Source organism: Vulpes lagopus, chromosome 17, assembly GCF_018345385.1.
Source record: "Vulpes lagopus strain Blue_001 chromosome 17, ASM1834538v1, whole genome shotgun sequence".
In the NCBI taxonomy this organism is placed as follows: Eukaryota; Metazoa; Chordata; class Mammalia; order Carnivora; family Canidae; genus Vulpes; species Vulpes lagopus.
Window position 1 is genome coordinate 5,977,719 of NC_054840.1, and position 288,358 is coordinate 6,266,076.

At 42.5% G+C, this 288,358-nt stretch overlaps 1 protein-coding gene across 7 annotated transcripts; it reads left to right on the forward strand.

Annotated features, from left to right (window-relative positions):
- The first annotated feature begins 24,067 nt into the window (after window positions 1-24,067).
- On the forward strand, window positions 24,068-230,921 carry PLD1 (phospholipase D1). Of its 7 annotated transcripts, XM_041731562.1 has the most exons (28): window positions 24,675-24,775; window positions 41,557-41,709; window positions 100,839-101,029; window positions 101,286-101,413; window positions 105,927-106,072; window positions 106,281-106,386; window positions 107,806-107,871; window positions 115,339-115,397; window positions 116,634-116,726; window positions 126,645-126,797; window positions 127,866-128,015; window positions 128,894-128,977; window positions 146,187-146,268; window positions 153,593-153,703; window positions 157,830-158,033; window positions 159,019-159,232; window positions 159,803-159,916; window positions 165,801-165,929; window positions 166,669-166,787; window positions 168,335-168,448; window positions 179,247-179,357; window positions 181,670-181,758; window positions 194,471-194,584; window positions 196,698-196,747; window positions 209,362-209,496; window positions 216,264-216,417; window positions 224,049-224,166; window positions 225,785-230,921. In XM_041731562.1, exons 3-28 carry the CDS (start codon window positions 100,870-100,872, stop codon window positions 226,007-226,009), a joined length of 3,228 nt encoding a protein of 1,075 aa, XP_041587496.1. In that variant the 5' UTR covers window positions 24,675-24,775; window positions 41,557-41,709; window positions 100,839-100,869; the 3' UTR covers window positions 226,010-230,921. The 7 variants fall into 7 exon arrangements, with proteins under 7 accessions (XP_041587499.1, XP_041587496.1, XP_041587498.1 ...); XM_041731565.1 differs by lacking the exons at window positions 24,675-24,775; window positions 41,557-41,709 and adding an exon at window positions 24,068-24,167; XM_041731564.1 differs by lacking the exon at window positions 41,557-41,709 and having other exon boundaries at window positions 24,728-24,775.
- Window positions 230,922-288,358: the final 57,437 nt, after the last annotated feature.

Genomic DNA, 288,358 nt, shown 5'->3' on the forward strand with positions numbered 1-288,358 from the left:
AAAAAAATCAGCTTTCGTAACTGCATAAAATGAAAGGCCTAACGTTTACACAGACATACTGGCTCAATAATCCTTGAGAATATGATGCCTGCAGGTCACGGTGTAAGGAATGTAAGGAAGAGCTGCTCTGAGCCCCCTTTTAGCACCTAGATGGCACCTGTCTTCCTGGAATAGGGACGATGGAACAGGTATGTTAGGTTGCCCTGTGAAGCTACACCTCTCATGTAGACACAGCGATGGGCACCTTTTATATACTCTTTTATCTTTCCAGCGATTCCAGTTTCTTCACTGGATTACAATCCTTTCTAAGGCTCCCTCCTAATGCACATTTCCTTCTGCTTTTTTCCTAGCCGTTCGACTTCAACTTTGAGTGAACCCTCTCTTCTCATAATGGCTTGGGGTTTAAGGAGAGCAAAGTTCAATTTTTATCATCCCTAACTGGGAATTGTCAAATTTAAAGCCTTCCAATCTGCAAGATGTTGGAGCCCAAAGAGAGATTTGTGCACCAGCTTGTGCTTACCTAGTTTAGATTTTATCTGCCTTTTGTATATCTGACCCTCAAATGTGTTTTGGAATCATCTGGAATTTATCAGAATTTTCCCATGTTTTTGCAAAGCAAAACAACTTCAGTCTGTCACCGGCGAACTTGTGCAGCTAGCTGTCAGTTTGCTCTCCCAAGCCCTGCAGCTGCAAGGAAATGCTCTTATTGGCAGACTTGACCTCACCAGGCAGCCTCCCACAGGCTACTGTGGAGATTGTCTGCCTTTTGGGAAGGCTGCTCCTATCTTGTTTAATCACGGAGATAGAGGAGCCGCAGATAGAACTGAGATTGTGACAGCGGCTGTGACTGATCGGTGCTCTGGCCACCACCGAGCGGGGTGGGGGGAAGAAACTAAGAAAACAGGAAGAGAGAAACAGTGGGGGTGTCTGGGGAAGAGAGGTGGAGAGAAGATGGAGAGGGAAGAAGGACAACAAGAGAGGAGTCAGAACACAGAGGAAAACATTCCTGAAGCCAAAAACAGCTTCTTGCGTCACTCGCAGATCCAAAGCCTGGGTCTGGACAGAGTTGATTCCGGGACAGAGGAGCGATGGAAGCCATGGGCCATTCATGTCCACTTTACAAAAGATATTTGTAGGGCGGACAAAGGGGGAAATAAATAGGAGGAAAGGGCAAAAAAGTGGAATGAGAAAGTAGGAGCTCTAAGTATCCTGAAATGTGCTCAGGTTACGCGTGTCTTAAAGTTGCTCTGCAGGACAAACCTTTAAATCCTCTTACGCAGGAGATGTATATTCATTTAGTCCTTCTCTCAGCCCTTTTGAAAAAGGAGAGAACCAAACTCTTCAGTGAGAAACTAAACGCACTTTTTGATCCAATCGCATCCATGTGAAAGGCGAAAGAGAGGCAGGAATGGTGAGGCTGGCCTCCCCAAAGCCCTCGACAGCTGCCCTCCTTTTTTCCGTTTTACAGATGACAAAGCTGAGGTTCTAAGATGTTCAATGACGGAGATGGCACAGCGAATCAGCGTTGAACCCTGGTGCGAACCTACGAATGCTTGACTCCCAAGTTGGCGAGTTTGGGTTTTCACTACTAGAGCAGGACACGGGGTATCACACCTGTTAAAACGCATATGCACATATGAAAACTGACCCACAATGTGTACCCAATAGGGCTGTCCTCAACCCAAGGACATAACAGGAATGGAGATGATGCTGCATGTGTGCAAAGGAGACATTTTCAGAACTGTTGATTCTACTCCCAGTTACAGAGAGAGAGACAGAGACAAAGAGAGAGCGTTTCCTCGTCCTTTCTTTTTATAAAATCAGGACAAAGGAGAGAAGGACAACCAAAGTTTCATTCCTATGTATTGAGGTAAAAATCTGGAAGCATCTGGAGCGTTGCTGTGTCTAGTTTCCATTTTTCAGTGTTTCCTGTGTGTGCTCTTGCCTTGAGTGTGGAGATGGACTATGCGGGTGGTTGCATGAGCTGTTCCCAGTGGCTGGGTGAAGGGGCATGGGCTGAAACACAGGAATAAGAGGAGGAGCAGTGTAATGCAGTAGGAAGAGACCACAGCTGTGTGACCTTGAGTAAATCAAAACCTCTCATAATCTTGGTGTCCTTCTCAGCAACATGTGGAGGTTGAACTAGATAATTTCTAAGATTCCTCCCATATCTAAGATTCCGTGACTTGAAATAAATCCCCAAGGAGCTAAAGTGCCTGCATGGCCAAAATGCCTGTCTCTAAGAAGCCTTTATCAGTAAGAATGTTATCTCCTTGAGGACCGGGAACCACCAACTAGATCCACCTCTGTCTGGTGTAAGCAATGGAAACAAAACAAGCGCAGCACGTTGTCTGTTGGTCAACTGGATTCCTCTTGGAGAGAGTTCATGGAGAGTTCCCCTATGGGGGCCTCTCTTTGCCCCTGTGGCACACAAGCAGCCATGAGGCCCACATCCACCAGCTGGGAGCCAGCCTCCACCAGCTGGGTAATTAACAGCCTTTGAGCAACAAGTTGGTGATCTCAGCCCAGCTCTTGTGACTGTGTCATAAAATAATTAAAACTTGTCATCCAACACAGCAGAGGCCTGGAAGGACAAGGACTGAGGGAGCATAAAGCCAAGTCATTCTTCTTTTCTAGCTCCTCATAAAAGGATGAAAAAGTGGGAGGGAATTGATGACATCTGAAGTCATGGAGTGCCTGGTGTCAGTAGATGTAGAGGTGAGGCGTCAGTGAGGCTCTGGGCATGCGCAGAACTCAAAGACAGCTAGTCCTCCGCAGGCTTAGAGCGGCCAGGTAGGGTTAACCTCATAAATCAGCTTTTTTTTTTTTTTTCTTAAGAGAAAGAGAGAGAGAGCGCGCACTTGGGAGGGGGTAGGGGCAGAGGGAGAGGGGGAGAGAATCTTAAGTAGACGCTCCTCGCCTGATGCAGGAGTCCAACAGAGGCTGCCTCTTGGCTTAACCAACTAGGCACCCTGGCGTCTCTCTACATCAACTTCTGATTGGCCAGGAGACAAAGTCCTTCCTTTGTTTTTCAAGCAACGGTTAAAATATGAGGAACCTCAGTTTTCTGTATATTTATAACACAGGAAAACAAGGTGAGCAAAGACTGGTACAACAGTTGATTCACTCGCTCAGTTCATCCAGGTCTCTGATCAAAAAGCCCCTCAGCACAGACCTTTCTCATCAACCTCATTCCCCATCTCTCTGTTCAGTTTACTGCATGTTTTCCCAACTAGAACAAAAGCTCCATGAAGGCAAGGACTTTGTTTGGTTCTCTGCTACATTCCAGAGTCCGGAACAATGCCTGGCCCCTAGAAGATGCTTAGGAAGTGGATGGATGGATGGATGGATGGATGGGTGGGTGGGTGGGTGGATGGATGAATTAAACTGCTTATCACGGTAACTAGTTTATTTATCCTCAGGCCTTCACTTAGAAACATTTAATATCTTGGTACCTCGAATCTCTCCATGCCCCTCTCCATGAAAATCCACACAGAAAAACAAAGGAAATCTTCCAGGTTGGCTCACTCAGCTGTGAGACTGCCCGGTAAATGCATGTGCGGTGTATGTGGCTCTACGGGAGAGGCGTGCCCTTGCTGGGATTATTTTGGCCTCGCTGTACCCGCATGTGACATACTGCCACATGACTCTGTGTTAAATAGAGGAAGACACAAGGTCACAGACTAACCGCGTGAGTCTAGCAAGAACTTCCGCCTCTGGGAGAAAGCTCTAATGTGCTTTTTCATCCAGGGTGATGCCAACTCTTAAAGCAGCTCACGTTCCCCGGTGATCTAATTGAATAGTTTTTACGTTATCTCTGTATATTCGAAGGTTGTATCTACTGCTTCGTCTGATCTCTTTTCATAGATAACAAATAGCTTCCCCTACTCTGTAGAAAAATGAAACAGCAAAGATATTAAAATTTTTATTCACGAGAATTTGATGACACAAACTTATGCTCCTATTGTGTTTCCATACAGATGATACTGTGATCTTTTCTGAGATAGGACAGGACAACTGATCAACTAAGTGCATCCTTCTGATATTAAGGACTTGGGTAGCATAGGATAAACATCACCCACTTTTACCAGATGATGGTATCATTTTTGTATACAAAGACCTACACTTCCCTTTATCTTTTCAATAATGCAGGTATCCTACCCTGGTGTGCGTGTGTGTATTTTTTTTTTTTTTTAAAGAGGAGAAAAGAGCATTTTTTTGATAATTCCCCATCTCCCTGTCCCAGTACATAAACCTTTCTGTTTCTTTCTCGTGATCCATACAAAGCTAATTGACATTAAAGATAAAAGCTAGACTACGAGGCAAGCCTCCTTTGTCCAATGGACAAATTCACTGAAAAGCATGTGGGGCAATGAGAATGAAAAGTGCATGGTAGTAATGACCCACCTGGAGAATCACAGAGTGAAACAGGTCCTGAGAGATGAGCCAGTCCATGCCTGTCATTTCACAGACAAATTCCACAGTTAAAATATCAATACAAAGAGCTGTCTAACTGAAACCTTCACCTAAAATTTAATAAGCCCCTTGTGACCGATGGTCTTTCTGCTATATCTATGTTTAGCACTAGGTGTTGCTCTACTGCTATTTATAGACCAGAATTCTTTGATATGCAGCCGAAGCTGAGCCTCCTAATTCAAGTTCCATCCTGCAAATGCTGTTTTTGAGATGATACCCTGCTAGGATTTGATATGTTTCATTGAGCCAGCTTCATTTAAATGGTTCAGGTATGGCATACGAATCCACTGAGACAGCCACTCTGGAAAGAAGGGATCAATACATGCCAGGGAAAGGCTACTCCAAAGTCAAATTTTTCAAATTGTCCTAATTCAAATATTTACTTAAACTCTGTTTTTATATTATGTGCAACACAAGGGGAATGACATTGTTGCTGTGGGTTTCCTGGAACTGACTGTGGGCTACAAGGCCACAGATAAAGTTTGTTTATAGAAAAACAAAATATGAAAAAAAAAAGTTTAGCACGGTTCTATTTGGGGTTTAATACTCCCACACATACCAAGGGGGAGAAAGGACAACTTTCTAGAACCTTACTTTCCCCATGGCAACAGAGGACAGAAATGCTTTAACCCCCTCTAGTGACAGATGTGTCATTACTCAGGGAAGTTCAGTTGTTCGGTTTGAATGCTAATACCATAGGGAGAAACAGGTCCTGCTTTAAGAATTTCATGGCTTAGGAAGAGGACAGATTTTCAATTCACCTTTAAGTTTTAAAGGGAATAAAATTCAGCTATTAAATATGAATCTTTAACATCATTACTCAGTTGTTTCAAATTGGATAAATTTTTTTTTAAAAGATTTTATTTATTTACTTGAAAGAGAAAGAGAGAGCATGTGCATGCAAGCGGGGGGCGGGATTGAGAGCGAGGAAGAGAGGGTATGGAGCAGACTCTGCACCGAGTACAGAGCCTGAGTCGGGCCTCAATCCCACAACCTCGAGATCATGACTGGAGCCGAGATCAAGAGTTGGATGCTCAACGGACTGAGCTACCCAGGCGCCCCTCAACTTGGGCAAATGTCACATAAACTCAGCATAAATGTTCAAATTCTACAGGTCAAATGTTATAACCATCTAATACGGAGTTTAAAATCATCATTCGTGGAGCAAAACAGTGGCTAGTACATCGTTTCTAAACATTTTTTTTTTTCAGTTTTGGTATTTACCAGTAACTATAATACCAATCATCAGGCAATGATGCTAATAACGGTCCTAGATTTTTAGCAGGAGGGAAAGTGGAAGAAGGAAGCCAGAGCAGAAGCATCCTAATCTCATTACCAAGCTTAGTGTAGAAGGAGACAAGTAGCTCACACAAAGGTAGTTGTCAAGGATCCATGATATAGACTCTTTGGTCTAGTCCTAAAGAGAAGAAGGTTCCTTCCAGTTTTTATAGTCCAGGCCTCAGGCTGAGGAAACTAAGTCTTTGGTTGAAGCTTGACTATCTTCTAGAAGGTTCTTTTCAGCTTTCTCTCCAGCACAAATCAGCCAAGTAGCATCCACTACGACCTTTGCGATTCATTTGTTATGCTCTGTGTTGAAGATGGGCAACTTTTCAAAAGGGATAGGTCAACCTCCCGACCCATGTCCCTGTCAACATGGGGTAAGAGGCATTTATGTGTTAGGAAAACTGCCTATTTCCTACAAAAGGGAGGGAGAGAAGAGTTTTTGAAAGCATGCATTTTGGAAATCATGTTTAGTGAGTGGCAGGAAGGAGAGGTGGTAGGCACTGAGGAAGCTTCTGTGTCTTTAGTGAGATCCCCTTCCATCTGGACCATTTTTGGGAAGTCTACCGGCGTGTGCAGGGGTAAGAAACGTAGGAGCTATGAAAATAGACTTGTCATTTACACAAGCAGACGTGCGCACACAAATCACGACATGCTTACTCTTTGTTTTTCTTCATGCTAACCTGACCAAAGTTTTTTTTTTTTTAATGCCATTTTATGAGTTCTTCTAATGTCATCTTCTAATCTCTTCCATCCCTTTGTATTCTCTAAGCAGGTTACATTTGCATAATTCCAAGAAGGTGAACGTAGCTCACGCTTTTGCTTAAAAATTGTTTCCAGCCTAGCTTAACAACCTCTATTTTTTCAAGTTCGTTCCAAGATTGAGACAAAAATCTCTCTACGAAAAGCAAAATAAAAGCCAAATTCCTATGCTTTTGCCTCATTTCATGTTTTATTATTCTATGTTCCCTAATAATACATTCTGTAAATATTGAAATGGGCACACGTTCTGTGGATGGAAAGCAAGGCTATGTAGTTAATGCAAGTTGTGATCTCCAGAAGATGTCCATTTTAGGCCACATACGACTTATATTTTTTCTCCTCTCTTGATAGAGAAAAAAGAAAAAAAAAACATGGAAAAAATTATAGAACCCAACTATATGCATTTTGGGGCCAATGATAGACCATAAGTTTTTAATGCTCCCAGCAGGCTTGGAGCTGGCCTGAACTGAAGCCAGGGGATATGCTCGCTGAGGTCCACAAATGAGAAAATGTAGTGATGAAGGAAGACCATATTATTGCAAGGTGCAACTAAAAAGCTTATGAAAGTCTAGGATTGTTGAAGTCTAGAAATGTTTGCTTACAACCAGCTAAGCCCACACGCACTGTGGAGAATTCATTTTATGTGTTTGTAATACTAGCAATAAAAAACTTCCCCAAATCTAGTTACTTTTTTCTTGTTAATTCTGGGTTAAAGACAGTAGTTATAAGAAAGACATTTCAAAGAGCACATGCACTTTTGTTGAATGAAAGAAGTATTTACAACACAGATTTAATTATGTTTTGAAAATTATAATAATTTCAGTTAGGCAAACTTGGTGCTCTATTTCCTTAGAGGAGAGAGGCAACAACGTTTTCGGGGGCGCTTTTAAGCGAGCAAGAGCCTTCCTTTTGAACGCCCATAGCAGAGTAACTTTGGAATGAGCGAGCCATAGGTTCTCCTCAATCTAAGGGTGGTGTTTGTAAACAGGACTACTTCTAGAGCAAAAGCGAGTTGCCTTTCATCAACATTTTCTCATGATGAATGATAAGGGAATGTGCACTTTGATGTAACATCAGTTCTCCCTTCAGATTTTTTCTTGAATATTTGGAGACACTGATTCCTCAGGGTATACCATTTTCCTCGGACTTTACTTTCTTCTGGAGAATTCAGCAGGAGAACAAACGTCTCCTGTCTTCTGGAAGTCGGCTTTTCCTGCCACACGAGCTCCCACATTCATTTCCTCCAGCTGCCTCTAGGCGGCCCTGGGCCCTGGGCCTTCATCCAGCAGCTGATGTGACGCTCCTGCTGCTGCACTTCCTTAGCAGATGGTCTTAGTATGGTCAAGCCCATGATCTCTGGACAAGGCTTCTGCCCTTGACTCTCTTTCCTTGTGAGTTTTCTTCCCCAGGGAACTCCTCAACCTCACACAAATACAGCTGGCCCTGGAACTTCCCTAGGCCTGTCTGGATTTGCAACAGTTTAGGCTGGCCTGGGGGGGTCCTCTGTTACATAAAGATTGGGGCCATCACTCTCAGTCATCAATTGCTTTGTTTTCAGTGCTATTTGACTCTATAAAAAGATAGAAGGAAGGAAGGTGGGAAGAAATGAAGAAGAAAAGGAAATAAAGAAAGGAAGGAAAGAGAAGAAAGAAAATAAGAAAGAGGAAATTTTTAAAAATAAATTTATTTTTTATTGGTGTTCAATTTGCCAACATATAGAATAACACCCAGTGCTCATCCCATCAAGTGCCCCCCTTAGTACCCGTCACCCAGTCACCCCCACGCCCCGCCCTCCTCCCCTTCCACCACCCCTAGTTCGTTTCCCAGAGTTAGGAGACTTTCATGTTCTGTCTCCCTTTCTGATACTTCCCACTCATTTAGAAAGAGGAAATTTTAAAAAAGATGAAAGGACTGGAAATGAAAATCCTAAAAGGTACATGTTTCCTGCCTGTAAAAAGTTTACTATCTACTTGGTTGTAACTATTCATAGCTAAATACACTGCAGATTTGATAATAAGATAACTAAATCAGAGAGCTTATCTAGATGTCAACCTAAACACTTTTGGCAAACAGTCAAGCAATTAAATTAAGCTAGTCCGTAAGCTTCCTTTATAGGAGATGTCATTGCATAGAACATCTCTGCCCAGGACCAAATCCAGGTTCATGGTTTTAGCAAATGAGGGTCGAAAACATCTTCGATCCATCAATCTCAAATTCAGCTGTGGCCTGGACTTCAGAAACAAGCTTAACTTTAACAATGTTTAAAAGTCCTTGTGCAATATTTTTGCACAAATAGTCTCAATGGGGAGGAAGTTACAAGTTAGGGAAATTGCATAAAACTATCTGTTCTTCAGCTGATCTGAGTATTGGGTCCAAACAAATGTGTGAACATCAAGAACCAGCACTGGAAGAAAATGTCTCCCAAATTCCCTGAGATGAGGGACATCTCTCCTTTCCCTCCTCTCCCACTCAATGCAGTTGGGCCTGTTGGACACAAATAAACAAGTCGTGAAGGTTGCCACCTACTCAGAGAACGGAGAACTGTTCCTCACCTTGTTCCAGGTGTGGCGTTTTCACCAACGCTGCCTAACATCACAGTGACTGTGGGCCGGAGAAGTGTTTGCAGATCTCCCTGGGCCTGCGGGCAGCTCAGCCTCTCTGCCCTGTACCCACTCTTTCTCCAGGCGTCTCCCATCCTGCACGCGGAGAGCTGATTTGTCCAACTGGACACATACCCCCGCTTGGTATTTCGGTAATTCGACTTGCTCTCCTGTTCCACTGAAGTCATTGTGAATCTCAATGCTGATATTTTCCCTCAGTTTCCATCTGCAAATTTAACAAACACAAAGTAGTGATTTTCGTGTAAGTCATTAGATGAAAGTGCGCGGAGTCTGGCGGAAATCGCCTAAAGACATTGCTCCAGGTTGATCGTCGCACATTATAATAAACACTTTTTGGATATGATTATTCAATCAGTTTTGGTTCTGTATAATAAAATAATCAGAAATGCCATGTATATGCATTCCCCTGATTTATCCACCCAATAGCTCTATTCAAATATTATATCAGGCTTATTTATGATAACTAATTCCTGGGGAACTCTTGCTGGCTCATTGTGATTCTTCCCCATTTGAGAAAAAATAATAATATTCATGAGTAGTTTTCTATTTATAAAATAAGTGGCTCTTTGCAAACAGGTTTTAAAAATAGATGCATAAAGGGCAGCTCTGGTGGTGCAGTGGTTTAGCACCGCCTGCAGCTCGGGGCATCGTCCTGGAGACCGAGGATCGAGTCCCACGTCCCACTCCCTGCATGGAGCCTGCTTCTCCCTCTGCCTGTGTCTCTATGAATAAATAAATAAAATCTTAAAAAAATAAAATAGATGCATAAAAAAGAAAACAAAAGCCACTCAAAATCTTACTACTAAGCCCCGTACAGTTTGACGAATTTCCTTTCAGTTGGCTTCCTAGCTCTACACCCCCCACCCCCGTCTTCTCCCACGCACACATCTTACTCAGTCCCCTCCACCGTTCATTTTGTTGCCTTCCCTTCCTCCAGCTCAAAGAAGCAGACAATAGTCACCTGGCACTTTGAGGGGATATGAGTACCACAAAACCAGAAAAAAAGAGTAAGAGAATGTTGGCCCTTAAGGTCAAAAACTGGAAGACTAACTCTAAAATAGAAAACTCTGCATGCATACCTGCAGACTGAGTATGGACAAGTATTGGACAAGTCAGAGGAAGTCAAGGAAGGCTGAGGTGTAGACCTGGGGATGCCACCATCACGAAAACTCTAGCTCAAGAGAATATAACCTCAGCCTGTCACGTGCACAAGAGAGCCACATGGGGGCCAAGGCAGGGCCCAGGTGTTCTTGTTGATGTCCTGTGGAAACTACCAGTCAGTAGTGGCCAGTCAACTGCCTTGAGGTCATACCCTTCTGTGGCCAAGGCTTTGCCCCATTTGACACAGTGCTCTCTTCAATGGCTCCGAAAAACATCTGGGTAACAGATAACTCAACTTTCATTAGCTTAAAGCCCTACCTGCATTAAATTAATTTGACACCCCCCCCAACTAAAACCATCATCATGTGCCCTCCAACATATTTATGTTTAGTCTGACATATGAATCAGAAGCCAGCTGCAGGTGACTGTTGCCAGAACTTTCCCCACTCTGAAGATTATCTTTCTTCTACATTCATCAGAAGAAACTTTGATCCCATGTTCTCCTTGCTTCTTCCTCATTCTTCTTCCCTAGCATTTTCACCCATCAGCTGGTGAAGGTCAGTCTCCCTATCCACACCCGAGTCCTGTCTACCTCTCGAGGTAGGGTTAGGCTGTCCCTCCCCGCACTTGCACAGCACCCATTTCCTGTCTCCCCTGTAACACTGATCTCTACTACAGCACTGTAACTGTTCATGTCTAATCTGGAACCACCCCCCAGAATGTAAGCTACCTGCAGGCTAGGGATTCTATTTTCTTCTGGTAACCCCAGACCACGCTCAGAGTTCAGCATAGGTTAGGTGCTCAAGAAATTATGCTGAAAAATTAGTTCGTATTATCTAGAGCCACATTTTTTTCCTCTTGCTGAACACTTGGACATCAGTTTTTTGTTTTCCAGTCTCCTGGTGATTTCCATCTTCTTCCTGATTCCTCATTACCCAGCACAGACTCTGCAAATGCAACTACAATGTTTTTAGTCTCCTGGAATGTCAAACATCTAGGTTTAGAAACTGGAACTTAGGAGAGCTAAGAATTATCTTCTTATCTGATTCTTCACTTACCTTAGCTTTAACCCTTGTGGCTGTTCTCTAATTTTTTAGCTTGGGAGTTATTCCCTTTCATAAAGACAGGGCTTAAATAGAAATTAAATTTTCTTTTCTTTCTTTTTGCCCTATTTGACCCAGCAATGATCTCATCTCTTCCTCCTCCAACTACTGCTTTAGGAAATAGTCTTTTAAATTTGAACTTAGTTTTTTGAGTCTCCTTATTCAGGCTTGAGACTTTCTGATAAAATTCTGACTCTTCTGAATTTTGGGTCCCTCTTTCCATCTTTTCTATCTCTGCTTTGGAGGGCCAAGAAACTCTAAGAACATTCCCTGAAGAGTCTCTTGCTATGCAATCATGTCAGAGTTTCTCTAAGTGTTTTTTGATATTTGCTTTTCAAATGTTTAGAGTGTGTGTGTGAGTATATCCAGGCTTTCCATTTTTGGCTGTTCTAAATGTTCAGAAAAAAAAAATACACTTTCTGATCTCAAATTGACAACCCGACTTATAACTTAGGGAACTAGAAAAAGAACAAATTAAACCCAAAGCTAGCAGAGGGAAGGAAATACTAAATTGTAGAGCAGAGATAAGTGAAATAGAGATGAAAAAAAGGCAATAGAGAAAAATCAATGAGACCGAAATTGGTTCTTTGAAAAGATCAACAGAGTTGACAACACTTTACCTAGATGGAGTGAGAAAAAAGAGAAAAAACACAAATTATTAAAATCAGAGATGAAAGTGGGGACAATACTATTGATTCTGCAGACACAGAATGATGAGAGAGTACTATAAACACTGTACATCAAAAAAATTGGATAGTCTAGATGAAATGAACAAATTACAAGAAACACGAAACCTACCAAAATGCAAAACGTGATATGACATATATTATATATGATATATATAAGACATAAATATGAATATATATAGGAATACTATTCAGTCTTAAAAAGGAAGGAAATTCTGTAATATGCCACATGAAACTTTAGAACATTACCCAAGTGAAGTAAGCCAGACACAAAAAGTCAGCACCTTATTAACTTTGGGCTTTGTTCTTTTTCTAATTAGTTTAGGTGTAAGGCTAGATCATTTATTTGAGATTTTTGTTTCTTGAGGGAGACCAGTATCACCTTAAACTTCGCTCCTAGAACTGCTCTTGTTGTGTACCAAAGATTTTGGAATGTTCTGTTTTCATTTTCCTTTGTCTCAAAGTATTCTTAAAATGTTCTCTTTGATTTCTTCATTGACCCACTGGTTGTTTAGTGGCATGTTGTTTAGCCTCTGTGTCTGTTTTTCTCCAGTTTTTCTTCTTTTAATTGATTTCTAGCTTCATGCTGTTGTCAGAAAAGATGATTTCAATCTTAAATTTATTGGGACTCTTGTAGCTTAACATGATCTATGCTAAAGAACAACCATGTGCACTTGAATGTATATTCTGCTGGTTTTGGATGGAATGTTCTGTATATAACTGATAAGTTCATCTGGTTTAATGTATTGTTCAAAGCCACTGTATCTTTATTCATTTTCCATCTGGATGATCTACCCATTGATATTAAGTGTGGTAAGTGTGGTGTTCAAGACCCCTACTACCCTTGTATTACTGTCAGTTTCTCCTTGTAGGTTAAAATTTGCTTTATGTATTTAGGTGCTCCTAATGTTGGGTGCATAGATATTTATAATTGTTAAAGCCTCCTGTTGGAGCGATCCCTTTTTTATTATGCATTGCCCTTCTTTTTTTTTTTTTTTTTAAAGATTTATTTATTTATTTATTCAGAGAGAGCGAAAGAGAGGCAGAGACAAAGGCAGAGAGAGAAGCAGGCTCCATGCAGGGAGCCCGACGCGGGACTCGATCCCCGGTCTCCAGGATCACACCCGGGCTGCAGGCAGTGCTAAACTGCTGCGCCACCAGGGCTGCCCCCTTCTTTGTTCTTGCTAGTTAGTTTTACAGTCTATTTTGCCTGATAAAACTAGTGCTACCCCAGCTTTTTGTTAGTTTTTTCCATTGCATGAAATCTTTTCCCATTCTTCCACTTTTAGCCCGTATGTCTTTAGAAAGTCTGAAGTGAGCCTCTTGTAGGCAGTGTTTAGATGGGTCTTGTTTTTTTTTTTTTTTTTTTTTTTTTTTTTTTTTTTTTTTTTTTTTTAGCATTTAGCCACTCTATATCTCTGATATAGAGCATCTGATAGGAGCATTTAGTCCATTTACATTTAAAGTAATTATTGAGAAGTATGTACCTATTACCATTTTGTTAATTGTTTCTGGTTATTTTTGTAGTTTCCCCTATTTCTTCTTCTCTTATAATTTGATGACTTTCTTTAATAATATTCTCTGATTTCTTTCTTCTTATTTTTTATTTATCTATTCTAGGTTTTTAGTTTGTGGTTACCATGAGGTTCACATATAATACCCTGTAGATAGTAGTCTATTTTAAGTCGCTTAAGTTCAAACACATTCTAAAAGCACTACATTTTTACTTCCCCCACCACAATTTATGAATTTGATGTCGTTTTAATCTTTTATTTTGTGTATTCCTTAACTAATTTTTTTTCAGTTTTATATCATTATCTGACAATCAGTGTTTCTCATCCACATTAATTGCCTGTAGATTTTTGAAAATGATGACAGGTACACAGGTAACCAACGTATAGAGCTTGTTTGATTAATCTTCATCCCTGTTACGTCTTCTGGACAACCACACAAATACTGTATGGAATATTCCTTATTCCTTTGGCCTAGACGGCTTTGGTGAGCCTAGTGTCAATGCAAGCATCTGGAGTTCCCACCTCCTTCAGAGCAAATTTCCACATCTCTTTGAGTGTTCAAGGGGCACGCTTCTTGAAACCCACTCTATGGATGCACTTGTGAATGTGAGTGGTATGTTCTCTGGTCACTACCTCCTTGATGGTAGAATGGCCCTTCTTCTTCCTGCCACCCTTATTTTGGGAGCCATTCCGCCAGGCCCTGGTTGGAAAGGAAGAGTGAGAAGTATTGTGGGAGAGGGAAAGTAGCATGGCCTCCTTAACTTATTTTATAGATGCAGTTGATTTTACCACTTTTGTCTTTTAACCTTCATAGGAGCTTCACAAGTGATTGAACTACTACCTTTACTATATGTTTGCTTCTACCAATGAAATTTTTTCTTTCGTAATTACCTTCTACTTATGGCTTTTTTTTTTTCCTTAAGCCAGTAAGCCTGGCTTAGTTGTGATAAATTCCTCTAACTTTTGTTTGCCTGGGGAACTCTTTCTCTCTCTTTCAATTCTGAATAATAACCTTGCCAGGCAGAGTATTCTTGTTTGGAAGCTTTTCTCCTTCCAGTACTTTGAATGTATTGTGCCAATCTTTTCTAGCCTGCAGACTTTCTGCTGAAAAATCAGCTGATAGCCTTATGGGTGTTCCTTGTATATAACTCGTTGCCTCACTTTATTTCCTTGAACAGATTTTAACTTATTTATTGTTGTCTTCAATATTTATATGCAAAATTTTGGTGGTACATATGTAATTTGTGTAAAATTAAAAATTTACATTGCTTACTATCCATATGCTATAATTGGTGTACATCTAGCTTAATTATATAAAAACAAAGCTCAAAGAAAAAAAGAAGTTAATATATTCCTCATTTTTAATTATTGAATCTAAATTGCATTCTAACATTTATTGCAAATGTCAATCTCTGTTAAGTGCTAGCCTAACAGATTTCTTAAAGTTCTGGCTTTATAAACAAAGTTATGAGAAAAGATTCCTTGGTTTGTATATATTATAAGCAACCCATTTGCATAAGACTGAAGCCTATAGAAATTATCCTATAGTGATTAATTGAGAGAAGAGGATTAATATAAGAATATACTCTATAACTTATTACCTAAAAATCAGAATTTCCGAGAGCAAACTTTTTAATTGTATAACCCAAAGGAAGTAATTCGCTTTACACTTTTCAGAAGAGTAGGAAGAAAATATTAAATTCTTATTTATTTTTCAATCAGAAAATTGTTATTTATTTATTTATTTATTTAAGTTTTTTGAGAGAGCGCACGTGCTCTCTCTCTCTCTAGAAAATGTGACTGGAGCAGGGTTAGTGGCTGAGGGAGAGGGAGAGAGAGAATCCCAAGCAGGCTCCATGCCCAGGGCAGAGGCTGATGAGGAGCTGGATCTAACGACTCTGAGATCATGACCTGAGCTGAAACCAAGAGTTAGATGCTTAACCGACTGAGCCACCCAAGGGGCCCCAAGGAAAAAATTTTTTCAGTGAAATATTTTAGTAGATGCAGGCATCCTCCCTCAAGTTTTTCTGAAAGGAAAATAATTAAGATAATGTGAAGAAAACAATACATCAACCAAATATTAGCAAATAATTGCAGAATACATAAATCAAATTGTGGAAGAACTTGAGAAACAAGTATTAGAATGAATTACACAGTGTGGGGAGGCTTGCTATACGTTTGGAGGAAAGAATAAATGTTTCTGTGATGTCTAGGTTTCTGTTGGATCCCACTTTAATTAAAAGCTAAAAGTAACTTTTGGGTTTCACTTAAGCAGTGGCAATCAATCAGCAGAGGTCATATTGCCTGTCTCACTGGAATATTTTGGAAAGGGGGGTGCATTTTTGATCAACAGTGATTGGGGGTCACTTACTGGCATGTAATGGGTAGAGATCAGGGAAGCTAGAAGACTGCTAGTGTGGAATGGTTTTGTATAATGAAGAGTTATCCCTTGTCCCACACAACTTTCAGTGGTCTTGTTGGACATTTGTGCAAGTGAAAAACCTGCTAAAAGCCTAGAGCCTAAACTCTGTTTTATGTATAAATTCAAAATATTGTTTTCATATAAACTGCACTTCTGGAGAATGTAAGTAGTGTACACATTGTGGAAAAACCACAATGTGGTTGGAACTTGTTTGGAACTTGTGGTGGTACTTGTTTGGAACTTTGCTAGGAACCATTTACCAACAACTCTTGTCCATTCAATAATCACGAATGGATTGTCTGTAATTCATCTTAGCAGCAAAATATAACCTGAATTGATTTGAGGCTGTTTGGAAAATTCTGTCACTCACGGCAATACCTTTATCAGTCAACAGTTGTGGGGATCCCTGGGTGGCTCAGCAGTTTAGTGCCTGCCTTCAGCCCAGGGCATGGTCCTGGAATCGAGTCCCACATCGGGTTCCCTGCATGGAGCCTGCTTCTCCCTCTGCCTGTGTCTCTACCTCTCCTTCCCTCTCTCATGAATAAATAAATAAATAAAATCTAAAAAAAAAAAAAACAGTTGTAACTGTCACATTCCAATGTCAATATAAAGAAATTGTGTTGAGTCTTGCTATTCAAGATGACCAGCTTTCAGGGGACTGGTAGCTCTGTAATCATTTGTGAACTTACTAGAAATGCTCTGTCCTACACCTGTGAAATCAGGATCCATATTTTCACAGGAACCACAGGTGACTTGTATGCACATCAAAATTTGAGGAGCAATTATGTAGGCAATAATTTGACAGAAATCTGTCTTAAAAACATATTCACTAAAGGTAATAACAACACCTGATCCTTTTATTTTTGCTGTCTAGTGTGGTTTGTCTGAGAATTTTCCAAATAGAGAGATAGTCTATTTGACTATAGTTTACTTTCTCTTATTTTTCCTTTACTGCCAATACATCATATGTAATTTTTGAAACTATGAATTAATTCCTTTTCAAGATAGTAAAGGGGATGTTGCCACAATAAAAAGGGTGTGTTGCTCTGATAGAGCTGAGAGCTACTTGAATGATGGGAAGCTGTACTGACAGAGAAAAATATATTCCCACTGTATATGAATTCCATAACAAAAACAATGTTTTATGGGAAAGTGGTGTCAATGTCACCACTGATGGAAGAAGTGCTTTGTCTGGAATAAAATATGGATTCTGGGATAAAGATACAAAAATAGCTTCAAAAATAAGTTTATTCACTGCCTCATTCAGAGGCAAGAAGCTCTTGCAGCAAAGGAAGTGAAGCCAGAAGTGCACAAATTGCTACAAGATGTCACTGATAGAGATAATATTATAAAAGCCAGATCTTTAAACTATTGTAAACTATTCACTGTTCTTGGTAGAGATGATGAGTGATGTTGAAAGCATTTTGTATCATGGACAAGGTGTCCAATTTTATCATGGCTGAGCATCTTTCAGGATTGTCCAATTTAAAGAAATGACATGCTTTTATTTTTAAAAACACTAGCGTTCCACATTCTGTGTTTGCTATGACAACAAGTGCCTAGCTATCCTTATCCTACAGCAGAATTTAAAAATACGCTGTACCTTCAAAATAAAAGTATTGCTTTAATGATAAGTGGGAGTTTCTGCTTTTGAAGGAAAAATTGGACTGTGTTGTGAGCTTAATAACAGACCTTTGCGAATGCTTCTTCCTGATTGACTTGAGAAAAACGTGTCACCTATAAAAATGCTCATATTTGCACACTTTAAACACTTGGAGGTAGGCATTAATAATTCATTTTAGAAATCTTCCCCCAAATGACTACCAAATGGGTTTGGGATCTCCTTGCTAAATACAAATTTTAAAACTATAAAACTATAAAAACTAACCTCTGATGAGTTGACAAAAAATATTGCTCCTTAAGATACTGAATGAATTGGTGAGAGTAGGAAAAGGCTTTTAAAGTATTCTTCGGCTATAGAGTCTATTAAATTCTGCTTTAATTCAGATTCCCCTGATGCCTTATCTGTGATTCTAAACCTCAAAAGACTCTGAAAACCAAGTTTTTGCTCATAACTCACTTGACAGCCAAACCTGACCTGCATTGATTTAAGGCTATTAACAGTCTTTGTAACACCTTTTTCTGCAGAAATATAAGCTGTGCCAGTATGGGGTGCTATTCCAGGCCTTGCTGGAGGTACAATATAATATATGCCATAAGAATTTTCCAAAATTTATAAAATTCTGAATATCCTAGTTTTTTTCTGGTCCTCAGGGTTTTGGAGCTTTTGGGCCTATGCAGATTCCCAGCAGTGAACAGGAGATAAGTAAAGAATTGGAAAGTATTTTTGATGTTATGCAGGGGTCTTTTTCACTGTTTTTTTTTTTTTTTTTTTTTTAAGATTTATTTAACAGAGAGAGAGAGGGAGAGAACGTGCACAAGCAGGGGAAAGGCAGAAGGAGAGGGAGAGGAAGATTCCCTGCTGAGCAGGGAGCCCAATGTGGGGCTCGATCTCAGGAACCTGGGATCATGATCTGAGCCTGAAGCAGATGTTTAACCGACTGAGCAACCCAGGCACCCCTCATTGTGTTTTTAGGTTAAGGATCTATAATTCTGAAATTGGTTTCCTGATTTTTTTTGGTTGTTAAAAGGGTAGGACAGTTTCATTTTTTACAGATTTTTAAAAAAGATTATTTATTTATTTATTCATGAGAGAGAGAGAGAGAGAGAGAGAGAGAGAGAGAGAGGCAGAGACACAGGCAGAGGGAGAAGCAGGCTCCATGCAGTGAGCCTGATGTGGGACTCGATCCTGGGACTCCAGGATCACGCTCTGGGCTGAAGGCAGGCGCTAAACCGCTAAGCCACCCGGGCTGCCCCAGGCAGTTCCATTTTTGAGCAAAGACTCTGAAATTCAAAGTTAGCATGTCAGCCAAAGAAATTGTCCTAATAAAGAAACCACTGGTTTGTTTGTTGGTTGGTTGGTTGGTTGGTTGGTTGGTTCATTCATTCATTCATTCATTCATTCATTCATTCCACTTTGTCCTTACAGGGAAGTTCTGACTTCTGGGAACACTCTGAGCTCTACTGAAGCTGCGAGCTAAGTGTGTTTTGAGAGCTACTTTGGCTCTATCTGGGGTGTGAGCGTGGGGGTATCCTCCTTACAAACTAGCCGAGGGCACGAGTTCAAAAGTGCGCATTTGATTCAACCGATTGTACAAGTGTGAGAACCTATACCAGCAACAATTTAGTGTTTGAGTCCATAGGATTTAGGTCCATAGGATTACATTTCTACTAGAAAATGAAAAATGATGCAAGGAGATGAAAATGTTTTCCAAACCCCTTAGCTATTAGCAAATGTTTGCCAAGAAAACACTTCCATAATTCTCTGGAGGTCCTAAAAGATTAGAAGGCACATGGGCAGGGTTCCAAGTGGCTTTCACCCTGGGAAGTTTCGCCTTTCTTACTATCATTAAAGAAACCTTTTATAACAAGTCCTTCCATTTCTAGTCTAAGCAAAAACATTTGCGAGTATAACAAACATAACTTTCTAAATCTAAACCGATCTAGGAAAGTATAAAACCAAACACATGTTTGCTGAAATATTTTTCTTGAAATATTTTTCTTGAAAAATGCAAAGAACGCTAACTATAAGGGAGTAGAAGGGAGTCTGAAGCTAGATGATGTTGAACCTGAAGGTGTCATCTCTGATTTCAACCAGCACTGCAGGTAGGAGCTAAAATGCCGAATGGGTTGAATGTTTATTTAGTAGAAAGCTCAAAAACTTGATGGGAAAGAAATCTGTAATTTTGAAATAGGAATCTGCGTGGTATAGGAGCTGGTCTCAAGGCAGTAGGATGGAGTTTTACAGAGCAACATTGCAAGAGCTCAAACTTAGATTTCGCAAAGAGAACGTTCGCCTAGCTAAAAAAAAAAAAGCAATATTAATGCAACTAATTGCCCCCCACCAAAGCCTTCACTAATTCATCTCCCCAGGATCTCTTTATCTTCAGGGAATAATAACTGATACCCCTGCCAAATAAGGCTCATCCTGAATATTTGGTTTTCCTGAATACTGGTTTCTCTCCTATCTGTACCAAGATACAGAACCTGAGCACTTCCAACACCTGCACGACTCTCACTCGCGGCTACCCTTGCTTGGAAGGCCGCTTCTTCAAGCTTCAAGCTTCTGCCCTCCCCGCCATGCAGTCTGTTCTCCATATAGTCAGCGTGGTCCTTCTGAAACAAAAGTCAGATGAATGTCATTCTCTGGTCCATCAATTAACATTAAATTCAAACTTCTTCCTTTCAGGAACTTGCTCCCTGTGGCCCCTCTGATTCCAGTCTCCGGTGTTTTCTCCTTGCTCACACAACTCATTCACCTTTGCCTCCTTACCCTTCCTTGAAAACACCAAACACTTTCCCACCTCATGGCCTTTGTCCCTCCTAGTCCCTTTGCCTAGACGATCCTTCATCGGGCATCTGCAAGGCTTGCTCCTTTTGTTCTGCTGAAGGTTATCTTATCAGAGAAGTCTTCCCAGTCAATCTCCCCCTACCCCAGCAAGGAAGCTTTTTCATTTACGGTGGTTTATAGTTCTTTATTGCACCCCTGGTCTCCTATAGATGTCAGGTCTGTCTTGCTACAGAACTGCAGGGGCTTCTGTTCTGTTGGTGCAGGATCCTCAGCTCCTGTAACAGTACCTGTAAAACAGTGGGTTTTCTGGATGCATGATTGGATAAATACTCATATTTGATGTTAAGTCTAAAAGTAAAAAATATAAGAGTATGTTTGGATAAAATCACTTGAAAGAAAAAGTCTGTTTTTCTTTATTATGGATTTCTAGAGCCACTACTTTCTTGGGATCATCTTTTACTGTGCAATTTATGGATCTTTTTGGAAACTGAGTACAGTTGCTTTTCTAGTTACTTTAACACAATTGTAGCCATCCGTTGACCGACATTCGTCATATTCTAAACACATATTCATGCTTTAAGTTATTTGTTTTCTCATTTAGTATTCATGCTACTTTATGTGTTTGTACAGATCCGTGAAAATGAGCACAGTTTTATTTATTTTTTTATTAAGATTTTTTTTTAATTCATTCATGAGAGGCACAGAGAGAGAGGCAGAGACACAGCCAGAGGGAGAAGCAGGCTCCATGCATGGAGCCCGATGTGGGACTCAATCCTGGGTCTCTAGGATCACGCCCTGGGCCGAAGGCAGATGCTCAACTGCTGAGCCACCCAGGCGCCCCCATGAGCACATTTTAAACAGCAAGTCAACACTGAAAGTATAGAGATATTGTAAACAAGTTATTACATTTACTTAATGACTGTCGGATAAGGAAACCCTTCGAAGGAACTCACTATGGGCAACCGAGAAGATTCATCTCCGGTGTTTCAGTTGGGGCTGGAGGTGTCAAATATGGTCCCCTTTTTAAAGAGTACGTGCTAGGCAGTCCACAAGCTGAACATTGTTGGGAGAAATTATAAGATATGAATGGTCCACAGAAAGTTAAAATGAAGATAGAGAGACACAGAGCTTTTACATGCCTTGGCAATATGCACTGTGTTCCTCATTCTCTCTGAGATTTTTGGTCCTAGCCATGGTCATGCATTTTCAGAAATTGTTAAGTCTTGATAACCACACTGTTCTCATCTTTCCGTCACTGTTATGATGGTTGAACTGATTTATGTCAGCAGGTGATCAAGGATAAAGTATCTTCCTCCGTTCTTTGTGTTTTCGGAGTAGCTATGTGCTCGGGTTAATTAGCATTAGGAATTTAACATTTATAAGTGAATAAATGAAGTGAATGGTTGCTAATCAGGGGACTGACAGGTGGACGGAGAGACAGAAATCACACAGGGTACGGCAGTGAGGATTACTGGAGGCAAACCAGGGATGCAGACTCTTGATATCTGAGGGAGAGCCCCAGGGGCTCGCAGACTGGAGGCAAGGCTGGGAACACCAAATACCGAGGAAGTGCAGAAAGTTAAAAACAAAACCAAAAAAAAAAAAAAATCAGGAAGTAGGAAACTGTTTCTCACTGGGTCACTCTGGTCAGGGCAGAGCTGCTGCTGGGGCTGCTTCTGCCTCTGCCCAGTGGGTCCCACCCCAAATATCATCTGCTCCCTGGTTCCTTGAGATTCCGTCCACCTGGCCTTTGAGGTCAAAGGAGCTGGGGTGGGAATACAGAGGAAGGATCTGCACTTTGCCTTGGAGACTGCTGCCCCAAATCGCGTTCTTGCTGAGATATACACACTTGCGGAAGGGCTCTCTATAAGAAAATGGAACTTTCGGGGCAAGCCCGTTAAGCATCTGACTTTTCGTTTTAGGTCAGGTCATGATCTCAGGGTCATGAGCTGGGCGTGGAGTCTGCTTCAGATTCTCTCTGCCCCACCTCCCTCCCTCTCTAAAGAAAAGAAAAAAAGAAAATGGAACTATCATAAAAGATGATAGATGCTGGGCATCCTAAAATGACCTAGAAGATGTGGACAGCAGTGCACAAACACTGGCATGTTTGTAAACTGCCCAAAGGTCTGGAAACATCCTCAAAGCCATCAGTAGACAAACAGATTAAAAAACAGTTGGCATATTTCTCAACCATTAAAAATCATATTTAAAAAATTAGTGACGGTAAAAAATATAAATATCAGTGAGATAGGATTCTAGATTGTAGAGCATGCTGTCAATTTTGTAATAAACATTTGTTTATGTATAAGGCAAACAAAAAAGGAACATACCGTACTGTTAACGATGAGTAGGTTGGGGGGTTATAAGTAATTTTAATAAAAAAAATGATGTTTTCTGTTTCCTCCCAAACTTTGTATTTTTTGTAAAATATAAAGGTAGAAATCATAAACATGGGCATATGTTACTTTTACCCTGAGAAGAAAAGATGAAAATTAGAGAGGATTTAGAATATCTAATTTGCCTGATAAAAATGTCATATGCGTATCCAGATGGATATATGATAGGATTTCATCGTCAGTTTTTTCTTGACATGCCTGAAGACAGGCAAGATTCGGGAAAACACCAGCAACGACCAACAAATCCCCTCAGGAAAATAGAAATAATTACATCCAGAATCATACTGCATCTAAAATTTGTCTTCGGCACTCCATAGCGGGCTGCTACTATGATCCCTCTAGCAAGAGGAAGCAGAAATTCAATTACTGCGAGGGGACTTAAATAATTTTATTTTTAATTATAGTTGCTAGAAAGACCTGTTGTCTCAGGCTAGTGCCAAATGTTTTAAGGATGACACTTAGGCATTTGGGATGCCGTCCTGGAGGCTGCTGCTTCTCTATCAAGAGCATCACAGTTTCTTTTTTGTTTTGTTTTGTTTTGTTTTTTGTTGGTTTTTGTTTTTTAGCATCACAGTTTCTAAAGACAAGCTTGTAAGAGCGCAGTTCATTGTGTGCGCAACACTTACCAAATCATCTGTGACTAATAAAACTTGAGAAAGAAGAGGAGGAAAGGCTCTTCAGCCTTTTAGCAACATGCTGGTCTTACCCTTGCCAAACTCTTCTTAGGCAATACTGCGCGCGGAGGGCCATGTGCTTAATTGTAAAAACCTGTCAGTATCCGAGGATTCTTTTTCTTTTTCTTTTTTCTTTTTTTTTTAAAGACATCAATCATTTCTGTCAACAAGGAAGCAGGGACGGCTGTGTGACTCTCCTATCATTAGGAAAAGATGCGCTCAAGAGAAAAAAATGTGGTCTTGGGAGGGATGAGCAACTATAGGTTACAGGGAAAAAAAAAAAAAGAGTTCCAGACTGTAATTTCACTCCCCCACCCCTCCCCCTCCCCCTGCCCTGGGCTGGAATATTCTATTTTTCGTTTCATGTAGTTCCACGTTTGCAGTAAGACGTTATGCAACTCAGCCCGCCTCCGCTGGGCAGTGTCCCCTGGGTGCTTGCAAGGGGCGTCGTGGCGGGCACGTGGGCGCACGCGGAGCCTGGGCCTGGGCCTGGGCCTGGGCCCGCAGCTGCCTGCAGCCGAGCCGGGACCCGAGGCCTCCCGCCGGCCCGAGGCAACAGGTTCCCTCTCCCTTAGACTGTTCTGGGCGGCCCAAGGGCACGGAGCTCGCTGCGTTTGAAGCGCTGCACGCCCGATGCCGATCTCCCGGGCTCTGCTCCCGACTCCTCCTTTTCTGCGAAGGTCTCGAGCGCCCAAGGCCTCCCCGCGCAGCCGTCTCCAGGTGGGCTGCAGGCTGCTGGCCCCTCGCCCCGCCTCGGGGGCTCCCCCAGGTGCGCGAAGCACCAGGCGAGCAAGTGGGACGGAGGCTCGCAGGTGGCGGGTGACGCGGGGGCGCCCCAGTTAGACACCTGCCGGCCCGCGGGTCCCTCCCTGCAAAGTGGGCGGCCCGGGCCCGCGGGGCTTGGGGGCGGCGCGAGCAGTAGGCGTAGGGCCCGCGGGGAGCCGGCGTGCGCGGCGGGTCGGACACCCGGGCCCCCCCGAGGGACCGGAGGAGGCAGGAGCGAGGAGCGAGGCCGGGCCGCTGCCCCGCGGGCCCCCCCGCCCTGCGCCCCGGCCGGCGCCGCCTCGCCTCGCCCCACCCCTGCCCGGCCAAGGCGGCCGCGAGTTCCGGCGGGAGCGCGGCGCGGGCCCCTCCTGCCCCTCCGGCCACCCCCGCCCTCCTGCCCCCTCCTGCCCCTCCGGCCCCCCCCGCCCTCCTGCCCCCTCCTGCCCCTCCCCCCCTCCCGCCCTCCTGCCCCCTCCCGCCCCTCCCGCCCCCCTCGGCCGGCGGTGCCAGGGGCCCGGCCCGGAGCCGCCGCAGCGCGCAGGTGCCCCGCCCGCCTGCCCCAGGTAGGACCTGCTTCCCGCCGCCCGCCCTGCGTCCCTGCGACCCTGCGACCCTGCGACCCTCCGTCCTCCGTCCTCCGTCCTCCGTCCCGCCCCGGGCAGCCGGCCGCTCCCCGCCCTCCTTGGCCTCGGCCGCCGCGGCCCCGAGGGACCAGCCTCCCCGCGGCCCCGGTGCGCGCCCTCGGGCCCGTCCTGGCGCCGCCACGGCCCTTGGAGCGCGCTTCCTCCGGGCGGCTGGGGGAGGGGGGCTGGGGGTAGGGGGGCTGGGGGCTCCTGGGGGGCGGGGCGCTGGGGGGACTGGGGGGGTGCTGGGGGGCTCCTAGGGGGCGGGGCGCTGGGGGGCTCCTGGGGGGGGTGCTGGGGGGCTCCTGGGGGGCGGGGCGCTGGGGGGCTCCTGGGGGGGGTGCTGGGGGGCTCCTGGGGGGCGGGGCGCTGGGAGGACTGGGGGGCGGGGCGCTGGGGGACTCCTAGGGGGGGGTGCTGGGGGCTCCTAGGGGGCGGGGCGCTGGGGGGCTCCTGGGGGGGGTGCTGGGGGCTCCTAGGGGGCGGGGCGCTGGGGGACTCCTCGGGGGGGTGCTGGGGGCTCCTAGGGGGCGGGGCGCTGGGGGGCTCCTGGGGGGGTGCTGGGGGCTCCTAGGGGGCGGGGCGCTGGGGGACTCCTGGGGGGGTGCTGGGGGCTCCTAGGGGGCGGGGCGCTGGGGGGCTCCTGGGGGGGTGCTGGGGGCTCCTAGGGGGCGGGGCGCTGGGGGACTCCTGGGGGGGTGCTGGGGGCTCCTAGGGGGCGGGGCGCTGGGGGACTCCTGGGGGCGGTGCTGGGGGCTCCTAGGGGGCGGGGCGCTGGGGGACTCCTGGGGGGGTGCTGGGGGCTCCTAGGGGGCGGGGCGCTGGGGGACTCCTGGGGGCGGTGCTGGGGGCTCCTAGGGGGCGGGGCGCTGGGGGACTCCTGGGGGGGTGCTGGGGGCTCCTAGGGGGCGGGGCGCTGGGGGACTCCTGGGGGGGTGCTGGGGGCTCCTAGGGGGCGGGGCGCTGGGGGACTCCTGGGGGGGTGCTGGGGGCTCCTAGGGGGCGGGGCGCTGGGGGACTCCTGGGGGCGGTGCTGGGGGCTCCTAGGGGGCGGGGCGCTGGGGGGCTCCTGGGGGGGTGCTGGGGGCTCCTAGGGGGCGGGGCGCTGGGGGGCTCCTGGGGGGGTGCTGGGGGCTCCTAGGGGGCGGGGCGCTGGGGGACTCCTGGGGGGCTGCTGGGGGCTCCTAGGGGGCGGGGCGCTGGGGGGCTCCTGGGGGGGGTGCTGGGGGCTCCTAGGGGGCGGGGCGCTGGGGGACTCCTGGGGGGCTGCTGGGGGCTCCTAGGGGGCGGGGCGCTGGGGGGCTCCTGGGGGGGGTGCTGGGGGCTCCTAGGGGGCGGGGCGCTGGGGGACTCCTGGGGGGGGTGCTGGGGGCTCCTAGGGGGCGGGGCGCTGGGGGACTCCTGGGGGGGTGCTGGGAGCTCCTAGGGGGCGGGAGCTGGGGGACTCCGGGGGGGGGTGCTGGGGGGCTCCTAGGGGGCGGGAGCTGGGGGGACTCCGTGGGGGAGCTGGGGGGCTCCTAGGGGGCGGGGCGCTGGGGGGACTCGGGGGGTGGCGGCGAGGCTGCTGCGGGTCTCGGGGTCCCCGGCGCCCGAGGCCCCAGCCCTGCGGTTCGGGTGCGGGTCGGGGCGCCCGGTGCCACCGCCCGGGGAGGGCGGGGCGCGGGGTGTGGCCCCGGTGCGGGGTAGGGGGCGGGTGTGCGTGTTCCCGCCGCGCGGTGCCCCCCGATCCGGGGCTCTTGCCGCCGCCCTGCGCGGTCGGGGTCGCCCGAGGGAGCCGGTGCCCTGGTCCCCCCCCCAGGTACCCCGAGGGCGCGATGCAGGAGGGGCCATTCCCGCCGGGGAGGGGACAGCCTGGGGGGGAGGACTCCGCGGCTGGAGGCTCGCAGCCGTCCACACTGCCTGCTTGGAGGGAGGCCTCTTTCCGTAGTAGACGCTTTGTGAGCCGCACACACAATCTGTGTGTGGCCTTTGGATGTTGGTCGGGGACCTTTCCGCCAGACGTGCGAGCTCCGGGTCTGGCTCTCCAGGGGCCGGGGCGCTCACGATCTAGAAGATGCGCGAGTGGAGTGGTCCAGGCCTGGAGGAGGATGCGCCTCTACCGCGGGGGTCCCGGTTAACCACAGTGACAAGGGCTGTGGAGGGCCCTGGAGGTTTGTTGATTCACTTCAAACTCGGTGGCGGGAGACTCTGCTTCCTGGAGGTTGTCTGACTCCCCAGCGTGCGTTTCTTAATTAAAATATATTACGGAATTCATTCACCTTCAAGTCTTACAGAGGCCAAGCCCTTTAACGTAACAGGAAATTTGCCATCCTGACCGCCTGTAAGGTACAGCTCAGTCGCCCGAAGCGCTTTTTCATTGTTAGGTTCTCATCACCACTGTCCACCCGCAGAAGACAGGTCATCTGCCTTGTAGGGTTTTCAAAACATCGTGATGCCGGTGACTGTGCTGCAGGTTTTAGTTTTCTCATGAAAACTACAGTGCGTAGAATAGTTCCTTCCCACAGCTTTACGGAAATGCGCTTTTAAGGAGGAAAGGTGAGAAGCCACAGCCAGTTGGTGTTTAGTACATCTTAGCTCCCTCAGGAGACATCTGCCGAGTTCCTGTTAGAGGACAGGCTGGTGAGCTGCTGAACTCTGTATATAAGGGTATTTTGAAGTTTACCTATCAAGAGGGAGGAATCCAGGAGGCAGTTACTGTTATTGATAGTTTCCGTCCCTAATATCTTGCAGAGAACTTAAATACCTCTGTCTCCCTGAGCCCTGCGGTGGCTTGTATCTGGGGGATGCTCGAGCTCAGGCCGTGGCACCCTTTTAGTAACCGGAAGCGGTTTTGGCCAAGCTGGCTGCTGGGTGTGGCAATTTCTTCTGCCGTCCAGGTGTTCACTAAACATTGGTGCTGGAGGACTCAGCACATGAGATGTGGCTCTTTAAACTCCCAGTTGGTCTGAGTCATTGTGTTCGGGAGACAGCTGTCGCTGTGCCAGGCCTGGTTTTATGGTTACAATCCCCTAAGTGTTAGCACCACACAATAAAATGTATTCTCCAGCTGGGGTGTGGATAAATTGTTGTTGCAGAGTGAAAATGAGAAACTTGTAACCTAAATTTCCCATAAGCCTGTGACTTTTCTGATTAGAAAAGGAATTGTACAAATCCTGTCTTTTGCTGCAGTGGGAACGCATTCCAGTGTGTTGGGCTCCCTAAATCCACAGTGCAGTGTAAAATCTGGATCCCAGATGTTTAGTGCTGGGCCATTCAACAATAGCGTGTGTTATGTAAGTGTTTCATAGTGTCACAGTGTTTTTCTCTTTCTGTTGTGAAATTTTCTTAATTCTTGAATTTATTAAACAGACATTGCAGGGACAGAATAAAATGGTTGATTTAGCCCACATTTATATAGCGCTTACTATGTGCCGGGCACTATTCTATGCATTTTGCAAGCATGGACGCATTTAACCCTCAAAATATCCCTGTGAAGTAGGTAATAGTATCATCTCAGTTTTGTAGGTGAGGTGATTGAAGCACAGAGAGGCCATACAGGTAGCATATGGTACAGCCGGGGCCCCATCTCCGGCAGCCTGTACCCAGAATCTGGGCATGGCTGTCTCACCACTACAATATAATCTGAGATTCCATCCTCCTCTAACAAATAAAACTTTTTTTCCTGGTTGTGATATTCCTAGCTTGTCTTTGTCCTTCAGGAGAAATTATTTGACATAACTACAATCAGAAAATCAGTTCAACTCCCTTTTTCTTTCTTTCTTTCCTTTCTTTCTTTTCTTAACTCCCTTATTTTCCAGAAGAGGAAATAAAGGTGGAGTTTGGTTATATCCAGAGCTGGGAGCCTTGGGCAGAGTCCTGGAAACCTATTGGGCTAAGCCTTACCTCCTGATTGAGGAGGTTGGGATAGGGATCCTGGGAAGATCTGGAGAGGCCAGGGTGTGTTGTGTTTTTTTGGGGGGGAGGGGGCAGTATTTGCCAACCTAGGGGGAAATGCTTCACTATTTTAATAATCATTTTGACCATCCTGGAGCTAATCTGCTAAAGTAAGTCCTGGGTGACGTCAGGGGTGCCCAGAGCAGAAGCTGTGGCCAACTGGGGGCCATGGGAAGGCTTGCTGCTTAGGGCCCCAGATTCCTTTCCCAGTTGTTGGTGATGCTGGTGGCCCCGCGCTCCCCTCTGCACGAAGGGAGTAGTTTATTCTGTGCTCAATCGTTTTTTGAGCCTTTTGGACCTCAAGTTGGGAACCTTTTCGAAAGCCTCTGACGCACAAAAGAAAATCAGCCAAGAGCAACATGGAAATAAAAATAACTTGGTTTGCTCGGGCCTTTTGTTGAGAGAGAGAAAAAGACACACATCTAGGGCATAAACTGACAGACTTTATATGAAGATCAGGAAAATCAAAGTTCACTGGTCAACACTGATTTTTCTCAAAGTCGGCTTTTACAGATGGTACACTTGGATGCGGGACTGTAAGGAATCCACCTGGGAAAGGAAAAGTGTTGGGCAGGGAGGGAGAAACAAATGCAGAGAGAGGAGGAAGTGGAAGAGGGCACACAGAGGGAGAAGACAGTGCTCGAAGCTTCCAGTTCTTTACTCAAGGCTGCGTTTCAGTGTGTTACCTCTTACGGCCCCAGGATGCCAAAGGGAGTTGCAAATTCTCCTCCTTCGGTTTATCATGAAGTGACTTTAATGTTGCTTAGAACCATTGCTGATCAACAAAGGATGGGGACAGCGAGATACCAGGGGAGTCTTGAGGCCTTGCTTGGGATCCTCATACCAATCGATTCTATTTTTGTTTATACCACTTTCATACGCCTGGGTCTTATGTAGAGCATGATATTGGAAATCGCTGGGTTTGCAGATGTTTCCTTTATCATCTTCCCGGTGGGAGGGAAAGGTCGTTGGGGCCGTAGGCTGTGTTTTTGCCATTTTTGCGTCTCCATTGTTCATTATGGTGAACAGTAGCTGTGAGCTGCCTGAAAGGATGAAGGAAGATGATGTGGTTCATTTTATTCAAAATAGCTGTTTCCAGGGATCCCTGTGTGGCTCAGCGGTTTGGCGCCTGCCTTTGGCCCAGGGCGCGATCCTGGAGACCCGGGATCGAGTCCCACGTCGGGCTCCCGGTGCATGGAGCCTGCTTCTCCCTCTGCCTGTGTCTCTGCCTCTCTCTCTCTCTGACTATCATGAATAAATAATAATAAAAAAAATTAAAAAAACAAAAACAAAATAGCTGTTTCCAGAAAAGAAGGTTTTTAGGGCTGATGTTTTAGTTATTTGTTCTACTGTGCCATTGAACTACTCTTATAAATACATTTGTAGATGTGGAGTGAACAGTCTTGTGGGATTTATCATCTGTACTCATGTTTTTGGCCTTTTCTCTGCAATGTTCTCTACCCAAGGTTTGATGATAGAGTCCTTTGAAATGAGATTGGAGAGGTAGCAATAGATTGGGAGGGGGGGGGTTCCATGGTTGGGGGCAAGAGAACGGTTCCAGATGTATGGGGGTGAGGTGGTATGAATGTGCAGAGCTCAAAGTGGAACATTTGACAAAAAAAGGGCTAAGAGTAGGACAAATAACTAACAAATTGGAGATGAGATTTGACATGGTTTTTTAAAAAAAACTCTCACCATTGTTCCCACTTTGGAGTAAAAACGTATGAGCTCAGGTAAGGGTACAGGATTTGGAGATGAAGTCTATTTGTGATACTAACATGATTGTGATGTCAAAAAGAACCACCACCACCACCACCACAAAACAGAACAGGAGCGGGGGGAACTCCAGCCTGAATCCTGTCACCCGAAGGAAAAACCCACCTACTGGGATATGTAGATGGTAAATACTTCAAAACTAGAAATGTGGAGCCAAGACTCTAACCCCAACCCTTACCTGGCCTCAATCCCAACAACCAAGCTGGGTGATGGGGCAGCGACAAAGCAAAGCTGGTCTGTGAGGCCTGTAAGGCCCGGTTGGGCTCCACACAGTCCTCACCGGGAGAAATGACCACGGGCCTCGGCCTTAGAGCTTGGATTCAGATCCAGAGGACTCTAGCACCGAGTAACTTCAAGATTCTCTGTGCCTTAGTTTCTCCATCTGTAAAACAGGGATAAAAGTAGCACCTGTCTCACAGGACCGTTGTGAGGACCGCAGGAGGCGATGCCCAGAAAGTGTTTGGCGTAGAGCTTGGAACACAGAAACCGGCGCAGGAAACGTTGGGTGCCCTGCTGTCACGCCCGGCGCTCCTGTCTCCATCCCGAGTTGCAGAGGAGTGACATCCATGAGTAACCGAGCAAACTGGAATTGCTGCTAGAGCGGCCCGGCGATGTGGCCTATGGGAATACGGCCGAGGGAGAAATCACTTTTGCCTGGGAGGCAAAATCTTGAATGAGGGGGAGATTTCATGCCCCCCCCCGCGGGTTGCGAAGCAGTGGGAAGACTTCTGGCTGCACAGCCGGGTGCAACTAGGGAGAATGAACTGTGTGCCTTTGATCATTATACTTTTAGGGTGTATGTTGTGAGATTAGCTAGAAAATTTGATTTTTCTTAATCCGTAAGTGTAGCATGGCATGTGGTAGAGGAACCCTGATGCATTTAATAGGAGAAGCACGACTCATTGCTCTTTACCAATGAGCGTACGTGTAGGGGGTCCCTTTAAAATGTATTTAGAATTAAGAACTCTCAAGGTGAGAGTGAACTAGCTCAGGCTGTGTCAGAAGAACACCCTTCCCATCGCATTCTTTAGCTTCACATTTTATGGGAGAAGGGCATGGCTGGCACCGTTATCTTTATAGGGCCGTGGGTGATACAGCTCTGCACAAATGATGGATGGAGGTATAGACTGTTCATCAATAACCTGGACCAGAAATTTTCATGCTTTAAAAAAAATATATGGTTACTCCTCCCCACCCCACCCCTGAGAACGGCTTTTCTGAAAGAGCTCTTCTGTGAAATCCCAGGATATAAAATACCCAAAAGGAGAGCTGTTCTTTTTGACAATTCCTACATGGGGACAGCGAGCCAGCCGCTTCCTCCAGTCTGCCCTCCCTGACCACCGCCTGGCACCAGCTGCCCCTCAGCTCTGGGACCCCAGGGCTCCTCGGAGCAGATCTCCAGGCAGTGCCATATCCTTATTGCAGGAAAGAGATGACCAAGACCCAAAAAGAGGAAGGGAAAGGAAAGGCAGTGGATGGTTCTTTTCGTTTTTTAAAAAGATAGAAGTATTTAAGGAACAGGGAGGGGCCAGCGGGAGAGGAAGCGGGTGCTCCAAGCCGACTCTGGGCTGAGCGCAGAGCCTGAAGCAGGGCTCCGTCTCATGACCCTGAGATCACGACCCTGAGCCTCAACTGAGAGTCAGGCCCACAACTGACCGTGCTGCCCTGGTGTCCCAGTGGACTGTTCGTTTTAAAGCTTTTGCCAGTAGAACTGGCTCATACTGAGAGCTGATTTTTCAATGTCTTAGAATTTTGTGAGCCAGTTGTTAAAGATACTGCTATTAAAAAATCAAAATACGGTTTAGATTTTGAAACTACATTAAATAAATGATATTGAAAATGAAGGTGATGGATGCCACAAGTCATCACTCGCCGGTTATATTTTACTATATTTACTGTTATTTATGTTCTGGAAGTTATTTATGTCTGTTGTTCCTGTGTGGCAAAAACACCATAACTAGGGGCACCTGGGTGGCTCAGCGGTTGAGCGTCTGCCTTTGGCTCAGGGCGTGATCCCGGGTTCCTGGGATCGAGTCCCCATTGGGCTCCTGATGAGGAGCCTGCTTCTCCCTCTGCCTAGGTCTCTGCCTCTCTCTCTATCTCTCGTGAATAAATAAATAAAATCTTAAAATACCATAACTAGTGCCCATCTTTTCTTAAAATGCATTCTGGGAGCTTGAAACTGGCCGCAGTGGAAGTATTTACACCATGGAAATAGGCACACGCTGCAGTGAGGGCTTCTCCCCTACCAGCAGCACGTCCCCGGCTGTGCCCCCATGCGACGTCAGAGCTTCTTCACTCCCTCCTCCTTTGTCACTGTGACCAAAGAGATTTGCTCAGCTCTTTTCTGTCTTGGTGGTTCTGAGTTGCAAATGGGACGGGAGGGAAAGAATCACACCGGTTGATGCAATATTCTTATCTGTCTTTTCCTGTTAGCTGGTGGGGTTATGATTGGTTCCAGACATTTGCGATCGCAACTGCATTCAATTTAATCCTTGATTCTATCCTTTTGCAGAGATAGGATTCTTCTGACTATGCTCTCCACACCCCAACTCGCCACACCCCCATGCCCTCTCCCTACCCTCAATCACACTAATTCCCAGGTCTGCCTAAACAAAATCACCTGAGAACTTATTTAAATTCAGATTCCCAGGTTCCATCCCACACCTGCTACACTGGGATTCTCATTCAGTGAAACAGCATTCAGTTTGCCTGAGTCTTTGCTCCAGGAGCCTGTTCCTCATACCAGGGCCTGATTCCCGGAGCTAGGCGTGGGGCCTAGAGGCCTAGCTAGGCAGAAAGCTCTGGGGAGCGCTTGAAGGCTAGCAGGGGAGTCGGGGGTGCTGGGTTTGTGTCTACATTAACCTCAGTTTTCACCTTTCGGAACTGCCACTGCCCCTCTCTTGGGGTTGTCAGGAGGGTTCCGTTTCTGGAACCCACCAAGTTGGGTTCCACTGTAGGGCCTTTGCACGGTGGGGTTCCCTCTGCCCGGAACACCCTTGTCCTAAGTCCCTGCGTGGCTTGTGTCTTTTTAACATTTAAGTCCATGAGAAAATGTTTGAATGTTACCCTCCTAGAAAAGCTTCCTCTGACTGTGAGATCTGTTTCCCCACTACGTCTGCCTTGCTTTGCCTACAGACTCATCCTTCCTAGCCCATTATTTTATTTTATTTTTTAAAGATTTTATTCATTCATGGGGGGGGAGGGGGAGAGGCCACAAGCAAAAGGAGAGGCTGAGGGAGAGGGAGAAGCCCCAACATGGGACTCGATCCCAGGACCCTGGGACCATGACCTGAGCCAAAGGCAGATGCTCAACCAACTGAGCCACCCAGGCGCCCCCCCCCCCCCAGCCTGTTATCATGGGTTATTTTCATGCCTGCACCTATTCCTATCTGATTTCTTCTTCTGGCCTTGTTTTCTTGAATCCCGAGTTTTCTACATGAGAACATAGGCTCTGTGATGATGGGGTCTTGCCTGGCACGTGGTAGGTGCTCACTAATTACTTGTCAAATGGAGGCCTCTCCAAGTTGCTATAGGAGAATATGATGTTAGTGTGACCCCTGGGTTCCCAAATGGTTCAACTGCTCTCCTAATTGTTCTTTCCTGACCCCACAGAGGTTACCATGCTCATGGCAGTGATTCACCGTGGAATGTTACTGCCATTTGGAACAAGGGTCACTGTTGACCAGTGGGAAACAACATCTGTAGCTTGCTTGCTTTCTTTTTTAGACTATGGAGCATTTAGATGACCACAACTTTTTAAAAAATATTTTATTTATTTATTCATGAGAGAGACAGAGAGGCAGAGACACAGGCAGAGGGAGAAGCAGGCTCCATGCAGGGAGCCTGACGTGGGACTCGAGCCTGGGACCCCAGGATCACACCCTGGGCCGAAGGCAGATGCTCAACCACTGAGCCACCCAGGCATCCCCATCTGTAGCTTTCTATGTGAATGTCACCTTAAATTTTCAGAGAGCTTGTAGGGATTTGCACTGTGTGTCCCTATGGGTGAATAATCTGTGACAATGGATCAATTAAACATGAAGGTGATATAAAGTAAACTTGATCAATTTTGGGAAACCCCCCTCCCCTTGTTTGAGTGCTACTAGAGCCAGTTTTGGCAGGGAGGTGGGGACTGGGGGCCGTGCGTCACTCTGTAGGACACCAGGAGGCCAGAAGTACATGTTGGAGAGGTTTGTCTGTCCGACCTCAGCAGACGACATGAGCTGATTTTTGCAGATCTGTTGCCGAGAAGGCTAAGAGGGTTGACAGCGACAGCCATCCCCCGGGGTCTGCAGTGCTGGAGAGGACTGAGCCGAGTCCTGTGCCGCCTGGAGCTGTGGGCCGAGGCGTGAGCTGAGGCCTGCCCCACCACCTGGAATGGGCTGGCGTTCTGTGCTGGGAACCCGTTCCAGTTTTTCAAGATCGTGGTTTTCAAACTGCTCCATGTTTCAGGGGCAGGCTACGATTGGGGTCGGGATGCAAAGAGCAGACGTCTGGAGCTTCTCTCTCTACACCCCATGTTCACCAACAGCATCTCATTAAAAAAAGCATAATTTTGTATACTTGCCTTTTTAGTTTATTTTTTGTATATTTGCCTTTTTAAAAAGATGCTTTTTACGTTTACAGAAAAGTTGCAAAGAGTGTGCGTGGCTAAGCTATGGTTTCCTCCGTCGTGAACACCTTACGTGGGGATGGTATGTTTGTTAGAATTAAGGAACCAACATGAATGTACTATTATTAACTAAAATCCATACTTTATTCAGGTTCCCTCAGCTTTTCCCGAGTGTTCCTTTGCTCTTCCGATACCCATCCAGGATACCCCGTTACGGTTAGTGGTCCTGTCTGCTTGCGCTTCTCTTGCCGTGATTGTGTCTCAGACTTTTCCATATTTTCGGTGACCTTGACTATTTAAGGGGGTACTGGCATTTTGTAGAATGTACCTCGGTCATGACTTTTATGATGTTTTCCTCCTGATTAGACTGGGATTATGGGTTTTGAAGGGGGAAAAAAAAAAACCCGGTGGTAAAATACCATTCTCATCACATTGTATCGAGGGTCCACACCATCAACATGACATAGGATTGCTGATGGGAATTTTGATTGCGTGGCTGAGGTAGTATTTGTTAGGGTTCTCCAAAGCCAAGTTACTTATTTTTCCCTTTTTCAGTACTGAACCCTTTGGAAGAACGTCACTGTGTGCAGCCACGCTATTGAGATGAGGAGTTATGCTCCACCTCCTAGAGAGGCTGGTAGCTACATAAATTATTTAGATTGTTTCTGCATGGGGAAATTTATCTTTTCATCCTTATTTATTTATTTATTCAATGACTTATTTATATCAATGTGGACTCATGGATATTTATCTTGTACTTTGGATTATATAATCCAGTACTGTGTTACTTATTTACATTTGGCCTTTTAGGAATTTTATTCAAACAAACAGAATTCTGTTATTTAAAAATGTTAGAAAACTTTAAAAAAATCTTTCCCTCTTTTTTCCCTTTAAGTATTCTATTTATGCATTTATTTGGAGCAGTAAAGAATGAGTTATCACTTAGATTTTTACTTTTTTTGCAAGAATAAAGTTCAAATATAAGTATTCAGTTGTTTTTTGGAGAAGTAAAGTCAAAAGGCATCTTTTCCTCTATTGTATACTGAGTTTGCACTATGTTAAATTAATGTTGAGATCAACTCTAGGGAGATTTGTAGTCATCTTTTAAAGATTTCATTCATTTACTCATTCATCATTCATATTTAGAGAGCATGAGCAGGGGAAGGGGCAGAGGGAGAGGGAGAGAGAGAGAATCTCTAGCAGACTCCCAGCTGAGCACAGAGCCCGACCCAGGGCTCGATCTCAGGTCCCTGAGATCATGACCTGAGCCGAAACCAAGAGTCAGATGCTTAACCACCTGAGCCACCCAGGTGCGCCTGTAGTCATCTGTCATTTAAAAACTCCTTAGGAAGTGGAATAGCATATAGGGGTTTAAGAACACTTTTTGGTCTTCCTATCTTTTTTTCTTTAGATTTTTCTTAAATTGAAAACGCAAATCAGCATACATACAGCTGAAAGAGTGGTTGATTTGTTATAGAAGCCCCCACGTCTTTCTCGCTTTCTGTTTTCTAAGACAAATGTGCCGTATGCAGTACTTTTCTCTACTAAAGAATAAAGTTAAATAGACTGTATGTAAACTTCTATCTCAGCTCTTTTTAAAGCATCTAAAAGTCTAATGTGTCTTCACCTGCCTATCGACCTGGTTTAAAATAAAGGCAAAGCATTCTAATAATATTTCATCCTCTTTCCTTCTTTTAGTGGTCTAGATTTTCTTTTGTATTTTGTTAATTCTGTTCTGAAATTCAGTGCTTTTAGGTGTTCTTGTTTCTGTGCCAGTCTACGCACACAGGAATTCTTTAGAGAGTGGTTTTGGTTGTAGGCAAGTTCTCCTTTTTTAACATCAAAGTTGTGGGCCATTGTATGTGGAGACCAGATGACCTGGCCAGTTGGGCCAGAGATGTGTCTGAGCCAGGTATTGGTTAGTGGCTTCATGTGCAGTGGGCTACGCACGTGGCCCTAGAGCTCTGAGGCCCGCTGAGGACCCAGTCCTCCTACAGAGAGTGTGAGGCCCATCCCAGCATGGCTTATCCCATGAGTAGCCAATTGCACTCGGGCCTGTGAATCAGTTCCCAGTAGGACTAAGTGATAGGCCCACAGCTGGACCTTGACATCTGGCTAGACAGGCATGAAGCATTTACCGTTGCAATCAAATCAAGAATAACGGTATTAATTTAGAACATGTTGAGAAGTCATTATTGTATTGCATGATAATTAAGCACAAGGTAAGCATAAAGAATAAGCACCTCACTTAATTGACTGTAATTATTTTAACACAGCCAGATCAGACATTCAGTTCTCATTCTTTCTCATTGAAGTGGTGTGTATACTAATGTCTTCTGATTCTACCCAGGATTTTGTTCTCAATTTAATTTGATTATTGATTAAGTCATAGACCCTTAATCTGATGACTTCTATGTAGTAGTACAAGTTTCCTCACGTGTTCGTTTCCTAGGGCCAAGGATCTGGAGAGGCCTTGACATTGTCTATAACTAAAATGATCATATATTCAATGAGCAGGAATGACAAGAAACGAATATAATTTCTTTTCTTTGTCATAGCACACAAACCAAGCTGCGTCTGGGGCAGGGATGGAGAGCCATAGCTTCAGATAAGGCCTAGGCTTCTTTAGCCTTGGGAGTCTCTTCACGCTGCCCCTCAGAGCTGATGTACGAGGGAGGTATCAGAGCCCCAGGGCAGGGAGGATGGTGCCCCCCCCACCTCAACCGAGGGTCTTTAGGTCCTGAATTAGCTTCTGGGCTCTCCAGCCACCCTGGACCCTCTTCTCGTCAGAGGCTAGGCTTGGAGGACTTTGTTTCCCAAAGCAGAGGCTTGCTTTTCTTCAAAATGTAGATGCACCGCTCAATGCTGCAAAAATGAGTTTAGGATTACGTTAGTGGTGGGTGTTTAAGTGATTGTAATTTACTGAGCACACCCTCCTCATTCAGTTTTGCAAAGCCTCCCACAGCATTTAACTGGTCCACTTTGATCTGATCAAGCCCGCTTTCCTGCCGTGGCTGATTGTCCAACAAAAGGACAGACTTACACATGTGTAGGGGAGCGTAACCTGGACTCAGTAGCCTGAGCACTTTTCCCTTCCCTTTAAAGTTTCTTTAGGTTTCACATTTTAAGGGGTCAGTGAGACTTCCATTTGTCTGTCGTTTTACAAATGAGTCATGAAAGAATGGAAAAAATGGGTTTTCCCATGTGATGGCTCACATGACAGCCTTCACAAAACATAAGGAAGAATGGCACGTAAGGAGTAGTGAGCCCTTAAAGCTTCCAAAGATTGAGAGAAAAGAAAGAATGAATTCTCAAAAATTTTGCGCAACTTTCATCAATTTTAAAGAGGAGGCCCAAAATAAATAAGTGAGACATGTAAAAACCTGTTCACATCAGTAAATGCCAGCTTTTTTTTTCACATTTTTAAGGTATTTGCAGATGTTTTGGTCAAAAGCTGCTTACTTAGAAAAATCTGCATTTAAAAGAAAGAGAGTAGGCTGCAGTATGGATGTTTTTAAAAAGGCAGCCTTCTGAGTCTGCCTCTGAATCCATTCGTGAGCCTAATTTACTTGTTCATAGTCCTTCGAGACGTTTGAGGAACACAAGTGGGGTGGCTGATTATCCTTCAGTTCTCGCAGGATCTCCTTTCACATAAGCAGGGCATCTCTGAGTAAGCCTGCTTGACCAGCTCCACTCGTTCATCCTTCTGCAGTTACAGACCGAAAATGCCCTGACTTATTAATTGTACAATCTGTCATTCTTAGGTAATTTAAGTGCATTTTCTACTATACACGGCTATTTATGCATGATCTTAAATGGCTTATATTCACAATTAGAGGCTGTGGTCAATGCTGGAAGGAACTCTGGCCTGATATGGTAACCTGAGTTCTGGTTTTGTCTCTGCAACTGGCTTAGTGAGACTCTGGCAATTTATTTCTGGAAATTCCACTAGTACTTCCTGTCTGATTCAGGCCCTGCCTCTGGAGCTGGGATACATTAACCTAGTCCTAGTGACAACCCTCTCGGGATTCACGGTCTAGTTCAGTGGTTCTCACACTCCACTGCGCACCGGAATCCCCCGGAGGGCTCATCAGAATGGAGTGCTGGGCCTCACCCTAGAGTTTCTGATTCAGTAGGTCAGGGCTGGGCGGAAAATTTGCATTTCTAACAAGTTCCCAGATGATGCTGATGCTGCTGGTTTGGGGACCATGATTTGAGAACCACTGATCTAATGGTTCAGCTGACACATCAGTTACCACAATTCAAAGATTAAATGCTGTGAAATAAGTATAAATAATGTGCAGTGGGCACCAGAGTGTGAAGAAGTGGGTCCAAAGATGAATGAACAGCTGGAGATCTAAGGAGCCCCAATGGAAGAGGGAGAGGTGGAGCAGGATCTTGGCGAGTGGCTAAAGACCTGACAGGTAGGACCTTTGGGGGGATGGCATCATCCCAATCTGTTGATGAGTGGGGGAGTGCAGGGGGTGTGTGGGAGCAGGAGCTAGTCTAGCATGGGTGGACTGAATAGTGGTGTGGCGGAAAGGAACACCCAGACACAGATGGAATTGAGAATGAGAGAGCGGGGAAGTGAAGCGAAACATGTTTTTGGTTGTGGAGTGTTGGCAGCAAGGGAACAGCATGATCAGAGCCATGCTGAAGAAGAGCAGCTCCGGCGCCGTGACAAATGGCTCGGAAAGAGACAGTGATTTGGGGAACTATTGGGGCAGCCCAATCTCCACACCGGGTGGGGCTGACGAAGAGCTGGACGTGGGAGGGATGCAGTTATGGGTGCGTCTGCGCAGAAGCCACAGGTGTGGGAGTTGATTGGGGACAGGGAGATGGAAAGGTCAAGGAGGGGTGGAGGATTCAAGTCTAAGTCATTGGGGAAGAATGAGAGTGGCTGGATCCCACAGGAGAAACAGATTTGCTAAGAAAACGAACACCTGGAACCTTGGTTTCTGTAGCAGGGCCCCGGACCAGGAGCTTTGAAAGGTCGCTTTTTGTTTGATCGTAATCAATGTTTCGGTTGCTGCTTATCTGAAACATTACAGAATATATTTGTGTAAAAAGCAAATGGCCCGTGTGTAACAGGCACTGATATATGTGACTGATCCTGGATACTCACTGGCCCTAAAATACTTGCACCTGTAAATAGAATTCTCTTGGAACTTAGTTTTGCTTATAGTTTTCTAAGAATGTCGACTTGCCCGGTTCCTCCTATTTTATATATTATGCACGTGAACATTTTCTGTGTGTATTTCTATGTAGATATTTCAAATAACTAGATATTTGCAATCTTTTTGGCTTGTTCTCCTATTCTAGTAATCACAGCATGTATCGATAGATTTCTGCACAACCTTCTCTTTCATCCACTGGATTATGAGCTCCTTCTGAGTAAAGGACGTGTCTTAATCATTTTTGTCTTCCTCACTGTACTCCTCACGAGTGACTACGTAAAGTGGCCAGCGAATGTTGGGGGAACTGGATTGAACCACTGAGTAAAAGAGTCAATTACTATCTGTTTTTTTTTTTTAAGATTTTATTTATTTATTCACGAGAGACACACAGAGAGAGAGGGGCAGAGAGACACAGGCAGAGAGAGAAGCAGGCTCCATGCAGGCAGCCCGATGCGGGACTCGATCCCAGGACCCCGGGTCATGCCCTGGACTGAAGACTGACGCTCAACCGCTGAGCCACCCAGGCCTCCCCTGTTTCTTTAGCGAGAGACAAAAAGGCTGAGGCAATAAAAAGCAGTAGTTTGAAGGGAAATGGAAATCCAGGTATTTTGAGAGGTTGAAAGAGGAAACAGTTAATTCAGTAGACTTTTCGGGACTAGAACATAGATATTCCCGGGCACGTTAGGAAGCAGAAGGCCGTAAAATCCAGGAGAGCTTTCAGTTCTGTCTTAAATTAGCCATTGGGCACCTGGGCCAGGCTTTCCTACTCTGGACCTCAGTTCCCTCATTTGTAAGGTCGTGGTTGTAGGTTATAGAATTTTCTACCTCTTTGCACACCCTTAGAATCCCGAGCGGGAAAGCATGAGCAGAGCCTCAGAGGTGGGAGAGAGCATGCGTGTCCTTTGTGACCAGGGCGTGCCATGCTAGCCAGAGGCCCAGTTCCAGAAGGTCGTTGCTGCTCAGTTAGGGCACCTAGGATAGATCCTACGGGAAAGTCTCGAACGAGGTGGCCTAATTGGGAATGCTGTGCGAGAGCAGGAGAGAAGGCCCAGGGAGTGGGAGCAGGAGCCGCGGTTGCTTGCTTGGGGCCTCCTCTCGGGAGGAGTCTTACGTGGTGTCTCTCAACACAGCTCACCTGGGGTAGGGGAAGGGGAAGGGGAAGGGCGGACCTTTGTCTGCTGCTCGTCTCCCGCTGGGTAAGGGCAGCTCCACTCTTTCAGGTTGGGCATCCCTGGCTCCCGGGGGTCCCCGTGGGCGCCTCACGAAGCAGTACCAGGGAAGCCTGGGCTGAAGAGGCCCCGTCAGGTTGCACGTGGATGCAGCTGCCCGGATTCTTCATGGGACTGGCCGCCGTCCAATGGCAGGACTCTGAGGTGAGTTTGGGAGGATTTGAAGCAAAGCATAAAAGGCGGCGGACTAGGGAGCTCTGGAGGGATTCGCAACCGAGGAACCACGTAGTCAGAGGTGCGCAGTGGCCTGTCGGGAAGGCTCAACAGCCAACTCTCCAGAAAACAATGAATGTGTGTGCGTGCGCACACTTACATGTGCTATAAAGTATCCTGACATAATGGATGTGTAGCTCGCAATTCATAAATAATAAATCATACAGCTTTCTTTATTGTAAAGTGCACATAGCTGATTGATTTGACGGATTTTTTTTTTTTTAAGATTTTATCCATTTGAAAGAGAGAGAGTGTGTGCGCGCACACAAGTACGCAGAGCTCAGTGTGGGGCTTCACTCCAGGACCTAGGGATCATGACCTGAGACAAAGGCAGACTCCTAACCGACTGAGGCACCCCGGTTCTGACAGGTTTCTGTTGGTTTTTGCTGAACTCTTGAACTTATGGCCAACCCATGGTTGCAGTGGATGAAAGCAGGTGGTTGATGCGCTCTTGTGACAGTAGGGAGCACCATCAGGTGAAACGACGACGGCACGGCCCAGACCTTCACTTGTTCATGAAGCGTCTTTGTGAATCGGACAGCATTAGGAGAATTATTTCCACAGCTTTTCGTTTTTTTTTTTTTTCACAATATACCTGCTATAGGCACCCCGTATTTTATTAACATTTGGTCCATCAGTTTTTTTAAGCCTAGACAATCATCAAAACAGAAATCAAACCGTAATTTATAGGGGCTTGCCAGTTTCCCTATGAAAACCGTCCCATTACAGCCAACTTCAAGTTACAGGGAGTAGATGCCCAGTAGCGCCTTTCACAGTATTTTCACATATGGGCAACATTAGCCCTAAATAGCCTCAAAGACATAGATATTAGTAAAATGTGTTAAAGTAGCAAAGAAGTGGTGGATTTTGAATACTTGTTATCTTTGGGTTTAATTTATTTCACTATAAGTTTAATTTTTCATAATTGGTGTGTTTAACAACTGATAACATTTAAAGAAAAAGATTTTATTTAGTCATGAGAGAGACACAGAGAGACAGGCAGGGACATAGGCAGAGGGAGAAGCAGGCTCCCTGCAGGGAGCCCAATGCGGGACTCAATCCCAGGACCCCAGGATCACACCCTGAGCCAAAGGCAGACCCTCAACCATTGAGCCACTCAGGTGGCCCCAACTAATAAAATTCTTGAAAACTTCCAGTGGGTTCTCAGGAACTGGGATGGGTCAGCCCAGCCCACTCCTAGAGTTATAGTTTTAGAAGATCACCTTGGTAGCCAGCTGTAGAAATATTTTGAAAGGGCGTGCAAGGAAACAGTAACTGGGCCGGAGTAGGGGTGAAAAGTAGAAGATAGACTTGGGGAATGTCTTCACCCTGCCAGCACGAGGGTTCAGGTGAAGTCAGGTTAATAGAGGTGATGCAAATTTTACAGGGCTGCCTTCAAATGACTTTTACTAAAGTCTCCTGCAGGTGCTCTTGGAGCCTTACAGAGCTCTTACCTGTGCAAAACCCATGTCCTCGGCGATCTTCTGCTTGATGACCCTGGGCCAAAAGAATTGAAGACTGAGGCCCTGCCCCCACCACAGCTGTGGGGTGCCTTCCGGGAGAATGGGATCCATGTCAAGGAAGCCACGGCCTTATTTTCCTAAGTTTGCAAAGCTGGGGGAGGAGGCTCTAGAAAGGTTTCGGAATCACGGGTGTACCTGGGACCCCTCGCATAAATCTGAGTCCAGGAGCTTGAAGTTAGTTGCTGGGTTGTTTTTCCATGACTCAGAGAGGCGGGGGTAGACGGGCTTCTCCGTGTCCCCGCAGCTGTGGAACTGGGCCTGGAAACAGCCCCTCTGCCCCGTCCTGGTTTGGCCCCTGGAAGCCACAGAGGTGTCCCTGCCCGAAGACCTCCTGCAGCCTTTGCAGATCAGCTCGTGGAGATAAATGCCTCAAGGCCAGGAGCCGGCCCCCCAATCCATCCACACTCACAGGGTGGGTGAAGTTCATTTGTGGGTCATCAGCCACCACCACCCTTAGTAGAAAAATGAGGTGAAGTAGATCCAAGGGTGGGCACAGCCCCTGGTGCATGCAGCCAGTAGCTTGGGTGTGGAGTACGGGGGGGCGGGGGGCAGGGGCCTTGGACTGTGGGAGATGGGGGAGCCCTGGGCTGTGGGAGAGGGAAAGAGGATGCACTTGAGGTGCAAGGCAGATTTTAATCGTGCTCGGTTTTGAACTTGATAAACGAGGAGCCCGTGGAGCAACAGGTCAGGGTGTTGGAGAGGATATGAACGGAGGCATTGAGAGTAGAAAGGCCCGTGAGGCTGCGACTGAGACGGTCTTCCCGTGAGGATGTTGAATGAGAGACATTGACCTGTGCTCAGAAAAAGTGTCAGGGGCTAGGGGCCCGAGGACTGGACAGGGAGGAGTGTCTGGGGAGCTCTGAACCCGAAGGAAATGGCCCAAAATAGCTGAGACACATGGTGGAACAGTGGGGCCCAGTGTGTTCACGCTGACAGTTTATCTTTTCAGAGTTGTGATCATGGGAACTGGCCTCCTTTCCTCCTTCTTAAAAAAAAAAAAAAAAAAAGAAAAAAGGAGTCAGGGACTCTGCAGTATCATAAATGACCCAGGGTCAGGAAGACAGTGACACTTTTGTCCATACTTTGGACAGTGACCATGTCCATACTTTGCTCCGGCCCCATAATAGTCCATGTGGGGAGTAGACCAACCTACTTTAAGCTAAAGGGAAATATCAACTTTTTTCCTGTTTGATGTTTCTTGCTGTGTTTTCCGTATTAATCACTTCATTTTCCCTTGGTCACAGGCCTGATTATATATTCTTTTTTTTTTTTCCTCTCCCAGTTGTCAGCTGCCTGGTGTGTCAGGCAGGTTTTTCACCATGAGAGAGGGACACAAGAGAGTGCGAGCAGGCCAGGTTACCACCGAAAGTGTGTGCCGCTCTCGGTGGTTATGTTCCTGAACATCCAGAAAGCCCAGTGCTGCTGAAGTCTAGGCTTTGAAATGACCATGTGGTTTTGCATTCAGCGAAAAAAAACTCTACCCCAGACATGTTTAAGGGTTGTTGGTTTGGGAGAAATTAGAGGACTCCAACGTGAAAAGACAGAGCCCTGCCCAAAGGGGTAGCAGAGTGAGTTTTCTACATCACAAATCTGTCGAATAAGTAGATTTGGATGTGACCACAGGCTTGCCATATGAAATTCTATGCCATGGGAATTAAAGTTAGCGGCTTTGTGAGGACACATGTTGCAGACTGTGGAGACTTTCTTGTAGCCTTTTGCCAACGTGGAGAAGCATGGAGAAATAAAGGTGGACTTCTCTGCTCTGATCCTCTTAGGCACTCACTGTGTCCCCATGCACAGGGGAATACTGGGGGGAATTAAATGTCACTGCTCCTTATAATGCATCAACGTGGACGTGTTAGTCTGCTGCTACAGGAAGAGGACAACTAGAGAAAAAAACTCCTTGGGTCAGTTAGGCATTGTGTTTAGCTACCAGTATCAGAACCACCCCCCCCGCCCCCCCCGTGGCTTTGCTTGCCATGTGAAAGCAGTCTGGAAGCTTGATGGCTGCAGGCAACTCCAGCTTTCCAATCTGCCCTGTCCAGGTGGTTGGCCCTTGACCAGGATGGCTGCTGGGCCTCCAGACCTTGTATTGGATGAAGAGGGGAGAAGAAAAGAGTCTGCGGTCTCCCAAGGACCTGCATCAGAGTTCCATCACTCCTATTTACATCTCATTAGCCAAAGCTGAAGCACATTGGCCTGGCTGCAGCATTGTATTTAATTCCTTCTCTTTTATAAATCTCATTTTTTGAACAATTGATTCACCCCCAGTCTCCTGGTCATTACTGCAAGAGATTGGGAGAGAGCTCATGGGAGAGTAAGGTTCTTTAGTTTCTTTCCGGATGATTCCCTGCCAAGAGGTCTTCCTCTGTCTCCTCAATAGTAGTAACTCCAATATCATGAACCAGTCAGGGTCTATCATAGAGGGAGAGCTTGTAGGTTATAGGGATTTAAGGGATTTATTGTAATGAATTGGCTTGTCCAGTTGTGGGGCTAGCTAAGCATACTTGAAATCCATAAGAGTTTTGAAATTAAGGCAGTTAAGAGTATATCATGAGCAGACTGGCACTCCAAGGGCAGGAGCTAAAGCTTGGAGTCTCTGGATTCAGGGAGGGTTTAAGCTTTTTTTTTTTTTAAAAGAGCTTTTCAGCTAATTCCATCAGCCCCATTCAGTATCATCATCTTTCTTTTGACTAAATTCAACTGATGACAGACCTTAATTACATCTGCAAGGGCCCTTCACAGCAGCCCTAAATTATATTTGACTGAATAACTGGGAAACTGTGTGTGTGTGTGTGTGTGTGTGTGTGTGTGTGTGTGTCCTGCAAAAAGGTGGCTGTCCCCCCCTCCTTCCTCCGGGACCGGGGAGAGAATATTCCTTACCACCAACCTGAAAACATACAAGAAAGCTAATTCCGGGACGTGTGGTTTAGGCTCACCAGGTCGACGCATCACACAAAGCCATCATAGACCATGATTTAGTGGCCATCCAGAGAGAGCTGCGGTAAATACCGATCAGTGTTTCCTCATTTCTGATATTCTGGAAGAAAATGGACTGATAATATCACTGGTAGCTAACGAGAGGCTGGCAGTGTGCATTTTAATTATTTTTCTGCTGTTTTCCTCTCCGTTTATCATAGATAGCTGAGACCTTATTCTTCATGCTTTTGTTAGGCAAGTAAAGGGCTTTGAGGCTCATCAGCCATGTGAGCTCATCAAAGTTAACAGAACTTAAAATTTGCTTCTAAAACTATTATGGCAAGATGTCCATTTTTTTTAATAGCACAAATTATTTTTCTCATCTGTGGCTTTTCTGTCTTCCGTATATAGAGATGTGAATTGTGCCTTTCATTCTTTATTCAGGCCCAAAATAGCTTTGTAGCTAAAGGAAAAATTAGTAGCATTGCAAATTTGTTTTTCCTGATGAGACTCAGATGCTCACTAATCTTTTATTGGAAGAGTTCTCTATATTCTTTTTTAAAATAATGGCTCTATTGAGAATTTGATTGACACACTATGAAGTTCACCTTTTTAGAGTCTGCAATTCAGTGATTCTTCGTATCTTCACAGTTTTGAATTAATCACCACTAATTCCAGAACTGTTATATTCTTTTATATTAAATATGGAAATACCTTAAGACAGTGAAGAATTTGAAAAACTTAGTTCTGTTATCTGATCTAAATTCACCTCAACACAGAAGTTGGTGACTTTTGGTGAGGGCAGAGTTGCAAATGGTCGGGCTTGGTTTTGTGGAAAGAATACACATCTGGGGTTTTCTTCCAAATGTAAGTCTATTATTCCTTCAGATGTAATTCAAAATTGGGGCTTTCATTCGCTTGTTCAGCAGAGATTTATCAAACTTTACTCGGGGTGAAGCTAGAGCCCGATGAGACTTTGTCAGAAACCTTGTAGTCAAGTGAACGGAGGGATTGGTAAAGTCCTTGCTGGCCCAGGAGGCACGAAGCCACTGGAGCCAGCAGACCCCGTGGGTGGAGACCCCATAACTGTGATTTGCAGGAGGGAAGGGACCACAGGTCTTGAGAACCCATTTGAGCATTCCATGAGAAAGCCAAGTCTTCTTAGGGGTTGGTGTGACAGCAGCTGCGAGCAAAGCTACTAAGGTCTTCTAAGAAGTGGCCACAGGTCCTGGGAAGTGCGGTGAATGTTGCTGCCACCAGTGAGAAATGACACATGTGGTGTGGTTTGTGTCCTCACTTCCTTCCTATCCTGTCCTTCCACATCACCTGTCGGAGAGGCCCTCCCTGACCAGCTCTGGACCCGGAGCCCTGTCCTGCGCCTCCACTCGCTCTGCTGTTTCTCCTGAGCTCTGGGGTGCGGGCTGTTATTGCAGCCTGGCCCCCCACTGCTGTGTGCAGTCAGGGCCGCAGGAGAGCAGATGTCTCGTGCTGAGCTTGCCCCAGTGCGGCGTCTGGTACCGAGTCTGGCCCATGGTGCTATGAGGACTTGCTGCTGCACGAGTGCAGGATCTGAAACAAAAAAGGTATGGACCTTGAGAACCTCCCAGAGGTCCCGCCTCCTCATTCCATTATCTCCGGTGGTTATGATTTCAACATAGGCCTTCTGGGGGGCGGGGGTGGGGAAGCACAAGCATTTAGGCCAAAGCAAGACCTTTCTCCATGTCCTTCAAACTCCCATCCTCTCTATGCCTCTCTCTCTCTCTCTTGCCCCATCCCAGGACTCTCGGCGCCCAGCATGCCATGTGCTCTGCGGCTCTAGGGCTCTTTGAGCAGGATGCCCTTCCTCCCTTGTCCACTTAGACCTAGAACCTCCTGTGCCTTTCTAGGGTCTTCCCTGACCACCCATTTTCCCTGCGGGCTGAACCACTTCTGTCCCCGCTCCGTGTTTGCACAATCTTTTCATGCACAGCTGTGATGGTGCACAGTAGATTTTGGTTGTAGGGCCACACAGGCAGCCTCCTCCATGAGATCGCCCGCTTTAGGAGGACAGCGTGTGTCCCATTGAACTCTGAGTCCTCCGTGCTTGGCGGATGGCGTAGCGGAGAGTGGGTATCCGGTAGATGCTGGAACAAGAAGTGCAATTCAAACAAGCACCCACTCATCAGTGAGTGCAGCCCGACCCCAGTAACGGCCAGGAACAATGTAGGGGCACGCGCATCAACGGGAGTCCAGTAAGCGCCGGTGTCTTGCGCAGTGACGAGTGTGTCAGCGCGGAGAGCCGCAGCAGCAGGTGTGCCCCAGCTGTTCGGCCTGGCCCTGAGCCGAGCTGCATCGTGGCTCCGACTGAACGTGCCCGGGTCAGTGCTCGAGAGACGCACAGAGCTGCTTAGAACAACTCCAAGAATGTGTAATAAAGAATGTGTTACTCCGGTCTACCTGCTGCTGCAGATTTTTGCAGATCTTTGTTGGTTTTGGGTTTTATTTGAGAAATTAGTGAGAGGCGGGCCTTTGGAAAAGCAGAAGCAAGCTGTTGGGCTCAGTGATGTGCTAACTGAATGAACTGGGCTGGACGAGGGGCTGGGAGTCCCGGGTGCTAAGGCGGGTGCTCCGCCTCCCTGGTGGGCAGCCTGGGGCCCTGGCCTGGTTCCCCGCCGCTGCTAATCGGGCCCTCCTTTCCTATCACCCATCTCCTCTGGTCACAGGCCTGCTTCTGGTTCTCACAAGGAGAAAATACAGGTGAACCCACAAACACAGGTTCTTTTTGTTCTTCAGGCTGACATGCTAATGTTTTTTTTTTTTTTTAAGGTTTTATTTATTCATGAGACAGAGAGAGAGAGAGGCAGAGACACAGGCAGAGGGAGAAGCAGGCTCCATGCAGGGAGCCCCATGTGGGACTCGATCCTGGGACTCCAGGATCATGACCTGAGCCAGAGGCAGATGCTCAACCCCTGAGCCACTCAGGTGTCCCTAATATATTTATTTAAAAAAAAACGCTTTTTCTCTTTGTTTCATTCAAATTAATTCTTGTATTATCTGAATATCATTAGATAATGAGAGGAAAGATAGTTCGTTTTCCCCAGTGAGAATCCGGGCGCGATGAATGTGGTGCTTCATAGGAGCTATCTGCCCTCACCCTGCGTCAGCCTGCCCTGTTTATACTGGAACTGCCACTGATGCCCCGGCCCTGCCCCAACACACCCCACACCCTGAACATTAAACACCGTGAACAGGAACACCATACCATGAGCATTAAAAGGGGGGAAATGTCCATAATTTTATTTTCTGGGCATGTTGACATCAAATAAATTATAGCACAGACAAATATGCCCTGGATCCCTTTCCTGGTGCATGAATTCATAACCTTCACAGGTTAATAGAATGGTTGTGGGGTGTTTCTTGGGTGCTGCATTTTGTATAGTCAGCTCTTGAGGAGTGAGAGAAGCTTCACCCACTTGGGGGCACCCAGGTATTTATTTAATAATAATAATAATAAACCAAACCAAAACCAACCGGCAGGAATTGCCAATGGAAAGTAATTTGATCTTAAGAAAAAAGGGGAGAAATACCCAGTGCAGGTAGACCGTGTCAGCATAACTCGTTGGGAAAGTCTGTCTGCGTTGAACACAGCTGACCATATCCTAAGGAAGGAGAGTCACCAGACAGCCTGATTTATGGTGCCGGGTCCGTAAAACCCCAGCCAGGCTCCTGTTAGCGGGTATTTCTGCACAGGCCTGCAGCCTTGGGTGGCTCAGAGGGAAGCCAGCAGTGGGAAGGCGGAAGGAGCAGTGAGTGAGAATTCAACTGTAAGCTTCCTCGGGGCCACGACCACATTTTCTCATTGTCTGTCGTGTGCTGGATGCCCAGTGTGCCCAGACGCGATGACTGTCCAGTGAATGCTGCATCAGTGCATTGGGGGAATGGATGGGGAACTGAGAACGGGCAGGCAGGGGAGGGAAGATTTAAAGCAAGGATGACCTATTAATAAAGGGAGTTGGTTAGCATGAGACACAACCACAAGGCAATGCGTGTGTTGTGATATGTATTTGCTTGGCTAGAACGTTTGCACCAGAGACCAGCCTTGGTGGGGAAATTCCCTCGTTACCTATTCTACTTGAAATTTTGTGGGGTTGAGCTTTGTATTAAGTATGTGTTATGTATGTGTATATATAATAGACTTGTTCATTTGCATTTTGAGCATGTAATCAAGCATCACAGACGCTCAGACACCGTGAATGCTCGAATTACAATTTTTATGGTACCATCCAATATAAATTTATGATTATAATGTTGCTTTGAGGTTGGGGTGAACGAGATCCTGAAATGCCTTTTGAATTCTTAAATAATAGTTAATTATGTTAGATGTTTTTAGGGTTCTTACTTGTTTCCCCTATTCTAATTCCTTGAGAACTCAAGGCCCAAGTAAATGCTTAGGTCACTCAGCTGCTTTATTAGCCCCTGAAGCACTAACGGAGGGTTAGTCAGCCCAGCCGGTTCAGATCGGCTCCCCCGTGGTTCTAGCTTCTCGAATCTTGGATCCACTTTTATGAATTCAGCCCAGGGCGAATGAACTCTATACATTTGCTAGAAGCCAAACTCACTGGGGACTGATGAAGGCCAGGATACAATTTTATTTAAGAAGCTATTATTTCTGTGTAGTTCGGATAGTTTATTGGTGAGTAAAACATTCTCATGCCAGGAAAATGTGCTGTGAAACCACATTAAGGTCACAAGGGTCCTTGGAGGGTATAGAGCAACGCGAGCCTGATGGCCTTAATCGTGAAGCACCATTTCCACCTTGGAAGTTTAATCCTAGAGGCATTTATGGAGTGTCTGTTGCATGTAAGGGAAAAAGGGAGCCAGCAGCCGTTGAACCCTTTCTATGCAACAAGTGTGATGCTTGGTGCTTTTACACACTTGGTTTTACATGCTTGTGGCATATAAATCACTGTGGAGTATATAGGGCTGAAAGAACTAGCCTCCATCCTTAAGGACCTTCTAGATCTGTGCTGTCTGGCTTGATATGGGTACGTGTGGCTATTTAGCACCAGAAATGTGGCCAGTCCAAACTGAAATGTGCTCTAAGTGTAAAAAGCACCTTAGGTTTCTAAGACAAAGTACAAAAGAAATGTAAAATATTTCCTTAATAATTTTTATATGAATCGTATGTTGAAATTACATAGTATTTTGGATAAATTTGGTTAAATAAAATGTCATTGTTTTCACTTGTTTCTTTCACTTTTTAATGTGACTACTAGAAAATTTTAAATGATACATGTGGTTCACATTCGTGTTTCGCACCGTGTATTTGTTAGACGGCGCTAGTATACAGGTAGGGCACATACATAAATTGCTAGAATTTCACGATGGGCATTTAAGTTGGGGTGAACTTTTTGGAGGATACTCTGGCGATAACCCATGACTAAACAATCTGGAGCTCTGAGTTACTGTCAGACACAGAATGCTGAGCTTAAAATAGGTACACCTTCCATTGTGTTGAACTTTTTTTCCCGTTGGTTCCTCTATGTTTGTCCTGTCAACAGATGTTTATTTTTTTTAAGGTTTTATTTATTTATCTGGGAGAAGAGAGAGTGAGCATGAATTGGGGGGGGGGAGGGGGGAAGAGGGACAGAGGAAGGAGGGACAAGCAGACCCCTGATTCAGGGCTCCATCCCAGAATCCTGAGATCATGACCTCAACAGCTGTTTATTGGTTAATTATTACGTCAGGCACTGTGTGAGGCATTCTGAGTCTGATACAAAGATAAATCATGGAGAGTTCCAGATTGAAAGACGATTCGCTGTAAGGAGTGGGGTTTAGATTCTGTTGGCCCCCAATAGCTGATACCAGGTGCAACTGGATAGACATCTGAAGAGGTGCCGATGTAGAGCTTTGGCAGCTCCAGAGGAGTGTGGTGACTGTCGGCTTGGAGTCTGTGTTTGAGCCGGAACCTGGAGGATGAGAGGATGTGCATGGGCAGAGGTGGTGCAGGTGGAAGGGACGGACTAGATGGAGGGAACAGTGAGATCAGAAGGTCAGGGGTGAGGCTGGGGGGCTCTTGTAGGAGGAAGGGGACAGTTCACCTGCCTGGGACATGATGTTTGTGCAGGGGGGCGGTTAAGGCCTGGACTTGAAGAGCAGAAGGCTGGGCTGCGGAATCCGGAATAATTCCTATAGTGAGTGCTTAAATGCCAGTGAACGTGTGGTACCCTAAAACAGTCTCTCAAATACCCAATGAAAAGTCCGTCTAAAATTCTAAAGGCCTGAAAGAGTCGTGGCATCCTTTTTGTTTTTCTTCTTCTTGAGAGTGAGGTGACTTAATGTTTAAATTCTTTTTAAAAGATTTATTTATTGGAGAGCGTGCAAGTGTGAATGAGGGGAGGGGCAGAGAAGGGAGAGAGGGAGAGAGAGAGAGGGAGAGAGAGAGAGAATCCCAAGCAGACCCCCCTGAGTGTGGAATCTGACCCAGGCTCCAGCCCACGACCCCGAGATCATGACCTGAGCCGAAACCAAGAGTCAGATCCTTAACTGATTGAACCACCCGTTTTTAAAATAAGTTCTTTTGAAATAATTACTTTGAGTCTAGTTCCTTCAAATCCTTCTAATGTCCTATTTGTTTTGTTCCAAGCAGCAACTCATTCCTTTTAGGAGTAGGGAATACAAGGCCCGAAGGCACGTGTGGGAGAATAAATGTTTCTCTCACAGCCAGTTTGTCATGATGAAAAATCATACCAACTCCGTCTTGTATTTCCCATTCCACGAAAATAGAGAACACTTCTACAAAAATTATTTTTTGAGCAAACGAGGGCAAATAGTCCTAAAGAGCCTTAAAAAAGACAAAATTGGTACATAGCCTGTCCAAGCACAGAGAATTACAGAGGCCGGAGGGCTGAAGGTGCCAAAGGGCGTTCCAGGTAGGATGTTCCATGTTCCAGGTGGACGTAGGAGAAGGCCATCTCGGTCCAAATCCCAGCTCCTCCGTCCACCAGCTTTTCTGCTCACTCCTGACCTCGCCAGATCAATGCTTTTTACCTCCAGCCCTTGACTGCTACCTTTTTGCTTTCTGTCAAAGCCCCTTCTGCTCACCTTTTCATCTGTGGTCCATTGTGTTACCTCGCTCCTCGCTTACTCTCCTGCAAAACCCAGTGTCGGTGAAAACCAGGGTTCTGCAGGCACAACTCTGCTCCAAACAGCTGAGCATACCTGGGACACGCGCGCACACACCTCTGATGACCCGAACTCCATCCCTCCACCCTCTCCAGGGACGCTCAGCGCTCTCTGGCAATCCTACCACGTTCGTTCTTTCCCTTTCTGACTGCTTCACACCTTTGCCTCTTTGCTCAAACCTCTACTATCTCCTCCTGTCTGTCTGTCTGTCTGTCTTGCTCTCTGCTAATGATCCTGCTGCTTATTTCACTAGGAAACTAGAAGCAGCGAGAAGAGGAGCACCTCCTCTCCCCCCTGCCACATCCTCCTGCCTTCACACATACCCGTGTCCCCCAGAGCTGCGCTCTTTTCCGTGGATGAGCTGTGTGTGCTCCTGGCCAAGGTCCACTACCTCCGACCCACCGGGTCTGGTGCTCTTGTCTGTTCAGAACTTGGTTTCTGCAGGATTCTCCTACTAGCTTCGCCTGTGTTCCTCTATTCACCGGGTCATCCCTACTATTCGAACATTCTATACTATCTCTCTTCCTCAAAGATACCCCTTTGAATCCTTTGTCTCTCACCAGCTTTGCCCTACCTCTCTGTTCCTCTTTATTTTATTTTTTTTAAAGATTCGCTTATTTTAGAGACGGGGATGGGTGGGAGAGGGGCCAAGGAGGAGAGAGAGAGAGAGAGAGAGAGAGAGAGAGAGAGAGGGAGAGAGAGAGAATCTTAAGCAGACTCCACGTTGAGCATGGTGCCCGACTAGGGGCTCAATCCCACAACCCTGACATCAGGCCCTGAGCCTAAAACAAGACTTGGATGCTTGGCTGACTGTGCCACCCAGGTGCTCTCTCTGTTCCTCTTTAGAGCAAAACTTGTTTGATGAGGGAGTTGTCTGCTCTTGCTGTCTGCAATTCCCTACCTTTTACTCTCTTCCCAGCGTTTTATGAACATTTTCGAACATACAGCAAAGTTGAAAGAATTTTAAAGTGAATATCCCTGTAACCACCACTTACTCTGCAACTAATGTTTTGTCTTATTGCTGTAACACGTATCTTGCCATCGACTCATACTCCTATCCTTGCATCAACCCATCTTATGTCTGATACATTTTATTTATCTTTAAAAAGATTTTTTAAATTTATTCATGAGAGATACACAGAGAGAGAGAATGAGGCAGAGACACAGGCAGAGGGAGAAGCAGGCTCCATGCAGGGAGCCCCATGTGGGACTCGATCCCAGGACCCCGGGATCACGCCCTGAGCCAGAGGCAGAGGCTCAACCACTGAGTCACCCAGCTGCCCCTAATACATTTTTTATATAAAAACCTTTATCTCGTTTTTTCATTAATTAATTAATTCCAAATTCTTGTATTATCTGAGCCAAGACAGACGCTTAGCCACTGAGTCACCCAGGTGCCCCTGCTTGGATATGTTTTAAACTAAGTTGCAGGCATCAGTGCATTCTTTCCTAAACACTTCAGTGTGCATATTATTAACTGGAGTTCAGTGTTTGTTTATAGTTATTTTCTCTTTTGAGGTGAAATTACACTGAAATGCACAAATCTTGAGTGAACCCCTCAGAGTTCTGGTGAATGCACACCCACCTCTGCGATCCAACCCTTATCCAGGGATGGAATATGGCCATCAGCACAGAAAGCTCCCTCGTGCTCTAGTAGGTACTCTTTTTGGCAAGTTCGCTCACTGAGCATTTATTTTTGAGACTCATCCATATCATTACATTTTTCATGCCTGCCTTTTGCTAAGCATCATTCCATTGGCCATATCACTGTTTGTTTTTCATTTTCCTGTTGATGGACACCTGAGCTCTTTCAGGTTTGAGCTGTTATGAAAAACTTACCATGAGCAAACATAAAAGTCCTTTTGCGGATATGTGTTTCCTTTTGACTAAATACTTCGGCATGAAATGATTTGGTTACGGGGTAGGTATATGTTTAGTTCTATAAGAAACTGCCAGAACTGTTTCTAAAATGGTTGTATCATTTTATATGCGGACCAATAAGTATATGAGAATTCTGATTGTCCTACATTCTTGCCAGCGTCTGATTTTGTCCACTCCGGTGCTTATGCATGTAGTGATATCTTACTGTGCTTTTTATTTAAGTTTCTTTGATAAATATTAACATTAGGCATCTTTTCATGTGCTTACTAATCTTCCTCTGTGAAATGTCCCATCAAATCTTTTGCTCTCTTTTTATTGAACTATAGTCCTTCGTCGGATATATGATTTATATTTATTTTCTTCCAGGCTGTGATTTACCTATTTGTTTTCTTAATGGCATCTTTTTTTTTTTCTTAAAGATTTTATTTACTTATTTGAGAGAGAGAATGAGGGAGAAAGAGAGCGTGAGTGGGGGGAGGAGCAGAGGGAGAGGGAGAAGCAGACTCCCTACTAAGCAGGGAGTATGATGCGAGGCTCGGTCTCAGGATTCCGGGATCATGACCTGAGTCGAAGGCAGACGCTCAACCCACTGAGACACCAAGGTGCTTTTCGATGAACAGAAATTTTTAACTTTGATGAAGTCTAATTTTGTGTTTATTGCTTTCTGTGTCATTTCTGAAAGCTTTACAGTTTTAGCATTTACATTTAGGGTTATGATCCATCTGAAATTAATTTTTAAAAAATATTTATTTACTTGACAGAGAGATACAGAACCATAGAGCACAAGTGGGGGGAATGGCAGAGGGAGAGAGAGAGTAGCAGACTCCCTGCTGAGAGGGAGCCCGACACGGGGCTTGATCCCAGGAACCTGGGATTGTGACCTGAGCTGAAGGCAGATGCTTAACTGACTGAGCCACCCAGGCGCCCCTGAAATTAACTTTTGTGTATAAGGTTGGGGGTTGAGATTTATTAATTTATTTTTTGTCACACAGGAATTTAGTTATTTTAGCATCAGTTACAGATCATTTCTTTATTGGATTTTTTTGTTGATTTGTGAAAATTGAAATGCCCATGTAAGTGTGGGTCTGTTCTTGAGCTCTCTGTTCTGTCCTGTTGCTCTGTCTGTTGATTCCATGTCAGTATCACACTGTCTTGATTACTGTAGACTTACTAGTCAAAAATCTTAAAGTGAGATAGTATAAACCCTCCAGCTTTGGTCTTATTTTTTATAATTGCTTTGGCTCTCCTAGGCCATTTGCATGTCTAGACACAATTTAGCACCAGCTTGTCAATTTCTACAGAAAAGTCCAGGGAGATGTTTGTGATTAGGATTGTTAAATCAGATCATTTTGTGGAGAACTGACATCTGAACAGTATTTAGTTTTTAATCTATGAACATGGTATATCCACTTATTTAGGTCATCAATTTCTCTCAGCAATGTCTTGTGGTCACATTCTCATTTGAACTCACTCCATGTGGGTTTTTGTGACCAGGTCCCCTAGAACCACTCGGCCCATCACCAATGTCCTCTGTTGGTGTGTCTAATGGCAAGTTCAGTCTTCCTGTTTATTTCTCAGCTGCCTTTGATGTAACTGATCACTGTAGAGTTGAAGCGTTTTGTTCACCTGGCTTCTGAGTCATCACGTTTTCCATGCTTTCTCATCGGCTCTTTTTTGGCCTCCTTTGCTGTATTCTTCTCTTCTTCCTAACATTTAGATGTTAGAGGGCCTCGAGCCTCAGTCCTTAGCCTTCTGTGCTTTATCCATTCTCAGTCACATGGTATAAATGTTATTTAAGGCCAATTTTATAACTCAGTTCAGAATCCCAGACTTCTATATCCAAACCCCAGACGACTATATACAACATTCTACTGATCCTCATTTGGGTATCTAAAAGATGATATTAGGGACATGTGGGTAGGCTCAGTCAGTTAAGCATCTGACTCTTGATTTCAGCTCAAGTCATGATCTTGGTTGGGGTCATGAGATAGAGCCCCATGTCAGGCTCCATGCTTAGTGCAGAGTCTGCTTGCGAATCTCTTTCTCCCTCTCTTTCTCCCCCCTCCCTCCACTTGTGTGCTCTCTCTATAAATAAATAAAATCTTAAAAAAAAACAAAAAACTAAAAAACGAAGTATATCACGCTTAATCCCTGCAAAATGGAGCTCTTGATTTGCCTCTAAAACATTCTACTCCTCCTTACTCTCTACCACCCACAGTAGTCCCAGCTCAGTAACTGGACTTTTCTCCCTGCTGCTTTATATGTCATAGTTAGAGTGTTCCTTGACACCTCTTTTTCTTTTACATCCCATACAGAGGATGGACAGCTCACATCAGAAAATCCTCTTGGGTCTGTCTTCACACCAAGGCACCAACATCTCCCACCTGGCTTACTGCAAGATTCTCCTAAGTAATCTGCTTTCTCTTAGTCTGTTCGTTAGCCCCACAACTGGAATAATGTTTTAAAATGTCACAGCATTTCACTCCCCTCATTAAAACCTTTCAAGGCTTTTCCATTATATTTTGTCAGAAAAAACTGCAGTTGTTTACAGAGCTTTATGGTCAAACTTCCCTGTTTACTGACTTAATTCTCTTCTGTTGCTCTTTCTTTTACAGCCTCTGACTGCATTGACCTTTCTTTTATTTTCGAGCACTCCAAGCTTGTTTTGACCTCAGGGCTGTTTGTTTCTTCTGCCTGGAACCTTTTCTCCAGGTAATTACAGCTTACCTTACTCCATTCAGGTCTCTGCCTAAGTGTCATCTCCCCAGGGAGGCTTTTTCTGACTACCCTACCTAGGGAGTGTGTGCCTACCTGTGATCACTCTACAGTCCCTAACTCTGCTTTGGTTTTCTTCTTAGTACCTACCATTATCTGGTTTGATATTTATTTGTTGATAGCTTACCTGTCCTAATAGAATACAAGTTCCCCAAGGATGGGGCATTTCTGCTTGGAATCATTAAATGCTGTTAGCAATGCCTCTCACATAACAGGTGCTCAAAAAATATATGTAGACTGGATACCTGTGGGCAAGTTCACCTTGCTGGCCCCATTTTCTTCATTTGAGAAATGGGGAAAATAATGGTATGTACCTCACAGGGCAGATGTGAAAATGTCAAAGAAAATATTGGGTGTAGTAAGGTAGTGTGGTGATAGTGTTGGCTGTCATTTTGTTGTTATTATAATTGCTACTTAGTAATATTTAGGTCTCATAATCAACAAATAGATATGAATGCTATGTAAGGTAAAATTAATTTTGCCTGGTGTATGCTTTCTACAATGGTTGATTTTAGAGGTGTAACCTATGATCTGCAGTTATTGATAATTTAGTTGGGGGAAACAGGTATAACTACATGAAAAGCTAAATGCGATAGGATACTTAAATAACCAATCCAGGCTGCAACAGAAATATCATCAGGCACGATTAATTGTCTAATGCACTTGCTGCTGATTATTCTAGGTGTGATACATAAAAACTTTTTTTTTTTTTCTAAATCCAGGTGATCTGAGAAGGCTTTGTGGAGGCTGTGGGTTTGGGTTGCCCCAGGGAAATCTGGGGAGGATTTTAGTCTATTACTGGTTGTAAAGGGAAGGGCATCACAGGTCCGGTAATGACACAAACCCGAAGTGGGGTGGGAGAGGGTGGGGAGAGGAAGAAACTAAGGGGGGGTGTGAAGAATTGAATAAACCTTTGTGACTGGTGAAAGAAGTATAAGGAGGAAGCTGTTTGAGAGCAATGTAAAGGAAAAGGGGTAGGCACAAAAGCAAATGGCTTCAGGCCACAGGAACCGCCAGGGCACCAGATCCTTCCAGTTAGGTAGATTGGGCAAGCAAGGCAGGAAGTGCTTCTGGGTGGTTAGGAAAGAAGGGAACATATCACAAGCTTGTTGCAGGCAGGTTCGGTGCCCTTCTCGCCCTGCCCCTCTCTCCCCAGGCTGGTGGCCGGCGGGTTACCCTACACAGCACATTCAGGGGGTGGCTGTGCTGGGCCCGTGCGTCCACAGAGAGGCAGCAGCAGGAGGGCTCCATTCTTCTGTGCCCAGGATCTAGAAACCAATTTTTTATTTTTTATTATTTATTTATTTATTTATTTATGAGAGTCACAGAGAGAGAGAGAGAGAGAGAGAGAGAGAGAGAGAGAGAGAGAGAGAGAGGCAGAGGGAGAAGCAGGCTCCATGCACCGGGAGCCCGATGTGGGACTCGATCCCGGGTCTCCAGGACCGCGCCCTGGGCCAAAGGCAGGCGCCGAACTGCTGCGCCACCCAGGGATCCCCTAGAAACCAATTTTGAACTTCTGTTCTTACCCACAAGAATTCCCATTCTTAGTTTTTAGGTGATGCAAGTAGGAGACAAGTGACCCATTTTTACTGTGGCTCCTTATTAAAGAAAGAAAGAATAGGGAACTTGGAAATTAAAGGCCCATTAATAAACATACTAATTTATGTTTTAACAGGCATGCTAAGAAATACCCAACTTGTTTTTCAGAAGACCGTATTATGTCAGTCGTATAAAGCCACATTGTAGAGAGGAAAAGAGTGCATTGTATGAGAAGGCGCCACGTAATCTGTGAATTGATCCGGTTATAAAAAAAATAAATAAAGATAGGTTATTTCGTTGGCTATGAGATAAAATCTGCTTTAATGATACCATTTGGTGTAAATTTGCGGTGACCTAAAAGGCTGTCTGTAACCTACACCTTAAGTTTCTTCTTATTACCAACTTACAAAATGTTGTTACCTTTTGGGGGTTAGAGTAGGTTTTAGAACTGTCTGTGGCAGTTGAGGAAGTGACCCTGTAAAAGCAGCAAAGTAAATAAAATACAGATATGAGCCGTGACAGATGTTGCAGAATGGAGAGTGGAGGTGAGGACAATAAGCGATGTTGTCACGAAGGCAGTGCTGGCGACACGTGTCACGGATTAAATAATAACGCCCGTTGGCGGGCACAGTGGGGAGAGGACAGAGAGGGCGTTGTTTCAGCTCGTCTATCTCATCTCAGACTAATTGCTTAAGTACAGGCTTCTGTGCTGGCCATAGCCAAAGGAGAATTAGATAGTTGAAATACTGTAAATTTTGTGACCCACTCTGGATGGCCAATGAGAACTAAATAAAAGAGCTTTGAGCCTAGGATCCGAAGCATTGTTAGCCTCGCCTGCAGATGGTAACCCGGAGGGAGGCAGGATCCTCTGGCCAGGCTCTGCGCTCACCGTGCCTGCCTCCCCAGATCGGGTTCTAGCTGATGTGACAAAAGGCATAGACTTCACGTGCTCCTCTGCGCTCCTGACAAAGCCCCACAGAGGGGGATGGCAGGTGCCACGTCCTCTCACCTGCACCGCCCCCCCCGCCCCAGGAGTGGGGTCATCCTGGGTTGTGGCCTCTCTGAAGTGTCACGCAGTTGGGGTTGACTTTTCCTCCTCTGGGCCTTTGTGATGAGCTAATGAGCTGATACACGTGAAAGCACTTTGCTGACACAAATGAAGGGATGAAGGATTTTTATATACTATTTTTAGGGTGTGTAGTCGGTGGAGGAAAGAACACACAAGTCAGAGCGCCTGGGGTTGAACCCTGGGTCGTTTCACTAGGTTCCCCCCTTTTCTGAATTCCTTTTAAAAATATCTTTCTGTGGGTTTTTCTTTTCCTCCTTAAATCAGATAGATGTTCTTTTTTAAAAATATTTTTTTAAAGATTTTATTTATTTATTAATGAGAGAGAGAGAGAGAGAGAGAGAGAGGGGCAGAGACACAGAGGGAGAAGCAGGCTCCATGCAAGGAGCCTGATGTGGGACTCGATCCCAGGACTCCAGGATCATGCCCTGGGCTGAAGGCAGGCACTAAACCACTGAGCCACCCAGGGATCCCCAGATGTTCTTTTTTTTTTTTTTAAGATTTATTTATTGATTTTTGGAGAGAGAGAGAGAGAGAGAGAGAGAGAGCAAGCATGCACGTGTGTGCAGAGAGAGAGAAACCCCACTGCAGTGGGACTTGATCTCATGACTCTAAGATCATGATCCGAGCTGAAATCAAGAGTCAGATGTTTAACCAAATGAGCCAGTGAGGTGCCCCTAGATGTTCTTTATTTTTGTGGGATGCCATTGGCAATAGTGAAATTAAGGAATCCCTTTTCAGAATAATGTTTAATGCCTAAACTAAAATGCATAAAATTAGAATGCATAGAGGATTAGGAAGGAAACCAATTATACTGATCTACAGTTATCCATATATCAAAAAATATGTAATATTGTTTTACATATATATACTTTATTAATGCATTGCCTATCAAGAACTAGTGGCAGGTCTAGTAGCCACTATAACTTTGAAGCAGTGACGGGTGGAAATGATACTTTGTGACAATTGTAATGTGATATGAAGATATCTTTGACTTCACAGGTCACAGGTATGGCTCCTTTTACTTGGATTGTTGCCTACATTCATAGTGGAAGGGAATGCTCAATTTCAGTTAGAGGTTAATAAAAATTAAAACAAATTGTCCCCCACCCGCATCCTGACTTCTGTTTGAGATCCTCAGGAACCCCTTGCCTTAAAACTTCACCCTGGGGGCTCCTGGGCGGCTCAGTTGGTTGAGCTTCCAAATCTTGATTTCGGCTCAGGTCGTGAACTCAGGGTCCTGGCCTCCAGCCCCGTATAGGGCTCTACGTGGGGAGCCTGCTTCAGGATTTTTCTCTCCCTTTGCCCGTCCCCCTGCTCGCTCATCCTCTCTCTCTCTCTCTCTCTCTCTCTCTCTCTCAAGTAAATAAAATCTTAAAAGAAACCAAAGTCCAGCTCCTGGGCCTGTCTCTGCCTGCCAGGGGCCTCCCAGCAGGTGGCCTCAACACCCCGCACCAGGCTCAGGCCGCAAACGTAGCTTCGGGAGAGCACCAGCGAGCATCCCTGCTGCCTGCCTTGCTGCCCCAGCCCCTTGGTCTTGCTTGGGAAAATGTAAACTCTTGTAAATTTGCACGTCCTGGTCTGCCCTTCCCGTGGCCTGGAGATGTCGTCTTAATTTCTACTCCACAAGGCCTCGCGCCTACTCAGCTTTCCCCCATGCCCATCTGGTCCCTTTCTGGGTCAGACTCTCTTGGTGCCTCTCTGCCCCTGTCATTTGCCATCAGGGGACGCCTGCCTCCCTTGCAGGGTTTTCTCCTGCTCCCTGTGGTCCCTCCAGTGGTCCGTCCCACGGCTCCCTCTTTGACCTGGAAGGCTGAGTGGGTGCCCTCGGCCTGGGGGTCCCCCACCTGCCCTGGAGCCTTCTGGTCCCCGTCTGTGGCCACCTTGCTCTAAGCCTTTCCCACTCTGAGGACTGTCTGCGGAGCAGTTCTCCTCTCCCATCTCCCCCTCCCTTGGGTCTGACCAGGGCCTGGCAGCCTTTCCCAAGTGCTGCGCACTCGGGAGGAACAGAGTTGTTAAAGTACGTAGTTAGGAGCTCTTACATCAGATCCAGACTGCTTGGGTTCTGATCCGGCTCCACCACTGGCTGACTGGCAAGCTGCTGATTCTGTGGGTGCTTCTGTTTTCTCGTCTGTGAAGCTGGCATAGAAAGACGGGGCTGTGATCTAAGTGAGCTACTACTTGTGAACCCGTTAAGAACCATGCCCACCCTTTAAGCTCTTATAGTAAGAGCCTAAGTATTAGCTGCTGTTATTATTATTAGTTTTAGCTTGAGTAGTGTGGCTTGGGCTTATCTAAAAGTCACATCCTGGGGCACCTGGGTGGCTCAGTGGTTGAGCATCTGCCTTTGGCTGAGGGTGTAATCCCGGGGTCCTGGGATCGAGTCCCTCATCGGGCTCCCTGCATGGAGCCTGCTTCTCCCTCTGCCTCTCTCTGTGTCTCTCATGGATGGATGGATGGATGGATAAATAGATAAATAAGTAAAAGTCACATCCTACTATTTTTTTTTTTTCTGGAGTTTGCTACTCTAGTGTGATTGGAAACCCAGTATTTACTCTTCATCTCCACTGAAACCCAGTATTTTCTCATCCCCATTGCACATTGATTTTGGCAGAAATAATTTATATGAGACAAAAGGAAATACTTTTGACAGAGAGGCAGAAACAATCTTAGGGGTATGGCCTTTTCATAGAGCACGGGGCACTGTCCCACCAGTACTGAGCTACTTGAGCTGGGGATTTATCCATATTTCTTCCATTTCAGAGATTATGTTGACCTCGAGGGCATTTTTCTCACAGCTTTTTGGGTAAAGTAGAGATTAATATTAGTTATCAGATGATTTTCCTGGGAATGTAAATCATTGTATATGTTTGCAAACCAGATCACAAAAAAAGAGATGATTTTCAGTGCAATTAGTTTTTTTTTACATGAGTATTTTCAGATCCTCAAGAAATATTCTGCTCTTGTGCGTGTGGGGCAAACTTTCCATGACCTTTACCACACATTTTATGTGGCATTAACGTGCTCTTAAAATGGATCCTTTTCTGCTTTTTTCTCTTCCAGCCTGAGAGTTGCATTTCTGCTGAGGTTTAACTGTTCCAGCCTTTTCTCGGTTTTGCCACCAGGTGGGGTTCTGGCTCCTTTTTAAGGCAAGGGCCGCGTATCTCAGTTATTTTATTTTTATTTTTTTCTCTCACTGAGGTGATCGTCTTGACCTCCTCATTCTAAAGGGACCCCATGAGAAAACGTTGAGCCCTGACCCAAGAGTGGGTGGCGGAGGCAGGCAGGTGCGGCCTGCGTGGGATCCCGGGGAATCTCCAGCTTTTTCATGCCCGATCTTGTGCTCATGCTAATGACTTCAGTTTCACAGGTTTTGAGTAACTTGATTTTACCAGCAATACACGTAAATCTTGTTTGGCAGCAAGTGAATCGAGTTTTCCTTGAAACTTTGGTCCAGTCTTTTGGCTTAGAAGAAACAATAGAGTTAGGTAATCTTGACTATTATGTTAAATAGGTCTTCATTAAATAAAGTAGAAATCAGAAGCAAGCCAGGACAATCAAAGCTGTCCTTAGAGTTGACAACTAGGGGCAAACTGTGTGTGGTACTGTGGACACGTTGTGCTGAAAAGCAGAGTATGGATTTTCAGTATTTCTTGAGCGATGTGTTGGAATATTATGGACTGTTTTAAGATAAAAACGCCTTAAAGAGATTATCAATTGCACATTCCTAGAATGAGAGATAAAATTTAAATTTCTCAGTTTAAAACCATAGTCCTGTTCAGTTCCATTTTATTTTATTTATATATTTTTAAGGATTTTATTTATTTATTCATGAGAGACACAGAGAGAAAGAGAGACGGAGGGAGAAGCAGGCTCCATGCAGGGAGCCCGACGCGGGACTTGATCCCTGGTCTCCAGGATCACGCCCTGGGCTGAAGGTGGCGCTAACCTGCTGAGCCACCTGGGCTGCCCTCAGTTCCATTTTAAACTATAAAAAACCATAATACTGCCAAAAAAATCTTTGATCTTATCAATGTAACTTTAGTGTAGATGGTGAAACTGACTTATGAGTGGTTTTTAGATTCACGGACACCTAGTGAGGATCATGTTAGGTTGATCCTCAGATGGAAGCTACACTTGGGGTGAACCACAGTATAATGGATAGAAATATGGAATCACTGTACTATACATTTCTAACTAATGTAACATTGTGTGTTAGCTATGCTGAAATTTAAAAAAAATTAAAGTTAGAAGTTTCTATATTTTAAAAATTTTTTTTAGAAGTTTCTTTAGTACACCTTCTCTTGAACTTGATTTTTAGAAGTTACTGAGATGTTAGGCTTAATTAATCCTGTGCCCCCCCCCAAATCTGAAAACAGTACGTGACTTTGATTCTCTCAGAAATGCTAACTTCAGGGGATCCCTGGGGGGCTCAGCGGTTTAGTATCTGCCCCTTTGGCCCAGGGCGTGATCCTGGAGTCCCGGGATCGAGTCCCACGTCGGGCTCCCTGCATGGAGCCTGCTTCTCCCTCTGCCTGTGTCTCTGCCTCTCTCTCTCTCTCTGTGTGTGTGTGTGTCTCTCATGAATAAATAAATAAAATCTTAAAAAAAAAAAAGAAATAGTAACTTCATATGTCCCTCTTACGCACCGTGAAATTGCGGTGCTGTATCACCACCAGTTAGCCACTGGGACAACATTGTAAAATTCAAATTTCATGGCCCTAAGGGGTGGCGGGGGGGCAGACTATATTCCTCCTATTTAAAAGGAATGAGTCACTTTAATACAGTATGTGAGGAGCGAGAAGGGAGTGGGGGTTCTCTTCGTGTGTGTGTGTGTGTGTGTGTGTGTGTGTGTGTGTGTTACGGTTTTCTTAGGCAGCAAGTTCAAAAATGAGGCCTGAAGCCTTTGCTCAACTGTGTACGTGGGTTTTGGTTCTCACGGCCGCCCCGTGTCTGCTTAACATATGGGGAGTGGTTTCAAGTTCATTACTAAAGCTTATAGGCTAAAGTGCTTTGTGGGCTTGGCTAGGGTTTAAGTGGCCAAGTTGGGAACAAACTGCCTTCCTTGTGCATGTGGATTCCTTCCTCCCCTCTGGGCTATCAGCTGCTTTGGAGATTAGGTTCCTAAGTGAGGATTCTCTCAGTAGAGCAGTATGAAGCGGCTGCTTTCACAGGGGCACCAGGTTAGTAAAGAACATTGTGGACTTCGTGCTGCGTGTCAGATTTTCTTTCTCTGCTCACGGGCCGTAGGGGAGCCAGCATAGCATGTGAGCCGCGGCTGTGCTCTTGTAGAAAATAACGGGAGTCCTTGATCCCGGTCGGTTAGGGGGTTAGGATCCTCCTTAGAGCACAGGCACGGTCTGACAATATTAAATGCACGTGGAAGCTGGGAGGAAACGGCGTATGCTGGATTTGCAGTCTAGAGATTTATACTCGGTGGTGAGCATTTTCAGTTCCTTTTCCCCGGTTCCTGTCTTTGTGTCCTCCCGTTAAATCCTCTAGGCGTAACTGTGATTGTCGTACATGGGTGATTGTACTTTTTTTTTTTTCCATTTTTTCTATTCTATTTTATTTTTTTTTTGGAGCCTTAGGCAGCCGTGTGTTGCCGTCTAGCTAGTAGCACTGTGCCTCACTCTCGTGCCCGACGCGCGGTTTTCCCTTGGGCCTACTTGTTGTAGTTACAATGAACCAGAATATCATTTTAATTTTTCTCTTTGAAGAGTCTGGCATTTTTCTAGAATGCCTCATAAAATACCCGCATAGCTATTGATGTGGGCGGAGTGTACAGGTGGCTCAAGTTGGACTGAATCCCTTTTTTTTGTCACTGTTTGCATTCTGGGGTAGTTTCCTCGGAATCTGAGGTTTCTTTTGGAGTAAATTTGATGAAAAAGGGAGTGTGCCTTGTGAAACGTAGCAGTATTGCTAATGGTCATAAAATGAAATTCAGCGAATGACATTAAGTACCAAGGGGGTGTCTTCTTTAATTTCAGTAAAGACCCGGAGAGCAGTTTTATCTTTATTAGTTTGTCACCAAAGTAACCCAGCATGAAATTCATCTGCAGGAGTAGTTAGATTGGATGATGTTTTAAAGTTTGGGACCCTATGAACTATTCTTGTTTTTATGTTAAGTGTGCTTTAGTTCGAGGTAATGTGCTTGTGTTTTTAAATAATACGAATCTGCTTCTGTTATTGCTATTTTATCCTGCCCTTTTAATTCCCCCCCCGCCCCCCGCTGGGAAATATGGTGCATTAGAAAGGATCCATCCTTTCATGTTCTTCTCTGTTTAAAAAAATAAAACTGAGGGAAAAGAGGGGTTAAAAAAAGGAACTTTCAAAGGGTTCTTGAAGTGACATGCTAAATTTTAGGGACCTCAGTTCCTAAGGATCACAGTTTCCATATCTGCTGAGGCTGGAGTTGTAAAGTCATGATTATGTGCCATTTCAAGATAACAAAATTAACTGTACTTTATACCCTGAGACACAGCGGTCCAGTTATATTGTTGCCCCTGCCTCTGCAGATCTTTTTTTTTTTTTTAATAGCAAATCCACGAGGTCATTTTAGTTTAAAAAAAAAAAAAAGGCCAAGCCTGCTCTAACTTGCTCAATATATGCTCCTACTGCATGTTTGTACTATTATGCTATTATGAATCATTAACGCTCTTAATTTAAAATTTAAAGGAAGACTTTTGTCAACGTGATTGTAGCTATCCAGTGATTAAAAAAAAACAATAGTTAGGGACATTTTGCTCATTAATTATACTTGTGCTTAATTAGCATGGATAAAAGTCTTAAAAAGCCCACATGAAACTCATTTTGTCTGGGAGATCTGTTTCTGTGTTCCCAAGGCCTTCACAGCCTTTCATCTAGAGAGGAGAACCAAACAAAATACCAGTGAGTAGAGGCACAAATAAACAAATGTGGCAAAGTAGAGAATAAGAGGGCAAGCTCCCTAAAAGCCACATTTTAGGGTTTTCCCAAAGAATATTCATTACAGTAGTTTCCTTTGAACGTGGGGAGGGGAAAAAAGACCATATTGGTAAAGAGTTTGGAATCTGTAATTTGAGGATAAAGTAGCTAAGCAAATCTTATTCCTGACTCCAGGTTTGAAGGACACATGCCGTAATTCTTATTCTTATCTTGCCCAGCTGGTTTAGTTTTGTTACGTCTCTGCCTTTTGCCTGGAGTCAAGCAGAGACGGGTATTTTTCTCATTCCATACCATCTAATTTTAAGTGAGGCTTTGAGCTGGTTACTTTTTATCAAACATGCCTTCTTGCTCCTCTTCAGAGTACTCAGTGTCTCCTAAATCGCAGATGGCTTATGAGCCTAGCTGGTGATGCAGCAGCACGTGATCCTTACTTTGATTTAAAATAATCCAGAGCTTCGAGGTTGGAGACGAATCCTTTGGCAAATAATGCCCATTTTGAATTGGCCCACACCCCAAATATCAGGAAAACTGAGTGGCGGTGAAAGTCGGGCACTCTGAGGGAAGAAACAAATATGTAGAAGTCATTGTGATATTAGAGGTAGGTTTTTCAGGAGTGCCTGGGTGGCTCAGCCGGTGAAGTGCTTACGTGTCTTGGGCTCAGGTTGCAATCTCGGGGTCCTGGAATCGAGTCCCACATTGGACTGGACTCAGTTCCACGTTGGACTGCTTCTCCTTTCCATCCGTGCTCATGCTCTCTCTCTCTCACTTTCACTCTATCAGATAAATAAATAAATAATTTTCTTTTAAAGTGGGTTTTTTGACTGCTGAACCTTGATAAGTCCATTGATGGCCCAAATCACTCTCCTTCTACCCTCTGGTCTGGATCTTCGCGGTGCCCTTCTGAAGGATGTGTTGGCTCTTGGTCTGCAGTTTCGGGCCTTGGAGGATTTGCAGAAAGGCTCTGGTGAGCAGTGCCACCACTGCCTTTTTCACACCTCAATCCTGGGTTGTGGCTTAGCCCTGCTCTCTGAAGGGGCTGGTGCGCAGGTGTCTTGTGCTCATGTATCACAAAGTGTGTGTGTTGAGGGTGGGGGCCGGATTGTGCTGCCAGCCATCCCAGACTGTGACTACTAACTTCCCAGATGGATTGCAAAGTCTGAGGACAGATTTTACTCCTGAGGCTGATCTGACCATGGACCTCTCCAGTTCCCCCTTTTATTCTGAAAAACCCGATTTACGTTTTATATTTTAGCATTTCTGGCAAGAGTGGTTATGCTGATCATAGCAGGAATAGGAGAGATAGTGGTGGTAATAAAAACACAACAACAGCTACCACTAAAACCATTTCCTAAGGGCAGTTCCTGTTCTAAGCCTCTCATGCACTCCTCACAACAACCCTAAGAGGCCAGTTGTCCTTATCCTCATTTTACAATTGAGGAAACTGTCCCAGGAAGGTTATGCAATTGATCCAAGTCCTAGCAGGTAGCAGCAGTAACAGCGCTATGCCTCAGATGAGTGCTCTGGTGGTGGTGGTGGTGGGGGTTAGTATGAGAAGTGGATGTTCTTGGGAAATATAATCCAATAGTTCCTATTAATGAGAAACAACCATATAAACATAGACATCTGTGTTGCTCTTCATGATCAAAGATGTTTCTGTTGATCCATTGTCAACCAGTAAGGAATGTCCTTGGTGTTCTTTGTCTACTGGGTGGGAGGTGAGCTTGTTCTCTGCTTTCTCGCCTGTTCTGCTCATGACCAATGGTAAGGTATAGAATTTGCCCATGGTCACTGAATGAGACCAATGGTGACCTGTCCACGTGGAGAATAAGCCAACAGCATTGGAAACTCTTTTAACTATGTACTTAAGCTAGCCTTGGAACTTTTGAGACTTTAAAAGGCTAAAATAATAAAACCACTAAGGCTAGGAATTTGGATCTTCCAATTGTTTAGCTTTAATTTGGCCTGTATGAGTGTCCTCTTTATTCCTACCCAGTATGATTTCCTGCTGATAATCAAAGCTCTGGTTATTTTGTCAGTCCTGAGGGCTTTCTGAGGCTTAGTAGAAAGCCAAGAATAGAAGACATATATTTCCTTTAAACATGTAAATGTGCATTTGAAAATGTTGGGCAAATAACTTAGTCCAGCTTTTGCTAAAACTCAAACATGTGACACGTAAGTTTGGAATCTTTAACAATGTTTAAGAACATAGCCCACAAATTAAGGAACTAAGCTTAAGGAGAAGAAAAGGAAAGAAAAGAAATCAAACAGTAACAATTCTGCTCTTTGGATGGGGAGGCAGTTTCTCTTCCTAAAACCAATAGAAGAAATCACAAAAGGAATCGGGTAGGGTAATGGATTGGAGTTTTCCAAGTAGGAGTGTAAAAGCTCTAGGTATAAAGATACTCAGTTATTATCATAAAAGGTTAGAAATAATCAAAACGTAATAGAAGAAAATTGCGTGATGAATCATTAGGCAACAATTTTGCGACTATATGAAAAAATTGTATTAGGAAGTGGTGGTGATAGATCTTTAACTTAAAACACTCCACATCAAACTGTTTGTGCATCACATACTTGGCCATGTTTAAAATATACCTATCTCTGTGTGTGTTATGTTTAAGGAGAGTAGAAATGACAATCACCTTAAGGTAATGGGGTTTAGGGTTTATTCTGAAGGTGGGAATTTCTAGTAGCTTATATTTTCTTTTCTCTGTATACTTTTCCACATACTAGTATTTTTAAACATTATATTTGGGGAAAAAATCTATTATGGAGAGAAAAAAAATGAGAACAAGATGTACCAAAGTTTAATCGTAGGTTCACATCACCTGTAATCTATTTAAGGTGGTGGCTTTAAGAATGATTTTAATTTTCCTCAAATAGCTTGCAAATCTAAGATTTCCTTTAAGAAAACATTATCATTTAAAAAATTTTTTTTAATTTATTTGTGATAGTCACACACACAGAGAGAGAGAGAGAGAGGAGAGACATAGGCAGAGGGAGAAGCAGGCTCCATGCACCGGGAGCCCGACGTGGGATTCGATCCTGGGTCTCCAGGATCGCGCCCTGGGCCAAAGGCAGGCACCAAACCGCTGTGCCACCCAGGGATCCCCACATTATCATTTTTATAATAAAAATTAAAATAGATTAGGAGAGACTGGTTAGATTTGAAGTAAGATCAATTAGTATAAAGGACGGGATCATTTCACTTTGGAGAACGATTGTTTTGCTATGTTTATGCATTGTCATAGGAGCTGCCTTTTGATTTTTATCTATCAGGTTTAAAATTTTAGTCGATGGTTTAGCCAATCCCGTGACAAGGTAGATAGTTTATTTCATAAGGGATGTGGGAGGAAGCTCACTTATATGCTTGAAGCATCAGTGTAGGAAAGACACTGCGGTGGATTTCCAGTGTGTCTCGGTAACACTTCTCTTGCTGTAAAAGCCGCGGATGCTGTTTAGAAAGGGACGAGTCACATACCGAGATGATCCTCAGAAGAGGTGGTTCACCTCAAGATGGAAACGAATCTTAGAGGAGTTGACTTCATTGTTCCCTCTCCTCATTTTACAGTTGAAATCACCGAAGCCCAGAATGATTGAATCACCAAGGCTACAAGGTTCTAGTTGATTCGGAGTCTTTAGGGCCTTTTGAGGTCTTTTGGTTCCCTCATTGCTGTTATTTCTACTACTCCATTCTGCACATTTAAAAGCCTTTTAGTAATGATGAATGAAATTATATTTCCTTTTTTTCTGGCTTGGTAAAAATAAAAAACTAACGTACCTAATGTACCATTAGGTACATTCTCCACGTACCTAATGACATTTGAGAAGGAGGCTGAAGGCCCATTATTGCTTCCAAAGAAAACTCACCAACTTCACAGACGTGGTCTTTTTTCTCATCATTGTTTGAACATTTTGTTCCTGGGTAAGGCTTATTTAGTGCACATCTGGTTTTCATGTTTATTCTGGAAGACAGCAGCCACATGGAGTGACTAGAGATCACTTGATACTGAACCTTGGAAAACTGTTTTCTAATAGGTTTATTGATATTGTATAATTTACATATCACAAAGTTAACCCATTAAAAGTGTACCAGCTGGTGGTTTTTAGTGTATTTACGGAGTTGTGTGACCATCCCATCATGTGATTTTTAGAACATTTTCATCACTCCGACAAGAAGCCGTGTCCTCACTGGCTTGCCCTCATTAACCCAAGGCAACCCATGTTCTGCCTTTTGCCTCTTAGACTGGCTCACTCAGGACATTTCAGATGAATGGGATCATACCTTATGTGAGAATCTGCAAATTTCAATTTGATGCTGAAGGACCACTTAGAACATGACCTGGTCACTATAAGGGCCCTCTCTTATCAGTAGTGTCCTGAAGTATGAGATTGCGACAAAATAAACTCAGCGTTGTCACCTGTTTATTAGGTTAAGTGGCTCATTTGTGTTTTCTGGAGTCGCTGTATTTAAGATTCAACTTAAAATATTCAGTATTCAAATTTTAAAACTCTATGGGAATACATACCCATTAATATGAGATCGTTGCAGACTGTGTTGCAAAATTGTTAGATTAGACCATTGCTTATTCATTGGGAGCTTGAGTAAATCACTTGACTTTACTAAGATTTAATTTTTTTAGTCTATGAAATGGGGATTAAATATAAGTACTTTATGCCTTATAGGGTTCTTGTGAGACTTAAATGAAATCATGTATATAAAAGGCCTACTGTAGGGGTGCCTGGGTGGCTCAGTCGGTTAAGCATCTGCCTTGGGCTCAGGGTTCTCAGATTGAGCCCCGTGTTGGGCTCCCTGCTCAGTGGAGAGTCTGCTTCTCCCTCTTTCTCAGCCTTCCCTCCTCCCCAATGTGCTCAGGAGTATGTATGTGCTTACTCTCAAATAAATAAATAAAATCCTAAATATAATTTTTAAAAAGGCCTACTGTAGCACTTGTTACTTCATAGGTCTTAAGGGAATGTTCGCTATTGTTGTTATTAGTGTCATTCATAATAAACTATAGAATGTTAATTTACTTTGCCTTTTAATGACTTTATCTGTGCCCGCCTAAGAATTTGAGTTGTCTTGCAAGAGTATTTGCCCACCAGGAAGCATACACACAGACACACACAGGAATAAAACAAAACCAGGCCTGATCAAGTTCGCAGAAAGACAGTATCAGAAGAAAGTGTAATAACAATAGTAATGATAGCTAATATTTAGGTAGCAGGTTCTCAATAGATATTCCTGTAGAGTCTGTCCCAGTGAGTGGAGGGGTTAATGCCAGATCAGAAATGGGCAGAGACAATCCAAGAGAGCCCCCACTCATGGGTGGAGGGGGGGGGATCTTCGATGGTCTCTGGTCCATCTTCCTACCCCATGCAAGAGACCTTGCCATAGATGACAGCTTGCTGTCGTGCTGGAACTCACCATGTCGAGGTGCAGTGTGCACAGCAACTGCTTATTAAGAGCTTCCCATGAGCTAAGCTAGAATTAGCGCCCAAACTGATTCCAAAACTGTATAATTATTGAGTAAATGCACCTGCTCAAGGCAACCAGTTTCCTTGTTAATTCTTTTTTTATATTTTGATTTTATAATTTAATCCCCATTTCATAGATTAAAAAAAAATTAAGTCTTAGTAAAGTCAAGTGATTTACTCAAGGTCCCAAGAGGAGATGATGGAGGGATGGGGTAACTGGGTGATGGGCATGAAGGAGGACACGGGATGTAATGAGCACTGGGTGTTATATGAGACTGATGAGTCACTGGCCTCTACTTGTGAAACCAAGAATACATTATATGTTAATTAATTGCATTTAAATAAAATTCAGTGTAATGCTCTAACATATAATAGACGGAAATGTGCACTCTCATAAGTCCCCTGTGTACCTTCGACATGAGGAAGCAGGCACCTAATAGGACAGTCCCCCTGGTATCTGAAGACGATTATTGTTCTCTCGCTCAAGCATGTGGGGTTATTTTTTATTGTTCTTTAGATTCCATAGTTTAACACCACAACTCTTCTTTTTTCCTGGAATGTGTCCCTTTGGAGAACGCACAGGAAACTCTGTAGTGGTCTTCAAGATTCTTGCCCGATGTGCTTTCCCAGCAGTAACCTTCCCCAGTCCCGAGATGGAGCACCTCCTCCTCTGGGCTCCCACTACCCTTCTCTTCACACTCTGAGAATCAGCTTTTAAAAGTCTGAGAGCTGTTCACCTGTGTGCTCTTAAACTCCATCCTCACACCTGACAGGTGGTAACTGCTCCATACAGTGGAAGAGAGAATTTTGATCTAACATCTGACAGCTTCCTAACTATATCTGACTTTACAGTGCTATCAGTTATAAAAGTCTTTGGACAAAAGATGTGCAGGTAAACTCTGCTGACCTGGGTGCTAAGGTAGAAAACAAAAAAGCCACAGTCTGTGACTTCTCTTGGACCAAAAGTAGCATCATTTTGGGAAGCCGACTGAAGGTTGGTTTCGATTGGTTGCGGTGCCATATTCATTTTCCCTTGGCGAAATTATCCACTAGTTGCCTGATAGAAGCAAAGTGCTTCCTTGTGTATTGGACAAGGCTGACACCCATACCTTTGCTCGGAGAGATTTAGATAAAATGATGATGACCTTGACTGTGTCTGAATCACAAAGTTCACAGTGAGCCTATACCAGTATTCAAGTAAATGCTGATAAGAAGATACAGTCCTAAGTTATAATTCTGTTTTCATTTGAGATTGTAGCAGTTTTTTCATAGAGTATGGGGTTTTTCCTTAAAGTCATGGATAGAGGGTTAACTTAAGAAAAAGTATGTAAACTGGGGCAACAAGGGAGCTGGTCTACACCTGGAGGAAAGAATGTGGATCTCACCAAAGGTTGGCTGTAATTCAGAAAACTGGTCTGCGTCTTACGTGAATTCATTAGGCCCTAGCTAGGACATTCTACACGTAGTAGTAGAAGTGCTGGTGGTATTCAGGCTCAGGAGTTGTGGAGTGCCTCCTTTGAGTGCTAGACTTCATATTTCTCCACCATGTGGACCCTAGAGCTCTTCCTCTTGCCATAGGTGCCTGAATTTGCCAGTCGTCTCTACCCCTACTGAGTCTTCCACTCCTATGTGAGTTCTTACAATAGCAGGCATCCCAGTGAATCCATCTATTCCATTAACATTTGGACACTTTTATACTAACTTTTCCCGAGGGGAAAAAAAAAAAGCCCATGCTGGTGGAGGCCTAGGGTGCCATTGCTGCTCTGAGTGGTCCCCAGAGGTCTGGGTTAGGTCTGAAAGAGGAAGACTGAGGCAGAGAATTGAGAGAATTGAGTTGAAGAGGACACAGAGTGCAGCCTGGAGACCAAGGAGGCGGCTTTTCTAGAGAGTGCTGATGTGGTGCCGTCCAGGAGCTGATGGCACACTTCCTATTTTAGGAAGCTTTCCATTCCCGGGTCACCTTCCATCCTAGGGAGCCCAAAGTGTTTAGAAAGTTCGCCTGTATGTTGGCATGACATAGGCCTCTCTAGAATAACCATCCTTGTGTTCTGGCTCCATCCCCTGGATTCATAGGGAAAACATCTTACACCCATCGGCCTTGATATGTTTGAAAGACTTCTCATTTTTGTTGAGCCCCAAAACCTCAGATTCATTCAGCAATTTCTTTTTTTTTTTCTTTAAGACTTTACTTTTTTATTCATGAGAGACACAGAGAGGCAGAGACACAGGCAGAGGGAGAAGCAGGCTCCCCTGTGGGACTTGATCCCAGGACTCTGGGATCATGACCTGAGCCAGAGGCAGATGCTCAACTACTGAGCCACCCAGGTGTCCCTTGACCATTTCTCGTAATATATTTTTCAGACTCTTTCCCAGACTAGTCCCTATTCTCTGAGTGTCCGTGGTTTGTCCTTGTTCTACGGTCCTCAGATTGAACACAGTACTCCAGTACAGACTGCATAGCAGGCTGGGATTATTAGCTGCTTTCTTGGCTACTGCTCTTCTGATAATGTATCCTAAGAATGCATCAGATCATAAAAAATACCAATATTGACCGGTGCCATTTTTCGTACTATAGTTATATTTTAAGACAATGTGCCCCGAAATGCCTTAAATATGTTGTCACTTAACCTTCACGATGCTTATTAGAGTCAAGATTACTATTGTATTTCCTTGATTCGAAAACACTGTCAATGGCAAGATATATCATCAATTAAATTTCAGCTTTTCAGGGGAAAGAGAGGAAAGAAAAATGGCACCATATTGAATGTAGGTATAAAAACGCAGTAGTCAGGGTGCCTGGGTGACTCAGTCAGTTAAGAGCCTGACTTTGGCTCGGGTCATGATCTCAGGGTTCTGGGATCGAGCCCCAGGTCAGACTCCACTCTGTCCCAGAGTCCACTTGTCCCTCTGCCCCTCCCCTGGGTCGTGATCTCTTTCTCTCTCTCTCTCAAATAAGTAAAAAAAATCTTAAAAAAAATTAAAATGTCATAATCATGCCAGTTTCAGAAAGGTTAAAATGCATCTGTATAGAGAGAGAGAGAGAGAGAGAGAGACGCACACACACTTGTGCTGACTGCAGCGCGTGCTCCTGCCATTCACTCGCCTCCCTCCCAAGGAGCTCCAGGTGAACTTGGCTCCTCTCCAGGTTCCAGGGCTTTCTCACAGAACAGCTGTCAGTCCTGGGCACCCCCAGCCTGAACTTGGGCGTGTGTTTCAACCTACATGCAGATGTCTGCATTTATCTTTAGCAGCGAACAACTTTCTGTATGTTCCTCTCCCCATATTTTAGAGCGTGGTTATGAGATCAAACACATACGTGTTTTGGGGTGGCTCTACCAACCTATGACGTAGGCGTGCCTGGAAGGGATGTGTTCCTTAGCCATGCAGCCCGCCATGCGGTTGGCGTAGCATAATGGTCACGGTTCTTTAACCCAGTCCATCACTGGTCTCATCCGGACTGGGAATTCAGATCTGTTATGGGGAAACACATGCATTTGATTGTCTCTGGGGTCCCTGAAGCCCCCATCCTAGGCTGACTCAGGCCTTGAGACTCTGTTGTGCTCCTTTGTGGTATGTGCCTCTGTTTCTGTGGCTCCTGGACTTGGCTCTGAGTCAGAGTCCCTGGGGGCCACGCTGCCCCTAAACTTCGCTTCCCCCTTGCCCTCTGACTTGGAGCATGCTTCCATTTTCTATTTTCCTTTACTGTAAAATCCTGGATTATTTGATGCAGTTTATAGAAAATCTCGGAGTCCAGAGGGCGATCATGACAGTAACAGAATAAGTGGGTTGAGAAATTAAAAGCAGTTCTTTTTATAGGCCCATTGTGGTTGAAGGAGGAATATCTTGCAAACTTTCTGGGAGAGATCTGGATGATTAATGAGCAAGAAATCCATTCTAGTTGTTCTAGTTCCTTCTGGATGAAGACAGGGAGGAAGTACAAAGTGTCAAGAATGTCTAACTGAAGGTTTTAAGGAAAAGAACCTGCTGAGTAGATTTCAAATGACAGAAAGGATTTAGACCTAAAGAGGGGAAGGAATTTCCTTCTGTATGGGGTGTCATCTCTTAGCATCTGGAAGTACAGATTTGTGACTAGGAAACACATTGTAATGAATTTTTTATTTTGAAAATGGGAATAAAGAAAAAAGATATACATCTAACCTTCTATGAAGACCACTTTTAGTTATGGACATGGATTTTATATGTGGAGTTCTTAGGCTTTCATAACTTGGTTTAAAGAGGTAAGAAATGTGGAGTAAAAATTACTTCCATCAGATGCTTTTTCACATTTTGACTCTGAACCCAATGCTTCTTGTGAGAGGACCATTACTCTCCTGCACTTCTTGGCTAAAAATATAAGCTGTTTACTGTCTACAAATGTAGATGCACCCTTCAGTAAAGACAACGATGCACCATATTGAAATAACTCAAGTTTAAGTCAAGTATAAAATCAAATGGAAGTTGATTTTAGTGTTGTGTTAAGGAAAAATGTGATAAACGTTGCCTTGATAAGAAGTGACCCCTGGATTGTGAGCGAAGGTGGTAATATCGTATAGATCTTGAGTTTTATCAACCCACAGCGCAGGCCCTACTCTTTGCCTGATAAGTATTTGCCAAAGGCTTACTCTAGTTTTATTTGCTGCGTGATAGATACTTCTAAAGACACAGGAAGTTTTAGGAGGGAGTGGGACTGTGGATCTATTCCTTTATAGATTCAGCTCTTGCCTCTATCAGCAGTTCCCAAGGGATCAGTGTAGGTCCTTTATAATCTCTGGGTGCCCCCTCCCAGGTGAACGAGGGTCTTGGTGCACCAGAGCAAGCTGCTTTTTTTTCTCGCTGTCCTATTTTCCTTCTAGGACCTCCCTCCCTCATGTCATTAAAGTAAATACATCATTTCGGAGTCCCCTAACCTAGTGTCTTTCAAACTGCTGTTCATTTGCATCCCCTGTGATCTTGTTAAAATGCAAATTCTGTTTCTGGGGCATGCCCAAGAGTCTGTATTTCTCCTCCTCTTCAGGGTGATGCCTCCGCTTCCAGTCCTCCAGTCCTTGGGACCACACTTTCAGTGGCAAAAATCTCGAGATTTTCACCGTCAGTGCCCCCAGGAGGACAGGTGGTGGCAAAGGGTGGGTGATAAAACAAACATCGTGTGGAGGAGCCTCACATGTTCACTGATGACTGTGATTACTTTGGTGGGTGCCCAGCTGAGCTCAGGGGGGCAGCAGTGCACCCAGTATTAAGAAGCTGGGGACCTGCTGCCCTCTCTCTGCCCTCCAGCAGATGAATCACATGGGCACATTACTAATCTCTCTCAGCCTTAGTTTCTGAGTTTGGGACAGCCAGTCTGAAAACCTCTGTATAAGGTTATTGTGCTGGAGTAAATGGTGAAATACATATGAAGTACTTAGTAAGTGCTTGCTATTCGTAGGTCTTAGTAGTAATAATTTAGGAAGCATTTATCGAACACCTCCTGCAGGCCTGGCACGTCGAGAGAGGTATGTAAAGATTAAAAGGCAACTCTTTAATTTCAACTGGGTTGAATTGGTTTATTTGGGAGTCCCTGAAATGGAGATGAGATCTAAAACCCTTGACTTGAGTCCAGTGCCCTTCCTGCCCCGTTCATTCTATGTGCTCATTGTCTGGTTCCTACGACGTGGGTAGCTGCCTTAAAGCAAACCTGGTTTCAGACAACTTTAATGCCCTGAGTCTCCATGGCTTTGACATGTTCTCATTTTTAAACCGAAAGTATGTTATTTTTGGTTCCTTGGGTTTGCATGAGTTATCAGGACAGAAATAGAAGGATAGGTTTTGGTTTTGTTTCTTATCAGCTGAATTGTTTTCCATCAGCAGGGAAGGAGTGGTATCAAAGGAATAGGCATCCTCAGTTTCTACTCTGGTGGATCAAATTCTAAGCCTACATCTGCCTCCCATTTTGGCATCTGCCTTTTAAAGTGATTTCAAAAGGACTCTGTCTTTGCAAGACCTAACTTGTTTTCCTAATACAAACTAAGAAAAATATCCACCCTGCCTCTTTTGCAGCAAGCCAGCAGCCCAGCACGCATGCCTGTGTGCCTGCGGGGAGCTGTGTGTTCCTACTTTTCATCTATCTTTGCTACCTTTCTTTGAAAAGGAAATGATCACTGACTCAGAATTTTCCTTTTCCTTATCTTTTTTTGTTTTTAAGTTACTGAGACATGCGTGCTTCTTTCTGAGCTTAGAACAGTTTGTGTGTGTGTGAGGTACATGCTTTTGTAATTTTTTAAAAAGGAACTGGTTTGGCAGAAATTCTCCAGTGTGACTGTTGAGTCTGTGAAAGCATGATCTCACTGAGCAGTCTTCAGATGTGCAAACAATGGAATTTGAGCAATATTCATCATAGGCACAGACAGATTGCTTTCTTTAAGTGCTTTGACGATGGCTTTTTCCTTTGTGTCTTTGTGGTTATAAGTAGCAGTTTGTCTATTTTAGTTATAAGGAATGTAGGAGTGATTTTGCATTGGCTATTGCTTTGTAGGATCAAGGAAAAGTACCTCCTCTTCCTTTGAGTGTTGATATATGTTGATTGATTTTTTTTATGCCTCTGTTTATTATTTCCGTGTGTTTCCAGATTTTTTTTTTAACATAAGCTTCATGGGGTTAAAATTCACAAACCATAAAACTCATCCACTTGAAGTGTATAGTTCAAAGGTTTTCATACATTCTTTGCAGACTTTTGGCAGGACTTTTTTCTTTCCTCTTTCCACTGTGAGCCAAAATCCCTTCATATTATCATTCCTTTAATGAATCTTCTTACTACTTAGTTTTGGGCATCTGTTGGTGCGTAGCAATGAATTTGTAGAAGCTACAAACTTGAAGGCACTTCCTGATTACATTGTGGCTTTTTATTAACTTTGTATTAGCGCTGTTCCAGTGATGAATCATAATCTGTCAACTACGTCCATGTGTTATTAAGCCTGGCATGTTGCTCCTTACTCCTGTATCCTTCCTTCCTGCAAACCTCACCCTCTATACACATCCACTTTGGCATGTTTACTTTAAATATTGCATTGATTCTAAAATGTGACAGAACTGAATTGGGATGATCCCGTGAAGGCATTGGTCCAAACAGCAGAAACTCATCTGGAAATTGTTGTTCACTGTAGTGACTTCATAAGCAGAGCAGAGCCAGTTTTCTGTTCAGCTCAGTATCTTTTTTATTTGTGAAGGAACACATTGTTTAGCTGGCTAATAAAAAAAAAAAGTAACCAGTTGAAATCTTTGTTGTTTATCCTACAAAATTCTATTTTGGGGCAGCCCAAGCTTATTATTATTTAATGCTTTTTAGCTCTAGTCTTCCAGTGTCCAGAGGAGGGAATGGGAGGTGGTGGGTAGAGACTTTGAGATACCATCTAAATGCCTTCCTTGATCACCTTCCTGGACCCAGTGCCTGGCTACAATGCACCTTTTTTCATTTCCTCAAGCCTGCCATGGTTGTGGACATAAAATATGGAGGTCATATTGAAGAGAGATTTAGAATTTGGCAGGACTCATTGATTAGGTATAGAAAATTAGGAAAGATCATTGCTAAGGATGAGTGTCAGGATGCAGTTTATGCAGCTGGATAGATGATGTTTCTAGTTCATACAGGAAAGAAATCTCAGGATAAGGAAATGTTTTGGTATTTGGAAGATGACGAATTCTAATTTGAGCATATTGAGTTCATCCAGTGGGGAAGTTCATAGGCAGATGGCTATATAGATCTGAAGCTTAGGAGAAAGAATGGACTGGAAACCAGGCTCTTGAGAGTCCAGTAGACACTGCCGACTGGGAATACAGAGATTGGCTCCTGCCTTCAAGGAGCTCCCAGGCTTCCAAAAGAGGCAGAGGCATGTACTCTGTGGAAAGGAACGTACTCAATGGTATCACCGGAAAGCCATTGAAACCCTAAAGAAAGGAAACCTCAGCCTCTATTGTAACCTTTAGAGTGAATGGGATCACTCTGAGAGGTGAGTACAGTGCGAAAGAGAGATCCCATGGCCCAGAAAAATACTAGCCTGTAAATACTGAGCAGAAGAAGAGCTTCAGAGAAGATTCCATTTCCATGGCTGGATGAGGAGGACCGCTGGAAGGATGTTGGGAGCCTGAAAGCCAAGAGAAGGCATGGAGTCAGGAAGAATGGACTCAGGAGTTATGCAACAGAAAGTTAAATGAGAGCAAGAATGGGGAGGTGTCCTTTGGATTGCACAATATACAGGTGGTTATGAACTTTGTTGAAAGCTGGCAGAATGTTGACGTGGAAGCTAGGTGCCGTGGGTTGAAGATTGAAGGGGGGAGTGATGAGATACAAAGGAGGAAGTAGATAATTTTTTCAAGCAGTTTGCCTTGAAATGGGGAGAGAGAGAGAGAGAGAGAGAGAGCGAGAGTGAGCAGGATAGAGTCAGCTAAGGCTGGAGTCTATGCAGTCAAATGCTTTTTCTGTATCTGTGTTTAGAAAACTTGGAGAGTTGGATTGGCCCGGGGTTTGGTTTTTTAGGCAAATGCAACAGAAGGACGGTAGGACCAGCAAGGAGAGATTTTCAGCAATAGAGGAATTAGAGTCATGGCCCATGTGCGGTCAGCTGGATGAACAGGGGTTGTGAGGCCTGGCATGGGCTGAGGGAACAGGAACGGTTTGTCTGAGACGCAGGTGTTGGCGAGTGTCAAAGGTGTTCTTGGAGGCAAGTTGTCTTTGCTGCTGTTTGACCAAGAAAGAGGATGGTCTCTTGGTTTTAATGACTAATGAGCCACAGGGCAGTTCTGTAGTCGCCATTTCATCATGAGCTCTAAATGTGAGATGTTTTGCAGGTTTGGGGGAGGATATGATGCCACTAATCACGTATGTTCATCCGTCCCACCAAAGGAAGATGGAAATGGTATCTCTATTGCCCTGGCTGTATTATTTCTTTTTCTAGATGTACTTATTTTGTTAAAATAAAGCAAAATCCATTTATGTCCCTTCTGTTAAGTAGTTGGGTTAGGTACAAGGCATGTAGAATGGTTTCCAGATATGAGGTTTGATGAGGAAAGTTTATAGAGTACTGTGTACTTCTGAATATGAAGATCAGTAGCTTCTAGGGAATGCATAAAGCAGGGAATGTGAAGCTCAGGAGTCATGATTTGAATCTCAGAACTACTATTTATACAGTATGACCCTGGTCAGACCTCTTAATCATTTTGCATCATCACTTCTTCAGTTGAAAAGAGAATAAAAAATAATAGTTTATCTGCATTTGTGAAAAATGCTTTGTAATCTGGAAAGCATTACGCACGTGGTCTCTGTTTTGCCCATATTATGAGCTGTACTAAGCTGTTCTGAGTCTTACTCATAATCATTCCTCAATTGGTCTATAGTCACTGGGAGTCCTGAAGACACTAGGCATCGAGAATGTAGAGATGACCTCTCCCTTCAAGGAACTGAGAATCTTCTAGAGGAGGAAGAGGCCAAGTGGAAAGAAGTGTTGCTCAATGGACTCCCCAAAATGCTATAGAAACACTGAGAAGAGGCATCTAGAACAGACTGGGAGGCTTCCTGGCACCTGTGATGAACCTGAGTAACAAAGAGTTTAGTCAGGCAGAGAAGGAAGTTGGAAGAAGGCAAAGCTGTATGGGAGTGGCCTTTTGGGAGGCTGAGGGGTTGGAGAGCGTGGCGCGTGTGTGGCCCCGTCCAGCTGAGCAGGGAGGCAATACCGTCCAAAGCCTGACTGAGGTCACAGCATAAGAGAAGTGGGGGGGGGGGGACATACGTGCCAGTGGGGCGCTTCAGGATGTTTTAGGTGGCGATGAGGTTGGTAGGGAGTTAGCTGATTAATGGGAAGGAGGGTTTGAAAGTCGCACAGGCCGGAGATGGTGCCATGGGAAGAGGGGCCCTCCCCTGGGGTTTTGCTGGGAAGGAGGTCAATATACAGGGCAAGGTGGGGAGTACTGAGAAGGTTCCTTCCCTAAAGCCCCTCTTTTCCCAGTAAAGTAAGATACGTGGGGTCATTTTTTTGTCCCCAGAGCCCTGCACAGTGCTCAGCTGTTGTGGTCGCTCAGGGAGCAGCTGCTGAGGGGTCCCCATCACCTGGAGGCCCTGGGAAGCTGCTCAGCCAGCGTGCAAAGTGCCTCGGTGTGCCAGTCCGCCTGGCACGAGCTGCCCTCGCCAGGGCGCTGGAGTTTGGCAGCTGTCCTCCTGTTTGCCATTTCTTGTTAGCATTGATGTGACCCATGTGCTTTGGATTCTCAGGGATGTTGCGGAGTCAAGTGTCACGAGAAAATTCTGTGCCTTAATGACAGTCAGGGCAGTGACAGTTTCTTGAGCAACCCCGAACTTGTTCTTCTCCAGTGAGGCTGGCAGCCCGTCCACACCTACGGAGCCGAGTCTGGCTGCAGCTGAGACAAAAGCGGTTTATCCTGCCCGTCAGGTCACCCTTCTTACACAGTTTGGACGTGGTTCAAAGCTGCATTATGTGGAAACACGCTGCCCCTGAAAGAGACCTGTGTGAGCATGCGGGGTGCAGAAGGCACCTGAGTTCTAGACTCGCCTCTGCTTTCTCTGTGTGACCCGGGGCCCCCGTCTTCTCAGTGCGTCCAGGGAGGTTAGACCAAATGATTCCGCAGATCATCATGTGCACTAGATGGCTCTGACCCAGTCTGGTATCCACTGGTTTCATTGGTCCGGAGACTGTAGCCTCAATTCTTACTTAGTGGCTGCCACCAAATACATGTGCCGCAGGTTTATGGACTTGAGTCGTATGGGCTCCTCTTTCTTCTCCCAGACACATGCACACAGGCAAAGTGAAATGATGCCCATTGATGTGTAATTTATTCATTCATTTCTTCTCAAAACTCCTAAAGATATGAGACAGATCATACTTGATTTCTTTCAGAGATGCAAGGAGCTTGAAGCCCCTGAAGCAAGAGGTCAGAAGCATTCAGAGGCTTTACTGAGGCTCCCATAGCGATGCCAGCCATGGGGTTGCGACTAGGGAGTCTGGACACAAGTTCAACACGTGGTCATTCGGGGTCTCCAAGGAGCTCACAGCTCAGGAAGAGTGAAAAAGATACAGATAACTTCACTTTATTTTATTTTTATTTTTTAAAGATTTTATTTATTCATGAGAGATACGGAGAGGCAGAGACACAGGCAGAGGGAGAAGCAGGCTCCCTGCGGGGAGTCCAGTGAAGGACTCGATCCCAGGACCCCGGGATCGTGACCTGAGCTGAAGTCAGATGCTCAACCACTGAGCCACCCAGGCGCCTCCAGATAACTTCACTCTAGCAAAAAATGTTGGATTTGTATGATGGAGGCCAAAGGAATGGCAAATGCACTGAGTTTGCTACTTTCGTGGTTTGTGCGGCATTTAGGAAACGTGTCTGTTCCCAGGTTTTATTTTTTCACTTCTCTTGGCTAGAGTGTCAGTGCTTGATGATTGATGTCCCTGCCCCATTGGTGATGCTCATAGTTAACAGTAATATCAATTATGTATCGAGTTCTTGCTTTGTGTCAGGTACTGGGTTAAGTACTTCCTTAGATCCTAAAGATTAATCTCATTTTATAGATGACAGAACTGAAGCTCGGAGAAGCCCCAGAGTAATATAGATGAAGCGACAGGTTACTCGTCACAAGACTCCTAAGTGGCAGACCCAGGGTTAAGAGCTTCTGTTCTTAAGCCAAGTGGGCTCAGGGGCTGTGCATGGGTTGCAGATAAGCCGAAGGCATGAGTTAGGATAGATTGTGGAATCTTAAGGAAGATGAGGATCTTGTGACTGAGTAAACCTGGTGGATTCAAGGTTTTCACCTAATTTTTAATTTTCATTTAGTAGGCTTTTTTGTTTTTGTCCTACTTAGAAAAGACTTTTGGTTGCTTACTGTGCTCATCTATGGGAATGGCCCAGCTCCCTGTTCCCAACAGGAAGTTTACAGCATCACAGAGGACATGAAGCATGCCCCCAGACCTCGGAGGCACAAGTGCAGCCTAAACCTAGAAGCAGATGATGCAAGGCTTAGTCAAGAGAGATGTCTCTGCCTGCAGCGGATGGGTTGGGGAGAGTCTGGAAATTTTCAGTAGGAGGAAATGTGGAAGGTGTCAGCAGGCACAGAATTGGGGGAGGGGGAGTGTTTAAAGTGACAGGAAAATGCACAGGGAGGGGGAAAGACCAGGCCCAAGTGTACAGTTTAGTGCATAATTATAAATCAAACACCCATGTAACTACTGCTCGGTCAAGAAAAAGAACCGTGCCAGCCACTTCAGAAGCTGGCCCATCTCAGCGCCAATCCCCCAGTCCCCAAAGCAGTCACTCTTTTGTATTTCTCCGTAGTTTTATCATCGGAGTGTGCATCCCTAGACCCTAGGGTGTAATCTTGCTTGTTTTTTTTTTTTATCATTTTCTTATTTGATATTTATTTTGAGCCATTTTTAATCTACACATTCTCTTGCATTCTTTTCTTTTCCTTACAATTTTCTTGAATAAAACCCCGGGCTGTTTGACCTATGGAGTTGCCCACGGTCTTGGGTTTTGCTGATGGTATCCTCATGGTACAGTTCAGCATGCTCCTCTCTATTAGCTTCTGTAGTTGGTAGTAGGCTCTAGAGGCCTAATCAGACTGAGGCTCCGTCCCCAGGACCCATTTGACCAGACAGTAGCAGATGAGTAGAACTTGAGTAGGGGGTTGGGCTATAAAGGCATTTTGAGTACAGATCAGAAATCCAAATGCTATGATCAATGATCCTGGGCTATGGTTCAGCTTTGTGTATGTATGTGTGTGTATGTGTGTATGTGTAGGGGGCTGGGAGACTAGGAGGGTCACGTTCTAGGTTTCTAAGCCAAAGAACAGCATCTTCACAGGTATCTTTTCCAGCCACACATCTACATGCAAGTGGCTATTGCTTACAATGTTAAAAGGGTGAACTAAAGAGGGTCTGAAAACTTGAAATAATATGCAGGTGGTTGGTTGTCATTTTCTGTAGTATTGTGATATAAGATTGCTAAGGATTTCCTATAAATGCTTCATAAGTGAAACTATGTCATAGGAAATGGTAAATTCATAGTAGGAATACTTTTGTGAATAGCATACAAATATAATAAGAATAAGTCTAGGGAGAAACGAGTCTTAAATCAAGAAGTAGAAAAAGAACAAATCTAAGTAAAAGGAAGAAATCTAAGAAGGTTGTCTATTGAGAGGTAGAGTTGTACTTAAGGAAATCCAGAAATACTCACTTTTTTTCAGATGGCTTATTGAAAACTGCTACCGTGAGTATAATTTGTTTATTCTCACTTTTTTTTTTTAAGTTTACGTATTTAAGTCATCTCTACATCCAGCATGGGGCTTGAACCCACAGCCCTGAGATCAAGAGTCACACGCTCTTCTGACTGAGCCTGCCAGGCACCGCACCATGAGCAGAATTTAAATAGGAAAAAGGCCTTACAAGTATTATTTCTTGAAGAAACTTTTTAGTGTCATTATTCACATAATTTTGCATATAAAAAGTAAGAAGGCCAGTTTATGATAACAGCAGCTAACACGCACATGGCACTGACTTTTCCCCAGATACGATTTTTAGCATTTTATATGTTAATTAATCTCACAACAATCCGATGATGTAGGTATTATTACTCTCCCCATTTTATTGATTAGAAATGAAGGCCCAGAGAGGTTGTCACTTGTCTGGGTCTATACGGCCAGCAAGTGGTGGAACGGACATAACAACTTAGGTAGCCACGTCACTCTAGTACACTACCTCTCAGCTACAAGAGGGGTGGTAGCAGGGGCCAGTGGCTCTGCCGTTTCTCTGATAGGGAGCCTACATATTTGTCTTCAGTCTGAGATACCTGTTCTTTTTAATTTTGCTAGAGCTCAGGAGTGAGCCCTGGCCCCACTGCACACTGTAGCTGAATGACCTGACGTGGTCTCCTCTCTTCCTTGAGCCTCGATTTACTCACCTCTGCTGGAGAGGGGACAATGAGATTTCCTTGTAGAGTGTTCTGAAGATCAATGAGATCAAGTATAGGAGAATGTGTTAAAAGAAATAAAATGCTATGTTGGCTCTAATTTTAATAATATGTATTAGGATTTCTACTTCTGTATTTTTGAGGAACTTGTGAAACGAGCTTCATTATATTTGAAACACTTGGACTTCTAGAATGAATGAATGAATGAATGAATGAATGAATAAAGGGACTTCCTAATTTGAAGGTTAAATTTATACTGGTGCTAAGGAGGGGAAATTTTCAACTGAATATATTAAGGCTTCCTTTTTTTAAGAAAAAAGTTGAATTGGAGCAATTTTAATAACTCCTCCAAGAAGGCAAAAGCAAAATACAGTTTCAGTTTTGATGACTGTTTTTCCCTTGCCTGAGCATCACCACCATGGATGGTGGAAACTCCAACTTTGTAGACCAGAGCCATAGATCATCAAGGCTCTACTTAGAAGTTTAGTTGTTTCAAAAAAGGCCAGATTTGCTTTCAGCTCTAGTATAGGCCCTATTTAACTTTATCTTTTTAGCACTGACCTTGAATCAGTCCCCATGCACGGCCAAAATTTGTATGTGCCAGCTGTTGATTTTAAGGGAAATCAGATTGGAGTCCACAAATAAACTACAGATTGGAGACTACAGATAGACCCAAGGGTGCTGAGGGACAGTGGGGGACAAAGCCCTTCACGATATTTTACATATTACCCTGTTAGTGGCTCACCGGTGTTGGCTGGATTTAGAAGGAAGAGTGAATCTCGTTTTTGCGAAGAATGTAAAAATCATTAACCAAGATTGAATTTAAGGACATTAGTAAAATGTCACTTACATTTGATAGGTTTTTAATTTGTTTTAAATGAAATACTTAAAAAATACAGATCAACATTTAGGAAATAAAAACCTGTGTACCTATAATATCCAAATTTAATAATTTTTTTCATTAAACATATAGCCTTCTGGATCAAAATAAGAAACAAGGAAAATGTTACTGAGTCCTTTACTACCCGTTCCTAATTACATTCTTTCTCATTCTCTCTTTAAAGATGACTACTCTTCTGGGGTTGTTGTATATTATTTCCTCAATTGCTTTGTATGTCCTACTTCTTTATCCATTAATGGACACCATGTAGGATTATTCTGTGTTTTTTAATCTTAAACAGAAATTCTGTCTTTTGTTTTCCCACCAAACTTTGTGTTGAGATATATTCACGTTGATACAGGCAGTTCTGATCTATTAGAATTCCTTTGCCCCTTCTCTGTTGGGTGTACATTTTGGTTGTCCAGTTTTCTTTACTGTGAAAAGTACTTCAGTGCTCATTCATAATATATTTTCTTAAACTCACCCATGGTTGAGTTTCTTGGTGACTATATTTCAAGGAAGAAATGCAAGGGAAGGTTATGCCATGTTCCAGTTTATTAGGCTTTGCCAAATTGCTTTCCGAGGGGCTATTTAAATTCACGCTTCTACGAAGCAGTGCGTGAGAGTTCCATTGCCTTACATTGTAATTTCTGACTTGCAGAAATTTTACTAATTCAATGGATATGAAAAGGTAACTTATTGTTTTAATAGGACTTCCCTGATTACTGGGAGGGTTAAACATGCTTAAAGATTTACTGTAAATTTAGAATTCATCTTCTAAAATGCCTGTATATACTCCTGGTCTATTTTCTACTGATCTTTGGATGTTCTTATGTATTTGTAGGAATTCTTTGTATGTTCTATGTATGTCTTCTCCAAATGTGGGTTTGTTGTTTAATTTTGCCACTTGTCTAACAGAAGTTTTAAATTTTAGCGTGGTTAAAGCTATTGGCTTTATGATTTGTGCTTTTTGCGTCTTGTTAGGATGCCTTTGTGACCGTGAGGCCATAAAGACATTCTTCTATAGGTTAGAATTTTTAAATTTACATTTAGAACATTAATCCAAATAGAAATCATTCTTATGGGAGCTGTGAGATTGAGGACTGATTTTATTTTATATTTCTTTGTGAATTGCCAATAGTGCTAGCATTGTTTATTGAAGGGCTCATTCTTTCTTTACTAATTCTTTTTCATGCCACTTCCATCATACACCAAGACCCATACATGCATGGGCTTATTTTGGGGGGGGGGTTCACTCTTTGGTTCTGTGTGTCTATTTCTCTGTCAGGACCACATTATTTTAATTTCTCCAGCTTTATAATAATTTTTGATACCTGGTTGGACAAAACATACCTGCCTATTCTTAATTCTTTCCTATTATGAATTTTAGGGTCACATTGTCAAGTTCTGTGAGAAATTCTTTGGAATTTGAAATAGTAGGTTAATTTCAGGAAAAGTAACGTGTTTATTTGGTTCCATATTTATTGAGTTTTAGGATATCATTTCGCTGTTACAGACCCCATTTCTTTCTTTCATTTTTTCCTTTTTTTAAGATTTTATTTTTTTGAGAGAGAGCAAATAGTGGGAGGAGCAGAACGGAAAGAAGAGGGAGTAAGGGAAAGAATTCTGCACTGAGTGCAGAGCTTGATGTGGGGCTCAGTCTCACAACCCTGAGATCATGACCTGTGCCTAAACCAAGAGTCAGAGGCTCAACAGACTGAGCCACCCAGGTACCCCACCCCCATTTGTTTCTGATGGGAGTTTAGTTGTCCTTAGTAGGGTTCTCTTAAATGTAATGTGTCCTTTTTCTCTGGCTGCTTTTTTTTTTATTTTATTTCTTCATTTGATAGAGCAAGCACAGGTGGAGGGAAGTGCAGGCAGAGGGGGAGGGAGAAGCAAGCCTCCCCATGGAGCAGGGAGCCTGATGCGGGGCTCCATCCCAGGACCCTGAGGTCATGACCTGACCAGACAGCAGATGCGTCACTGACTGAGCCACCCAGGGGCCCCTCTTAGGCTACTTTTATTTTTAAAATTTTTTTTTATTTTTAAAAATATTTTATTCATTTATTCATGAAAGACACAGGTAGAGAGAGAGAGGCAGAGACACAGGCAGAGCAAGAAGCAGGCTTCATGCAGGGAGCCTGACATGGGACTTGATCCCGGGTCTCCAGGATCACATCCTGGGCTGAAGGTGGCGCTAAACCGCTGAGCCACCTGGGCTGCCCTCTTTGGCTACTTTTAACATCTCTTTTCTTTATACTTTAGCAGCTTGACTTTAATATGCATAGATATGATTTTCTTTGTATTTATTCCTGCTTGGGATTCACCAAACTTCTTCAATCTGTAAATTTATTTTACCAAATTTGATAACATTTTTTGCCATTATTTCTTTAAACATTTTTTTTTCTTCCTCACTTTTTCTCTAGCCCAAATTCCTGGGCCTCAAATTACATGTATGTTTGCTCTTTTGATATCATTACATAAGTCACTGGGGCTCTACTCATTTATTAGAAATCTTCCCCCTCCTTTTCTGTCTCTCCTTGAACTTGGATAATTTCTACTGCTCTGTCTTCAAGTTCATGGACTTTTTTTGGTCATTGTCATTCTGCTGTTAAGCCCATCCAATGAATTTTTCTTGTTTCCTGATAAGATTTTCTGTATGTTCATTTGTGAAAAACACACTTCCCTTTACATTCTTGAGTTTGTTATAATAGTTGCTTTAAAATTCATGTCAACCAGGGGGGCACCTGGAGAGGCACACTTGGTTAAGTGTCTGACTCTTGATTTTGACTCAGGTGGTGATATCATAGTCACGAGATCGAACCCCACTTTGGGCTCCATGCTCAGCACAGAGTCTACTTGGGGTTCTCTCTCCCTCTCCCTCTGCCCCACTCTGCCTCTAAATAAATAAATCATCGTTAAGAAAAAAAATAAAATCCTTGTCAGCTGATTTCAACATCTCACAATGGGCCTCCGTTGATGATAGCCTTTTCTCTTCTGAATGCGTCACATCTTTCTGTTTCTTCTAGGTCTAATAATTTTAGGTGACAGTATGCCTGATAGATCGTAGAAACTCAATTCAGTTATGTTCCTTTCAGGAGATTTTAGTTTTTGAGTGGGTAGTTAATTTGGCTGGACTTCAACTCCAAACTCGGTCTTTCCTGTGGTGGGCAGCTGCAGAAATCTTCATGGAGGTCATTTTAGTACCATCTGAGTTCCTTTGGGGTTGTGCTCATGCCTGCATGGTTCATGGGTTAGCCTGTGCAGAAGTTGGCACTCCTCCTCTGTGGCTCTCCTTTTCAGAGTTTCCCACTTCACATTTCAGCTACTGTGAAGACCGTGAAGCCTGTTGTCTGATACTTCAAGCCAGCAGGACTGCGGATTTTCTCTCTGAGTTTTAGCCACCCAACCTAGCCTGGACTTCCTCTGCCCTTAGACAAAAACAGTGTCATTCCTTTCTCCAAGTGTAGGTGACCTTCCGGTTTCTGCCTCTTTGTGGTGGTTCTTCAGACAGTTTTTTTTTTATCATTGAATTTATAGTCCTGATCTGTGGGCTGGCTGACCTCATACAATACCAGAGATTATAACCCTGGATCAGCTTTATATAAAGGTCCTCATTTCATCGTTTCTTCAGTTCCATGCAGTTTCTTCCCAGCACTGTTTATAGGGTATAGTTTTGCTCGTCTCTCTTAAACAGAGACTGTAACTCCTGGAGGCTTAGGTTATTTGGAGGAGGCTTGCTCCCAGGCCCCTGTCTCTTGTTGTCCTGGGGTCATGTCTGCTAATATTCATGTGGGGAGAGAACTGTAATCCCAGATCTTTTCTCCAAGGCTGAAACCCTTGGGCCTCTTCAGCTTTAGTTCCCATGTACTCATCTGACTTTATTTCTTCATCCTTGGAAACTGGTTCTCCTGTGTTATTGCTTTTGTTGTTGCTGCCTCTGCTTTCATCCTTAACTAAGGATTTTTATTTTTATTTATTTATTTTGAATATTTTATTTATTCATGAGAGGCACAGAGAGGCAGAGACACAGGCAGAGGGAGAAGCAGACTCCATGCAGGGAGGCTGATGGCGGGACTCGATCCCAGGACCCGGGGATCACGCCCTGAGCCGAAGGCAGATGCTCAACCACTGAGCCACCCAGATGTCCCTTACCTAAGAATTTTTAAAAGAGGATTACAGTTTCTTCAGCAACTCTGTGTTGGTAGTGTTGGTAGGGGCAACTACATGAGCTTGATCGTTTTGTTTTCAGATATTTGTAACCGTGTCTCCTACAGTGGGTGACATCACACCCACCCCCAGGATATAATTCCGACTGCCAGTTCTTGTCCTCAGGGATGGGACTGGGTTCTGGTATGGATACAGAGATTTGGTCCGACGTCTGGTAGCTCTAGCAATAGCCGAGGGCACAGGAAACAAGGAACATGATTTCTGCATCTTCTAGAGCCCCAGCTCGAAGCCACTCACTTTAGATCATTTAATTCTTACAATTCTTGAGCAGTATGACTTCCACTCTATGGATGAGGAGACTGGGACTTACAGAGATGTCTAGATCTATCTAGATACCTCGTTTCAGCCTGAAAAGGGGTTAGAATTCAAGCTGTTTAATTCAGAATCACATACTTTCCATGGTACTCAGCTGCCTTGACAAATATTTGGGTTTTTTGTAAGTGTGTGGATAGGTTTTGAAAAAAACGAGATTTTTGCTGTATTTATCAGCAGTCATGACAGCTCGGGGGCTCGTTAGCACTGGAGGATGTACAGAGGAGTTTGCACGCACCTATTTGCTCACTTCATTCTTTTCAGAGGTGGGTGATCACTGAAAATGCTGTGTTGCCTAAAACTCACTGTGGAGGAGGTTGAGAGGTGAAAGGGTGGAATTATAGAAGTTTAGACAGCTGGAAAGAATTTTAATGATAAACAAAGTTCATAGGGAATGGACGTCCTTGCTGAATGGAGCTGCCGTCACATGATGCAAAGATCAGTTGGAAGAAAAAGAAGCAATGCTAGTAGAAATGGCTTAGTCAAAACCTTTGATTTTCCTAGCTTATCTTCTTGATCAACGTGTGTTCTTATCAAAAGTGACACATATTCACGAAAAACAGTATTTAATGTTTTGAGCCAGTGAGAGAAAGCTTTTCTTGAAGCCACTTGAATGCAAATGAACTCTATCCTGAAGAAAAATATTTGTTATTCATATACTGCTCACCCGCTGAATCATTGGGGGTCTAACTCTGCCTTAGTGAGAAAAAAAGATTTATGTCCCTTTGCTTAGCGGCGTTTGTCAACAAGCGTAATGTTTGTTCCTATAAATTCATGTGTAGTTTGCTTCCTTCTCAGACACATCACAAGACATGCATATTCTGCTCTTGGCCATAAAAAATTGAGTATTCCTTTAACACCGAAGGATGTTATTTTTAGAAGTCTCATCACAGTTTTTAAAATTTTTTATTATTTTTTTCATCAGTTTTTAACAGTTAATTACCTTTTATTTTTATAAAAAAGAATTTTCCCTGCGGGATCGTTATTGATTTAAGTTAATCCAGTGCTTATACACAGTCTCTCACTCACACCCAATAAACTTCTTATCAAACTTTGGAATTAAGAGGGGGCTCTCCCCGATTTCTCCAAATACAAATGTTTATGTGTGCATTACCATCAGGAGAAGCGGGAACAAATCTTGTTTAGATGTTGGCTCAGAACATCTGAATACCCTTGACATTTGGAGTAGGTTTTTATCTCCCGGGTGGGGTTGTCTAGAATGTGTTTTCTCTGGCATTTAGCGCTGAAAAAGAGTCTTTCTTAGGATCCTATATCTGTTGTAAAGTCTACACACAGACAACTGGCTATTAATTTCAGTTTTTAGATGAGGATGCTGAGCACTAAAGTGATTTTGTCCATGTTCGCTCCAGCAAAGAGAGGAATATTTAACCCTGGGACACGTCAAAGGAAATGACTAAGAGAGCTTATGGCAGAGAATAGAGGCCATCCAAGGAGGTCAAAGGATTCAGGAAGAATCATGAGAATCAAGCAATGATTTTCATGCTAAAAATTGCTTTATGTAGGTGTAGTTTGTTTTTGTTTGCAGCTAGGGAAAAGGGAGAGAACGTGGTTTCAACTCTTGACCTGTGGACGCACCGTCATCTGCAGCCTTGACACCTGAGGGAAAACAGCAGCGTCCGGGTGAGGCCCAGTGGAGGCTGTGCTCTGAGACCAGGCCCCGGGGGCCCCAAGGTCAGATCGGATCGGAAGCTCAGAGGGTGGATAGTGTTTGGGAATCAGACTTGTATTTCCTGGAACCATATTAAGTAACAGCAAGTCTGGACTCAAAGGCTGTGCAGCAGGACAAGGAAATGTGTGATTCCACGGAGCGTCCCCCTTTCCCGACGTGCATGCAAGTAGAGCACAGAGCAGAGCAGGAGCGTGGCGTCTGTGGCAGCCAAGCTGTGCTGACCCCAGGCTTTCTTGCTGACTCGTCCCCTTGGTCAGCCTGGCTCGTAACCTGTAAAGGGGGGTGATGACCGTACCTCCCTCGGGGGAGGTTGTTGTGAGGATGCGTGAAGAAGCCGGCAGAAGCCGGGCACAGTCAGCTCTGATAGCACTTGACCTTCTTAGTCGCCACGGCTTCAGCAGCCGACGTATTGCGTGCAGGTCATACCCCTCTCAGAGGGTCTTTCCACCAGAAGGCTTTTGCCTCTGACAGTAGCTGTGGTATCTGAGGGAAATGTCTTTGTGGCGTTCCCTGGATAACCTGCGGCCTACTGCCTTCTCTGTAGACGCTCCATGACAACAAATCAACAAATATTTCTTGAGCGGGTGTTCAGCAAGGTGATGAGGGGTCTGGCTCTCCCCCTGCCCTACCTCAGTATCCCCGTGTGTGGGCAGATGGGCAGGTCAGCACATCAGCTCCTGGTTGCATCTCGGTGGAAGGGCTTCTTAACCTAAGGCCCTTATAGGGACATCCACGAACCTATGAAAATCTATGCAAAATATATTCATTTTTTTTCTGGGGTTGGGAGGGAGACAGAGATCTCATCCTAGTCATGGAGCCAGAAGGGAACAGGAGCCACTGCAATGGACACAAGTGACACCGTGCAACAGAAGTGACGCCTTAACCCAGGGAGAGAAGGACGAGGCCAGGGAGATGTGCAGGGAAGGGGAAGTGCATTCACGGGGCTTGACTGCTTAATGCCTGGTGATTGCTTTTGCTTGGGAAGGGCTTGGTGGTTTCTCTGCAAGTGGAGGAGTCGAGGCCAAGACGTTTCAGGACTGGGTGAGTAGAAGAGTCCCATTCTCAGAGCAGCCCAGCTAGAAAGACAGCTGCTGGATGGAGCGAAATAAGAGATGAAGGATATCTCCTAGCCTGACAGCCCTGAAAAAGACTGAAATGAAAAAGTTTCCTAAGGTTATTTTTCAGAGGCTGCCTGTTAATAGAATTTAAGGTAGCGTTAGCAACCTAGATTACTTTTGCCCGCAGACGTGTGCGCGTTGTGACATGGGCTCCTTCCAGCTTCCCAAGGGAGGAAGTGGAGGTGGCATTGTTTCCATTTTATAGAGGGGATGCTGAAGCCCTGCAGGCTGCTGGTTACCCCGGTTACACTGATCATAACGGTGGAACAACCTTGGCCATCCGGCCTGTCCCTCCACCACTGACATTTAATTATCTGTCCAAGGTGCATAATAAGCCCTCCAGTGATATTTGTGGAACTAATGTTTTTTTAATCAAAGATCTAAGTAAACACCAAGAGTCTTCTTTTTTATGTTATTTTCTCGACATATATCATCTAGAATGTAAACTAGGATAATATCATTTACTTTATTCAAAGTCAGCTCAACTCAAAAAATATTTATCCAAGGTTTACTATGTCACTAGAGATTGAGCTTAGTACTTGAATCCACATTTATGATGTTTGCATTTCAGGGAACATCAAGTCAGTCCTGGACAAATCATTGCTATATAATGTGTTCTGGGAGGTTAGATAGTGTGGGTCTACCAATTAACTTCATCATAGTGAAAAATGGGAAAATAAGAAATCCTCATGAGTCAGTTTGGTTTTAAATGATCTAATTAAAATGCATTTCATATTCAAGCATTATGCTACGATTTTTGGTTTGGAAATACATGGCATTTATTTTTTTTGGCAAGCACAAGTAATGTATTTAAAAAATGTGGGAGAACTTTGCATGTTTTGTGAGAAAGGGAGGCAAGAAGTACGTCCATTATCTTCACAGAGTAAATGTTGAGTTTTTTTGGTTATTGTTGTTCCTTTTTGAATTCTTTAGTGCTAAGAGTATGTAAAGTAAGGATTAAAAGTCTTCAGTGTCTATCCCTCCTGCCACTACCAGGTAAAGTAGCTGGACTTTGGAGTCAGATCAATCAAGATTGGGTCCAGCTCTATCACTTCCCAGCCACAGGGCTCTGGGAAAGTTGTCCATTCTATCTAAGCTTCTTATCTTACAAATGGGGGTTACAGGGGCACCTGGGTGGTTTGATTGATTAAGTGTCTGACTTGATTCTGGCCCAGCTCATGATCTCAGGGTCGTGAGATGGAGCCCTGTGTCGGGCTCTGCACTGAGCATGGAGTCTGCCTAAGATTCTCTCTCTCTTTTTGTCCTCTGCCTCTCCCCTTGGGCCCCTTCTCTAAAAAAATCAAATGGGGTTAACAATAGGACCAAGCTCCTAAGATTGTGAGGATTCAGTGAGATCGTGCAATTCATCTTTTGCATAATGCCTGGTTATAGTATATACACTCAGCAACTATTAACTAATGCTAATATTTATTTAAATACTAGTAGTTCTAATATTATTATTATACTTTGGTTTAGGCGTTGTTTATGTATGTACTATCTGAAAGGAAAATATCTGCTTCCTTTGATGTTCTATTTTCCAGTCATGTTGAAAATTAAGATTAGAAAGAACCCTAGAGGGATGCCTGGGTGGCTCAGTGGTTGAGCGTCTGCCTTTGGCTCAGGTAGTGATCCCGGAGTCCTGGGATCGAGTCCCACATCGGACTTCCTGCAGGGGAACAATATATAGCATTTTTTATCTATAGTTAGTTTGTTCAGTTGAGAGGGACGGAACCAAATATTTTTATCCATCTGCCTCTGTATCTGACTCTCTTTGTGTGTCTCTCATGAATAAGTAAATAAAATCTTAAAAAAAAAAAGAAAGGAAGAAACTCTAGAGTTCTTTGATTTCACCACTGAATAAATAACCAGAAGTAATTTAAAAATGTTCCCTGCAAAAAATTATATTTCTAGTATTCAATACCAGGAAGAAAAAAATAACACCGTATTTTTTTTTCCCAGATAGAGATGCAAGAAGAAATAAAACACAGCTGCTAGTATCACTCCATGGGTACCATCTCTACTTGGTACCAAGAGAGATAATGATCTTGCAGTATAATTTTATAAGGAGTTAAAATCAATGACATTATCTCAAGTGTAAACACTGGAAGGCCTTATCCCATTGCTGGTTAAGATAGGCTTTTACTGTGGCAGCTGTTCACCCACCATTATAGATTAATTTAGATAAAAGAAAAGCTAGGCTAATAAATTAAGATTTGACAACATTTTAGTGTAGATAGCCTTACAGTTTGGTATTCAAGAATGAAACCAGCAATACAAGCGATGGATAAAAATTCAACACAAAGCAACCACAGACATGAGTGAAGGCAGTAATGTAAACAATTTGGTTCATTTTCCATTATTAAATGGTAGAGTCTTCACACACACACACACACACACACACACACACAAATCTCACAAAAGAAATCTACAAACCCTTTGGGTCCACTGAAACTCCAGGTGATCTTAGAAAATATTATAAACCACAAAAATAAAAACCTAAAAAGGAATTTAGGAGGCTGTTGGGATATGTTGCTTCCACTACTATAGTGACTATAGAGTTAATAGGCTCCCTTCTAAGATATAGGGACTGAAGCAGATAACGTTTTTCGTTGTTGTGAAACATAAACTTTGTAGAAAAGACGAATTTATGGACATTCAACCCATTAAATAAAATCAGTAGTTGTGAACATCTATAACCAAGTCCATGAGATTTGAGAGCCAGAAAAATTTGCTTTATGAGTAAATTCAACACTGACACAAGTTGAGTGACCTTGGGCCAGTTACTTAGCTAAGCCTTTCAGAATAATCATAAATACCAGGTAGTACCATTGTGAGTATCAAATAACATAACTGTATTATGTGCTAATAAGTGTAAGTTTAGCAAACACTCGAGTATAAATGATAAGAGGATTCCTTTCTATTTCTTTTCTCACTCTTAAATTTTTCACAAGTTTATATGCTGCTTTTCTTTCTATCTGAAAAAAAGATTTTTATTTTAACTTGATCCAGTGACTGTACTATTTATTCCAGTTTTCTTGCAGTATATAGTGATTCTGGTCTCTGTATATCTTAACTTTAACATGCATTGTAACACTGAGACTCTGTCCAAAAGGAAAGTCATTGGAGTAACTCTTGTTTTCCTATGCTAAGGAAGTTGGCCGAGTTAACCATAAGACAGTTTAATCGATAGAAAATACCCCAGAGCTTTACAAGTTCATGAGTACCAGTGATATGATGTAACTTCTTACTTGTTTTTCCTTGTCTCGTTTCCTCTAAGTTTTTCATTACTTTGTATCTTAAATAAAGGAAAACCTGGCTCATGGTTGGCATTTAATAAGTGTTCAGTTGAGAGGGAAGGAACCAAATATTTTAATAGTGACCAGAGGCCACAAGCTCTTTGATTGAAGCTGAACAGACCTTCATTAAATGTTTCCAGGTTGGAAAACATCTGCCACCTGCTTCTTGTATTCATATGAAAAACTACTTGGGTTAATTTTTTGAGTTAAAGTAATGACTTCTTTGGGGAGGCTGAACAATATATAGCATTTTTTATCTATGGTTAGGGTTCTAGTGTTAAAGGGACCCTAGAGATGAAATGACTCAACCTCATTAGTTTATAGAGGAATAGCCAAGGTCCATCCTGAGAGCTGTAAATGGCTCCATCCTGAGGTGCTGAGCTCCTAGAGGAACTTACTTCCTGTTTTCTCCATTTGAGTCTTGTCCAAGGTCACTTGTTTTACCAAAACTCCCATCTGTTGCCGGGGCACTTAACGTGTCTACCAAAAATGAACGAGAAGATAAAGACTGTGGTTGAGAACATCAGTTCTTGGGTCCAAGAGACCTGATTTTAAATCCCTTCTTCACTACTTACTAGTTCTGTGACCTTGGACATGTTGTCCAACGTATTCATCAAGTTTCCTAATCTCTCTGTGCCTCAGTGTTTTTATCTGTAAAGAGGGGATGATAAACTCTTGTCTTTAATAGAAATAACAAACCTTCATAGATTTATTATTGATGATAAACATGATAATGTATATAAAGGACTACCACCAAGCCAGGTGCATGCGAAGCTATCAGTACACAATAAATGTTATTATAAGTTAGAAGTGGGAGAGAAAGATGAAGGGGAATGATGTAGGCAAGGACAGGCCTCTGTTTTGCTAGTAGTAGGCCACCGACATGGCTCCAAGCTTCCTCACAGCCCACATGGAGACAGAAACATAATCAATTATGTGGTCCACAGAGAACTTGGTTATATTATTTATATGTATCTGACCAAACTGGAACCACATCCCTCTACCCCAGTCTTTTGAAATTCCAAACCAGATCTCTTTCTACCAGACCTGGCAGTACAGATTTCAGAGACTTGATGATGAATTCCCATAAGGGCCCTTCAAGTTTGGCCAAGACTCTCTCAGCTTTGCCTGTAGCCTCCCACCCACCCTCGCCCCCAGCTTCATGATCATACAGGTAGGAGAGAACCTGGCCAACGGTCTTCCACTCAGCACATGCCGTTCTCAGGAAGGCCAAAGACCTTGGAGGAGGCCAGGAATGAACTTGGGGCCGTGTAGCTTCTTTCCCTCACCCATATGGGGAGCTCCTTAATCACGGGGACCAGCCGTATTCATCTGTATGTATTTACTCATCGCATCTCACAATGAGTGAGTGGCAGACGCTCAGTAAATGTTTGTGATTTGCAATAAAAAATGGACCTGCGTGGTGGAGTTGCTCGTATGAAAGCCCCTGCCATTTTAGGGCCTGGTTGTAACAGATCATTTCTAGCAGTGGGAATTTTTCATCCAACTCTGATGACAGTGCTCCAGGCTTAAATCTCTGTATTTTAAAGGAAAAATAAAATCTATATGAACTCTTCTTCCCTGGGTACTGGTGTGCAACGACTTGTGTTATTAAATGTCGAAATGAGATAGAACTGGTTTTCTCTAAAAAGGAGAGAGGTACAGTTTGAGCACCTCTGGTATCTTCCAGAAGAGGCATAATAATCAATTACCTTTCAACCCACGTACATTATTATAACTCATGTGAAGCCATGGCCCAAACCTCCTCTTTCAAAAAGATAGTGTGTACACTTTGCTTGGGATATCACCACCAGAGGAAATGTAGAAAGGTTATGCTCCCATGAAAATATTTTAAATCTGCCTATTGAGATTATTGTAAAATGCCCTCACTTTTCTTTAGAAAATATTTAGAGGTGCTTACTTCTACAGGACTTTCTTCCCCCACGTATTTGTTAGAGTTAAGAATCAATTGCTTTTTCTCCGAATCACCATTCCCAAACCAGCCTCCCTGGAGTCTGTCCTCATTTATCCAAGTTAATGAAATTGGATGAAAGATATGTTGGCATTTATTCAATGTAGTGTTTCTCTTTCTTAACTCGCTTGTGATTAAGGATCTCACTCCAATTTAATTTATAAGCCAGGAATCCTTTAAATGTTAAACAGGAGAATAAAGGAAGAGGTTGTTTGAGATGACTGGGGCTCACACAGAGCTAGTTGTCTTGTTTCCAGATGCTGTGTCTGAGCCTGGATTCATATCGTAGAATAGGGTTTTATTTGACCAAAATACTAAGTCCTTATAACCCCCTTTGTTTCCCCAGCCCCTTTGCTCTTGCCCTGTCGGAAGCCAACATGTCCCTGAAAAATGAGCCAAGAGTAAACACCTCTGCACTGCAGAAAATCGCTGCAGACATGAGTAACTTGATAGAAAATCTCGACACGCGGGAGCTGCACTTCGAGGGAGAAGAGGTGGATTACGATGTGTCTCCCGGCGATCCCAAGACACAGGAAGGTAAAGACTGATGGTCTGAGCGAGAAGAGAGTTGCTCGGGGTTGCTTGACAGAGCGCAGATTTGAAATAACCAGCAAATGATTGATCTTCCTGCTGCTGTCCTTACCCTGGGCTGAGGCCGCTTCATTAGCGGTTTGCTCGTTGTGGCAGGTTAGGACTCGAACGGCCCATAAAAAGGCAAGTCATGCTAATATCGGGTATTCTTGCAATGTCCTTGTGTTCCTGCAATAACTGTGTTTACTGGTTTGTTTTTTAGCGTGTATCCCTTTCTCTGCTATTTATAAGACTCAAGGATTTAAGGAGCCTAACATACAGACGTATCTCTCCGGCTGTCCAGTACAAGCCCAAGTCCTGGAAGTGGAGCGCTTCACGTCTACGACGAGGGTCAGAGCCTTTGTGGACTCACCTTGTATTAGTCGATGTATATGAATCAACACACTGACCTCCCTTTTCCGTCCTCGAGCTATGACTGTGTGTTTATGTTTTTATGACTGTGTGTTTAGATGTATTTTTTTAAATCACTTCTAAGTCCTCATCGCCTCTCAAGTTTATGCTTTTCATTTAGTCTTTATTCTCCTATGCCTTTTTCCTCATTCCGGAGAATGCTATTTAGCAAAAAAAAAAAAAAAAAAAAAAAAAAAGGTCCCTAAAGCAATTTATAAGTTTGATAAAATGCTGAGTGCCTCTCCTAGTCCTCTTCTCTCCCAATTTTCTGTTTAATGTGGACACCTAGAATGCCACCTATAAGCCAAGGAAAAGGTTGGCTTTCCTGATGCTTGTTTAGCAAGATGATGATGACAGCTGACTCTTGGAAGAAAAAAAGGCCACGATGCCAGGTTGGCCAGTGTCATTACCCAGAAGCACTGCCGAGAGAATCCTGCCGGCATCCTCTGCCGCTCTGATTTGCTCCTAGCAACCTGCCCGTTAGGCCTCGTTTGCAGGTTTTCTCTCTGAGTCCTGGAAGGGCATCGAGCGTGAAGATGGCTTCATCAAGCAAAGCATCACTGTTTGAAACGGATGGGACCAGAGGCCGTTAGGGCAGTTGCCTTTGCTCTGTTACTGACCATACATCACAGAGGTCAAGTCTGAGAAGTAGAGGACGTTGCTGCAGGCTGGTGGGTCAAGCTTTGGTCCCAGCAGAGTAAGGCCACCTTGGCTCCTGCCTCGTGGGAAGTGAGAAGAACCTTTCTCCAGAGGCAGGTTTTGCCTGCCTTTCCTCCTTGTCTTTTGCAGGGTGGCACGTGCTACCTTGGTCCTCGTAGTTTTGCTTGGTGGTCTGTCCTGCCCTCCCTGTGCTTGCAGACATACCTCGAGCCCTACTTTCCACCCACCCTTGTGTGCAGCCTTTCCTTTAGGCTCTTTGTATGAGTTGAGTCTGTACCTCCCTGATACACCACTGACCACAACCCACTCAGAAATGTCTCTGAGATGACCATTGCTTGCTTAATTTGCCTACCAGCCTTCAGACTGAGAGAGGGTGAGCATGCTCAGAGGATTAAATGCAGACTCCAGAGCCAGGCTGCCTGGCTTGATTCCGGTTTTGTTTTGTGATCTCTAGCAAGTTACCTGATCTTTCTGTTTCTCCATTTTCTCATGTGAATAATGGGTGTAACAGGTTTGTTATGAGGATTTGATAATAATAATAATAATAATAATAATAATACATAGTATTATGCAAGAGTATTATAGATGATATTATTGGGGAGCAGGAACTTCTTGTCCCCTCCAAAAGTCCTTCTAGCCAGACTAAGACTCAAATTGACATGAGATAGATTAATAAGAGAAAATCAAATTTAATTGCCTATGTACAGGGAATCCACAAAGGCATGGAAATTCCAAAGACAGGCAAAAATGAGGTCTGTAGTCACTCTGAACTCCAGAGAATTGGGTAGGTGTCTGGGACTTCAAAGAGAGGGAATGCAATTCACAGGGAGATGAAAAAGCAAATGTTTGGTAAATAAATGTTTGCTGAGCCACTGGACAATGGGACACAGAGGACTTTGATCAAACAGGCCTTGCTGGTTCCTTCCTGTCTACTGTACCTAGTTCATAGTATAATGTAGTCATCTGTGGTGACAGCCTTCTTCCTGGAGCAAGTCCTCTAGCTAAATTCTTTCTAGGCAGTTGAAGAAGAAATAAAGAGCTTATCCTGGATCTCCTGGGTTTTAATTGCCTTTTTTTTTTTTTAAGATGTTATAGATTTATTTGAGAGACAGTGAAAGCAAGAGAGAGGGAGAAAAAAGTTGGGGGAGAGTCAGAAGGAGAAGCAGACACTACACTGAGCCAGGAGCCCAGTGTGGGGCTCAGTCGCAGGCCCCTGGGACCATGATCTGAGCTGAAGGCTGATGCTTGACCGACTGGGCCACCCCAGGTGCCCCTTGATTGCTTTTTGAACTCAAAGTAATCTTCATTCCAAAGTGGCCCATCATTCCAAGGTGGCCCTGCCTTGCCCCTTACAGTATTAAATAAGCATACATTGTATGATACTATGTATTATTAATACTAGATGTCTCTGAAAAGTTCTTCATGAAGATGAATATGCAAGTCACCAAGTCAGGGACTTCTCTTTGCTTGTGTTCTTCTGTTAGTGCGTTTGCTTTTGTTCTGTTTAATCTTAGTCTGTGTGAGAAAGCTAAGGGTCATCTTTATCCTACTTAGTGTTTAGTTTACTAAGAAATGTGAACTAAATTCATGCAGTTTATATGTGATTCCAGGCAAATAAGAATATACTTTTTTCTAAGTACCGAGTACATTCTATGTGCCCACTCAAGGCAAGGCATTTCTCTTTTCGTCTGCATGACAGCCCAGCGAGGCAGATGTTATTAGGGCCCTCTCAGGCTGGGGACCTTCCATTTGCCCTCCTGTGCCCTCTCCCCCCCTTCTCCACCTTGTGCTCTGCCCCTCGATGCCCTCTGCTTTTGTCCTCTGGTAGGGCTCAGACGGTGGGGAGTGGGGTCACCTTGGGCTGGCTATGTCCCTTGACCAACGGCACCCCTTCCCTCGGGGCAGTCATCTTCCCACGGTTTTCTCCTCCCTGTTCCAGTACCTGATTCTGCCTCTTGTCCCTCCAGGGCTGGGGATACCTTCAGAGTCCCAGGTTACTGTCCTTCCCTTTACAGTTTCCTTACCCCTACCATGTCTTTGTAAGCAGTTCCTTTGTTAAGACTCTTCAAATGATCCCAATTCCAAAGAATTCAATAATTATGCTGGGCTGTTGTCTCACAGAAGTGACCTTTGGCTCAAGTTTCACAGCCCGTAGGCTGCACCACGGGGTCTCAGACCTTTAACAGCTTCACAAAGGATGCGATGGCCCGTTTCCATGGTACCATCCTGCCTCGCAGTTGCTAAGAAGTTTAGTGTATGAAATTTGGGGTTTATATGTGAAGGATAAAACATGACATTTGCAGTGTTTTCTAAGTATTCCGTTTTCATAGAATGGGGAATACAATCCTAGGAAGTGTTAGCCACTTGCCTAAATTGTTTAATTTTTCTTGTTTATTTGGCTCATCCTAAATTGAGCGTTTTTCACTTGAATGCAGCGTTCTGGCCACTCTGAGTTTCCCTGCATTCTTCTCTGTGAAACATGATGGAGGATGATGCCTGTAATGTTGGCCAAAGTAAAAGGCAGCATATAATATTGAACCCCAGAATTGTTTTTTTTTTTTTTTTCAACTTCCAGTTGTAGTAATTGTCATAAATCCCAACTAGAGACAAAGCAAATGCTCGATCTGAATATTTACCAGTGATCTGGTTGGATTCCAGACTTCAGAGCACAAGTTGCATTACCTCTCGTGCTCATGTTTTATATGCTACATCTTCACAAAGTGGTCATACTTTGGAAGTTTGCAAAGTATGTCAAACATCAGTAGTGAATGACAATGGGCCAGGAATCTCACATGGGGTTGCTGGCAGCAGAGCTGAATCAACTAGAGGGAAGGAGACATTTACTTTCCCCTGCCTCCAGCACCTGTGGTGCCTAAATCTCCTAGCAGGGGCCAAGATCCCCACCCACAGCGCCCACTGCCCTGCCCATCCCCTTATCTCCACGCCCCACAACTCATGGACCTTCCTTCGAGAGCTCCTCTGCTTTATGAGCATCCCTCGGTCTCCTAACACTTTGTACTATATCAAAACTATCCCCCGGGTCCATTGGTTTTTCGGATTGAAATAATTCCCTAGTCAGTATATTTGCATTTTAATAAGAAATATTTTTACAATTTTAAATGGGAATTGATTTTAGTTGAGTAATTGGGAAAAGTATTTTGTGTGTAGGAAAATCTTCTGGTTCTTTCCCTCTAATTGTCGTGTCCCTTGCTGGTCACTAGTGGTGATGCTTCAGCGCAGGGAGATGTTGTGGACAAGGAGAGACCTTGGAGTATGTTTTAGGAGGAGAAGGCGTACATGTCATTTGGGAAGGGCAAGAAGTGGACCGAGATCCTGTCATGTTCCTAGAATCCATTTCCTAGCTTTCTTCTCACCCTCTCCAAGTTGTCTATTCACAGCTTATACTTTTAGACAAGCAAAATTACTGCTGATGACTAATCAGGGTTTTCACTCATTGTCTCCCTTACCTGGTTTCTTGTCTTAGGGCTGTGTGTGTGTGTGTGTGTGTGTGTGTGTGTGTGTGTGTTGTATTTGGAGCAATATAATTTGTGGGAGTTTGTCTTTGGTGTGGTTCAGAGTTTGTCTTATATATATTATAAAGTGAACATTTTAAGGGAATGTTATTTCTGTAATCAGTTGTTTTAGAAAACATCTTGCCTAAGTACTTAACCCAAAATATGTGTGCTGGATTTAAGGGTACTTCCATGTTATTTATTAATTTAGGCTATTGTTCATCGAAAGACTTTAGAATTTTTGTTGTTATCTAAAATATCATTTTTATTGATCACTGCAGGTACCGAGTATCAATCTTTACACTATCGAACTAACACATGGGGAATTTAAGTGGCAAGTTAAGAGGAAGTTCAAACACTTTCAAGAATTTCACAGAGAGCTGCTCAAGTACAAAGCTTTTATCCGAATCCCCATTCCTACCAGAAGGTAACTGTTGCGGAATTAATTACAAGGTTATCCCAGTATACAAGTTGGGTGGAAAGAGTATTTTATCGATATTATGGGTTAACTTGTCCATCGTCAGTGGATATTTTCTATTAAATAGTCTTTTCTAAAAATAAACCATTTTATGAAAGATAGTAGAAGAATATTATTCAAAGAACAATCTGATGTTTTCATTGCATGTGTGTTTTAGACACACGTTTAGAAGACAGAATGTCAAAGAAGAGCCTCGAGAGATGCCAAGTTTGCCCCGTTCATCTGAAAACATGATCAGAGAAGAACAATTCTTTGGTAGAAGGGTACGTCTTTCCGGTCTTCTGCTGTTCCGAATATTTTGCAGCGCTGTAGAAACATGGTGGTTCCTGGGGTGAGGGGGCCTAGCTGCAACTTTATTCACCTCGTGATCCTACCCGCCCTCCCCCGGGGTTGGTTTGGTTTCCCTGGAACTTGTTAGGCAGCACTTCTTCCCCAAGCCAATCTGACCTGGGGAGGGAGGTTGTATTTCCCAGAAGAAGGGGGAGTGTTCTATGAAGAAGCTGTCCTCCCACCAAGAGTCTCTTTGGGCTCATTGTGAGTCAAGATTGAGCTCATCATTGAGGGTTTTGAGATCTCCTGTTTAAAAGCATATATTTCCAAATGTTTGCTCGAGACTTTGTAGTAGCTTGTCCTAAATATATGTGAGGTCTCATTCCCTAACGATAGGTGGGGCCGTTAGGGCCAGAGAGGAATAGGACAGAAGCCCCAGGAGCAGGTGTTCCACCTCAGTGGGATGGTGGCACACAGGTGGAGATTGTTTTTTACTAGAAAATTAACAAGTAAATGTCAGTTCTGTTTTCTAAACTTTTATGTTCTGAAAGCGATATTTGATTTTGCCTTTGTATAGTTGTCATCTTGTTTAAAATCCTTTTTAGGGATCTAGAATAAGTATTTTCCAAGATACCTGGATCTATAAAACTCTACAGTTTGGGGTTTCTTTGGGCACTTATATGAATGCAGTTGAAAATGAGAAGCTGTGACTTTTAACATTTAGTGCTTCCACTCGTGATCATGGTCGACATGATTGACGTCGCCCTCACACATTTAAACATGTTTGAAATCAGGGTACAACTTCTTAATCTCTTCCTTTTTTCCCCCATGAACAGCTGTTTAAAAAAAACCTATAATAGATCTACCAGTAAATTCAGTGTTAGAATTCAGGAAATTCAGGTTTTTTATGAAATCAACAAATGCCTTAAGACCGTCCACCGTGGGACAAGTCCTGTGCTAGAAACTATGGAAGATAGGGGATCCCTGGGTGGCTCAGAGGTTTAGCGCTGCCTTCAGCCCAGGGCGTGACCCCCAGGTCCTGGGATCAAGTCGCACATCAGGCTCCCTGCCTGGAGCCTTCTTCTCCCTCTGCCTGTGTCTCTCCCTCTCTTTCTCTGTGTGTGTCTCATGAATAAATAAATAAAATCTTAAAAAAAACTATGGAGGATAAAAGAATATACAGCTTGGGTCTTGTCAGCCAGTTATAAAAAGCATAAGCATGTGAAATGCTAAGTAACAAGAAACAGTTGGAATGATGGTCCAGGGGAACTATGGAAATAACTCCTTAATGCTATTCAAGATTCCTTGTCCAGTGATAATATGAACAATTGAATAAGTTTGCAGAAGTTAAGGTGAGATAGTGATCACATCTCTGTCACTGTTATCTCTCATCTAATATATTTGTGTTACAGAAACAACTGGAAGATTATTTGACAAAGTTACTAAAAATGCCCATGTATAGAAACTACCACGCGACAGTAAGTACTGTTCAGTGACTTATTTTGAAATACCTTATAAAATCAGCTAAATATTGGGTCATTTTATTAACACAAGTGCTTGAATCCAGTCCTGCGTATTCCTTAAGTTAAAATTAATGATCTGAATGCAAAATTGATTTGAGAGCAATAATTTAGTTCATGGTAATGTTATTTCAAAAATGCCAAATAGAAATTAATGTGTCTAGCGCAGTAGATTCAAATGAACTTAAAACATTGCCCCAGGTTAGATTATCTGGAAATCAACGTCCTTTTCTCCTCAGGCTTCCAGAATAATGCCTGAAAGCATTTCTAACCCTGAAGAAAAAACACTTGAGTAGTAAGTGATGAAAACAGCTGAGCAGAGTTGAATAGGCAACTTAAACAGGGCGTGCTGCTTGGTTGGCCATCTGATCGGCCCGTGATGCTTATAAAAGGCCTGTCTTTTCATGTGAAAGTGAGAAGCATGGGAAAAGCTAGGGAGAGAAAAAACTCTCGAAATAAGAGAAAAGAGGTGGTGGGGCTTAGAAGCAGCTGGGAGGCACAGAGCTGGCAAGCAGGAGGGGAGTGGGCCTTGACAGAAGTTCTCAGAACACAATACCCTCAGTCCTCTTAGGGGTCTTGAAGGGGTGTCTTTGAAGGCTTAACCTTCCCTTATCCAAAGGTCCAGGTAACTGAGAATGTGCTGGATTATTGTATTTTCGTATCTGTGGATGTGTAAACCGTACTGCCATGGGATTGAGCGTATGTATATGGTTTATGTGCAGAAATTAAGAGTAGGCAGTCATGGCCTACTAGATGCGGCCTCTCGTTTAGAGAATGGCATTACATAAATACTTAAACAGGGAGGGGGTAAGGGCACCTGGGCGGCTCAGTCGGTTCAGCATCTGACTATTGGTTTCTGTCCATGTCATGATCTCAGAGTCCTGTGATTGAGCCCCACACGGGGCTCCACACTCAGTGCAGGGTTGGCTTGAGATTCTCTCCCCATCCCTTCCCTTTCCCGCTGTTCCTTCGGCATGCAGCATGTGCACGTTCTCTCTCTCAAAGACATAAATCTGGAAGGAAGGAAGGAAGGAAGGAAGGAAGGAAGGAAGGAAGGAAGGAAGGAAGGAAGGAAGGAAGGAAGGAAGGAAGGAAGGAAGGAAGGAAGGAAGGAAGGAAGGAAGGAAGGAAGGAAGGAAGGAAGGAAGGAAGGAAGGAAGGAAGGAAGGGAAGGGAAGGAGGGAGGAAGGTAGGAAGGAAGGAAGGTAGGAAGGAAGGAAGGAAGCCAGCCAGCCTTCTTGCTGCCTGCCAGGGTGTTATCTGGAGGCTGGGCAAGCTCCCAGCTGGTCCTCTGGCCCCCTGGTCACCACACACAAATGATCCAGTACCCAGCCCATGGCCCACCTTCCACAGCAGTTTGTGGTGTTATATTTGATGGACTTGAAGGAGTGTATGTGGTTTCATGATCCTGGAAGAGTTTTCCCAGGAAACCAGCAACTTGGGTCCAACCGGAGGATCTCAAGAGAAGGATGATGGCAGGGATTTCTTCTCTTCTCTAGGACTCAGGAATGTGCATCTTGAGAGAGTGTCACGAGTAAGGATATTACTGCTATTATTTACAATTCTATAGCTACTGTTGCTACTGCTAAAAACTCTGCTTCCCGTTCTCCGAAAGTCAAATGTGATGTTTTCTTTAATAAAGAATTATTTAAATGTGTACTAGTACTAGGATGCAAAGATTTTCTATGTGTTTCTCTCTATGGCCTGCCTGTGACTTCACTGGTACTGTTCTTTGGCTCTAGAATAGTAATTGCTGAGTCTTTCTACATATAGAAAGCAATGCAAAATCCACTGCATTTTGGATTCTGATGTTGATTAAAGAAAGTGTACAGTTTCTAAAATGTTCATTTTAATTTTCTAGTCATAAAAATCTTTCCAAAGTTGAGCCTCAGTAGATCCAGAAATTCCAGAATGTCTTTTAAACTTTTCCTTTGGGAGGAAAGACCTGGTTACAGCTGACCAAATCTATGTTACTCCACATTTTTGGTGGCTACTTATTTACCCCAAGGACAGAATTCTCCAGAGTGATTCAGACATAAGACACAATTTGATCTGTCTTAATTTTCTAACATTATTGAACTTTCACATAATGTAATCTGAGCTGGAGATTAGATTTACAGGCTTTTGCCTCATATTTGTGAAATTAGATTGGCATCATTGTGTGTCCTTTGATAATTATGAGAAATATTAAAACTCTTATCTATAAAGTCCTATTAAAAGTTATTTTTATACAATTACATATAATTAATTTATATTTTTATAAATGTAAAACAAGCCTATTAGAAATTAATTTGGGTCTTTAGGCTGGAGAGCATGAATCGTAGGTCAGGGGCTCAGATAGGATCATGTCTCTAATTTCTATAAAATTTTGATGAAACCAGACATGAACAGATTTTATTTTCAAATGGTCACTGATTAGGTTAATATTCAGATCAGGAATTCTTTTCTTCAGAATGACTTCTTTAATTCCTTTTTTCTTCCTTGAGGTTTTGAAGAACACAGTATCTTATGTTTTAGTGGGTTTAACGTCAGATAATTGCCTCAGAGATGATTGGTAATTTATCCTGTTTTCTTTACTCAGTTGTAAAATAGGGGTAAATGTCTTTGCATTCTCCTCAAGGCATAAATAGGTTTTAAAACAGGAATGTGTTTACTCAGTTGTAACATACAAGGTCTCAAATAGGATTCCTTTTATATTCTAAATTGCATTAGTGCTAGCTCTATTACTGAACCCACTAGCTGGGTATTTTATTTTATTTTAATTTTATTTATTTGGGAGAGAGAGAAGGGAGAGCATGAGGAGGGGGAAGGGGCAGAGGAAGAGGAAGAAGCAGACTCCCCAGTGAGCAGGGAACCCGATGTGAGGCTCGATCCCAGGACCCTGGGATCATGACCTGAGCCTAAGACAGATGCTTAACTGAGCCACCCAGGCGCCATAGCTTGGCATTTTATTTTATTTTATTTTATTTGGCATTTTAATTAGTAACAGGAAAATGCTTAGCTTGCAGGGAATTTAAAGGAAGAGTCATCAGGAACAGTAAATGTACTTTTTTCTAGCTGAAGATTAAAATCTAGAAATGGAACAAAACGTGTAATTTCCAAGAGAAGTGTCCTAGGTTGATAGGATGATATTTCTAATCATTTGACTGTCGTAACTCAGATTCCTTACCTCCTAGAGGGTAATTTCAAGCTAATCACCCTCTTGGAAGTAAGGAATCTGAAGATAAAACACCCCACAGATTAATAACACGGAGTTCGCAGCTCCCTTGTGTTGTAAGGTGAGTGAATTTAGTTTGGGGGGAAGAGTGGGTAAAGAGGAATAAAGATGTATACGGTATTTCCATGTCAGCCAAGAGAGGCTGTACTGTAACAGCTGCACCTGCAAAGTAAGGGAAGTCTTGTTTTTCTCATGATTGAGTCCTGAGGGTTGGGAGAGTCCAGCCTCTCCGTTTCCTCCACAGATGAGATCTCTTCTCTTTTCAATGGGGCTGTGTTCACTGTCTGACCTGGAAGGCAGGCTTTCCTGGAATAGGTGAGCCTACCTCCCATTCCCACCACAGGGGACTGCCCAACCCAATGCTCTTGTCTCCCTTGCTTCTGAGAATTTCCCACTTGGGCTCTTGCTTGAAGTTTTGCTACCTCAGGCATAAGGGGGGGCCTCTGAACAGCCCCTTCCCTTCCAGTGCAAACATGAGGTAGAGGAACAGTGTATACATGATTGCCAGGTAATTTCCTGGGTTTGTTTTTACCCCTTGGGCTAATGGCTTATCCCTTTTTCATTGGAGCCTTTACTTCCCTGTTTCCCTAGCATTCAATTATATTTTTCACAAGTTCCTTTGAAAAAAAAAAAAAATTTTCGGGCAGCCCAGGTGGCTCAGTGGTTTAGCGCTGCTTTCAGCCCAGGGTGTGATCCTGGAGACCCAGGATCAAGTCCCATATCGGGCTCCTTGCATGGAGCCTGCTTCTCCCGCTGCCTGTGTCTCTGGCCCCTCTGTGTATGTGTGTGTGTCTCTCATGAATAAATACATAAATAGTCTTAAAAATTTTTTTTGGAATGCCTGGGTGCCTCAGTGGTTGAGTGTCTGCCTTTGGCTCAGGGTGTGATCTTGGGGTCCCGGGATCCAGTCCCATATCAGGCTTCCTGCATGAAGCCTGCTTCTCCTTCTGCCTCTCGCTGTCTTTCTTTGTGTCTCTCATGAATAAATAAATAAAATCTTTTTAAAAATGTTGATTAATACATTATTAAAGAGATAGCAAGCCCTGTGGAATATTGTCGAGTTACACTGATCAGTAAATTCATGTTCTTGAGACTCACCTGTGCAAATACAGAGTGGAATTGTTATCACTAAAGATGCACTGAGAAGTATGGGCAACACAATCTTTGTTAAATTTCACATTGTGTTATTTGGGTTTGCTTCTAAGTTGACCTTGCCGCATTTACTTTTAATCTGATAAATCTGTATTAGAACATAAAGTCCCTGAGATTTTTTCTTTTTCTTTCTTTCTTTTTCTTTTTTTTTGGCCTATAATAGGGTAGTTGTTTCTTGAAATATCTCCCCCAGTCACGCTGAAGTGATTAGGATCATTTTAAGTTTTATATTGGTGCACAACTTTAAATTTTCTGCATTGCCAATATGTATTTGTTTTATTTAGATGAAATTCTTTACACGTTGCAATTTAATTATGATATTCTAAAGTTATGATTTCTGAATTATTTCAAAGAATACTTCTGTTGTCAACTCAATGATAGGAGCTATATGAATAAGAAACTATCCAGGTATTAGATAAATGGTTTCCTTGATTTTTGCTTTTCCTTTTCTGTTTGTCCATTTAACTCTTCTGTAGCTTTGCATATAATTAGTTATACCACTGTAGTAGTTTCTTCCAGTGTAAACTAGGATTGACATTTTCTCTCTGCTCCCTAGAGATAAAATGAGAAGTTGTGGCTTAGGGTTTTAAAACATTTTGGATTGATTCTATCCTCAAAGTCTACAGTATCACTTCTAATAATTTACGCATTACTATATTTTTCCAATTAGAAGCATTTCCCTAAATCAGATTTTTAAAAAAATGGTACTGAATGACAACGTTTTATATGAGAAATTAAACCTAAAGACTTTATAAAATCTTTATAAAAAATTGGATGTGAGAATTTGTTCAATTCGGGGTTTTTCAGTCTTTCTGAATTTTAAATTCTGCCTCAAATAAGCCTGAGAAATGGAAGCATTTAATTGGGTAAGGACTGACAGTAGTGAGAGATTTGTCGTTATTTTGCTTACAAGGTTAATATTAGATTATTTTCAGTCGCATATACAAAACTTTAAGGAAAGCCTTATGTTTCATTTTATTAATCCCACGTAGAAGCCTAAATCAAATGCCATTTCTTCTGAGGTATCATGTCAGTTGGGAAGTGGCCACCTTCCCTCTATACCTACTTTGACATGGAATTGTTGTGGTTCTTCCCACAGATCTTTGTTGATAGGGAATGTTTTCCATGTCTGGTCTCCCCTCTGCTTCCTGGTATCAGGAGCATATGTTTTTGAGTTTGAATTTTCTGTTAATGCTGTTGTACATGACGTACAACCGTTGGTAGATCTGGGCCTACCCTGGTGACTTTTAGAGAAAATTCTCTAATTGGGGAGCATTGTAATTTAATTGTAATTAGGGAAAATTCTGAAATGTCCGACTCTAGCTGTTTCAAGGAATACAGGACGTAAAACTTGTATATATGCTGAGAACTACATAATGTCCATTGGTTTTCCCCTCTGCTTTCACATTTTCATTTAACACTCGTGGTGAATGATTTACTACTTTTGCAGCTTTGTCTTAAAGATACTGTCTGGTCTGACCTAATTTTGACTCTATCCCTTGCTAATTGTATTATCCTGGACAATTTTTTAAAACAGATTTATTTGTTTTAGAGAGCGTGAGCATTCATCTGAAGGTGTGGCAGCAGAGGGAAAGGGAGAGAGAGCCTTAAGTGGTCTCCATGCTGTGTGGAGCCTGACTTGGGGCTGAATCTCATGACCCTGAGATCATCATCTAAGCAGAAACCAAGAGTTGGACACTTAACTGACTCTGCCACCCGGACACCTCTATCGTGGACAATTTATTTAACTTCTCTACACCAGGGGTTTGGAAACTATGGCCCATGGACCAGATTGAGCCTACTGCCTGTTTTTGTGTGGTCCATGAGCTAAGAATAGTTTTTACATTCTTTAATGTTTGAAGAAAATTCTAAAAAGAATACTTCATGACATAAAAAGCATAGTAAACTTGTATTTTAATAAGCATAAATTAAGTTTGAATGGCATGGAGCCATGCTTATTCATCTATGTATTGTCCGTGGCTGCTTTTATGCTACAGTACTTAGAGCATATGAAGCACAAAGCCTAAAATTTTTATGTCCGACTCTTTGTAGAGAAAGTTTGCCTATCCCTGCTCAGTTTTCCCTTCTGTACAAGGGGAAAAATAGCACTTCTTGCAGAGCGATCTGAGATAATGAATGAAAAATGCTCAGTATAGGGCCAACAGATAGATATTAAGCAATCAGTAAATGTTAGCTATTGATGTTGTCATCATCGCCCCATAATCTATATGGTAAAGGTGGGCCTGAAAAATCTCTTCCTTTTCTCCTTGCTAAAAACAAAATTATTTTTATATTATTGTTATGCAAAATTATTATTGTTTTTTTCTAAAGAGCGTGAGTGTGGGGTAGGGGAGGGGTAGGGGAGAGGGGGTGAGAGGATCTCAAGCAGACTCCCCACTGAACGTGGAGCCTGACACAGGGCTCTATCTTACAACCCTGAGATCATGACCTGAGTCAGACGCTCAACCAACTGAGCCTCCCAGGCACCCCTTATTTTATCTCATTTGTGTTTAAACATTCTGGTATTCTCCATGCTCAAAGATCTCCTCAAACTCCCTTCATTTAATTGTACATTACTCTGTTCATCTTGCTCACTATAGCCCCACTGTACACCCAATGACCTTTTTTACACCTTCCATGTCCCATCTCCACCTCCATCTCCCATTTCCTCATGCCAAGTCTACTCCACCTTCCAGAACTTGGCACCCACATCACTGCCTTCATATAACCACTGTTATTTGAATGTACACTATGCCATACAATCCCCTTTCCCGAACAACAAAAACACAGGAGAATTTTGGGAATAAAATCCCCCTTGGCAACTTTCTTGAGCATCCTGTCTGTATATTTGAGAGCACACATCACTTTCCTGGTTGTGTTTTAATTCTGCATACACTTTGAATCCGTTCTTTCAGGGCGATGCCATTGTTCCAATTTGTAGAGTTCCCCAGATGTGTTTAATGTAGCAGTATCTGATGGATATTGTTTTCAAATGCAAACGTTTATCTTTTTTTCTTTCTGCTTTCCTAAAGTATGGATTTTTGGCCTCTTTTCAGACAGAGTTCCTTGATATAAGCCAGCTGTCTTTCATCCATGATTTGGGACCAAAGGGCATGTAAGTTCCAGGGTTACATCTTAAAGAGAATTGTGAAAGCTGATAAGTATTACCATTTGATTGACCATCCTGCCATGGTGACAGAGCTTACCTGACTTGCCTACTACTAGCTTATTTTCTTCCCAACAGAGTCAGAGCCACTCAGAGGGTCTATTTATACAGAGTGGTACCTTGCTATTATTGAACAAGGGTAGCAACTGCTCCATCCTCCTTCTTAGGGCCTTGCAGCACAGATTTCCCCTCACCCAACATTAGGAATGTTTAATACAGGTAGCAAATATGGTATGTGGGAGAAAGCATTAGACATAAACGTATTGCATATTTGAAAGTTGCTAAGAGAACCCATCTTAAAGGTTCTTACCACAATAAAAAATTTTAACTATGTATAGAGGTGGATGTTCACTAGACTTATTGGGGTGATATTTTGCAATATATAAAAATGCCAAATTAATGTGCTGTGCACTTGAAACTGGTATAATGTTATATGTCAATTATACCTCAATTTAAAAAAATCAAATGTATCAAGTCCCTTCTTTAAATAACTTACAAAAGTTAGCTATTTATCACTCATTTTCATGATTAAAAAAATAGTGTGTAAAATTTATGCTAGGTAACAAGATTGAAATTTACTTAATGATTATTTTTCCTTCAATAATACGAGAGCTTGATGTTATCAAGAGCTTTAGTAAAGAACATTATTAGTAGTAGTTTTAATTTTTTTCTTTGGTTAAGCCATTCGTGTTGTTTCTTGTCATATCCCTCAAAAGTAAGATATTTCTCTTTCCAAAGCTCTAATAGATGTGCCTTGTTCCTTTGGTATGACTCGGTCCTAGAACTGTAGGTAAAAGGATGAGTATTTGGGAACCTTCGGGCAGGTACCTCCAATGGTGTCGACAGCAGCTGAACCATCCCTGGGCAGGCCTTTGGTGATGTCTGGGGTCTTTTTCAGCTTGTCCCAATGACTGGAGGGTACACTCAGCATTTGGAGCCAGAAGCCAGAATGCCTAAGGTCCCGCACTGTGTGCAAGAGAATTTTGCTGACCAGTTGCTTTTAGAGATCAGCAGCTAGAGTATCCAGCCTAGTGAATTCCGTATTGAGCTATTTGAGAGTGAAAAAGGAAGGAGAAGAAGTGATGTGAGAAGGAAACCGTTTATTTAGTCCAAGTGGTGAGACTGTATCAGCTAAGTGTGAGTTGGAAATCTGAAGACGCTGGGTTAACTTGATGTCTCTTTTAGAGAAGGTATGATAATGAAAAGATCCGGGGGACACAGGATACCAGGCCTGAATTGCTGTGGTCAGGGAAGAGCCTGCTACCGCTGGTCCAAAAGGTAGGACTTTGCCATTTTGTGTGTTTGTTTTAATAAACTGGATGTTTGGGGAATTTCACATGCTGGTTTTCAATTACGAATCCATTATATATCCTTTGAAAGTTACAGCAGAACAAATTTTAAATTATCTTAAGTCCCAGGTTTCAGCACCCATTTAAATATTCTAACTCAACCTGGGGCTTGTAGGCAGAGTGTGCAAAATTTATTTTATAAGTAAAAATAAACTCAAAAACTGGTCAGCCGAAGAACTTATACAGATGACCAATAAGCACAGATAGATGTCTCAGTATCACTAGACATTCAGGGATTGCAAATCAAAACCACAGCGGGGTCCAACTTCACAGCCACTAGGATGGCTGTCATGAAAAAGACACAGTAACAAGTGTTAACAAGGATGTAGAGAAATTGGAACACTCCTAGATTGTTGGTAGAAATGTAAAATGGTGCAGCCACCCTAGAAAATGGCGCAGCAATTCCTCAAAATGTTAAACACAGGAAGTGGGTTTACCGGGCATATGGTAACTCTAGGTATTTACCCCAAAGAATTGAAAAAATATGTCTGCATCACAATTGGTGGAAGATGCTTTCACCAGCAGCATTGTTCAAATAGCCAAAAAGTATGAACCTCCCAAATGTCCATGATTTGATGAACGGTTAAACAAAATGTGGTATATGTGTACAGTGGAATATTATTTGGCCATAAAAAGAGTGAAGATTAATGGGAATGGGGTTTCCTTCTGGGTCGATGGAGCTATCTGGTTGTACAACTTTTTAAATATATTGCAAACCACTGAATTATACACTTTTAAAAGGTGAGTTCTACAGTATGTGAATACAATGTTTAGAAGTTTTTAATGAAAACAAACAAAAAAAATTGAAATACTAATTCCTGCTGTTTCCTGAATGAATCTCCATAACATGCTAAGTGAAAAAAAAAAGCCAGACACAAAAGGCCACATTTTATAAGATTTCATTTGTATGAAATGTCCAAGAATAGACAAATCGATAGAGACAGAGTAGATGAGTGGTCTCCAGGGGCTGGGAGGAAAGGAGAATGAGAGTTACTGCTAAATGGACATGGGGTTTCTTCTGGGTGGTGACGACATTCTGAAATTAGGTATCAGTGGTGATGGTGCACAGCTTTAGGAACATCCTAAAAACCACTGAACTCTACACTTAAAAAAATAAGCTAAAAGATAAAAGAAGAATTGGTCAGATTTCAGGGATCATGATTTTAGACTTAACATTTGTAAGGATGTATATTCTGATGTGTGATATAGACAGAGAACATTATTTTTTTTAAAAAAGATTTTATTTATTCATGAGAGACACACAGAGGGGGAGGCAAAGACACAGGTAGAGGGAGAAGCAGGCTCCCTGCAGGGAGCCCGATGCGGGACTCGATCCCAGGACCCCAGGATCACAACCTGAGCTGAAGGCAGACGCTCAACCACTGAGCCACCCAAGTGCCCCAGACAGAGAACTTTAATTCATATCCTGTGTCCTACCCAACCAGACTCCTGTGGACCAGCGTTCTCATCTGATTCTTGTTTGTGTCCTCAAAGCATTTATCACAATGTTCTGGAGATAATAGTCTCTGTCTCTCTCTTAGATAAATAAAAATAAAACCTTAAAAAAATATATATATGCATCAAAACTCTAAAACTAAGACTTAACTTTAAACATATTTAAGACACACTACCAGCAAATCATACCATTAAGTCAAGCTCTTATTTTCTCGATTTTAAAAGGATAGTAGAAGGGGCGCCTGGGTGGCTCAGTGGTTGAGCGTCTGCCTTGGGCTCAGGGCATGGTCCCGGGGTCCTGGGATCGAGTCCCGCATCGGGCTCCCCAGCAGGGAGCCTGCTTCTCCCTCTGCCTGTGTCTCTCATGAATAAATAAACGAAATTGAAAAAAAATCAAAGGATAGAAGAAATTACAAGGAAAAGATCAAGAGATTAGACTGGAGAAAATAGAAAATTTCTGAGTTCCTGTAAAACAGTTTTGCTAAAATTAAAAAAAAAAAAAAGGAAGTAATGCACTAGAAAATATTTGTCTTCAGGATCCCTGGGTGGCTCGGTGGTTGAGCACCTGCCTTGGGCCCAGGGTGTGATCCTGGGGTCCTGGGATCGAGTCCCACATCGGGCTCCCTGCATGGAGCCTGCTTTTCCCTCTGCCTGGGTCTCTGTCTCTGTCTCTCTCTGTGTCTTTCATGAATAAATAAAAAATCTTAAAAAAAATTTGTCTTCAGACAGAATGCTGTAACTTAGCGCTCAGCGGGCTCCGGTGCGGAGTCCTGCGGAGCACTCCTGCCCTGACTTCAGCTTTGGTTAAGGTGGCCGCTGGGCTCAGCCCAGGCTTTCGGAAGGCAGCACCTGCGAGTCTTGCCCAGCCCCGGGCGGGGGGGTGATGCCCCCACCAGCCCTGCACCGGCTCGGGCCCGCACAGTGGGATGCGTGCAGACCAAGGCGTCCTTGAGGCCTCGCGCCCTGCTCCGCCCCCCGTGCCCCCCTGCCGGGGCTCCCAACCTCCCTCTGCACCCCCCGACATGCCTCCTTTACTCACACCCTGGTCTCAGAGCAGACTTGGGGGCCAACCCAGCCGGGGACCTCTGCCCAAGCGACGGCCACCGTGGTCTGGTCCCCGCGCGCTGACCGGGGCCTAGTGTCGCCGGCTGTGCTCCAGCGCCTGTGACAAGGAGGCAAGGCCCCTGCCCTCGGGGAAGCGACAGGGAGTGGAGGGGGGGAGGCCGCAGCTCTGAAGGGACGGGAAGGCCTTGAGGCTGGAGAGGGGACCTGGGCGCGGGGTCAAGGGACTACAGCCAGCGGTTCGGCTCCCTGCGAGGGGCAGCCGCCAAAGACGGGGCCAGACGTGGGTTTTTTTTTTAAGATTTTATTTATTTATTCATGAGAGACACACAGAGAGAGAGGCAGAGACACAGGCAGAGGGAGAAGCAGGCTCCAGGCAGGGAGCCCGACGTGGGACTCGATCCCGGGTCTCCAGGGTCACACTCTGGGCCGAAGGCGGGCCCTAAACCACTGAGCCACCCAGGGATCCCCAGACGTGGTTAAATCAAACAGCTGAGCTCCCTCGCACCTTAAGCTTCGGATTAAATCCAGCCTCTACCAGGGCAACCCAAAAAGATCCGATCCTCCCTGGAATGAAGCGTGTCGTCGTTTTACAATTGTGCGGATCTTTCCACAAAGGTTGAAGCCTTGGTTCCCCTCAAGAGGTATTTCCCGAGCTACGTGGGCGCGTTCCAAAGTAGCAGTACCAGAGAAAGCGGCAAGCTGCGGCTGACGCCGTTAGTCTAGAAGTTTCCTCAGGGCAGAAACTATTGGTATCCGAATAGGAGTTGCTTTTAAGGAGGACACATTGGTCACTCGCTCTTTTTTGTGTTCATATCCGTGCTCAAGCATCCGATCGCTTTCTCATGCTTGCTACCTCGGCGCACCGAGATCACGCACAGGGGCCAACTGAGCTTTCGGTGTGTCTCACAGTGACCTGGTCTCGGGGACAAGTAAAAAGAAAAATAAAAAACAAAAGACAAACACGGAAACCATTTCTTCTCACAATTTAAAACATCTGCTCATGGGCAGCCCTGGTGGCTCAGCGGTTTAGCACCGCCTTCAGCCCAGGGCATGATCCTGGAGACCCGGGGTCGAGTCCCGCGTCAGGCTCCCTGCATGGAGCCTGCTTCTCCCTCTGCTTGTGTCTCTGCCTCTCTCTCTGTGTGTGTCATGGATAAATAAATGAAATCTTAAAAAAAAAAAAAAAACATAAAAAAAACATGCCGCTCATGCGGCATATCTGCATCTGGTAGTGGACTGGACGAGAAGTTTCTCATCTCAAGTAACGTCCAAGGAGATGTATGGATTTTAAGAAATAAGTGTAGCATTTATTTTGCTGAACTCTGAGCCATACCCAGAATGCTACAGACAATAAGAACAAGCAGACAGATGGTTCCAGGTCAGGGCAGGAAGCTAAAGGGAGCGGTGGGTGGGGTCGGGGCCTCCCTGCGCAGGAATGTTTAGGCGGAGAGCGCAGGAGCAGGAAAGGCCCATGGGAGCTTCTGGACAAAACAATTTCTAGGCAGAGGACTAGCCGACGTAGAAGCCCGAAGAAGAAGCACCTTGGCAGGTGTGAGGACAGCCGGGCGTGGGTGGGGAGAGAGAAGGGCAGGGGTGAGGCCCAGAAGCCTGGCTCCGGGGCTGTCTGCATTTCAGCGCCAGAGCAAGGAGTGGCACGGGCAGGAGGCGCTTCTTAGAACAGACTAGAACCTCACCTGCCTGAGAGCAAGAATGTCTGTGAAAGGGCCTGTTCCTGGCGCGAGGCACAGTGCTGAGCAACGTACGTGCATCAGCCCCCTGATTTCTCACAAGCACGGGTGAGTGGGTCACTCATTCCAGGGGGGGAGCCCCCTCCAGCCGTGTCCCCGGGCTCACGCAGAGCTGGAACTGGAGCCCAGGGAGGGCGACTCGTAGGGACGCGCTTTGCTCCCCGAGCAGCTGCCGCTGGCTTCCCGAAGACTGGTCACCCGTTCCTCTCTTGGCGAGTGGCCTCTTATTACATAAAAAAAAAAAAAAAAATCTATTGACAAAAGAGAGAAATGAAAGAAATCAGAGGAGTTTCAGGAATGGTATAATCAAGAAGAGCTTTATAGAAAAGCACCACGAGTCCATTTACACTGATGTCTGGATGACTAATAAGAGGAATTCATTATCAAAACTCAAGTTGTCTTTTGCATTCAGCTTTTTCAAAAATCCAGCTGTCACAGGGGTTGCCTGGGTGGCTCGGTCGGTTAAGCATCCCACTCTTGATCTCAGCTCAGGTCTTGATCTCAGGGTCATGAGTTCGAGCCCCGCGTTGGGCATGGAGCCCACTTAAAAAATGCAGCTGTTACTACTACGCTCTTCTGTATTTGCAGGCGCCGCATCTCAGAGGGGCAGGGGAGGAGGGCACTTAGGGTACCCCCAGTGCTGACCGGTGCTCCGGGACCCCCAGCCGTCTCCTTGCCATTGCTAAACAAGGTGTTGATCACCTGGCCTCTGAGCAGATTGAGAAAAGTACCTGTTTCTTTTTTTTTTTTTTTAATATTTTATTTATTTATTCATGAGAGAGAGAGAGAGACAGAGACAGGCAGAGGGAGAAGCAGGCCCCATGCAGGGAGCCCAGTGTGGGACTCGATCCTGGATCTCCAGGATCACGCCCTGGGCTGAAGGCGGCCCTACACCGCTGAGCCCCCCGGGCTGCCCCTAAAGCACCCACTTCTGCAGGAGGACACTGCCAACATCGCAGGCCTCCTGCACCGGGGCTCCCCGCGTAAGGCGTACCTGCACCATGGTCCCTGTGGCCTGGTCCCAGGGACATGTTTTCCAGCCCTGGTCCCGATGGTTGTGCCACCAGCCTCTGCTCTTAGAAGCATCTCTGAGATGTGCTGTGTAATGCCAGCCACATCGGTGCCCCTGGGGACAGCTGGCTCCGGTGCGAGCGGTGTGCTCCACGTGCAGGCCCCCAGGTTCACGGCAGCTGCGGAGGGCACGGGGGCGCAGCAGGGCCCGGCCGGGAGAAGGAGCCCGGGCAGGCACCGGTCTGGCCGTGCCCTGGCCTTGGTTGACTCCTGCCGACGGGCAGCTCCGCAGCTGCCTCACACCTGGGCCTCGACCCCCTGCCTGGGCGTCCTGCGCCTTGAGCGCCGTCGTGAGAATTCTTACAAAATGTGTAATTCCTGCACTTACGACAATTATTGAGAATCTGACCCGTTATTCTACTCAGGTGCCTTCCATTGGGTCCCAAATGGGAAACTTCCTTTGGAATTTAATTTTTTTAGGGGGAGACACCTTTTGATTTCTTTAATGTATTTGTTGGGTAAGAAAAACCAGGAAGCTTGGCATCGCCCTAATTATGTTGATATTGTGGTTAGGTGTTTGCTTTCTGTGACCTTACTGTTTTTCCCTTTGTTCACCGTTATCACATGTATGGCCTTTACTGTTAGTGAGGACATAACTAACTAAAACGATCCCATCCCTTTTTTTTTTTTTTTTTGATCCCATCCCCTTTTATTAGGAAGGAGCTGGCCTATACATTGAAAGACAAATGAATGAAATGAAACTAGGTGGAGGGCAGCCCGGGTGGCTCAGTGGTTTAGCACCACCGTCAGCCCAGGGTGTGATCCTGGGGACCTGGGATCGAGTCCCACGTCAGGCTCCCTGCATGGAGCCTGCTTCTGCCTCTGCCTGTGTCTGCCTCTCTCTCTCTCTCTCATGAATAAATTAATAAAATCTTAAAAAAAAAAGAACATTAAAAATAAAAGAAACTAGGTAGAAACCAACATAGATTTGTCTGTAGTAAACCCCCAATTATGAAGCCCCTAAATTGCCATGTGGTTAGCAATTTTGGTGACACTGTATCATAGATTTTTTTTTTTAGGTGCCGGCTTCCCATGTTACGTTTACCATATTCCTTACCTCGTGAACGTATTCACAGAAATGTTGGAGCATTTAGTATTTCTGTCTTTAGATTTTTGAACCTCCTTACTGTTTTCCTTTCCTGTTCTAGAATGTGCTTTACTTTGTGTGATATTGAATATGATATGCCCCTTGTTGTTTTATTCAGTTATGAACTGATTGATCACTACACAGTTGCCAGTAAATGTGATTATATGGTGTTATATGCAGCATGGCACCATTGCCATTTGTGTTCATTTTATTTATTATTTTTAAAGATTTTGTTGATTTATTCCTGAGAGACAGAGAGAAAGAGGCAGGGGCAGAGACAGAGACACAGGCCGAGGGAGAAGCAGGCTCCATGCAGGGAACCTGATGTGGGACTCGATCCCGGGTCTCCAAGATCAATGCCCTGGGCCAAAAGCAGATGCTCAACCACTGAGCCACCCAGACATCCCCATTTGTGTTCATTTTAAATCAATCCCATACTTTCGCTCGTCCCACCGCCCTTGTCATGCCCGTCATCTACATCCTTACTGCTCAAATGTCGTCCTAGCATGGACATTGCCCTTGAGCTTATTAGAAACGCGTAATGTCGGGCCTTGCCCCAGACCTACTGAATCAGAATCTGCACTTTACTTTTATTATTTATTTTATTACTATTATATTTCACTGACGTATAGCTGGCATACAACGTTATGTTAGTGTCAGGTGTATAACATTGTGCCTCCGCACTCATGTGCATTATAAAATGCTCACCATGATACATAGAGTTACCACCTGTCACCATGCAAAGTTATTAAAATATTATTGACTGTGCTCCCTATGCTATACTTTGCATCCCTGTGATTTCTTTATTTTACAACTGCAAGTTTGTACCTCTTAAATCCCTTCACCTATTTTGCCCATCCTCCCACTCCTCCCTGCTCTGGTAACTCTACATGTATGAGTCTCTTTCTGTTTTGTTTCGTTTGGTTGGTTGGCTTTTTTGTCTTTAGATTCCACATAAATATGAAGTCATACGGTACTTGCCTTTCTCTGTCTGACTTATATCACTTAGCATAATACCGTCTCTAGGTCCATCATGTTGTTGCAAATGGCAAGATCTTTTTTTAATGGTTGAGTAATACTCCACCATTTTCTCTATCCATTCATCAATAAGTTACTTCCTTATCTCAGTTGTTGTAAGTAATGTTGCAATAAACATAGGAGTGCATACATCTCTTCAAATTAGTGAGGTTTTTTTGTTTTGTTTTTTGTTTTTCTTTCAGGCAAGTATCCAGAAGTAGAAATGCTGGATGATTTGGTATTTCTATCTCTATATTTTTGAGGAACTGCCATACTGTTCCTCATGGTGGCTGCACCAATCTATGTTCCCACCAACAGTGGGCCAGGGTTCCCTTTCCTCCACATTCTCCCCAGCACTTGTTATTCCTTATCCTTCTGGTACTAGCCACAGATTTTGCATTTTAACAGGATACCCATGTGAGGCTTATTCACGGTAAAGTATAAGAAGAGTTGTTCTTTATTATCGTCGTAGCTTGCGAGCCTGCCCCACTATATCCCTCTTTATCATTCATACCTTTCTTTCTAAAACACAGCTACCATGATAGTCTCATCCTCTCCCTTGCTGGGGCATGAGGATTCTCTAATTTAATAACCATCCTGGTGTTTTTGTTAAAAACACAGATGGTTAGGGTATCATGCTGAGTGAAGTCAGTCAGTCAGGGAAGGACACTCATCATATGGTTTCACTCATACGGAGAATATAAGAAATAGTGAAAGAGACCATAAGGGAAAGGAGGGAAAATGAGTGGGAAAAATTAGAGAGGGAGACAAACCATGAGAGGCTTCTAACTCTGGGAAACAAAGGGTTGTGGAAGAGGAGGTGGGCAGGGGGATGGGGTGAGTGGGTGACGGGCTCTGAGGAGGACACTTGATGGATGAGCACCTGGTGTTATATGTTGGCAAATAAAACTTCAATAAAATAAAATAAAAATAATGAATCAGCTGTGGGGCCTGGGAAACTATTATTTTTTATTATTTTTAAAAATATTTATTTATTTATTTATGATAGAGAGAGAGGCAGAGACACAGGCAGAGGGAGAAGCAGGCTCCATGCAGGGAGCCTGCCGTGGGACTCGATCCCAGGTCTTCAGGATCATGCCCTGGGCTGCAGGTGGCACTAAACCGCTGCACCACCGGGGCTACCCTATTATTTTTTTTTTTTTAAACAAGCATCTCAAGAGCTTCTGATGGCAAAGCAAGTTTAGGAAACTGGTCCCATGCTATGAAATCAGCCTCCTGAGCATGGCCTTCATTCACACTGTCCGCAGTGTGGCTTTTGCCCATTTTTCCTTACTATACTCCCTGAGACGCTGGCCACACAAGACTTTCTCCCAACACGTGCAGCAATTGTTTCCACACCGCAGTGCCTTTGCCAGCTCTTCCCTCCGTGCGGGATGCAGGCCTCGGGCTCCCTGCTTTGGGCTTTATTTGATAGGATCTTTCTGGCCTCGCTCAGATCCACCTGTTTGGGAGAGTGCTTCTAGCTCTTTCTCTAGTCAGAACTAAGGACTCCCTCTTAGACCCATCACCTTTTCAGTTTCTAGCACCTTCTTTGTGCCCCACTAGCCTCATAAGCTCCTTGGAGAGCATGTCTCTTTTACCTCTGTGCTGTTTCTTTCTTTCTTCCTTTTTTTAAGGTTTTATTTATTTATTCATGAGAGAGACAGAGAGAGGCAGAGACACAGGCAGAGGGACAAGCAGGCTCCCTGCAGGGAGCCCGATGTGGGACTCGATCCCAGCACCCCGGGGTCACGCCCTGAGCCAGAGGCAGACGCTCAACTGCTGAGCCACCCTGGAGCCCCTCCTCTGTGCTCTTTTTCCCCCCTTACTAACTCCCAGCTTATCACTGTATTTTTCCATTATGAGACTCTTAAATATATATTGAGTTGAATACATAGATGCTTTTGAGAGACCACATCATTTATCAATAGTCCTTAAACCTACAATTTGAAATAAAAAACAGAATATGTAGAGTCTTAGATGCTTACTGGGTTGTTTTGAAAGCAGGATTTTTATCTCTCGAGAGACTTATTTGCCTCTTTTATAATGGTTTATCTTAGCAGACGTTTTTCCAGTGCATTTCCATTCTTCCAAAAGCTGAGGCTCCTGCTGTACATGCAAGTGCTACCTGCCCATAGCAGGGGCATCCTCCCAGGTTATGTCATTAGTGTTTACAGAGCTAATGAATTACTTTGAATTGCTTGGTGCTTAGAAAAACATAATAGACTTATTAGTTTTTTTTTGTGGTTGTTGTTGCAAAGTGACTTTTAAAAAACAAATCCCCTGTGTAAAAAATAAAATCATATCTATGGTCTGCTAGAGTGCTTACTTAACTTGACATAATTTGCTCTTTTTGTTTCAGTGATTCAATACAACTCTAAAAATATTTATTCCCTTCCTACAGGTGGTTGATAGTGAAAGATTCATTTTTACTCTATATGAAACCAGACAGCGGTGCCATTGCCTTTGTGCTGCTGGTAGATAAAGAATTCAAAATTAAGGTCGGGAAGAAGGAGACTGAGACAAAATATGGACTCCGAATTGATAATCTTTCAAGGTAGAAATTTCAAATATTTTGACACAATTTATCTCAAAACCAAAGATTTTCTCCCAACTTTAAGTGAAGAAGGAAGTAGAAATTTAACTGTTAGAAAATTGTTATTTAGAACTCATCTTCAATAAAAAATAATGAAATGACTTTTCTTTCTATATATTTTTAAGTATATATCGCTTCTCAGCCTTGGCTAAGATCAGGTGTATATTTTTTTGACTATAGTATATCCAGTGTGCAACAGTCAGAATGAACAATCCCATGGGTTGATTTATGCCTGTTTTAACAAAATGTATGCCTATTAACAAAATTAATTACTCAGTAATACCATTTTACCAAACAAATTAAGGAGTGATTGTTTCACATTTTTAAAAGATAAAATTTTACTTTATAAATTGATATCCTTTAATTAAGAGAAACACATAAACAGTGATTTGGTTTACAAAAGTTCTCTTTACACATAGATTTTAAGAAAAATATCTTGAACGGATATTCAACTGCCCATTTACTATGGATTTTATTAGCAAGTGTGTGTGTGTTGATAAATGTTTCTTTCTGGAAGACTGTGTATGTCTTTTTCTCTATATACACACATTTGGCTCTACAAAGTTTAGCTTTATGTATACAAATATATGTATATTTCTTTCACACATTGACATACACCCACACACACCCTAATACACATTGGTGTGTGGTTTGTGTGTGTCTGTGCATGTATGTGTGTAAAGAGATGCTGAACTTCCAGATCTTCTCTGACACTAGAAGGTTTAAGATTATCCCCCTTACAGCTCGTACAGTACTAGTCGTAGTAAGTACCTTTATGCACGTTAGCATGAGTGAATGAGTAAATAACCTGAAAATGTATTTTTGCCATATTCAATATAGTTTAAAATCCTGCCAAAATGTTCAGAAGTCTGCTTTTTTTGATATAAATAAGATGCTCTTTGCTTAAAGTCTTCAACCTATACTTGCTGTACTACAAAAACAAAATGGCACATGTTTTATTGTTAAATTTATTGAAAGAGACAGAACACGGAGTGATCATTCTTTTCCACATTTTGCTTTTCTTGGAAGGACACTTATTTTAAAGTGCAACAGCTATAGGCATGCTCGGTGGTGGGGAGGAGCTATAGAGGAATTCATCCAGAAACATGGCACCAACTTTCTCAAAGACCACCGATTTGGGTCGTATGCTGCTGTCCAAGAGAATACTTTAGCTAAATGGTAAGATCGTTTTGCTCTAAGACTGTGGAGGTAGTCCTAGTATCTAATATTATAGTGGGTCTAAATTTATCTGGAATCAGTATTTGGAGCCATGGAGACATATTATGCATCACCCTTGACAAGGGCCTTTCTTTATAAGACTACCTGAGCAGAGATTCATTTTCCAATTTTTGTAGTTAAGATTTTACAGTGAGCTTTAGATAACTAGCTTTAGACTTTGAAGTTTGATTTTAAAAGCTAACTTCATACATTTTTAATGATGGAATGTGTATTTAAGTTATTAGCCATAATTGGGACGCCTGGGTGGCTCAGTAGTTGAACATCTACCTTCGGCTCAGGGCGTGATCCTGGGATCTTGGAATCGAGTCCCTCGTCGGGCTCCCTGCATGGAGCCTGCTTCTCCCTCTGCCTGTGTCTCTGCCTCTCTCTCTCTCTCTGTGTCTCTCATGAATAAATAAATAAAATCTTTTTAAAAAAAATTATTAGCCATAATTTTTTTAAGAACGAGAATTTACTTGCTGGCTATTCCTCTTAGATAAAATGCTTTGCATGTTTTTCTACCCATGGTTTGGAAACTGATCAGTTTTCAGTCTCAGAAGGACAACGATGTGAGTTCAACAGGATGAGAGAATGTATCTGACTCATGTGAGGATGAGACCAATTTGTTGTTCTCTCAGCAGAATCCGGTTACTTGCTTCTGTCTACTTACTGGGCTTCCTGCATACCAGACGGATGATAGTGTTGGCAATCCTTGGTCTTCGGTTATACAAAGTAAACTGATGGCTTTGTAGAGACTCAGGCAGTGGCTTCCATCTTTTACTTTGCCATAAGATATGTACAAATAAATAAATAAATGAAACAAAAAATTTATCTTTCAGGTACGTTAATGCCAAAGGGTATTTTGAAGATGTGGCAAATGCTATGGAAGAAGCAGAAGAAGAGATTTTTATCACGGATTGGTGGTTAGTATTTATACATGGGGATTTTGTTAGGAGCTCTCTACAGTTAGAAATGTAAAACCGCACTGCGGTGTTCCAGAATCATACATTACGAGACCCAGCAGTACCCATAGATAGTTTGGCCAAAGTCTCAACCAATTAACTAAAATAGCCTTCAGTAAAAAGTCTTTTCAAAAAACTTGCCCTCCAAATATATCATTAAAATATTTAGCTTAAATAGTTTTGTTTTTATCTTCCCATTTGGAAATAGAAACCCAAATATTCATCTTGGTAAAGGTTATTTTGCAATGCTAATACTGTTTTAAGAGCGATAGAAAACAATCTTCCTTAGGTACCTTCTTCATTTGGTCTTTCAGCTACTGGGTCCAGTGAATATACTTCTGAATTGTTCCTTTGAAGCTGGAATAATTCCATTTGCTTATTATGGAGTGATTAGGCCTGGTCAACTTTTTTTGAAGATATATCAGATTTCAACTTTTTGTCCCCCTTTACAAATAGCCATGAGAGTTACAATGCTTATCAGAGCCACTGGAAATCCCATGCTCAGAACTCATTTAGCTATTGGGAAATTGTACTCGTGGAGTTGTTATAGGCTTTATAGTTTGACTTTAGTTCCAATTATCCATCTGCCTGGATAGTTAAAACCAATTACAGATGCCAAAATTGACTACAGTGGAAATGAATGTGTCTGAAATGTGTTTTCCTTCCAAGAATTTGGTTGTTAAAATGTTCCTTTTTTCTCCCTATTTTGTTTCCTTTCAAATGCTATCTTACATATAAACTGTGAAAATATCATCATAATTTGTTTCCTCTTAATTCTAGATTTTGGGGAATGGGGAGAGTAATTAGGAATATGAACTCATTCTCTTCTATTTTGCCTTAGTGATATGGAAATCTGTAATTCTAGAAAATACTTTCCCAACCTTGGCACTATTGACATTTTGAGCCAGATAATTCTTTGTTATGGGTGGTTGTTCTGTGCATTGTGGGATGTTTAGCACCGTCAACATGTCTGGCTTTTACCTACTAGATGCCAGTAGCAAGCTCCTGGTTGTGAGAGTGTCTTCAGACATTGTCAAATATCCCCTGAAGGGCAGAGTCCCTCTTGGTTGAGAATCTTTGATCTAGGGTGGATAGATAAGATGTGTGATGGTCAGCATGTCTGTGAACCTATTTATCCTCTTGTGTGTGGAAGAGCTAAATCTTGGCCTGTATTGTCATTTTTGTCTTTTCACTCAATGACCAGGAATAAAAGAAAGTTTCATACTTAGGACCTATTTCTTTGGTTGAATACTTTATAAACACCTATGAGAATAAATTCAAACTTAATATAGTACTACATTCCTTTAGATAATATTTCTGAAAGTTTGATGAAGACATGAGAGATACTGAAGGTAGTTTTTTCACTGAGCCCATGTTTTCATGCCTTATGCAAGAAAATAATATCTTTTTTGAAGGTTGTGAACACTACAATACAGGCTCTCATTTAAACATCTAAAGAGATGGGACGCTGACTGTTTTCTGCTATTGGAAAGAAAATAAATCAGGTTGTTTCTTTTCCATAACTGTCTAGGATAACATCTTATTACCACACTCCCTTTGAAATGAAACCTTCATTGTAACTTCCCTCATAACAAGTGAAAATTCTTGTCATGCAAGTGCTGTATTGCAAAAGAGGGCATTCAGAAACTTAAGCAATACTAGTATGTCTGGATCTGAGAGAGTGCAAAGCATAGTTAGAAGATGCACTTGTCCTTTAGAAGCTTCTAATCTAATTCAAGAGATCTCATATGCTTAAGTGAAAATTGTACTAATAGGTTTATAAAATAATCAGTATGCAAGCAAAGGTGGATGTGGTGAAATGAGAACACAGGACCTCCTGGTTCCTTAATTCATTTAACCACCCATCCATTCACTTGTTAATTTAGTCATTCATGCTGGCTGGCTGGCTGGCTTGCTTGCTTTCTTTATGATTTTATTTATTTATGATTTTATTTATTTATGATTTTATTTATTTATTCATGAGAGACACAGAGAGAAAGGCAGGCAGAGACATAGGCAGAGGGAGAAGCAGGCTCCATGCAGGGAGTCCGATATAGGGCTCGATGCTAGGACCGTGGGATCACGCCCTGAGCCGAAGGCAGATGCTCAACCTCTGAGCCACCCAGGCGCCCCATTCCGACGCTTTTTAGTGAGCACCCCCTCTATGATGAAGATGACTGAGAGGCAGCCCCTACCCTGGAACAAGAGAGAGTCAGGAAGTCCTATGGAGAATAACAGATTGGGGGTAAAAGTGAATGACAAGGATAAAGAGAGCAGAAGGAGGAGCCCTGATGAGGGGCGATGCTTGAGCCTACAGGCACTGTGGAAGCATCTTGAAAAAGAAGGCTGGCCTTGGGCTTGGTGGATGGAGCTGACCAGATGAAGACAGGTGAATGTTTTCAGCAGAGGGTTAGCCAGGACCAAGCCATAGAAGTGTGAGAGTGCACAGCAGCTGGGAGGCGGGTAGAGATTGTGGATAGCTGAAGCCTAGCATCCTTGGGGATGGCAAGTGGAGACAGCACTGAAAAGATGGGTCAGGGGGAAATCGTGAAGGGCACTGGGGGATCTGCTAAGGAGTTTGCACTTAGTGCTGTGACCACTGGGAACCCCTGACAATTTGTAAGAGTGGGGATTTCAGTCAGATTTGTTTTCTAAAAGGGATCATTCTGGTAATAGTGTAGAAGAGAAATTAAGCACTGGTTGTAGAGCCCACTTGGCAAGCTATCGTTGTCGTCCAGGAGAGAAATGGGGAGGGTCTTTGCTCGGACCACCTCAGGGCCCTAACTATTATAGACTTGGGGCAAGTGGCTTCTAAGGCACAGAGTAACACTGACAATAACTTATTTTTTTTAATTTTTTAAAATTTATTTATGATAGAGAGAGAGAGAGAGAGAGAGAGAGGCAGAGACACAGGCAGAGGGAGAAGCAGGCTCCATGCACCGGGAGCCTGACGTGGGATTCGATCCCAGGTCTCCAGGATCGCGCCCTGGGCCAAAGGAAGGCACCAAACCGCTGCACCACCCAGGGATCCCAACACTGACAATAATAGCTACTACTTGTTAGACTCTTGCAAGTGCCAGAGGCTATGTTAGAGTTGAGAAGAGAGAGACTCATGAGGTAGGTAAGGAAACTGCTCATTGTCAGGCAGTTGGCAGGTGCCATTGCACCTGGGACTCAGGTGTGTCTGCTCTAGAGCCCCTGTATCATGGAGCTACCTCTCAGAGAGAGCCTGCTGCCCTGCATGGTGTCTGAAGTTCCTTTTATTTATTTATTTTTAATTAAAAAAACTTACTTGAGAGAGGGAGCAAGAGCAGACTCCCCTTTGAGTGCAGAGCCCAATATGGGGCTCAAACCTAGGACCCTGAGATCATGACCTGAGCCGAGGTCAGACGCTTAACTGGCCTGAGCCACCCAGGTGCCCCTGAAATTCCTTTTAGATCTGATATTCTAGATCTGCACTGAGAGTGCAGATTGAAGTGTTTTGAGGTACTGAATAAATTCGTAATCAGATTTGGGTAGATTTGGTTTGGAGAAATTTTCTGAAGAGAGGTAAATCGTGAGGTAGGTTGTCAAGCTGGAAGAGACAATGACCCATTAAACAGCCCAGACTATCTGAAAACTTAGGGTGAAGAGTAAATTCCAGCTGGATATTGAGGATGTCGTAAGAGGTAGTTTCTGTATAAAGATTAGTGAGCATTCTTCACTTGTTCATCTGGATTAACCAGAAGATCCCTGGTTTTATGTCTTTTCTGTGCTTGCTGTAATTCATTCGCCTGTGAATTAACTCTCCAGTGTTCAATGGAGTATGTCCAGAAATGAGGTTGGACACCAAGATGCGGCTCTGAGCTCCATTGCTAAATTGCTAGTTGCTCTTAGGACAGATCCAGAGACCGTGGCTTAGCTCAGATTTCCTCTTGGTGGTGGTAGTTCTGATTCCGGCTGGTCAGCAGGGATGTGGGCAGCAAGCATGTAGAGTGTCCACCATAGCTGGTTCTTTATCCAGCCTATCGGGGTAGGGGTTGCGAGTGGTGTTGCCACAGCCTCTGTGCTGAGCCTGTGCATTAACTGTGTCAGAAGCAGGCAGGATTGGTAAAACTGAAGAATTTTTAAAAACAGATTTTTCATTCTTTTAAAACTTTGCTTAATTCCAGCACAGTTAACAGTGTTATATTAGTTTCGGATGTAGAATATAGTGACTCAACAGTTCTATACGTTACTCAGTGCTCATCATGGCAAGTGTACTCTTTCATCCCTAACACCTATTTTACCCATTCCCCTATTCACCTCCCCCCTGGTAACCATCAGCTAGTTTGTTCTCAACAGTTAGGAGTGTTTCTTAGGAGGCGCCTGGGTGGCTTAGTAGGTTGAGCATCTGACTCTTGATTTTGGCTCAGGTCATGATCTTAGGGTGGTGGGATCAAGCCCTGCCTCAGGCTCCCCACTCATGGGGAGATCCGCCCCTCCCCCTTCTTGCTGGCACACACTCTCTCAAATAAATCTTTAAAAAGGTGAGGGGCACCTGTGTGGCTCAGTCAGTTAAGAATCCAACTCTTGATTTGGCTTAGGTCATGATCTCATGTTGTGAGATCAAGCCCTGAGGTGGGCTCCACGCAAGGCATGGAGCCAGCTTGATTCTATCTCTCTTACCCTCTCTCCCCTCCTCCCCAACTGTCTCCCTCTCTTCAAAAAAAAAAAAAAAAGTCCCTTTCCTCGAAAAAAGAAAAAAGTCTTGTTTCTTGATTTGTCTCTCTTTTTCCCCTTGCTCATTTGTTTTTCAAATTCAATATGAGTGAGATCATGTGATCTCTGACTTATTTTACGTAGCATTATACTGTCTAGCTCCATCTATGTTGTTGCAAATGGCAAGATTTCATTATTTTTTGTGACTGAATAATATTCATACACACACACACCACTTCTTCTTTATCCATTTATCTGTCAACAGACACTTCGACAGCTTCAATAATTTAGATATTGTAAATAATGTTATTATAGATATATCCCTTTGAATTACTATTTTTGTAATCTTTGGGTAAATACCCAGTAGTGCAGTTACTAGATCATAGGGTAGTTCTATTTTTAACTTTATGGGAAGCCTCCATACAGGTTTCCACAGTGGCCGCATCAGTTTGCCTTCCCACCAACAGTGCTCGAGGGTTTCTGTTTCTCCAGATCCTTGCTAACACTGATTATCTCCTGTGTTTTTGAGTTTAGCCATTCTGACCACTGTGAGGTAATATCTCATTATACTTTTGATTTGGTTTGCACATCCCTGATGACGGATGATGTTGAGCATCTTTTCCTGCATCTGTTGGTCATCTGTATGTATTCTTTGGAGAAATGTCTGTTCATGTCTTCTGCCCATTTTTTAATTGGATTATTTGATTTTCGCGTATTGAGTTATAGGAGTTCTTTATATATTTTAGATACTAACCCCTTATCATGAGATATATCATTTGCAAATATCTTCTCCTATTCATGGCCTTTTAGGGTTTTTATTTTGTTTGTATGTTTTTTACTTAAAAATGGTGGTATTTAAATTCCACAATTTGCTCAAATGCTGGTTTTCCTATAAACTTTCTACAGGATGTTTTTTAAAAGAGTTTCTTCATTGTGTCATGACTGTGTTCTTATGGAATTTCAGGGAAAAGTTTCTGTGTGTTTTTATAGCTTAATTTATACTACAGGGAGAGCAAGTGGTCACAAGCAGGCCATGTGGTATTCTATGGAATCATGCCATTTGGGTGAGTTTTCTGATGTGGACAATCCCTTCGATGCTAAAGGTAATGCATCTGTTGAAAGAAGTGATCGTGGATTTGGATTACTGCTCTCTACACCTTCCAGTTTTTCTGTGTTATCTTCCCAAGTAATGTGAAATTTCATGACTTTAGGAGTAGATACAAAAATATTCCTTTGAAGCTTAGAAAAGTCTGGTTTTACTGGCAGATTTTCTCTGAATTCTGTCTTGCTATATTCATTATTTACCTCATAGCCAACTCTAATAAATTCTTGATCTTCCTAAGTGCATGTAATTAGCACAACTGTTAGACTGCATCTGTATCTAGAATGAGTCCTGGATTAGGTGCATCAGCCTGAAATATAAACACAGGCCTTCTTGCCCAGCTTCAGTGGGGAGCAAGATGGGCTCCTGCACCCAGAATAGACTCAGAAACTTTTTTTTTAAATTTTTTTATTGGAGTTCAATTTGCCAACATATAGCATAACACCCAGTGCTCATCCCGCCAAGTGCCCCCCTCAGTGCCCATCACCCAGTCACCCCAACCCCCCACCCACTCTTCCCCTTCCACTACCCCTTGTTCATTTTCCCAGAGTTAGGTGTCTCTCATGGTTGTCACCCTCACTGATATTTTCACTCATTTTCTCTCCTTTCCCTTTATTCCCTTTCACTAATTTTTATATTCCCCAAATGAATGAGAACATATAATGTTTGTCCTTCTCCGATTGAACATATAATGTTTGTCCTTCTCCGATTGACTTATTTCACTCAGCATAATACCCTCATTTCTAATGGCTGAGGAATACTCCACTGTATACATAGACCATGTCTTCTTTATCCATCAACTTCCGATGGACACCGAGGCTCCTTCCAGAGTCTGGCTATTGTGGACATGGCTGCTATAAACATCGGGGTGCAGGGGTCCCGGCATTTCATTGCATCTGTATCTTTGGGGTAAATCCCCAGCAGTGCAATTGCTGGGTCGTAGGGCAGATCTATTTTTAACTCTTTGAGGAACCTCCACACAGTTTTCCAGAGTGGCTGCACCAGTTCACATTCCCACCAACAGTACAGGAGGGTTCCCCTTTCTCCGCATCCTCTCCAACATTTGTTGTTTCCTGCCTTGTTAATTTTCCCCATTCTCACTGGTGTGAGGTGGGATCTCATTGTGGTTTTGATTTGTATTTCCCTGATGGCAAGTGATGCGGAGCATTTCCTCATGTGCGTGTTGGCCATGTCTATGTCTTCCTCTGTGAGATTCCTCTTCATGTCTTTTGCCCATTTCATTATTGGATTGTTTGTTTCTTTGCTGTTGAGTTTCATAAGTTCTTTATAGATCTTGGAAACTAGCCCTTTATCTGATACGTCATTTGCAAATATCTTCTCCCATTCTGCAGGTTGTCTTTTAGTTTTGTTGACTGTTTCTTTTGCTGTGCAGAAGCTTTTTATCTTGATGAAGTCCCAATAGTTCATTTTTGCTTTTGTTTCTCTTGACTCAGAAACTTTAACTGCAGCTCCATCTGCTGGTGTGGATTAGAACCTTTTAGTTTTTTGCCTTTTAGTTTTCTTGATGGTTTCCTTCCCTAGGCAAAGCTTTTTATTTTGATGTAGTTAGTCCCAGTAGTTTATTTTTGTTTTTATTTCCCTTGCCTCAGGAGACCTATCTAGAAAAATGTTGCTAGGGCCAATGTAAAAAAAAAAAAACTTCCTGTGTTCTCTTCTATGATTTTTATGGTTTCGGGTCTCACATGTAAGTCTTTAATCCATTTTGAGTTTATTTTGGTGTAAGAAAGTTGGTCCAGTTTCATTCTTTTGCATGTAGCTGTCTGGTTTTCCCAACACCATTTGTTGAAGAGACCGTCTTTTTCCCATTGCATATTCTTTACTGCTTTGTCAGATGTTAATTGACTATATAATTGTGTATTTCTGGGTCTTCTTCTAATTTGTTTTCCTGATCTATGTGTCTGTTTTTGTGCCAGTGCCATACTGTTTTGATTACTATAGCTTTATTAGTTGAAGTTGGGATTTGGGATACCTCCTGTTTTGTTTTCCTTCTTCAGTATTGTTTTGGCTATTTGGGGTCTTTTGTGGCTCCATACAACTTTTAGGACTGTTTGTTCTAGCTCTGTGAAGAATGCTGTTGGTGTTTTGATATAAATTACATTAAATCTTTGATTAGTATAGACTTTTTAATAATATTTGTTCTTCTAATCCATGAGCATGGAATGTATTTCTATTTCTTTGTGTCCCCTTGAATTTCTTTTATCAATGTTTTATAGTTTTCAGAGTATAGGTCTTTTACATCTTCAGTTAAGTTTATTCCTAGGTATTATAATGTTTTTGATCCACTTGTAAATGGAATGGTTTTCTTAATTTCTCTTTTGACCACTTCGTTTTTAGTGTGTAGAAATGCACCAAATTTCTGTACATTGATTTTGTATCCTGTGACTTTACTGAATTCATTTATCAGTTCTAGTAGTTTTTTAATGGAACCTTTGGGTTTTCTATATGTAGTATCTTATCATAAGCCCGTGTGATAGTTTTACATCTTCTTTACTGATTTGGATGCCTTTTATTTTGTTTTCTTGTCTGATTGCTGTGGCTAGCTGTCTGAGTTCCAATCTATATTGAATAAAAGTAGTGAGAGTAGACATCTTTATGTCATTCCTGATCTTCAAGGAAAAGCTCTTGGTTTTTGCCATTGAATGTGATGTTAGCTGTGAATTTTTCACAGATGGCCTTTATTATTTTGAGGTATGTTCTCTCTTAAACTTACTTTGTTGACAAGGTTCATTGTGAATGGATATTGAATCTTGTCAAATGCTTTCCTGCATTTATTGAAATGATCATACAGTTTTTATACTTTCACCTGTTAATGTGATGTATCATGATGATTGATTTGCAGTTATTAAATCATCCTTGCATCCTTGGAATAAGTCCCACTTGATTATGGTAAATGATTTTTTAAATATATGGTTAGATTCGGTTTGTTAATATTTTGTTGAGGACTTTTGCATCTATGTTCATCAGGGATATTGGCTTGTAGTTCTCTTTTTTGGTGGTGTCTTTGGTTTTGGTATTAGGGTAATGCTAGCCTCATAGAATATATTTGGAAGCTTTCCTTCCTCTTCTATTTTTGGGAACACTTTGAAGAGAATAGGTATTAACTCTTTTTTAAATGTTTGGTAAAGTTTACCTGTGAATCCTTCCAGTCCTGAACTTTAATTTCTTAGTAGTTTCTTTTTCTTTAATTTTTAAAAAAAGATTTTATGTACTTATTCATGAGGGGGAGAGAGGGAAGGGGAGAGAGAGAGAGAGAGAGGCAGAGGGAGAAGCAGGCTCCATTCAGGGAGCCCTACATGGGACTTGATCTGGGGTCTCCAGGATCATGCCCTGAGCTGAAGGTGGTGCTAAACCTCTGAGCCACCCCGGCTGCTCAGTAGTTTCTTGATTACCAATTCAAATTGGTGCTCCAATATTGAGATTGATTTCATTATTGTTATGTAATGCACTTCTTTGTTTCTTGCTATAGTCTTTGTTTTAAAGTCTATTTTGCCTAATATAAGGGTTGCTACCCTGGCCTTTTTTTTTTTTTTTTTCACTTCCATTTGCATGGTGAATGTTTTTCATCCCTTGGCAGTGATCTGATTCTTATTTCAGTTCTCAAACTTTGGTATAACGTTTAGGATCAAATCCACACAAGGGCAGCATAGGAGTTAGCTATAAGTTCATAAACAATTTTATGGGCTTGCTTTCCTGAACTCTGCTTTCTCCATTAGTTCTTTTTTTTTTTTTTTTTCATTCCTCTAGCTAGAAAGGTAGGGCTTTATTTTCCCTGCTCTGTGATATGCTTTATGCAATGATACTTGTGTCCAGAGCCAAACAATGGATATTTACACTCTCCTCTTGGAACCACAGCTTTTCTAGTTGGAAAGTTCCAATCCCTCAGTGTTTCTGGTGCCTGTGAGCCTCTTGCTGCTACCCCATCACTGCCAGAAGATCCCATTGTTTCTCCTCAAGCCTGAAATAGAGCATTCCTACCTGAGTTCTCTCTCCCTGTGCCACTGCCCACTTCTGGGTTCTCCCTTCAGGCTGATGAATCAGATGGGAAAAAAATGGGAACGTCCCCATTGGTTAGTATATCAAACTCTGTTCTTCCTGAATTCTCATGTATCTCTCCATTTATTTAAATCTTTTTTTTTTCATCAATGTTTTGTACTATTTTTTTGTTTTGTTGTTTTTTGTTTTGTTTTGTACTTTTTACACTCAGTAGTACCCCTTTATCTGTGGTTTTGCCTTCTGCAGTTTCAACTACTTGAGGTCAACCACAGTCTGGAAGCAGAGGACCCTCCTTCTGACTCATTGTCAGAAGAGGAGTAATAGTCTGCCTAATGCCACACCCCAATGCCTACGTCATTCACTTTATCTTATCATGTAGGCATTTTATTATCTCACATCATCACCAGGAGAAGGGCGAGTACAGTACAATATAATATTTTGGGAAAGAGCAGCCATGTGAAATAAATTACAGCTTTATTTACAATTTTATTTATTTTACTTTTTATTACAGTTTTATTACAATCATAATTGCTTAATTTTATTAGTATTGTTGTATTAGTATTGTTGTTAATCTCTTACGGTCCCTAATTTATAAATTAAACCTTGTCATTGGCATGTGTGTATGGGAGAAAACATAGTATATGTAAGATAAGCATATAAGGTTTAGTACTATCTGCAATTTCAGGCATCCACTGGGAGTCTTGGAATATGCCCCACAGATAAGGTGGTACTGCTATACAGGACTTGCCATATTTTGTTATTTATCAACAAGTAATTCATATTTTTTAAATGTTACTCTAAATGGTATTTTTTAAAATTTACATTCCAGTGTTTCAGTGCTGGCATATAGAAGCACAATTGATTTTTTTATGTTGATCTTACATACTACAGCTTTGCTTAGTTCACTTATTGTGCTAGTAGCTTTATTGTAAATACCTTAGAATTTTCTCCAAAGATGATCATGTGATGTGTGAATAATGACAATTTTATTTCTGCCTTCCTAATTTGTATACCTTCTATTTTATGTTATTGCCTTATTGCTTTGCTGGGACCATCAGTAAATTGCTGAACAGCAGTAATGAGAATGGACATCTATGCCTTGTACTTATTGTTGAGAGAAATCAGCATTCAGTTATTGTATTGTGCTTTAGTTAGGTTTCTTATAGGTGCCTTTTATTATTTTGAGGAAAGTCCTTTCTACCTATACCTATAATTTGAGAGTTTTTGTTATAAATGGTATTGAATTTTGTCACATTTTTTCCTCTATTTATTGATCTTTTTTTTTTTTTTTTGGTTAATGTGAATCAAATTGATTTTTCAGGTTTTTTTTTTTAAGATTATATTTATTCATGAGCGACATAGAGTGAGGCAGAGACACAGGCAGAGGGAGAAGCAGGCTTCCTGAGGGGAGCTGGATGTGGGACTCTATCCCAGGACCCTGGGATCTCCACATGAGCCAATGGCAGACGCTTAACCACTGAGCCACCCAGGTATCCCAATTTTCAACTTTTAAAGCAACCTTACATTCTTAGGATAACCTCACTTTGTTGTAAGGTATTATCCTTTTTATAAGTTGTGTTGTTTTTTAAATTCTGAATTCAGTTTTTATTTTTTTTTATTTTTATTTTTATTTTTTTTTAAGATTTATTTTTATTTATTTATGATAGTCACAGAGAGAGAGAGGCAGAGGGAGAAGCAGGCTCCATGCACCGGGAGCCCGACGTGGGATTCGATCCCGGGCCAAAGGCAGACGCCAAACCGCTGCGCCACCCAGGGATCCCCCTGAATTCAGTTTTTAATAGACATAGTACTAAAGTTTCAATTTCTTTCTACTTCTGTCTTGGTAACTTATTTCTTTCAAGGAAATTGTCCATTTTATCTAATCTTTTCCTTATAAGATTATTTATAATATTTCCTTATTATCTATTTAATATCATTTTAATATCTGCAAGCCCTGTAGTGATTTTTTTATTCATTTTTTATATCGATAACTTGTGCTGTTCCTTTTTTTTTTTTACTAAGTTAACAGAATTTTTAGTTTTTTATCTTCCAATCCTTTTATATACATTTATTTTTAAAACCTGATATATTATAGCATATATAAAATTACATATTTATCTATCTGAGAATATATTATATATTTTCAATGACCATGTGTTTAGTCACTTTTTTAAAACCACTTTTCTCTTTTTATTTTTTTTAATTTTTTTTAATAAATTTATTTTTTATTGGTGTTCAATTTACCAACATACAGAATAACACCCAGTGGTCATCCCGTCAAGTGCCCCCCTCAGTGCCCACCACCCAGTCACCCCCACCCCCTGCCCTCCTCCCCTTCCACCACCCCTAGTTCGTTTCCCAGAGTTAGGAGTCTTTATGTTCTGTCTCCCTTCCTGATATTTCCCACACATTTCTTCTCCCTTCCCTTATATTCCCTTTCACTATTATTTATATTCCCCAAATGAATGAGAACATACACTGTTTGTCCTTCTCCGATTGACTTACTTCACTCAGCATAATACCCTCCAGTTCCATCCACGTTGAAGCAAATGGTGGGTATTTGTTGTTTCTAATGGCTGAGGAATATTCCATTGTATACATAAACCACATCTTCTTTATCCATCATCTTTCGATGGACACCGAGGCTCCTTCCACAGTTTGGCTATTGTGGCCATTGCTGCTAGAAACATCGGGGTGCAGGTGTCCCGACGTTTCATTGCATCTGAATCTTTGGGGTAAATCCCCAACAGTGCAATTGCTGGGTCGTAGGGCAGGTCTATTTTTAACTCTTTGAAGAACCTTCACACAGTTTTCCAGAGTGGCTGCACCAGTTCACATTCCCACCAACAGTGTAAGAGGGTTCCCCTTTTCTCCGCATCCTCTCCAACATTTGTGGTTTCCTGCTTTGTTAATTTTCCCCATTCTGACTGGTGTGAGGTGGTATCTCATTGTGGTTTTGATTTGTATTTCCCTGATGGCAAGTGATGCAGAGCATTTTCTCATGTGCTTGTTGGCCATGTCCATGTCTTCCTCTGTGAGATTTCTCTTCATGTCTTTTGCCCATTTCATGATTGGATTGTTTGTTTCTTTGCTGTTGAGTTTCATAAGTTCTTTATAGATCTTGGAAACTAGCCCTTTATCTGATACATCATTTGCAAATATCTTCTCCCATTCTGTAGGTTGTCTTTGAGTTTTGCTGACTGTATCCTTTGCTGTGCAAAAGCTTCTTATCTTGATGAAGTCCCAATAGTTCATTTTTGCTTTTGTTTGTTTTGTCTTCGTGGATGTGTCTTGCAAGAAGTTACTGTGGCTGAGTTCAAAAAGGGTGTTGCCTGTGTTCTCCTCTAGGATTTTGATGGAACCTTGTCTCACGTTTAGATCTTTCATCCATTTTGAGTTTATCTTTGTTTAAAACCACTTTATTGATTGGTGTGTGATTGTCATACAAAAAGAGCTGCATGTATTTAATATACACAACTTGATGAGTTTGGAGATAAGTATACATCGATGAAACCATCACTATAATCAATGCCATAAATATATCTATCAGCTTCAAAAGTTTCCTCCCATCTTCCTTATTTATTTTTATTTTTTTGTAATAAGAACACTTAACATAAGATCTACCATCTTAACAAATATTTAAGTATGCGATATAGTGTTGTTAACCATAGGCACTATGCTGTACAGTGGATCTCTAGGACTTACTTTCTTCCATAACTGAAACTTTGTACTCTTTGATCAAGATCGTCTTGTTTCCTCCTTTCCCCAGGCCCTGGTACTACCACCTATGAATATTATTAGTATTTTTAATGCATTATCCTCAAAATTGAGGACCTCTGGAAAGCTATTTTAAGATCCTCCAAAATACCTAGTTCTGTATGCAGGGCACACAATGCTTACAGATTAAATAAAGATGATAAAGACTTAGTTGCCAAGTATAGATACAACCCTTGTTGTATTTAGTATCTATAATAAAATTACAACCCTTGTTTATCTATAATGAAATTGCCATGTGATCCAGCAATCCCACTTCAAGATATCTAACTAAGGGAATTGAAATCAAGATCTTGAAGAAATATATGCATTGTCATGCTTATTACAGCATTATTCAAAATGGCCAAGACATGGAAGCAATCTTTATCCATCAAGGGATGATGGATAAAGAAAGTTTTGTATTTACATTCAATGGAATATTGTTCAGCCTTAAGAAAGAAGGAAACCTGCTATTTGCAATAAATGCATGAACCTGGAGGACACTCTACTAAGTGAAATAAGATAGAGAAGAACAAATACTACACAATTCCACTTATACGAGGAATCTAGAATTATGAGACTCCTTTTTTCTTTTTTTCATCTAGTTGGAAGTTTTCCTGTTTTATTAATCTTTTCAAAAAGCTAGCTTTGGTTTCATTGAGTTTTCCATGTTGTTTTTCTGTTTTAGAATACCGTGAATTCTTGTCTATTATCCTCTTCCTTCTTCGGGTTTAGTTTGTTCTCTTTTCTTAAAGTTCTTATTTTATTTTATTTTTTAGTTATCTTTACAACCATTATGGGGCTTGAAACCATGACCCCAAGGTCAAGAGTCACCTGTTCTCCCAGCTGAGCCAGCCAGATACCCCTCTATTTTCTTATTCTTAATGTGAAGGCTCTGATCACTGATATTAAATGTTGTCTTTCTTATAAAAACATTCAAAGCTATAAAATCTTGTAAGAGGAACATTTATGTAGAAGTACATGTTAATACCTCTGAAATCAGGATGCATCTTACTCTCAAGATCATTTCACAGCTATACTTATACTTTTTTTCTTCTCAGTGGCACAAACGGTAATGATGCATCTTACAAATATTAGTGTCCCAGATTCAATGAAATGTGGTTATTATACAATTCTTTTGAACTCTGCGTATCTAGTAGTTGCTTAGTGAAGATCCTCACATGATGCTTGTGAGTCATAACTCAAATGGCGACTTTCTCCTTGCCAGTGAGAGAGACATTGTTTATACTTTGTTTACAGCATGAATTTTGATCTTTTATCTTTTTGTGTGTTATCCTCAAAACTGAGGGTTCCTCAAGAGCTATCTTCAGATCTTCCAAAATATCTAGTAGAATATTCTGTACACAGTGTACACAATGCTTGTAGATTAAAGAATGATAAAGACTTCATTGCAAAATATAGCATTAACAGTGGCCCCCAAATGGAAGATCTCTGATTTTACCATTAATGTGTACATCAAAAAATTGCAAGGGGCACCTGGGCGGCTCAGTCAGTTGAGGATCTGACTCCTGATTTTGGGTCAGGTCATGATCTCAGGATCCTGGGATCGAGCCCCATATGGGGCTCCATGCTCAGTAGGGAGTCTGCTTAAGGATTCTTTCCCTTTCTCCATACCCCCACCAGAGCCACCCCCCCAAAAAATAAATCTTTTTTTAAAATTACAAATATCTATATGTTTTTAAATGTCTTTCACCTTCAGTGACCAACCAGTGCACACCAATGCACTTTTCTACTTAAAAAAAACAAACAAAACAACTCTTTTTAATTCATTTTAGATCTTTTGCTATCAATTGCTGCATTTTTTGTTTGTTTGGACATAGATTACTTTTGTGTTCCTTTTTACAATCTAAATTAAATGTGCAAGTATTTGTAGTTCATACACTGCACTATTTGTTTTCTTATTTATGTTATCCAGTATGTGTTTAAGTACTTTATCTTTCAGGTTTTATTTCTCTTTAACTGAATGAAATAGAGTATAAAAATATTTTAAAAATCTCTAACTTCTTAAAACTCTGTTGGTGTCACATGCTTGGAGGACTCCCTGGCAAGGGCAGTTTTCAGTCTAGAATTCTGAGGCTTTGGTCTTTGTATAGTCTACTCCTGCCCCTTCGGGTCTGGCATTTCAGCAGATAGAGTTTTCTTTTCTTTTTTGTTTTTAAAGATTTATTTATTTGAGAGACAGAAAGGGGGGGAGGGGGAGTGCATAGGAAGGAGGGCCAGAGAAAATCTCAAGCAGACTCCCTGCTAAGTGTGTAGCCTGATGTGAGGCTCTATCTCAGGACCCTGAGAACATGACCTGAACTGAAATCAAGAGTCAAACGTTTGACCCACTTGAGCCACCCAGGCACCCCAAAATTTTCTTTATTGTTTGTTTTTTGTTTGTTTTTCCTCTTTATAGGGGAGTTATATCTCATACAGATTTAAGTCCGAGGGATCCCTGGGTGGCTCAGCGGTTTGGAGCCTGCCTTCAGCCCAGGGCGTGATCATGGAGACCTAGGATCGAGTCCCGCATTGGGCTCCCTGCATGGAGCCTGCTTCTCCCTCTGCCTGTGTCTCTGCCTCTCTGTTTCTCTACAAATAAATGAAATCTTAAAAAAAAAAAAAAAAAAGATTTAAGTCAGATTCTGACTTTAGAACTCAACCCCAAGGGAAAAAAATGACTATACTATAATCTGAGCTGCCTATGGCACTGCCACAGAGAAGAGCCCAGGGATCCATTCTTACATTGGAAAATTTTCCTCTATCAGCAAACTTGCCTTCTTTCCTGCTCAGAAAGGCTTGGGGTCCTGTGGACACTGCTTGCTGGTATAGGAAGTCAGTGTTTCTGTTTTATCAATTAGAATACTCTGGCTTGGATTAACAGAATGCTCAACTAAATTTGGCTTAAAGGGTGAGGATTTGTTTGTCTCATTTAATAAGAAATCCAAAGTTAGGCAGTCCTAAAGTTGGTGAATGGTCGAGTGATTTCAGGGTTCTGGGCTTCCCCTTAGACTTTCAATATGGCTATCCCTGTCTCAGCATTTTATCCTCCTACAGCATCTGTCCTACAGCCACTTTTCCTGGTTTGTGTGTTTGTGTTTATGTGTGTGTATGTGTGTGTGTGTGTGTGTGAGAGAGAGAGAGAGAGAGAGAGAAATCAAACAGGAAAAACTTTCCCATTAACCCCATGTGGACCTCCTCATACATCTTATTATCTAGGATGATGTCACATCATGTTCTAGGTGCACAGGAGGCTGGAAAGCAAGTCCTTAGAATATTCACATGGTACAGTGAGAGGTAGGCTCTGATTATAGAAAGGAGGTGGAGAGTGGCTGTTGGCTGGGCAATCAACAGTATTTGCATGGGTGTATATGTTTGCATGTGTGAGTAAGAGAGAAAGAAATCTCTTTGTTGTTGTTCTTCTTCTTCTTTTTAATGGCTCAAGGCTCTTGTTCCCAGCTAAAGTTGTATGTGAACTCATAGCAGAATTTTGACCTGCCACCCTGGGGGGTGGGCGGGTGGATGATGGCATTTGGGCTAAAATTGCCTTTGTTTCCTATGACACAATCAGAACATTATGGTTTGTTTTAGTTTCTTAGAATTTTGGTTTTGTGATTTCAGGTTGAGCCCAGAAATCTTCCTGAAACGCCCAGTGGTTGAAGGAAATCGTTGGAGGTTGGACTGCATTCTTAAACGAAAAGCAGTACGTATTCCAAACACATGCTCATGTAATTTTTGAAATGTTTATAATCTCTGAAATGTCTTTCATACATAAGTATGACTTTTTTCTTTAGAGTTTGACAAAAAGTCAAATACATGATGTTTTCAAGTTTATTTGGTTCTGGCTTTTTTTCCTCTTACTCTTGGCTACATAAATATTTTCGCCTAACTCACAGTATGAATTATATTAGGAACTCTAATTTTTGATTTTTAATCAGTTATGGGCAGTTAATTTTATGGGCAAAAACATTGTAACAGGATTTTATTATTGAATAATAAAGGGTGAAATGAAATGTAACATTTTATTTTATTCATTATTCTGCCATTTGACCAACAGATAAAGTCATGAGGAGAATGATTACAGTTAGAGGGGCCAAGCTAATGTTGAAGAGTGTCAAAGAGGAGGGACATTAAGAATTGGCTGTTTCTTTGGTTCCAGTTATGGGACAGTTCATGGTAAAAATGGGAAATTGTTTCCTCTCTGTTGACCCTGTAGATTCTGGGTGAGCACTGAGTACATCCTTCTTGGTATAAAAAGTAAGTAACTGAAGCAGTATAGGCTCACCAATGACTACTTTACATTCGTATTTTTTAAAGATTTTATTTATTTATTCATGAGAGACACAGAGAGAGAGGCAGAGACACAGGCAGAGGGAGAAGTAGGCTCCTCATGGGGAGCCCAGTGTGGGACTCGATCCCAGGACCCTGGGATCATGACCTGAGCTGAAGGCAGACGCTCAACTGCTGAGCCACCCAAGCATCCCTATATTCATATTTCTAATGAATGTTATTATATAGCTGTCTCTCAACCAAATTAAATTAAGTTGAATTAGAATAGATCTGGATTTCTTATTAATCATGTCCAAATTAGGAAGTGCTGACCTTTTTTACTATTAGTTGAAATTGTCTTAGTTTTTCTTATTCTATCATTAACCATTCTAGCATTTGTAGATCCTGGGTGGTGGAGTAGCATTTTTTTTTTTTTTTTAGTTGTGACTCATTTCTTCTTTCCCATTCTCCACATTCCCCTTTCCTTTTCCCACTCATGAGTCTCCCTTCTTTTTTTTTTTAAGATCTTATTTATTTATTCAAGACAGAGAGAGAGAGAGACAGAGAGAGGCAGAGACACAGACAGAGGGAGAAGCAGGCTCCATGCAGGGAGCCCGACGTGGGACTCGATCCCAGGTCTCCAGGATCATACCCTGGGCTGAAGGCAGTGCCAAACTGCTGGGCCACCAGGGCTGACCGAGTCTCCCTTCTTTCAGTGTCTTTTTCCCATGTCTTGCTTTAAGATCTCTGAAGATATCCATGGATAGAGTCGAACCCCACTGCTAATACATTGATGGAAGAAGAAGCTGATAAAGTTTATTTCAAACACATGTTCTGCCCAATAGCATCCTCTTTGTGGCTAGTCTATTTCATTGTCTCAACAGAATTCCGTTCGCAGGATTGGAAATTCTGATCCTGAAAAGCATGATTTGCATATTCATTAAATAATTTAGCATAGAGTTATTGAGTGTCTCCTATGACCCAAGTACTACACTAATTACTAAAGATGCCATGTGTGTGAATAGGATTCCATCCCTGCCCATGGAGGGCTTGCTAAAGGACTCATGTCCTGGGTTCAGTCCTAGTCTTACCAAATTTCTATCTATATATTAAATGGGCTATAACTTTCTCTGTGGTTCTGTCTGTGAAATGGCATCTTTCTCATCTGTCCTCAAGACTCCATTTCAGTTTGAGTGCTTGGGTGGCTTGGTTAAGCGTCTGCCTTCAGCTCAGGTTGTGATCTCAGGGTCCTGGGATCGAGCCCCATGTCGGGCTCCTGCTCAGTGGGGAGCTCCTGCTCAGGGCCTCTTCCCTGCCCCTTCTTCTGCTCATGAGCTCACTTTCTCGCTCTGTCTTGCTCTTTCTTTTCTCTTTCTCTCTCATTATCTCTCTCCAATAAATAAAATTGTAGTTAAGTTGTAGTTAAGTTGTTCCAATCTTGCCTAGTAGTTGTCAGCTATACTAGTAAATCCTCTTTATGGTACCTATCCAACACTTCACTGTTGTAGGTTTCAGTCAACTATGAAACTATGAGTGCCTACTATGTGCAGGGCACTTGGCTTATCAAATGGGGATGTACATAAATAAAAGACACAATTCCTGACCTGAAAGAGGTTAAAACTCAAGAGTCAGCTGGGTACAGAGATAGTGCCAAGTTTCAAAGGTGGGAGAGAGACCATTGGGTCACTCTAGTGGGGAAGCCCCTCACAATATGAGGAATTTAGGGCAGTTAGAGTGGGCAAAAAAGTTTGAAATGAAAGGAAGAGGTGTCTGGGTGTAGAAAATGTGGTGAGGAAACATTCTGGAGGCAAGAATTCTGAAGGCTTGGTCAGTGATGGTAAAGTGACAAGGTTGATTATACCCGAGTATTGGCTTAAGTAGGATGCCAGGTCAAGTTGGGAAGGTAGTTGCAACCAGATGTGGAGGCTTGTGGGCCAAGTCAGTGGTTTGGATTTTATGGAAGAAAGTGGGGGAACTACTGGGGAATGGGGCCTGGTAGAGGGAGGATGATCTGATCAAGATGGTGTGTTAAGAAGGTGAATCTGGCAGTGGGAGGAAGTGGGGATAATCCAGGCTCAAGGAGCTCAATTCTAGCTGACTTGAGTGTGAGGCGCCTACAGGACATCTGAGTAAATCAGAAAGCTCATAAATCCCTCTGGAGGTTGGTCTCCCTGTCATGGAGGCCTGGCCCTCCATGCCATGCTAGTTTTCATGTGTTTGCTTTCCCCTTAGGCTATTGGCCAATTCACGTTTCTATCACTAGCATGATAATGCTAGTAATTTGCTGTAATGGCCCATGAGTCCTGGTGAGGTCCTCTAGGTGAACAGCATGGCCAAGTAAATATTATTGTGTGATAATGGTGCTTCTTTTTAATTTCATCTCCTTCATGAAACTTTAAATTTTTAGATTGTGCACAATAATTTTAAAAATTTCCTAAGGAAATAGTAATACTACTTAAAATATTAATTTCCTACTGGTATATTTGGCACAATTGCTCTTCCTTGATCTAGCTGTGCCATATTATTTTGGTCATAAATTTTTACCTCCTGGACCATTCTAAATTGATATTTTCTATGTCTATAAACACTGCTTCACATAAATAATTTAGTTTTTGAAAGCCACTACCTTCACAAAGTACTAGGTTGAAAATAACATTTGTTCTCATGTTAATGAGTCCTGTGGTCCACAAGGCTGATTAAAATAAAGACTTTTTCTTTCTATCTCAGTGTGTAGATTTACGGGGAGGAATTTAGTGTCTCTGCCTCATAGCCAAGATATAGGCAAACATTTCTTATAATGGCAGTTTTTAGGGAAGAAATACAATATTTTGTTTCTCTGGTGATAACAAAGTTGGTGTTTTCCTATTTCTTTGGCCTTTTGATAAGCAGTGTTATCATTTAAAATAGTATAAGGCAACCTTGACTTACAGACTGATGACAACTCAAGTCAGCATACCAGGGTTTGCCACAGATCTGCATTTACTGCACCAAGAGCTGAGATAATTTGCATCATAGTTATGACAACTGTATTCCTGTACCCACCGTGTATATTTCAGCCTTAGAAATATGTGATATTTCTGATGGGTCTTATGTCAAAAGAATCTTCCAAATGCAGTAACCTGGAGGCTTAGAGAAAGGAGCTTAGGTCCTCAGGGGGGATGTTGTCGTCAGACAATTTCTGTCCTGGATCAGAAGGCACATTGTAGAGTTGCAGTCGGTGATCATCAGGAGGAAAAGATGTTCAGGTTTGTCAAATGAGGCAAATAATCACATCTTAAGGCAGAAAAATCAAACAAGATCTTATCAAAGTCCTGGGCTAGAAGGGCCTTCTGGGAAGGCGAGAATATGTTTTGAACCTTGAGGACTGTGCTTCAAATGGAACTGGTTAAAAAAAAAAAAAAGGGCATAGGAGCATTTGTGCTCTTTCACATGGCTTACATTTGAATGACAAGGATATGATTTCCTTTTGTCCTTTACTTTTCATTTTCCCAAAATATCGTGCCCTCTGGGGAAGTCCTTGCGAATGATAAAATTAGGGTAGTTCTTGGGATTGCATAAGTTAGGCAGTGGACAGACTTGGCTGCATTCAGAAAATATTTTGACCACTATACTTCGAATAATTAGAGAAAAATCTGGCTCAAAGTAGTCTCCTTGACTTCAACTATAAAGAATTCTTATTTTTTGTTGTCTTTACATGTGTTTTGCATATGTAAAGCTCCTAAGAATTCCTACTGTGCATAGCATTATGTCTACTCTACTTGATTCAAAACTAATTAAAAAGGAGGACAGAGCTTTCATCTCTTAAAGCTCAGGTTTCATGAAGTTTATTCCATGTTTACACTGTGAAGTGAATTCTGCTAACCTTTGGGTTACATGACTTCAGCAGAGATAAGAAACATGGCATCACGTAGCCCACTCCATGCCATCCATTTTCTACTTCCCCTATTAATACTTTTCTTCCTCTTCCCCAAGCAAAAAAATAGTTTCCCTTAGGGTCATGAAAAGGCATTGGTAAAACATTGGATGCTCCCAATGTGTATTTCAAATTACAGAATTAACATCAGTCCCTTTTTCTTTTCTAACTTGACTTTCATTTTACGCAAGTATTTCCCACATTTTGTGTAAGTCTGCTTTATTATGACCTGCAAATGGCTTTGTTGCCAAGAAACATTTTTCCTTTGCCCTTTCTAGTTTAGAGTTTATGATACTGTTGTAACACCCTGACCAAAGAAGAGGAATTTATTGTTTTATGATCATAGAAATCTTGTCACTAATTAACCACTCATTGTAATATAGGTGGAAGTAAATACTTGTAAACCAGACCACCTAAAATGAACTGTTTTCTTCAATTACTTCCTTATTCGTTCTTTGTATATATGCTAAAAAAGATTTAAAAGTCCTTTTACCCTGTTTCCTTTGGAGTTAATTTATTTCAATGAGAAAAGACAAAATATAAAAGAAAATATCAGACATTAATAGATGGATGGTAATAATGTAATCCATTACTGCTAACATCTCTATTATTTCCAAAAATCCATTAGTTAGGTAGGTAAATGGAAAACTATAAGATTTAGGCCAGTTTCTACTACTATCCTTCAAGAATAGTAATTTCATAAACCTGAGAAGCAGACTTTCATCCATTTAAAACAAATGAACCATGATGAAAGAAGTCAGGTGTAACATTTTATAATTTAGGTTGCCCTTTTGGGTTTTAAAGTTTATATTTTTTTGATGGGAGTCTATTTTTTTTCACTGTTACCCAGAGCTGAATCCTGAAATATTTAAATAGAGTAAATATGAACAGTAGAGGTAAAAAACAATATTCTAGTTTTCATTTAAAGCCCTCCATCAGTGGTTTATTACAGAGCACTAAGTGGCCAAACTGTTAGAAGTTAATCTGCTCATTTCTTGCTTACACTTTTCGCTTCCTATTTCTTTACTCCTATCTGCACTTACGTACTTGGTTGCAATAATAGTTGCATAATAATAATTACTAATAAGCTAGTTCCAAAATTCAGCTGTTAACTAGAAATAAGATGATGTATATATTTTTATCCTATTTTTTTTAGTCAGAATGGATCTTGTAGTACTCAAATTTCCTTAATGCAGCTTAAATGCATGTATTTAGTATGTTCCTCCAAAAATGTATACACTTGTCACATGTTACACCAGGAAAACAGAATGTTAGTATTTTGAAGTCATGTGTTCTTATAACAATTTGGGGGCCAGAACATGCTTCTTCATATTGACAGACCAGTATTGGGGAACTATCTCTATATATTTGGCTTACTCTAAGATATTATATCCTGCAACCTACAAATATTAACTCCAATGTTATTTCACATTTTTATAGCATTGCAAAAGTAACCAGTTTTAATAAATTAGATGTGTTCAACCCAGTTGACTTCTTAAATTAATGACTCCAATTTCCATTATGAACTATGCCTAATTACCATGGATTGTTAATTTAAATTGTAACTAAATTGTTCTTTGCCACTATCGTTTTATTAGATGTGCCTGCATCTCTAATACTTTAGGAAGTACTGTATCATGGGAAAATTCTTGCCTTTTATCCCTAGGATATTAAAAGCCAAGGTGTAGGCATTTATAGACATTAATATGTATGTGGTATGTTTCAGAGTGCCTTCAAAGCTACTGGAGGTAGAAAACTCAAATTCAAATCTTGCAAACTGCAAAGGCAATACTGAGAATGCAAACCTAAAAAAGTAAAAAGGGTCATACGATAAGCGGGGGGTAAATAAAATAAGAGTTTCCTGGAGGACTCCATTTTGAACTCTGTGTTGGTGAGGGAACCATGTGAATGGCCAGGGAAAAGAGGAAGGACATTCAGGTCGGGGGCAGTTGAGTACAGGTTAAACTTTATCATTACCCAGAACTAGAGGAGAAAGTACTAGTTTGTTTGTTTGTTTGTTTGTTTGTTTTTTTAGACAACCAGCTGTCAGACATTGTCTTTTTCATAGTTAATGTTAATAAAAATTGTTATCTGCATAGCATGTTAAAGTTTATCAGGCCCTTTTGATTTAATTTGACCCTCACCATGGCCTTGTCTATCAAGTCCAAGGTCTAAGGCTGGATCAATGTTAATAGTGTGCTGTTGTTAAAACTCAGGCATTTTTTAATGTTAAAGAAACCGACTTCCAAAGAAGTCATTTCAGAAACAGATATTAATGTTGTAATTGTGGGTTAAGAGAATGAATCAGTATATTCATCTTTTGGAGATAAGAAATAGGTCTTTCATCTAAATATTTTTAATGAAGAAAAATTCTATTAAAACACTCCAGGAACATTTAAGGGATATTTAGTATAATTTATTGCATCAGAGTTTTGTGTCAAGCTAGTTGAAGTATAATAAAAGCAAACCAGAAACTCTAATCCTGTAACATGAATCAGGCCAAAACTTTCCTCAATGATAAGTGTTTGAAAATGTTCAGAGTGTAAGATCATCAGACACTTTTAGCAGATAAGGTTACTATTTCAGCCTTTCGGCTGTAATTCATCAAATATTGACACTATCTCTTGGTATGACAAGTTAGAGGATTAGAAAGGAGATAAATTTTTATTTTTGATATTTGTATCTTAAAATACACTTATATTTCACCTTCTTGTATTGCATTTTTCATTAACTATTTTATTCTTGTTTGTGGAAGAAAGTTTATAATATGCAGGAAGGAAAAAGAGAAAAATCATAACCTACTTTTAGAAATTCTCATTCCTCTTTGTGTTTTCTCTTGTAACAGCAACAGGGAGTGAGAATCTTTGTAATGCTCTACAAAGAGGTGGAACTTGCTCTTGGAATCAACAGTGAATACAGCAAGAGGACTTTGATGCGTCTACACCCCAACATAAAGGTATTAAATTCATCCTTTTGAACAATAGTTCTTCTTTATTATTCTGAGGTTTTTCAGATGTGTTTTGCCTTAAGCAGTGTAATCTGTTGAATTCCCTAATATGTATTTTGAATAAATAGCATTATATCCTTCCTAGAAATAAAACAAAATACTCTAGTTCCTTATACTTCTGATATTGATGAAGTCAGCAGAGTTCATATTTCTGTTTCTCTTACCCTGATAATTTAGCCAAGAACACACCTTCTGGAATTGTTTTAATATTCAGGCGCTCTGCCAAGTTCCCATGCTCCTCATTTAGATTATCCTGGAAGCTTTTAGATATGGTCTCCTGTGACATCCCTTGAATGCTGATAGCAACAGAGAGCTCCTCTAGGATTTAAGAAGTTTTTTCTTAATAGTGTATTGTGTAAAAAACTAATAAAGTAAATAAACACAATAATAATAAACTTGAAAAAAGCTATTTGATACTTACCAAAGATTTAAGGCCTATCGGTAGTTCTTGCTCAGTCATTGAGATATGTCAAAGCAATGAATTAATAAATCTCTAGCAGGCTTAAAGCGTTTAACAATCATATATCTTATTTGGCTAAAAAAAGATGTTCCATGTAGATAGTAATCAAAAGAAAGCAGGAGTGGCTGTACTAATATTATTTGAAATTGACTTTTTCTATGAAATTGACTTTAAGTAGAAAAAGTTTATAGAAAACAAGGAAGGATATCATACATTAGTAAAAGTTTCAATGCAGCAAGAAGATATAGCAATTATGAACATGCGCCTACTTAATAATGACGACCACAATATATAAACCAAATATTGACAGATTTAAAGGGGAGAATAGACAGTTCTACAATAATAGTTGGACACTATAATATCCCACTCTCAATAATGATTGGTATAGACATACAGTGGAATATATTTCAGTCTTAAAAAGGAAGGAAATTCTTTTTTTTTTTTAATGAAACTCATTTATTCATAATCCTTCACCTAGAAAAAAAAATCACTATTCATATTTTGGTGCAATTTCTCCCCAGGTCTTCTTCCCCCTTACACATGCACACACACATTTCTATTTATAGAATTGGATTATACCACACATGCTCTTTGGAAACCTTCGTTTTCACTTAAAATGCATAGAGCATTTATTTAAGTTTATCAACACCCTCCTTCCTTTTAAATGGCTACTGGTCTCCACTGTAATGGTAGGCCATGATATTCAGCTCCTACGGTGGGGAAGTTTAGGTGGTTTCCAGTTTTTTTTCATCATCAAAAGTGCTCCTGTCTTGTCCCAACATTTCCTGTGCCTCTGTCAGACTATTTGCTTGCAAGTAGAGTTGCTAAACAGCAGGTTATACACACACTAAGAGTTACTGGGGTGTACTGCCGAGTTGCCCAACCAAAGGGCATTACCAGCCTTTATTACTTTGAGAAGTGAGTGAGAGCATCTGTCTCTCCCCATCCTCATTTTCACAAGGTATCATTAAAAAAAAAAAAAAATTGTTAATGCCGTTAAAGATTGTGAGGCTGGAGGTTAGCGTCTTGAACCCAGCACAGCACTTCTCAGGCAGAAAAGGTTCAGGCAGGGGGTGTATTTAGAGCCCTCACAGATGGATTTGGGGGAAGCAAATCAAATATAGGAGAATGCCTTTAACGTATGGGCAATGGCAGTGACTGGGAGGTTCTCTGTCAGTTTTAATGTGTAGACTCAAGAGACTGCTTCGGCCATCAGCACTGACACTTTAAAGAGGTTGACACTGGTAGCAGGGGAAACATGGTCGCACATGGAAATGAAGCCCCGCACTGCCTTCTCTTACCCTCTTCCTGGTGATTCCAAGCAAAGGCCCAGCATTTTGACTCTCTGTTATAAAAATCATTCTGGCTTTTTTATTATTATTATTATTATTATTGGAATTCAATTTGCCAACATATAGCATAACATCCAGTGCTCATCCCATCAAGTGCCCCCCTCAGTGCCCATCACCCAGTCACCCCCACCCCCCACCCACCACCTACCCCCAACAGGAAGGAAATTCTGACATACACTAAAACATAGATGAACCTTGAAGACATTATTCTGTATGAAATAAGCCAATCAAAGGAAGGCAAATATTGTATGGTTCTATTTATATATATAAGTCCAAGTCAGAGACAGAGTAGAATGGTGTTTCTAGGGGTTGCAGGAAGGACAGAATGGGGAGTTATTGTTCAATGGGTACAGAGGTTTGCAAAACGAAGGGTTCTGGAGATAGTGGTATGATCAAACGATATGAGTGTACTTTACGCCACTGTACTGTACATTTAAAAATGGTTAATATGGTAAATTTTATGTGTATTTTACCACACATAAAAGAAGTAGGTTACTAAAAAAAGTAGTCTCAAAATTTTTTGGAATGTTTCTACTTAGAAGATCTACAAAAATAGGTCAGTCTGGGATCATTTAAAAAGAATTCTGTTTGAAAGCAGGAGGCTAAAAAAAAAAAAAAAAAGAAAGCAGGAGGCTAATATCTTCTAAAAATATCTTTCAAATCAAGAACTGACAAAGTATGCATATCCCTATATCCATATGCTTGCCATTTTAATCCAATGGCTGCCAAAATATCAATATACCTATTAAAAATTTTGTCAGAGATAGATATTGGTTAAACATTTTTTGAGGGTTTTTTTGTTTTTAAAATAATATCAGGTGTAATGGAATTCTTTAAAGTGGAAAAAAGAATCAGCTTATGTCGAGCTGACTTACTGAACTATATGGCCAAATTACTAGCTAAATGGCAGCTGCCCCAAAATGTGGTATGGGGTGGTGCTGGTGGAGAGGCTTAAAAAGTAACTAAAAGTCTTCCTCTTCTAAATACTGAGAATGAAATTAGAACTTTGGTGTATACATAGCACATTTTGGGTTTTTTTTTTTTTTTTTTTTTTTTTTTATGATAGTCACACAGAGGGAGAGAGAGAGAGAGGCAGAGACACAGGCAGAGCGAGAAGCAGGCTCCATGCACCGGGAGCCCGACGTGGGATTCGATCCCGGGTCTCCAGGATCGCGCCCTGGGCCAAAGGCAGGCGCTAAACCGCTGCGCCACCCAGGGATCCCCACATTTTGGTATTTGAATTCTAGAGAATGCTATTCAGGGGAGAATAGCTAAAATTGACAACTGAGTAAACAACAGTTGTTGGCGAGGATGAGGATAAAGGGGAACCCTCTTACACTGTTGGTGGGAATGCAAACTGGTGCAGCCACTCTGGAAAACAGTATGGGGGTTTCTCAAGAAGTTAAAAATAGAGCTACCCTGAGATCCAGCAATTGCACTACGAGGTATTTATCCAAAGGATACAAAAATAGTGATTCGAAAGGGCACATGCACCCCAATGTTTATAGCAGCAATGTCCACAATAGCCAAAATATGGAAAGAGCCCAAATGTCCACCAACTGATGAATAGATACAGAAGTGGTGTATATATATATATATACACACACACATATATATATATGAATATGACTCAGCCATCACAAAGAATGAAGTCTTGCCATTTGCAATGACATGGATGGAACTAGAGTGTATTATCCTAAGTGAAATAAGTCAGTCAGAGAAAGACAAGTACCATGTGATTTCACTCACTGGTGGAATTTAAGAAACAAAAACAGATGAACACAGGGGAAGGAAAAATAAAGTTAGATAAAAACAGGGAGGCAAAAAAAAAAAAAAAGGGAGGCAAACAGTAAGAGGCTCTTATCCATAGAAAACAAACTGAGGGTTGCTGGAGGGGAGGAGGTGGGGGGACGGGCTAATTGGATGATGGGCACTAAGGAGGGCACGTGATGTAACGAGCACTGGGTGTTATATACAAGTAGCGAATCACTAAATTCTACCCTTGAAACTAATACTACACTAAATATTAACTAACTTGAATTTAAATGAAGTCTTGAAAGAGGACCAAAGCAGAACAGAAAAGGAAGGAAGGAAGGAAGGAAGAAAGAAGAAAGAAAGAAAGAAAGAAAGAAAGAAAGAAAGAAAGAAAGAAAGAAAGAAAGAAAGAAAATGCTATTCAAGGGAGAAGACAGATCTGTTTTATTACAAAATGAAGGACATTTTAAAAAGTGCATCACCTGTGGTGTTTCTTTTCCCTCCCAAGGTGATGAGGCACCCAGATCATGTGTCATCCAGCGTGTATCTGTGGGCTCATCATGAGAAAATTGTGGTCATCGACCAGTCAGTGGCCTTTGTGGGTGGGATCGACCTGGCCTATGGAAGGTGGGATGATAACGAACACAGACTCACGGACGTGGGCAGTGTGAAGCGTGTCACCGGAGGACCATCGTCTCTGGGGTCTTTCACAGTAAGTGGATTTCACCTCTATGGAACTGCGTAGAAGGGACACGATTTGTATAACTGCGTTAATAGCGGGACTGATTGGTTGGTCGAATGGGGGGTGGCGTACCCCTGTATGAGCAGACCTGGTTTCAAACACCACCTGGCAAGTGTGTAACATCGCATCTCTTACTCTCAGTTTCTTCTCTTGTAAGAGAAAAGAGATCCAATAGTGCGTTTGATAGCTCAGAGCAGCTCCTTTCTTTTCCATTTAAACAAAGGACTCATTTCTCGTGTGGAAAAAAAGTCCATAAAAATATGGGTCGATTGGGCTTTAAGTTAAACAAGCAGACTTATTTATTACAAGCGCCTGCTGAGCCTTTTGAAATCTTCCTACTTAAAGACGTGCAAAATAGGGCAGGAGTCAAGGAGGGGCTTCTTTTGAATGCAGGAAGTTAATAACTTCTCGAAGTACCTTTCACATCAGGAGCTGCCAAGACACCCATATGCCCGTATCCACACGCAGTGCTGACTTGTTTCAGCCCTGACGGTGACCAACATATCAATACACTTATTACAATTTTGATGGGCTCACCTTTTTTTACTGCTGGATATGTTGGTGACCTTTCTGGAAAGAAAGAGTTGGTGAATAAGTAGCTGGGAAAATCATTAACAGAAAAAGCATTTATCAGAGGCAGAAGTTCGGTAGCTCAACGGTGACTATAACTCACGTAATTGTGTTTGGAATAAAAAGGTTAGTAGGGATGAAGTTTCAAGAATTTGGCCTACTGAAGGAGGAGCTACAATGGAACGCCTGGTATCCCTGTGCTAGCCCTGACCCGGCTCCTAGGAATCCTCCACTGCCCTGTGGCTGACCTCACCCATATTGTGTGTGGGTTAGAGGGCCTCTGTCATGTGTGAACTTTACACTTCAGCTCAGCTGGAATTAAAGGATCGCATTGCAGCATACCTTACGCAGTGTCTTTTTTTTTTTTTTTTAATAATTTTTTCAGGCTGAAACAACGGAGTCAATGGAATCCCTAAGCCTGAAAAATGAAAAGGAGTCTAGTAAAAATGTGCCCACCTCGAAGAGTGTTGATGATATGGATTCAAAGCTGAAAGGAATAGGAAAGTCCAGAAAATTCTCTAAATTTAGCCTCTACAGGCAGCTCCACAGGCATCACCTGCACAATGTAGACAGCATCAGCAGTATTGACAGCGCCTCCAGTAAGTCTTCCTTTGCCAGGATGTATCTCGATAATTCTGTCCTGGACCCTGTGTTTACCAGTCTTTAAAACCCGTCTTCCTGGAATGGAGTCATAGGAGCGATGCTGACAGGTGGCTATATGGCCCTAGTCAATATCCTGCCATTTTGAGGCTTTGTTGGCCTCATTTAGAACAAATTGTTTTATTCACATACGTAGTCATCACGACCCCAATTCATACTTCTGATGGTAGCAGAATGACTAAGCGTTTCCAAAATAATGCCAAGTCACGAAGAGAAAAGCATTAGGTGTCCTTCACTTCTCAGGGAGGAAATTTCATTTCTCTTCCTATCCAGTGATACATGAAGCTTTTATCTTTAAACATTAGATTTTCTACATCTTATAAATTTGCTGTTCTTTCCAAATCTGTCTTAGAGCTCTGCAGTTTTCTGTTGCACAGAATTTATGACTGATTTTATAGACTTGCCCCATTTAAAAAATGATCGAGGCTGCTCTTCAGTTTAGAAAACTTGATGTGTATGTATTTCTCTGTGTAGAAAAAAAAAAAAAAAGAACTCTCAACTTTCTCCAGGTTATTGTAATCACTGTAGAAGTCGTCAGAATTTAATCCATGGTTTAAAACCCCACCTGAAACTCTTTCGCTCTTCCAGTAAGTCTGAGCAGGGGCTCCCTAGACCTGACACGGGTAAGTGATGTGTGAAGCAGCAAATGTCCTTAGGCTTCCGCTTTTGCTGCATGAGCCGAGTGTGTTTCTGGATTGGCTTCCTGTTTGCACAGTTTTCACGCCACACGTATTACTAGAAATTGTAACCTGATGGGCTTTTGTAAGAACTAGGTGTTTGAATGAGTTACTCAGGACCTAACGTGGGGTGGTGGGGATGAAGAGGACTTTGGCCTTGGATCGCATCAAGGGATGAGTAACGATCGCAAAGTCTGGCAGCCACAGGAAAATCCTAAGCTAGTTTATCGTGTGCGGACTGCCTGTTAGGACCCTGAGCACTGGTGGTGCTTGGGAGTCGTGGTGTTATCTCCCTTTCTGCCCATCAGGAAACTGAGGGGCAGAGACGATAAGGAACTTGCACGATGGTGTTCCGGTTTATCAGCCTCCCAGAGCTCACAAGGCAGATTTGTGAGTCAGCAGAAATGCGGATGACTGCATCACCAGCGTTTGGCCGAATTCCAAGGCCAGGGTTCTAGTGTGCTATTCAGAAGACTGAGGCAGAGCCCAGCTGCAGGGGCTGGATGTGAGTCACAGGGGGGACCTTGGTGTTTCTCGGGCTCTGAGGAGACCCCTCAGTAGGTGGGCCCTGGGCCCTCCCACCTCTATTGGTTCTTGCTCCAACCAGAGAAATCCTGCATATATATATATATATATATATATATAACATTCTACTGTTAGTAATAAAAGGAATTTAAAGAGCACAGCTCTACATTTAAGTTGTGTAATGAGGGGATCCCTGGGTGGCGCAGCGGTTTGGCGCCTGCCTTTGGCCCAGGGCGTGATCCTGGAGACCCGGGATCGAATCCCACATCAGGCTCCCGGTGCATGGAGCCTGCTTCTCCCTCTGCCTGTGTCTCTGGCTCTGTCTCTGCCTGTGTCTCTGGCTCTGTCTCTCCTTCTGTCTCTCAAGAATAAATAAATAAAAAAAATCTTTAATAAAAAAAAATAAGTTGTGTAATGACTTAAACTTATAGTGTCTCATAGGACTTGAAACCCGAATTAAACACAGAGTAGCTCTTCATGAGAAATCTGAAGCTGAGTATTTGCTTGAGTTAATAACTTCCTTTCCTGAGGCTATAAACTGGGTTAGCTTCTTTGCAGCGTTAGTTTCACCTTAACGCAAAAGACCATGATGGCGGGGCCTGGGTGGTGAAGTTGGTTAAGCGTCCAAGTCTTGATTTCAGCCCCGGTCATGGTCATGGTCAAGCCCCGCACTGAGCCCCATGTCTGGGCTTCATGCTCAGTGTTTGAAATTGTTTTTCTCTCCTTCTCCACCTCCCCCTGTTCTCTCTCTTTCTCAAATAAATAAATCATTAAAAATAAATAAAGACCACAATGAACTGGGTTTCTAGTGAACCTTACTAGTGTATAGAAATCAGTGTGTAGCGTGCATGCAAGATCACTATGGGTTAATTAGAAATAGCACTAAAATCAGTTCATATGGAATGTAATTAGTAATCACGACACATTTCTGTAATATATATATTCAAAATCATTCAGCCATTCTTCAAGATTTTTTTTTCTTTCAAAATGATGTTGCAAGAGGGAGAATTTTAAGTTGCAGTGGCTTTGCTTGATGACTATTAGCTTTAAACAGTTGACTTTTTCTCCTCTTATACTCAACAACTGCTTGCTGATATTTCTTTTGAAGCAAGATTAAATAAATGGCTGAGGGGAGGAAATCATTTCTGCCATTGAGCTGAGACAGTGTTCCAGTCCCAGATATCTAATCATAAGGGATAAAGAACAGTAGGTTAAAGCGTGTCTAAACACTGTTCTCAGGGATGCAACAGTATAAGATACAGAAGGCTTATTTTCTCTTGTCAAAGAGTTAATTATCTAATAGGTAAGCATCGGGTTTAAATGTTTCACTGACCTAGTGCCTTAGTAATTCAGCAGGGAGGAGATACGCCTACAGGTAAGGGTTGCCAATGAAGCCTTGTCCATAAATGTAAAGCCCGATCCACAATTCAAAATCCGACTTTCAAAAATCAGAAGGTTTTTTAAAAAAAAAATATAACTCATTGAGAACATATTTTGGAAGTGGCCTTGAATATAGGCAAAGATTTAGTAGATAGAGCCTAAAAAGGGAGAAAAACGGGCACCCAGGCAGATGTTACATCTTAAGGCACCTGAATGGGAAATGCCAAAAAATGTGTATTTCAGCGTCTCAGACATAGGTGTGGAGTGTGTAAATACCTAGAGGTCTGCTGTTTCTTATCGAAACTCCTAGGGATCAGATGTGCTTCAGAAATGAGAGGATTCTGGGTTTTAGAAAGGTAATGCAAAACCTATAATATTATACTGCTTGCAGGGTCCAGGAAATACCCTGTAAGCAAATCGTTTATATTTGTGCAACAGCTGATGGGCTAAACAAAGATATAACCTTTCGTCAGTTTAGGTCGAATGAGCTGTAAGAAAACGTTTGACATTTCAGAGCTTTTGGGTTTTAGAATTATGGTTAAGGTGTTAGTAAATTTGTGTACAGGTTGGGTTTGTGGGATAAATCTGCACCTGTATTGGGAGGGTTTTGAAAATCAGGTTGCGACATTGAGCTTCATCCACTAGATGTTGGAGAACCCCGGGGGGGGGGGGGGTGGGGGGAGGGGTTGGAGAGGATGGGCCGTGGGGGGATGGAGGGGTTAAGGGTGGTGTTGTACTAAGTTACATTAGAGACACACGGAGTCCAACTAGCTTGTCCCAAGAATGAAGTGAACAAAACAAACTTTTTCCAAAGACGGAATCCGCAGAATTTCAATGGGATTTGAGAAATGGCCGTCAGGAGGTAGGTGGGGAAGATCAAAAAGAAGGAAAGAGGGGGAGCCAACATTGATTTGGAGCTTTGAGCTTGAGTGACTATGAATGGAAAGCAGAAATCAAGGGCATCAAGGGAAGGCTTGGTTCTGTGAGGATAGTAGTGATTCTAGTGTCAAACACGTGATTTTAAGTGTCGGTTGGACAAGTAGGTGGACATGGCCAAGTGAGGTCCTGGGCCTGGCTGTACATCTTAGAGCCACAGGAGAAGCTGGTGCTAGAGGGGCACACTTAGGAGAAGGTCAGGAGAACTTTGTTGGGGAGGAGGCACCAGGAAAGAAAGCCAAGAAGGGGGGTTGGAGTAATGGTGCGGAGGATGCAGGCCTGGGCTGTGGATGGATGAGGATGGCAGGAAACTGGCATGAAGCCCGTGCCAAAGACGAGGCAGGTGCACTGATGAATCCCTGGGAGCCAGATGCAGACTCAGGAGGGGCCCCGCAGATCGGCGTCGTGGGGGTGAAAAGCCTCTCTTCGGCTGATAGCTGCTCCTGCGCTTTTGAGCAGTGATCCCAGTAACTAGGGGTCCTGGGCTCCATTGCCTTAATATTTCATTTGTTCTGAGGAAGACCTTGATTTAGTTGAGATAACTTAGGCCAAGATTATTTAGACTGAAACCAAAACCATGTCTGAATTAGGAGCAGCTTGAATTCAATTAGTACCAACATAGTTTTTTGAGACAAGAATTTTCTGTTTTGCTTTTCTTACCCTAACTGGTAGGGGAAAGTTCATTTTTACACAAACATATGTATGTAGATGTAAAGCTCTAGCCTGTATATATAATCTATTATCTTACATATATATATTTTTTTAAATGTTGGAATCTGACCCTTATTTATCTCATTCTGTTTCCTTTTTTTCTCTCTCTTTAAAAATGCAAAGTGCCATGCTTACTATAAAGATTTGACTGGTGAGCAAACAGATGACCAGTACTTTGGCCTCTCAGTCTTAATGCAGCAGGAACATAAACCCCTGGGAGAAGTCAACAGAATTCTATTTTTAACGTGGCTGAGTTTTGTTAATAATTACCACTTTAAAGGGCACCTGGGTAGCTCAGTTGGTTGAACTGACTCTTGGTTTCAGCTGGGGTCATGGTTTTCAGGGTCCTGGGATGGACCTGGTGTCGAGCTCTGGGGTCAGGGCAGAGTCTGCTTCGCATTCTTTTTCTCTCTCTCTCTCTCCAGCCCTTCCCCTGCTTACATGTGCACGCACACTCTCTAAAATGAATGAATGAATGATGAATAAAATCTTTAAAAAATTAATTAGCTCTTTAAGACATTTTTCTTTTTCTTTTTTTGTAAGAGGTGGGGAGGGGCAGAGGGAGATGGAGAGAGAATCTTAAGCAGGCTCCATACCCAGTGCAGAGCCCAACTTGGGGCTCGATCTCCTAACCCTGAGATCATGACCTGAGCTGAAATCAAGAGTCTGACACTTAACTAACCAAGTCCCCCAGGTACCCCAAGACATTTTTCTTTTACAGATTATTTCAGTAACCTTTGAAGGTTAATTATTCCATTTGAGATAGAATGTTGGTGGTGTGTGTGGTGATTGTTTAAAAACTTTCGCTCTGCGAATCCTTGTAGGTTGCCTCCTGAATACCGGCACCTACACCAAGCAGAGAAGTTACACGCCCCACCCCTGAGGAGTTTGCAGACCGGGGCGGGGGTGGGAGGGGGGAGCATCGTCACACACTTGTGCCCCAGAGTCAGGGGCCCTGGGGCATGCAGCTGCTGATGGATCTATTCAACAGCTAGTGGCTGCCTCTCCCTGCTGGGGTCTGGGAGGTATCGGTGGGGCAGGTAACAGCTAATGTGGCTCTGGGCGGATGTGAAGACGAGGATGAGAGGGAGGGAAGATCATTCCAGATGGAAGGAATAATGTGCCAACTGCACCAAGACAGAACAGACCACGCCTGTCAAAATACTGTGAGAAATGTGGTGCACACAGGGGCTGGGGTGGGGAAAAGAAGGATCAGAAAGGGAGGTTGGCACCAGTTTGGGAAGAGCCTTCTGTGCACACTCAGCTTTACAGATTTGACTCCCCGTAGGTAGCAGGTGGTCTTAAAATGCTTTTAAGCCAACAGTCTGCATTTTAGAAAGACAGTAGTGGGGACGTGTGGTGGTAGGGGGCCAGGCCACAACTCTCACTGGTACTTGCTACCATTTATTCACTCAACCAATAGTTTTGCATCCAGTGCCTATTTGTTAAGTGCCTCTTTCGTGCCAAGCGCTGCATTTGTGATTTGTAGTTCTGCTTGTCTTCCTGCTTAGTGGTCTTTGTGGTCAACGTAGCCCTGTAAACGCACAAACTACTTAAGGCAAAGTATTTACCTTTAAGTAAAATGGTCCCAGCAGGGCTCTTTGTGAAACGTTGCAGTGGTTTGCTGCTTTTGCACCTGTGTAATCATAAGTTCTGTGTGTTGTGATTTTTTTTTCGTGGGTGTCATTTTTGATGCTGGGAATGTAAAATGTTAGGGGCCTAGGATTTTAGATGCCATCCATGTAGGCCAAATTCTTCCTTTCTTTGTATAAGGAATCCCTGATCCAAAAAGATGAAGCTCAGTATCACTTAGCTTGACGATCTAGGGCTGCAAATCTGAGGTTCTTGCTTTTGAGGTGCAAAAGACAAGAATTATGTATCGGGCGTGCACCGTATTGGTTGGGGAGAGCCAAGGGCATGATTTCTTCATGGCCTTTGCCTCTCGTGTTTCTCTACCTGACCTGCTCTTTGATTGTTCCTCCCAGTGACTTCTTAATTCACAGTTAACTCCATGATCCGTTCTTCAGTCATCTGGTAGACGGGGCAAAGAATGTTGGGTTTCAGTGTCAAGTGATGAGCCTGGTGATAGGCCCAACTACCCACTAATGATAAACTTGTGTGCATTGTGAAACCTTGCCAGCCCACGGCCTCAGATGGCACGAACACCTAGTTTTGAGCCTTAAGGAGAACAGTTTGGAAGTCTCTAAGGGGTTAATAAATGAGAGGTGAGCCTCCCTCCCTGAGGCCCACCTGAACACAGTCTCTGCTGCCTTCACAGACACCAGCTCCCTCCGCAGTTTACAGACGGGCATGGGAGAGCTCCATGGGGAAACCAGGTTCTGGCATGGAAAGGACTACTGCAATTTTGTCTTCAAAGACTGGGTACAACTTGATAAACCTTTTGCTGGTGAGTACCATGATAGTGGGTGGCCTGCTTACATTTTGTCTTTTACTTGTCAGCATCTGAGCAAGTTTGCATGGGCAGGCTATCATGTCCTGTGTTCTGCTTTGCTGTGTTTTGGGTATTAGGTAAAAACTCTGGGGACTATGATTCAGCCATACACTTAAGGACTTTTCCTTATAGTCGTAAAAAGGAAAGAGCGTGAGATATAGCTTGCTGTCTGAAAACTCTAGGTTTCATCTCAGCATATCTTGGGGGTAATCATCTGTAATTCTGTAAGAGATGGTGCCCTTCCTTTGATCATCTCCTTTTCTGAGTCTCATCTTCATCTCCCAGCATTAAAATGGCACATTTTCAGACTATCACTTGTACATGTTCGTCTAGGGGAAGATAGAGATGGAACTGTGTACACGGCCTGGGGTTATTTGAACAGGACACAAAAGGAAAATGTGATATTAAGGACACACCTTAGATAATTGGCACCAACTCACATCTTGCCTTGCCTAGTGATTATCTCATACTAAGTGAAATGGAAACATCATGGGGGAGGGACACGGTTGCGGGGGGACTGTGCCCCTCCATGTGGTATCTATGTTTCCCTTGGCCATCGAGGTACAGTTCCACCAAGCCAAGTCAACACTCCCACGTCTCCTTTTACCTATCATGGTTGGGGGCAGTGCTGGAATCAGATGGCTCGTCCCTGGCACAGCAGTTAGTGACGATGCTTGCCCGGGCCACCGGGCAGATTTCATTGACAGATACTCCACTCCCCGGATGCCGTGGCACGACATCGCCTCCGCAGTCCACGGGAAGGCGGCTCGCGACGTGGCGCGTCACTTCATCCAGCGCTGGAACTTCACGAAGGTCCGTGGTTGGTGTCATCATGACTCGGTCCATATAAAGAGAGTGAGGCTGGAAGACGAGAAACCTGGTGGGGTTGGCGAGAAGGTGCTGCGGTGGCTCGTCTGGCATTGAGGGCCTGGTTGTCAGGGCGCCGGGCTCTGTGGGCAGAAGAAGATGATGTTCCTGAACTTTCACTCCACAGACACTTGAGTGCACAGAGAGACGGATGCTACGTTCAGGGCCTGCTGTGATCCTTTTAATGTTTTGGATACTCAGTGCTGATTAAGCATCGGGTCTGGACTGATGGTCATCTGGAGGCCTATTGTAGGGGGGCAGGGGTCTCGTTTGGATGAGAGAGCTCAAGCTTTCCAGTTCTCCCAGTCCTGGCATTGCGCTGGGTTCATACTGGTCCAGGCTTCTGGGAGGGGGCTCTGAGCGAGGGGAGTGGTGTGAGCACATTTCCTTCTCTTCAGACTGGCTGTGCCTTCATTACAGGAATAACTTAAGTACCTACCATCTGGCTGTCATTAAGGTCCCATCTTATTTACTGTAAATTGTGATGAGGCCTTAGTCTCCTTGATAATCTGGGGGGAAAAAGTCTTATCAACAACTTAGAATCTCACCTTGATTTTCATTTGCATAAGCTTTTATTTACATAAACTTGATGACTTTTTAGAAATAAAGGAAATATTTTTTTGAGATTTATTTATTTTAGAGAGAAAGAGAAAGTGAGAGAGTAGGGGGTGGGGTGGGGGCAGAGGGAGGAAGAATCTCAAGCAGACTCCCCACTGAACATGGAGTCTGAGAAATAATGAAAATATTTTTTAACAGAAATGAAGGGAGCATGAATGAATAAATGAAAGGATATTACTCTTAACCTACTAGTATCTGGGATTGGTTTTGGGATTTCAGATGCTTCTATGCTCTGTTTGTGGTAGGATAAGTTGGTAAACCCCAGAAAGCTTTTTAAAAACTATACAACCTTTAGCTCAGGAAATTTTTTTTTTTTTTTTGGCTATTTCAGTTAAAGAAGTAATCTGATAGGGAATTTATTTTGACATTGCTTCTAATAAGCCTGGAAAAATGAGAAATAACTGAAATGTACATTAATAGGAATTTGTTTAACAAATTATGGTTCTTTATCATTTTCTTATGAAGTTATTAAAATAGGATATGCAGTGCTGTACTGCTGTGACAAGATATCTAAAACATAGTAAGGAATCAGTCTACAAAAAAAAAAATGCCATTTTTGCAACTATGTGCCTCTAAATCCTAGAGTATATTTAAACTTTCTTTAAAAATATAAAATAATACATGCCCACTACATAAGGTTAAAAAAGAAGAAGAAAAAGAAGGAGAAAAGGAGTTCACTGACACTGGAAAATGGAAAGAACATTATAGAAATAAATAATCTATTGCCTCTTCAACTAGAAACCCACAGTTAACGTTTTTCTTTTTCACTTTCAAATGAATCTGAATTTCTTCTATAATCACAAAGTAGGGAGGAAGGGAGCTATTTTCTCATCTGGATCTTTTTTTTTTTTTTAACCTGTTTTCCTTTATTTTAGATCATGAAATCAAAATATCGGTCCCTTTCATATCCTTTCCTGCTTCCAAAATCTCAAACAACAGCCCATGAGTTGAAATATCAAGTGCCTGGGTCCGTCCATGCCAATGTACAGGTAAGTCTGGCTTTTCTTTTTCACTAGATGCTACTGGGTAAAATTACTCTTATTGGATTTAGTGCCTATTACGTTGGCTTCAGTGAGGACACTGAGTTGACCTCACAATGAGGACAAGTCCAAAACAAATCTGAAGAGACCTTTTAAAATTTAGAATTATATTTCCAATTTAAAATGTATTCCATTTATACTCTTTTTAAAACTCTTTTATAAATCAAATAAACACAGAGCTTTACTTCCTTAGCACTTGTTTCTTCTGTTACTCGTCTTTTACTCTACACTGCAGCAGATTTATCATTATCTTTACATGAGTGTCTTTTATGTCACCTGTATTATCAATTTCTTTAGCAACACACTAAGTTTTTTTTTTTTTTTAAGATTTTATTTATTCACGAGAGACACAGAGGCAGAGACGCAGGCAGAGGGAGAAGCAGGGTCCCTGCGGAGAACCCGATGTGGGACTCGATCCCAGGACCCCGGGATCATGACCCGAGCGGAGGGCAGACGCTCAATCGCTGAGCCGCCCAGATGTCCTAACACACTCGTTTTTTAGGCCTCTTTTCCTCCCACTGTAGCTGTCCTAGAGTCTTACACATGGTAGGTGATTGATAATCTTCTTAGCTGATTCACTTTGATAACAGTTACAGAAAACAATTCTAGTTAACAAGCATTTCCCTTATGAGAGGGTCTCACAGAAAGCATGTGTATTCTTAATCTGTATAATCCGTCATGCATAAATTGTAAAAACATCAAATGCTCCAAAAATTTATATTCCTATCTTTTTGCCTTTTTTTTTTTTTAAATGTGTTTGATATTATCACTCGTAGGTTACAGAATGACTAAAGAGGATTAATCAGTCTGGAACAGCTCATCTATACATACAGAATATTTTGAAAAATTTCTTTGTCCTCAACTCGTGACATTTGCTATAAAGGGCCTGGTTTTAGTTTCCTCAAAAATATTAAGTGGACACATATGTTAAAAATCTTTATGTCACAAGGATTCCAATAAATGTGTTCACAATTAGAAAATGTGTAAATGAATAAATATCTTTAGAAAAGGCCAGTCAAGGAAAGGCTGGTCCTGTAATTGCTTCCGAAGTAACCCTAGCAACATGACACACAGTAAACTGGGGACTGAAGTGACCCTAGCAACATGATATCCCTGTAAACCTGGGACTGACACCGGCTAAGCACCAGGAATGTGGCTGAAACTTCACATCTAAGAAGCTAGTTATAGTTCAATCTAATTTTAGTTCCTAATTAACCACATGCCTTTTAGGGGATCTTTCAGTAGAATATGGAATTTGCTTAATGGAGTCACATAATTTTTTACCACATCCAGTCTAAGCACCTCAAATTACAAATAGGAAAATTAAGACCCAGTGGAGCTAGGAGACCTGTCCAGGGTCACCAGCTGGCTGTAGATAGAGGTGGAGCTTGAAATCCTGCTCTAGTCCTTTGTTACTGCGGCTCTAATATCTTGAGGTCATCAGAGAAAGAACTAGGATGGGCTGCCCTTGTTCAAGGTCATCACTGTCATCATCAAAAGTATTATTTAAGTAGGGACACCTGGGGGGCTCAGTCGGTCAAGCATCTGACTCTTGATTTGGGCCCAGGTCATGATCTCGGGGCTGTGAGATCGAGCCCTATGTTGGGCTCTATGCTGGGTGTGGAGCCTGCTTAGGATTCTCCTTCTCCCTCTCTCCGCTCCCCTCTAAAAAGGATTGTGTAAGTAAAGGTCCAGCAGTGGGCTACTGACATCACTAATACAGACTTATATAAGCTGGTCATGGATTCTAGTGAATATGATCATGTAAATGAAAGGCCTAAGTCAGTTACTTTGTACTATACACAAGTACTCCTTTGTGTCTAAGGAATAGAAAGACATTTTAGGAAATACCTATAGCAAATATTTAGTTATCCCAGGCTACAGGAGACAAGTAATTTAAACTTAGAGACATAGATGTGTATGTGTTCATATGTAAGTTAACGAATATTTTATGAACCTGTTTAATTTTATTCTACTCGGAGGGAAAAATTACCCATGTTATAAGATAAAATAGGAGCCTTCATGTTAAGAAAACAAGAGAGTTTAATTTAAGATTTGAGGTGGCGTTAAAATTGATTCGGTGATGGACTTATCACAGTTAGCAGACACTAATTAAGCATCTATTAGGAAGGAATTTCTGGGAATTGTACATTTTTGTGACCAGCAGAGGAAGTTGTATCCTGGTGTTGCATAAACATACGCATGTCCGCTCTACAAACTGCCCCCCTCTTGAGTCACCTTCTCTGCGTCACTGACCGCAGTGTTAGGGGTGGGGCTGGACCCGTGAACCTCCTAATAGGCTTGTATGTTCATCCTCCATATGCTCCAGTGGCCTGGTCTCGGGAACCAGTGGAGCCGGTTGATTTGAAAGGAAGTCTACCGAGACTTACTCGTAGGTTGGTTAAATGCCATCTGCTTGCACAGGGAGCTCATCCATGCATACTTGGGTGCTAAGAAAGAAGACAATGGTTCTCCGCCTCTGGAAATGTGGTTAGCTGGGGGAGAGAGGAAGCTATGATGTTGACATGGTCAATTAATGATGCTGGAAGTGGTCTAGGACGCACGGCCAGCATGAAAGTACGTGGCCCAGCATGCTGTGAGAGTCCGGCAGTGGGGGCGAGAGCACTGGGTGTCTCTCATAAGCAATAAGCTGGCCTGCCCAGTCAGTGGTGGAACCAACGGGCTCAGACCTTTTGCTCTTGAGGAGTTGGCAGGTGGGTGGGGTTGAGATGGCATAAGGCCAGATTGGGGTAGGCCTGGGGTGCCGGCCTGGTTCATTTGGACCTGATCCTGGAGATGTTAGTGAACTTTGGAACTTTTTTTTTTTTTTTCACCTGGGGCATGCTATAGGAATGCTTTCTGAAAACCAACCAAGTTCGGAATTTCCAAACCTGGCTTTACCTGTGAGATGCTGATAGCTATGCCCCGATTTCCATGGACAGACAAGTTTTTGCGGATTTTCTAAGCACAGGATTTCTTAGCACCTTTAGTACGCTGGTGTGGATCAGGAATCGCTAAGAATGAATGTGCTGAGAATTTCCCAAGCTGAACTGACGGAGGAGCTCTCATTTTTGTCACGTCTGTTTCCACCTCTCTGAATGAACACACTTTGGGACCCAAAGTTTACACAGATGAAGAACTTAGACTAGAGACAGCGGAAAGCAAGGAGATCAGTAAGGAGGCTTGTGACTGTAATTCTAGCATATGCAAAGTTTGCATTTGTAAATCAGTATTCTTTTTCTTAAAGAGGACTCCCCCTCAATTTAAAAAGTGTTAGACCTCACAGAACCTGAAGATGTTTTTCAGAACTGCCAAAATAACTCCGGTTGTGAAAACCGGGGGCCCAGCCAGGCGATGCCAATTTTTTGAAGTCAGGAGAGTCTGAGATGACCAGAAACCGAAAAAAAAAAAAAAAAAAAAAAAAAAAAAGAAAAGAAATGACCCTGCTCTGTTTCTCTTTTTCTATAAAGTTCTGACCATGGTGTTGTTTCACTTCACATTATTTACTGGCTCTCAACATTATTCATCTTGTCCTAGACATTATTGTTTTCGAGTCATGAGCCTATAGAGCCTAGAGGCCAAAAGCAATAATCTAGCTGAATTCCTGGTTTTCCAGAGCATCCAGAAGGGAGCCAGGAGATAAGACCTGGTGTGTAGTAGGCAACTTGATACTTAAAGGGTCGATTGTCATCCTTTCAGGCCCTTCCCGCTCTCAGCTGTCATGTGGCAATAGCCAAATAACTCTTACATACTCTCAGTTGAGAAATTTAACACAATTTAATAAAGTTCTTTCTTAGGCTTATTCTTTTTAAACAGATTCTAACATCATTTTTAACAATTTATTGTTCGTAACAAAATTTAGAGACCACAAGCTTTAATTAACTCAAGGGGATGGTTACAAGGGGAAGGGTAGATTCTAGAGTTAGTGTGTTCAAATCCCAGCTCTGCTACGTACCAGCTGTGCAACCCTGGGGAAAGTGCTTCACATCTCTGTATGCATTTTCTTCGTCAATAAAACAGAGATCCCAATAGCATCTGCCTCACAGGGCTGGTGGTGATGGCTAAAAGAATCCACGCAAAGCCCTTAGAAAGGTGCAGTAGCTTGGATTATATCGATATTAGTTTCAGCCCTCAAGCTTTCCCTAGTGTTTTCAGGAGTTTAGAGCAAAGAAGTTTCCATTTTTCTGGGTGGGCCACTAGGGTAGTCCTGGATACAAAATCTTTATACCATGTACTTATTGAAATGGAGAGAGAGAGCATTTGATGTAATAAAGTAGGTAGTAGGTGAGACTCATGTTCTTTTATTTGCAAAAGGGAACCCAATTACTTAATTCTTTAACACCAAAACATTGGGCCCCATCATCCTTGGTAATTCCACACCAGCCGCGATGCACAACAGTCGCAGAAGGCTTGACATAACCGGCCAGGGTGAAGAGTCAGGGAGGCCGGAACCAGGGCAGGGGGAACGGAGGCCGCCCCCACCAACACGGATTTCTGCTACTAAAAAAAAGTTGTCTGAATCTGAAAGCTGATTTCAGCAACTTCCACTTTTAAAATAATCTTGAGTGTTGCCCCTCTGAACTGGGCATTCTCAGAAGCCTGCCAAGAACATTTAGGGAAGAAAGCAGGAGAAGGACTTGAGGCCCATGGGTGGAGGAGAGATGGCTCTGAAACCACTTATGCACAGACTATATAAAAGAACTCGTTTTCTCCCTAAAAGGAGCAAACTAGATTCCCAAATGCTATCATTGTCACTTAAAGTAAAGGACCAAGACAGAGGACATTTGGCATGTCTCTCAAGGTAAAAAAAAAAAAAAAAAGCCTGATGCCAAGTTAGCATCAATATGGGATCAGGGACGCCTGCGTGGCTCAGCAGTTGAGCATCTGCCTTTGGCTCAGGTCGTGATCCAGGGGTCTTGGGATCGAGTCCCACGTTGGGCTCTCTGCAGGGACCTTGCTTCTCCCTCTGCCTGTCTCTGCCTCTCTCTGTGTGTCTTTCATGAATAAATAAAATCTTTAAGAAAAAATATGGGATCAACATAGGGACCAATCCTCTTTGTTAAATTGAGCAGCTTATTGGAGAAAAGCCATTCCTTAGACAATCATTGTTGAGAAGTCCTGCCAAATCAAGAGAACTAATTCCACTGGAGTTACATCTTTTATCTCTCTGTTAAAAAAAAAAAATTAAGCAGAAAAGAAATACAGGCCAGTGGAATGACATCCAAATTACATTAGTGGAAAAATTTGTTCCTACACTTGGGGGAAATGGCCAGATGACTCTCTGAAGGATGTCAATGTAGGAATCAACATAGATTTCCTCAATCAGTGTCTAAATCAGTATAGATTTCAAATCAACATAGATTCCAAAGGCCCACAAAATGTATTGTGAAAAAAATAAAAAAAAAAAAGAAGTAGGTAGGCAAGGGTAAAAGAAGGCCCCTTACCCCTAAGGCAGTTTCCTAACATGGAAGCTATTTCCCATTTATGGACCAGGTCTTCGTGCCATGGCCTTCCTGCGCTTGCTGCTGTGCTTCTTGGCAGGAGAAGGCCCATGAACAGGGAGTGCTTGCTCCTTGCCTGGCGCTGCCCTGAAGCTTTAGCATCAATATCTGTAGATTATCTCATTCAGTCGTCACCAAACTGAACTTTTGTGCGACCTCTTATTTTCACAGATGAGGAAAGTGAGACTTTGGGAGGTTGAAAGAGCTCAGGGAGTATCGGTGTGGCTGAGGCTGGATCCTGGGCAGCCTGACCCCAGTGCCCGAGGTGGTAGCCCGTAGGGAGAGACGGTTCCCCACCCCAGAGATCTGGCTGCTTGTAACCACCAAGGGCTTCAGGGAGGCAGAGCTGCCTGGCGTGCTTGCCTTTTAAGATCCTCTCCTGGAGCAGCAGCCCCAAGTCCTTCCTCAACTGTCTTCTTGCTTCTTTCTGGTTCCCGAGAGCCCCCGTCTATACCTTTTTTCCTAGGATTTCTCTCCCTTTAAGTTTTATTCTTCCAATGTTTCTTCCTCTCCTTCAGCCTCAAGGATAACTTCTCCCTACTATTCAGGCAAAAGCACCATCCTACATGATTGCTACATGTTGTGGATTCCTACATGTTGTGTGCTGACTGGATGACACTCAGTGGCACGAGAGTGGTCATTAGAAGGAAGGGCTTGATAGGATGAGGCAAATTCTTGAGTGGAGTCCATTTCTTAGTGCCCCTGGCCTGCTGTGCTCCTCAGTACAGACTGGAAGGATGAGACCCAACACTGAATGCTTCTCTTACCTCCCGACCTGTGCCACTGATGAGCTTCCACATGGAAGCCAACTTCTGCTTGAGAGACATATGGCTGGCTCTTGTCCTAACAGTCTGTGGTCCATGACTGGCCTGGGAGTTTAGGGAAATAAAAAGAAATTAAGATATGTGCTGAATTTATAGAGAAGAAAAGCATTACAGTAAGAAGAAAGCCAGCTTGGGACAAATACTAAGAAACTTTGGAAAGTCTTCCTTCAAGAAGAGATTTCTGTATTTTAATCCATATATTCAACTTGGGCCCACTGTATATAAGGGCGTCTGGGCTTGTGGGTAAAAGAGAAGGTTTTTCTTTCTTTCTTTTCTTTTCTTTTCTTTCTATCTATCTATCTATCTATCTATCTATCATCATCTATCTATCTACCTATCATCTATCTATTTTTACAAAACATTTCAGCCATTCTATACATTACCGAGTGCTCACCATGGTAAGTGTGGTCACTGTCACCCTATAACATTATTCCAGTATGGAATATCATCATCTATATTCTCTATGCCATCTATGTGACTTATTTATTTTATAACTGGAAGTTTGACCTCTTACTCCCCTTCTTTTTTTTTTTTTAATTTTCATTTATTTATGATAGTCACACACAGAGAGAGAGAGAGGCAGAGACACAGGCAGAGGGAGAAGCAGGCTCCATGCACCGGGAGCCCGACGTGGCATTCGATCCCGGTCTCCAGGATCGCGCCCTGGGCCAAAGGCAGGCGCTAAACCGCTGCGCCACCCAGGGATCCCCCTCTTACTCCCCTTCACCTATTTTGCCTGAGAAGTCTATCTTTCAGGTTAAAAAAAAATAGGACATAATACAAAGAAAAATGACTGGTTCCAGTTACAGTTTGAAGACAAAAACATAAAATTAGAAATACGGTCTTTTTATGGGCTTTACAATTGTGTATTCAAGCTTGAGGTTTGAAAAGTGAGGGTTAGATTTGACTCTCAGAATACTTGGGACCAATGAGATAAGGCCTGTTTCTGCATGTGTAAGCAGGGGTCTGAGGCCTGTCTCAGTTACACTGGCTTAAAATAGAAATGCGAGACACATTGGTCAGACCAGTTAAGAAAAATGAGAGAGTAAATCTTAAATTTGAAACAGAAGGGAGTTAATCACAATGAGTTTCACCTCCTTAACTGTTTACAAACCTTCTAGACCATCAAGCATTTAAAGCAGTTGAGTTGATCTGTGTATCACTTCAGGGTCCCTGCTTTAAGGGTAGAGGCAGGACCAAAGGGAAATCTGCATTTTTAGTTTTTCTTGTGGTGATAGATTTTTAACTGCTTAGAATTATAGTAAATAAAGAGTAACGCCAAGTTATTTTTCTCTGTATGACTTGGAAGATATGCTCAAATTTAATACAAAATGATGACTTTTTAAAATTAAATGAGCTGGGGTACCCAGGTGGCTCAGTGTTTGAGCATCTGCCTTTGGCTGAGGTCATGGTTCTGGGGTCCTGGGATCAAGTCCCATATTGAGTTCTTCATAGGGAGCCTGCTTCTCCCTCTGCCTATGTCTCTGCATCTCTCATGAATAAATAAAATCTTAAAAATAAAAAATAAAAAATAAATTTTCATTGTGAGAAAACAATAGTGGTTTCGACTCAAACAACGGATTGTTGATGCTGACCGCCACCCCCGGAAGGGGGGCAATCTCCCACAGGCTGCAGTTTAATAGGCATCAATCAGGGCCCCCACCTCTACTTTCTACTTGGCTTACACTGTCCTTCAGGTTCTTCTTTTGCCCTACAAATATACTTACTTTAAACATTTAAATGCATCTTAAAAGAGAAACATTTTACCATCATCTTTCACAGGAAAGAGAGCAAATGCATGATTTGCATGCTTTCCCTTCTTGGAGCCACCGGCCATCAATCTTAGCTTTCCTCCCCAATGTGTCTAGTTCCTAGGAGCCTCTTTTTGGCGTTGCTGTCCAGGAAACTACTCCAAACTGATTAGACTTGAAACCTACTTGGCACTGCTCATTTATATCTTATGTAAATGAGTTTATTCAGTACCCTAATCAGGGCAAATTTTGAGAGTGAGAAAGGAATGAAAAATATAAGGTTTCTGGATTTGCAGGGAAGACTGAGAAGTGACCACCAAAGGTGGTATAAAACTTCACCTATAAGTTCTTAGAGGTAGAAATCCAACACATCAAATATCTCCTCTGCTCCACGTGCCATTGCCATGTGTGTATTATGCCATTTATTTCTTCACCCAGCGATTGTGGGGCATGTGTACACTTGCACATGGGTGTGTGTGTGTGTGTGTGTGTGTGTATGGGGGGGGCGGAGATCGAGAGAGAGAGAGATCTTAGTTGTACAGTGGAGGAAACCAAGCTTCCTGATATTAAAATGACTTGTTGAAGGTGAAAGAGCTGGTAAGGGCAGAGCTGTAGCACAGATCCCCAGAGCTTCTATCTGCCCAACGTACTCTGCAATTGTATATATTGTTCCCAGAGTTGTGTAGAATCGGATCAGTATGTGTAGTGGAGAACCTTCTCAAGGTCGCCTCCATTTTCAGGGCTGTGCTCCTCAGCAACAAAATTTAACATAAATCTGAGTGGACTAGCAACTGGAAAACTTCTATTTCTTCAAAACATTGTCATTTCTACCGATGGACAATAATCCGGTTCCCTAGAGATGAGGTGAAATCAAGATATTTTTCCCAGTGCAGATCATACTTATTTAAATTTTCCTTATGAGTTTTCTTTGGAGGTATTTTACTATCGCCGCTCACAATTAAATGTTCCAGTGGCACATGGTCATCTGATGCAATTAGGTACGTCTTTTGAGGGAAGCTATTTTGTAATAAATGCCTCATAGTAAAGAATAATATTTTGAGGATACAATCAATGATGTTAGTAAGGACTAGGTCTGAATTTCCCTAGTGTTATAGTTGCAGCTTTTAAAGTTATTCATTAGATCAAGAATTTTACAAGATCTGTTATATATAGCAGACATAAAACCAATTACACCCTGGATCACTTTATGTATTCCTAATAATGTGGAGCCAGTCTTTTGTTTTCAATTTCAGTTGGCCTCATGAGAGACAGTTTCAATATTCATTTCAAATCAGGAATAGCAAATCTATCTCCATTGTGATTCTTCTGCAATGTCATGCTATTGCTTAAGGAAAACCAATTAATAAGTATTTATTGAGCACCTACTGTATGCCCGACTTTGCACAGCAGTCATAGTTACAATACAAGAAAAAGTGAAACAGCGGTCCTTAGCTATAAAGGCTTGGGTGTCTTCTAGTCCACCCTCCCATGTACAGCCAGCCTCTGTAAGTCTCTGACATGATCTGCCGAAGCTCAAGTGCATCCTCTAATGTTCTCATTAATAATGGCAGCACTGAGGCACCTGGGGGGCTCAGTGTTTGAACACCTGCCTTCAGCTCAGGTCATGATCCTGGGATCGAGTCCCGCATTGGGCTCCCTGCATGGAGCCTGCTTCTCCCTCTGCATGTGTCTCTGCCTCTCTTTGTGTCTCTCATGAATAAATAAATAAAATCTTTTTAAAAAAATGATGGCAAGGACTTATATACCACTTACTACATATACTTGGGTGTACTAGGTATACACTTACTCCTGCACACTTCACAGTAGTAATTCATTTAATCCTCTCCAGAACCCTATAAAATAGATAATCTAATAGCACAGAAATCTGAGGCACCAGGAAGTTGTGAAACTTGACCCAGATCAAAGCTACTGAGTGCCGGAGCTAAGCTTTGACCTAGGCAGTCCCACTAGGTATCAATGTACTTAACATATACTCGGGTATCTGAGCTGGAAGCTCTAATGTAATCCAGGGGGTTAGCAGGTGAGTGTCTGAATAGGGGGAGGCAGTATGAATGAGAAAGACGAGCAATGAGGAAACACATCAAGAATCAGCTAATTAAAGACAAAGTCAGGATTATTTATCTAAATGAACCTATTTGTGTTTTAAAATCTGAACACTATCTATCTGGGGGGAAAGGAAACAGTGCATTATCAAGTTAGAGCTAGGGTGACCATATCTTATGATTCAAAACAGGACATTTTGGAGAGTAAAAATGGTGCTATTAATAAACACACCAGAATAACATGCATTCTGGTATAACTATGGAACCATAATGGAAAAAGAATACCAATGGTCACTCTACTCCCAGCCACCAAAAGAGGTACTTTTGCCATACTCTTGGTAGACACTGCACATCCTGGTTTCCAGTTTTGAATGAAGACAATCCTGGGAGGGGGAGGATATATTCAGGTTCTGATATATACCTCTCAGGCTCCTTCCTTGTGGATTCTATCCAAGGACCAGTTTCCCACCCGCCTACTCTCCCTTGGCCCACGCATGACACCCAAGTCAGTGTAATCATTCAGTTATGTAGAAGAAAAAGCATTGATTTCATTGATACATCTGGTGTCATCTTTGATTGTTTGCTCATTTCTGATTGCTGCCTTGCAGTTGCTCCGTTCCGCTGCTGATTGGTCGGCTGGTATAAAGTACCATGAAGAGTCCATCCACACTGCTTACATCAACGTGATAGAGAACAGCAAACACTATATCTATATAGAAGTAAGTCCTGTTTGTGTAAATTACCGTGACACCCGGCCTTCCCATAGATGGCTTACAGAGACCACGGGGCCCCCCAAACCAGGGTCTGCTGCATTAATCAGCAGATGTGGAGCCATGAGTTCAAGTCATCTGAACTTTTACCTCTCCAGAATACCTGACGTTCACTGTGAATTTTCATTAACTCGGGATTCCAGTAGGAGTCCCTCAAGTTCTTGTTATTAAAGGTGTCAACTCACTATAATATTAGTCAAAAATACTATAACACGGGTGAGTTTTTATGTGTCTTGAGTGAGTTGGTTTAAACGTGAGGCATATGCTGCTTCAGGAGAGCACACACAAGGGTAAGTGGCCAATATAGGGCCACTGGATGCCTTTGGTTTGGCAATATTGGAATAAGCAACGTATAGAAAGGGAAGATGTGAGAACATCAATCCTGTATGAACCATTGTTCATTTTAAAGCTTTGTCAGATATCAGAGTTTGTGTTCAGAGAATAGGAGAAAACCTAGGGACACTGTGTTTAGTTTGGAACCTGAATTGCACTTTAAAGTAGATATAAAGCTAGCTCAGAGCATATGGAAAATTCAGAAAAAAAATTAAAAGTCATGTAATGACTTCTTTATTTTCATCTTGTCTTTCCCATCAAATTTTTTTAATGTGTGGAGGGAGATGGGTTTTCTGGAGAGAATCATCCTAGCCCTGTGTTCCTTCCCCTTGAGTCTGGCCTTCTCCACTTCCAGGCAGTGACTATTCACAGAGGGCAGGTAGGAAATAATTAAAGCTTTATTTATTTCACAGACCTAGAAAAAGAGAAGCTGAGTTTTAAAGTTAGCAGGCTAGGTGCAACACAGTATCCTGGATGGGACGATGCCACAGAAAAAGGACTCTGAGGATCAAAGTCTGGAGCTTTGTAGTACTAATATAATTAGTATTGATAATTTCGTCAATTATACCATCACGATATAAGATGTTAATGGCTGCTTCATGCATTACCCAGAAACCTTTTGCTTTATCTCTTTTTAGTAGCATTAAGTCAGGTGTTTTTTTTTTAAAATTAGTGTTACCACAGTCCTAGATGAAGTCCATGATGCCATGTGGATACACATGGCTGTGGACAGCTCTAGCCAAGGTAAGTGGTTGGCATGTACCCCACTCGCCCCCAAAAGGGAGAACAGGCCCTGACATGTGGCCAGCGAGTATTTACAGCTACTGAGGAATGCTAAGCTGCTCTGTAATACGAATTCAGAAAAACAAACATGTTTTGGTTGCCGCTGAAATTTTTATTGTTCAATGCCTTAAAGAAGAACATTCTCAGATGAGTTCCCACACAATGTCTTCTGGTAAGTTTGTCTTAAGGAGGCAGTTTAAAGATTTATACATCGAAGTATGAAAACATGTAAACTAGTAAAAATTATGATGTCACAAAGGGATGATAATTCTAGTTTGAGGCATTGCGTATATGTCTCTTAAGGATGATTAGCAAAGATTACTTATGATTATACTTATAAATTACAGGTGTATTATAACTACGTATATAAGTATGTAGTAGCGATCATATTTGTACCTAATGACTCACATTTCTTTATGTTAGTCATTAAATCTTTCATAGCATTAGGATAATAATGTTGTACCTGGGTTTTTTGGTAAGAGTTTTAAAGACTGTTTTACAGGTAAATGAATAGTAAGGTTACTTAGAGAAAAAAAAATGAAAAAAAATTCTTTTTCTGGTTTATTGACGTATTTATATGTAGGAAACATACTTGTGAAAGGGATTTGAAGCTACTTAAAATAGGAATTCGAAAATAAGTGACCCAAAAAGATGAGGCAAGGCAAAAGCAGAGACTAGGAAACAATAGAGAATGGGTGGAAAAAATTCGACCAGGATTCCACTGTCTACCTGGTTAGAAAGGTCAACTTAGCATGAGACAGAAAGTTTACCAACATAGGATTTTAAATCATGAGCATGTACACAAGTCACGAATCTGTAAACCTAGTGTCCCTATTGATTAAATGTGGAATGTTCCCACCTTTCTAACGTGCAAGCTACAAAGAATTCACATGATGAAATAATAGTGTAGCCTCCCCCTGGACTAAGATATTATATGTGATATTACCCAGAAATGCGCGAGACCCAGAGTCTCAGTGTCATTTACTTTCCTAAATGCTTTTAGGACTAAGAACATGTCTGCTACGTGACACATTTTTCTTTAAAATATCAGTGTAGTGTTTGATATAGAGCACACGCTCCATATATACACACACTACACACTACCAAGATAAGAAAGACTTACACGATCTCTCTATTTCTTACAGAACCAGTTTTTCATAAGTTGTGCTGATGACAAAGTTGTATTCAACAAGATAGGTGATGCCATTGCTCAGAGGATACTGAAAGCTCACAGGTGAGGCTTTGGCGTGTTGGTGGGGGTGGTTACTGCAGCTGTTCTCGCATTTCCTGCTGAAATGACTTTTGAAAGCCCATTTTAAAATACTGTCCTTTCCTAGCAGGCATAAATCGGGTTCAGCTAGCAGTAGGTTATTGGTTCCTTAAGTCTGATTTCGGTTCCTGAGAATTTTGAGTCCCATTTTTGAAGCAATCTGAATTCTTTCAGGGCACAGTCATTTTTTCCTGGCCGGTCTCTTTCCCACGCCGTTAGATCGTGGTTTGATTTATTTAGTGGCAGACAGTGAGCTGTGTTCACTTAAAAATCAAAGCAAAGCAGTCATCATATTTTTCCGTGAGTTATATTTAAACTCTTGTTACCCTCCGTCTTCTTTCTTCAGCTCCTGGGATTATTTATTTCAATCAAAATGTTGTTAAAATGTAATTCACATACCATGCAATCCACCCACTTTTAAAGTGTATAATTAAGTGCTTTTTAGTATATTCTCAGAGTTGTGCGACTGTACCTAATCAGTTTTAGAACATTTTCATCATCCCAGAAAGAAACCCTGTGTCACTACCCACTTCCCCTTGCTTTAATCCTCTTGCAACCACTAAACTACTTTCTTTCCCTGTAGATTTGCCTAGTCTGGGCATTTCATATAAATGGGATCGTACAGTAGGTGGTCTTTGGTGACTGACTTCTTTCATTTAACGTTTCCAAGACTCATCTGTGTTATAGGATATTATCAGTATTTCATTTATATTTATTGCCAGGTAATATTCCATTTTCTGGACATGCTATATTCTGTTTATCCATGCATCAGTTGGTAGATATTGGGGATGTTTCCACTCTTTGGCTATTATGATTAATGCTGCTATAAATATTCTGTATTAGTGTTTGTGCAGACATATTTTTATTAGTCTAGAAGTAGAATTGCAGCGTTATATGGTAATTCTATGTTTAACGTTTTGAGAAGCTGCCAGAATGTTTTCAAAAACAGCTACAGTATTTTACATTCCCATGGTCTATTCTCTGTCATCATTGCCAATACTTAGAATTATCTGTCTTTTTGATTATTGCCATCCTAATAGATGTGAAAGGATATCTCACTGTGGTTCAGCTTTCAGTTTCCCTAATGACTAATGATGTTGAGTATTTTTGTTGTTGTTGTTTTTGGCCATTTTCATGTATTATCTCTGGAGAAATATATATTCTTGTCCATTTTTTAATTAGGTTGTCTTTTCGTTGAATTGTAAGAGTTCTTTATATATTCTAGATACAAGGATCATATCAGATTTAAGATTTGCAAATATTTTCTCCTATTCAGGATGTTTTATACTTTCTTGATAATCTCTTTTGAAAGACAAAAATTTTTAATTTTGATAAAGTCCAGTTTATTTTTTTCATTTATCACATGTGCTCTGGTTCTGTAGCTACAAAATCACTGCCTAATCCAAGATGGTGAAGATGTACACCTCTTTTCCTCTAAGAATTTTATGGTTTTAGTCCTTATACTTAGGTCTTTGATTCATTTTAAGTTATTTTTCAGACATGGTGCAAGATAGCAATCCCACTTCATTCTTTTACATGGGGATATATAGTTGTTCCAGCACCATTTGTTGAAAAGACAGTTCTCTCCCCACTGAGTTGTCCTAGTACCCAGACTACTTCTTCTTCTTCTTCTTCTTCTTCTTCTTCTTTTTTTAAGATTTTGTTTATTTAAGAGAGAGAGAGAGAGAGAGAGAAAGAGAGAGAGAGAGGCAGGCTCCATGCAGGGAGCCCGATGTGAGATTCGATCCCAGGACTCTCGGATCATGCCCTGGGCCGAAGACAGGCGCTAAACTGCTGAGCCACTCAGGGATCCCCAATTTTGCATATTATTCCTACTAATCTTTTCTTTTTTTCCTTGCCCCCTCCTTTTAAATTTAAATTCAACTTGCCAACATATAGTATCACACCCAGTGCTCATCCCATCAAGTCCCCTCCTCAGTGCCTGTCACCCAGTCATCCCATACTCCCACCTACCTCCCCTTCTGCAACCCTTTGTTTCCCAGAGTTAGGAGTCTCTCATGGTTTGCCAGACTACTTCTTTTTATGGCTGATTTTAGCTCTGTATAAAAGCAACAAAACAAATAAACAACACCATTACATTTTATTCCTTCAATTCATTGAACACATGCAATGGAGAGTATTAAATATATGCACATTTTGGAGATTGACACATCATTTTACTTCCAGTGTCACATGGCACTTTAATATCTTTTTTCCCCACATAATATATAGGGATTTTTAGACCTAAGAACATTTTACAATAGTAATCGCCAGGATTTTATATGATTTATAGTTTATAGACTCTTACTGAATCTTCACAACTACTCTTGAGAGTAGACCATTCAGTCCTTGTGTTTGTTACTGTTATTATTGTCATTGCTGTCTCCATTTGTAGAGTTAAAAACTAAGATTCAAGAGGTGATGTGACTTGACTAAGCCCCTAACGGCAATAGGCAAAAATAGCTTTGAGACTTCCAACTCAGTGCCTCTCCCCAGGCCCCGTAACTTCAAGATTGAAGAGCCCTTCAGCATTAGCACAGATTGAGACAAGGAGGTTGGGCCTTTGTTGTCCTCTCCTCCCATTAACCAGTCATCAGGTATAGGCTGACTTGAGGAATTGAGCATGACTTTGGGTTGAGGCAGGTCCCTTTGACCAAGGAGGGTAAATCCTGGAGATCTTCACTGTGAGTAATCGGCCGCCAATACTCTCCGTGGGAAGGTAATGGCTGTCTTAAGCCCACGGGGAGGGCATTTAGGCAGCACACCGCAGTGCCCACCATATCCTGCAAGGTGTACAGTGGATCTCACCCTTTACTACACATCAAAATCACCACTGGACTTTTTTTTTTCTAATTTATTTATTTATTATTTTAGAGAGAGTGCAAAGTAGAAGAGGGGCCAGGAGAGAGAGAGTCTTAAGCAGTCTCCATGCCCAGTGTGGAGCCCGACACAGGGCTCAATCCCACGACCCTGAGATCATGAGTTGAGCCAAAATCAAGATTCATACACTTAACCAACTGAGCCATCCAGGCACCTCTCACCATTGGACTTTTATAAAAATCCAGAGAGCTGGACTCAATCCAGACTTGCTGAGTCAGAATCTCCTGGAGTGGGGCCCAGGCACTTATGTTTCATAATGGTCCACAGGTAACTCCAGGGCACAGTCAGGACTACTTAGGACTCACCTTGAAGAGCAGGTGTGGCCATAGCATTAATGGTGATCTGTGCTTTTACAGGTGACCTCTATCTTTGGTCTTCTCACAATCTTTTTTTTCAAGAAAGTTACCACACGATCTGTTTCTGAGATGACTTAAAAACAGTCTTGGGTACAGTTAAACATACACCTACCCACAACGATTTCTTGTAGTACGTCAGTCTCTCAATTCTGTGGGTCAATTTGTGTCTAATTTACAAAATTAAAGTGTCTTTCTGCCAACTCTTGCATTTCATTGATGCAGGAGTTTCCACTTTATCTATAAAGCATATTTGACAAAAGAGAAAGATATTTTTTCATGAAATTGAAATAAGTTGCAGAAATCCATTAGGCTGACAAATGAACTCACTGGTTGGAGTAGTGAATGGTGAATATTGTAACCGTGATCAGCTCATAAGGAGAGTAGGAGGAGTCTTAGCTTCCCTCATCCGAGTTATTAGTTCCCTGTATACATATATTAGTAAGTACCCGTAAGATTTGTTTTTAAAGGGGTTGGGAGCCTGAAAGAACACTTTTCTTCAGCATATTCATTTGTCTTTAAAAATCTGGACTTCTGGGCAGGCCAAGTGGCTCAGTGGTTTAGCGCTGCCTTCAGCCCAGGGCGTGATCCTGGAGACCCGGGATCGAGTCCCACGTCAGGCTCCCTGCATGGAGCCTGCTTCTCCCTCTGCCTGTGTCTCTGCCTCTCTCTCACTCTCTGTCTCTCATGAGTAAATAAATCTTAAGAAAAAAAAATCTGGACTTCTTCTGAGGTCATAGTATTTCAGGGCTGAAGGAACTTTAACATATTTTCTGATTGAACATTTCCCAGCGATCCTATGAGCTGCTCCTGAAAGGAAAAGGGATGGGTGATGAGAGAGCACCGTAGGGTAGCATCTGCTGCAGACTGTGTCTCACACTTGGAAGTTCACAGAGCCCATTAAAGATGCAATTTGAAGCCTACTTTGTAGAAAATGGGAAATGAGCCCATTGAATTTCAAATTAACTGTGTTATTTAGCTCTGATCTCTCAATCGTCTCCCTTTCTTTGATAGTCACATTTCAAAGGGCGTGTGTATTATACATAAAACTTTTCATGGATACACGCATGTACCCTGGAAATATATTTCACATGTTCCCCCTTCTCTGAACCTTCACATTATTATTGTTCATCTCCTGGGTTAATTGGAACTATAAAATAGATTTTCGTTTACCAGTTTCAAGCCTGTGGGCTCATATTCTTAGGAAGGGAAGAGGTGGAACTTCGAGCCTGTCTGCAGTGCTCCCCTCGCCCTTTCACCAAGGGCCATGGCGTGCCATGCCCAAGTTCACCCCCCTCTTCCTTCATTGGCTTCTCTGTGCTTTGCTCTCTGAGACTCAGAACCTCCCTGCCAATGTCACGTGCCTGGCAACAAATATAATTCTGGCTGTTGGAAAAAGAATAGAATATAGCACAAAGCAGATGGAGGGAAATGACAGTCAGCGTTCAGCCAGGCCTGACCACGGAACACAGGCTCTCTTCCAGATCCCTCCCACCTTGGAAGGATCCGAGTCTCTTGATTGCCAACTCCCTCTACTGGGCTGAGACTTTATTTTTCTCGCCAGTGCTGGAATCCAGGGAACACCAATTCTCTGAAGTGAGTTCTCTGCTTTCCTCACTTCCTCCTGGTTCCTTCTCCACAGCCATCATTCTTTGCAGAAACAGAAAGACTTCATGCTCTGATCCATGACCTAGGGCCTCAGAACATTGTTCATCCCGTGACAAACCGAGAGTAGCTGTGGGAGTCTCTGCAGAAAACAAAAGGTCTCCTCTACCAAGTACAACTCTCCTGGAGTTGAGACCAGCTCCCAACCCGCTGGAAGTCCGTCTTTGGCAACTCAAATCTGACAGATCAGTGGGAAGAAATCAACTGGTTTATACCATGTTTGAATAAGCCAAGAGAAAGAGTTCAAACTGAGTGATCCAGGTAGAAATTTCGAAACACAGCGTGCTATGAATAAATGGTCTCTGAGGATGAAACAGGTTTGCTCCTGGAAATTTGACATTCATAAAGCTGCTGCCTTGGTAAACAGGAAGTGAGAGAGTGCATTTTGCACTGTTATCAACACAGAGTTGACACATACGATGAAAATAGGCAGTTGATTTAATGTCTCTATATTTTAATATTAAATGTCATTGAAAAATACACAATTTTGAAAATGGCTCAAATTCTTCCTGCTTTCTGTAACTGTAGAACCATGCCAGGCAGTGCTTGCAGTTCGCCCAGGGGTGCGTGGCGTAGGGAGCACTCCTCTGGGGAATCTAGAATAATTTTGGGACCAGGTGTCTGGAGACTTGGGTTCTTTCCAGCTCTGTTATCTACGGGTATGTGGGGACGCCTGGGGAGCTCAGCAGTTGAGCATCTGCCTTTGGCTCAGGGTGTGATCCCAGGGTCCTGAGATCGAGTCCCACATTGGGCTCCCCGCAGGCTCCCTAGCCTGCTTCTCCCTCTGCCTGTGTCTCTGCCTCTCATGAATAAATAAATAAATCTTTAAAAAAAAAAAAGATTTTATAGGTATGTGACCTTTCCAGCCTATCAGTTCCCCTTTCACTCTGTTTTTGCTAACAAAGAAAATAATACCTATTGTATCTAGCTCATATGAATGAATGTGAAGGCAATTTAAAAACCATTACAGGTCAGTTCACATAAGAAATTATAATGATATTTTCAGGAAATTCATCTTCTGGAAATAAAGAGCTCACTGTAAATTTGAGCAAGGGTAAAGAAGTGCCATACTCAGATCAGCTATTTCAGAATTAACATTTATGATAGAAACAAATTTTTTAAATAAAGAGATGTTTAGCTGCCTTATTTTATTTTATTTATTTTTTTCAGCTGCCTTATTTTAAATTATTAGATGGCTACTGCAGTATCCATGAAGCTTCCTTTGGTTTCCAGCACAGGTGCTTGTTCATCCTGTGACAAATAGAAACACGTTATTAAAACATTGTCCAGAGGTGTCCTGCCAGAAATCCATAGCTGCCCACTCCTCCTGGGAATAAGTTTTTGGATTCCTTATTATTGATTTGATAAGCCTCTCCCCTGCCAAATGTCAAATAAAATAGAAGGTATTCTCTAGCATAAAACAAATTCAGTTTTGCTTTATTTTGTTTTAATTTTAGGTACTATTTCCTTTTTAATTCGTTGAAGGTGTGCAGGCTTTCTCATTGAAATCAGTGGTTGTAAACCGCATAATCATGTTACCAAGTAGTTTCTGAGCCTTTCAACATCTGAGGTGCTTTACATGCAATAGCTTATTTACTTCACACACCTACCTTATGAGGTGGGTGCATAATTTCTCCCATTCTACAGATGGGGCAGTGAAGCCCCGGGAGGTTAGGCGACCTGTGTGAGTCACACAGCTCTCGATGAGTAGAACTGAGACTGAATCCATGTCTTCAGAAACTTCACCTTGTGCCCTGTACCCACTCAGCCTCAAGCTCCCCCTCATTTGCAGGGAAGTTGAAATGTTCCCATATTAAGCCTCCCAGAAATCTGTGAGAGATACTTGATTTTAAAATAAATCAGATGAACATTCTGTGTTTTAAAGTAATTGCTTGGTAAGTGAGACATTCTCTGGCTTACAGAAAAGTCTGCCTCCTGTAATTACCATATCCTATAATTTGTGTACCACGCTGAAAGGACATGCTGGGTGTGTTTCAGAAGCACCCCCTTAAAGAAATTTAAACTGCAGTTGTAATAGGAAGAACAAAAAGTGTGCAGAGTAAGTAGGACAATGGCTGGATTTGTATTCTTTTTCTCGTGGGCCAACCTCCAAGCTGTAAGATACCTGGAGACGAGGTTATACCGGGTGAGAGATGACAAAAGATCATGGCAGCAGAACCTTCCATTTAGATCATTTAATCGCTTTTTGTTTGACTCCAAAAATTATATAAATGGGATTCTCAGGAGAGACCTAAAGATTAGCACAGGGTGGAGGACAGCAGTCATTTTGTAGGATCTTATTTTAGGGTGACTAAGGGACCTGCCTGGCAAAGTTTATCAAGTCAAGAGTGAAGTCTTAGTCACATGTGCTGGACTAACCTTCAACACTCTTACATGTAAAAGCTTGTGTTTCCAAAACATAACCAATGGGGAAAAAATGACACGTGTGGGCATGCACAATGTGTATTATCCCATTATCTATAAAGTCGTGCGTATCATATGCAAATTCACTGCTGAATAGGGCCAGCATTTCTAGTGGACTAGCAATGATTTTAGCCAACTCCCTCATGTGCAGATGGGAAAGCTGAAGGCTGGAAAAGGCTACTGCACTTGAAAAGATTTGCCAAACATAAAATAGAAGGGGTTTTGTCCCAAGCCACCGAGAAGCTGCAGATCCAATTCCCGCATAGCCCATACCCCTGCAGTATAAAGTTCTCTCCACAAAACCACTCTGCCCCAACCACAGATCTTAGTTCTGGCAGTGTTCGCTGCTGCAAAATCCACAATGATAGGATTTATATCAGCTCTGGAAGTTTATAGCAATGAAATATGATCTATAAATCCCCAAGTCTCAAACAACAAAGCATCTCATCACTGGAGAAGCAGGCCGAGCTCCTCAGGGCCTTCTACAGATCCTGAGACCCCACTCTCGGCGGCCCCACTTCTCCTGACAGCCCTTCATGATCAAGAGGGGAGTGGAGGGGAGGAGCAGAGGGGTTTTCCTGAGGGAAGAGCAAGGAGGATGATGGAGAGGAAAGCCATGACCATTTAGGTGGTGAGTTAGTGCTCGGTTTTTAAAGCTACAGGCAACATTCCAGCGATCACAAAAATGGAAAGTATGACAAGTCTCACACTCTCACCATCCTGAAAACTCACTTTTTACTTCCTTATTTCTTTTTGGTCCGTATTAATACACATATATTTTCATTGAGTTATGATTTATTTCCTTTTTCTATAGCTCACCTGAATTCTGATTTCAAATCCCATTTCCACACAATAGAAGGAAATTTAATTTACTCACTTCCTGATAAATGTGGCCAAATTCAGCAATTTCGTGCTATTGGCTATTTCTGCTCTGTATGCTGTCACTCAGGCACAACCCAGCCTCTCCTCTCTTCCTCTCCCCAATACACCCCATACCCAGTAAGGATGGTCAAGGGCCCCGGACCTTTGTGAAGAGCTTCCGGCCCTCAGTGTTGGTCCCTCTTGGGCCTATTCTGGTATCTGCTTACTGTGATGTAGAGGCCTCCACCTTCTCCTTTCAGACCTGCGTCTCCTCTGTTGCTGCTGCATCATGAAGGCCAGGGGACCTTCTCTGGGGTTCCCTGGAAAGTGAGATTATGTCTCACACTCAGATCCTCATGGCTCCCCTATCCTGTTGAAAGGTGAGGGGGTGTCTTGTCCTCCCTGGAATTCTGCTTAAGGGGGGAGGAGGGCAGGATCCCTGCAGCGAGTCTCACTCTTATTTCTTTATACTCTCGGCTCACCCAGAGGATCTCTATCTAGTTCCTCAGATCTAAGAAGTTGATATCCTGTGTCATGGTTCCTTTGCGAGGGTGCCACCTAGGCTAGGAGCAGCACCTGCCTCCTTATCTGTAGTCACAGGGTGGGGGAAGAGAATGCATTTAAGGGGAAAAGTTACTGCATCAGCCTGTTGCATCTGTAATTGTCTTATAATTGTAACTTTGGATTAGGGCCATTTTAACACAGGACCAGAAGTATTGTTGCTGGTAAGTCATCACAGTGGTCATTTATCGTGGCTGCAAAATGTTCACTCTTTGAGCGGCTGTAACATTATCTAGCTAGCCATCCCCTATTACTGAACATGGATTTCCAATTTTTAGATATGATACACAGCACTGCCATAAGTTTGTGACTTTTGAAAGAAAACTTATTTTAACAAAGAGCCTGAGAATGCAATTTTATAAAATTGTTCTGAAGTGCAGTGGATGAAATAATTGCTTGCATGATGGCTTTGAACCCACTAGCTCTTATCTTGTTTTTAAGATCATAAATAATTCTGCCCATTAGGGGCTCAGGTTCTTGCCCTAAGCTAATAGCTATCATTTGCACCACCGCGATTTTTTGAGGATGCAGTGTTTCAGAATCCTCGGCAGGGGAGAACTGTTGTCTTCTGGGGATTGGATCAAGGAAGGAGATTGGACATAGTATCGTGTAGAATTTTTCTCTTCATTGGATTAAACTCAGCCAAAATTTTATGGTTTGAAATTCAAGGGCCCCCTTTTCTACAACAGTGAAAATCTAAATCCTTTCTGCTAACTTGCTGAATGTCCTCATTCAGAAAATTCAAGAACTGCTGCATTATAAAAAGGCAGAGACCCTGATATGAAGCAAAGAGTCCCAAGAACAAGAAAACTGAACATTCTGATTCTTACAAAGTAAATTTACAAGAATATTTTATCTGTGGACATAAGATCTTTATGGGCCATTTCCCAGTATCCTACATATGAGGTCTCTTTTGAGGTCATTTCTGCTCTCATAGAACACAACAATAAAAGGGAACCACCTTTTCCAAACAGAATCACAAACACTTGATGTTTAGGTTTAAGGAGTGGTACCACTCCTAAGTGGCCTTCACGTTTCACAATTGTGAAAAAATGATTTACATGGGTCAGCATGCATAACAAAATAGGTATTTTGAAAGAGTAAAAAATTAGAAGCAATTTAAACACCCATCAATAGAGAAACACTTTAAATATTCTGTTAAGGCTGTAGGTGGAATACTATATCACTTGTTAAAAAATGGACAATGTACAGGCATATAAATAAACAAAACATTCATAAATGTGTTTATAGTATTCCAACATTTGCATAGAAGAAATAGCTTAGAAATTGATAGTCTATTTCTGGAAGAACACGGAAGGTCATAGGAGTTGCCCTCAGGGAGGGAAAACAGTGCCTGAGGACAAAGGAGAGAAAGAGAATTTTATGGTCATCATATAATCCTTTAACTCTTGAATTTTGCCCTATGAGCAATATATTACCCATTAGAAAATATAAGTTAATTGGTGAGTCCTCAAAAGACTGAGTATAAAATAAATATATGACCCAGCAGTGCCATCCCTGGATCAATTCCCAGGAAAACTGAAAACAGGGATGGAGGTTCTTTATGGCCAGTATCCACGGCAAGGGGATTCACAATTGCCAAGAGGTGGAAACAGCCCAGGTGCCCATCAACAGATGATTCGGATAAACAAAATGTGCCCTACACCTACAATGCAGTATTATTCAGCTACAAGAAGGGGGCAATTTCTGATACATGGATGAGTCTTGAGGATGTTGAGCTAGTTGGAATAAGTCACACATGAAAGGACAAATACTGTATGATTACACTTAGGTGAAATTTCCAGAATGGCAAATTCAGAGAGACACAAAGTAGATGAGAGGTTGCTAGGGGTTGCAGGGGAGAGGCAATGCAGGAGTTACTGCTTAACTATCACAGAGTTTCTGTTGAGGGTCCTAAAAATATTGTAGAGCTAGATACCATGATGGTTCACAACACGTGAATTAAAACCACCAAACAGGTACTCTTAAAAATGGTGAAAATGGCAAATTTTGTGTTATATATACTTTACCACAATAAAAATTCAACTAAAATGTAATTTAAACTAAAACTCATTTTGCAGCTTACTCTCTTCTCTACCAGAAGCTTCTCAGGAACAAGCATTCTTCCCACCTGACCCCCTTCTCCCTAAGCAGAGAGTACAGCATGCAGACTGTGTGCAAAGATCCTCTGTTGGGCACGGCCCCCAAAATAGAAAGATATGTGGACATACGTCCTGTGTTTCAAAAGAGCTTATCGTGTAGCCTAGGGAGCAGATCAGTGTGTCACTATCGTGTAAGGCAGAAAGAATGTTTCTTGCCACCAGCATGCAGAGGCAGGAGCAAACCAGCTTTGACTGGAAGAGTCAGCATGGCTTGACCAAGGCAGGTGCCTCCTAGCTGCCCTGGAAGGAGAAGTGGGATTCTGCGAGCAGAAAGGGGTATTCCAGACTCAGAGGGCAGCTGAGCCAACCTTCCTTAGCAGGGCAGTTGTCTGGCACTGGGCTGTGGGTCTGGGAAGATCCTATGGGAAGGCAATTCTAGAAAGGTAGTTGAGGCCAGGTGGTGTCCATTTTTAAGTGTCTGGTTTAACTCACTTGGACTTTTAAATACTGGCGATGGGGGAAGAGCTTAGCCATTCTCTCTGTTCTTCTTTCCCACTATCTTGCTTACCATTTAAGGATGTGAGCCTCTTACCCCTATCAGGCGGAGAACTTGAAGAGTTTACATTTTTTCAAAATTCGGTTTTCCAACTCAAACTATGTTTGCCATCTAGTGATTAATCCTTGCCATTGCAACGACCGAATTCCGATGCCTTCCTTGTTCCTCAGCACCGCAGTTAGGCTCACGGGCTCCACACTCTGTCGTGCTGCCCATCACTTCTGCCCTAATACCTTGGCGTCCTGACACGTTGTCGTGCAATCTGACCCCTCGGAGGGGAGTAATATTCCCATGGAAAAAAAAATGTAGTTGCTTGGAAGAAAAATGATCCTTAGAAATTAAGTATTAAGTAGCAGCATCTTTGTGTGACTATGGATCTCCCAGATATATGGACGAGATTTCTCGACCCCATGGGTAGCACAGGCATTTCCAGCCTTCACTTCTTCCCATGTTTCCTATACATGGAGACAAGCAAGGACTTTAACAGCTTTGCCTGCAACTAGTGACACCTATCTGAACACAGTTCTCCACAAATTTTTACTTTCTGAATGAAGATCAAAGTAAGTAGCCCCACCGCCTTCTTTCATTTGTTACATCATTGAGCAGCAAAGGCTCCTCGAAGGCTTTTCTTTCAAAGGTTGTCCTCAGTCAGTTGGATCGGTAGGCCAAGAAAGGTTGAGTTGTATATGCAGAGGAATTAAAAAATCATGTGTCACTCAAATTTCTTGAAGGGCCCAGGATAACATTTTGCAGCAGAACCAGTTTTCTAAGCAGTGATCATTTCTGCATTGGAAAGTACGCAGGGACCAGTGTGTCTTCTGCCCCTGAGATCGAGGCTGTGGGGACTCATCGCCTCAACCATCATTAACTACATGCCTGCTGTTTGCTGGGCTCTGAGCAAGATACTAATGGATACAACTTGTTATTCGTTAAATTCTCATGATGACATCTTTTGCAAAATTTTGTGACAGCCCCCTCCCCACCTCCCTGAGATCCAAGCATGGGTTGCTTTCCGTGGATTTTGTCCTAGGAAACATCGTGCTGTAGAGAGATAGTGAGTAGAGTTCCCACTCTGCTGCCAAGTTCAGCTTATTTTTTAGGTTATTACGAACTGTTGCCTGGATAACAGCTTCCGGTCTCCAATCCAGCAGCACCTTCCAAGCCCTGAAGTGGGAGAGGACGTATTGTCGAAAGCCATTAGCTCAATCTCTAAAACCACGTGAGCGGCTTAGCTATCATTTTTTGGTGAATGGCTCTGCATCTGACTTTTGTAGGGAAGGCCAGAGATACCGGGTGTATGTTGTGATACCACTGCTGCCAGGATTTGAAGGAGACATTTCAACCGGTGGAGGAAACGCTCTGCAGGCAATAATGCACTTCAACTACAGGTGCCAACGTTTTTAAAGTTGTCTCTTTTCAGCTTTTTATCAGTCACGCACGTAAGCTGGTGAAAGGAATGGAAATGTTTCTCCACATCTATTCAGGAAGGTTGGACAGATGAACACTTTATTTTACTTTTGAATCTTGGCCTATTTACTAGTTGATAAAATGCAAATATATATACATATATATAGTATATATGTATACTTATATGTAATATTGATGTAAAAACTATCTTTAAGCCACTATGTAGTTATGAGCTTTCCATATTCTTTGAAGAAAAAATTTAAATGCTTAAAGTGGTATGATTTCTATGTGTTTGTTTATGATTCTTTAGGTGGTAAGGTTTTCAACAAGGTTGGTAGTGATGGCCTTTGCCAGCAAATGAAGTATGAAGGTCCTTTCCCATCTCCTGGAATTTTAATTCTGCTTTCTCTGCCACATCTTTGCTAAAATTTTAAGGAAAGTATTAAATCCTATTCTCAATATTCTAAAAAGCAGAATGGCCATATTTACTCAGAAAGACCCGTGAAGCTTCAGATTTGGCCAGTAGGGCATTATGAAGGGGGTTGGGAGGTATGTCTCATAAGCAGACAGAGAGGTGGTGTAGAAAATGACAGAAAAGTACACTTATAGTTCTCTCTGGGAAAGAGAATGGCAGTGAAGAGGTAAGTGGACAGGTCTGGGTAGGAACCCCAGCTCCCAAGAACAAGATCTGTGACCTGAGATACGAAAGAGCCCTGCTCAGGGTCATACTTGTTTTAAGTCAAAGAAAAGACTAGAACCTGGACATTTTCTTTTAATAGCCCTAGTCTTTTAGAACCACCTGTAGCTTCCCACCTTTCTAATCAAACCCTTTTGTGGGGGGAGACCAGTGAGAGCTTACACAGAACCTCCAAAGTGTAAAGCAGATAAGGCTTCAGGCCCTTGGTCAAATTGTGAGTAGGGGCGTAGATGCCCTCCTGCCTCTCGCCCCACGAGTACCCCTTGGAGGATGCGAGGGTCTAGTGGGAACAATTTGTAGGCACCATTGTGTGGGGGTGTCCTTTTTTTTTTAATCCCCTCATTTCTTACTGACTTTTTGAGGTATACCCATCTGCCAAAATCTCAAGTAAAGACTTTTTTTTAGTTTCTTCAGGGTAATTTTGCCTGGTTACAGGATGAGAAAACTTTATGTTTTGGTCTATATGCTTTGATTGAAGATTTGCCCATTTTTAATATTATCTGATTTATAACACGACAAACAAAGCTTTTCGTGTATTTAAGGCACTGACATAATGTTTAATTGGATTTCATCCACTTCGTTTGCCATTCTAATATTATTTTTGGAATATTGTCAATTGTAATTATTTTCGATGACTATTTCCTTGGGTTTGAACCAGCTGAATGAAATAACATCCTTGGCTTTTGTTCAACTAAAACTCTAACCTTTTATTATGCAAAAACATCTCTATTTGCTGGCATCATCTTTAAGAATATCAGTATTTCCCAGGCGTAACTGTATTTTTAATTACTTTCACAGAGCAAGCAGATGGAGCATAGAATTTTTTTGGTTTTGTCAGTCTTTATAATTCATTGACTGTTATCGGAGTTGTGAGAAACAAAATCATTAGCAGAGTCAGTTATTTGAGACTGTTTTTCCCTTTCAAGGCATTTGCCGACTCTACAGAGACAGCCTCGGTATATAGTTTAATTCTGAAATTATTCTGCTAAGTGTTTGCCCTTTTCAACACCTCTGAAAGTAGCGTGAGTCTGTAAGTGTTCTCATCTATTGAGGTATTCTAAATTTATCTTTGCTGTCACCAAATTTTCTAAGAGAGAAAGTTCATTCATAGCCCATCCTTTTAAAATAGCACCTCTTACTGAAATCTAACATCAATTTCATGACTTTTCCATTTACCTACCTCAAAACAACTATCTTGTCTCGTCAGTAATGTTATAAAAGTGATATTCAGGTGTTTTTTTTTTTTTTTTTAGCTTTTTAAAAGTCCGTGTAACATCTTCTCATAAAAGCTCTTATTCTGTTTTCAATCGGGTTAGGACTATACTTAACAGATATTGCAGTTGGGATTGGTTCCTTTGAAACCTCCATAATTATTTCTTTCCTTTACATGTGTCCAGGACCATGTGTAGAGGAGAAAATTCCATCCTTGGACAGTTGAAAGCCAAGCGTAAGTAACAGCTTTTTTTCCCCCTCCACGGTTGTTTTTGGTGACATGTCCGTAACCATTAATGTTTTCACAGTGTGATTGTGACACTCTGTTCACAAAAGGTAGCCCACAGAAGGTTTAACTGAGATAAGTTACTTATTCTCATTGCACTTCCCCAAGCAAAGTTCAAATGAAGATGGCACAACTTCAGATGTGTAGGTAATAAACAATAAGAGTTTTTATTATTTTTATTTATCTATACTAATTATTTTGTTAATAAGTAAGATTTGTAAGGAGCTTCACAAGGACCCTTCATGTGTCTTCTCCTGTGGTCCTTTATCAGGGTTCTGGGAAGTAAACAGCTTAGGTGTCACTTCTGCTTTAAAGCTGAGAGCACAACAAATGCTTCAAGGTCGACAGGTATTCATACAGGCTTCTATTATGCAGAAGTCCCAACGTTGTCACAATACTGTCTTATATTTAGGGAAGAAAACTGATTTTATTGATTTATTTCATTTCTTTTTGACTAAACCTTGGAAGGTATTATACTTAGAGGTAAATATATCAGAAAAAAGGCCACAGTAATACCTTTTACTTCTGCAGTTCTTCACATTTTCAAAGGCACTTTTCCAGACATTTTCTTTTTTTTTTTTTTTGAAGATTTTATTTAATCAAAAGTAAAAGACAGCTGCCCAAAAGCAATAATTATAAATCTGAGCTAATGGGTATATAATTTTTAAAGATTTAATTTGTATGATAACAGCATAAGAGAAGAGGAAGGGAATGGAGCTATGTAAGACAAAGTTTTAGTATATTATTGAGATTAAATTGGTATTAATCCAAACCAGATTGATTGTAATACCCAGGAAAACCACTAAGGAAATTCCTTTAAAGTCTAGTAAAAGAAACAACAAAGAAATTAAAATGTTACATGAAAAAAATATCTATGTACCATAAAAGATGGCAGATATGGAGTAACTGAGGAACAAAATAGATATGCTACATGTGGAAAACAAATAGCAAAATGGCAGTAATAACTCCTTCCAGATATAAAATGGATTAAGTTCTCTAAGTATAGAAATTAACAGAATGAAATTTTTTGTTTGTTTGTTTCTTTTTAAGTAGGGTCCACACTGGGTGTGTAGATCAAGACCTGAACTGAAGTCAAGAGTCAGATGCTTAACTGACTGAGCCACCCAGACACCCCAGGAATGTTTTCTTGACCCAGCTATATGCTATCTACTAGAGACTCTAGAATCAAGATACAAATAGGTTGGAGGTAGAAGGATGGTAAAATATGTTCTATGCAAACAGTAACCAAAGAAAAAACTAGCTAGAGTGTCTATAGTAATATCAGACGAAATAGATCTTAAGACAAAAACTTTTATGAGAGGATGCTATGTGATCATAAAAAGGTCAATCCATTAAGAAAATATCAGAATTATAAACATGTAGGTAACTAACAACAGAGCCCAAAAGTACATAAAGCAAAAACTGACAGAATTGCAGTGAGAAATAGACAGTTTAGAAATCATAGCTGGTGTCTTCAGTACCTCATGTTCAAGACTGTATAGAACAGTTGGACAAAGAGTCAGCACTGAAACCAAAGACTTAAGACTATAAATCAACTAGACCTAGCAGATATCTATAGAAGACTCCAGTTAATAACAACAGAGTACACATTCTCACGTACACATGAAACATTCACCTGGGATAGACAAAATAGCAGGCCATAAAACAAGTCACAATAAATTTAAAAGGATTGAAATCATACAAAGTGTGTTCTCTGGCCACAGTAGGATGAAATTATACATTCACAACAAAAGGAAAATTTAGAAGTTCACAAAGAGATGGAATAACCAAAGAATCGAACAATAAACAGGAATATTAGAAAATACTTTAGGATGAATGTAAATGGAAACATACCAAAACTTGGGAGACGCATCTAAAGCAATGCTTAGAAATTTATAGCTATTAACATACCTATATTAAAAAAGAAGAAAGGTATCAAATCAATAACCAAACCCTAACTGGAAAAAGGACAAATTAAACTCAAAGATAGCAGAACGATGTAAATAATGTAGATCAGAGGGGAAATAAATGAGAGAATGGAAAAACAATAGAATTATGAAACCAAACATTGGTGGATTTTTTTGGGAAAAGAATGACAAAATTGACAAACCTTTAGCTAGATCTAAGTAAAAGAAAAACAAAAATAGAGAAAACGCACATTACAAAAAAAGGAGTATAAAAGAACATTACAAATAGTTGTATGTCAACCAATTAGTTAACCTAGATAAGATGGACAAATTCCTAGAGATACATAAACTACCAAAACTGAATGAAGAAGAAATCGAAACTGAAGAGATTTATTTATTTATTTAATTCATTCATTCATTTATTATTTATTTATTCATGAGAGACACAGAGAGGCAGAGCCAGGCAGAGAAGAAGCAGGCTCCATGCAGGGAGCCCAATGTGGGACTCGATCCGGGGTCTCCAGGATCACGCCCTGGGCTGAAGATGGCTCTAAACTGCTAAGCCACCCAGGCTGCCCTGAATAGATTTATAATAAGCAAAGAAACTAAGTAATTGAGAGACTTCCTATTAAGAAAAGCCCAAGCTCAGATGGCTTTTTGGTGAATTCTCCCATCTACAAAAGAACACCAATTCTTCACAAACCTCCCCCCCCCCCGCCAAAAAAAATATGGAAGAAGGGAATACTCCTAGCCCATTCAATGAGACTAATATTACCTTGATGTCAAAACCAAAGTCATTATAAGAAAGCTACAGGCCAATATCCCCTGTGAATATAGACAGAGAATAGCTCACTGCAATATTACTAAGCCGACTCTAATAATATAAATACAAGTCAAAACTACAACGAGATATCACGTCACACTTGTTGGAATGGCTAAAACCAACAACACGAGAAACAACAGATGTTGGCGAAGATGTGGAGAAAGGGGAGCCCTCTCACACAGTTTGGGAATGCAAACTGGTGCAGCCAGTCTAGAAAGGAGCATGACGGTTCTTCAGAAAATTAAAAATAGAACTACCCTGTGATCCAGTGATTGCACTACTAGGTATTTAGCCAAACAATACAAGAATACTACTAATTCAAAGGGATACATGCACCCTGATGTTTATAGCAGCATTATCTACAATAGCCAATTTATGGAAACAGCCCAGCTGTCCGTCAACTGATGAATGGGTACACACACACACACACACACACACACACACACACACACTGGAATATTACTTAGCCATATAAATACTAAAATCCTGCCATTTGTAATGAAATAGATGGACCTAGAGAGTATAATGCTACGTGAAATAGCTCAGAGGAAGACACATACCATATGATTTCACTCATGTGGAATTTAAGAAACAAAACAAATGAGCAAAAGGAAAAAAGAGAGCAAAAGAGTCAAACCAAGAAGCTGACTCTTAACCACAGAGAACTAACTGGTGGTTGTCAGAGGGGAGGTAGGTAGGGGAGGGTTAAGTAGGTGATGAGGATTAAGGAGCGCACTTGTAATAAGTATAGGGTGTTGTATGGAGGTGTCAAAGCACTATATTTATATCCCTGAAACTAGTATGACACTGAACATTAACTAGAATTTCAATAAAAACTTTTACAAAGTGGTATAGGCTCTTTGGAAAGCAAATTGGTATTTCCCTATAAATTAAACATGGAGTTATCATGTAGCCCAGCAGTTCTGCTCCATAGTATATACTGAAGAGAAACATAGTCCTATGAAAACATAAGTCCACACAAACACTTGTAAGTAAATGTTTATAACAGCGTTATTCATAATAGCGAAAAACTCAAAACAACCTAAATATCCGTTAGCTGATCAGTGTAGAAACAAAGTGTTTATTTCTATACCGTGGAAAATTATTTATATGTAAAAAAGAATGTACTGATATATGCTACAACATGGATAAACTTTGCAAATGTCATGGTAGGTAAAAAGCCAAACACAAAAGGTCACATAGTATATAATTCCATTTTTATGAAATGTTTTTAATAGGTAAATCTGTAGAGTCAGGACAGAAAATTAGTCATGGCTAGGGTCTAGATAGAGTGGAATCGGGAGTGACTCCTAATTGGTATGACATTTCTCTTTGTTGTAAAAAAAATGTCTTAAAATTAGTGGTGATGATCGCACGGCTTTGTGAATGTACTAAAACACTGAATTGTACATTTTAAAGGGATGAATTATATAGTGTCTATGGATTTATGAATAATTTGGAAGCTTTCAAAATAATTAAGCTTTTATTTTTAGTACATGATAAGTTAAAATATGTACTCTGTGTATGTGTATTGGATGATTAATGATTTTTTTTTTGCTAATGAGTTGCTCGGTCAACTCTAAAAACAACTTTAGACACAAAAGAAATATGTACATTACCCATAATAAATACTTTCAAAAGTCATATCTAATTGCATCTAGGACAGAGGAGATTTACCAGAGCATTACCCCGTCTCTGTTTCTGATGGCTTAAAGTGAAGATAATAATGAATGAGTAAGTCCCTAAAAGAAGTATTGACAAAAACAGAATCGGGAAAGCCACTCAGTGGTGACAGTGACTAGCAAAAATGTGAAGGGTGAGGTTCTAGGAGAATAAAAAGTCAGAACAAGCCTATAATTTAGTTTCTCAACCATAAAAATGCCTGTGCCTATTATAAAGCATTCCTTTGGCTCTGGACCCTTTTCCTGTCTTTGTCCATTCAGGGGAAAAATTGGATTTTAACACAAGAAGTAATTTCAATGTTAAGCCCTCTTATGAAAAGAGTTCCAAGCACCCTGGGAACAAGTCAAAATCAGGCATCTCAGTAGGGAAAAATGTTCATACTCCCAACATAAAGAACAGATTAATCACATAATGCCCCTTTCTGAGGTACAATGTCGCATTGTTGGTTTTGTTTTTGTAAATGTGTAGTGGGTTTTAAATACATGAACTAGCTAATCTCTAATTGGATAGAGAACCGTAGTTCTCTACTGTTTCAGTTCTTTAGAAATAACCAAACTTCTGCAATGAATATGTTAAAATTCCTCAAAAGAAAGCCAGCTGCTATTAGTGGACTGTAATTATCATACGCACCGATCTTTGGGGATCCAGGGTTTAATTTAAAGCATTTCCTTCTCATTTTTTATAATTTTGTGAATTACGGCTTTTCAACAGCAATTGAATATAATTTAACAAAGGGTCGAGAGGTTTTTCAGTCAGGAGGTAGAAACGTACGTATATGGAGGGCTACAACTTTGTAAGTAACAAAAGTCTAGAACAGCAAGCTCTTGAAGTCTGTTCAGGAAACTTCCCTGTAAACATCAAGAGTCTGTTGTATTGAGTTCCCATCTTTTGAGGTGTGTGTGTGCCGGTGTTCCCAACAGACCTGGCCTCGGGGCCTCGGGGCCTACATACACCCCCAGGTTCTCGGATACCCCCATGACATGTGATTTGAAAACCTCCTGATCCTTTTCCAGGAATGGCTCTATGTCACTGCTTCTCCACGCTCCTGGCGTCCCCATTCTTTGTCCAGAGGGCACCTGCTTCCTCAGTTCAGCCTCACGCCTCATGCTAACATCACCAGCTTTGCATCCATGACCCGTTGAGCCAGGTTTCCTCAAGGAATACAGTACTGGCCGAAGTAGCTTCTCCGTTTGCTTTTTCTTCTTGTCTGGTGGACTCATTCACATCGTAGGTGCGTGTCCCCACTGCATGTGACAGGCTGCGCTTTCATCCGAAGTGCCCACCTTCTGGCCAGGACCCTGATCTTGCCTTCTGGGTACTAACCTTCAGCCTTCTTCTTCTGTGAGGGGCATTTCTCACAAAGAAACAGAGTTTATCCCTTCATAGGAGCTATTTTATCGGTGAGGACGGAGGGGAAGCAGGTGTGGACGGTGGGCTGCGAGGCTGTCCAGCCCTTAGGTCTGTTGCCGATATTCTCCATCCTTGCTATGGAGTGGCACAAATCTGTGCCTTAGAAAATGACGTGTTATTACATGTCAGGTGGCAAGGCTAGTCAGCCTCACTGATCTTTTTTAAAAATTGTTTCAAGATGATTTCAGACTCAGGCACCTGGGTGACTCAGACGTATAGTTATAGCATCTGGCTCTTGGCTCAGGTCGTGATCTCAGGGTTGTGGGATTGAGCCCCCCCATCCCCACCCCCGAGTTGGGCTCTGTGCTCAGAAAGGAGTCTACCTAAGATTCCCTCTGCACTCTGCCCCTCCACCTCGCCCCTTGTACACTCTCTCTCTGAGAGAGAGAGAGAGAGAGAGAGAGAGAGAATGAATAAATAAATAAATAAACAAACAAACAAACAAACTGTAAAAAAATAGTAATGATTTCAGGCTTATAGAAGGAATTCTAGAACTTTCATACACTCTTCATCCTGATTTCCCTGTTTTCCTTCTTTGCTTTTATTCTTTCATAATAGGTAGATACCTAGAGAGATAGGTGGGGTCTTCCCCAATGAATCATTTAGGAGTAAGTCACAGACATAATGCCCATGGACCTGTAAATACCTGAGTGTGTGTTTCTGGGAAAAAGCAGGACATTTTCAAAAGCGGCAATAAATCAATAATCAAAATGAATGGAATTAGCATTGATACTATTATCCTGTTGCTCAACCCTACTGAACTTTTGCCAATTGTCTTCCTAGTGTCCCTTATCGCAAAAGGGGGGGGGGGGGAAATGTTGCTGTCTCATCCAGGAGACGTTCATCAGTCGTGTGTTGCAATCATGTGTCTTTCTTTTCCTTTAATAATAATCCCTCAATCTTTTTTTTTTTTTTTTTGGAGGGTGAAGGTACTTCCATAATCTTGATATATCTGAAGAATACAGAGTAGTTATTTCGTAAAATAGCCTTCAGTTTGGTTTTGTCTGTTGTTTCCCCATGATTAGAATCAGGGACTTTGAGCAGGAATAGCACAGAAGTGATAGATTCTTCTTCATGCACCATAATAGAAGGAACAGGATACTGATGTGCCCCATTACTGATTGTAATTTTGATCATTTAGTGAAGGTGGTATCTGCCAGGTTCCCCCCCTATAATTAGTATTTTTCCTTTGTAGTAATAAATATTTTGTGGGAAAACCCTTTAAGTCTATATAAATATCCTGCTTTTCATCAAACATTCACCCACTGGCTTTTACATACATTCATGATTCTTACCTGAATCAATGATTACTACTATGATTCAATTATTACTACTGTGATAGTTGCCAAATGCTGATCATTTCTTCTATGTTCATTACTGTCTTCTCAATTTCTCACTTGGAATTCTATGGTAAAGAGAGTTTCCCCCTTTTCTTCCTCATTTGTGGATTTATTTATGTATTTGTATTGGTACGGATTTATGGCTTCTTATTTTATTCATTGAGCATGATTTTAATGTCTTGCTTGCACAGGTTTGGCCAGTGAGCACCTTTATGGGTTGGCTCCTATGTGCTTTTGATATGTTCCCATCAGCCTTTTTTTCTTGGTGGCATGAGAATTCCATACTCATCCTGCATAGTCCCAGAACTAGCCCTAGAATAAATCAATCATTTCTCCAAGAAACCTGGATTCTTCTAGTGGAAAATGACAGTTAGGAACTGAAATCTGGGTATAAATAGGGTCATCGCTACTGGGATATCATTGCTTTAAGACCCGTCTTACACAGATTACCATATATCACCCGTCAATATATCAATTTATCATCTGTCTTTGTAGTAATGCTCCTAATTCCAATCCCACACCACAGAATTCCTTCCAGCCATCTCTCTTTCTATTTTTATAACTCATTTGTCTTACAGTGATAAACCTAGCTCCTGGTATCTACAATACATGGATTTATTTCCTCAATCCTAGAATATACAGAAAATAGTTTTAGAATTGCTAGCCCATACCACTATGAAAAATAAACCTACTCACTCAAATTCAATATTTGTTTGCATTTCTTTTTGTCTTTAGCCAAAGGGTATATACGCTTTAAAGTCAGTGTTCAAAATTTACTTGGGTTATGTTATTAATTTGAAATATAGTTAGATTCATTTCCTTCAGTTTATATTCCATTTTGGAGGGTTTTTTTTCTATGTCTTTATTGATTTCTTTGTGTGTGTGCATACGATATACTTCCAATAGTCAGAACCATAAAAATGGCATCCGTCGGTAAGTGTCCCTTCCCTGTACCTTCTGTCAGTTTCCTCCCCACCCATCTATTCTATCCTATTCCCCCACATCCACTATCGGTAGCCAGTTTTGTCAGTTTCTAGATTATTCTTCTAGTGTTTCTTTTTGTACAAAGGAGCAGATATATGTATATGTTCTCATCCCTCCCATATCAGTTCATAGAGCTCTTCGTTCCTTTTTATGTCTGCGTAGTCGTCCATGTATAGATTTGCCATAGTCGGTCCAGTCATTCCCCTCTGCGTGGGCATTTAGATTATTTTTAGTATTTTTCGATGACAGTTATGCAGTGAATAACCTTGTGCATATATTTTTTGGAAGTGTATATTTAGGGTAAATGTCCAGGATGGGGTTGCTAACGCTGAATAAAATAAGTCAGAGAAACACAAATATGTGATTTCACTCATATGTGGAATTTAAGACACAAAACAAAGGAGCAAAGGGAAAAAGAAAGAGACACAAACCAAGACACAGACATAACTATAGAGAACAAGCTGATGGTTACCAGAGGGGAGGTGAGGGGGGCGGGACTGGGGGAAATGGGTGATGGAGATTAAGGAGCTACTTTATCATGATGAAAACATAAATAATTTTTAAAATATCCTTTTTGTTAGATATTGCCAAACTTTCCCCCCCAAAAAAATTTGTACCAATTTGGTTTCTCACCACCAATGCATGAGAGAGCCTGCTTCAACCCAGCCTCACTAACAGAATGTGTTCGTTTTTGCCAATATCATAGGTAAGAAGTGGTTTCTCGGTGTAGTTTTGCATTTCTGTTATGAGTGAGGAAGAATATCTTTTCATTTGTGTGAATTGTCCATTTATGTCTTTTGCTCATTTTTTTCCATCAAGATTTTGATCTTTTTCTCCCTTTAATTATTAAGACTTCTCTATAGATTTGGACTTTTAGCTGTTTATGATACATGCTATGAATACTTTCTCCCATTTTGTCGTTTATCTTTTTTCTTTTTCTTTTCTTTTCTTTTCTTTTTTTTTTTTGCTTGTGGTGTTTTCTATCGTGTGTGTGTGTGTGTGTGTGTGTGTGTGTGTGTGTGTGTGTTTTAAGATTTTATTTAGGGATGCCTGAGTGGCTGGGATGCCTGGGTGGCTCAGCGGTTGAGCATCTGCCTTCGGCTCAGGGCATGATCCCTGGATCCAGGATCGAGTCCCACATTTTGCTTTCATGAGACACAGAGAGAATCAGGGACACAGGCAGAGGGAGAAGCAGGCCTCCTGTGGGGAGCCTGATGTGGGACTTGATCCCAGGACCCCAGGGTCATGACCTGAGCTACCCAGGTGCCCCGTCCTGTGTTTTCTTTTTTTAAAAATCTAGGCAAAGTTACTGATATTTTTCTTGTATTGCCTTTAGATAGTTACAAGCCTTCCTCACACTCGGGTTATATAAGAATTCACTGTTTTCTTCTAACACTTGTGTCTTTTCATATGCTTGCACTTCTATCTCTGTCCATTTGGAGTTTACTCTTGTGATTGGTATAAGGTATGTATGTAATTTTTCTTTTTTCAAATAGCTATTCAATGACACTAGTACCTTTTATTTAAAAGCCCTAGGCCTTTATGCAAAAGTCCTTGTCATATGAGATGCCACTTTTATCATATGCAAAATTTTTATATGTGCTTGAGCTTCTTTCTTGACTTTCTATTCCATTCAGTGGTTTAGTTGTCTGTTTATGTACTGGAGCAACACTGTTCTAATTATACAGCCTTGGGATGTGTTAATATCAGACAGGGTTAATGCCCTCCTCAGTGCTTTTCTTTTCCAGTATTTTTCCATAGTCATTCATGGATGTTTATTTTACCATATGTCAAGTTGTGTGACTCCATAAAAACATGTTGGTATTTCTACTGAGATTATATTAAATTTATAAATTAACATGGAGAGAGTTAGCATCCTCTTGATGTTGAATTATTCTATCCCAGAACAAGGCATGTCTTTTCATTTGTTCAAGTCTATTGCTGTGTCTTTTGATAGCATTTTAACGTTTTCTTCATAAAGATTCCGCACCCGCAAGTCTATTGATAGTTTATCATTTATCTGTGTGTTTTATCTTTTTACTGCCATTGTAAGCAGTGTATTGTCTGATTTTATCCTCTAAATGGTTATTGTTTGTGTGTATGAAGCCTATTGATTTCTATATGTTAATTTAGATCCTGTTATCACATTGAATTCTTTTATCATTTGAGATAGTTTTATCATTGATTCCCCAAGCGTACTATCATATTATGTGGAAATGGAGCTGATTTTCCTTATGTGATTTTTCTTGTCTAAATGTATTGGCTGATATGTCCAAGGCAATGTTAAATAGCATTGAAGATACTCTACATATATTTAATATGTATAATATATATTATATATATTTTAAGCATATTAAGAAAGTATTCATCATTTTCTTCTTTCTTCATTGTTTTTATCCAGAATTGGTGCTGAATTGTATCAAAAGCTTTTCAAAAGCATCTGTTATAATCATAGGGTTTTTCTTCCTCGACTATCATTATCATGTTTCATATTAATGGATGTCCTCATATTGAGCAGACTTGCACCACTGGAATGCATCTCACTTTATCATGATGTATGATTTTCTGAAAGTGTGCCACTAATCTTAAGACTATAAATACCAAAGCTCTATAATAGTATCATTCAACGAATGATCTCCTCTAAGGCATTTATTGAATTACAGATTTCTCCTGAATCAGAACCTCTGGGAGGGTTTCCAGATTTTACTTCTAACAGGTCTTTATGCACGCTGAGAACCATTGGCCTACCATATTGTTCAATGTGGACTTTTTATGGGAAGTTACTGCAAAAAATTATTTACTTTAGCAAAGAATTTGCTCTATGATTCCTTTAAAAGTCTGCTTTGTATCTCAAAACTTTAGTTCATGAGCCAGCTGCAGGAAAATAGATGATACAGAAAAACCAAAAGCTAAAATAATAGTTGTCAGCTGACTATCCATTCATGAATTCACTCATTTATTTACCTTTCTTTTGGAGATACAAAAATGTATAAGACCTCCATAATGGTAGGAGAAATGGAGGATTAAGTTAATATTTGTAAAATAATATGCTAGGTGTTATATTAGAAATATTTTCTGGGAATTTTATGTGTATGATGGGCTTAAAAGAAGAAATGCCTCTTTCTCCTGGATCAGAGAAGATTTAAAGAGGAGTTGATGCTTTAGATGAGGCATCTTTCCAATATAACATTAATAAATGGGGAAGAAATTGATTTATAAAAATCTTGTTAACATGAAACTTTTTAGAAATGCATCTCTTACACATGATGTGCTAGTACACCAACACATCAACTCTTGACAAACAGCTATAATATTATTTACATCTATAAGAGAAAGGTTACCTGTAAATGGAGGAATCTCTATATATAACCTATGAATGAATTTCTTTCCAAGATATCCAAATTTAATAGAAACCCTGAGTAACATTAACAGAATAATAGAAAGCATCAGTAATACATGGAAACTTCAGTAAACAGAACATGAACTGCTATTGTTTTTATTAGTATGCTTCAGAGTCTCTTAAAGAAAAAAAAAATATATTCTGTTTCTATTAGAACTCGTGATGGTTTGGTTCCACTCGATTTATTCTTAGTATAAGACTTTCCTTATCCAGGACAACTGCTATGTGGGAGAGGGACCATAAAATTCTGTGACTAGCATTCATGCTGGGATAATGGTTATGGGTTGGCTTGGTATGGAATGCATTTCTTCTTATCACATGAATGACCCTCATGTGATGATAGGGTGGCATTTTATTTTGTTTTTTTCAGGGTGGCATTTTAAAGTACAAACCTGGTATGGCTTGCTCTGAAGAAGATTCTCCAAAGTCAAATATAGTTAGGATTCTTTCATTTCCTAATTTTAATGATTTAGAAGGAGGATTATTTAATCGCCAGCATTTTTGTTTACCCAAAGTTTATAAAATTTAACTGCTGCTCTGCGTCCAATATGCTACACTATGTGTACATCAAGTAGTTTGGGCATTATTCTTGGATCTAATTTAAACTGCAGCAGGTGTCAACCGAGATAGATGCAAATGTCACACTGAAGTCTTGAGTTATCTAGTCTGGCTCTGCTTTAATTATCATCCTTCAGTAGTTACTTGCCAAATCATTAAAATAAATTTTTCATCATATTATATATATTATTGGATTGCCTCGGGAAAAGATAATTCTTACAAAGCACTCTGGTATGGTTTTTAAAAATATATATCCATCCATATTAATAGTAAAAAACTCTTCTGATAGCAAAAACAGAACCTGGGTGAGTTCTGAAATTACATATAGACACACGCTATACAGTCCATTTTTAACCATCTGTTTAAGTAGTAGATTTCTTTTGAAAAACAGTAAAATTTAATGTGCCTCTATTGAACTTGGTCATATTAATTTTAGTACTCTCTTTTTTACTTTATAGTTGGCAATCAGTGGATAAATTACATATCATTCTGTGGCCTTAGAACACATGCAGAGCTTGAAGGAAACCTAGTCACTGAGCTCATCTATGTCCACAGCAAGTTGCTAATAGCGGATGACAACACTGTTATTATCGGTAAGTACATGGCCTATTATTGTGTTGCTTGCTAGTTGACTTCATGCAATAATCCTCCTTTCTCTTCCTCCCAAGATTCCTTCACAGTTGAGAGGGACCATAACATGACATCTGAAGCATTCTTGTTCACTTATGTCCTTTCTAATCCCTGTTTTTATCTGTGAAGAAACAGAAGCACAGGACCATTAAATGGCCATTGTGTATATTACAGCAGCCAGAGCAGTGGTTTAACCCAGCAGAGCAGCAATCAGCCTGTTCTCATTAATTCTTTATTACCCCCTAATTTTTATTTTGAATCCAAGTACCTAGATTTTAGGGGCAGAAGGGGGAGACAAGGGGAGGGAAAATGAACAGCCCAAGTGTCTATTGACTGATGAATGGATAAAGAAGATGTGGTATATATACAATGAAATATTACTTAGCCATAAAATGAAGGCTAACCATTTGCAATAACATGGGTATGATGCTAAGTGAAATAAGTAAGAGAAAGACAAGTACCGTATGATTTCACTCATATGTGGAATTTAAGAAACAAAACAAAGGAACAAAGGGTGGGGGGGGGAAGAGAGACAAACCAAGAAACAGACTCTATAGAGAACAAAATGGTTACTAGAGGGGATGTGGGTTGGGGGTAGGTGGAGCAAGTGATGGGGATTAAGGAGGGCATTACTGTCATGAGCACTGGATGCTGTATGTAAGGGTTGAATCACTGTATTGTCCACCTGAAATCAACATTAGACAATGTTAACTCACTGGATTTTAAATAGAAACTTAAAAAATAAATTCCCAGAAAAAATAAAGTATAATTTCTTAACTATAATGAGCTACTTCTCTATCTTCCCTATTCTTTGAGAAACTAAATGTGGTAGTGTTTTGAAATTTTTGACAGTAAATATGCCATTTCCATCTCTATCCTCCACTGAGAAAAGAAAAAAAAGTCTCATCTAGGAGTAATGAAATTGCCTTATCTGGAACATGATTTGAAAAGAAAGTAAAAGTAATTCTGAAGCCAGAAAATGTATAGACCCTACAGTGTGGTAATACATGTATATGCGCGCGCGCATGCACACGCGCACACACACACACACACACACACACCTATTCTTTTAATAGTTATACAGGACATTTAGAAAAATATCTGTGTCTTTGATCTCTTGCTGTATAGGGATCCAAGTTCTATAGACATTTACTTACTCTCCTATTCCCCCAATAAACAAAGTTTCTATTGTTTCCCCCAAGCTACCCTGGCCTTGCTCTTCAGAAGCCAATTCTTAGAATATTTTCATATTAAATTTGGCAGTGACAATAGGAAAAGAGACGTATTGATGTTTGCTGAAATGGAAAAACAAACAAAGCCAAATAAAAATCGGCTGATTTCTTCAGCAGGATTTCAGAACTCTTGAAGTAAAAACTGACAGATGTAAATATTTTCTTTTAAAAGGTCATTCTGGCTTTCAGTGTGCTTTACTTTGTATAAATGCAAAGTAGTTTGCAGTAACAGAGCTAGCGATTAAATAGGTTTGTTGAGTTTTTTAATTGACTGCTTTTCCAGAAAGTTCTCTGAACTCTCAAAGGCTACAGTTTATTTAGGCTAGCAATAATCAATTAATCTTGCACATAATTCTTATACATTTTCTTAAAACCAAAGAAGTGGCCTTGGGAGTATGAAGAGATTTTACTTGCTAGTCTTTAGGAGCTAGACTTCTTTTTCTCCTTCCCCATGGGCAAAACAGATTTCCCCATGGAAAAATCCAAATATACTTTAGTTTTTTTCTGCGTCAGGGGAAACTCAAAGAGAAGCAGGTTTGTTGCTGCTCCCACACATCAGCCCTGCTTAAATTCATAACCCAGAGAACAATATTTCAAATTCTGAGAGAGGTGTTTGAGAAGTTAGGTTGAAAATATTTTACAGGTGTTAAGTGTTTAAAAGCTTACAAGAGGTTAAAGTAACCTGTAGTTAAATTTTCTAATATGGTAAATGTCTGCCAGAATTATTGAATACTTAAAAGAAAACCAACTATTTATTCTCCCTTTTTCCTTATAAGGAAATACTTGCTTTCTTGCACTAAAGATTTCTTTTGTGTGCAGCTTTAATTATCTCTTGCCCTGAGTACCCCTGCTGGTCATGAGATCCGTGACCAAGTCCACTTTTCTAATCCATCTTAATATTGGTGCTTAACCAAACTTAACATTTTGCTTGCTTTCCTCAACAAAATAAGGCTATCCTATTGATGAAGTGAAACAGTTTTTTTCAGTATTCACTAATCCACTACAAAGCACAATGGGGCGGGGGTGGGGGGAGATACAAAACTTGAATCAAACAGTGCCACTGCCTACAAAACTCAAGGGTTAGAGGGGAGGCAGGAATTCTTTCCTCTTAACACCAGAACATCACGGTGGGTATTGCTGAGCAGGAGTAAGCAGGTCCAGAGGCAATCAATGAGATTGGTAGGTGGGAAACTAAGGGGGGAAATGAGTATCAGTGCTTAAAAAACAGGCTTAAAAGTGGCTGATGAAAGTCTGTTGAAGGGCTGCCCCAGGAAAGAGGGTTTACCCTTGATCTAATCCCATGGATCTCAACCCTGGCTGCATTAGAGGTGCCTGGGGAGCTTTAAGGATACGTATCATTTAGGGGGACATTTCTTCAAGTCTGCAATTTACTTTAAAATAGATCCCCCAAAGGGTGCCTGAGTAGTTCAGTTGGTTAAGTGTCTGACTCTTGACTTTGACCCAGGTCATGATCTCAGGGTCCTGGGATCCAGCCCCAAGTTGAGATCCCCGCTCAGCAGGGAGTCTGCTTGAGATTCTCTCCCTCTCCCTCTGCCCCTTCCCTCCCCCTCTGCTCACATTGCCTGCTCTCTCTTTCTCTGTCTCTCTCTCAAATAAAATAAAGCTTAAAAAAAAAAACAGATCCCCCCTCCCCCCCCCCGAAAGATGCATTCATAGATAAAGGCACGGAGTGATACTGGGGGAAAATACCTAATGCCTGGTTCCTACTTCTGGAAATTCTAATTATGGTCCAGTTTGGGACCCAGACATCAAGGTATTTTTATTTTTGTTTTCAGCACTGATATTTTTTAAAAGCCTCCTAAGTGCTGCTCACATGAAGTCAGAGCTGAGAACTTCTGAACTGGAGGTCCAGGGAACACAAGTGGGTAGAAAGTACCAAGTAGCCCATTTGGGTCCAATAGAAGAATCAGTTTTCCTTTCAAATAAATAAGGTAAAATAGGGTAGAGTTAGGGTGGATTTGATGTATTAGTTGTCTGTGACTGCTATAACAAATGACCACAAACTTAGTAGCTTCAAACAGCACACATAAATAATCCAACAGTTGTGTGGGTTGGAACTCCAACGTTGGGCTAAAATCAAGGTTGGCAGATCTGCATTCCTTCCTGGGGGCTCCAAGGGGAATATCTAGAATCGAATTCCTTGCCTTTTCCAATGCTGAAGTCTGTCAGCATTCCTTGGCTCATGCCCCCTTCCTCCATCTTTGACATGTGACATCTCTGTGAAGGTCCCCAAAAGTCTCAACCCGTACTTCTGTAATCACATCTCTCTCAATCCCCTTCACATTTAAAGACTCTTGTGATTATACTGGGCCCACCTGGATCATCCAGGCTAGTCAACCCTGTTTGAAGGCCCGCTGATTAGCAACCTTCATTCCCCCTTTGCCGTGTAACACAACATATTCACAGGCTTTGGGGGTTAGAATGTGGTCATCTCTGCGGGCCATTATTCTGCCTACCATAGAAAGATTCACAATTTCTGAAATAAGGCATTTTTTAAAAACAAACCACAAAGGAAAAGGCGGACAAATCCAGCTGCATTAAAATTTACAACATATTTATTAAACAGCACTGTAAAGGGGATAAAAAGATAAACCCTAAACTGAAAACAGGATATTTGCAACACAGTTAATGTTCAAAACCTGTTTTAAAAAAAACTACTATAAATCAAGAAACAAAGACAACATCCAAAGGAAAACGGGCAAAGGAATTGTATAGGAACATTACCAAAGAGGATGTACCTGAGGCCCATAAACATTTGAAAGATGTTCATCCTCATTAATCTAACGAGACAAGAGTTTTTAAAAATACCAATTGGCAAAAATGTAAAAGTTGGACAATCCAGGTACTGACAAGGCCGTGGGGCACCAGGGCCTCCTCCACTCCTATGCACAGAGCCCGAGCAGACCCCTACATGTGCCCGCCAGGAAACACATCAGTCAGGAGAGCCTAAGTGAGCATCATAGAAAAACACTAGAAACAACCCAAACATCCATCAACGGGTTTAGAATGAATAAGGCCTGCTGTGCTCATTTGAGGAAAATAATGCACTACGGTCAGACACAGATAAATCCTGAAGACATCATACTGAATAAAAGAAGCAAATCTCAAAAGATTATGATATGGGTCAAAAGTAGACTATTTCTTTGATTAGGAAAGCATGCAGAGCGTGATGAACACAAAATTCTATATAAAATCTCTCTCATGATGGGGAAAGGTCTACATGGGAAGACATCTGAGGGCTTCTGGGATGGGTAATGTTCTGTTTTTCAGCTTGGGTGAATAAGTTCAGTGATGTTTATTTTATTATTGCCTGAGTGGTACATATATGTTTTCTTATATTCTTTTGTATTTTGCGGTAGCTCACAGTGTTTAGAGTGTTTCCTATAAGAAGACTTAGAAAAGGTCATTCTCTAAAAATTAAGTGGTTTTAAATTATCAGGGCAACGTGCTAATAAAAGCAAAGGATCGCAGTTACCATAAAGAGTTACCCGTGGAATACAAGGCATGATCGTTGTAAACAATTCAAACTCTAAGGACACATACTGAATAAAAGGTCAAAAATCCCTCTTCGCTACAAGGAGTCCACCACTCTCAACAGTTCAGTGTGAATCTTTCTAGATCCCTTTCTCTATGTTATTTAGAAATGGGATAACAATATATCTGCTGTTCTGAATTTGATTTTCAGAATATGGGACTGTTTAACCCTAAGAATGGAGGTGACATCACACCAATATCTCATTTTCAGGATCTCCTTTATCAAGTTCATCTAAAGCTCCCTCCTCCTCTTCTCCTCTACATATGGTAGCCTTAACGAAGTGTCTGATAATTATACCAATAATAGTTAACACTGTGGAGCAGTTTGTGAATTAGTGAGTTCTTTCCCATGGTCTTACTGACTTCTCACAAGAACCCTACAAGATCTGTATTATGATCCCAGCTTGTGAGAGACCAAATTAAAGGTGAGAGGGATGAAGGGACTTTGTGCACATTGATGCTGGGCCAACTGTGAAGCCCAAAAATAGGGCTGCAAATTTTATAGCATAATCAAAACGCCAGCGCATGCACCAAAGATGATCTGTCGCTGACAAAACAACGTGTGTCGATTGTCCCCACGTTACAGAGCTCCAGCAGGGCTCCCAACTCTCTGTGAGGGGCTCCATGCTTTCCCTGTCACCCCAGGTCACCGTGGGGCATCGGCCACATGCATAGTTATCATAGATCTGTGTATTTAGTACACGACACTATTGTGGCAACTGGCAGTAAATCTCCTTAGGGAGGGCCAGCTTTTGCTCGTGTACGACATGCTGCCATTTGGGCTCAGGGCAGGCCTCTTCCATCACCTTACTCCCTGCCTGTCCCCGTCGCCGAGGGTAGCCTCTTGCTCCTGTTCTGCCCAACCCTTCGAATCCATGTCTACAGAAGCCGTGGGTTGTGTGACGAGGGGAAGAGAAAGGAAAAAAAAAGGAGTTCGGTTCCTTCTGTGGTTTGTAGGACACCTCAGGGATGCAAAAGCATGACTGCATAGTGACGAATGCAGAAAAACACGCGCTGGGGGTTCTGAGCACAGAGCAGAGGAGTGGGAAAAGCACAGGTTGCACTAATATTAAAGACACTTGCCCTTCACGTGTGAGAGTCCACATTCTCAGCTTCTTTGGATTTAAAAATGGGATGGAAGGAGGTTGACACGGAAGCTGTTGGCATGCCACGCGAGGGAGGCAGGCGGACGTAAAAAGGCTAAGGCCAACCCGTATTTGAGCGTGGATTCTCGGGTGTGAGGCGACTCTGGGGTCTTGACACTCCTAATTATATGGCCGTGAGTTGAGTCATCCGGCTCTGCAGACCAAGTCTAAAAGCTGACGGGACCCGACTGAACTGCTGAGTCTTTTTCCTTTGTGAGCTTAAGGATGTATCAGTTGGACCCTTTGAGCCACCCGATGGGAAATTCAGCCCCAGGTGTGTGAAACGATGGGCAAAGGGTATCATTTCACACACCGGCGGGTCAGAAGGTTGCCTGACTCAGGGACTCCAAGACCCGAGTCTGTCTTCCCAGTGCTCGGCCCCCTTGGCCTGCCTGCTTGTCCCCTCGTGCTCACAACGTGGTCCCCGCAGCTTCTGGAACCGTGGCCTGGTCCCGCACTGGGACCGGAATAGCAAAAGGCTGGAAGAGCCAGCATCCCGGTGTGTTCATTAGGAAGCCCCCGAGGCCTTCCCTCGTGTCACCCTGGCTACGGTGAGGTCAAGTGCCCGTCCCAAGCCAGTCGGTCACGGGGAAAAATCACGGGGTTCCCAGCACTGGCTTAGGCCTATCAGGCCTCCTGCCCGGGCTCGGGGGACCCCCCCCCTTCCCCAGCATCTCTCGGCAACCTGAACACAAGCGAGGTTTTCTTAGCAGGGACCGCCCGGGGCCGGGAGGGGGGCGGGGGGCGATGCACCTGCTCTGCCGCGAGGTTGCTCCAGGTCACTGTCTCCCGTTCCAGGCTCTGCCAACATCAACGACCGCAGCATGCTGGGAAGGCGCGACAGCGAAATGGCTGTGCTCGTGCAGGACACGGAGACGGTCCCTTCGGTCATGGACGGACACGCGTACCCCGCGGGCCGCTTCGCCCGAGGCCTCCGGCTGCAGTGCTTCAGGTGCGCCCGCGCCGCCGCTCTCCGGGCCGCAGCAGTGGCTCCCGGGCTGCGAGCGAGCCCCAGGAGTGTGCCCAACGGCCTACGCCGGCCACGGGCATTTTCGATTATTTTTTTAAAAAAAGATTTTATTTATTTATTCATGAGAGACACAGAGAGAGGCCAAGGGACAAGCAGGCTCCATGCAGGGAGCCCGATGCAGGACTCGATCCTGGGACTCCAGGATCACACCCCGGGCCAAAGGCAGATGCTCAACCCCTGAGCCACCCAGGCATCCCCGACATTTTCGATTTTAATCCTTTGGATTATTTTTATGGCTAATTGAGAAAAACAGCATTTTAAGTTGATTCATGGATTTACGACCAGGCCAGCTCGACCCATCTAGTGGCTGGTTGGGTTTTATTTGTTTTTTTGGGTTTTTTTTTGTCAAGATTTTATTGATTTTAGGGAGAGAAAGGGAGTGGGGGGAGAGGCAGAGGGAGAGAGAGGATCTCAAGCAGACCCTCCCCGTGGAGTGTGGAGCCCCCCTGGGGGGCCTGGATCCCACAACCCCCAGATCACAACCTGAGCCGGAACGAGGGGGTGGGTGCTGAAACCCCTGAGTTTTTGAAAGCAAGTCTGTTTTTAAAAATTGTAATAGTCCCAGTAATGCAGGCACGTACTAGAAATTATTGAAGGAGGGTGCCCGTGATGCTGAGAGTGACGTTTAGAAACCTCAGCCCCAGACATGACAGATTCCTGATCTTCTCCAAGAGGATGGGAGTCTGGTCCTGATCGGTGCCCAGAGAACACTGGGTGGGTGGCAAGCCCCGTGGGACCCTCAGTGAGTCTTCGCTGGGCTCTAACTGGCCCCACCCTAGCCCCTATGATGGAGTCTCGGTGGTCAAAGTGGTCCTTCTAGAACCTAGCCCCGACCTGTCACTTCACTCGGGGAACACCCAGAGCACACCCTCCCCTACACCTAGGGCCCTCAGTCCATGATGCTAGAGCTGTACCTGCCAGCGATGGCTTTTGGCTGTGGCCTCCACGCTGAGATGCAGCGGTGGCCTGAGTAAGCGTTAAGCTGTTGGGAGAAAGGCCTGGAACAGATGCTTCGCAGTACTGTTGTCTTAACCCTGGGGCGTGAATGGTGGAGCTTGGAAACGGGCTGGCTTGAGGTAGGAGTGTAAGGAGGGCTTGCTCCCTGCAAGTGCTGGCAGCCGTTGGCCTTGTTGGCCTTGTTGGCCTTGTTGGCCTTGTTGGCCTCGTTGGCCTCGTTGGCCTCGTTGGCCTTGTTGGCCTCGTTGGCCTCGTTGGCCCTGTTGCCCCCCATTGGCTCTATTGCCCCCATTGCCCTTGTATCTAGCAGGTCCAGGCTCCAGCCTCTGAGAAGCAAGATAAGCTTCCATTCCTTCCGTTCCAGAGAGGGGTCCTCTGCTCCCTCAGGCCCAGGAGCTCAGCAAATCTATCCCTCAAAAATCTATCAATACTTCCTCACAGTTTATATGGCTGCATTTATTGCCCTCGTTACTAATTGTTTTGCCAGTAAGAGGTTTTTCAGACCATTGGTATTTCAATTAGCTTCTCATGTGAATTTGTTTTGTTTAGTGGGGAAGAGATTAAAATGAGTGCCCTGTCCACCAGCCCACTGATGGATGGCCTGCTGCAGCCTAGATGAGGAAGCAAATATTTCATGATGTAAACTAGAAATACATGTCTTGTCGGTTTTGTGAGAATTTAAGTTTTCTCTTTAAAGGGAGGGTTGGGGCACCTGGGAGGCTCAGTGTTGAGAGCATCTACCTTCGGCTCAGGGTGTGATGCCACAGTCCTGGGATCGAGTCCCGCATCGGGCTCCCTGCATGGAACCTGCTTCTCCCTCTGCCTGTGTCTCTGCCTCTGTGTGTCTCTCTGTGTCTCCCATGAATAAATAAATAAAATCTTTAAAAAAAAAAAAATGCTAAAGAGGGTTGTCTTTAGCATATGCAAGTCCATTTAGGCCCCTCCCTTTTTCCTTCCCTCCCCCAAATCCATAGTATAGACTCAATTGCTCCTCACAACCCCAGGGCAGCTCTTTCTGCCCATGGGTCCTGTCCTGTGCTTCAATAAAACCACCCTTTTGCACTAAAAAAAAAAAAAAAAAAAAAAAAAAGGGTGAGCTTCTTTATAACGTTCTAAATGTATAATAATTATAAAGGTGTAGGTGGTTCTGATTACAACATATTTTTGTGGCAGAAAATTTGGCAAATACAGTTAAGCAATAAGAAAATTAAATTCATCTGTGATCGCACTGCCCAGAGCTAGCAGCTTTAACATTTGCTCTATATCATTCCACTTTGTTCTGTACGTATGTATTACTATCCTGTATTTCTTTTTAAAAACATAATTAGGTTCTTGCAGTCCTAGGAAGTTCTTTATTATTTAAATAGTGTTACACGCTTCTGTGTCATTAAGTATTCTTCTATAACATTTAACGACTGCGTTGTATTACATCATGCGGGGATGCTGTGACTCCTTTAACTAATACCTATTGACAGGCAGGTTTTTCAGTGGTCTAAAAAGTGGATATAAGGAGGCCAGGCCGGCTCAGTCCAGGGAACATGTGACTCTTGATCTCAGGGCTGTGAGTTCGAGCCTCATGTTGGCTATAGAGATTACCTAAAAATAAAATCTTTACAATAAATAAACAAATAAGCAGATATATTTGTAGGTAGCATCTTCTTTACCTTCTTAATTGTTTCCTTAGCTAGATCCTGAATATGGAATTTGTAATCAAAGGAAGTATGCTGCTGCTTTTACTCTCTAATGTCTTACTATCTTGCTACTAATGCTTTACAGGGCTTATTCCTCCTGTCTTTACCAACACTGCATTCTATTATTTTATTTAATCTTTGCCAATTTGTTGGATTTCAGATGGAATTTCATTACTTTAATTTGCATTTTTTGAGGTCTTAAACAAATGTGTTCATTAGCCATCTTGTTCTGGTAATTATTCTTTTAGAAATTACCTAGCCTATTCATGTCCTTTGTCCATTTTTGTTGGAATGTTTTCCTTTCTTTGAGTGATTTATGAGTAACTTAAGTATATGCAAGGCTAATTCTTTTGTCATACTGGTTGCAAATCTGATTTGTCAATTGACTTTGCATCATCTTTAAAGTATTTGGGGGAGGGGCTCCTGGGTGGCTCAGTGGTTGAGCACCTGCGTTTGTCTCAGGTCATGAACCCGGGGTCCTGGGATCGAGTCTCACATCAGGCTCCCTGCATGGAGCCTGCTTCTCCCTCTGCCTATGTCTCTGCCTCTGTCTCTCTCTCTCTCTTTCATGAGTGGCGCAGTGGTTTAGCGCCGCCTTAAGCCCAGGGCCTGATCCTGGGGACCCGGGATCAAGTCCCATGTCGGGCTCCCTGCAAGGAGCCTACTTCTCCCTCTGCCTGTGTCTTTGCCTCTTTCTCCTGTGTGTCTCTCATAAATAAATAAATAAGTAAGTAAGTAAGTAAATAAATAAATAAATAAATAAATGTTTTTTAAAAAAGAAGCCAAATACAAAAAGATCACACATGAAAAATAAATAAATAAAAATGAAATAAAATCTTAAAAAAAAAAGTATTTGGGGGAAACTCAAAAATCTAATCAAATCTATCCAGATTATTTTCTTCCTTTTCTTACACTCTTAGTAGAGTTTCCCCAACCCAAGATCAAATACTGCATTTTCTTCTAGTGCTTATTTGATACTGCTTTTACACTTAACATCTGTAATTTATTTTAATGTAAGAAGTGAGGTAGGGACTCCAACTCCCTCCCCCCAACCCAAACCTACCAGTTGGTCCAGATCTGAATGATGTGCGGTACTCTCTGCCTCTCCAACATGCAGGGCCTCCACATTGCTATATATCCTCACTCATCTCTAGTCTCTCCTTCGGGTGCTATCATAGTTGTCTTATTTGCATCCCAGTGTGACACCGCTTTAATCCTTGTAGCCATGTGCTTTAATACTGCTTCTTGCCATCTCACTTCCCAAATCAATATTCATTGACAGAAAAATCTTGGCTACTCTTAAACATTCACTCCTCCATGTGAACTTTGGAATTTTTTATTCATGTTCTCTTCATTTTTTTTTTGTTATTGTTGTTGAGATTACAGTAGACGTATAGATTTATATTAAAAAGAATTAACATATTTATAATGTTGAATCATCCTCTGGAGGAACAAAGTATAGGCTTCAATTTATTCAAATTCTTTTTGAATTTTTCTCTAATGAAACTCTAGGGTTTGCATTCCTGGGAGGGGCGTTGCTCTTCAGTAAACATTAGAGTTTTATTTTAACCTTTTTATGCTGCTCTTAAACATTTTATGCTAAGCATATTCTTAGGTGCTTTTATTTTACTGACAATTTTCAAATTGTTTAAAAGGGGCACTTGTTTTTGAACAAACATTTTCACTTTGCCCCAGTGGCCAACACAGGTAACATATTAAAAAGCACCATACCAAAAACCTTGTGTTGATTTTATTAGGAAATGTTCTCAATATAATATTGGGTCCTAGAATACAGCCATTTTCTCACTAAAAATATAAAATAAATGCAGCTTCAATCCATTTTCCATCTGGGTTATTTCTGAATAGAAATAGACACATTTCAATGTGAAATCAATTCTAAATAAAGTCAAACATCAGAGTACTGCATTGAATGTTGCAACTATGTGCCGAACAATTCATTAAGTCCCAGAAAATTACCCAACTGTACAGATGTAACCATCACTCAACAGAAACCATTATCCACCCAAGTAGAGCTCAGAATCATGTAAAGTGACAGACATGAGGAATGGAAAGAACAGAAACTATCTTCTGCAGTTTTCCTCCTGTCCCATTGATGCATAAACAATCAAACATTAAATAATTCCCGTCATACACACCAACATTGAATCTGACTAGTTTTCTGTCAAACCTTAGTCCTCAAAAGAATACCCAGAGTACTTCATATTATTTTTACCGTGCATTTTAACATGAGAAAACAGACAGGGAAAATCATTTATTATTAAAAATGATCTGTTATAGGCTTCTTTAAATACTTACTCTGCAATCAAGTTCTGAACTGATACCTTGGTGGACACGTGGTGTTACCTATCGTTTTGATTTAAAAGCAGAGTCCCAGAAACGTTCTTTCTGCTCAGTTCTTGGCTGGTTAGACCTGATCCCCATCAAAAGTATTATTATAATTGATGTATTGTCATAACTTCAGATTTGGTGCATTCAGAGTTTGCTTTGAATCTTATTGAATAGCCAGCATCTGTGTGCAAACATCATCCCTTAAATCTGTTTTAAAAGTTATTCCTATAGAGTCTGAAGGAGACAGTATTTGAAGTAGAAATAAAATTTTTAGAGTATAAAACTCTAAAAATCCTAGGGAGCCCATGGTGCCAAATCCATTTATTTTAAAGAATTTATTTTATAGAGTGGGAAAAGTGCAGACTAAAACTAAAATGAGATGTCCTTTTATCCCTATAAGACTGGCTGTGCTTTTTCAGGAATTAATAATGTTGGAGATGACTGGGGAGAGCATGCACGGTGACAGTATATGTGTGGGAACAGCCTTTCTTGAAGCCAAGTTTAATTCTAAAACTTTTCCTGGTGAAACAATTCATAAATTCACAAAGTATTATACACGATGAACAACTTATGTTCATTGGGAAATTGTTCATTATAATGAAAACCTGGAAACCCCCCAAAAGGTCATAACAAAATCATTGGTTCAAGAAATTTTCCATGATGGGAAATTCTGCGACCATTAAAAAATGATGACGTGAATCCACATTTATTTAAATACAGAGAGAGTAACACTAGAATGACCTCTACCGCGGAACCCAATGGTCAGTTCTCATCTGAATTTGACCCAGTTCTCCTTGGAGAACTTTGTGTGGTTCCAGGATACCACACCCTCGCTTTTCTGCGGGCTCCCTGGCTGCTCCTCCTCCTCCCTACCACTGAGGCACAGCAGGTCCTCTTCTCTGTCTACACTCACCCCTTGGGGGAACCCAGCTAAGGTGCCATGGCTTTATGAATATATATAAGAACAACTCTCAAATGCGTATCTCCACCCAGGCCCTCTCCCCCCAGCTCCGGATTCATTGCCCCAGCTGCCTACTTTGCGTTGATTACCCCGGGAATGTTTAATGGAAGTCTCAACAGGTTCAGAACTGACTTCCTGGTCTTCTCCCACAAACTGGCTCTACCAACAGAACTCCCCATGTCCGCCAATGGCAACTACATTTTTCTAGATGCTCACGCCAACACCCATCATCCTTGATGCCACACTTTTTCTCATATTGCATACCTGCTCCGTCAGTACAGCCTGTTGGCCCTACCTTCCTCCTCACTGCCCAAGGAATCCTCACCCTTCACTCCGATTACTGCAGGAGCTCCTACGTGGTCTCCCTGCCGCAGCCCTTGCCCTGCACAGTCTGTTCTGAATACAGAAGCCGTATTTTCATACGCAAGTCAGATCCCGTCACTCCTCTGCTCCAGTGTCTGCGATATGTCCCGGTTTCACTCAGTATAAAAGCCAAAGTCCTTCTAAGACCTATTTCCTCACTTCTGTCTTCAGTATAACACAAGCCTCTTTGATCTTCTTTGAACCTATCAGGCATGTGAGACAGGGCTTTAGACTCCATTTGAAATCTAGTTTTGTCAATAGTGTGTCTCCAGATTTTAGCTTCCCATCAGCAAAATGGGAATCATGTACTCTGTACCTCACAGGAGTGATGTGAAAATGGTTGATTTTGGTTTTTTTGTTTTGTTTTGTTTTTTTACTTCAAGGCATTCTCTAAGTACAAGGGTTTTCATCATTTTCAAATATGACCTCTAAAACTTATCTTGCTTTGCTTGAGAATTTCTTATTGTTTCTAGTCCACTATCTATATATGATCAAGTCAGACAACATCTAGTATGTGGCTTCTTTTTTGCCAGGCACTCTGGGGTCATGTTCTCTTGAAGGATTAACCTGCTGGATGTGCATCAGAGGCCTGTTAAAAAAAAAAGTGGGGGGGGGGGGTGGATCCCTGGGTGGCTCAGCAGTTTAGCACCTGCCTTTGGCCCAGGGCGTGATCTTGGGAGTCCCGGGATCAAGTCCCACGTTGGGCTCCCTGCATGGAGCCTACTTCTCCCCCTCTGCCTCTGTGTGTGTGTGTGTGTGTGTGTGTGTGTGTGTGTGTGTGTGTGTGTGTGTGTGATGAATAAATAAATAAAATCTTTAAAAAACATGACCTGAACCAAAATCAAAAGTCAGATTCCCAACCAGCTGAGCCACCCAGGTGCCCCTTGGCCTATGGTTTGAATGCTAACCCTATCTTCAAACTTCTCACTCCCTTAGGCCAAATTCCAAGAAGTCTCTTAGAACTAAATTCAGATCTTTCTATCTATCCAATAGTTAAAACTTTCAAGCATCATAACAGCTTGGGTTTTCTTAGTTTGGTTTGGTTTTGTTTTGCAATCAAGATTTTATACACGCACGCACACACAGTTTTAATGGTTTCCTTGGATTTTCCTTAGGAAAAAAAAAAAAGGATTGCTATGGTTGAGTGCCTGAATTACATTACCATTAGAAACAATGCCTGCAGCAAATTTCTTTATCTCAGTTACTCATTTTGGAAGGTACTTGTTTTGCAGGGTTGTCCTTGGCTATCTTTCTGACCCAGGTGAAAACATTCAGGATCCAGTGAGTGACAAATTCTTCAAGGAGGTGTGGGTTGCAACAGCAGCTCGAAATGCTACAATATATGATAAGGTGAGGTTTTCATCTCTCCCCCTACCTTTTTCATTGAATCACACCACAAAAACACATCATTATTACTGTATATTATTGGTACAGAGTAATGTTAATGGGTGTAAAAATCCAGTACATTTCCAAGCTGTAATAAAATACCACTTTGTAGATATTAAAAAACAGAGTCAAAAAGTACCATGGATTATGGTGTAGAAGAGCCATTAGTGGCATTCTGATCTCTCATCTGACTGTGGGATCTCATCATGAGCATCCTTAGAAGGTGGTTACCCAGCCTTTGGACGTGTCTAGTGACAAAGAGAAAAGAGGCAGATGGAATCCCAAAATGAGTCAGACCTGGGTTCAACCCAGCTCACCCAGCTGCTGGTGATACAAATTTGTGTGTAGTGATTTGACTTTCTGAGCCCTCCTTTCTTATCCTATAAAGTGGGCAAGATATTCATGAGGGTGGTTATGAAAATAAAGAATAGTCTTTTAAATGTATTTAGCACATAGTGCATAATAAATGGTATCCATTCCTGTGATGGAATTTATTAATAATGAAACACTTCCTTTGTTGGGCAGCTCTACTTTTGGAAGGTGTTTTAAAACAAGCTCCATATGTTAGGGAGGACAAATGTATCTTTTGCTAAATTCTCTCCATGGGTAATGACAAAGAATGTAGAAGAGTTAAGAGTTGTCCAACAGTGGAATGAGTTACTTCACGAAGTAGTCAGCTTTCTCTCATAGAAACTATTCAAGCTGAGATCTGCTGACCATCTATCAGAAACTAGATAAGAGTGTGTTGTTCTTCTTCATGACTGCCAGCGTCCCTTCCAGCACAGAGAATTCATCATTCCTAATGAAACATGACAGTCTCCATAGCTTTACTTCATGCTGAGGACTCAAGGCCATGATCAAATAGGTCATGTGCATGGAGTCCTTTAAAATGTAATTTTAAAAATGCAGTGCACAGCCTTGTTTGGATCCTCATGGGAGGAGAAGATGGCAGCTATAAAAAAAAAAAAACATTTTGGGATTAATAGGATAAATCTGAATATGGACCATATCTTAAATGACTTGGAATTGATTTTCTGAGGTGTGAGAATGATATTGGGGTTGTATAGGCACATCCTTATTCTCAATACATGCTGAAATTTCTAGGAGGGAAGTATTCTGGTATGTGAAGTTCATTTGCAATTGGCAAATTAAGTGTACAATTGATAACTTTAAGGTACAGATGTGAACATTTTTGAAAATAAAAACATAATATGCAGTTTTCCTCTTAGACCAGAACCTCCAGTGAAATTTGGAGAATTATTATCAAAAAACTCAACCTTAATGTGAAGTAACATCAGTGGAATTCCTGTACCACTAGCTTGACTTTATCACGACATCGATGACTTGTGTAAATCAGATAGAGGGATCTACCTATGATTTTTTTTTTTTTTTGATGGAAGCAAATCTAGAAGTCTCTTTGTAGCAAATAAGAGAAGCAACTCTTCAGTCAGGTGTGTGCTGTAGCATACTACGTGTTTCATAAAGCAAAGATTTCATCAGTTGGAATGAATATTTTCCATAAAGGGGCTATCTTTTCTTTTAAACGTATGACCTAGTTTCTTCCTATTTGTGTCTTAATCAGGTGTTCCGGTGCCTTCCCAATGATGAAGTACACAATTTAATTCAGTTGAGAGACTTTATAACCAAGCCCATTTTAGCAAGGGAAGATCCCATTAGAGCTGAGGAAGAACTGAAAAAGATTCGTGGCTTCTTAGTGCAATTCCCCTTTTACTTTTTGTCTGAAGAAAGCCTACTGCCTTCCGTTGGGACCAAAGAAGCCATGGTGCCCACAGAGGTTTGGACCTAAGGGTTGTATTCGTTTGCAGCTCAAGGACTTCCTCCTTGAAAAGTACACTGCACACAGTGACTTTATGGAGATCCTCACAGCCACAGCCAGCCCTGCCTGATGCACGCTTGCTTCCACCCCGTGGACCCTTTGGGTTGGCCGGGCAGGGCTGCAGTCCTACTGAGATAAGGACACTGAACATCAGGTGGGCTTTATAATTCCTTCTGTTTATCCTTCTGAAAAAGGGACCGTATTCTGATTGGTAGCATATGCTCAACAACTTAAACACATGCTCAGATTCCACGATGGACACCGAAGTGCCTTTCCTTTGCTAACAAGAATTTATCTGTACCTGTGATCTAGGTTGCCAAAAATTGTCAAAACCTCTTTATTCTTCTCTGACCCTCATTTATGCAGCCAATGACTGCTGGACCTGCCCTCACTTCATAGTACATGCAGACACTGCTTGAGACGCTGTGTATTACTAGAAGGCGTCGTGATGCTGCTTCTGGGTTCTTCCAGGTGACATGGGATGCCCCTGCCCATCTGGTCCTGAAGTAGTAGTGTTCACCCAACCAAGGAGTTCCCTTTGCAGTGACCAAAAGGATGGGGGCAGACATTCTGTACACAGCAGCCCATGACAGGCGCGTCTGATAACATCGACACTATAGATCTTCACACCACAGAGCAACAGGAAGGAATTAAATTTGGTTATTGAGGCAGAGATTTCACGTTGCCTCCAAAGGCAATGACAAGCTATGTTCTTTTGATAAGGCCCACCCGATCAAATTTGAAAACACGTGTTGGATATTTCATTTCACGCCAACTGCTAAAACTCAGAGACAGAGCATACAGCCTTCAGAAGCCTCCAAGGCAGCCATGGAGATCTGACCTAGACAAGAAAAGAAGATTCCTTGTAGAATAATTTCCTATCGTCCTTAGCTTCTGGATTGATTGAAATTTGAATTTCAACATTGGAAAATCAAGCCACTGAATGCAAGTTGTCTTTCAAGAGACCCAGAGGCTTCATAACTCCTACCAACTTAATAAGTAGGAACCTAACTTTGACATTCAGCTCTCCAGCTATGTTACCTTCTTTAAGAAAAATTAATTGATTGCAAAATATGTGCTACTTAACTGGCATTATTAAATATGCATTAACATTCCACCAGGCTTCCAAAGAAGTTAGGATCTTCATTAATTCACATCGTCCTAGTCTATGAATTGTTCTGGAAACCCATTTTTTTTTTCCTTTTTGAATAGTAGTGTACCCTTTGGTACACCATAGCTCTAATTTTACTGAGCAGAACTATTCTGACAGCCTGAAGAGCTGAGGTGGGTTCCCAGAAGGCCCGTGCCCATGAAACATGATGTAGGTGCACTGATGACACATGTGTGTATTACCAGGCACGAATCTCATTGGGGTCATTCCTCAAAAAAGCAAGGACCCAATCCTTGTTTTCATAGAGCTTGGGAAACATTAAACAGGAGCACAAAGTCAATAATCTGGGTGAGGAGGAGAGAGTGTCATACTCAGGAGAGGACTTTGCAGCGAGAGAACCTTTCACAAATGAGGTAGGACTGTGCTTTATGAATAAATACTTTTTCAGCTGAAGATGGTGAAAAGACTTCATTGTATGGCAGCTGTAAATAAGACATTTGCTATTGATGAAGTTTAAATTGGCATTTAAAGTGTTGAGTGGATGTGGAATACCTAAGGATTTCTTACAGTTTACTTTTAAATATTTTTAAAACTAAAACAGTCAACACACTGGCTTTTGATTTTGTTCTAAATGCTCTGCTAATACCGTGAAAAATAAAAGCCTAAAAGGTCCCCTTCTCTTTAGAAGAAAAAAAAATCACTTAATATAACCTCTCCCCATTTTATACATGAGGAAACCGAGGCCCAGATTGGTTGAAGGTCTCACTTGAGTTCATCCAACTGAGAGATGGTGGAGGTAGGACTAGTGAAATTGCTGTGGTCCATTAGTGGCCTCTCCCTTGACTTTGTCATTGTCCATGAGTGAGGAGAGGCAGGAAATAGATCTCAGGCAGGATATCTCTAGGCTCTTTTGAACACTGTGATATCATGGATTTGAGTGCTCATCTGTGTCCCCCTGCTTGAATGTAAGCTCCATGGGGCAGGGACTTTGCTATGTTTTGTTCACAGGGTATTCTCAGAGCCTGGAACAGTACCTGGCACACTGGAGGTACTCAGTAACTGGTGGGTGAATAAATGAGGTGGAGGGGAGAGCTAACGGAATGACAAACTTACAGAGTCTCAGGCAAGAAATCTTCCTGTGGTTTCTGTGGCAAGTTTCCTTTCTGCTGCATTTCTTTCAAAGGCAAGATGTTCTTCTGCAAAGATGAGAGGCTGCCAGCTTTACCTGGGTGGATTTTATGGAAGATTCTGTGCAATAGTTACCTATTTGCAATAGCAGCTTACACAGGGCAGCGTTCTGCAAAAGTCACATGGAGTATGGACACGAGGCGTACTGCGTGGCCTGATTACCCATCATTCTAACACCACTACCATCTGATAATAGAAGTTAGAATAATTTATCTTTAACATTGCAATATCTGATATCAACTTTAAAATGCAAATGATTCGAAGCCTTGAAAAGCTATTAGGAATCTGGTCGACATTTTTAATCGATTGTAATCTCCTGAAATGCCCCTCAATGCTGTACCCAGTATTCTGGTAATCTCTGGAACAATTTTTGTTTTCAAGAAAGAAAAATTCTGTGATTGTACAAAATGAATGGTAGAAGGTAGAATAGCTGTTCAAACTACTCAGATTGTCCAAGCTTTGTTGTTAGAGGATACTCAACATCGCAGGTCGGGTGCGGGCATTTGCTCTGTATCAAGTGTCCCACGTGGGGACGCGCCCTTCCTTGGGATGTTCTTAACTCTCAACTCTAATGCATCACACAGAGGCTTGGAAACGTTACTGGTTTTGTGTTAACAGCACCCTTGGAAGGAAATCTCATCTGTAGGTAGTCAAAACCATGAGCCATTCATCACTTATGTACTAACTTGGGAAATTGTAATAGCTCACGAATGAACAGTCTCCCAGCTGAGAGGAGCGGGCAAAGCAGCCTTTCTGCAGATGTCAGGCCACGGCCAGACCAGACCTGCCTACCCATCGGAGGAATCTGCACTTCCTCCTGTATCTCCTCGCTCCTTATTCCCTTGGCCTCTGTCCCCAAGCAGAGCACCTCCTTATTATATAATCCATTTTAGAGGACAAGAAAAGAGTTTCTGAAAAAATTAGGCCCCTACAACAAATTTTCAGTTTACCTTACTCTTCTAAGTGACTGACAAAATATGATTATTTTTTGACAGAGGTAATCGTCTTTTTAACATCCCTGATCTGATATGGCGCTTGAGCATTTTCTGATGTCTGTCACCCTATGTAGCAGGGGGCAAAGAGGATCCTTCACGTCTTCTCATCTCTCTCTTGGATAAAATGAGCAAATGCTAAAGGACTTTACGTGTGCTTATGAATACATTTTTATTTCCCTGGAAGATCCTCTGAGGCCAATTACTACTGGCACTTTGGAGGTTTAAAATGGATGGACCTTGAGAAATTCTTGAATCTAGAAATTCATGAGAAAAGGAATTCATCGGCATCTCTCAGAAAGTTGCAGATGAAAAGTCAGTGAATTCACAGTATTTTTAGGGGAGTGGACAGGTACCATAAAATGATAATGATTCTCAGTGGCATTTAATTCATATGTCAGACAGTCCTGACTGACTTAAGATTGGAAGCATTCATTAAAGGAACCAGATGTTTTAGGACTTATGTTCTTGTAGGCCATTTTCTTTTTCCTTTCTACTATTTTTAACTTTAAAACAGTAATCAAACGTAAGATAAATGAAAATTGGTCATGCCGATATTTGGAAGTTGCAAAGTCAGAGACTAGGATGGCAATCCAACCAAAATTCAGGCTCGCTCACTCTTTCCTATCCCCAAGCAGCTATAGTCCTTTACTTTACTCTTAATAAATGCATGTAAGTGAATGTCACCCTAAATCTGCTTGACTCCAGGAAATAGAACATCATGCCCTCCTAATGTATATCTACTTGGATTTCTTCCCACAAAATAATCTGGGCCAAAGGTACTGATATTCTCCTAAACCATTCTAAAACTTCATACCAAAGTAGTGCCATTGGAGTACATACCACTGACACACACACACACAAACAAAAAAAACCCACAAAGAATTGGCAATGAGCATCCATTCAGAATATATGGATATTCTGGACAGAACTCAGGCTCCTAACCTCCCCTCTACTGCAGCACATGGCACACCAAGGCCGGGTCTCCTGTTTTTGTAAATAAAGTTTGATTTGAACACAGCCACATCCATTCATTTGCATGCATTCATGACCAAATGATCTGCAAATCCTAAAATATTCACCATCTTTAAGAAAAGCCTACCGATCCTTCCTCTAGTGAGAGCAGAGAATGTCCAGACAGAGGACCTCAACCAAACGGATTTGGATGAAGCCTGATCTCTTCCTTAACAAGGTTTCCAAGTGTCCCTATCCCAGAGCCCAACATTCTACAGCGGATTTATTCTAATAAGGTCAAGTCCTTTCAGAAATAAAATCATGTGATTTTTGGTTCTGGAAAGAGATGTTGTCAGCTAAAGCAGGCTTCTCCCAGCTGGGCATTCATAAGCATACATGGTTGACGATGTTTGTAACTAAGGTGTTAAAATGAGGATGGATAGGCTGAAGGCTTTGTATTCAGAACTGTGAACCCAGGAGACTCAGTTTCCCATGAATTTTCCCTTTGTGAAGCATTGGAAATGATGCATGTATCCATTCTCTGCCTCACAATCAATGCTTTCTGTGCCGGGTTCCTTAAATGCTTTTTTTTAAATGTAAATATTCATTAATTAAATAATTAAAAAGTGTGAAATCAGCAGTGTCCCTTTATTTCAAAACCAGACTCCTCGTTCCGCACTGGGGTTTTGAGAGCCAGACTGCTGCATGTCTGAGCTTGAAACAGAACCGTGTGACTGCGGAACCCTGCCCCACAGCCCAGTCGTGGGTCCTCGCGAAGGTCAACCTCAGAGTCTCAGCATCCTCTGCTACTCTAAGGCCTCTGAGGTGCGATGGTTGAGTGAGGTGGCGAATTTCTATTAAAAGACTGAGACAGCTTCCAATAAGCACATATTGAGCAAGGCCAGTGGGCAGTGGTGGGGGTGCATCAGTGAACAAGTTACACCAGGTGGCCCTTCATGGTGCCCATGTTCTAGTGAATTGAGAGTGCAAAGTTACTTCCATTCTCAAAATAAGAAAGTGCCTGAAATAAGAGGCATTTGGGTGCAAGTATGGGAACTACCAAGCTGGAGAAAATAGCAAAGACTGGAATGAAAGAGAATAAATGTTCATCTTCTTTAGCACATGTCCTTCATCCCCTCTCTGAAAGTGAGACAGGCCATCTTGAATAGAGAGGACAATACACCCCATGCCCACATCCATGGTCTGGACTTCTTTCGTACTTCCAGAAGGCAATAAAATGATCGTGATTTCCAGAGAATAACTAGACTAACTAAAATGATCTTAGGGATTGTTTTATAATGTGTAAAAATGCTGAATCCCTATGATATATATTTGAAAGTAATAGGATTTTGTATATCAACTATACAATTAAAAATAGAATTACTAAAATAAAAATAGTAGTTTTCAAGTGGAGGTTCTCAGCTGGATGGAGGGCACAGGGAGGTGTCTAAGGGGAAGGAGTAAAAGGTGATTTTCTCCAAATTTTACACTGTTGGTCTCGTGTACTCAGAAATAAACCAAAAGTCATGGCCTGATGGCCCACAGGCCAAAGAGAGAGAGTATGGATTTCTTAAATTCGTTTCCACTTCTATTGGAGAATGATGGTCTCTATTATTCTAACTCTGGCTCTAATCTGAGGCAGAGGTTCCAGGCTCACAGGCTACATCAAGGTCAGAGGCATACTTATTTGGACCATGTAATGTTGTTTAACATCCTGAATTAGTTGCTAAATATAAAAATTGAGAGATTTCACATGACATTTTAGGTTTCTGACTTTTATGCGAAATCAGAATGTCTAGGAGCAATGGGACACGGAGCATCAATCCCTGTTGGAGCCGAACTGCTGGCCCCTGAAGGTGAGGCGTGCTCCGTCTAGGTCTCCACCATTCCCTACTAGGAAACCCAGGGGGGCTTATGACTTGCTTTGACCAATAGAACGTGACTGCAGGGCAGCCCAGGTGGCCCAGCGGTTTAGCGCTGCCTTCAGCCCAGGGTGTGATCCTGGAGACTGGGATCGAGTCCCACCTCGGGCTCCCTGCATGGAGCCTGCTCCTCCCTCTGCCTGTGTCTCTGCCTCTCCCTCTCTGTATCTCTCCTGAATAAATAAAATCTTAAAAAAAAAAAAAAAAACGTGGCTGCAATGATACTGTACAACTTTCAAACCCACACCCCAGGAAGACTGCAACTTCCACTCTTATCCTCCTAAAATGCTGGCACCCAGTGAGGATGAGAGACCAAGCCAAGAGAAAGGTCCAGATGACCGCCAGCACCAACTGCCTGACATGGCTGTGAGGCTATGCTAGATCACCCGACCCAGGCCGATGCCCGAGAAAGTACAGAAGGACCACCCAGCTGAGCCCAGCCCGAGTGGCTGACACACAGAATTATAAGCAAATGAAACAGTGTCACAAGGCCCTACGTTTTGGGATGGTCTGTGACACAGCAATGGATAGCTGATAGAGTCAAGCTTCTTCAGGGTATTCCATTTTTCATTTTTCACATTCTAGCGGCAATATGACCTACTGCTATCTGGTTTCCAGCCACACCACCTGAACTGACCTACTGCTGGTTCCTTTACACTTTTTGCTAATATATACCATACCCACAGAAAGTGCATATATGACAAACGGGCAGCTTGATGTTTAAGGTACACAGCTCAGAAGCACCCCAATTTCTGTTCCCACCCCTTCCAGTCACTACCAAGTCCCTGACTTCTTGAAACATAGATTCTTTTTGCCTAGTTTTGTACCTAACTGGCTTTTTCAACGTGGACACATTCGGTGTTTAACTCCCTAGGCCTGGCTGAAGCTCTCCTTGGCTTCCAGGCGACTGGTCACTCTTTAAGATCACCGTGGCTCCCCTTTCCACATTTCATGTCCCCACACTCTGGCTCAAGCTCCCGCGTCTTCTCAGGTGATCCCCCCAGGGTGGGGGGCTTCCCTGCCAGCTGTGTGCCCACCTGCAGCCTAGTTACTTAGTCCTCACTCTCTCAGGAAGCCCATCGGAGGAAGGGATAAAGCAAGCCCACGACGGGCAAAGATAATCATGAGTAGATGAAAGAGGAGGTTCCCATTGAAGGCAGCAGGGCCTGATGGTTCTTAGACCCCTGAAGGCTGGGGAGGCTGCTATCCTTACCCACCAGCTCCCATTTCTCATTGGTTGAAGGTTGCCCCCTGCCATGTCAAATCCCAGGCATTTCTAGAACTTTCCTGCAGATGGGCTCAGCAAACTGCTGTGGGTCAGAGAGAGCCGGTAGAGAAGCATCAAGAAGCCCATGAGGCAAAGCTGCAACGTGGGGAACCTCAACTGCTGCTGCCAGTGAGCTCAGAGGTAGGCGGTATCCAAATCCAATTTGGATTTCCAAATTTTTCTTCAGTATTTAAGTCTCAATCACTTTTCATAAATGGAAACTATGAGTTAAATCAGTCATAATGGCATTTTTAAACATCAGAACAAAACCTCATTGGAAAGATCATGGAAAATTAAAATTCAATAGTTTTCCCCAGGATATTTGACTACTATTCGCTTGCTGGACAGTAGCCCCAAGGACTTAGGTCAGCATTGCACCACATAACTCAGCAGGCAAACACTTGGTGATTTGGGAAAAACAACAGAAGGAGCACTTTTTAAATGCCTTTTAAAGATAAACTCAAAATGGATGAGAGATCTAAATGTGAGACAAGATTCCATCAAAATCCTAGAGGAGAACACAGGCAACACCCTTTTTGAACTTGGCCACAGTAACTTCTTGCGAGATACATCCACAAAGGCAAAAGAAACAAAAGCAAAAATGAACTATTGGGACTTCATCAAGATAAGAAGCTTTTGCACAGCAAAGGATACAGTCAACAAAACTAAAAGACAACCTACAGAATGGGAGAAGATATTTGCAAATGACATATCAGATAAAGGGCTAGTTTCCAAGATCTATAAAGAACTTATTAAACTCAACACCAAAGAAACAAACAATCCAATCATGAAATGGGCAGGAGACATGAAGAGAAATCTCACAGAGGAAGACATGGACATGGCCAACATGCACATGAGAAAATGCTCCGCATCACTTGCCATCAGGGAAATACAAATCAAAACCACAATGAGATACCACCTCACACCAGTGAGAATGGGGAAAATTAACAAGGCAGGAAACCACAAATGTTGGAGAGGATGCGGAGAAAAGGGAACCCTCTTACACTGTTGGTGGGAATGTGAACTGGTGCAGCCACTCTGGAAAACTGTGTGGAGGTTCCTCAAAGAGTTAAAAATAGACCTGCCCTACGACCCAGCAATTGCACTGTTGGGGATTTACCCCAAAGATTCAGATGCAATGAAACGTCGGGACACCTGCACCCCGATGTTTCTAGCAGCAATGGCCACAATAGCCAAACTGTGGAAGGAGCCTCGGTGTCCATCGAAAGATGATGGATAAAGAAGATGTGGACTATGTATACAATGGAATATTCCTCAGCCATTAGAAACGACAAATACCCACCATTTGCTTCAACGTGGATGGAACTGGAGGGTATTATGCTGAGTGAAATAAGTCAATCGGAGAAGGACAAACAGTGTATGTTCTCATTCATTTGGGGAATATGAATAATAGTGAAAGGGAATATAAAGGAAGGGAAAAGAAATGTTGGGAAATATCAGGAAGGGAGACAGAACATAAAGACTCCTAACTCGGGGAAACGAACTAGGGGTGGTGGAAGGGGAGGAGGGTGGGTTTTGGAGGGGAATGGGTGACGGGCACTGAGGTGGACACTTGACGGGATGAGCACTGGGTGTTTTTCTGTATGTTGGTAAATTGAACACCAATAAAAATTAATTAAAAAATAAAATAAAATAAAATAAAATAAAGACCAATTTCCGGAGCCTTTTCTCGTGACCCTTGTTCCTGTTTAAGGAACTTACATTACAATGCCTTTCCTAGACAAAGACACAGGGACTCCAAAGTGAAGCGAAAATCTGGAAGTTCTTGACTGGCAGTCTACGTCACCTTCCCCTCACCTGCTTAATTACCCGCTTTTCCATCTAGAACAACCCAGCTCTATCACTGATTCCCCTTCGTTTTGAAAACTGGTCTGAGGGGTCACTGGATGCAACTCTTCTTTCTCACTCTCCCATGTGCCCTCTCTTTTTAAAGTCTGGGCCTTTGGAGAAAGGAGCTGAGATGACGGCAAAGCAGGAAAGCCCTAGGCTCCTCTCAGCCCATAGTCAGCAACCAGATAACTATTGGAGGGCATCGCTGAGAGGTAGCATTCACAGAGGCGCCTGTATAGGGACAAAGGAGCTGGCTGGCAGCCTTTCCCTCTCCCACCCCTCAGCATCCGTGCAGAGCCACCTGCTGAGGGCAGCCCAGCCCAATACTGGCTTCCTACCCGACTTGCTCCAAGTCCCACACCTTTGCACTCTGGTACAAATGTCCTTCTCGGTCAAGCTTGGCTCAGCTCAGTGTGATCACCCCTTCCCTCAAAGCCCTGGCCACACCATGTCTCCTGATCAGACCAGAGAGTTCTGCAAGGCTTCATTTCTAGCGGAAGTAGTAACAAGTCTCATGTAACAAGCCGACCAGAGCGCACCTAGCTCAAGCTGGCCACACTCTGGCCAAGAACCACCAATCCCCACTGCAGGCCAGGGGGGCCTCTGGAGGTGAATGGCCTGGAGGATAGAGCACCCAAAACCCAGCAGCAAAGTGCACGCAGCACACACTGGAGACACTTCCTCAAGCGCCAGGCCCTCGACACTACATAAGCTCATCTTCATAAGGCCATTACTCTCAGGGGGAGGAAACATAACAGCCTTTTCTAACATAGAGAAAAAGGGACTTAGATGAAATGCCAAGAAGAGGAATTCATCCCAAATGAAACAAGATAAGGCCATGGCTAGAGATCTAAGCAAAACAGATATAAGTAATATGCCTGACGGAAATTTAAAAACAATGATCATAAGGATACTCAGTGGGCTTGAGAAAAAAATGGAAGACTTCAGAGAGACCCTTACTGCAGAGATAAAAGGATCAGAAATGCAAAATAAAATAACTGAGATTGGAAACAAGCTTAATGCAATGAATTTAAAAAAATGCAATGAACACAAGGCTAGAAGAAGAAAAACAAATAAAAATCTATCTGAGGACTAATAACTGAAGAGTTCCCTAATCTGGGGAGGGAAACAGACATCCCGATCCGGGAGGCACAGAGAACTCCCATCAGAATCAATAAAAGCAGACCAACACCGAGACATAATGTAATTAAACTTGCAAAATATAGTGATAAAAGAATCCTTAAAAGCAGTAAAACAAAAGAAGTCCCTAACTTACAGGGGAGGACCCATCCGGCCACCTGCAGATCTCTCCTCAGGAACTTGACAAGCCAGAGAAGAGCGGCATGATGTACTCAAAAATCTGCGGCCAAGAATACTCCATCCAGCAAGTTATCTTTCAGAATAGGAGGGGAGATAAAGAGTTTCCCAAACAGAAACTAAAGGACTTTGTGACCATAAAACAAACCCTGCAAGAAATATTAAAGGGGATTCTTTGAGTGGAAAGGGAAAACCAAAAGTAACAAGGACGAGAAAGGAACAGAGAAAATCTCCAGAAACAATGACAAAGCAAGTAAGAAAACAGGACTAAATACATATTTATCAATAATTACTCTGAGGATAAATGGACTAAATACTCCAGTGAAAAAACTGAGGGTATCAGAATGGATTAAAAAACAAGAGCAGCCTGTATGCTGCCTGCAAGAGACTGATTTTAGGCCTAAAGACACCTGCATAGTCAGTGAGGGGAGGGGTGGGGCCTCGCTCACCTGGCCCCCCAGCTCACCTGGATACCTGTCAAACCATCCTCAACCCCTACGCCCTCGACCTGAGACTTCAAGAGAGGACAGCCCGATGCTACAGAGAGGGTTTGCACTTCTAACAAGGTAGGAAGGCGGGGAAAAAATAAAATAAAAAAGAACCAAGTGGGGGAGGGACCCCCAGGAGCCAGGCCAAGGTGGGTGGGGAGCCTCGGGACAGGGAAGCCCTGCCCTGGAGAAGCAGGAAAAAATCCACGGGACTCTTCCCTGATGGAAAAGTGCTCAGCAGGGAAGTCAGGCAGGGCCACAGGAGGGGCAGGGATGCCTCCATTCCCGGGGAGGGGCCCGGGGATGAGGGGGCCTCTGAGCGGGGGCAGGGGGTGGCACAGGACAGCGAGGACACTCCCCCGTCGGCACCCCCAAGCTGTGCAGGTCAGCACCCTGCACCCCTGGAGCACCTAGGCCAGTGTGGACTGGGAGCTACAGGTGGCTACTGGGGGAGCTGACTCCAGGGCTGGAGACCTGGTCACCGCCAGTGCTGTTGTCCCTCCTGGTGTCACCCTGTCCTCGGGAGGGGCGGGGCCCCCAGGGGAACAGGGGCCTCACGGGGTCAACAGCTCACCTGAGCCGGGCACCTGGTGGGGGCGGGGAATCCCCTGCAGGTGCACACACCTGAGTCAGCACAGCAGCCCCGCCCCCAGAGACCAGCTGGAAGGACAGGGGAGGAGCAAGGTCTCAACCAAGCAGCACTGGGAAGCTCCAGGTAGAGTCAAGGAATTTACAGTATATAGAACCAGAGGGTACCTCCCAACTGTGGAAGGAGCCTCAGTGTCCATCGAAAGATGATGGATAAAGAAGCTGTGGTCTATGTATACAATGGAATATTACTCAGCCATCAGAAATGACAAATACCCACCATTTGCTTCGACGTGGATGGAACTGGAGGGTATTATGCTGAGTGAAATAAGTCAATCGGAGAAGGACAAACATTATATGATCTCATTCATTTGGGGAATATAAAAAATAGTGGAAGGGAATAAAGGGGAAAGGAGAGAAAATGAATCGTAAATATCAGTTAGGGTGACAAACAATGAGACACTCCTAACTCTGGAAAATGAACAAGGGGTGGTGGAAGGGGAGGTGGACGGGGGGTTGGGGTGACTGGGTGATGGGCACTGAGGGGGGCACTTGACAGGATGAGCACTGGGTATTATACTATATGTTGGCAAATTGAACTCTAATTTTAAAAAAACATTAAAAAGTAAACAAAAGAATGAAATGCAAGGAAAAAATAATAATAATAAAAAAGTGAGGGGAATCCCAAGATCAAGCCCCATGACAGGCTCCCGGCTTAGCGAGGATTCTGCTTCTCCCTCTTCATCTGTCCCTCCTTGCTTGTGTTCTATCTCTTGCTCACTCTCTCTCTCAAATAAATAAATAAAATCTTAAGAAAGCTGAAGTAGCAATAATTATATCAAGTAAACTAGACTTTAAACCAAAGACTATAACAAGAGATGAAGAAGGGCAGTATATCATCATAAAGGGGAAAATCCAACAAGGAGATCTAACAATTGTAAATATTTATGCACCCAACATAGCACCCAAATATATAAACAATTAATGCCAAACATAAAGGATATTGATAATAATACAATGATAGTCGGGGACTTTAACACCTCACTTACATCAATGGACCATCTGAGCAGATAATCAACAAGGAAACAGTGGCTTTGAATGACACACTGGACCAGATGGACTTTATGGATAAATTCAGAACATTCCATCCTAAAGCAGCAGAATACATATTCTTTTCAAGTGCACATGGGATATTCTCCAGAATAGATCACATGTTAGGTCACAAACCAGACCTCAACCAGTACAAAATGATTGAGATCATACCATGCATGTTTTCTGCCTACAGTGCTATGAAATTTGAAGTCGACCACAAGAAAAAATCTGGAAAGACCACAAATATATGGAGGTTAAACAACATACTACTAAACAATGAATGGGTCAACCAGAAAAACCAAAGAAGAAATTTAAAAATACAGGGAAACAAATGAAAATGAAAACATGACAACATGCTGAAACCTTTGGGATGCAGCAAAATTTGTTCCAACAGGAAGGTTATAGCAATACATGCCTACCTCAAGAAGTAAGAAAAACTCAAATAAACAGCCTAACCTTATATCTAAAAGAGCTAGAAAAAGAACAAACAAAGCCTAAAGCCAGCAGAAGGAAAGAAATAATAAAAATTAGAGCAGAAATAAATGATATAGAAGCTAAGAAAACAATAGAACAGATCAATGTAACCAGGAGCTGGTCCTTTGAAAAAAATTAATAAAATTGATGAACCCCTAGTCAGACTTATCAAAAAGGAAAGAGGGCCCAAATAAATAGAATCACAAATGAGAGAGGAGAAATAGCTACACCACAGAAATACAACTAAGAGACTATTTTGTAAAACTATATGCCACAAATTGGACAATCTGGAAGAAATGGATAAACTCCTAGAAACATAGAAAATGTGAACAGACTGATAACTAGCAAAGAAATCAAATCAGTAATCAAAAATCTCCCAAAAAACCAGAGTCCAGGGCCAAATGGCTTCACAGGTGAATTCTGCCAAACATTTAAAGAGTTAATACCTATTCTTCTCAAACCGTTCCAAAATATAGAGATGGAAGGAAAACCTCCAAACTCATTGTACGAAGCCAGCATTATGCTGATACCACAACCAGACAGACTCCACTAAAAAAGAGAACTACAGGCCAACATCCCTGATGAACACAGATGCAAAAATTCTCAATAAAATACTAACAAACCAAATACAAAGTACATTAAAATAATCATTCACCATGATCAAGTGGAATTTACTTCTGGGCTCTAAGGGTGGTCCAATATTCGTAAATCAATCACCATGATGCACCACATTAATAAAAGAGAGGATGAGAACCACATGATCCTCTCCATAGATGCCGAGAGAAGCATTTGACAAATTAAAACATCCATTCATGATAAAAACCCTCAACAGAGTAGGGAGAGGGATCGTACAACATCATAAAATGGGAATTTAAACAGACACATGAGGGAATCCCTGGGTGGCTCAGCAGTTAAGCACCTGCCTTTGGCCCAGGGCGTGATCCTGGAGACCCTGGATCAAATCCCACATCAGGCTCCCTGCATGGAGCCTGCTTCTCTGCTTGTGTCTCTGCCTCTGACTCGTCTCTGTCTCTGTGTGTGTGTGTGTCATGAATAAATAAATAAAATCTTTTAAAAAAATAAACAGACACATGAAAAGATGCTCATCACCACTCATCCTCGGGGGAAATATAAATCAAAATTGCAAGGAAATATCACCTCATACTTGTCGGAATGGCTAAAATTAACAACACAGGGAACAACAAGTGTTGGCGAGGAAAGGGGAACCCTCTTAGATTGTTGGTGAGAATCCAAACTGTTGCAGCCACTCTGTAAAATAGTTTGGAGGTTCCTCAAAAAGTTAAAAAGAGAACTGCCCTACCATTCAGCAATTGCACTACTAGCTATTTACCCTAAGAATACAAAAATCCTCATTCGAAAGGATACAGGCACCCCAGTGTTTATAGCAGCCTTATCAACAATAGCCAAATTACGGAAAGAGCCAAACGTCTGTCAACTAATGAATGGATAAAGAAGTGGTGTATATATCCAATGGAATATTACTCATTCATAGAAAAGAACAAACTCTTACATTTGCAATAATGTGGGTGGAACTAAAGAATGTGATGCTGAGTGAAAGAAGTCAGCCGGAGAAAGACGAATATCATGACGTCACTCATATGTGGAATTTAAGAAACAAAAGATCATTGAGGGGAAAAAGAGAGACAGAGACAAACCAAGAAACTTAACTATAAAGAACAGACGGTTATCAGAGGAGAAGGGAATGGGGTGATGGGTAAAACAGGTGATAGGGATTAAGGAGCACCTTGTGATGAGCACCAGGTGTTGTGTGGAAGGGCTGAATCACTGAGTTGAACACTGGAAACTAATATTATCCTGTATGTTAACTAACTAGAATTTAAGATTTTTCTCTCATTTAATTAATTTGATTGTTTTTATCTCCATGCCCTATTCATTTTCCCCTCCCTGCCATACGTCAGCATTTTCAGCTATTTTTGTATATCTTTTCTATTTGAATGTTTTCTTGCAAGATGTGTATTGGTGTTTGAGGAATTTTTATCAGCGTGGGCGATATTTCTGACAAAGCACTATTTTTAATATCCAGCTATGTTGATGTATCTAGGTTTCATCTCTTGAGGGTAATCATGGTGTCTGATGTTACGTAATCACCACATTTCGCCTGTTACTTTTCCAAAGATTGGCACTCAGGTTCTCTCCAGCTCTCCATCACCACACACATGCTGCCATGAAAGTCCTCATACTAGAGCACTGCTTGCGTGACCTCACAACAGCATGGTCACTGGCTTCCCCCAGAGGGAACAGCCCAAAAGAGAGCAAAGTGCCACACGTCTCTTATGACCAGGCCTTGGAAATCATAAACATCATACAATGATATTGTATCGATTACACCAGTCAGTCCTATTCGGTGTGAGGGAAGAGTATTCACACATGAATACCAGGAGGCAGAGATTACTAGAGTTATCTCGGCAGCTAGCTACCACACGCGTTGGCCATAATACTCCTTTTTTTTCTCCAGATTTCTTGTTTTCCTAGTAGATACTAGGTAATTGCTCTATTCTTTTTTCTTTAAGATATATTTATTAATTTGAGAGAGAGAGAACACATGAGTGAGGGGGAGGAGGGGCAAAGAAAGAGAATCTTTCAAGCCGACTCCCCACTGAGCACAGAGCCCAGCTGGGGGGGTGATGATCAAAGTGGGGCTCAACGTGGGGCTCAATCCCACAATCCATGAGATTGCAATTGGAGCTGAAACCAAGAGTAGGATGCGCAATGGACTGAGCCACCCAGGTGCCCGTGATTATTGCTCTATTCTTTTCATGAGTGGATTGTCTGGAGATAACTCTGCACCCCGGAAGATGTCAATTACCTTCCTGTGCTTGTAAAAACTCTGAAGCCTTTAGTCTTCATATTCACATTGAGTTCTGTTGTAAGAATTGTTCAGTGGTTGTCAAATGCTGTGATAGATTTCTATCATGATAGATTGCCAGCACTTGGAGAAGAACTCCATTGTATTCAAGAACCTGAATTCCAATTAAGCCGTGGTATTTCTTGTTCACATAAGCCAACCTCAACTCATTTTCCTATTGTAAGTAGTGGGATCTGTTTCACCTGATTTCATTTTTTATATTTTTATATTTTTATTTTTAATGATTTTATTAATTTATTCATGAAAGACACAGAGAGGCAGAGACAAAGGCAGAGGGAGAACAGGCTCCATGCAGGAAGCCCAATGTGGGCCTCAATCCCAGGTCCCTGGAATCACACCCTGAGCCAAAGGCAGGTGCTCAACCACTGAGCCAGGCATCTCTCTTTCTTTCTTTTTTTTAAGATTTTATTAATTTATTCATGAAAGACACAGAGAGAGAGAGAGAGAGAGAGGCAGAGACATAGGCACAGGGAGAGGGAGAAGCAAGCTCTATGCAGGCAGCCCGATGTGGGACTTGATCCTGGGACTCCAGGATCACACCCTGAGCCGAAGGCAGATGCTCAACCGCTGAGCCACTCAAGCATCCCAACCTGATTTCATTTTTAAAATGTACTTGCGCATAACATGTTAGTAAGACACCTTGCCTTTTTAGAAGTTAAGAGAGGTATAGAAGAGAGAAGCATTCCTCTTTGACAGCTTTATTGCTGAGAGAAAGCTACCACAAATGCAGTGGTTTCTGAAAGCAATGTTTTTTTATGAACAAAATGGTCATTATAACAGCCCTGAAATGATACTATATGAAAAGCTTAAGGGAAAAGTATTCTTTTGGTTTCTGCTACTCTGGCCCTTGAGTTTTTTACACATGAAGACATAGATGCACATCAAATAAAATAGTAATGATCATAAATAATAGCAATACAATAGGGAGCCAAATATTCATTTTTCATTAGGAAAAAATAAAAAGAAAGACTGTAAATTTATCCCTGCCATTTTTTATTTATTGAGGCAAAAATGCTTTTCCCCACAAATGTTGCCATTACTATCCAAAGTGAGAAACAGATGAGTATGGAGGGTCCAAGGGGAAAGTAAAGTCACTCAGCCTCAAAGTTTCTCCCAACATGTTGGCCAGAAAATTAAATTATTAAACCTTACCCGAGTTTCTATAGTTACCACGATTGAAAACCTCAGTACAAAAGCAAACTATTTCAACGTAATCTTTTTCTTGGTTATTCCTTTTATTTTGAGGTGCCCAGAGTGAGAGTCTCAAAGAGCTCTCTTTTTCCTATCTAAAATAAACCACATGATGTACAGTTAACAACAACCTGTAGTGGGCAGCCCGGGTGGCTCAGCGGTTCAGTGCCACCTTCAGCCCACGTTATGATCCTGGAGACCTGGGATCGAGTCCTACATCAGGCTCCCTGCATGGAGCCTGCTTCTCCCTCTGCCTATTTCTGCCTCTCTCTCTCCTTGTGTGTCTCACATGAAAAAAAATAAATAAAATCTAAAAAAAAAAGAAAAAACAACAACCTCCTATAGAAACCTACCTCTGAGTGAGTATGGTACGCACTACTCAACCTGTGTCCAACTTGAGGCAGACACAAGCCCAGGGACCATTAATTTATCTCCTTCACAAATGGCACCAAAATCAGTAAACTTCAAGCAAGACTAAATAGATTTTTTTTTGTCTTGTTTGATCTCTCCAGAGATCTGTAGTTAAGAATGAAAATTTGTAGGAATTAAAGACAGATAATGTTAATTGAACATCCATTAGAGGCTAAGCTTCTGATTTTACTGTGGAGGGCAGGACTTGTAGTAAAGCACACATAAGTCAATAGTGAAAGTGCTGTGCAAATTGTAAAGGGTTCTGCAAACATAAAGCATGTGCCCGCAGCCAGAAATGGCTTGGGAATTGCTTCAGGATTATGGCTTTGGCCTTGGTAATTCCAGAGACCATGCACCAGACCCAAGTACCCTCCATTTTGTTTTTCTGGTAATATAGATCTCCTCAACTTGTTATAAGGAATCAGGACCAGGAGAAAACCGGGGCCTCAGATGATACGGAGTGTAAGCGTGGGTGTTCTCCCCACAGACCATGCTGCTACTTCAGTCACCACTTGAGGACATTCATTCTTTAGAGCATGCCTGGGATGCATAGCAGATATTGAGACACTGCAGGAGAGCAGTGTCATGCCATCAGATGGTTCACCTTCTCCAAAGAGCTAAAAACATTTCCAAGTATGATCCCAGAATAGTTCCTCATGGCAGATCAGAGCAGCTGCTATTTAGTCACATTTTATGGTACAGAGGAGTAAGAGATTAAATGACATGGACGAAGTCTAAACAACAGGTAAAGAGAAAGGGACAACCCCCCCCCCCCAAGTATTTAGAGCTGACCCTGTGAGGTTGAGGGAGTATGTCCAGCTAAAACAGCCTTATAAACTGTGCTGTGCTTCCTCTCACTCTCCCATGCCATCAGGCTGCAAATAAAGCCAACCATAGCCCGAGTTTAAATGCTTTGTTGACCTTTCCTGACCTTCTCAATCCCATTTACGAAAATCCTAATGATCTACTTGATTCTTGAGTGTTATCCTAAAAATATTTGGGGAATTTTAAAAACATATACAGTTTTAATTCTGTAGGAAAAATAGAAGTCTATTTACTAAAACAGTTCATGGACAAAGGCAGTATTGTTTAATAATTAAAATAATGGACTCTGGGGTCAAATCCTAGCTCTGTCAATATTTTACACACTATCTTTGGGCAAGTAACCCAATCATTTTAAATCTCAGTTTCTTTTACTACATAAATATTTATTGAGTGCTGACTTTATGTGAATCCCTGTGCTATGTTTGAAAGAGAGCATTATGGAAAACATGGTAAGAAAATCTGTAAGAAATTAACGATAGGATTATTGAGTGTCTTTGGAATTGACAATACAGTAAAAGATCTGGAGGGGATGGGATTTTTGAGATCCTAAAAAAAACAAAAAACACCCACTTATACAATTAAGGTCTTAATTTTATATTTCATCGCTGTCTGTCATCTATCGGTCCTTTGTTTACTCCCACCCAAACTACAGAGATTTTTCATTGTTATTTACTGTTAACTAGGATCATCTCATCATCCAGATGGGTAGCTCTTTTAACACCTTCACCTTTCAGTATCTTGAGCTCTACTCCAGTGCTTGTGAAGTTCACATTTACTCCACCTTAGTCTTCCCCACTGTGACTCATAGACATGGTCTGAAGTGATTTTCAGGATTTTAAACTATGTGTGTTTTTATAATTATTAATTCGTCAAATATTTAACAAGGGTCTACAATGTCAATGTCATGGGCGCTATCCTGAGTCCTGAGGATATTGTGGTGAACAATTTACCCCAGCTCTTGCTTGCAGTGGGAAAGGAGACAGATAACAAGGAAGCAAAAGATGAAGAAAAGAATTTCAGATGCTAGAAAGTCCTAAAAGAAAAATGATGGTGGTGTGCGGTGAATAATAAATTTGCTAGTCTTAGAAGAGAGAGTGTTATGTGAGGTAGGATGATTAAGGAAGGTGTCTCCAAGAAAGTGGCGTTTCAGAGAGATCTGAGTGGCGAAAGGAGTCAGCCACGTAAAAGCACAGATGGAAATGTTTTAGGCAGAAGAGATCGCAAGTGCAGATATGAGGCAGGGATGACTGGTGTGATGAAGGAACAGCAGAAGGCCAGCGTAACTGAAAGTGAGTGAGGAGATAGTGGGAAATGACATCAGAGTCCCAGCATGGGCCGGCTGGGTCAAATTTTTAAGTCTTGGTTAGGAGTTTCAATTTTATCCTAATTGTTAAGAATCCATCGGAGAATTCTAAGTGGGGTTGAGGTGAGAGGACTGAAACAATACATTTTTAGGATGTTATTTTGGCTAGTGTGGAGGAAAAGGAGGTATAGAATGGAGTTGACAATGATACTGGTCGTAATCGGTATTTTCCCAGTGGCAGATGGGACTGCACGATGAACTGGGATGCAGTTCATTTACTGGGGAGGTAACCCCAGAAAGCGCAAGTGCAAGAGAGGGACAAGTGAGGCAGGGAAGGGGAAGAACCACCATGAGAGCATTCGTGAGCAGGCTGCGGCCGTGAGCAGCAGGCTGAGTCCCACTTCACAGGCATCACATGCAACACAACTCTTGGAGCCTGAGAAAGCCCTTAGGCAAACAACACAGGCAACACAGGCGTTTGCACACACTCGAGAAGCTCTCGGTGTGTGCAACTGTCTCTCACAGCTTTGGGGGGAGTCAGAAGTAGGCTGTGATCGTCAACAGGGCCAGTGTCAACATGGCTAGTCGGTCCCCAGTTATTTGAACAAACCCTCATCCAGATGTGACTGTGAAGGTCTTTCTTGGTAGATGTGATTAAAGTTCATAACCAGTTGACTTTCAGGAAGGGAAATTATCCTGGGCACCCCGAGTGGGCCTGAGTCCACCAGGGGAAAGGCCTTAAGGGCAGAACTGACGCTTCCCTGGGGAAGACGGAATTCTGTCTGCAGAGAGGAGAGTTCACACCCAACAGTTCCAGCCCCCCACTCCTAGTGGCCTGCCTTCCAGAGCCCAGCCTTGCCTTGCCAGCCCCCACAAGTGCATAAGGTAATTCTTGGCAAAAAAAAAAAAAAAAATCCCTTAATATGTAATCTCCTACTGGTTTTGAACACTGATAAAAGAAGAAAGTACGTTGATCATTTTAACAGACAGCATTCCTTTAGTATAAGGATGGACTGAACTGTCACCGGAGGACGGAAAATCCTTTGTTTACTCCCACCCAAACTACAAAGGCCAGATCATGCTGATGCACCATAGAGAGGGCATCTGCAGGAAGCAGCTACTACCCCTGTCCTGGAAGAACAAAGGGAAGTTGGAGTTTTTTAAATCCAGAAGCTTGGAGAAGGGGACCCAGTAACCTGAGCCTCAGACCTCTGCTGGCGATAGTGTCTCTATGGGGCTTTGATATGATCCCCTTAATGTAGAGATGCAGTAATTTGTTTTTTGTTTTTTGGTTTTTTTTAGAGGGGATGTTCTGGCACATAGCAGATTATTGGATCTCTAAAAACTTTATAGGATTGTCCCCTGGATTTTGGCAGGGTTTTTCTCACACCATCTGGCTCACATGTGTCTTACCAACCACTGACTGCTCCCCAAGTTTGGTTAACTTGATGTGATCAACACAGTGGAGTCCTACTATGTTCTGCGGATGTCAAAATATTAACCCCCCGCTTTGGGCTGTATTTTATCAGAGAGCCAGAAAGTTAACGTAGCCGTGGGGCAAGAAAATGAACCCGTCCTGCTGTCCTTCTGATGTAAATGAAAACTGCTTGTCAACTTCTTACCTGCTGGGAATTGAAGAGTGTGTTCCTAATTCAATGGGTTACACGCATCCCTGTGTTTATAGAGCATTCGTTACAATAGCCAAATCATGGAAGCAGCCCAAGTGTCCATCCATGATGAATGGATAAGGAAGATGGGGTACATAAAGTAAAATTGTCCCTAAAGGCCACTTCCTGTATCTGGTTTTTCCCAGTAAATGAGGCCAGAAATTCTAAGACCTTCCACAAACATCTAGCCATCTAAAATGGAGAGGTGAATCCTTCTGCTTATACAAACAAGCTAGTTATTAGAGGGTGGCCGGGGTATGCTACTCTTAGGATTTCAGTGTTCTCAGGATTTCAAACTGAGATATCAGTGCTCTTGGCTTGAAAAATCTGAGATCAAATGCTTACTGGGTAAGTGTTATTCACCTAGTAAAAAAAAAAAAACTGGATAATGTTGGCCATATTTTGCCTTTCTGATATTTCCTCGGGAATCTGCAAGTACCTCCCCTTTTCCCTCCTCTAATAAGACCATTTAGGTGTGTGTTAAGCAACTACAGAATACTAAATAAACAGTTTGGCCAAAATGGAAAAAAGTAACCTATATCTATATCTTTATAATGGACTATAACTCAGCTGTAAAAAAAGAGTAGAATCTTGCCATTTGCAACAACATGGATGGAACTAGAGATCATGATGCTAAGTGAATTAAGTCAGAGAAAGACAAATACTGGATGATCCCACTCATATGTGGAATTTAAGAAACAAAACAGATGAGCAAAGGAAAAAAAGAGAGAGAGAGAAACCAAGACACAGGCTCTTAACCATAGAGAGCAAGCTGATGGTCACCAGAGGGGAGGTGGCGGGGGCAGGGGGGAAATAGGTGATGGGGATTAAGGAGGGCACTTGTGATGAGCACCAAGTGGTGTATGGAAGTGCTGAATCACCATATTGTACACTTGAAACTAATATAACACAGTATGTGAACTAACTGGAATTAAAATAAAAACTTAAAAAAAGAGAGAAGAATGTGTTCACCAGATCAATAGCTGTAACCAAGTGGCAGAGGCTGCGTTGATCCGATCCAGTAAATGCGCCGTAGCTGGCCGAGCAGCTTGACTGGGAGCACCACTTAACTAAGCTTACTGAGAACCACTGTTAGCCACCAGGGTCTGTACTTTTCGTTTGGTTTGGGGTTTTTGTTTGGGTTTCTGGGGGTTTTTTAGATGTGAGATGAAAAATACAGTATAGTACACGAAACCCACAAATATTGATAAATATTTACATATATATACACCCATGAAGCCAATACCCAGCTCATGATATGGAACATTTCCAGCCCTTTCCCCCTTACCACTCCTCACTCATCCCCTTGCTCATAACTATACTGACTTTTATCACTATTGATTAGTTTTCCTGTTCTTGAACTTCATGTAACTTGTGGGGCTTCTTTTGCTGGCGTAGTGTCTGTGAGATTCATCTGTACTGTGGCAGGTAGCAGTAGTTCTTTTTTTTTTTATTGCTCTGCGGTTTTCCACTGTATAAATAAACTGAACTTTATCCATTCTTCTGTTAATGCATTTTGGGGTTGTTGACATCTTGGAGCTATTATTAATAAAACCTCTATGAACGTTCTTGTATTTAAACAGCATATGTGAACTATACCATGATCAGACAGTGGTTGGCACTCCAGGCTTCCCTGTGTGGGCCTGAGCTGGGTCCTGTGACTAAGCAGCAGAGCAACATGGTGCTGAAGGTAAGCAGGTGCGTGGGAACCATCCACCATGGTCTTGGGTGGATGTGGAAGTGGAGCAAGGGGATATCGGATGTGACATCAACAGCATTGCTGCCCTGCTCCATAGGGGCATTTTGAGATTTAAGTGGGGTAATGTATACAGGACACATAGAAATAAGGATTAACTCAATACAAGGTGGTGGTTTTTCTTATTATACTAAATTTATGACCTGAGACTTTTAAAGCAGCTGGCCTTGGGTAGGTGCAATAGTTATTTAGAAAGAGCCTTCTGAACTTACACCACATCTGCCATCCTATTCCATCACCTTTCGCTTGTGCTGTGAAGCCTTCCTCTTCAAAAGAGAGTCCACAGATCAACAGCTTCAGCATCAATTAGGAAATTAGGAAGATGCAGAAATTTAGGATCTTTATTCCCACTGATCCGTTTCTACATTTTAACCAGCCCCTGGGTGATTTTATGGACACTGCATTTTGATAAGCACAAGCTTAGGGCAGCACATTGGAATCACTTGGAAAGTTTGAAAACTTATATGTTTAAGACTTAGTGAACAAGTGAGCTCTTTCTGTCGCAGAATGCCTTTTAACATCTCATGAAATCCACCTTAGGAAATGCCAGGTTTTGCTTAAAAATCAACTTTAAGAAATAGGTATTTCAAAAAGAAGAATGTGACTAGAGCTTACCTCGGTGGTAGTCTTCTTTCCTCTGTTCTTCTTTATGCTCTTCTTTCTTTCCAAAGTTTTTATAACACTTTGAGAATCAAAATTAAAGGACTTGGTAATTATGTTAGATGATAGAAATATTTTTCAGAGCGGCATGTGATGTATTTAAGAATGAAGTATGGGAGTGCCTGGGGGGCTCAGTGGGTAAGCATACAACTCTTGATTTGGGCTCAGGTCATGATGTCAGGGCAGTGAATTGGAGCCCCATGTGGGGCTCCACGCTGGGCATAGAGTCTGCTTGGGAATCTCTCTCGCCTTCTCCCTCTGCCCTTCCTCCCCAGCCCCGCTCACACAGGTATGTGTGTATGCACTCTCTTATTAAAAAAAAAAAAGAATGAAGTATTGTGTACTTTCAAAAGATACAGTAAAATATGTGAATCTATAGAAAAAAATAAAGAGCAGAATGTAAGCAATTGTTGAACCTAGGTGGAGAGTATATGAGGACTAATGCTTCTTCAACTTTCCATATGTTTGAAAACATTCATAATAAAAAGTTGGGGAGATAAAAAGTAAAAGATTCATTTTGGAATAACATGACCATCATGTAAAATGTATACAAGTACCTTATCTAAGTATATAACCCAGACGAAATTGTATGAAGCCTCACATAGACTAAGGTTCCCTTTGGGAATGAAACTGAGATCAGAGAGATTTTAACCTTGTCTCTAATGGATCAAACTTTTCAAGAGTACCTTTGCATATTACATTTATAAGAAACAAATTTTCATGGGCAAATGGTGTTCAAGATATATGGTATCAGAACCAGGCAAGTCCACGTCCTACTATCATCCGAGTAACACCTCAAGTCTAAAATTCCGTTAGGTCCTATGGCCAACACTTAAAAGGAGTACCTTTTGGTACAGACTTGGATCATGCAAGAGACTTAGGTTGCATGATCCAATGGAAGACAATCCAATCATGCTTTAGGCTAAAAAGAATAAAATCCTACTGTCAGAATATTGGAGCTTTCAGCCATGTAAGAGGCCATAGTCTTTTTTTCTGAGTTTAAGGAACAGGCATGACCTATTTTGTGCCTGTTTGCTACCAAATGCTTTTATGTGTGGGACAATTCCATCTGAGATTCCTTTAGCTCTAACACACTACCCCGTAGAAAAGGTTGTAGAGGAAACCTATGGCTTTCACAAACTCCAGTCATGGGAAGCTCGCAATACCCACCACCCCAGAACCTACACGAAAGACCAAGCTGCTATAAGGTAATACACCACCTAATTTTAATGAATGTTTAAAAAAAAACATTATTATTGAATCCAGGTAATCTCTGAAAAGGAAAAAGAGTGCCTTGCTTTTTTCTCCCATTTTGTTCTGGCATCTACTTTCTCCTCTCCCCCATTTATTCAGGATATATGTGAAATCTCAAAGTTTCTATTACTTTTATTCATAATTTCTCATTTAAAATTCTATGCTTTCATTCTTTTTAGCCTATGATGCAGCTATTTCAGTGGCCTTTATGACGGCAATTATTAGGAGTTTGGGGGTTGGCATTAAAGATTCTTGTCTATCGGGCACTGAGGGGGACACTTGACGGGATGAGCACTGGGTGTTATTCTGTATGTTGGTAAATTGAACACCCATAAAAAAAATAATTTAAAAAAATAAAAAATAAAATAAAGAAAAAAGATTAAAAAAAAAGATTCTTGTCTATGCCGGAATTTATCCAATTTGAATAATGGAGCTGCAAGGAAAAGGCTAACAAGGGTTTTTCCAGGGGTGATCATGATGTGAAATGTGCAATACACTCAAATTATAAAGATCCCAGTAAAAATACACAGTTAACATAAAGTTACTGTCCAAACCGCTTACGTATTACTTTTTATGAGTCAAACTAAAGCGATGCCCAAATCTGCACTTGACAACGTACTCAGAGGTCCACTGTCAGTTGCTATTAGGAAGATCCCTCCCTCTACCTAGAGCCATTTATGAAACCCATAAAGCTGAGACCATCCAGAAAATCTGGGACAGGCCTCTCTTCTTGAGGACTTTGTAGCTGCTCTTGTTATGTGGCCTATCTAGCTTTCCTGTTCCACTAGACAGGTAACTATTGGCCCTTCTTCCAAACCCAGGCAAGAGGATTTTTTTTTTTTAAGGCAAGAGGATTTTTTATTGCATCTCCCAATGCTGTTGTGGTAGGTTGTTACAGTAATGACCCCTAATGAATCCCATCTCCCTCTATTTATGCCCTAGCATAGTTCCATCTCACATTGGCTCAAGATTTTGCCAGATGATTTGCTTTGGCCAAGAGGATATTAGAAAACATTACACAAGCTTGAAAATAACCTCCACACTAGGGCTTTTTTCTCTCTTGCTACTGTCGGGCTGCTGTGTGAAGAAGCCCAGGTCATTCTACTGGAGGATGAGACCACATAGAGCCACATCAAGCGGTCCCAGCTGAGACCTCCTAGGCTAATGTGCTCCCAGCCAATTGCCAACTGTCTGTAATCACATGACTGACCTCAGGTGTAATCAGCAGAACTGCCCAAGTAGGGGCACCTGGCTGGCCCAGACGATTAAGCATCTGACTCTTCATTTTGGCTCAGGTCGTGATCTCAGGGTCCTGGTATCCAGCCCTATGTCAAGCCCGACATCAGGCTCCATGTTCAGAGGGAGTTCTCTGGAGATTCTCTCTTTCCATCTCCCTCTGCCCTTCCCCCAACAATCAATCAATCAATCAATCTTAAAAAAAAAAAAAAAAAAAAAGAACTGCCAAGCTAAACCCAGCCCAAGTTACTAGCCCATGGAATCATGAGGAAACAAAAGTTTTTTTAAAATGTTTTTTAAGCAACTCTGTTTTGAGATGAATTGTATAACAATGGTTTGTAGGAAAGCCCCTGGATCCCAAATCTCGTATGTTCACATCCTGCACAGTCCCCTCCCCTTAAGCGTGGACGGGACCTGTGACTTGCTTCTAGCCAATAGAATATGGCAAAGGTGAAGGGATTTTGCAGATATAAATAAGGCCTGTCGATTCTGAGTTAATCAAAAGAGAGATTATCCTTGGTGACCCTGACTTAATCAAGTGGAAGGCCTAAAAGAGGAACTGGGTCCTCTCTGAGACCAGTGACTCTTTCTCTATTATTAAAGAAGCAAGCCATCAAGAGTTCTGTGGATGCAAGGAAATGAGTTCTGCCAACAACCTGAATGACTCTGGAAACATATTTTCCCCTAGACAAGCCTTTGTATGAAAATGTAGCCCAGCTGACACCTTGATTATAGCCTTGTGCGACCCCGAGCAGAGGACCGGCTGAGCCATACCCAGACTCCTAACCCAGAGAAACTGTGAGATAATAAATGTGTCCTGATTTAAGCCACTAAATTTGTAGTTATTTGTCATGTAGCAGTAGAAAACTAATACAATCTGTTACTTGGCAATGTCTGCCCCATATAGGCACATGGCCAGGTAGCCTCTTCCTTGGCATTCAAGTGCTAACCCTTTAAAAACTGTCACCTTCTAGAGCATAAATCCAGTGCCTGGCCCAGTATTAATACTGAAAGCCTTTTGTCCTGGGAAATCCCTCAGTCTAAAGCAAACGGAGGGCCTGTCACCCCTATAGCGCGGTAGGTCACCACCATGCGCAGATAGCCACCTATGTCTTTCCTCTCCTCAAGAGGAGCTGAAGCTCTTTTTTCCTAAGGATCATGCCTCATCTCCTCTTAAGCTTCTATCTTCAGCTCTCAGTGAGACATTGACTTAATCCCCTTCAAGGGGACAGCGAGCAGTCATTTCCTGGCAGGAAAGTAAAGTGGTGGGGGCATGCAGAGGTAGGCTCAGACATTTTGAAGTACAAAACTTCCTGGTTGGCAGAGGAAGAAAGACCTTTCTCTAGAGAGTTCTAAACAGCCAAAAAGCTGGGATGTACTAGGTGATTTTTTTTTTTTTTGTCTTCATTTCTTTCTTCATAACTCATTCAGATAGAAGTAAGAATTCAGGAAAGAAAGCCAGCATAGGAAGGGCTCTCATGGCTACCCGTGATTGCCAGGCTCAGACCAGCACAACTTCTCCTGTCTCATTCTCACTGAGCCTGGCTCCAAAGTAGCCTGGAGCCCTAGTCAGCCCAGTAGGACCTATCCAATCCCCCAGCCATGTAGTGGGGCCCAGAGCATCTCTACAGGTCCTGAGCCCACCTGCTGTTCCAGTGTGTTCCAGTCATTCATTCCAGTCTGGTTCTGACCATATCGCCTCTTACTGACTGATGCTTAGGACCGGCCTTTGCCTTATCACCTTTGCCGTCCACCTCAACCTCGTACCCGACTCAGGCTTCTGGAATTCCAGCCTGGAATCTGAGCCCTAGTCCTCCATTTATCCAAGATGGAGTTAAGATACATGAAATAGCAAATTTGGAAATGCTGGCCTCCCAGGCAATTGGGAATAAAGTTCCAACCCAGACGTGGCCCCAAGTTTTGTTCAAATCCCTGTGTCCCATCAACTCTATCAGGGATGCTCTCGGCTGCCAGCATGGCCCTGACACCTGCTCCCCTCTTAACCTTAAGCCAGAAGTTTCTGCCCCCTCTGAGGGTACCCCAGGGTTATTCTACATGGCTGACAAATGATAATTCATGCTGCACAAAACCAGCTGGATTTGGAGAGAGAGGACTGCAAGTAGAAAAACAGAAAACTGACAAGTCTGTCATTTGGGGAGGGAGGGTGTGCAAAGAGGACTGTCTTCAGAGTGGGCTGCCTGAGGTAGGATTATCTAAATAAAAATCCAAGGACTCTTGTTCCCGCAACCTATGCTGGATAAACCTGCATGGAAACTGTTTTGTAGGTTCTCCAATGGTCCAACCAACAATTTTTGACATAGGATATGCTCAGATTTCTGTAGAAAATTTAACTTTCTATTACCCATACAGGAAAAAAATGTAAAGAGGAAGTTCTGATAGTTCTCAGATTAATATCCTCTCAGTTCCTCTTTCAACTAACCCTATAAAATAGCCATTTATATCAGTAACCCATTGTCACAATAATGCTGTTTGACGGCTTTAAAGTCCTGCGACTTTAAACAGTGATTAGTTACTCGTGCTCCTGCATCTGTGGGGTGGCTCAGGGGTGGCTAATCTAGGCTGAGCGCACGTCCAGATCTGCTTCATGTGTCTCTCCTCCTCCTCCTTAGCCCATTGGGCTGACCACAGCATTTTCTCCTCCGGACAATGCCAGAGGCACAATAGGGCAACCGAATGCACAAATGCCTCCTGAAGGCTAAGTGGAAGTGGCACGTGGTCACTCTGCCCGCAGTTCCTTGGCCACAGTCCATCAGCCACAGCAAGTCTTGTGTTTAAACCCGACACCCATCCATGCCTTTAATGAAAATCGCAAAGTCACAGGGCAAAGGATGTGGCTACAAGGCGACAAAAAGTGGTGCCCGTAAGTCAATGTACCAAAATATCTGATAGGATTGCTGGCCCACATAGCTGTGTCCCACCAAGTCAGTTGTGTCTGGGGTTTCCCTAAGGAGGCCTCTAGCATGTCTGTATTTGTTTCTGCACCTGACTGACCCGCATGCTTCTGGTGTCAGATAAGCACATCCCATGACTTTTCCTCCTCAGGGTCTGGCTTCCTCAACAGAATGATTTCTGGAACTCATGGTGACTTTTGCCTCTTAAACTTACACACTGGTGAATATAAAGGTGTGTGTGGCTCGACGTGAGGCTCAGCGTGGGGCTCCATCCCAGGACCTTGAGATCATGACCCACGCGAGCCAAAGGCAGACGCCTACCCAACAGAGCCCTTCACTTTGTCATTTTAGAGATACTGGTTTTGTTGAGTCTTTGACATATTTCCTGCTATAGAATATGTATTTCATTCCTTTGTTTCCTCGGAGACTTAGTATGGCTCTGGCCGTGTTTTCCTAACTACAAATCAGGTGCACAAGCTGACAAGGAGAAGGACAGCAGAAAGGACTATTTAAAACTGGCAATTACTGCCTTTGACATATTGCCTATTACTGAGAATTCGTATTCTTCATATTTCCCCTCACAGGGTATTAAATTTTGATTAAACCCAAGAACCTCTGACTGGCTGCCATAAATAGAGAAAACTCTGTGGAGTCTCAGGCAATGTTTTTATATGCAAAATGAGTTGCTAACTTATCATGCTAATTGTTCTGGTGTTTATCCCCCGAAGTCCTAAGCACTCCCTTCAGAATTCCACTACATCTTCCTACCAGCTTATGGCATTCTGGGTGATAAGCAACATTTTTTAATAAGGTTCCACTTCCACGAACTTTGTATCACTTCTAAAAGAAATTTATACCTCTGTCTGCCTGGATCTCAAGCTAGAAACACCCAATGAAAGCACGTAAAATGTTCTCTGGAATAAACAGAGGTCAACGTCATTCTTTCAGGGTATCCAGGGCACAGTCCAACCCTACAAAAATAACATCAGAACTCACTGTGTGCCAGGCCCTGTGCTAAGTGCTTTATATACACCATCAGAGTGAGTCCTTGTCTGGGCCCTGGAAGGTAGATGCTATTGCCTTCCAAGATGCTGATGAGAATATTGGCCAACCAAGACCTTAAACATATTGGCAGACCTGAATTTAGACTTCAGCTTCATCTGACCTCATAGTTTATTTTTAACTCTTGAAAGGAGCCCTTGACATAATTTTCATGATGAGAGGAATATAACGGAGCCCCCAACCTCAGATGTGTTAACAAAGTCTGTATCTGCTACATATTCCATTGAGGGATGCCTGGCTGGCTTAGTCAGTAGAGCATACAACTCATAGTCTTGGGGTTGTGAGTTCAAGCCCCATGTTGGGTATAGAGATTGTTTCAACAACAAAATAATAACAAAAATTGTCTTTGAATCCTGTTAATCCATTAAAGCACACCCTCAATTATTTCCCCACATGTTGCTTTTGCAAGAGTATAATACCAAGAGCCCCTTGGTTCCTGGGTATGTGTGTGTGTGTGTGTGTGTGTGTGTATAGATATATACACACACACACACACATATATAAAACATAGGACCCAGATGTCTTTCTCTTGGGCATCTCCAGATAGTTTATCCTAATTCCCCCCCCCATACATATAACTTATGTAATCAGTCTCATTCTATACATTTTATTCATTGCCCTCTTAAGTAATGAAAGATTCTTGCTTAAAAAGATGGACTTTCACATGGATATTCTTCATAATAGCAAAAAACTGGAAACAAGCCAAATATCCATCAACTGGTTAATGGACAAGTAAAATGATAGACTAATACTAATAAATGCTGAGCCTGGATAAACCTCAACAACATGGGTGGAAGAAGCCAGCAGCAAGAGAGCACATGTTGTATCACTCCATTCATGTGGAATACCCAGGAATGAAAAATCTATGGAGACCAGAAGCAGAGTGAGGATCACCTGGGCCGGGGGCAGGAAGGAGTATGCAATGTGAAAGAGGCTGGAGGGATTTTGCTGTGCTAATGAAAATGTCCTGAATCTGCATTATGGCGATGGCTGCACAACTCAGTCAATTTACTAAAAATTATTGACCTGTATATTTAACACTAGTGAATTTCACAGTATGTAAATGACACTTAAATAGCATTGTTAAAAAAAAAATTAACTCATGGAGACCACACCATCACATGAAAAATTGGTCAAATTCTTTGTACAGTAAGCTGCTGAGACCTGAATTCCCTGATCTATACCGTGAAGATAGGAATTCCCACCTCAAGGAAAATTATCTGAATAGCAAATGAGATCTTAAAAAGCGAGTACCTTGAAAACTGGAGAATGGTTAATAGAGCAGAGTCCTCTGACTCAGCAGTGGGCAGAAATTATTTCATTCTTTCCTCTAGGTGGTGCTAGAATCTAAACATGAGACGGGCCCTGATCGGAGCCAAAGCTTGGTGCAAAATTACCCTTCCCTTTGAGACTACATCCCTCAAGGGGATTTTTAGTCCAATTGTCCTTGAGTCCAGAGCCACCTTCTGACTTAATCTTAGCCTAACAGAAATGCAACGTCAATACCGGCGTCCTAACCACCCACAGATGTCAGTTCCATGTTGTATGCCTCCCCCTTTGTCCTGTCCAATTATTTCTGTGACTGATCCCCATTCGTCTTCCCCTTTACATTTTCATGGAACTTTCCTTTTCATCATAGCAGCACACGCCTATTCGATTGCATCTCTCAGTACTTTAAGACCTAATTGAGAATTCATCAAACCATTTGTAAAATGTCTCAAGAATAAACCCACCCCTAGCAGACATGGCCACAGCAATGAGGAAGCACAACTCAAGAGCCCCTGCTCACGGCATGTGTTGGTAACAGGAAGGGCTGATAGGCTGTTACTTTGCTGCATGCTATGCAGCCTTATATATGAGAAAATTTTTGCTTTGATAGTGGTAAGGTGAGCTTCTGTATCATGTTCAGGACTTCAGTCTGAGTCCAACCTCTCATCTCTCTTAAAAAAAAAAAAGATGATTTTATAGATAATCTTTTCGCTTTTCATATGATGGTTTCTAAAAGCACTCGGTACAAGTAAGAGAGCCAAGAACTCACAGCCTAAGACACTGTGCAGGAAGGACACATGGTGTCATTGTACGCGCCCCCAAGCCCCTACCCAGCCACTTTAGTCAGTTCCAATGGATGCAAGGCTGGTCCTTTAAGGAGCTATGAAAGCTGAAGCTTGTGCCCCATGATGTGTCTTGCAAAAGGAAGAATACAGAAGAAGCACGAGAACATGCACACAGGGGTTGTGCAAACAGGTAGCTCATTACCAAGAACTCGTCACTGGTGAACATACTTTCCCACAAGGGGAAGAGTTTGAAAAATAGCTCTTGCCTCTTGGAGCCCTCTCTTTGGTAGAAACAAATCCGCTTTTAAAATACAATACCATGAAAGCTTTAAAAAGTGGTATTTAAGCAGCATGGAAATAGCCTACGAGAAATTAATGCAAAATCAATTCAGGCACACAATTTACATCTGCTGCGTTACCCAGAATGGCTCTCTTCTATAACTGGAAATCTATGGACCTAATTCTGGGATGACTGGAAGGAGTTTTATGTCTTCTGGGATGTAGCTGTGCAATCTGTCACTGGGAGGGAAAATCTGCAACCCTTTAAGGGCAGCAGAACCTGGGGCCCTATTGTTAGAAAATTCACATTTAAAATTAGCACTCTATGCAATGAGTGCTGTTCGCGGGTCTAAGCCTTTAAAGCTCCACCCTCTGCCTCAACCTACAGTCTTTCCACACCCAGCGGGCTTTGTCTTTCCTAAATATAGTTCATAGCAAACAATGAGCCGCTCCTGCTTTGAAGGTTGACAGTAAATGCCCAGAAGAGACACAGCCCAGTGCATCGCATCGCTGGAGCTGGGAATCCAGCTTCTCCCTGAATCCTGGGCCAGCTGAAGGCCTTCCCTTCCAGTTTTCCCACCCGCCAGTGGGCGTGATGCTGATTTCTTTCAACAAACCCATTGTAGGTTAATGACGCACAAAGCGTGTTCAGAGTTCCAAGTTTTGAAATGCATTGGACCGAAAGAGACTGCGAAAGAGCATCACGGGGGCGGGAGGAGTGTGGGAAACAGGGTGGTCTCAGAAAGTAGCTAGGGTTGCAAGAAAACGGAGTTTCCAGGAAGAGGAAGTTGGTAAGTGTGTCAAATGCCACAGCCAAGAGGCCCCAGAGGAGGACCCCTGTTCACCTTGGGCTGCGTTTCGAGAATGCAGGAGGGGAAGCCCAGAGTGGAGGGGTGAAGATGAGAGGAAGTAGGTGGTGGCTGCTGCCATCCCCTGGGAGGGGAAGAGGAGGGCTATTGCCACCCGGAGGCGCTGAGCACCAGACACCTTTGTTTTCCTACTACGAAGATTTTTTATGACCTCGCGTGTCTCTATCCAGTGCTGAAATCAAGGCCGGGAATTCTAATCTTGCCAAGAGAAGGCACCTTCCTTCTCTGAGTGGCTCAGAGTAGGGTTTCCAGAAATATCTGTGGAAGCCAGCAAGGCTGCACTCTGAGAACCGCCCTAGGCGATGCAGCTTGTATTGAAAGCAGACATCCTGTTTAACCGCCACGAGAATATTCCGCTCTTTTGTTGCATGAAGTTTTTGCCCTACTTGGTTGTGTGACTTGGGCCAAGGAACTGACCTTGTCTGGACCTCAGTTCTTCACGTATGAAAGTCTAAAGCACGTGGCTCATGCATAAGAGCACGTGGCTCGGAGTAAGCAGATTATACCATCTGCCATTGTTGCTATAACTAATATAGATATATATTCATTATAACGAATATATATATTCGATCATTATAACGAATATATATAACAATGTAATGTAATATATTGTAATACATACATTGTATATGTAACAATGTAATTTTATAATATTATATACAATATTATTATAATGTAATATTAATATAATGTAATGTTACAATATTATATACAATATTATTATGATGAATATATGTATAACAATGTAATGTTATATTGTAACAAATAGTTACATATCATTATAATAATAGTTTTATATATATATAAAGAAAAAATATATATAACTATATATACAGTTAAAAATATATATTATATATATAAAAATATATATAAATATATATACATTTCATTATAATAATAGTTTTATATATATATAAAGAAAAAAATATATATAACTATTACTATAATGAAATGTAACTATTTGTCATCCTGGAAGCAAGGAGAGGCATGAAACATCTGCACTACACATCCAAATAACTCAGAGTGTTTTCCCACCAGGAGAAAGTCGTGAAAAATAGCTGGTGCCTTCTACAGTCTTCCTTTTGGTAGGAACACGATGGCTTTTAAAACACAATCCCATAGAAGTTCTTTTGAAAAACACCAAGTACAGTTCCAAAAGAGGTCTTCAAAAATAAAAAAAAAAAAAAAAGAAAGAAAAATCATCACCAAGAACAAACCCTAACGTAAACTATGGCCTTTGGGTAATAATGATGTGACGAGGTAGGTTCGTCAGTGAAAACAAACGCACCCCTCTGGTGGGGGAAGCCGGTAATGGGGGAGGCTGTACCTGTGTGGAGGCAGGGGTAGCTGAGAAATCTCTGCACCTTCTACTCAGTCTTGCTATGAAGCTAAAACGGTTCTAAAAGGAGTTGCCTTAAAAGCAAGTGTAGACGAAAAGCACAGCTTAGGGAACGTAGTCAAGAATACCGTAATAACGTTACAAGGTGACAAATGGTGACTCTGCTTATCTATAGAATTGTCAAATCCCTATGCTTTACACCAAAAACTAATGTAACACCGTATGTCAAACTATATTTCAATCATGAAAAAAAAAATTTAAAGTCTGGCAGCAATGCCCTAATGGTGTCTATGAAAGAAAGCAAGCCAAGCACTGGCCAGGAGCGTGGCAGCGCAGCCTGGGGGTCCTGGGAGGCCGGGCCCAGGCAATGCCTGATACTCTTGTCCATGTCTGTGATGAAGTGAACTTTGGGGTTTCTTAGAAAACACACTAAAATGAGACAGAATGGCAACCCTACAGGAGTGGGCGTTGTCAATGGCAGAGAGGCAGAGATGCCAAGGGGTTAGGAATTGGGCAGGTCTGGTTTGAAATCTCGGTCTCTTCACTTAGTGTGTGACCTTGGGCAAGTTACCTAACTTCTGACCCTCATCTCATCATCTGTCAAATCACATAACAGGGCCCGGCCGAAAGGGCTGATGTCAAGTTTGGGGGAGATGATGCATGTGAGGCATTTTATAGCATTTGGTACACAATGGTTTATTTTTCTTTTTAATTTAAATCAGGGAATCTAGCTCTTAACCATTCTCTGCTTTTATCCTTCATAGGAAAGAAAAAATCTAAATGCTACTACCAGTTCCTGATGTTCCATTCGCTTCTAGGTAGAGTGGAAATTTCCTTCCTTTTTCTCACAAAGATCCAGGATTGAAGTGGGCAGGGGTTAGTTAGTGATAAAACTGTTTTCCTTCATTCTAAAGGTCAGAGCCCAAGTTCATGTTTCTCTTACTGGTTTCTCTCTGACTCATCTTCGTGCTCAAAGCAAATTACCCATTTCCAGTCTTATTTTTCTTTATCTGAAAAATGGGCTTTATGGATTAATTTTCCTTCCCCGCCTTGCAACTCAACCTTACGGTTTAGAGACATTCTCTAAAATGCCTTCAAATGCTTTGCTTCCAATTTCATCCTACAGCAGCTATTTTAGATTCCTTTCCAGCAATAGGGAGGAGGTGGTCTCGGTGCAGAACAATACCACTTGGGGGAGTGTCTCTCCAGTGGTCTCAGTGGAGAACCATTCGGTAAAGTAGTGGTTCTGTACTCGGGGTGATCTTCGCCCCCCCCCCCACCCCGGGGGCCACTTGGCAATGTCTGGAAATGTTTTTGGTTGTTACAAGTTGGGCAGGAGGTGCCACTGGGATCTAGTGGGTAGAGAGGCAAGGGACACTGTGAAACGTCCTACAATGCACAGGACAGCTCTGTACAACGAAGAGAGCTGTGGCCCCAATTGCCAGTGGTGCCAAGGCCTAGAACCTCTGCTGTAAATGATCTCCGCATGTTAATTTTTCTCATTACCTTTTCTTTTTCCTTTCACGTTGCTGTTCTTTCTTGGCCCATTCATTCCCCTTCCCCTAAGCAAACCCACCTTCCTTCTGTCCTATTCATCCTTCTATTCCTTCCCCCTCTTACCATCAAATCTTTTCTCATTCTTTCTTTCTATTGTCTGCTCCATCACCATGTAGTGTTTCACGATCCTCCAAAGTTCCCTTGAAAAATATACATGAAGTTGCTTTCCCAGCCGGGTCACAAGTAACCACGTACGCCCTTGGGCTGGTCAAGTCACAACTCCGGGCCTCAACTTCCTTCCTGAGTAACCTTTAAAGCGCAAATCTGTGATTGGTAACTGTCTTGGCAATTCAAATGCCTAACAATCTTACAAGAAAAATCTTAGTGTGAGAGAGAGAGCTGACAAAAAAAGATTAAGAGTTTAGCGCTATATAATGATGAAAAACTTGCTGCAGTTGTGTGAATGTGTGGAAATTCAATCCTGCCAAGGTAATGAGGGGAGAGGTAAAATCTATGCGTGGCTAACTTTCAGAGAAATCTATGGGAAACTTAACTAAGTTAAAAAGATATTGATTACAAATAATAATAAAAAGCTGGAAAAGCAATATAAACAGCCAACAAATTGGGGATTGAGACAAAAATATACGATATATTCGTTTGACAAAATACCATGCAGCTGTTAAAAATAATACTACTGACTTTTTAACAGCATGGGAAATGTTTAAGTACAGATCACAAAGTTATGTATAGTTTATATTCACATTTAAAATTAATTAATTAATTAATTTATTTATTTATAGATTTTATTTATTTATTCATGAGAGACACACAGAGAGAGAGAGAGAGAGAAAGAGAGAGGCAGAGACACAGGCAGAGGGAGATGCAGGCTCCAGGCAGGGAGCCCGATGCAGGACTCAATCTCAGGACCCCGGGGTCACGCCCTGAGCCGAAGGCAGATGCTCAACCGCTGAGCCACCCGGGCACCCCTAAATTTTTTTTATTTTAATTCCAGGGTAGTTAACAGCCAGTGTTCTATTATTTTGAGGTAGTTTATTCATATTTAGTAAAAGAGAGCAGCTTTTTGTGTAGCAGACCTATTTTTTGAATTATATAATGTTGACTTTTCTTACTTCAAGGGGGATATATGCTGACTTGTAGATAATCTCCAAAACACAGGTAAGAAAAGGAGAAGCAAGTATCTGTGATTGGACCACCAGGGTCACCCTGAGACATTTCTCCAGGCTTCGTTTCCTTCCTTTTTTTTTTTACCCGACAGCGGGGTCGTACTGTTTTGTGACCTGCCTTCCCTTTCCTTGTCACTGCAGAGCGCTCTGCAAAGGCACTTATTTTAGCTGCGTAGTATTCCTTTGTATCTGTAGCCGGGCCTGCTTGAGGGGCAAGGAAATACACCTTAAACAATGCAAAGTGCCCAGTCGCAGCGGGGACCTGGGGGACCTGAATTACCCACACCCCCCTTCATTACTCTTCAATGGGGGGATGCCCAGGGGAGGCCTGCCCCGGTGGCGCCTGTTAGCTCCTACACAGACCCACAGAATGGCCCTTGGGGTGGGCCCCCAAAAGTGACTTAGGGAAGCCCTTTCCCCTCCCTGTGTCCATCTCCGCACTAAGGGGATGAGTAGAGGCCTGACCTTCCTCCTACCTGGGACCCTGCTCTCTGGGTCAGGTCAGCGCAGAGCAGGAGAACCACTTGTGTGACACCCCATCTCCTCCGGCTCCCTCCCCCACCCTGCTTCCTTGGGCTCAAGGGATGGAGCTGCCTGTTTCCCCAAACCTCTTCCCCCACCCCCCACCCCCGAGTGGGGGTGCGGGGCCTCAGGGCCTCTTCTTTGTCATCGAGGCCCTGTGACCCGGGCTCAGTGAGCCGCCCTTCCCCCTGTGATTCACCGCCAGGCTGCCTTCTGCTTTCCTGTCTGGGGATGTTATGACATCAGACTTATCTGGTGAAAGGAGAAAATGCTTACCCGCTCATTTCTTTCCCCGGGACAGTCTGAAACCCTGTAAGGTTCACAGGGCCTCCTCCCTGTGAGGATCAAGCCTCAAGGGGCCCTAAGTGGAGCTGCTCTGGCCAAGGCCTGCGGGCCTGAGCAAAATCCTAAAGGACCCAAAACTTTCCTTTGTTCCAGGGACTTCTGTCTCTGTGTCCTTGTCCCATTTCAGATGCGCCTTCTTAACCCTTAACCCCAGCAGAAGATCACTGACACCCCCGTGTTCCCGGGGGCTTTGGGGAGTCGCCGGGCCGGCGTCTGTAGGGGGAGCTACGCTGTGGCGAAGGCTCAGGCCAAGGGCCCGACCTGGTCATCGTGGGGCCTCTGAGGGGCTGTTGGCCCCCGAGCTGCTTCTGAGGCTTTGGGCACAGGCTGCACCCGCTTCCCTCATGCCCGGGGGCTGGGGGAGGGAGGAATCCCAAACCCCACAGTGTGCGGGGCAGGATGCCCAGTGCTCTCCGCGGGTCTCCCCAGACCTTGGTCACAGGCTGGGCCCTGGCTTCATTATCCCAGCTTCAGTACAGAGTAGCTTCTAGAAGTCAAACCATTGGCAGCAGTGGCGGAGTCAGGACTTCAACTCAGGGCTCTTGATTCTGACATTATATCATCTCACTGCCTCCCCGCAAGATTATCTTTTCAAAGAAAGACGAAAGGCCTGAGCCCTGGGCTAGCCTCCTGCTGTACTTGGGGGAAACGTCTCCAACTAAGCCCTTTGGCTGCAGACCGCTAGGATGCTGCAGGGCCTTCCAGATCACTTACACCTCTGATTGCCTCCCTCCGCTACTTTGTCCCCTCGCAGTTGCTTCCCCAGAGTCACAGAGCTGAGCCACACAGCACCCGGGGGCGGTGGCCTGCAAAGAAGGGTCCCCAGGCCAGCAACATCACCATCCCCTGGGAACTTGCTAAGCATGCCAGATGGAAATTGGGAATTCTGAGGATGAGGCCCACGGTCTGTAGCTGCACAAGCCCTCCAGGCGATCCTGATGGAGCTAGAGAACCAACCTACGGCCTAGAGGAAGGATGTCACTGGCCTAAGTCCTTGGCTCCATCCTCACAACCAGGTGCTAACTCTGGGTTCTGCTCCTGCCGTCCTGTTGGTCTCTGTCCTCGGGCAGGCCCTGGTCCTTCCTGCCCACGTTGTGGCGGCAGCCAGCAGTCATCCCATCCCTCATCTCCCCCCTGCCCCCCTCCACCTGGACCACGCTATTCCTCCGCTCTGAGAAAGTCATCCCGCTACTGGAACAAAATCCAGCACTTTGTGGCTTGCTACTCAAGAGCCTCCAAAAATACTCGTCTAACTTTCACTTTTTTTTCTAACTTTCATTTTTAGTCTCAATCCCTCCTTGTCCCTCCCCTTATGTATCCTACACCCAAGTCATGCAAAACTGCTCACCGTTTGCTACCAGTCCATGCTTTTTTACTTCTTTTTTTTTTTTTTTTAAGATTTTATTTATTTATTCATGAGACAGAGAGAAAGAGAGAGTGACAGAGACCAGGCAGAGGGAGAAGTGGGCTCCATGCAGGGACTCGATCCCGGGTCTCCAGGGTCAGGCCCTGGGCTGAAGGCAGCGCTAAACCGCTGAGCCACCCGGGCTGCCCTGCTTTTTTACTTCTGTGCTTTGTTGGAGTTGTCCCCTCTGCCCGTAATTGCCCCCCCCCCCCCACCTAACCCCACATACCTGTTAGGGCCCAGCTCAAATGTCTCTCCTCTGCGAAGTTGTCTTCCATCCTCTGACTCTTCTTTCCCTTTCTTGAACTCTCATTAAACCTATCTTTGCTTCTCTCATCAAGCTGATTAAATTATACTATATGGTTGCTTGTGAACATGCTTTATCTCCCGACTGGGAGGTAAGGGGGCAGGAGCTGTGCCTTTTTTCATCTCTGCATTTCCTACGGCACCCAGCACAGTGACAGAGCTTTCACACGTGGTTGTTGAATGAGTAAGTGAATGTTGGATCCACATAAATAAAACAGAAAGATGTTCCCATCCCTCGTTTTTCTAAAAATGCCTATTAAAACCAATGATACTATTATCGTGCTATTTTTTCTAACAAAGTAGTGTGCCTTTTTATCACCTCTCCAAACTGGGCCAGCTAGAAAGCAAGGGTCATAATACAGGGTTATCAGGGATAACAGAGTCAGGAGAACCAGATCGTTCCTACAGTTATCTGTGCCTTGAATAACAATACAGGAGAATGAAATTACAAATTTTGTTGCTAACCTTCACCTTGAAGAGCATAATGGACAGCCAAGCCCTCATATTTTTTCTCCCTAAGCAGAGTAAGGATGACCTGAGAGTCATTTCTGAGACAATTGCCAGAGCTTTGGAAGGCCCCAGTTAGAGTCGCTGCCCTGGCTGGATTCCAAAGTTGGGAAAGAGAACTTCTGCTCAGACAAAATTAGTTATTTGGTAGCACAATACGCTGCTCTGTTTGATGTCCCCACTCACAGAAGACCCCTCTTCTACGTGGGCTATAAAGGATGACCAGGGCCTCAGCCAATGTGTTAGGCACTGAACGGAAAGCAGAACAGAAAAGAAAACCCCGGATCCCTGGGTTTATCTTCAGTGGGAAGGTCTGTCCCTGTAGAGAAGCAGAAGCGCCTGGTGTGCTTCAAGATTTTGACAGGTTTTTAATTTCCCTGAAAATCCGAGCATGAGGGATGCAATCCCCCTTTTCACGGGCTCTGGGCTTCTAGCTCAGTGTGGTACTTGGCTCCCACCTCCCCTCTGAATTAGCAATTGTCTTTTCTTGGTAAAGGCTTTGTCATCTGTCTAAGTCTCACTTCTGAAAAGGGCAGTGTGTCCTTTCTCCCCGACTTCTACTTGGGCAGAAGGAAGACTTAGGGAAATGGCCCAAAGTCAGGGTCCCACCGGGCTGGCAGGGCTTCTTCTGAAGGAAAGGACCCCTTTTCTTGCACCTTGCTGGGCAGGATGACTCCTCAGCACTGAGCAGTGCCCTGTACTGTTACACCGGCCCTGGCACTTCCCCAGCATGTCTGGTGGCTTCGAGGGACTCTGGGCGATCCTCCATCAATCTTGGTTTCTGCCTCATGAGAAGCAGGTGCATTTCCTAGGTCCGGATTCCTTTGGCACCTATCCGTCAGACCTTGCTTTGAGTGTTTGGAGGTGCTCGGACATCTGTCCTTAGCGCAACGTCCGGTAGTCTTCTCTGTGTCTCAAGACGAGCTCCGAGACGGGCAGTCCACGTCGGAGCTGGTGTCACTGGGAGGTGGCTTTCTGGTGGTGTCAAAAGGTGCAGTTGTTGAGGAATGAATATTTAATGGCATGGAAAGAGGATCACCAGAGATTAAGTATAAAATACAGGATGTGTAACAAGGGTAGATACCAAGCCCTAATCGTCGTTATCTCTAGGAAGTGGGTGGGGGTTTTCTTTCCCTTTTTTCCCCTTCCTGGTACATATTTTATATTTCAAATTTTCTACAGTCAACAGATATTGTTCTGGTGATAAGAAAAGACAAGTAAGAATATTCTCAATTTTTTAAATAAATAAGGCAGTAGGGAAGAGAAGTTTCCAGGAGAAGCCCTGAATGGGTAACGTCTAAGGTTGCAGGTAGACAGCCGGAGTTCTGCTCTTACCCCCATGGGCCAGCTGAGCATGGGGCTGCTGGCACTTCCTACAAGTGCACCCTCCAAGGGAGGGGGACCCGGGTTCCATCCCATTACAGCCAGGGTTGACACCCCCGGAGCCAGCCAGGTAGCAGGGAGGCCTCGGCAGTCAGGCAGGTGGGCTTTCTGCCTCAATCAGGTTTGGCCTCTGTAGCTACCGGGTCGGAGCAGCCCCCGCCTTCCCTGGGCCCCTTCTTTAAGGTGGGGAGCGTGTCATGTTCCCACTTCAGCAAAGATCTTAAGCATTAGTGCCCCCCCCCGCCCCCCACACGCACGATGCCCATCTGGCAAACGCTAGTTCCAGACAAACCCCTTGTTCTCCAAGGCCTGAAAAGATTAGGCCGTAGAATTTTGAAAGATGTCCTTTACCGGAGCCATCGGGGGGCCCATGTAGTCGTACCGAGCACCCAGGTGCACTGAATGGAGCAGCTCTGCATCGCGTGTTCTCAGGCCCTGGATTGCAGTCGACACAGTCCAGGTGTCTACACAGTCATCTCTGTAATGAGCCCCGTGGAAAGGCCGGCATCAGTGAGGTTCCGGTGCAGGTTTCCGTGGGGACAAAGAGCCCTGAGCCCTGGCCTCCCTGACACCGACCCGTGGGGGAGCCCCAGGAGTCTCTACGGCCCGCGGGTGGGCTCGGCCAGGCCAGGGCAGCTCTGGAGCTCGTCTCCTGGGGTTGCAGCTCCTCAACTACTGCGCACCCTGGGGTCCCTTCACCTTGCAGATGGCCTAACAGGGAAGTGTCTATGGGGTACGGGTTCTCCCACTGGGCTCGTGCTTTCCAGACAGTGCTAGAGATCGTGTATGCTCTCCGGCAATGATGGAGCTAGAGAACCAACCTACGGCCTAGAGGAGGATGCCACAGGCCTAAGTCCTTGGCTCCATCCTCACAACCAGGTGCTAACTCTGGGTTCTGCTCCTGCCGTCCTGTTGGTCTCTGTCCTCGGGCAGGCCCTGGTCCTTCCTGCCCACGTTGTGGCTGCAGCCAGCAGTCGTCCCATCCCTCATCCCCCCCCCCCACCCCCACCCAAATCACACTAATTCTCCGCTCTGAGACAGTCATCCTGCTACTGGAACAAAATCCAGCACTTTGTGGCTTGCTACTCAAGAGCCTCCAAAATACTCATCTAACTTTCACTTTTTTTTCCAACTTTCATTTTTAGTCTCAATCCCTCTTGTCCCTCCCCTTATGCATCCTACACCCAAGTCATGCAAAACTGCTCACCGTTTGCTACCAGTCCATGCTTTTTTACTTCTTTTTTTTTTTTTTTTTTTTTTAAAGATTTGATTTATTTATTCATGAGACAGAGAGAGAGAGAGTGACAGAGACCAGGCAGAGGGAGAAGTGGGCTCCATGTAGGGACTCGATCCCGGGTCTCCAGGGTCAGGCCCTGGGCTGAAGGCAGCGCTAAACCGCTGAGCCACCCGGGCTGCCCTGCTTTTTTACTTCTGTGCTTTGTTGGAGTTGTCCCCTCGGCCCGTAATTGCCCCCCCCCCCCCACCTAACCCCACATACCTGTTAGGGCCCAGCTCAAATGTCTCTCCTCTGCGAAGTTGTCTTCCATCCTCTGACTCTTCTTTCCCTTTCTTGAACTCTCATAAAACCTATCTTTACTTTAAAAAGATAGTGCTAGAAATCTTTTAAAAGCTCGAAGCTGAACATATATGGTCATTGACAGAAATTTTTCATTTATTTTTTTTTGACACTGAAAACGCCACTTACTAGCTCTCCCTCCCTTTAAAGACCGCTCATTTATGCTCTCCAGGAAAAACCCTTGGGATGTGGGGATACACTGGAGCTTCTCCCAAGGCTGCTTTAAAAATCGAGTGGTTCTGGGTCGAATCTCAGAGGTCTGTTAGGAGATAATAATAATAGAAAAATAGAGTTATTTTTCCCAGTATTTTTATGAGGGTGAATTTCTGTAGATGGCCAGGAGTCCCATGGGAGATGTGTGTGGGCAAGAATTGGAGCTCTGGGGCAGCCCGGGTGGCTCGGCGGTTTGGTGCTGCCTTCAGCCTAGGACGTGATCCTGGAGACCCCAGGTCGAGTCCCAGGTTGGGCTCCCTGCATGGAGCCTGCTTCTCCCTCTGCCTGTGTCTCTGCCTGTCTCTCTGTGTCTCTCATAAATAAATAAATAAAATCTTTAAAAAGAAAGAAAGAAAGAAAGAAAGAAAGAAAGAAAGAAAGAAAGAAAGAAAGAAAGAAAGAAAGAAAGAAAGAAAGAAAGAAAGAAAGAAAATCTTAAAAAGAAAAAAAAAAAAGAATTGGAGCTCTGGGTTCCACAGCTTAAGTCCAGTAAACTATAACCCGTGGCATTGTTTAGAAAGTATTGAATCTCCTTTCTCGATGACTAAAATTCTGTGGTTCTGGACCAATGTTTCCATCTCTCCTGAACCCTTGAATATCTTATTACAAAAAATAAAAAAATTAAATGACATAAGCCTTCTGTCTACCCTGAGAGAAATTTCACAACGTCCTGAAAAGTGTGGCTTTAAGTGAGGAGACTGGTAGGAGCTCAACTTCATTTAAAGAAATATTCTTGTGCATAGAAAATCTCCAGGAAATGTGCTGCCGTGAAATCTGTGAGCGCCGAGGATATGGCTGATTGTTATTCCCTCCCTTTGTTTTCCATAGTGAGTACAATTGACTTTGATTATGAAGAAGACAATTAACCACTTAATAAGGAGAGCTGATTGCTAAACCACAATTGTTATGTGGTTCTTGATTTTCACTTGTAGTCGGGTCCTTTTTCCACTGTCATCTCAATTATCTGTTTGGCCAACAGGTCCTTCGGGACAAACAACTGCCTGGATCATATTTAGGAGAAATATATTTTTTTCACCTACAAGAAAAAATTCCAAGTTTCTGGGATGGGGGCCTAGGAGGACAAAGCTTATAAAAAGAAAGCCTTAGAGAAAGAGTTCTTTTCCTCCACCCCTTGTGCATTCCACCCCATGACCCAGACCGCATTAATGACATGTGTGGGGAAGTTTCTACAACAGGGTTGCATTGTACAGACAGCCTGTGTCCCGGGGGTCCCGCGGCAGCTGTGTGCCCTCGGGTCAACGGGAACAAATTGCCCTGCAGAAAGGGAGCCCTGCTGGAAGGCTCTGTGAAACCTGCTCAACTAGGAAAGCACTGAGGAAGGGCTGGAGCTGTCAAAAGAGTCAAGAAGTTTGGGGATCTGTAGAAGATAATCCTAAAATAACTAACCCGCCTTTGTGACTCCTTTCTACCTGAAATTTGGGGGCCAACTCTCCCGTGGCACGACATTTTCTTTCCCACCTCTCTTTCCTCCATCGCTCCTTCAAGCGTGGCTCCCGACAAGAGCTTTTTCGCCCTATGGGTGATTCCTGTAGCTGGTCTCCAAAAGTCAAGGAGAGAGAATTAGGGAAAAACAAAACAAAAACCCCACAGGGATCTAAGCTGTGTGCTATCACTTGCTGTGAACAAGAAAGCCTAACTGTGTGAGGACAGTCGAGAGCTTGGCTGTTGGGGATCTATAGGAAGAGGCCTACGAGATTAGATCATCAGCTTGCAGATAGAAGAGTCTGGAAGTATTTTTTTAAGAGCTCCAAAGCTTTGTAGTCCTATAATTCTGACTACTAGAGGTTACTGAGGCTTAGTAACCTCTTAGGTCCTAGACTACTGGGTATCAGGGTTGGAAGTAGTATCAGCGATCATCTACTCCAGGAATTGCAACGTCAGATGCTTACAGGGGCCAGGGAAGGGACATGAATGAGTGAGGAAGACTGGGTGGAAGGTCAAAAGGAATAGTGGGGGCTGAGGCAAACCAGAGGTACATGCACCACTGTGTGAGCCAAAGAAAACAGGGCTACCAGCCAGTGTGGTCATGCAGGCTGCCCATTTGTGTCCTATGGCTTTCAAGTAACCCAAACTAATGTTGTGTATGAAGAAACAGAGAGGTGAAGTGTCTCACTCCAGGTCACACAGCCAAGCCATGACAGAGCAAGTCCCGACAGCCCAGGCCCCGGACTCCTGCACCAGGGCCCTACCCACTTCTGTATCACAGCCCGCGTGTTGCATGGAGTTGGGTCAGAGGGGAGAGCAGCTCTCTCCTGAATGGTGATATCAGACATCTCAGTGAGACCCAGGGAACCTTCTCCTGTAACTCCACATGAGTTCTGTTTTACCCAACAGGTCACGGCAGCTGTACGTGTCACCCTTATTTATGGCCTTTCCCACACCCTGAATGTCTTCCTTTGACAGCGTATGAAGAGTTTCGCTCTGTTGGGTTCCCTTCTGGGTACAATTTGGGAACCAGCTGCTCCTCATTCTGAGGCTTCAGGCAACAAAACCGGGGTCTGGACCCAGTTCTGAGTAACGTATTCTGAGCATCTGTGCAAGTTTTGCTGAAAGTTCTCTTTAAATTCAGCTCTAGGATGTTGGAGGAATTAATTACTGGTTGTAAAGCACTTTGAAAATTAGGGATAAAAGGATCCATGGATCTATAAAATATTATTATAATTAATGAATACCTATCAATAAACTGTGATTAAGAATAATGAGCGTTTTTCACAGGTTATCAAGCAGAGGCATCTTTCACACAAGCACTGTTAGCCTTATGCATTTTGCCAGAAACATCCCCTAGGTAATTTGCTCCTGGAAGTTTTGTCCACCACAAAAAAGTACACTTCGTGCTTTTATGAGAACATCGTTGATATTTTTATACACTGTGAGTTAGTAAGAATGGATACTAAATTTCCATTTCTAATTTCTCACTCTTGAGAAACTTTTTCAGATTTTCCCAAGCTCGGTTTCAAGGAGAATTTTGTCAGATAGTATGTATTTTTAAGTTTTCTCCCCGACAGGTCTTCTAAGAACGTAATACCCTTCTGGTTTTTCAACCAGGAGAGACTCTTTTGATGTGTAAATATCAAATATGCAGAGCTCAAGGGCTACACATGGTGTATTCGGAAGAAACATTTGGTGAATGAGTGACAGGCCACGGTTGCCTGCGTCCCGTTGGGAAGCATGATGATGTTAGCACTCTCAGGTGGGAGACTACGTTAGCTCTTCAGGTAAACAGACGGAATGTCCTCGGATAATAAGACTCGGCTGGAATCCTTGATTTCTGAGACTGGGTTTGGATTTCCAGCTCAAGCCCATTTAGTGACTGGTAGTGGTCTTTCTGCCTAGTGGCGATGGAGACTATGTTCATAACGTCATTTGCCTGTAAGTCACGTGTAAAAATTCCAAAGCTATTGGGCCCAAGAACAGAACAAAGCAACAATTCCTGTGATACTCACCAACCACATGGTGCTGCTTTGAAACAGGATACTTAGCAAGTTCAACTCCTAGCCAATAATAACGGCAAATATTTAAGCAGCAATTACAGTACGGCTGGCACTGCGCTAGACACTTTCCATGTATTACCTCATTTAATCCTCATAACTATCTTAATGAAGGAGATACTATAATTATATATATGTAGCCCATATGTATGTGGAGACATCAGAGGAAGAGAAGTAAAGTAATTCATCCCAGACTTCAACAGGTAAGTAGCAGAGCTGGGATTTGGGCTTAGATTTATCTGGTCTTAGGATCTGCGCTCTTATCCCTATAACCTTTTGCCTCTCATCAGTCACAGCTTTGCACTTATTACCTCTGTAGACTTAAAGGAGTTCCTTGCCCTCTCTGAGCTATGGCTATCTTATCTTTAAAATAAAAATAGTCAAGGGGCGCCTGGGTGGCTCAGTGGGTTAAGCATCTACCTTTGGCTCAGGTCTTCTGAGGGTCCTGGGATTAAGTCTCACGTCAGGCTCCCTGCTTAGCTGGGAGCCTGCTTCTCCCTCTGCCTGCTGCTCCCTCTGCTTGTGCTCTCTCTTCCTCTCTCTCTCTCTAATAAATAAATAAAATCTTAAAAAAACCTTTATAAAAATATGAAAATTGTCATAATTACTTCACAGAGCAGGTGCCTGAACGTTGCTTCTTTTGTTCCTTCCTCTGACTCTAACTCTAAGGTCCAGGGTGAGCTAGTCTCTTCTCACAGTGACCATTCCTGACCCCATGGATAGGCAAAATGGTGACCATGTGACCCAAAAAGGTACAATCAGAGTAGCCAATCCCTTTGACCTTAGTCATTTAATCAGGGAGTAGACGCCTGACTCTCAAATCAGGTCAATCAGGTCTCTCTGGGATGTCTTTTGCTTGGCACGAGAAAAGGTGAGCTTCTACCCTTTGGCAGTGGTAAAGCAGAGAGATGAGAACCAGGCTATGCTTCCATGCAATAGGAGAAACCCTGTTATAGAGAATAAATCAACATAAAGACTGGAGCAGAGGGAATTAGTGGAGAAAGGGCCAAGGTCTAAACACCCCAATACCTAGCAACAACTCTGCAATTTCCCCAGTATAATTATGGAACTAATAAATCCCCCTTTATGTCTAAGTTAATATGAGTTGTTTGCTGTTACTGGCAAAGAGAAAGAAAGAGAGGGAGAAAGAAAGAAAAAAAAGAAAGAAAGAAAGAAAGAAAGAAAGAAAGAAAGAAAGAGAAAAAAGGAAGGAGGGAAGGAAAGAAGGAAGGAGGGAAGGAAAGAAGGAAGGAAGGAAGGAAGGAAGGAAGGAAGGAAGGAAGGAAGGAGATCCTGACAAATACTTTGCATTGGGCCTATATAAGCCTATATAAGTCGGAGTAGGGAAAACCTTTTAAAGAGTCCAGATTTTAGATATACCATTAGTGGGCTTAAGAAGAAGCTTGAATAAGTTATATCAATACTGGGAATAGTGCCCAATGGAATTTAGTGCACAACCTTGGCACTGCAGTGGTATGGATATGATCATTACATCACTCAATCGTTGATACCTGGCTCATATCCTCCCAGGGCAAACTTATGCTTGTTATGGGACTTGGAGTCTTGGCTTTTACCAAATAGTTTTCTACTTTGCCACAGAATTAGTGCCATATATCAGAAAGGAAATTAAATACAGGCAAAATGCTAAAAAAAAAAAAAAAGAAAAAGAAAAACAAAACAGGCAACAATGATTTTATTTAGGACTTCTCAGGATTTAGGATCTCAGGATCACAAGCATCGATGCCTTTTCAGAATCTAAACTTCTTAGATAGGTATACTATCAGGATACCTTTTCATTTCTGTCTCATCAGTACCTGGAACTTACACACACACACACACACACACACAATAGTGATAGGTTATCAAGTATTAACTAAAATCCAGAAGTAGTTCTTTTCATCTCAGTCACTTGGCACGTTGTTATAACTGCTCTCTGCTGGAGCTAGGAAACGTGCCTTTGGGGTTTTTAAAATTTTATAAATGGGGAATTCGACCCAGAGAAGCTGGTCTACAGTCACAGAAGTAACATTAAGGGTATAATCCATGCTGTTATATGATGGTTATTAGTATAGAAAATGTTGATTACATACATATACACAAACATACCCATATGTCTCGCTTTCCAAACTATCACTATATGAATTCAAGAACTAAATGAATATGTATAAAATTTTGGGTCTATTTCTGCTGTCCTATGTTCCTTTGCTCCCCAGGCCCATTTCTACCCTCCCATGCCTACTCTATGGATCAGGAGACTGATGCCTAAGGCCTGCATCACCTAGGTTGCCTTGCCCACTTGCTTCTAGTTGGGTACAGCCTAAGAGAATAATGGATGTGTGGTTGTGTTATTTATTTCCCTCCTTCCCTGTGGTGGACACTGTTGGTATTATGCCTGAATGACTGTTTCTGTGTGTCCATTTCTAAACTTGTGTGTTCTTTGCTTCTGTTGGCTGACAGATGTGACTTTATTTCAGAAAACCACCTGCAGACCACCAGAGTCACTTCATCCAGTACAACTAGAGAGCTGGGAGTGCCAAGGAGATCATGTCCCCCAGAGATTAGCCAATAACTAGTATAAGAAGATGAAAGACCAGTTCCCTTGCCTTGAGGTGGGACAAACTCAGGTTTGACAACTCTGGGGGATGATTGCACTCCAGAAAAATCTGTTAGGGTTAGGCTAGGGCTAGGACCTTGCTTGAATTTGCACTCTTGCAAATCTTTCTTCCTTTCCTTGTCTTGATTCCAGAGCTGCTTACAGAAAGCACTTTTCAATAATTCATTTACACATGAATTCTCACCTCAGGGTCTGCTTTTAGAGAACTAGGACCTCCTTCATATGCATTCCCCTAGGACCTCATCACAACCCCAGCAGTGGCTGAGCTCCATCTATAGCTACAGATTCTGCTGGGTGGCCCCCCTTCCAGGACTCTAGTTGTCATGAAGGCCCTGAGAATACCATTCCTTTTCCTTGTCCTTGAGGTTTAGGGATGTTAACTGCTTCCCATTGTTGCTAATCCTTGGGCTCTTGTTGGTTCTCTAACCAACAGTTATCTTCCTTTATTCCTCTTTCATTAAACCCTTTGAATGTACCATGTGTTTCCATTTGAAAACCCCAACTGAGAATCCTTTCTTTTCCCAATTCTGTTACCTCACTAACTCAAAATTAAGAACTGAATGGTCCTGGGATGCCTGGGTGGCTCAGTGACTGGGAGTCTGCCTTCGGCTCAGGGAGTGATCCCACAGGAATCCCAGGGTCCTGGGATTGAGTCCATTATCGGGCTCCCCGCATGGAGCCTGCTTCTCCCTCTGTGCCTCTGCCTCTCTCTCTCTCTCTCTCTCTGTGTCTCATGAATAAATAAATAAAATCTTAAAAAAAAAAAAAAGGAAAGAAAAGAACTGAATGGTCCAGGTAAGGAGGTATCCCTTGTTATTGAAACTCTGTCAAGAATCTTTCCATGTGAACTTAGGATCAAATAGATTATGAACAGCGAGGATAATTACACACGTGTACACACATCACATTTACCTCATATGATTATTTTGAATGTTATGCTGAGAACACTAAAAGGCCACTTTGAAGACAAGTGGTAGAAAATGTCTTAAAAAGGTTAAATAGATTTCTTTTTTATTTTTTATTTTTGGTTAAATAGATTTCTGATTCTGCCCATGAATTATTAACTGCAATAATTGACATACACAACTAGAAAACAGATAAAATATGTGAAACGACAACTGTTTTCAGATTTTGGACAAAAGGCAAAAGCAAAACTAATCTCTGAAAGAAGGGAAAGATACAACATGAGCCCTCCCTATGACTACCTTAGTTACTACCAGGAGGCAGCTTTCAGATGCAAGCAGGAGAGGGGAAACCCAAATAGAATGCATCAGTATGACTGAAGTGAGAAGATAGAGAACAGATTTCAGCGAGGCCAAGGCAACTAGAGTTCGTGAATCAAAGTATCAGAAATAAGGGAAAGGCACAAAGAGAGAGCCCTGAAGATCTTTATGCCAGACCCCTTGGAATCTTCAACTGAATACTAACCTGTGGGAGTGTGGAGTGAAACCATGAGGCTGGAGAGAGAAAAACAAAAAGTAAGCTGAACAATTCCTGGAGTTCACACTGGGCTGGTAAATGTTCACATTCCTATTAGAGCAGAAACACACAGAATACACAGGAGATTCAATAGAATTGAATCTTAGTGGGACTAAATTATCCTAAAGCAAAGGCTTCTTTGGACCCAGACTAACAAAGCTTACAAGAAAGCCTTGAGAAAATCAAATTCCTTCCAAGTAACTTAATTGCAGGTCAGAAAAAAAGTCCATAATTATTTAAAAGAATGCAACAAAACCCAGCACTCATAAACAAAAAAATTCACAAAAGTCTGTGATCTAATAAAAAAAATTACCAGGCATGAAAAAAGCAGAAAAATATGACTCATAATCAGGATAACAATAAATCAATACAAACAAGTCCAGAAATCACATAAAAGGCAGAATTAGAAGAAGAAGACTAAAATAGTCATTAGAAATATACTCCATATGCTAAATAATATAAAGGAAAACATGAATATAATGGTAAGAGGAATGGAAGATATAAAAAGAAGACCTGATCAGAACCTCTAGAGAAAAACATACAATAATTTAAATAGAAAAACACACTGGGTAGAATTAACTGTAAATTAGACACTACAAAATGAAAAATTATTGAACATGAAGACCTAAGAATAAAATTATACTAAATGAAGCACAAAAAGAAAAAGGATTTTTTGGGGGCACCTGACTGGCTTAGTCAGTGCACTTTCTGGACAGATGGAGCAAATGAAAAACGAACAGCAATCTGGTAGATTTAAATGTAATTACATCAATTATTAGGTCAAATATAAATAGTCTAAACATTTCAATTAAGAGCCGGAGGTTGTCAGCTTAGATACAAAAGCAAGACCAACTAGAGACCTACTTTAAATAAAACAATATAGCTAGGTTGAAGGAAGATGGTGACAAAACATAACTAGGCAAACACTAATTAAAAAGAAAACTAGAGTGGGGTGCCTGAGGGGCCCAGTTGGTAAAGCATGCAATTCTTGATCTCAGGGTTGTGAGTTTGAGCCCCATGTTGGGGTGCAGAGCTTACTTAAGAAAAAAAGGAAAACTAGAATGACATTATTAGTGTCAAACAAAGTAGATTTTAGAACAAGGGATCTTACTAGAGATGGAAAGGAACATTATATGGTTATAAAGATGTCAATTCATTAAGATGTCACATAACAGTACTCAACATGTATGCACCTGATAACACAGCCTCAAAATACATGAAACAGAAATGCAAGAAACGGGAAAAAAAAGGAAATAAATTCACAACTATATTTGGAAATTTCAGTACTTCTCCTTTGTGAACTGATAGAACAAGAGATCAATAAGCACAGAGAAGACTTGAATCTCACTATCCAATCAACCTGACATAATTGAATATTTCTGGGAATTGGACTCTAATGAGAGAATTCTGGAATGGTTTACTCACTCACCAGATGACCACGAGGACCTCATCATCACTAGTGATCGGTATTGAGAGTCTGGCATGCTATAACAGAGCACGTGCTGAAACTTTCACCTGTAGAGAACGGAAATGGGATACTGGGGGAAGGGGATCCACCGGCTTGTACAATGTCTCTGGCATATGAAAGGTGTGTGCGAAATAACTCCAAGGACTGTGGAATTGAGTGGCCAATTTAAGGCAAAGTGTGAGTGCCAAAGGAGTCCCTGAACAGCATTTAAAGAGACCCACGTTTCTTTCTCCCAGAGGGTAGCAGGGGCTGAATGCCAGGTATGATAATTAATTATTTAAAAAGGGAGAACTTGGGGCAGTGGGTGCTTCAGGCAGTTGAGCATCGATTCAATTTTTTTTTAAAGATTTTATTTATTTATTCATGAGAGACAGAGAGAGAGAGAAAGAGGCAGAGACACGGGCAGAGGGAAAAGCAGGCTCCATGCAAAGGAGCCCGATGTGGGACTCGATGTGGGACTCGATCCAGGGAGTCCAGGATCAGGCCCCCCGCGGGTGAAGGTGGCACTAAACCGCTGAGCCACCCAGGCTGCCCCTCCCCCCCAACTCGATTTTGACTCAGGTCATGATCTGAGAGATCTGGGATCAAGCACCATGTCTGGCTCTGTGCTCAGTGGGGAGTCTGCTCCCACTCCCTTTGCCCCTCCTGCTTGTGCTCCCTTTCTCTCTCTCTCTCTTAAATAGATTTTTAAAAATCTTGAGAGACAGAAGTTGAACTCCCAGGTAGGCAAGTCCTGTGCTGAAATCAGAGCCTCTCTGTTTGCAAACTTTTATCAACACATGCCCCAGCACCTTCCATGCGGTTCTTCCCAAATTCACTTGCTTGAATTAGCCTCTAAAATAAATACTGAGACAGCTTCTGCCAAGATGGGGGTGGACAGATGACAATGACGACACCAAGCCAGAGATGTCCAGTTTTCCCTTGAGACCACAGCTCCATCATGCACCTCGTTCCATCTAGCAGTCAAGGGTGTGCCTGGTAGCCAGGAAGAAACACACCCTTGGAGCATCTTCTCCAGTTTACTCACATCCCTACTCGTGTCATTTAAGACGATGGCTGATCTCTGAATGCATTTAATTTCCTTCTGGAGGGTGCTTCTAGGCGTAGCAAGGTAACTGCAGGCGATATCTACTGTGCGCTCAGGCCTGACCTTCAGAGAGGAGAGAGAAGCAGAACCATTTCCCTAGAGGAAAACTCAGACTTACTGGAGAAAGTCACAGGAGTTCCCAGGTGTACAAATTTAGAAGTATTTTGCTAGTCTTGGTCAATTCAGTAGAAAATTCTTTTGTTATACTTGTCATAATGAATAGCTGTTCAGAAGGCCTTTTAATGCATGTAGGAGTTCCCCCCTTGATCATAGAACATTCCAAACCATCTTCAAGTTACCTGAATTTCCAGCATTTTCTTCCAAATCTCATCTACAACTTAACAGAGGCGGTTGGTCTCACCTCTTACAAGAAAGGGAAGGGGAAAAGGCTGGAAGGCAGGCAAGACGGACACACAGGTGGAGGTAAAGAAAGGCAGCCACCGTCTACACTGACTGCAGAGTTTCTCTAATCACATACAATTTATTTGCCACAGTGGCTCAGGAGCCAGCCACACTTGAAAGGTTATGTTTGCCCAGTTTTGTCCACTGTTTCGAAAGCTCTGGTCTGTGAGATCCTCTCCTACTGGGCAGGCATTTTGTGATGAGATTAACTTTATTAGTGGCAGTAGCTAGACATGGTGACTCGTTTTGTGGATTGCTGTGTTTGAAAAGGCCAAGCATCATTACCGGGGGTGAGCAGCTGCATCCCCAGCACAGGAGACAGAACAAGGTGCCGTGGCAAGGCTGGAACATGAGCAGAGCCTCCCTGAGTCCCTCTCAGTCTTCTAGCCACAAGGCAGCTTCCTAAAGTAGCTCCTCTGGCTGTGAAGTCATGACTTTTACTCTTGTATTTAGAAAATTGCACGACTTCTTATTTAGCCTGCCAGCTACAAAGGACCCCTGGCCTGATCCCCTTGCCCTGCCTTGTCCCCCTCCCCTTCAGCTCATCCTGCACACTCATGCCACTCCGGTCCTAAAGCCTACTACGGCTTCTTGCTAGAGGACACTTCAAAGACAGGCATCTCCCTCCCTTTCTGGGCACTCAAGGCCTCCGCAATCACAATCCGCTAACGTGCGCCCCACGCCCCCGCCCCCAACCTCACACCAACTATGGGTTGCAGTGGCACAATGGATGTGAGCATGACTATTTTTCAATCCCCAAGTCAGAACACTTTCTTTGGCAAATAAGAGAATAATTGTGAGGCTATTGGGGGAGAATATTTTCAGTCGGTAAGTACTGGGAAAAGTCTAGGTCTTAGGGTGTGCTTTCTCCTTCCCACTTCTTTCCGGCCTCTGTATCACTTTTTTTTTTTTTTTTAATGCCTACAAGCATTTTTTTTTCCTTCCTCAATCTCCTCACTCTCATTTCCCAGCCTGTTGATATTCTAATATTCTCTGTATCTGCCCAGACCTGGATCAAATGCACACCCTCCACTGCACAACGTCGTTCACGTAACTTCTCTCTGTGCTCTCAAGCCATTTTAAAAATCCTTTACATATTGTCCCCCGCACTGAAAAAATGTGCTGTGTTTTCTTTAGCTTCATGTTCTCCTCAGCATCTAGTTCTAATAAACCTTTCTTTGGGGTCTGTCTTGGGTAAATAAGCACCCTGATTCCTTCATTTAATTCTCACAACAGACTTCTCACGTGTTTCTACCATTTCACAATTAAGGAAATTGCATCCTGTGATGGTTAAGTAACTTGTCCAGATTCACACAGTTAGGAAGCAGTGGGCTTGGAATTCAGACCCGATTAGCTGTGCCAGCAGAGCTTTGCACACACAGGAAATGCTCAATAACTGTTTTTTTCAAAAATTGAATGGAGTCAGGTGCACCAAGAGATAAGGGAATCACTTGGCAAAAGAAGTTAGCACTGAGGAGATTAGAGGCCCTGATATTTTTCCTTCATAACAAGGAAGATACCAAATAATTGATTAGATTTCAGAGATGATTGTGAATAAACTACAAGGGGACTGAATGTGAGTGGAGTTAAAAAAGAAAAGGGGGAGGGGGGCACCAGAAAAGCTTTGTTCCAAATGCTTCCTCTCAGGTGGGTGTTTTCGCTGCTTTGAGGCAACTGCCCAAACCTCCCAGCATATCCTGAGTCTACACGCGCTGGGTATACACTGAGCGTACCTACAGTAGGCACGCATCGAGTGAACGTGCACTGAATGTATATGCAGGCTACGTACAGCACGCACACACTGAGCGTACGTGCAGCACTGAAGCAGCAACAGCAACCAGCCTGCTCTTTCCATGGGTGTCAGCAGACTCCTGCCGAGTGCAGGTCACTGGGGCCTGTGGGTGCTGGGCTCGCCCCCATACCACCCACTTACCCACCTCCCCACTGTTCACCCTCCCCCAGTAAGAGGTGCCATCGCCTTGGGCACAAAATGACTCTCAACTGATGTAGTCACCAGGAATGACCAGATAGCAGAATGGACACTGCTCCATTTGAAGGTCACTGAAAAGAAGGTCGACGACGGTGACAACACCGCAAGGCTTCAGTGTCCTTGGAAGACCTTCGCTGTCTCCTCTTGGCGTAGGAAAGGGCCCAGCCTTGTCTCACAGGCAGGGACTGAAATGGGGAGTGGGATCATAATTATTACTCCATTAATATTAATATATGGATTCTACTTCTAGCAACCCATCTTGATGACCTTATAATGGGTTCATCGCAGGTCTGACTAGTCAGAGGCTTCCAGAACAAAATTGCTTCATCAAATTTGGACTTTCTTGATGAGATGCCTCTGGCTTCATCATATGATCAGCTCTCTTGGAGTTGAAAGCAGGCTGCTATTCCATTTTAATTTCTTTTTCTTTTCTCCTCTTGCCCTTAGGGATTTTGGATAAAAGAGTTTATTAGTTGAGTTCACTGGCTTGTCTCCCCAAAGCTTGGAACTATACTTCAAACTTAGCCAAGGCCCTTCCTTTGAGAGCATGCCAGCTACGGAAGACAGGCAAGCAGGTGCAAACTGTTTGTTCCAGTCAGCCTTCCTGCAGAAAGCTTGAGAACAAGCCCGCTAGGCCAACAAGTGACATTCCCGATAGCAGAAGCACCGAGAAAAATGATCATTTTTGTAGTCTGAGTACAATTCCACAACCCATTTTCTGCAATCCTGAAGTCTAAAAAGCTCCAAGTAACAGAAGTTTTTGTTTATAAACCTGCAGCAAGCTCATGTGGTGGTAAGATCTGACATGAGCTGGCATGAAGCTTTTATAATCTTTATCTTATATCTTATTTAGCACGAACATTTACAGATTGTGCTGCAAAAATTAACGTTTAATTATAAGGTATACCCCGCTAGTGTGTGTGCATGTCTGTGTGTGGGTATTGAAATATTCTAAATCCCAAAGCACAGATAACTCCAGGGATTGAAGATAAGGAATTATAGACCCCTAGTATAAAAACACCCTAAAAGTCCCTGCTTAATAACTTAATAAAAAGGTTATCTTCACATTCATGAATTTTTAAAATTTCTCTCTCTTACTGAGTTGGAACTTGGTTCTTGACCTAAGAAGAGTTACTTTATTGTCATGGAACTGCTCTTAGACTAGAAGCTGGGACACCTGAACAAAATTGTTTAACCTTTCTGAGCCTCGGTTTCCTCCTCTGTGAGACGGGGATGCAGTCCTCATTTTTTCCAGAGCAAGTTGGAGACTCAAATGGGAAAGCCCTTTGAAATGGGAAACCACCACCAAGGTATCAGATGTATTTATCACAGCCAAGCCACATGACCATTCAACTGGTGACCACTCAATTGGCTTTGCAGAGCTTTTCCTGATTTTAAGATATACATGCTCCATTAGTTCATCTAAGGCCCAACACTTTCATCATCAACTTGTGAGTCTTGATGCCCTCTTACTTCTCATCACACCGGGGAAGTATTGAACATCATACTTGGGCAAACTTATGATTGCACATTTGTGTGAGTTTAAAAGCACAGGGACACACCTGCTTTGGTATTGTGAAATATTATAAAATAAGACCTTCTGGTCCTTTGATTAATAAATATTTTTGGTAGCACCAATGTCTTTTTTAAAAGGTCTTTTTTTTTTTTTTCCACTTTGGAAAGAACAAAACTGAGAGGAGTTTATGCTGACAGACAACTGGCTGTGAATGGTGATTCATGTTAAGTGGTTTGTATTGGTGGATCAAAGGCACACCCTAAGCAGAGCAGATAAGATCCCAGTAACATGCTGAAACTGGAGGGAGCAGGAACCAGCCCAACAAGGCAAGAAAGATATAAAGAACAGAGGAAAAGGCTTTCAGCAAAGGGCAGGGGGTCCAGCACCCCTTCAGGTTTAGGCTGCTGTACATTCACTGTCCCCCGGGCAAATGCTCCCTGTTCTCAGAGTTGCAAAATGTACATCTGTGGGACATATGTGGGAATTAGCTACTTGGGACGCCTGGGTGGCTCAGTGGTTGAGCGTCTGCCTTCAGCCCAGGGTGTGATCCTGGGGTCCTGGGATGGAGTCCCACATCAGGCTCCCTGCATGGAGCCTGCTTCTCCCTCTGCCTGTGTCTCTGCCTCTCTCCCTCTCTGTATCTCTCAGGAATAAATAAATAAAATCTTCAAGAAAAAAAAATATCAGCTATCTTACATAAGAACTTCATGGAGGCCTAGAATGAAGTGTAACAACAAGAACCATAATAATTTGCAGTTTACTGGCTGCCTGCTATGTCACGCAATGTTCGCACCATCTCCATAGGGTAGGAATGGTTACCACCTTCATGCATTCCATCTCCCTGCTGCTGTTTAGCAAACCACCCCAAAACTCAGTGGCTTGAAAAAATGATTTATTATCATTCTTATTATCCCTCATTGTTCTATGGGCTCAGCTGAGCCGTTCTCTTCCAGACCTGCATGCAGTTGTGCTGGATAGCCACAGTGGGATCTTCTCTCATGTCTGTCCCCACAACTGGGGAAGCTGAGACATCTGGGGGCTGGCTGGGTATTCATCTCTCTCCATCCATCAGCTTGAGCTTCCTCAAAGCATCACAATCTCAGAGTATTCAGATTTTTTTATATGGTAGCTTTCTTTTCCCAGATTGAGTGTCCCAAGACAGAAGCTGCAAGATTCTCATGACTTAGTTCCAGAGTCATATCAAGCTGCTTTCACCATTTCTACTGGTTAGAAGTGACTCATAGGACCAATCCAGATTCACAGGTATAGATCCTAAGCCAAGTGACTCATTGAGGGACCATCCTTGGAGACTAGCAGATGCACACAGTTATAACAAAAATATAAATATTTATAACAAATCATATTATAAACAAGAGAATTAAGGTCTGCAAGGTTAAGTTAGTTAGTGTTCAAAGTCAGACACCTTGTAGGTAACCAAGTTGGAACTCAGATCTAGCACTTTATGATTCTTCTATGCTACACTCTATCAACTAACTTAAATTATGTCTGGAAAATAAATGAATTTACTTAAACAGTGTTTATTAAGACTGCACAAAAAGGCATAAACGTATGGTCTCCTTCCTCTGAAATCTCTACAAGGCGACAGATTAGTGTGAAAACAACTTTGGATTTGAAAATAGAAGCTTAGGGGCGCCTGACTTGGCTCAGTTGGAGGAGCATGCCACTCTTGATCTTGGGGTCATGGGTTCAAGTCCCACATTGAGTGTAGAGGTTACTTAAATAAATAAATAAACTTAAAAAAAATTGGAAGCTCAGAGTTAGAATCCTGACTCTGCAACCTTGGGAGATTTCTTTCATGCCTTTGAAACTCTATTTCCTCAAAGGTAACATAGGGATAGCAGTGCCTTTCCTACAGGATTGGTGTAAAAATAAAATAAAACAAGATGGTTTCGTTAGTGATAGAGTACATAAACAGTGGGCTTCAACCGAAAGGAAAAACATGGGCTCATAAAAGGTTTTACAGCAATGTATTAGAGGAAGAGCTCCTCTTCCTGCGATGTATGAAGGTCAGAGCTTGACGGAACTCGGGCAGGAATGCACTAGAACTGATCCCGACAGTGGCTGACATGTTGCACCAGAGGCGCTGCGAAGCCCCTTCCAGTCCTAGACTCTCTGACACTGAAGGTTTCCCTGGAAATTCAAAACCAATCCTTGATTTTCAGGAGGTGCCCCTTTCCTTCACGTGATGGTGAAACATTATTTTGTCTGGGAAGAGATAGGACACTAGCATCCCAAAAAGCGAAAACTTAAAGAAAATCCACTCCTTAATTTTATTTCATCCTTACTTCACCTCATTTTCTTTGTAATCTTGGCCTCAAAATGTGTGATGTGGGGAAGATCATTTGGGAATGTAATAATGTAGAGGATCAGGGCAGCCTTGGCTGAACTGGGGTTTGAACCTGAGTGTAACTGTGTCTGATGAACTGGGATCAGGATACCAGCCTACAGGTCCGGTAGGAGTAAATGGGTGGGGACGAAGGAAAACAGCCCAAGGCTGGTCCTGAGCAGGGCCCGCCCACCAGTCTGAGTCCTGGGGAGAGGGTACAGCAGCCACAAGCCTCATGTTCACAAGGTTTTCTAGGATACTCCAAGGAGCAAGCAGTGTGGTTTTCAGGCCAGGTGGCAAAGAGAGACCTAAAGCTGGATTTGGCCACTTTCTCCTTTCTTTCTGGGACTCTGTGTGGTTTGGCACAGAGGGGCCTGTTTGAGCACTAATAGTGTTACCTAGGAAAGGGTAGAGCCCCTTTGAACTTACAGGTAATGTGAATGCCACCCTATTTGTTTGGATGTGAAAACACTTGACTCCCCATTCAGACTCAATTTGTGTATAGCAGTATTTCCCAAACCTCTCTCCAAAGATTTATGGTTTTTTGGCTTGTGTTTGTGTTTGTTTTTGTTTTAAAGATTTTGTTTTATTATTTATTTGAGAGAGAAAAAGAGAGAGAGAGAACACAGAGGGAGAAGGAGAGAGAGAAGCAGGCTCTCCACTGAGCAAGGAGCCTGATGTGGGGCTTGATCCCAGGACCCAGAGATAATAACCTGAGCTGCAGGCAGATGCTTAACCTACGGAGCCACCCAGGCACCTCCCAAAATTTGTTTTTATTCCTTTTCCCTCATATGTTTTAAATAATATACCTACGAAACAAATATGACATTTTTAGTTTATTTTTTATTTTTAAAATATCTAATTCATTTTTAGTTTGTTTTCTGTTATTAAAGTGCCCAGTCCAGAAGGTTTTAGCATATTCACAAAATTACAACCCTCACTATTATCTAATTTCATAACATTTTTGTTACCAAAATGAAACCCATTATAAGTCAGCCCCCATTCCCATCTCCCCCCAGACTCTGGCAATAACTAATCTAGTCTACCTGCTGCCTCCATGTGTTTTATGGATTTTGTGCCTCTACTGTGGATGTTGCATATAAATGGGAGTTCACAGAATGTGGTCTTTTCTGCCTGGCTTCTTTTACTTGGTATAATGTTTTCAAGGTTCATTCATGTTACAGCCTCTATCAGTACTTTGATCTTTTTTTATCGGCGGGTAATATTCCACAGTACTCTGCATTTTGTTTCTCCATTTGCCAGTTAATGGATATTTGGGTTGTTTCCACTTTTAAGCTACCATGAACTCATAAGTTTCTCTATGGATGTCTGTTTAGCGTGCTCTCAGGTATATACACCTAGGAGTGGAATTTCTGGGTCAGACAGTAACTCTATATTTGTTCAATTCTTTAAGAAACTATCACACTTTTTCAAATAAAACAATCAACAACGTTCCATTTTTTAAGATAAACACAAAGGTGTTATAATTGGTGCTTCTAACTGGCATGAGGTAACCCTTGCTGCTATTTGACTTCTTATCCTTCTAGCCATGAACAGAGACATTTGCTGTCTAGTCCATACAGACTAATATTTAGCAAATGATAGTTTTCTTTAGACTTATTGAAATATTGCCAGTAGCTTGAGTACCCTCATTAGAGTAACTCTGAAGGTCCGTAGGGCCCAGAAGTGAAGACTGCGAGCAGGGACAAAGAGTAAGAATAGCTTTTGGAAATGTTTCACTAGAGTTTAGAACATCTCTCCCCCTCTCTCTTTTCCTTTTTCTTTCCCCTCAACTGCAGCCCCCTTCCCACCTTTTTTTCTTAACTCTTAACAGTAGATTAATGGTTCCCATACTTTGAAGATTTTATGGATTAGTTAAAAAAAATTTTTTTAAACAGTGGAATTGCATATGCTTGCCAACTTTCTCTTTTGCCAAATAAGAACATTAAAAAGGCTATCTTCTATCACAATGGTTTCACTGAAAAAGGGCAACCTTAGG

Excerpts from the sequence above, each read along its gene's own strand:
- PLD1 (XM_041731565.1), top strand. The coding sequence starts at position 100,870 with ATGTCCCTGAAAAATGAGCCAAGAGTAAACACCTCTGCACTGCAGAAA. Across the intron at positions 128,016-128,893 it reads GAGAATACTTTAGCTAAATG|GTACGTTAATGCCAAAGGGT; the intron begins GTAAGATCGTTT and ends TTTATCTTTCAG. Across the intron at positions 158,034-159,018 it reads CGTCTCTGGGGTCTTTCACA|GCTGAAACAACGGAGTCAAT; the intron begins GTAAGTGGATTT and ends TAATTTTTTCAG.